Source organism: Salvelinus namaycush, chromosome 10 (genome assembly GCF_016432855.1).
Source record: "Salvelinus namaycush isolate Seneca chromosome 10, SaNama_1.0, whole genome shotgun sequence".
NCBI classification, from domain to species: domain Eukaryota; kingdom Metazoa; phylum Chordata; class Actinopteri; order Salmoniformes; family Salmonidae; genus Salvelinus; species Salvelinus namaycush.
In genome coordinates, this window is record NC_052316.1 from 23,497,300 (window position 1) to 23,768,405 (window position 271,106).

Genomic DNA, 271,106 nt, shown 5'->3' on the forward strand with positions numbered 1-271,106 from the left:
ACTACAAATATGGAACAGGCTAGTCAACCAGTCTTTCCACCAAAGAGCACCCTGCTGCAAGGTCGCCTTTGGCATTTCAGTCCTTTTGAAGTGATGGAGAGCTCTTCTACCCCTCAAAACACACACAGATACACACACACACTCTGTTTAATCTACTCTAAAACTTGAACACTGTCATCTTTTGTCAGAGACCACAAACTTCTCCCTCCCAACTTCATGAGATTGTTCCAAGTATCACTCTGACAATTGTCTTGCCTGCATGCTGCTTTTGTTTTCCATTGTACATATCTGAATGATTGTTTTAATTATCTGGAGAATACGGATTATTCTAGCTGTACTGTTCATTCTTGATTACATACATTGTTTTTCATTTAGCTTTAGAACAAGCAGTATTCCAGGTGTTGAGGAGCATTTTGATTGTTCACAATCCTGCATTATTTAAGTGTAAAACCTGTTGAATTGTGTTTGTTAAAAAAAGAAGAAAAAAAGTAGAAAGTGAACCTGGATTGTGATTGGCTGTATCTTGTTGGTGTTTCCATATTTTTTTCCTGGCTCCCTCATCCTCAGGGTTTGCGTCCAGGGCTATTGGAGGGAGGGGACTAGAGGTTGACAACCCTCAGTCAAGTGAGTGATGACACTAACAAGATATTAATGGTTTCCTAAGATGTTACCTTGGAAGCATTCTAATGCATATGACTGCTTAGCAGTTATTCACTAATTTATGTACAACTGAGCCATTTTTAATGTCAAGATATGGTTAGAAAGTGATAACCCTTTGACATTGAGGGTTACTTTGTATAGTTTTTTTCTAAGACCTGAATCATACGCAAGCCCTGACATCACATTTTCTCGTGAGTAACACCTCTCAATGATTTGTTGATTTTACTGCTTGCTAAATCCCATGTTATGTGCTTGATGTCTCTGCATCTTTACTTCCTTCTTGATGTTGTTGTACCCTTTCTAAAGTAGAAGACTAACGGTGTCTATAGTAACTACATGGATGTACTTTGAACGCGTTATGAAAACTGATAAAAAGATCAGTTATGTGGTTGTGTTTTAAAAAGACAAGAAAGGAAATGTCTTACAATAGCCCTTTTACAGAGTAGATTGTAAATGTTGAGTGTATAACACTGTACTATGATGGTTTTAATGATGGTCTCATTTGTATTTCTGTATACACTTTGGTGATCCTGTCACATCTGGGTTTTATAAACCACGCATATTTTTTTAAACTGTCGCCCTGGCTCTGGCTTTTTTATTTTGTTCATTCCATAATAAAAATAGTGTTGTCTATACCAAGATTTCCTAATGTTGAACATACATACATAGGTGAGGAATTTTGTTGGCAAATTCATTGGAATGAGAAGAAAAGCCACAATGTTGCACTTCCAAGTTCTGCAGCCCAACACAATCAAGTAAACAAATGATATGGGGGAGGTGTTGCTGTATATACAGTACCAGTCAAAGGTTTAGACACCCCTACTAATTTTTCTTTATTTTTACTATTTTCTACATTGTAGAATAATAATGAAGGCATCATAATGAAATATGAAAATGAAATAACACATATGGAATCATGTAACCAAAAAAGTCAAAATCAAAATATATTTTAGATTCTTCAAAGTAGCCACCCTTTGCCTTGACAGTTTTGCACACTCTCGGCATTCTCTCAACCAGCTTCACCTGGAATACTTTTCCAACAGTCTTGAAGGAGTTCCCACATATGCTGAGCACTTGTTGGCTGCTTTTTCTTCGCTCTGCATTTCAACTCATCCCAAACCATCTCAATTGGGTTAAGGTCGGGTGATTTGACACAAGACGTCAGTCGTCCTTTGCTCTTCAAGCAAATGTCACCTTTTCCTCACTGATTATTGTGCAAATCTAAGTACCACTATTCATCAAAATCCACATTTTACTATTAATTTCATCTGATGCAGCACTCCATCACTCTCCTTCTTGGTCAAATGGCCCTTACACAGCCTGGAGGTGTTGGGTCATTGTCCTGTTAAAAAACAAATGATAGTTGGACTAAGACCAAACCAGAATACTGAAGTAGCCATGCTGGTTAAGTGTGCATTAAATTCTAAAAAAATCAGTGTCACCAGCAAAAGACACCCACACCTCCTCTTCCATGCTTCACAGTGGGAACCACACACGCAGAGATCATCCGTTCATCTACTCTGCGTCTCACCAAGACAAGGCAGTTGGAACCACAAATCTCAAATTTGGACTCATCAGACCAAAGGATAGATTTCCACCGGTTTAATGTCCATTGCTCATGTTTCTTGGCCCAAACAAGTCTTCTTATTGGTGTCCTTTAGTTTATTTTTGTGAAATATATTTTTTTTATTGAATATCCAAAATATGCAGTATAGTAATGGTTTCTTTGCAGCAATTCGACCATGAAATCCTGATTCACACAGCCTCTGTACAGTTGATGTTGAGATGTGTCTGTTACTTGAACTCTGAAGCATTTATTTGGGCTGCAATCTGAGGTGCAGTTAACTCTAATGAACTTATCCTCTGCAAAGGTCTTCCTTTCCTGTGGAGGTCTTCATGAGAGCCAGTTTCAGATTTTTGCGACTGCACTTGAACTTTCAAAGTTCTTGACATTTTCCGTATTGACTGACCTTAAAGTAATGGACTGTCATTTCTCTTTGCTTATTTGAGCTGTTCTTGCCATAATATGGAAATGGTCTTTTACCAAATAGGGCTATCTTCTGTTTACCACCCCTACCTTGTCACAACAACTGATTGGCTCAAACGCATTAAGGAAAGAAATTCCACAAGGAACACCTTTTAACTGAAATGCATTCCAGGGGACTAACTCATGAAGCTGGTTGAGAGAATGCCAAGAGAAACCCTGGAATGAATAGGCGTGTCTAAACGTTTGACTGGTACTGTATATAAAATGTTAAAAAAGGCTTTTCCAGGCTGTTTAAGAAGTTCACAACTAGGTTGTTTATTCATGATAACTGATACAGGATAAATGTTATACATTATTTTTTTAACACTGATATTGTTTATTTTAGTATGCAAAATGACAAACCAAAGTAAAGATTTGAATATGATACATAATTCTGATGTTCCATAAAATGTACAAAGTTAAATCAATTGTGAGGACTTGTCACACTGGCAATCAATCATCTGTTTAGTCACAAGAAAAAGAAAAATGACCAGAAAAAAGTAAATATCAAGAATTGGCTGCCTGCAAAACACTAAGATCCATGTAATTTTACATTTTATCATATTCATGTAAATGCATATATAAAATGTGTACAGTTGTATATGCACATACAGTAATCAAATTACTGAAGTTGAACTTACTGTACAAAAGACATTGTGGAGCATGAAACACATTTCTAACCATTTCTCAGTACTTCAGTATAAACATATACAAAAACAAACAAAGGCCCTCTGGCTTCAGAAGCTAAAAACTACAATGGACTTTAAAAAAAGAGACATTCACATTTCTGAAACAAACATTTCTGAAACAAACAATGATTTTATTCTCACGTCCCTCTGCTTGCACTGCTGACTGTGTGAACAGAGAAGCAGCATGGGTGAATCGGATGAAGAGCTCCTGTGTCCGCACTGGATCCCCCAATCTCAGTCTCAACACGTCTGCAAAGTCCACCTAGTCTCTCTCCGTGTGTGTAGTAGGTCAGGTGTGTGTGTGTGAGAGATTGTGTGTGGATCCAGCCTCTAGGGAGAGGGGGGTTTCCTACTGTAATGCACCTGGTATCTGTTGACAGGCAGGCCTTTGACCTGTGTGTTGAGGCAGGTGGTCTTGCAGGGGATCATGTCTTCTTCTTCCTCACCCATCAGCCAGTCGTGGACCGAGCGATCGGCTGCCGGAGGCACGTGCTCTGCCAGCCAGCCCTGGTGCCACTTGTCAAAGCGCTCGTGCTGTTTCACAGCCACCCTGTGCTGGGACTGAGGGAGAGAGACGGGAAGAGTTAGTCAAACCTACAGACAGGGCTTCCTGCACCACTGTGGAAACAGTCTGGATGATAAGGTCTAGCTGATGCCAAAACAAGACACATAACATTAAATTAACTTGGAACCAGAATTTATGTCTGCCATCTAAAGCTATAAATCATTAAAGAGACAAGATATTCCTGCCTTAGCTGTTCTTCACCTCAAAACATACACAGAGTAAGACATAAATACTAATAGCTACCTTCCTGGCTTTGACCAGCGCTCCCCGGCGGTACATGTAGTCCTCAGAGTTCATGACGAACACCATCTTGTGGGTGTTGAGTTTAAAGCGGCAGTCCAGACTGCCAGCACTCTCCACTCCCAGCTGCCTGTGCCACTCCCGTCTGCAGCGCATCGCCTCCACCTGCCGCACCTGCCAGCGTCTGAAGTGCCTCAGGTTCCTACACACAGAGACCCACACACGGTAGCACAGGGAAGCGGGGGACAGTCAGAGTATATCAGAAGGAAAATACTATGCCTCAGGATCAGACAGAGGACCACAGGGACAGCCACATTCAGATTCAAATCAGGGCCTGTGATACCAGGACTCATTTTGTGCATTACTGTTATGGCGGGCAGAAACCATCTGCACTCAAATACTTTTACGCAGTCATTAGTTAAGACAGTGAAATGACAAAATGTGAAAACACAAGAGAGGATTGCTATGTAACATCTAGGGAAATAATGTGGCTTCATACGATGGCCAATATATGGACATCACAACTAACGGTAATAGCATGAATCTCTTACCTGGGCAAAAATACAGGTTTGAAAAAGTAGCCTTCAGTCTGCGAGCAAAGCGTCGACTCTGTCCCTACAAACTGTTCCATATAGCTGGACAGGCACTGGACAGGGAAAGAGAAAATGTAATCAATATGGAAAAAGGCCAGGACATTAAAAAACACTAAAACTGAGATTAAATAACAAAAAGGCCACAAACTCAGGGGTTTAATGATCATTTTACCTTGTATTGACTTTTGAAAGTGGGTGGGAGAACTAATAATGTTTACAATTTAATAACCTCAACCTGTGTTGTATAAACACAAGCTGCCCATCAAAATCTGAAGCAGCAAGTTCCCTTACAAGGTCAGTCTATGTTCATGTCCAAAGGGAATCCTGTGACATTCTATAGGTGTGACTGTCCATAGGATTCTTTACCTGCACATCCAGGGGATCATCGGCCTGGGCCTCCTCTGTGTCCAGCAGCTCAATGGTCAAGGTGACCTGGCCTTTGTTCTGAATGAACAACACCTACAAAGGCCACAGCAAGCCATTAAACATCAACGATTAACACTTATGACGGTTTCAGAATGCAAAAAATCTCTGTTCCAAAAAAGCAGCAGCTAAAGCCCTACACTAATGCTAGGAGGAAACTATTCCCTGTCAACCAAATAAAAAGACACACCCTCGGAGTCTCCCCATGCTCAAGCACAGAATCAATAGAAAATCTCATCAAATATTCAAGGCTAAAAGGTTCAGCGTTTGTCTCCCCAGGGCAGGCCGTTACCTTGAAGCAGTTCTCCTCAGCCATGACCCTCTCAGACTTCCACTGGTAGCTGGTCTCCCAGGCTGCTCTCACACACTGGGACGACAGGTTCCCCCCCGCTGCACCCCTCTTCCTCTCAGCCAGGTACAGCTCAGCCACCTGTAGGCACACCTCGTCACTCACCAGGTGCTGCAGCTGCACAGAGACAGAGAAATGATATGTCAGCCCAAAGGAAGGAGAACCTACAGGCATTCAGAGAACAGTCAAACACATCAGGATCACAATGTTATTGAGGTAAAGCATGAATATGTAGTGAACGAATATGGATCTGGTTATGTAGAATGCAATCTGGCAGCTAAAGTAAGAGACAACCCTGACCTGTCTAATGGTATTCTGGATGAGCTTGTCGATGGTGAAGCCGATGTAGGCGTGGATGGTGAACATCTCCCGCAGTGTGTCCTCATACTGCGTAGACTCCAGGTTCCCATCCAGAAGACTGCGCACCATGTCCAAAAACGCTGGGTAGTACTCCTCCAGTTCCACCTCACCTGTGGATCGAGTACAAAAAAAAAAAAAAGGCCACCTTTAGCCCAATGTTCCCTCTCCCATACAGATACACTCACCAATGCGGAATACAAAATATTAAAAGACAAAATCTGAGAATTTCTCTTACTTGGCTGTTTGAGGCGGAGCTCCATGGCCAGGTCGCTGGCCTTATCCCTGCGGCCCTCTGCCATCAGCAGCCTTTCACGGTTCTGCTCGGCCCGGTGCTCCAGCAGCTGCCGTTCTGCCTGCCGGTACACCCTCAGCAGCCGCTGGCACAGGGTCTGGTGCAGCCGCAGGAAGAAGTACCAGTTGTTGTTGACAAAGAATAGGTTGTAGACTCCGTCCAGCTCCTTCTGGTGCTCTGCCTCGGGGTCTCTCAGGTCAACCTTCTCCCCTCCTTCTGGGGCCAGGCTGTGAGAGGAGGCTCCACCCAGCTCCACTGTCTGAGGAGAGGTGCAGCGCCGCCGCCTCGACTCCCCGTTCAGTTGCTGGTGTTGCTGCGGCTGGCCAACGGGTGCTGCCACTGCTCCTGTTATGCTGCTGCTACCACCACCACCTCCTCGGTCTCCTCGTTCCTCCACCTCGGCCTCCTCGTCCGTCCACTCCTCCGTCTCGCTGAGCTCGCCGCGGCGGGAGAAGAATAGGTCAGGGACAAAGTGCTGGATGATACGCTTGATATGGTCCTTGTCATCCTTGTGGATGGTGGGCTGGCGTTTGACGTGGTAGATGATGAGGGAGGCAGCATCCTCCAGGATCTGCTTGTCCTCATAGGTGAACACCATGTGTGGCTCGCTGACCACTGCCGCACTGCTCCCATCACGCCCCTGCTGGCCCACGCCCCCCTCCTCTGTGCTCTGCTCCTGACGCTGAGGGATACAGACGTGTTAGACACAGAGAGGAGATGTATCAGTTTATCAATACAAAGAAAGTAGACTGAATTGACATCGGAGTACTCACCTCATCATAAACACTTTCAATCTCATTGAGCAGGCTCTTGGATCGGAGGGCCTTCATGTCATTCTGCTTGAAGTTGACCCCCTGGTGGTCCAGGGACTTGAGGTAGGCCTTCTCATACTGCTCCCTCCAGATCTTGTTAAAGCCCTGCTGGGCTTCTCTCCACTCCTCCTCCTTTGCTTTCAATCTACAGACACAGCAGAGAAGACATGGAAGAATGAACACACAGCTAGATTCACATTAGCCAAGTATCTTAGTTTCACCCCTGGATGTGTGTGTGGTTTGTGTGTGCACCCTGACCTCTTGAGCACCACAGGCACAGCAGTAGCAGGACTCCTCTTCAGACCCTCTATAATCTCAGGGGCCTTATCGCCATAGATACGGTAGACGGCTCGGCGCTGGATGACCTCAGAGGTGCCACCCAGACAGTCGTCCAGACGGAAGCGGTCCTGGTCCTCGGGCGACAGACGGGACAGCTTCTTCTGAACACTCTCCAGGACCCGGATGGTGGCTAGGTTTGTCTCCAGGACCACATCCAACTTGAGAAAACAGGAAAATAACCATTAGCAATCGTTCTGGAACATGTTCATCTAAATGATTCTGCAGAACGATGCCCTGGGTAGATAAGGGAGAAAAGTCTGTTTGTATATAGTTGGTGGCTGTAGTAATAGTAGTTCTGATATATCATCTTGCTTACTTCAAACCTCTCATCCTCACAGCGATGAAGCTGCTCCTCGTATGGGGTTTTCTTAGAGCTTGCAAACGTAGAGTCCTCTGACCACGAGGGGAAGGAAACCCAGGTGTCATTCAACACCTGGAAATGCAGGAAGTCAGGACTTTAACACCTATTTGGTTTCACTTTCAATAACCATACAATTAAGAATATTATCATTAAAGCCAACCAGAAGCCATTGGTGTCTGGGAAAAATAATAATCACATGCTCAATTCTGATTGGTCGTTACCAATACCTTATCCTCACTATCTGACACAGATGTCAAGTTAAAAGCTCCAACTAAACATTGGTCAAGTTGAACTCTAAAAGAATGTGGGGGGGGAAATGACTAAGAATTGGCATGCACTGACAAACAAAACTTGTATGGGAGTAGATTCACAGCTACTGGAGCAACAGTAATTCCTGTCAAGGCCAGATATCTAGCACTCAAGACAGAAAAAAAGTTGTTTCCACTAACAGACTCAAAAAATGTTATGAACTTGGACTAGAAATTAGTGCTGGAATGGCAAATCTTAAAAAACAGAACTTGTTTAATTTATGCAGACCTCTTTGCAGATGGCAGTGCGACCGCTGCACTTGGGCTGCTGGTAAGTCTTGGGTAGTGCTCTGTAGCTAGATCCCAGGCGCTTGCAAGATGCATAGTCAACCTCCCTGCCCCCACCCCCTTCCATGTAGCGGTCTGACAGGCCAGACATTGAATGAGAGAGCTCTTTGTCCCCCAGAAATGACTTGAACTGGGTATATAGCTCTGGAAACTTCCTGGAGGAAATAATGAACATGTACAAATAAACGAATGTCTCAAGAGGAGACTTGGCAAAACATACTGCCCTACAAAAATATCAGTATGCATTTATTTACTCCGGAAGACATCAGTGACTGTTCCCTTTGAAAGCTCCCATGGTCCAATGCAAGCTCCCACAGTCCACTTACCCCAAAAAGGGGGTGACAAGCTGCAGCAGCTCTGCTCCCGAAACCACTTCCTGGTTAAACAAAGCAATGCAGCGGAGGAAGTTTTCATACACCTCCTGGCTCTTGAAGAAACGTCGGACCTGCAACGAATCAAAACATTATCGTCATTAGTGACCAAGGATTTCTTGATGTCTGTCAGAGCCAAAACATTATGGAATCATTCCAACACTGACACTTGTACTGTCTTGAGCATTACCTTGTCAAAAAAGGTGAACTCCCGCAAGACTCCATGCTTCCCAACTGAGGCAAAGGACTGGTCTTGGGAGCACGAAAACTTCATCTTTTTCTAAAATAACCAAACCATAACCAATCACATAGAGTAAAGGTCTTCTAGGAAAATGCTAAAGCATATGAATGTGTGATTAAGTCCAAACCTTGAGCAGTGGCGTCATGTGCGGCAGCAGCATGGGCCTTGATCTCTTCTTGCTATGTTTGCTCATATCCTCATCCTCTGCCCTCTTCAGTTGGTCTTTCCCTGTCAGGGAGCTGCCAGTGAACTGAAAGAACACAGAACTGATAGTTCGATATAGCAACACAAATGGCACTGAAAATCAACTGATCAAACATAATGACCAATGACAGGTAACAATCTCAGAAAGAAGGGGAAAATACTAACCAATGATCTCTTAGCATCTGGTAAGAACTGTCCAAACTCAGCCAGTAAGTCCTCTTGGCCTTTGAAGAGGCTGGCCACTTTTGAGAAAACTTCATCCTCTGTCATCCCACTACTACTACGACCCCGGCTCTCCTTGACATCAAGCTGCTCCTTCTGTAAACACAAAAACTGACCTTTGTTCCATCTGAGTAACTGTGATAGGATACACACTCATCTGCAACAATTTAAAGTGGCCTTGACCTAGATGCTAGCAAACAACTTCACTTTAAGCAGACATCAATCAAATGTGTTGTTTTCAATTGACAGAAAAACAAATCAATTACCATATTGATGACACAGTGTACCTGGTAAGTGTGTAGTATCTCAAGGAAGGATCTGTAGATCTCTGGATGGTCTAAGAAGCGGTTTTTGATCTTGTTGACATAGCTGATAGCACTGTCAAATTCTACTGGGCTGGGCTCCGAGGCAGGGGGGGACACCAAGGAGGACTGTGGCTGGGACTGGCTCTCTCTGCTGGGGAGTGGCAAGGACAGTCTACTGGGGGGCTCTGGGGGTCCAGAGGACGAGGAGATGCTTTCAGGCGATGCCACAGCTTCACTTTGGGCAGACCCAGCTTCAGCAACAGATGAGCCAGTGGCACTCACAGCAGGGCTTGCAATACTCTTCCCCTGGCCTGGGGAGACCTACCAAAGAAAAGGCACACTCATGTTAAACATAAATTAACTTCACAACATGCATCTTAAGAGCACCTTCGTGTGTGACCATGTGGTCTGCTCTGGTGGAAAAGTTGTGTCAACTCCACTTATATATAGGCCCACTACCAGTACTTTGTGTGGATATTGATTCATAAAACTGGGTTACACAACTTGTTGTGCAGAGGCAGCCAGTATTACGATTGTCTGGAAACGCAATCAATACACATTTATAGTGACCCACCTGGGCAGAGAAAGGTGACTGAAGGAAAACCACTCCATTCTTGGGAATCTCTATCCGATAGCCTGGGGGCAGGAAGGCATTGAATCCCAAGACAAGGTCCGGGTGTCCGTGGAAGAGCTGAGACACACGGTTTATAACACCTGGTGTGTCAATGCTATGAACGAGGAGAAAAATACTTTTATAGGAACAGAGGACATGACCTTAAATGAGATGGCATTAAGAACATCTGCTTTCAACACATTTCAGTTCCCCCCGCCCCACTCAGCCCTAACAAATGATTAAAGTTTATTCACATGATTAAAGTTTTTTGCCCAAAAATATACTTTTAGTCCATTTTAATGGAAATCTATTACAGTAAGGTATGTAATTGTTAGCCAGAAATGATTTGATATTAATATAAAAATGGCTGCATTGGGCCTTTTAGATTTTTATACTATTAAATTTAATCACTTATCAAGAAATGGGAAAGGGAAATGCTATACCTTTGTGATTTAAATTCTTTCATTATGTCAAGAAATTTGTTGTATATTCCAGGGTCATTCCCAAATCGTATTTTCACTTGGTCCAGGTATGATAGAGCATCTTCAACCTGAGGGTAAAGATAATGGTGAGGCAAATTTTATTTTTTTCTCTCTCCATAAAATGCAAGAAATTAAGGGGCCCACTCCAGATTACCACCAGATCATCAACAAAGAACATAGTGTGGTATGTTATCACTGTTATTACACGTTCACAAACACAGGGGCAAACCAATCATGTTGCTCCTCAATGCAGTCATTAGCTGAATAACTTATGGCACGTCTTGACCATAACTCGTTTAGCTAGCTACCTTTCCAACTATCTACCAGTATTAATTTGCAGCTACACTTCAAATAATAGGCAGATAAAAAAAATCTTGCTCAGACTAGTTTAAATAGGCTTACTATACATGACATCGAAACACCTTTGTCTTTGATACATTAACGTAGCTCAAATCTGGCCAACTATGAAAACGTAAACTGTATGGTTAGCTAGCTAACAAAATCGATGGTTCTGTGTGCTTGGTGGAAAACAAGGAATACGCCTGAATAAACAATAACAAACGTTGGGGTTTTCTAAATATACCATGCTGTTCATAACCAAACAAGTGAATCGGCGAGTATGTTTGCTATCTGTCGACCTCGGATTACAAACCAGCAAAGACAAGTCTCCCATTTTGTGCCAACAAACACCATCCCATTCTAGACAACGCACGTTTGACTTTGTTCTGCCTGGTAGTGTGGGCAGAGAAGGTGAACAAGGAACTTCGGATGTCCGAAGTTATCTGACAATCGAAACTAGGTAGCTTCTAGCCAGCCAAATCAACTTGCTAAATAACTAACGTTATGTCCTACTAGGCTGTATTTGGATGACCCAGTGACTCATTACTAAAATCGTGTTTAACGCCATTGAAGAACGCAAGTTAACTGGCGTTTGCTAACCTCCACTAAAGTACTGTGCATGCATGCGACAACAAACGCCAACTAGCGTTATCTAACTAGTAACATTCCAATCAGAACCCCTTATGATTAGCTAGTAAGCTAACTCGTTAGCATCGAGAGATGGCCAATTTCTGACGAACACAAAATGGTTCTGATGAAGACTTTTCCATTTTTGTTCGCGTCTCTTACCTTCAGTTTCTGAAAGTGCTGTTGTTGCACTTGTTTTTGTACAACATAGGCCTTGTCTTGAATTTGGTTTATTTGCTTCGTGTTGCTGTGTGCCTGAATTTTCGCCATTATCCCGGCGATAGTAGCCACTACTACTTGATAATAAGCTTCAGTATATGGTTGTTGGCTAGCCGACAAATCTTGCTCTTCGTCGGGAAACCAGCTAGCAACGCTTATTTGGCTAACATTAGCCAGCAAGCAAGAGGGAAAATCCAACCAGGTAACTTGGCTATGATGATAAGCTACTACTCGATTTGACTTTGATTGAACGCCATTATTGGTCCAACGGGTGACTACTACTGGTGCGCTATGTCAGAGTGAAGCCTCTTTTAAAACAAGCTTTGAGACAATGGTTGCTGATTATGTTATTTTAAATAAACGATTGCCTGTCTCTTTAAATTCGGCGGCAGCTGTGCAGTCAGTCTTGCTCAATCTTGGCATCCGGAAGCACAGTTGATCAGTGCGCAGACGCATGGAGAAAGGGGTGGAGTCGGCTTCATAATGATGCGTTCATAACAAAGTGGGAAGGTGGTTATTACCAATTGGATGCATTCACGGTTCAACTCGTTGAGAAATGCAGATTGGCTAATGGCCAACAAGCTACTTCAACCATAAACGAAAGGTACAGCTATCATGCTTGTAAACAATTATGATTTTTATGTTTTGTTACATTTAACTGCCGAAAATGCTGTTATCGAGATAATTTCCTTAGTGGGTAACTTCAGAGGTCAGTATGTGGGAGAAGCCGCACTCAGCGATGATAGACTAGTAATTACCAGTTGGAAGGGCCGTTCATGTGGCCTTTCCCAGTTGAATGAGGTAAATAACACCTTCCCACTTGTTTATGAACGCAGCATAACTTGAGTCGGTGCTCGGGATTGTTCTGCATCATCGTTCAATATAACAGTAGTCCTTTTTCAATTTTCACACCTTCATACGCAGACTAGAGGACAAATTTGTACATAAGTGTCCACGTTCCACGTATAATTGGCATTTTTTACGAATGCCTCCACTTGCAAAGATCGAGATATGACCGGTGTGAGCAATGTCATTTGACTGCCCGCTTCTCATCAACGGGGAAGGAAAGTACAGGGCGTGCCATAAAATTGGTCAAACAATGCAAATCACACAGAAAACCATTCCATGTGTCAAGAACAAGTCCTGAATATTGCTAGTTGCCTATAAACACAGGATATTAGTATTATTCATACAACTACAGCTCACAGACATTGCAAAACCACACCATGAACAAAGTGGTCCTATATGGAACACTCATTTATTTCAACAATCTATTCCTCTACCAACCAAAAAAGTATTTGTCTGTATTGTCAATAATATGGTCATATGGATAACAACTAATGGTCACATAGGATTACATTTGTGATTGAGATTAACCATCAAGCACATTAAAACAGAGATAAGGTGCAGGCAAAGTTAATTTAATGGCATAAAGACAATTGAAATTTACATCATGTTTAGCAAAAAGAAGATGTGATAAACAAACAATATTGTAAATTAATGCCAGTGGGAATAAAATTGTAGTTTTAGTACTACAAAGAACAGTAATGTTCTCTAAAATTCACCTTGGTGCATACCCTCAAACAGAAATTAGTCGTAAGGATGTCCCCAGAACTTCGGGAGGTTGTGTCATGGTCCCCTGGACATCCTGTTTGCTGGGTATCTATGCACTTCAGTCTTGTCTTTATTTTCTAGGGAGCTCATCAAGAAGCCTTAACTGCAAATTTCCACCTCTGTAGCCACTGCTGAAAAGTCAGTCCCCCCTTGCGTATGTCAGGCAGAGCAAACTGAGCAGGCTGATCCCACCTGCACAGAAATAACACAAGAAAAAGGTGAATTGTCAATAGTAGCTGGTGAATAATATGGAGGTTCAATATGAGTAAGAGTTATATGGGAGAAAGTGTAAATGGTAGCACTTACCAATGGGAAATGGCAATCTTGACCTGATACCCATAAGAAAGGCCCTGTGAGCAGCGCTGGGTAAGCTCCCGAACCTTGGGCAATAAAGACTTAAGCAGCTCCTTGTCTTCCTCCAGGACACGTAGCAGGAGGGCTAAGGAGGAATACATAAAAGGGAGATGAAAGCGAGACGAAGAGATCAAACATGTACGATCGCATAATCTGCCTTTGGTTAACTAGGTAAAGATGAGTGATACAGTTTGATTGGCATCTGATTGGATGGCATCGAGGTCTCCCATTTGTTAGTTTGCATCTTTGAACTCTATAGAAGATCTGTACCTTGTTGGTCAGGTGCAGGAAGCAGCGCTCCCTGCTTCTCTACATTTGTTAAAGAGGAGGAGTGCAATTGCAGCAAACGACGCAGAAATCGAAGCTCCAGATGCTGGGATAGAGCTTGGGTGTACAGTTCCTCAGGGGCCTGGCAGAGAATCATAAAGCAGGCACAAAACAGACAATACATAAATAAACAAGAGGATAAGAGCAAGAAGCAAACCACTAGGTGCATAAATGGTCATGGAATAATCAGCTGGGACTCACTCGATACATTGGGAAAGCCAGGCTTTGACACAGATTGTGGAAGGGCAAGGAATGCAAGCGATGGATAGACAACCAAGCTGCTGGAATTCTCTGCTTGCTGAAATATATATAGCAGTTTACAAAACTTAACCATCTGAAACATGTCCATTTGAGCATTTTTTCTCATCCAGACCAAATAGTGATTAGAAGGATAATAACACCTCTCACCCATCAAACACAAACAAATATGAAGCGCTTACCCTTCAATGATCCTGCGGTCAAGTGTCAATAGTGACACGTTTCCAAACTGTCTGGCCTCCTGGGACACAGAGTTGCGAAGCCTATTGGCTGCTGAAAGAACTTTAGCAAACTGGGGAACCAGCTTTCCCTGGACAAACTGTCCAATCTTAGGTCAGACAGGAGAGAAGAAAAGGTCAAGTTAGATGGCCACTGTTTACACAATATGCATTACAGTACACAGCACCATAGAGTGGGCCTACCTCCTTGTGCACACGAGTCAGTTCAGTCTTAGCTGTTGAGTTCCCCTTGATCAGACCGCTTATCTGTTCCTGCCTGACATCCTATAAAGAAAAAAGTGTCACATTTCATTTTTTACCTTTATTTTAACAGGTAGGCCATTTAAGAACAAGTCCTCATTTACAACTGCGACCTGGCCAAGATAAAGGAAAGCAGTGCGACAAAAACAACAGTTACACATGGGATAGACAAACGTACAGTCAATAACACAATAGTAAACTCTATATACAGTGTGTGCAAATGTAGTAAGAGGAGGGAGGTAAGGCAATAAATAGGCCATAGTGGCGAGATAATTACAATTTAGCATTAACACTGGAGTGATAGATGTGCAAGTAGAGATACTGGAGTGCAAAAGAGAAAAAAAATAACAATATGGGGATGAGGTAGTTGGTTGAGCTATTTACAGATGGGCTGTGTACAGGTGCAGTGATTGGTAAGCTGCTCTGACAGCTGATGCTTATAGTTAGTGAGGGAGATAAGTCTCCAGCGACTTTTGCAATTCGTTCTAGTCACTGGCAGCAGAGAACTGGAAGGAAAGGTGGCCAAAGTAGGTGCTGACTTTGGGGATGACCAGTGAAATATACCTGCTGGAACGCGTGCTACGGATGGGTGTTGCTATGGTGACCAGTGAGCTGAGATAAGGCGGGGCTTTACCTAGCAAAGGCTTATAGATGACCTGGAGCCAGTGGGTCTGGCGACGGATATGTAGTGAGGGCCAGCCAACGAGAGCGTACAGGTCGCAGTGGTGGGTAGTATGTGGAGCTTTAGTGACAAAACGGATGGCACTGTGATAGACTGCATCCAATTTGCTGAGTAGAGTGTTGGAAGCTATTTTGTAAATGACATCGCCGAAGTCAAGGATCGGTAGGATAGTCAGTTTTACGAGGGTATGTTTAGCAGCACGAGTGAAGGAGGCTTTGTTGCGAAATAGGAAGCCGATTCTAGATGTAATATTGGATTGGAGATGCTTAATGTGAGTCTGGAAGGAGAGTTTACAGTTTAACCAGACACCGAGGTATTTGTAGCTGTCCACATATTCTAGGTCAGAACCGTGCAGAGTAGTGATGCTAGTCGGGCGGGCAGCGGTCGGTTGAAGAGCATGCACTTAGATTTACTTGCATTTAAAAGCAGTTGGAAACCACAGAAGGAGTGTTCTACGGTTAGCTCGTTTGGAGCTCGTTTGAAGGTTTGTTGCACAGTGTCCAAAGAAGGGCCAGATATATACAGAATGGTGTCGTCTGCGTAGAGGTGGATCAGAGAGTCACCAGCAGCAAGAGCGACATCATTGATATATACAGAGAAAAGAGTCAACCCGAGAATTTTATCCTGTGGCACCCCCATAGAGACTGCCAGAGGTCCGGACAACATTCCCTCCGATTTGACACACTGAACTCTATCTGAGAAGTAGTTAGTGAACCAGGCGAGGCAGTCATTTGAGAAACCAAGGCTATTGAGTCTGCCAATAAGAATTCTGTGATTGACAGAGTCGAAAGCCTTGGCCAGGTCGATGAAGACGGCTGCACAGTAATGTCTCTTATCGATGGTGGTTATGATATCGTTTAGGACCTTGAGCGTGGCTGAGGTACACTCATGACCAGCTCGGAAACCAGATTGCATAGTGGAGAAGTAGGGTGGGGTTCGAAATGGTCAGTGATCTGTTTGTTAACTTGGCTTTCGAAGACTTTAGAAAGGCAGGGCAGGATGGATATAGGTCTGTTGCAGTCTGGGTCTACAGTGTCTCCCCCTTTGAAGAGGGGGATGACTGCGGCAGCTTTCCAATCTTTAGGGATCTCAGACGATACGAAAGAGAGGTTGAACAGGTTAGTAATAGGGGTTGCAAATATTGTGGCGGATAATTTTAGAAAGAGAGGGCCCAGATTGTCTAGCCCAGCTGATTTGAAGGGGTCCAGATTTTGCAGCTCTTTCAGAACATCAGCTATCTGGATTTGGGTGAAGGAGAAGCAGGGGGGGGCTTGGGCAGGTTGCTGCAGAACTGTTGGCTGGGTTAGGGGTAGCCAGGTGGAAAGCATGGCCGGCCGTAGAAAAATACTTATTGAAATTCTCGATTATCGTAGATTTATCGGTGGTGACAGTGTTTCCTAGCCTCAGTGCAGTGGGCAGCTGGGAGGAGGTGCTCTTATTCTCCATGGACTTTACAGTGTCCCAAAACTTTTTGGAATTAGTGCTACAGGATTCAACTTTCTGTTTGAAAGAGTTAGCCTTTGCTTTCCTAACTGACTGTGTATATTGGTTCCTGACTTCCTTAAAAAGTTGCATATCGCGGGGGCTATTCGATGCTAATGCAGTACGCCAAAGGATGTTTTTGTGCTGGTCAAGGGCAGTCAAGTCAGGAGTGAACCAGGGGCTATATCTGTTCTTAGTTCTAAATTTTTTGAATGGGGCATGCTTATTTAAGGTGGTGAGGAAAGAACTTTTAAAGAACAACCAGGCATCCTCTACTGACGGGATGAGGTTGACATCCTCCCTGGATACCCGGGCCAGGTCGATTAGAAAGGCCTGCTCGCTGAAGTATTTTAGGGAGCGTTTGACAGTGATGAGGGGTGGTTGTTTGACCTCAGACCCGTTACGGACGCAGGCAATGAGGCAGTGATCGCTGAGATCCTGGTTGAAGACAGCAGAGGTGTATTTTGAGGGCAAGTTGGTCACGATGATAGCTATGTGGGTGCCCATGTTTACAGATTTAGAGTTGTACCTGGTAGGTTCCTTGATCACTTGAGATTGAGGTAAATTGGTGGCAAGTGATGAAATGCTGTGGTGTGTGTGGAAGACACAAAAGTACACTGTTTTAATGATGGCAGGTTCTCACCCCAAGCTGTCTGAAGTCCATGATGTTTTGCCATTGGCTCCGTAGGTTGCGGAGGTCCTCCTGTCGGTCCCTGGCATGCTGCTCCATTTGAACACACTGGTCCCGCAAACCATTTCTCACTGCTGCCTGAATCACACACTGCATCTCCAGCTTAAACACTGACCTGGGCAGGACGGAAACATGGGAGAAAATAGGTTTTAAACTGGGAAAGAGTAAAGAGCATCACAAACAATAGATACAGACAACAAACCAGAGTATTCTGATGAATTGACATGACTAGTTTAGAGGCTGAGCATGTTCATTGATGACATGTAAATGTAATGTAAATGATGTGGAAGAAGCCAATCTATAGTGCAGATTTACTGTGACAGGGCTTCGGTTTGAGATTCCCCGCCAATCAGCTCTAACTGTGCCTCTTTCTTTCGGGTATGAAGCTGGGTCTGGAGCTGTTGAATTTGTGACCGTGTCTGAGCCAGTTCCATCAGACTCTGTTCCACCTCCTCCCAGGCTGACTGCAAAAAGATCCCACACATATTACTGTTCCAGCCTATGCAGTGTCTTGGCCCCATGTCGGTATTTTAGTGTAAATGGAAACGTGTAAAGCACCTGTAAAAGACTCTTAACGGTTGGTAGATTTTCCTCTTCTTTTGAGATGTCCAGCAGGTGATTACTCTCGTAGCGAAACCTAAAATAAAACAGATACATTTGCCCCCTATAATTCAAATCCATGCAGATATTTTTGTCCAGCTAACTTTCTTATCAATTTAACCATTTATCGGCCTCCTGAGTGGCACAGCGGTCTAAGGCACTGCTTTGCAGTGCTATAGGCGTCACTACAGACCCGGGTTCGATCCCGGGCTGTATCACAACCGGCCGTGATTGGGAGTCCCATAGGGTGGTGCACAATTGGCCCAGCGTCTTCCAGGTCAGGGGAGGGTTTGGCCAGGGGGGCTTTACTTGGCTCATCGCGCTCTAACGACTCCTAGTGGCGGGCCGGGTGCCTGCAGGCTGACATAGTTCGCCGGTGTTTCCTCCGGCACATTAGTGCGGCTGGCTTCTGGGTTAAGCGGGTGGGTGTTAAGAAGCGCAGTTTGGCGGGTCATGTTTCAGAGGACGCATGACTCGACCTTCGCCTACCGAGTTGCAACGATGAGACAAGATCGAAATTGTGGAGAAAAGGGGTCAAAATAAAACAAAAAAGTTACATCTATATTTTCCCCAACCATTTACCGTAATGCAGCAACATCACGAGCCACATCCAAAGAGGCAAGCATCTCCTCCAATGTAATTTCCTGTCCCAAGGCCAGGTACTGCAAGGCTGACAGCACTTGGGTCGGAGGATAGCATTGCAACAAGTCCTGATGAGATTAAAAAATATATATAATATGATTCTCACTCAAATGAAGAATATATGAAACAGACCATGGTGTAACTAACTAGGTGCAAACAATGCAACTACCTCCACAGCACTTAACCAATGCTGAAATACTGCAGTTCTCTGTTCACGTGTCAAGCTGAAGAGAGAGAGAACAATGATTTATCAATAGAAGTATCCCATGGATGACTCCGGTTCCTATATAAAACCATCTGATGATTCTTACTGTGTGGCAGTGGAAGATGTCATGTTCAGTTCACTCTCTTGCAAAGACTGGAAGAACTGGAGTCTTTCATCACACAACTCTCTGACGTTACGCTAAGGGGAAAAATAAACAAGACCAGTAAAATGAAAAACCATCACTTCGAAGACTATCATATAAGTAATAAAATATAGTAAAGCACTTACCAGAACCTTAGGCTCTGCTCCTGATGGGTTGAGATGGTCCCCACTGCTATTGGAGGTTTCATTTCCAAACACCACCTTCACCTCTGCCCTCCTACAAAACACACCAAAAGGAAATAATGGATTTAGGGTTGGCTTGAGGCGTCAAATGCATGTGGAAGTGTGGTAAGAAATGGTAAGGGTAAACGGCAGAGGCTCTAGCAAGCACACCTAGACAGCTGCTCCAGAACCTGGGAGGGCCCACTGATCTTGCGGATATCCTCTGAAAGAGAGTGGCGCTCCTTCATGCAGCGCTGCTTAAAAGCCTGTAAAAGCAGCTCCCTGCATTGGTTCTCCTCCACCATCTCCCAGCTCCGGTTAATGGACTGCTCTACTCAATACAAAGGGATTACAGAGTACAACACATCAAGGCGAAAGAGGACATCCACATATACAGACCTAGCACATTTTAGTATGTGGTATGTAGAAAAAATTATATATTTGGTCAAATGCTCACCCTCAGTAACCAGCTGTGCTTCAGTCCCCTTGATTTGAGAGTCCAGGTGGTTTAGTTCTACTCTCAGCTCATCTATCTGCTCCTGAAGCTCAAACCGCTTAGCAGCATCACTCTGCCCCACTACCAGTTTCAACTGCAAATGTGTACATACAATCATGTAAAAGAATGACCACACAGAAAACATAACACTAACATATTGCTACAATATCACATTTAAGACTATCAAACTATCTAGACATTTGTTTAGAGAAATATGGTTGTACCTCCTTATCGTGCAGAACTTTGTACCTGAGAGATCACAATGTCAAGGCTTGTACAACTGTACATACAAGAAAACATGTGTCATATTAATGTCAGAGAAATTAGGCAGTTATCCTATCAAGAGTTGGTGTCATCTCAGAGACAATGAAATTATCACATTTGTAGATAACTCAAGACACCAAAAATAAAGGATACCATTGGATATTTCCACGCATAACCCTTACATTCCTGCAAAGAGAAAGGAATAGACGAAGATATTGGAAGAACAAACGTAAAAGGACAAAACGACAATAGTTGACCTAGCTACTACAAATAATTGATAGAAACACTAGGAAGTATAAGAAATAAGGTTGTAAAAACCTGTCTGCATACCCACCTCTGATTGAAAATATGTTGTGTGACATATCTCCATATAGAGGCACCTGGGCCAACACATAACCTGAATCAAAACAAACATCAATATACTAAACGTTACTTGGGTTAACTCAATGTTGGGACAAATTCGTTTTAATTAGTCTGCAACTGCCGATATGAAAGCCTGTAGTTAGAATTCCTACCAGGACAAAAAGGAATAGCTCAACAAGGCCAAAGAAAGGTGCATGTACGTTAAATTGGACATTTATGAATGACGTTACGCACGTTTTAAAGTAGTTGTCATTTGGGAGACTTTGGGTTGGTAGATTAAATTCTTCAATCGCCCACCGCTTTAGTTCCCGCAGCAGGGTCCTGTCTCCCATCCTTCTCTAGACAAAATAAGCGAGGCGTTAGCTAGCTAGCTATCCAGCTCAATAATGCTCACCAAAATCGAATACTAGCAAGTACATTTTAGCTTGACAGGTGGCTGTAATAGTACGATGGCGAAGTAGATTTGTTTCCAAGTGGTTGACTGTCAAAAAGATGTCAAGAAAAGTTAGCTGTCCGACTTTGCTCAGTTGGGCGCTTGTTATTTTTCCCGCCCGTTCAACTTCCCGCTCTGCAGCATATCCGGTGACGTTTGCTTACGTTCTGAACCAGGACAAATAGTACGTCTAACGTTCTACAACATTACGCCGATTCTGTTGCAAAACATTTCTTAAAGGGAAGCAAACTGAACGAAACGGGACGAGATCTACCTGGATTTGTCTATTCAGAATTATCGTTTTGCTCTGTTTGATTCTTAAACGGTTTCCGTAATGAACACGAAAATGTTACACAAAATGGGAAACTTACATTTGAGTAATTTAACAGACGCTTTTATCCAGAAAGACTTAAAGTTAGTGCATTAATTATAAAATAGCTAGGCGGGACAACCACATCAGAGTAAGTACATTTTCCCCTCAATAAGGTAGTCCGAGCGACACAGCAGCTTTCATCCACTTCACCATTCCGTATAAATATATACACATTTTTTCAGTCATATGGCAAATAATAATAAAGACCTAATAGGTAGGACCGGTCCTGGACGTTCTGCCGTTTCTTAGTTAAATCGGAGGAGCGGAACATAATAGCAGCCCAATTAATAGGTTGAACACATTTTTAACACATCTGGTTAGTAGGCTATATTATCAGTTCAATGTCAATAACATAGCCTAATATTTTAAATCGGATTATATTGATAAAATAATGAATGCCCTGGTTGTTCTGCCGTCCTAGCCGAGACAAAAATAATTACATCTTAGACAATCTTATGAATCTAAGCATGGCACTTTCAGAAGTTACCTTTCCACCCAGACAGGCTCTACTGACGCAGAAAACTGTAAGCTTCAACTGCTGGGTACTCCTCCGTTGTATAACCCAGCAACAGAAGTGCTTCCCTAAAAGCTGCCTGGGATTAAACAAACATCTTCTCATTTCGGAAAGAAAAAAGCTCAGTTTATATAGGGACAGAATAGCAAAGTATTTTTTATTATCTCCTCGAATATTATAGGCTGGAGTTTAGCTTCAGATTGTCATAGAGAGGAATCAATATATCCCCATATGCATCGGAGTCACGTCTTTCACAGTCATTTAAGAGCTTGTTTCTACCATAAGGCATCACAGAGTTAAGCATTGTTATAGAACACTTTATGTAATCTGGATACGATTTATGTATTTATTTCAAAATATAAAGCAAACAATAGATTCCTTTTTGCCCTTTTATTTAACAAAGGATATGTGATACCCTCACTCAATTCGAGCCCTGGTTTTAGTCAAACACACCAAGCCCTTCCCAGACACAGGTATTTAATCAGTGCATGCGACAGTGTTGGAGTATTTGGCTATAACGACATCGATGGGTAGGATAATTGTGTCTGTCGAACAGGTAGGTTTACTACTTATTTTTTGGAAGATGAAGAAATAAGCTCCAATTATATTTAACCCCTGCATCGGAGAGTTACAATGTTGATATCATTATGCAACCTACTACCTATAGTAGGAAAACAAGTTTCTCATTAATAATATCCCACATGTTAAAAAAATCTATCAATCAAATGTATTTATAAAGCTCTTTTTACATCAGCCGATGTCACAAAGTGCTGTACAGAAACCCAGCCTAAAACCCCAAACAGCAAGCAATGCAGATGTAGAAGCACAGTGGCTAGGAAAAACTCCCTGAAAGGCCAGAACCTAGGAAGAAACCTAGAGAGGAACCAGGCTCTGAGCCAGTCCTCTTCTGGGTAGAGATTATAACAGAACATGGTCAAGATGTTCAAACGTTCATAGATGACAAGCGGGTCAGATAATAATAATCACAGTGGTTGTTTTGGGTGCAACAGGAAAGCACCTCAGGAGTAAATGTCAGTTGGCTTTTCATAGCGATCAATCAGAGTTAGAGACAGCAGGTGCGGTAGAGAGAGAATCCAAAACAGCAGGTCCGGGACAAGGTAGCACGTCCAGTGAACAGGTCAAGGTTCCATAGCCACAGGCAGAACAGTTGAAACTGGAGCAGCAGCATGACCAGGTGGACTGGGGACAGCAAGGAGTCATCAGGCCAGGTAGTCCTGAGGCATGGTCCTAGAGCTCAGGTTCTCCGAAAGTAGAGAGAGAGAATAAGAGAAAAGAGAGAGAGAGAATTAGAGGGAGCATACTTAAATTCACACAGGACACCGGAAGAGACAGGAGAAATACTCCAGATATAACAGACTGACCCTAGCCCCCCGACACAAACTATTGCAGCATAAATACTGGAGGCTGAGACAGGAGTGGTCGGGAGACACTGTGGCCCTGTCCGACGATACCCTCGGACAGGGCCAAACAGGTAGGATATAACCCCACCCACTTTGCCAAAGCACAGCCCCCACACCACTAGAGGGATATCTTCAACCACCAACCTACTACCCTGAGACAAGGCCGAGTATAGCCCACAAAGATCTCCCCCACGGCACGACCACGAGGGGGGCGCCAACCCGGACCAGATCACGTCAGTGACTCAACCCACTCAAGTGACGCATGGAAGAGCACCAGTAAGCCAGTGACTCAGCCTCCGTAATAGGGTTAGAGGCAGATAATCCCAGTGGAGAGAGGGGAACCGGCCAGGCAGAGACAGCAAGGGCGGTTCGACGCTCCAGTGCCTTTCCGTTCACCTTCACACCCCTGGGCCAGACTACACTCAATCATAGGACCTGCTGAAGATATGAGTCTTCAATAAAGACTTAAAGGTCGAGACAGAGTCTGCGTCTCTCACATGGATAGGCAGACCATTCCATAAAAATGGAGCTCTATAGGAGAAAGCTCTGCCTCCAGCTGTTTGCTTAGAAATTCTAGGGAAAATAAGGAGGCCTGGGTCTTGTGACCATAGGTATGTACGGCAGGACCAAATCGGAAAGATAGGTAGGAGCAAGCCCATGTAATGCTTTGTAGGTTAGCAGTAAAACCTTGAAATCAGCCCTAGCCTTAACAGGAAGCCAGTGTAGAGAATCTAGCACTGGAGTAATATGATCAATTTTTTTGGTTCTAGTCAAGATTCTAGAAGCCGTGTTTAGCACTAACTGAAGTTTATTTAGTGCTTTATCTGGGTAGCCGAAAAGTAGAGCATTGCAGTAGTCTAATCTAGAAGTGACAAAAACATGGATTAATTTTTCTACATAATTTTTCGACAGAAAGTTTCTGATGTTACAAAGATGGAAAAAAGCTGTCCTTGAAATATTCTGATATGTTCGTCAAAAGAGACATCAGGGTACAGAGTAACGCCGAGGTCCTTCACAGTTTTATTTGAGATGACTGTACAACCATTAAGATTAATTGTCAGTTCCAACAGATCTCTTTGTTTCTTGGGACCTAGAACTAGCATATCTAGTAGTTTTGCTTGGAATAGACAAGCCTTGGTCTCTCCCCATTCGCCATCCTCCTATTGTAGTGGGCCACAGAAAACTTTAATTGTCCCTCGTCTCTTGAGAAATTCCCCTCCTTATCCTGATGTGGCCCAGCCTGCACTAACATATCCCTTAAAGATCCATTCCTATATTTTGGCCACTCACCGGGATCTTTTATGTTTTTGTCTGGGAGTTCGGATTTAGCAGCAGCACCACCACTGTCATCTGGGACGGGGAGCGAGGAATCTGAATCTGAGTCTGGGTCCAAGATAGTAGGGTCTTCACCGGCATTGTTTGGAGGTGTGGCTAGGCCTGGTGCGACCACCTGTTCTTGTCCAGCCAGAGAGCTTTAATCATTGGTGGAAGTGCATGGCTCGGACTCCTCCGGTTTGCCCTCTTCGCTGCTAGGATCAGCGAATTAGGGCTCGTCGTTCTCCGCGAATGAATGGCCTGTCCTCGTAGGCTTGTCATTCTCCACACCAGCTGATGGACATTGCTGCACGCTGGACAATTTCACCAGCGAATTTTTCTTTGGTTTGAGATTGTGCCTCTTTTCTCATTGTTTTTTAAAAAAATATTCGCGTCCTGATAGTTTTTGTCTCTTAGACATGGTAGCAAATTGTTTCAAATCTCTATAGATTACTTTTAGCTAAAATAATATCCACTAGTAGTAGCTAGCTAACGTTAACAAGCTAGGTTAGGCTACTGCCTTAATCACTAATCGTTTTCGACACACACAAACATAATACAAATACAATCATTTAATTGGCAGATTCATTTTTATTAATGTTTCACAATTGGATAATCCCATATAAACACACACATCACCATAGCTACCAAGGATAGTGGGAGTGAACTTCGAGAAGCGGGAATGGGGTGGGGCGGGAACTGCAGCAAGGCTTTTTTTTGTTGATTTGAACTTGCTTTAAAAAAAAATGTATGCACACAACAAATACAAAACAATAGAAATATACAAACAAGAGTACTTGTTTGATATTACATATCAAGATTCATTTTCAATTTGTTAAATACTTTTATGGTGCCAATTGCTTTTTTGTTTTTACATTTACTGATCATTTCAAAATAATATTTAAATTCTATCTTAAATAATGTGAAGAGGGGTTTGTTCTCTGCCCACTTCATTTTATGGACAAAGAATCTTCCATGAAAGATAAACAAATTAACAATGAAAGTTAAATCAGGGTTCATATCATTTGGATCAAAATAAAACATATTCAAATTAACATCAAATTAACATTAATAGTCGTTTCTTTTAAAATAAAATCTTCTAACTCACTCCAAAATCTTCTGACATAAGAACAGTCCCAAAATAAATGGTCAAGAGTTTCTGGGTCACAACCACAAAATACACATTTGTTATCAATAGCTATTTTAAATCTGTGTATAAAAAAGGTCTTTACAGGGTAAATTCTATGAATGAGTTTGTATGATACTTCTTTCACCTTATTAGATATACAATATTTACCAGACAACAATGAGACTTTGTTCCAGTTCACTTGTCCTAGGGCTGCATTCCAGTACATTTTAGCAGAGGGAATAGTAACATATTGACATATTTTACTTATATACATGTAATTACATTTATAGTTTAAAATGTCAATTCCTTCTAATTGTATTGAGGCTACAAAATCCTCAACAGTTGCACTTGGAGTATTGTTATATTCTCCTAAAAGAAGAATAGCACCTTTAGGGACAGCTCTAACAACAGTTAGATACTCCTCAGTAGTGAATGTAACATTGTGTGTTCTAATAAATTCTGGATAATCATATAATTGTCAATCATTATTCAATAATTGTTTAACCCAAATAATGTTGTCAAACCAGTTCTGGAAAAATAAAGACTTGTTTTTGTATTTATGTCTTTATTATCTCAGATTGTATACCTATGTGTGGAAAAATTGTGTTTGTACATGAGGTTCCAAGTTAGAAGTACTTGTTGATGAAAGTTTGCAAGCTTAATAGGGATTTTACCCACATCAAAGTTGCATTTGAGTAAGAGTTCTAGATCAACAATCTGTTTGAATATTAAATTAGGGATAATATTCCAGATGCAATCCTTATTTCTTAAATAGTTTTGTATCCATTTAATCTTAAATATTATATTAGAGGTTTTAAAATCCAGAGCATTCAACCCTCCCTCACTTTGGGTGCTACATATTACCGCTTTTCTTAAATAATGAGGTTTATTCCTCCATATGAAGTTAAATAATTTAGTATCAACCATTTTAGTTTACTGACAGAGGAACATCCAAGGCAAGGGAGGTATAAACTAATCGGGACAGACCTTCAGATTTTGATAAAAGTACACGTCCAGATAAAGAAAGATCTCTTAATAACCAGGAGTTAAATCTCTTTCCAATTTTCTCTACAATAGGAGAGAAATTTAAGTTGGCCCTTTCTTTCTGATCTTTGCTAACTTTAATACCAAGATATGTGATCACATCTTTTACAGGGATATTACATACTGAGTTTAAGTCACATCTTTTCAACACAAATAATTCACATTTCCTAATCTTCAGAGATAAACCTGATACATGTGAGAAGGCATTAATACACTCAATAGCTTTCCTGACTTCATTTTTTTTATTTCTCTTTGTCTTGTATCTGAATACCCCTAAAACTATCCTTATTTATATGATGTGCCATAACTTGTCTGACCAATAAAAATAAGAAAATAAGAAATTGGGCATCCTTGTTTAATTCCACGTCTAATGTCGAATCTTTGTGAAGTTCCATGGGATAATTCAACAGAGCTGTTACTAATATTGTAAAGTGTCTTAATTACACTTTGAAAATATTGATCAAAACCAAAAAATCAAAGAGTCTCAAAAAGAAAATAATGTTCAACTGTATCAAATGCCTTGTAAAAGTCTACAAATAAAATAAAGCCATCTTCCATAATGTGCTCATTGTAGTCTATCAAGTCCAAAACTAGTCGAACTGCAGCAAGGCTATGAGCTGGTGGCGCCGGAGGGCCGCAGCCAAATTGTCAAAATGCCGCCCCAAATTGAAGTGCGCCATAGGCTGGGGCCTAATCTTGCCTAATGGAAGGGCCGGCCCTGCTAATAGGCCAAAACCAGATGGTTGTTTAGATTGGCTCATGACGACAGATGCACATTTAAAAAGTATACTGAACAAAAATATAAACACATGTGTTGGACCCATGTTTCACGAGCTGAAATAAAACATCCCAGAATGCATGAAAGCTTATTTATCTCATTTTTTTGTGAAAAAATGTGTTTACATCCCTGTTGGTGAGTGTTTCTCCTTTGCCAAGATAATCCATTCACCTGACAGGTGTGGCATATCAAGAAGCTGATTAAACAGCATGATCATTACACAGGTGCACCTTGTGCTGGAGACAATAAAAGGCCACTCTAAAATGTGCAGTTTTGTCACACAACACAATGCCACAGATGTCTCAAGTTTTGAAGGAGTGTGCAATTGAAATGCTGAATGCAGAAATGTCTACCAGAGCTATTGGGAGAGAATTCAATGTTAATTTCTCTACCATAAGCATTGTTTTAAAGAATTTGGCAGTACATCCAACCGGCCTCCCAACCGCAGACCACGTGTAACCACACCAGCCCAGAACTTCCACATCCGACTTCTTCATCTGCAGGATGGTCTGAGAGGAGCCACCCGGACATCTGATGAAACGGTGGGTTTGCACAACCAAAGAATTTCTGCACAAATTGTCAGAAACCGCCTCAAGGAAGCTCATCTGCATGCTCGTCATCCTCATCAGGGTCTTGACCTGACTGCAGATCGGCATCGTAACCGACCTCAGTGGGCAAATGCTCACCTTCAAAGTGTGCTCTTTACAGATAAAGCCTGGTTTCAAATGTACTGGGCTGCTGGTGTGTATGCCGTCATGTGGACGAGAGGTTTGCTGATGTAAACGTTGTTTACAGACTACCCCATGGTAGCAGTGGGGTTATGGTATGGGCAGGCATAAGCTGTGCATTTTTGCCCCAGTCTATGTAACATACAACAAACACAAGTGCATTTTATTAATGGCAATTTGAATGTACAGAGATACCGTGACATGATCCTGAGGCCCATTGCTGTGCCATTCATTCGCCGCCATCACCTCATGTTTGATCATGATAATGCATGGCCCCATGTCGCAAGGATCTGTACACAATTCCTAGAAGCTGAAAATGTCCCAGTTCTTCCATGGCCTGCATACTCACCAGAAATGTCCCCCATTTAGCATGTTTGGGCTGCTCTGGATTGCCCTGTATGACAGCGTGTTCCAGTTCCCGCCAATATCCAGAATCTTCGCACAGCCATTGAAGAGTGGGACAACATTCCAAAGACCACAATCAACAGCCTGATCAACTCTTAAGCGAAGGAGATGTGTCGCACTGCATGAGGCAAATGGTGGTTACACCAGATACTTGACTGGTTTTCTGATCCACAGCACTTTTTTTAAGGTGTCTGTGACCAAGAGATACAATTCTTTATTCCCAGTCATGTGAAATCCATACATTAGGGTCTAATTTCCTTATATGAACTATAACTCAGTAAAGTCTAAGAAAACACCAGACATTTCTTTTGCAATACTCTTGTTCTTGAGTTCCAGCAATTTAACATCACATTTTACTCAGTTTTGTTTACTCCACCCTACTATATTCAATGTAGTGCTTTGACACATTTAGTGGCTATTTTTTTTAATTCCAAAAGTTAATTGTTTTTCTTAAAACAACTGCCATGGATTGCCATGATTGTCCCATTATATTATACAATTTGCCCCAGTCTATATAACATTCAAATATAGAATTTCAAATGGCAAAAAAAATTAACTAAAATTGTAGATCCATTTCTCTACATTGTACTTTAAGGCTCCTTTAACACATACTTTCAACATAGACATGGAATACAAAAATCAACATAGAAAAAGCATAACTGTATATTGAAGTGTACATGAATAGAAAAAAAATTGAATAAAAACATTGAGGACAAATTATTTTCTATCTGAAAATGATCCAGTTTCACTTGTTTCTGGGCAAAGTAAAACAGTTCTTTCCTCCTCCATGACAAGATGTCATGTCCATGTTAGGTCATTCTTTTGCATTGTGTTGATGAATGTTGTGATGAATTCAAGGCACTCCATCAAGTCTATTCCTGCGTTGCCGTTATCTTATCCTGGTAAAGAGGTTTAAAACTGACACCGATTCCTGAATAAAAAGAGGAAAAAGTTAATTTAAAATCACAGGACAACAAGAAAGTAAAACATAGACAAGTACTGTAATTTTAAGAGCAGATTTGAGTGTAGTGTGTACTGTACACAAATGTGAAAAACCAACTCCGTTTTAGCACCTTTGTTGACCGTGTTTTACTAAAGAGATTCCAGAAGCGTAGCGTTTCATCACCAGCCCCTGTGACGATGGCCTCACCATCAGGAGACATTGCCTTCATAGTGCAGGGGATAGACAATATCAGAACATTAGGAAAAGCTAGGAGGTTAGGAACATCAAAACAAGACAATGTTACTTACCAGGTAGAGCACCCTGTACGAGTGTCCAGTAAGCTTGGCTACTTGACTGAGTGCAGGATATTTCCACACCAGGATCTGATTCTGAGAGTAACCATGTGTGCTGACCTATAGAAAAGGGAGAGTGCCACCAAACCATCAAAGTGCCATCAAGGTTTAAATAACGTTAGGATCACCATCACAACACTGAGTGGTATGTACCAGTTCATTGGCATGTTTCGACCATGCCAGGTTGCAGACCTGCGAGCCTGTGTCCATGCACTGCAGTGGCTGTGCGGTGAGTGTGTTCCAGAAGCGAATGCAGCGGTCAGCCGTTCCTCCCCCAGATGCCAACAGCCCGTGCTGGTGGGGGGACCAGGCGATGGCTTTGACTGCAGCTAGGTGATCCGTGTACTGCTGCACTGGTGCCGTACTAGAGTGGTTCCACACAAGCAGCTGAGAGAAATGCAGGCCATAACCAGAACAGACATACATGGTTGGTGAGGTTGTTATGTTGTAAACTTGGCTAATCTATGTTAAAAGCCATATCTGAGGGATGTGGACACAGAGTCATGATATATGCTATTATACCTTATTGTCGTTGCCCCCAGAGGCAAGCAGCTGGTGGTCTGTACTCCACTTCAGACCACACACTTCCTGCCGGTGACCCTGCAACTGACGGTCAGACTGGAGAGGTGGTGTGCGAATGTCCCTCTGCAGGATCATACGGTCTCGACTACCTGATGACAACTGGTCTGCGTTCCATGCCAGTGCACCTGTGGAAGATCAGACATGGGAATGGTGAGGGAGAGACCGATGAAATGAACAACTAGTATGCTACATCTATAACAGGGAATTTCCACTGAGTGCTCACCAACTCTAGCAGTGTGACCCTCTAGCGTAAAGAGCTTTTTGCCAGCTGCTGCATCCCAGATCTGTACGTAGCCTTTGTGAGTCCCCACCGCCACATGATTGCCCTGAATCAGAAACGCACAGCATTGGAGTCAGCCAACCACACACACAAAAAACACCTAGAGCAAGTAAAAAGTGTTATGGTGGGATTTACAAACGGCAGATTATATGGAGTTGAACTCACTCTCTCTGACCAGCCCACGGATGTAACAGAATTTCCCTCCACTGATAAGTCACACAGACGAGTTACCTGGAAAGACAAATCAATGCTCTCTGAGGGTTTGTATAGAAACTAACACCATGTGTAATGAGAGGCTAATTAAATCATATGCACATGTATTAGTCACACAAGCAGTACCTGGCTGGTGCAGGCACTCCAGAGATAGACGCATGTGCCTAAGCCAACACTCAGCACATTTAAAGCAGACCAGTCCACAAGGTTGAGGTAGAAGTCATCCTGTAGTTCTGGAGCATCCAAGACCTTGAATGGGATCTTTGAGATTTTACGAGTCTGCTTCCTGGGTGACCGTAGCAACTTCTGACTGCACAGAAAGAAAACAAACCAAATGAAAAAACATTGATTTGAAGTTAACAGTAACCACCCTGCATCTTTACAGAGACACCAACTTATGAATTTACCTTTTGCTACTGACAGGTGACAATGAGTAGGGAGAGATGCCATTGTCCTCATCTGTTGTGCTCCTAGCACTGAGTGAGTACTGCACATAAAGGAAAAGATTTGGGTCAGACCTTGCTCCAGAATAACTTCATGTAGCTTGGAAACAAATGAGATTCTTACACTGAAGAGACTCCTCTTTTCCGGCGTGGATGGCTGCAACCGTCTGTCCTCTGTCTGGGGGTCCTGAACTTTGTCAATGCCTGCTCCGAGCAGCTCATTTTTCAGCAAAGCAGAGTAGGCCAGCCCATCTGCTAATACAGAACCAGAGTTACATTAACTACTATAATGTAAGCCGTTCTTAAATGTTAGTAATTTCATCTGATGTGGCATTGATTGTCATGTAACTTACCTTTGCTGCTATCAGATGTCACATCCTTTGTTTTTCTAGTCGGACTTGGTGATTTCTCATTCTCCTAAAAACACAGATCACATACACATTTCTCCATGAGTTTACTAAATGTGTCAATAAAATAAGCTATAGTTAAGTAATGTATTATAATTGTGTTATGGGATTTTTATGAATAATGACTAAAATATGTATACATTTGACTTAGAATTATAACTAAACAGAATACTACTATGTTACTGTATGGATGTATGAATCTTATTATAATCATAATGCTGAATATAATGTGTGAAATTGTAATCAAGAATTGGAACAAGGAATGTCTGTCCCTTGTTAGAAAGAATGGAGTTATCATCAGACAGGCTGGAATGATGTGTTCCTTACAGGAAATTCTGTCTATACCCAGGGAGGAGAGAGACCTTGGGCTGGTTGTAGGTGGCAGACAATGTGAGGAGGCTGTGAACTATATTGCCATTGTATCCGAGAGGAGGAAGGACATTTGAAAACCTATGACATCATTATTATTATATAACCTGTTGTAAATTGTACTATGATCAGTACTCTCAAGAATAAACGCTATTGATTGATTTTGAGACTGGTTTCTGTCCATTTTATGCAAATAAGTATCTTACAAATTCTTATGAATGGGCAGAGTGTTTTAATTGAATTGGTTGATAAACATATAGGAATTAAATTCCTTTAACAAATTGATAGAGTATTAAAGAGGTTTAAGTGACATATACATTGATTCTGTGGAAGTTGATGTTCCAGTTGGCCCCTGCACGGGATGGGATGAATCTGTCACCATGCTTGCTGGGAGAGGACATTGGGGAGTTGTTGGGCGTCAGGTTCCGCATCACCTCGGTCACCTTCTGTACAATGGCAACATGTAAAATAATCACTAATGATGAATCATGACAGGCAAATGGAGAACCAACAAGTGCCAGTGCCCTTTTAAAATAACATTGTTCTAATAGTATGGTCATCACTGCACCACTTTGGTTAGGTGAGACACACCTTCCTTTTAATAACACTTCAGAAATGTTCCCAGTAATAACATAAAAGCGAGAGTGGCATGATAATGAATACTCACAATGGGGCTGGTGTTTTCGTTCTGAATGTTGATCTGCCGAAGCAGGCGACGCTGATACTCTTGGTCCATAGTAGTGGTAGTGCCTCGCTGGCTGGATCTTGATTGGAAAGCCACAGTTAAAAGAGCAGTCTACTGCTGGCACTGATCCTCTGCACTTTGCATGCCAGGTATTCTTTTTACCAAGTTAACAGAAACAACACCACCAAAGAAACGAGGGTTCAGTCTACGTCGATGACATTTCACTAAACCACAGATAGCTAGCTAACTTCACTAAGGTCCGGAAGAATAGACAGGGAGCCCTCTCATCTGCTTGGTAACGTTAGCAAGCTAAACTAACTCTGATAAACTACCAAATACCACACACACTGCCTTGGACACGGAAGTAAATATTTTTAAATCTAGTGCAGGTGTCAGGACACACCAGTATAATTTTTATCTTATTCACGAGCAACTGAAGAGCAATAATGTAGAATGAAAGAAGTAAAAGTTCTGTGTGCTAGCGAGTTAGCTGGCATAAAATGTTACTGACCAAATTGCAATGCATTGTGGGAAATGCTTACGTAGCTAAACTGTTCAAATCAAAACACTGAACAGTCACACGTTGTTGCCAGATGAGAGGAATGCTGCTGCAACTAGCTAACGTCCGTTTGGTGAATTCTGAAAACGCACATAAGCTATGTCGTTAGGTTAGCTAATCAACGTAGCTACTTCCTTTGCTAACAATATACAGGTTAGCTAGCAAGCAAAGAGTTTAGCCCCAAAATACTCATAACCAGAGCCATCTATGTATCTTAATACATGGCTGTGCTGATAACACCCATGGAATTATAATGAGTTAACGTTATCTAGCTCAAATTGAGCTTGAAAACATAGCAGTTAGCTGCATGCATGTCTCCATTTTGATGCTGTAGCTAGCTAGATTCGACACTAAGCCATGGAGAGTTCTATGAAGAAAGCTGTTGTGGAACGGAGGTCGAGGCTTCTGTATCTGTCCATGAGGCGTAGAGAGAAGATTAGGAAAGCCATCATGGATAAACGGATGGAAATCCAACGGCATATCAGACATAGAATGTATATCCTCAAAAAAATGAAGAGGCTTGCACATACAGTAAGTAACAAATGCCCTTCTAAAAGGAATGTTTTGGATGTTGTGTAGAGATCACAATAGTCTTAATTTATACTTTCTAATTTAAATTGGGTTGGTGTGTGTGTGTGATATGATCATTAAGAAGGGTAAAGTGTATGTTTCAAGAGAACACATGCAGTATTTCAAAGACAAAATCAAATAGCCTAGGTGATTCAAACATTCCAACTTTAACAGTTTTTCAATGAGTAAAAAGTAGCAATTCAAATATCCATAACTGCTATATCTTTTTTTAGTTTCAGCCACCACCAAGCTCACCTTCAAGACCATCCTCCCCCTCAAGACCCTCACCCATGAGACATTACTCACCTGCAGAGCCTAAATCAGACTGGTGGGAGAGGGTTGTGACTAAGGAGTTCCATCCTCAAGACTGGCTCAACACATTCCATCTGACCAAGGACACATTTGACCAACTCTGTGACCAGCTCAGACCGGAAGTAAAAGACCCTACCTGTCATGTCTCTCTGGAGAAACGCGTGGCAATGGTTATATTACGGTTGGCCACCAACTTGGACTATCTCTCTATCGGTGACCTACTTGGCACAAGCAGCACCACAGTAATCAAATGTGTACGAGACATATGCAATATCATTGTGACAGTGCTGAAGCCACTCTTCATTCATCAGCCAAGTGAACAGGAGCTGGAGGAAATTGCAGCTGAGTTCAATACACAGTGGGGTTTCCCTCACTGTGTGGGTGTCATTGATTCCCTTCACATTTCTGTGAAATCTCAAAGCCAAACCAGTGATGGCTGGAACAGCAAAGGATGGCCCTCCACGGTGGTGCAGGGAGTTGTGAATGGACATGGTCACTTCTGGGACATCCGTGTAGGCTTTTCAGGCAGCACTGATGATGCAACCATACTGCAGGGCTCTGAACTATGGATGTTGGCGAGAGAAGGGGGACTGTCACCGAAGACACCTCACAAACTCATGGGCCAACCTCTTGGCTATGTGCTGTTGGGTGATGCAGCCTTCCCTTTGCAGACCTGGTTGCTCAAATGTTATCCAGAGTCACCTCAACTAACACCTCAGCAACGTGCATTTAATACTCAGCTAAGCCATGCACGGACCCCTATTGAGGGTACCTTTCGTCGCCTGAAAGCCCGCTGGCAGTGCTTAAAGCGCAACAACAGCAATGCTGCCCTGATCCCTGTGATGACTCAGGCATGCTGCATTCTACATAATATGTGTGAGATGAATAATGATCCCTTTATGGAGAAGTGGCTTGAAGAGACGAGCCAAAGCCTTTCCCAGCCGTGTGACCTAGCTCCTGCATGTCTGGATGACTCCAATGGCGAGGCGGTGAGGTCTTTGCTATGTGATTACCTCCATCAGCTACCAGAATCACAGAAGCAGGACAATACACATGCAGCGCCACCTGATCTGGCAGACTCTCGCCCTGTCACACTCTCTGAGTGTGCTGAAGCAGTCAACATATTAACTACACTAGACTAACAATGTTGATCTGTTACATCTGTAATCCTACTTTTCAAATGCATTGAAAAGTGATGTGTGTGTATATATGATGTATATTATGGACAGTATGTGCATGTCTGCCATGAAGCATCCATATTTTATTTTTTAAATATAAAATATGGTTACTTGTTTGTTTCCTAACTGACTCAGAAATGTGAAAACTTTCTATAACACTGACCCCTGAAATATGACTTGAACAGCCCTGATTGACAAAGACAGTATTTACAGGAAACAATAACATTTTAATACAGTCAACCTACAAAAATGTATAGAAAAAGCTGTTGGTCTAGATGCATATGGAGAGGAATGATCCATGAAGTTGTGGAGTCAGTTACTCAGAGTAGCTTGCTGCATGATCACAGAACACATACTCAGCATCTGCAGGTACTCATCTGCACCATCCACTAAACACTTGTCAACCACCTGAAAAATGAGACAAATCAATAAGTCACTACTACTGTAAAATAAGATTGCCACATTGATGTAAGTTATGCCATTTTGAAACACCTACTGCCATCTTTTCCGTGATGGCAGACTTCTGCTTGTCATTCAGCTCTTCCTCTATGATGGCTTCGTGTAGCTGGTTGATGATTTGTGTGGCAGCATAGCCCTCATCTACCATGTTCTGTAAGTGGCAGAATGGCCGGGTGATTAGTCTGACAGAAAGCTGCTACATTAAAAGTGTCATGCAGTTAGATTTTCGATCCCTATGTAATGAAGCAGCAATAAAAAGTGAATGTGCATACCCGAACAGCAATCTCTAGTTTTTCAAATGTTCCCTTGAAACAGATTTTGAGCAAATTGTCAATCATCTTGGGAGGAACAACCTTAGAGAGGAATGTGAGCATAGGTGTCAGCAAAGTTGGATACCTCTCTTTTGACTAGACTGCACAGTGCAAAAAACAGGCAACTATTGTTGAGTGAAATACAATAAAAGCACTCACCCCTGCTATCTCTATGACCGCATTCTCTGTGATCTCATTATCTGTGTTCAGCCGTGCAGCACTTTGAAGAAAGGTTATGGCTTTTCTAAGATCCCCTTCTGAAACCTTCACCAACGCTGCAATACCCTGCAGGAAAACAGAATGGAAGACGATTTTTATTAACTTTCATTTAACAAGGGGAAAAACACATTGAGACCTAGGTCTCATTTGCAAATGTGCCCTGGGAACAATACAGAAAATAAAATTATACACAATTTAAAAACACAAAATAAATAAAGAGCAAATATTATATACACAAAAACAAAACACATTTATCAATATAAAAATCCCTTTCTCCTAAACTGACCCAGAGACAACAACACATCCAAATGAAAAGTTACTACGTGTTTTTAGCAAGGTCCAACCAACTTCATGATAAAAACATCTAACAGTCAAAACGGTTTGATGTTATAAAATGAAGTGTTTTTTATTTTATTTAACCAGGTAGGCTAGTTTAGAACAAGTTCTCATTTACAACTGCGACCTGGCCAAGAATAAAGCAAAGCAGTTCGACACATACAGTAACACAGAGTTACACATGGAATAAACAAACATACAGTCAATAATACAGTAGAAAAAAGTCTACATTGTGTGCAAATGAGGCCATGGCCATGGTGGCGAAGTAATTACAATATACCAATTAAACACTGGAGTGATTGATGTGCAGAAGATGAATGTGCAAGTAGAGATACTGGGGTGCAAAGGAGCAAGATAAATAAATATAGTATGGGGATGAGGTAGTTGGATGGGCTATTTACAGATGGGCTATGTACAGGTGCAGTGATCTGTGAGCTGCTCTGACAGCTGGTGCTTATAGCTAGGGAGGGAGATATGAGTCTCCAGCTTCAGTGATTATTGCAGTTTGTTCCAGTCATTGGCAGCAGAGAACTGGAAGGAAAGGCGGCCAAAGTAGGAATTGGCTTTGGGGGTGACTAGTGAGATATACCTGCTGGAGCGCGTGCTACGGGTGGGTGCTGCTATGGTGACCAGTGAGCTGAGATAAGGCGGGGCTTTACCTAGCAGAGACTTGTAGATGACCTGGAGCCAGTGGGTTTGGTGACGAGTATGAAGCGAGGGCCAGCCAACGAGAGCGTACAGGTCGCAATGGTGGGTAGTATATGGGGTTTTGGTAAAAAATGGATGGCACTGTGATAGATTGCATCCAATTTGTTGAGTAGAGTGTTGGAGACTATTTTGTAAATGACATCGCCGAAGTCGAGGATCGGTAGGATGGTCAGTTTTACGAGGGTATGTTTGGCAGCATGAGTGAAGGATGCTTTGTTGCGAAATAGGAAGCCGATTCTAGATTTAATTTTGGATTGGAGATGCTTAATGTGAGTCTGGAAGGAGAGTTTACAGTCTAACCAGACACCTAGGTATTTGTAGTTGTCCACATATTCTAAGTCAGAACCGTCCAGAGTAGTAATGCTGGACGGGCGGGCAGGCAGGTGCGGGCAGCGATCGGTTGAAGAGCATGCATTTAAGAGCAGTTGGAGGCAACGGAAGGAGAGTTGTATGGCATTGAAGCTCGTCTGGAGGTTACTTAACACAGTGTCCAAAGAGGGGCCAGAAGTATACAGAATTGTGTCGTCTGCGTAGAGGTGGATCAGGGAATCACCAGCAGCAAGAGCAACATCATTGATGTATACAGAGAAAAGAGTCAACCCAAGAATTGAACCCTGTGGCACCCCCATAGAGACTGCCAGAGGTCCAGACAACAGGCCCTCCGATTTGACACACTGAACTCTATCTGAGAAGTAGTTGGTGAACCAGGCGAGGCAGTCATTTGAGAAACCAAGGCTGTTGAGTCTGCCGATAAGAATGTGGTGATTGACAGAGTCGAAAGCCTTGGCCAGGTCGATGAATACGGCTGCACAGTAATGTCTCTTATCGATGGCGGTTATGATGTCGTTTAGGACCTTGAGCATGGCTGAGGTGCACCCATGACCAGCTCTGAAACCAGATTGCATAGCGGAGAAGGTACGGTGGGATTCGAAATGGTCGGTAATCTGTTTGTTAACTTGGCTTTCGAAGACCTTAGAAAGGCAGGGTAGGATAGATATAGGTCTGTAGCAGTTTGGGTCTAGAGTGTCTCCCCCTTTGAAGAGGGGGATGATCGCGGCAGCTTTCCAATCTTTGGGAATCTCAGACGATACGAAAGAGAGGTTGAACAGGCTAGTAATAGGGGTCCAGATTTTGCCGCTCTTTCAGAACATCAGCTATTTGGATTTGGGTGAAGGAGAAATGGGGAGGCTTGGGCGAGATGCTGTGGAGGGTGCCGGGCAGTTGACCGGGGTTGGGGTAGCCAGGTGGCAAGCATGACCAGCCGTAGAAAAATGCTTATTGAAATTCTCAATTATAGTGGATTTATCGGTGGTGACAATGTTTCCTCAGTGCAGTGGGCAGCTGGGAGGAGGTGCTCTTATTCTCCATGGACTTTACAGTGTCCCAGAACGTTTTGGAGTTTGTGCTACAGGATGCAAATTTCTGTTTGAAAAAGCTAGCCTTAGCTTTCCTAACTGCCTGTTTATATTGGTTCCTAACTTCCCTGAAAAGCTGCATATCACGGGGCTATTCGATGCTAATGCAGTACGCCATAGGATGTTTTTGTGCTGATCAAGGGCAGACAGGTCTGGAGTGAACCAAGGACTAAATCTATTCCTGGTTCTACATGTTTTGAACGGAGCATGCTTATTTAAGATGGTGAGAAAGGCATTTTTAAAGAATAACCAGGCATCCTCTACTGACGGGATGAGGTCAATATCATTCCAGGTCGATTAGAAAGGCCTGGTCGATTAGAAAGGCCTGCTCGCTGAAGTGTTTTAGGGAGCGTTTGACAGTGATGAGGGGTGGTCATTTGACCGCAGACCCATTACGGATGCAGGCAATGAGGCAGTGATCGCTGAGATCTTGGTTGAAAACAGCAGAGGTGTATTTGGAGGGCAAGTTGGTTAGGATGATATCTATGAGGGTGCCCGTGTTTACGGATTTGGGGTTGTACCTGGTAGGTTCATTGATAATTTGTGTGAGATTGAGGGTCAAGCTTAGATTGTAGGATGGCCGGGGTGTTAAGCATGTTCCAGTTTGGGTCACCTAGCAGCACGAGCTCTGAACATAGTTGGGGGGCAATCAATTCACATATGGAGTCCAGGGCGGTCTATAGCAAGCGGCAACGGTGAGAGACTTGTTTCTTGTTTCTGTGTGCTATGATAAATTGTGTCCAAGGGCTTCAAAACACTGGTAGCTGCATTCATGTATATAATATCGCCATAATCTATAACAGAAATAAATGTGGACTGAATATTTGTTTTCTACTATTTAATGAAAGGCAAGTCCTATTCCTATGGAAGAAGCCCAACTTCATTCTTAATTTCTCGACTAACTCGTCAACATGCTTTTTAAAAGATAGCTTTACCTCAATCCAGAAGCTCAGATATTTATAGGCGGGGACACGATCAATTGGGGCACCATCTAACATACTTATGCATAAAACATCAGTTACATTATTACATGATTTGGAAAATAACATGTACTTGGTTTTACCAGCATTTAGTATCAACTTCTGGTCAACCAAGGCCTTCTGCAAGGTAGTAAAAGCAGATTGAGGAGTCAGAGCCTGAGCTGCCGTAGGGGCAGTAGCGTATACAACAGTGTACGCAGATGACAGATGAAAGTTAGTTTTGTACAGATAGACCAATGCCGTTAATACAAATAGTGCAAAGAACTGGACCAAGAATCGAACCCTGTGTGACACCTTTTGTTATGTCTAGAAATCCTGACTTAACCCCATCAATAAGTATACACTGTTCTGTCTTTTAAATAATTCTCAAACCAGCTGCAAGCAGTCCGATCTAAGCCAATCATAGAGTTTCTGAATAAGTAAGGTGTGATCCACAGTGTCGAATGCCTTGGACTGGTCAATGAAGAAGGCAGTAGTGTTTCTTCGTATCTAAACAATTTATGACATCATCTAAAACCATGGAAGTAGAAGAGATGATACTATGACCTGGTCTGAACCTGGACTGTTTTACATTCAGAAAATATTTAGCAGTTAAAAGGGATCCAGCTGAGTATTAATCAATGATTCCAGGATCTTTTCTAGGCAAGAGAGTTTGGTAAGGGGATGATAATTATTTAGATAACTCAGGTCGCCACCTTTATGTAGAGGAAGCACATGGGCCGCCTTCCAAACTCTAGGGATAGTACCCAATATAATTGTAAAAAAATGATGATGCAGTGTGTAGTTGTAATCATTACCTCCTTTGAGTACTTGAGATTCTCCTTGTCACAGATATCCAGCAGGCGCTCTTCTTGGACCTGATTTGCTAGAGGTTTGAAGCGGAATTTGGAGCATCTGGATGTCAGGGGCTCAATAATCCTGGAAATAAAATCAGTCAATTTAAGTTGGCTTAGCTACAGATTTAACATGTATTACATCATATTGTAAAGTGTCTCAAAGAGTTTGTAATGTTGTGTAAAAAAATACAACTTATAGATTTCATATTCTAGTGCCTCTTGGAATACGAAGCCCAATCGACCTGCTGACGTAGTTGCAGATGAGACAGAAGCGGGTGGTCCGGGACTCCTTCTCCATGGTGCGTCTGAGAGCAGCCTGAGCAGCATTGGTCATTGAGTCAGCCTCATCCAGGATGATGATCTTAAAGGGTGGGCATGGTTTCCCACTGTCAGAGGTAAGGAATGGAAAGAGGCTTTAATATCCTAATTTAACATGAACAATATGCTGACTGTTATAGGGGGTAAGGAAAGTACATGTATTATATGATCTGATTTGTTGTGTAGATTGAGCTTGCTACATGTGTGTTTGGGGGGGGTATGTGAATGAAGGTTAAGGAAACTGGTACTTGCTCAGTGCGGTGGCCTGCTACAGTCAGCTGGGCAAATCTCTTGACTTTCTCTCTCACCACCTGAATCCCTCTCTCATCGGAGGCATTCAGCTCCAGCACTCTCTGTCGGTACAGCTCTGGCCTGTGGAAAGGAACGGACACTGAAAACTTACTGTGGTGTAGACAAGCACTGAAACCCACAAACGCATATCTGCATCAGTTGGAATGCAGTAATCTGGAAAGCTGGTGAGTCCCTCTCACCCATAAAGTTCCCTGGCTGCAGCCAGGATGGTGGAGGTCTTTCCTGTTCCAGGTGGTCCATAGAACAGCAGATTGGGGAGCTGCAACAGAAATCATGTAATATTCAAACAGAATCGCAGGCAGACAATATTTACCCTAAGCATATGAAGTCACTACTCATGGAATTGAAGAGGCTACTTACATCAGCGCCCTCTATAGTCTTCTTCAGCACAGCAACCACCTCCTCTTGAAACGCCACCTCTTCCATACATTTTGGTCTACTGTAAACAGCCAAACAAGGGTTTTCAGTGTTGATCAAATTAATGCAGGGTTTTCTTTCTGACTAAACATATTAAGCCACTTTAATTATCACCAAGACATTTGTCTGCAGCTACCGAATAGCATTTCTATTCTTTGGGTGTCTGTAATTACATTCTATGAATGAAGATTCTCAAGGGCTTATACTACAACCGCTGAGAAATTGAACGTACTATTTCTCTACCCAGGGGACAGATTTCTGCTTCTTCTCTCCACTGGTCCCTGTACCTTTCTCTTTCAGAGGTCTGGTGCCTTGAGTTGATGTTCCTTTCAAAAACGCCTGCATGGCTCTTCCTTGAAAATGGGATTTAGAAAACAGATCACTGCCCATTAGTCAACGAGTCATACTTGACTGTCAAAAAGAGGGTGACGTTCACCTCTTTCTTTGACAAGCTAGCTAACGTTAGCTGGCTAAACAATAACAACCACCAGTTAGCTAGCTCGCAGAACAGTTAGCAAGTAGCAACAGTGCTCATTAGCTAGCTATATAGCTTTGGTAATAAGAATCAACTTACCCAAAGTTGATTGAAACCGGACTTTACAGTTAACTTACACCGTTTAAAAATAATTAGGTATATGTAGCTAGATAAAATGCGTTGACATTCGGAATGTGTAATCTGTTGACATGTGTGGTTGATTTCCCGCCCTGACGGTTGTCACTAGTTACCATAGCCACAAAATTAGAATTATGTCTAAAACCCCGCCTATTTATAAAATGTATCTTCTTAAAATAAAACCCTAGACGTAACCCTAACCTTAACTGAACGGCTAACCTTATGCCTAACATTACATTAAGATCAAAAAGCATTTTTGTTTTGTTTTCATAAATTTTTACAACACAGCCAATGTTGACTTTGTGGCTGTTGTAACTAGTGACAACCCGCCCTGATGGAGAAGATGCGACGCCTTCTTCCGCCTACGATACTCTTTTTCCTCCAATCAGAGAGTTGAGCGACGGTAACGTTTTAGTATTCAATGCGGATTCTTCTCTTCATCCGTCACCTCGTCTAGGGAGGTAGTTCATGTTGTACTACTATCGAATGATGTATTTAAAATAACATAGTGAGGAAAAAAGTACAATTATGCCATGGCATTGTTTAATACTCGTTTCTTATTGGCTTGAAGGGCATTCTAGAGCGTGCATTATTTTCTTATGACACACGGTATATCGGCACGGTAGAATTTGGCTTTAATTCATACTTACATGTTCTGAAAGCAAAAGTCGAGTTGAAAACATGATTGGTATTGTTGAATTCGATTATTATAATAGAAAGCTAGAACTGATGGTTTGGTTAGCTAAAATAGCACGTCTGTTTGATTACCACAGCAACTATTGTAGTTATCTAGTAAACTTGCTAGCTACTTCAGATGTTGAACACATTTCTAGTGGCAAATTAATGAACACATTTCTAGTGGCAAATGTGTTGAATTATAGCCATGGTATAAAAAGGGATAATGATCAACTCGGGGCCCAATGCTTTCTCTGGAAAATAACGCAACTCCTTGGAAGGTAATTTCAACTCAGTTACATCGTCATGGAAAACACCTTTGACGTCCTTCAACATTATTTTCCATAGAACGCATAGCCCCTCGTTGATTATCCCTTACACATTTTCATTTTGTATGCCTCATCACCAGTCACGACCAGCTGCCAGTTATTCATGATTGTCGCCTGGGGTAATGGAGTGACCATTTATATTTCTATGGGAGTGACATTAGGGGCGCAGATGTCTATGGGGTGTCTGCTCGATGCTCGTCTCCTAGGCAATCGCCACGGTCCCAAGGGCAACGACGTGTGGTAAGAAGATAATGCCCTTGGCTTGCATGTTTGCTTTCATCAAAATGTGGGACAGAGTAGTAGAGGGATGGGTTGACCTTATTGTATTGAATCATGCTTTCTTGCATGACATTACACTATTAATACTATCTGTATTAATACAGCCAGTGATGGGGAAGCTACTTTGAAAATATAGGTTACCAAGCTACCATATTACTTCACAATGGAAGAAGTTAAGCTACACCAAAGCTACCCTAAAGAAAAATGTTGTTTACTTAGCTAAAGTTGATTCAACCTGTTTTTGCCCAGTGAGTAGTTCCAATAGTTAGCTACACCACCACAATTTAGTTCAACTACGATCAAGCTAATGCAAAAGGTAGTTTAATGACTAGTTAAACTACATGTAGTTCACAACTCCACACACACACACACACACACACACACATATATATATATATATATATATATATATATATATATATATATATATATATATATATATATATATATATATATATATATAGTCAGGACAATACTGGTCAAGGAAGGAAACTTTATTTTTATAGTTGAAATGTTTTATTTTTAATTTTTGTTGGATTATTTTAGTTTACAAATTACGATTAGGGGAATTTTATTAAGGGAAAATATTTTGTTTTGGGAATTTTATAAATTTCTATGTCGGATGGAAATGCCCTTGTCCTGAGCAAATTTCAATCTCTCAAAAAATGATATAATGAATATGAACTAGAAGAATATTTATCTCAAAGCTGTGATTCATAAAAAAATGTGGCCTGCGATTTGGTAAAGATTTGTAAAAAATCCTGAATGAATCAGGAATGAGCAGGTTCAGCTACACCATAACATTATTCATGTCCTCATTACATGTAGTGCAATAAGACTGCTCATGGTCTGAAAAGTTCTCTACTTTTGATAGATTTAAACAAACTACAGTGTATTCTGAAAGTATTCAGACCCCTTGACCTTTTCCACATTTTGTTACGTTACAGCCTTATTCTAAAATGTATTCCATTATTTTCATCAATCTATACACAATACCCCATAATGACAAAGCAAAAACAGGTTTCACAAATGTTTGCAAAATTATGAAAAATGAAAAAATGGAAATATCACATTTAGATAAGTATTCAGACCCTTTACTCAGTACTTTGTTGAAGCACTTTTGGCAGCAATTACAGCCTCAAGTCTTTGGGTATGACGCTACTACCTTGGCATACCTGTATTTGGGGAGTTTCTCACATTCTTCTGTGCAGACTCTCTCAAAATCTGTCAGTTTGGATAGGGAGCGTCGCTGCACAGCTATTTTCAGGTCTCTCCAGAGATGTTTTTCATCAAGGATCTCTCTTTACTTTGCTCCATTCATCTTTCCCTTAAACCTGCCTAGTCTATCAGTCCCTGTCCCTGAAAATCTCCACAGCCTGATGCTGCCACCACCATGCTTCACCGTAGAAAGAGTGCCAGGTTTCCTCCAGACGTGACGCTTGGTATTCAGGCCAAAGACTTCAATCTTGATTTCATGAGACCAGAGAATCTTGTTTCTCATGGTCTGAGTGTCCTTTAGGTGCCTTTTGGCAAACTCCAAGCAGGCTGTCATGTGTCTTTTACTGAGGAGTGGCTTCCATCTGGCCACTCTACCATAAACGCCTGATTGGTGGAGTGCTGCAGAGATGGTTGTTCTTCTGGAAGGTTCTCCCATCTCCACAGAGAAACTCTGGAGTTCTGTCAGAGTGACCATCGGCTTCTTGGTCACCTCCATGACCAAGGCTCTTCTCCCCCGATTGCTCAGTTTGGCCTGGCGGCCAACTCTAGGAAGAGTTGGTGGTTCCAAGCTTCTTCCATTTAAGAATGATGGAGGCCACTGTGTTCTTGGGGACCTTTAATGCTTCAGAAATGTTTTGGTATCCTTCCCCAGATCTGTGCCTCGACACAATCCTGTCTCGGAGCTCTATGGACAATTCCTTTGACCTCATGGCTTGGGTTTTGCTCTGACATGCACAGTCAACTGTGGGACCTTATATAGACAGGTATGTGCCTTTCCAAATCATGTCCAATCAATTGAATTTACCACAGCTGGACTCCAATCACGTTGTAGAAACATCTCAAGTATGATCAATTGAAACAGGATGCTCCTGGGCTCAATTTCGAGTTTCATAGCAAAGGGTCTGAATACTTATGTAAATAAGGTATTTCTATTTTTTTTCTTTAATACATTTGCGAAAATTGCTAAAAACCTGTTTTCGCCTTGCCATTATGGGGTATTGTGTGTAGATTGATGAGGATTTTTAAAATCCATTTTAGAATGAAGCTGTAATCTAACAAAATGTGGAAAAAGTCAAGGGATCTGAATACTTTCCGAATGCACTGTAATTCGAAATCACCATGGTCACAACCATAAACTGTCAACTCCATCTATCTGATGGATAGAATATGAATTTTGGTTCAAATATGTTTGTTTTTATGTAGATTTTAGAGTCATAAAGCAACTGAGGAAAAACAAAATTTCTACTTTTTATACCACTTGAATGAAGAAAATTGCAATTTTTGTTAACTCCGTCAGATTTTTGTCTAACGTAAACTCCGTCAGAGTACTGGAAGATCTGATAGAATGGTTATGTTTATATTGGGGATTTTCAAATGGATCATGTTTCATATTTTGTGTGGCTCGTCAAATCTGTCACTGATGGCTAAACCCCCTTAATATACATTTTATTTGTCAATATTCTGAAAAATATGTTTAAGCACTGTTCTGCAACATATGCTTAAACTATTGAAGCATTTGCTGTACTAGACCTAAGGGATGATGTTTGCTTTATAAATGTTTTTTATATATTCTGAATCTAGAAAAACTTGCCAAAATGCTAATAGAATTAGCCCTGAGTGTACAAAATATTAGGTACACCTTCCTAATATTGAGTTGCACCACCCTTTTGCCATCAGAACAGCCTCATTTTGTCGGGGCATGGACTCTACAAGGTGTCAAAAGAGTTCCACAGGGATGCTGGCCCATGTTGATTCCAGTGCTTCCCACAGTTGTGTCAAGTTGGCTGGATGTCCTTTGGGTGGGACACCATTCTTGATACACACAGGAAACTGTTGAGTGTGAAAAAGCCAGCAGCGTTTCAGTTCTTGACACATTCAAACCAGTGCACCTGGCACCTACTACCATACCCTGTTCAAAGGCACTTACATTTTTTGTCTTGCCCATTCAGCCTCTGAATGGAACACATACATAATCCATGTCTCAATTGTCTCAAGGCTTAAAAATCCTTCTTTAACCTACTTCTCCCTGATTGAAGTGGATTTAATAGGTGACATCAGTAAGGGATTATAGCTTTCACCTGGATTCACCTGATCAGTCTATCTATGCCATGTAAAAAGCAGGTGTTCCTAATGCTATAAAACAAAACAAAAAAAATATTTGTATTATATAGTTCAATAATCTAATGTTAGACTCAAACAATCAAAGTCTTTAAACTTGTTGGACAATAAATATAAAAATGAAATGTCTTACGGAGTTGACATAAATCCAGTTAGGTGCATTTTATGAAACAAATCTAGAATTAGTAGGTTGTTCCCTTACATGGTGTGATAGCTGATACTTTGGTCTATCAAAATATATATTTCCAATTTTGTTAATATTAATACAAATATTTGTGAAAAAACTAGTTGAGATTGTCCTGTTTTTCAAGAATCCCTGATCTACATATTTAATTTCTGTATGCTAACAGCCTATTTCAGCCTACATATTTCCATTATTAAAATGGATTACTTGAAAATGAAATCCTTTACTTACAATATTATATTTTAAATGTTATGATATTATTTGATATTGTCTGCCATTTAGATTAAGCAGATGTTTTAAGAAGCAACATTTTCATCATAGCCCAAGTGGTACTGTAGCTCCATTCCAGTGGCTCTATAGCTCCAGGTTTTGTGTTATGGAATCCATTAGCCCCCTATCTCCCCAAGGCAGGTAGCTGCTCCCTGATTTGCTTCCTGGTGTCTGACTCAGCCTTTATTACAGCAAGCCGAGCATCAGCCTGAAAGCAGCGTTAGCCCATCCTGATTGGCTCACACAGTGAGCGTGTGTGTATCCATCCATTACTAATGACACATACACATACTATGCTAAATTGTATTGTACTTTTTGAGGAAAAAAAATATTTTTTTGTGGAGTTAGAGGTATCCGCAGAACCTGAAGTTGCTTCCCTTCTCTCACATCATCTCTGAGGTGCTTTCGGACTGGGAGTGGCACTGTGCTTTGTGCGTGAAGGGTCCTTCAGCCTCCGGTGAGGGAGCGGATTGACGAAGGAGAGTGGTGGAGAGTAGAGCAGAGGAGGGGAGAGAGGAGAGCCGAAGCTGCACACACCCTGAGATGCTCTGCTGGCTAAGAGAGGAGGAGATGTCTCTGCAGGAGTTCCAGCAGCGTGTGGGCTGTGTCATCACACATGTCGGTGAGTGTCCTGTCTTCATCCCTCCATCAGCCACACTGGGGGTTGTGGGGAGGGAAGGGGTATGTACCAGGGAGAGAGGGAGCAGGGAGGTGATACCCAGCAGCTGCTCCCTGGATGGTCTCCCTATTCCAGGCAGTATCCTTAGAAATGCTCAGATATGGAATTGCTTTATAATAGAGATACATGTATAAATGTATGGTCTAAACTGGTAGAAATGTCAGATTTGGGCTGATCATTATAGCTGCAATTTAAATAGTTAGTTCAAGGTCATAGTCAACGTTACACAAATAACCATGAAGTATGTGGTTATATCTAGTGGGATCTGGTATGTGGATTTTTATTTTATTTTTGTATGATTCATAATGGACGCATCATGTTCCTCACACCAGTCAGACTTCTCATACTATGCTGGTGTAGTAACTAGTTGTCACAGAACTTCACAGGGGTGTCATCAGAGAGTGTGATTGTCAAATCAAATCAAAGAAAAATCAAATTTGATTTGTCACATACACATGGTTAGCAGATGTTATTGCGCGTGTAGCGAAATGCTTGTGGTGTAGCAAAATGCTTGTGATGTAGCGAAATGCTTGTGATGTAGCGAAATTGTTGCGGTGTAGCGAAATGCTTGTAGTGTAGCGAAATGCTTGTGATGTAGCGAAATGCTTGTGGTCATATGCTCCTATATTGAAAATTATTTTTCCATTATCTGATAATCCAATCCCATCCCATTCTTATTATGAATTTAATTGTAAATCACTATAACCACATTTAAGAGCTAATATGTATATCATCATGAAGATAGATCTACTGTATTTACTGGTATCTATGGGTTTCATTAGCTATTTAATGAAAGTAAATGTTATTAGCCAAAGAAAACAGAAAACCTAATATAAATCTTGTTAGATTCCTATTTCCCCCTCTCTCAATTCCTCTTGTTGACCACCATTCCACATTCTACATCCGGGTCTTCCGGGCTGGGCAGAGGAAGTAGGTTATTGTGCCACGCTGGAGATTGTTACGGAGTGTCTTCTATCATGGCTCTAGTGAGGCAGGCAGTCAGCAGCCATCCGTGGGGGAGGGGACCATGCAGGCAGTTACCATAGAAACTGAGATAGCCCAAGCTTGTGTGCATCAGGCCCTATTGATTTATGGAAGCAGCCTCCCCTGTGTTGCTGCTTGCATCTCTCACGCCCCCAATTGATCAGAGACCCCCAATTATCGTCAGTGTCATGTTATATGTTGAGCGTTATAGATCGCTGTCGTGATAATACAGTTGAAGTCGGAAGTTTACATACACCTTAGTCAAATACATTTAAACTGTTTTTCACAATTCCTGACATTTAATCCTAGTAAAAATTCCCTGTTTTAGGTCAGTTAGGATCACCACTTTATTTTAAGAATGTGAAATGTCAGAATAATAAGAGAGAGAAGGAATTATTTCAGCTTTTATATCTTTCATCACATTCCCAGTTGGTCAGAAGTTTATATACACTCAATTAGTATTTGGTAGCATTGCCTTTAAATTATTTAACTTGGGTCAAACGTTTTGGGTAGGCTTCCACAAGCTTCCCACAATAAGCTGAGTGAATTTTGGCCCATTCCTCCTGACAGAGCTGGTGTAACTGAGTCAGGTTTGTAGGCCTCCTTGCTCGCACATGCTTTTTCAGTTCTGCCCACAAATTTTCTATAGGATTGAGGTCAGGGCTTTGTGATGGCCACTCCAATACCTTGACTTTGTTGTCCTTAAGCCATTTTGCCACAACTTTGGAAGTATGCTTGGGGTCATTGTCCATTTGGAAGACCCATTTGCGACGAAGCTTTAACTTCCTGACTGTTGTCTTGAGATGTTGCTTCAATATATCCACATAATGTTCCTCTCTCATGATGCCATCTATTTTGTGAAGTGCACCAGTCCCTCCTGCAGCAAAGCACCCCCACAACATGATGCTGCCACCCCCGTGCTTCACGGTTGGGATGGCGTTCTTCGGCTTGCAAGCTTCCCCCTTTTTCTTCCAAACATAACAATGGTCATTATGGCCAAACAGTTCCATTTTTGTTTCATCAGACCAGAGGACATGTCTCCAAAAAGTACGATATTTGTCCCCATGTGCAGTTGCAAACCGTAGTCTGGCTTTTTTATGGCGGTTTTGGAGCAGTGGCTTCTTCCTTGCTGAGCAGCCTTTCAGGTTATGTCGACATAGGACTCGTTTTACTGTGGATATAGATACTTTTGTACCTGTTTCCTCCAGCATTTTCACAAGGTCCTTTGCTGTTGTTCTGGGATTGATTTGCACTTTTCTCACCAAAGTACGTTCATCTCTAGGAGACAGAACGCGTCTCCTTCCTGAGCGGTATGACGGCTGGGTGTTCCCATGGTGTTTATACTTGCATACTATTGTTTGTACAGATGAACGTGGTACCTTCAGGCGTTTGGAAATTGCTCCCAAGGATGAACCAGACTTGTGGAGGTCTACAATTGTTTTTCTGAGGTCTTGGCTGATTTCTTTTGATTTTCCCATGATGTCAAGCAGAGGCACTGAGTTTGAAGGTAGGCCTTGAAATACATCCACAGGTACACCTCCAATTGACTCAAATGATGTCAATTAGCCTATCAGAAGCATCTAAAGCCATGACATCATTTTCTGGAATTTTCCAAGCTGTTTAAAGGCATTGTCAACTTAGTGTATGTAAATTTCTGACCCACTGGAATTGCGATACAGTGAATAATAAGTGAAATAATCTGTCTGTAAACAATTGTTGGGAAAATGACTTGTGCCATGCACAAAGTAGATGTCCTAACCGACTTGCCAAAACTATAGTTTGTAAATTAGAAATTTGTGGAGTGGTTGAAAAACGAGTTTTAATGACTCCAACCTAAGTGTATGTAAACTTCCGACTTCAACTGTATGTTATTATACCAATCTGACCTAAATACTGTATCCCCAAAGCGTCCTTTATAAAAGGTTCATAATGAGCTTCTCTTTACAGAAGATGATTGACTTGCTACACAAGACGTTGATGACAGTAATGTTATTCTGCTAGTGGCATTTAATCACCATTGATTTATTTAAGATCAAAGACACAACCCTCTGTTTATCTGTAAGGGATGTAGAACTGTGCAGCTTCAATCACATACTTGACATTTTAAGCCATGAGTGGGAAATGGTGATGTCGGCAGCACTACCTCAGAGGTATTATTGCAATTAAAACCTTGTAACAGGCTCCATGACTCACAGGGAGAGAGAAAGAGAGAGATTCAAGCCTTATCTGAGTGAAGGCTGCGTCATTTACGGTAACGTCGTATAGATTTTATGAATGATTCATGATAACAAATTATGTTTCAAAACAGAATTATTGTAATGATTAGAATTCAGACCGTAGTATTTGTATCCAGTCACAGCTCTCCCAAACAAATTATATTTAGAGGAAAATACATTACCTAATTGAAATGAACCTTCAAATAGTTTTCAGGAAGAAAAGGTCAGGCAAAAGTATGTTTTGTTTTGTTGCCTCTGTAGCAACAGAGGAATTACAGTAGCACAATGCTTCTTGTGTACTGGGAAATCCTCCATAACTCACCCCAAGGATCTCTAATATGAAGAATTACATTTCCATACAGGAAAATATCAACTCAGTATTACTGGTTGAATTCTTAACCTCATTGTGTGCAAAGAATTTGGCCCAGTGTAGCAGTAACCCTAATTTTGCACACTGTACTATTTAGCAGAGTAGAAGAATGGAAATGTGTGGCATCAGTCACCCGTTGCTAATTGAACTAAGAGGATTAGTATGGTCTGACCACTCATGGCTGGCCCCATATACAGTATGTGGTTAACACAGAGAAATGAAACAGTCTATAGGCCTATCGAAAAAGAAAATACAACCACTTCCAAACATGAGCACAGAATAGAGACACAGCTTGCAGCTGACAGGGAATCATAAAGGCACCAAGGCTGGAAAACACATTCAAATGTCAGAGTAATAACTACAATATATGGTTTCCGGATGCATTTCGTTTCAAGCATAATTTGTGTGAAAGTGACATGACAATGTACATGTTCTGCTGGCTCTACAACACAGACCTCTATCCTAGACGTTATGTATTTTGTGTGAGCATGTTTATGGTTTCTCTCACCATAAATGTTGGCTAACTTGTCTGTCATTCATTTTGTTGTAACTATGGCACTGTGGTAGTTATATCCTCTTACAGTAAGCCATGAATCTATTGAAACTCTATGGACATCTGCAATGTTGGTTTGTGCAGGTTATCATAGATAGATAAATAGAAATCAGCATTGTTTTGTCCCTCCCTTTATCTATGTGCCCATCCCTCATCGGCTTAGCAGCCAAAGGGTCAGTGCTATTCTCTAAAATCAATACCAGATGCCACCATGAGGGCCTGGTGCCATGTTATTCTGTGATACTGATAGTACATTCATAAGCCTTGGCACAGAATGAGACACAATTCAGATCTATAAAAAACTGTCCCATACGCAGAGAGGTAAACAATGGGAAGGTCAAAGGGTCATCCTCTCTCCTGTTGGAACAGCAGCCCTGGTGTTCATCATCTCAAACGGCTTGAGCAGATGCCTTCCTTCCTTACCTCTCACCTCTGAAATCATATCCCCTCACAACAATGCCGTCAACTTTATCTCCGTGTTTGTATTTTAGATTATGTGGATTTAGGATTTAATGTTTGTAGTGATACAAGATTATATTATTTGTCGATTTGATTGAAACAAAATTGCAATGTTACACATTGGCACAAGTGCATAGAATCTGCAGACACATCATAGGCTGTTTGTTTTTTGTATCAGTGTAACCGATGTGAAATGGCTAGCTAGTTAGCGGTGGTGCGCGCTAATAGCGTTTCAATTGGTGACGTCACTCGCTCTGAGACCTTGAAGTAGTTGTTCCCCTTGCTCTGCAAGGGCCGCGGCTTTTGTGGCGCGATGGGTAACGATGCTTCGTGGGTGACTGTTGTCTGTGTGCAGAGGGTCCCTGGTTTGAGCCCAGGTAGGGGCGAGGAGAGGGACGGACGCTATACTGTTACATCAGTCATAGGTTGTCAACATCTTTGAACCTCTTTAGGTCAGATAGGGGTTCCAGCCATCAATATCCCTGGTGACATAACCCCAGACAGCTCTGGGCTTGTTTACCCAGCCAGGCCAACCTTGTTTTTATGACGTAGGCTATATTCACACTGCTTCCTATTTGTCCCTGCTTTACGTGAAATGGGCTCTCGACATCCTTTGGAAAACGTTGGTCTTTTTTCGCACAGTCCCCTTTGGGCTTTGGCCAGCATTTGACTTGTGCTCACAGTAACACAATGGAACAATAGCCCACTGAGCCATAAGATATGAACATATATTTGAGAGTCTGGCCTAATTTCTGACTCTAGTGTAACTACTCGAGTCCTAGAGGGCTGAGGGTGGCCCCTCAGATCATCTTAGATCAAATGAGGTCAAGCTCCACAGCATGCTTGGGAAACCAGATGGCACGTAGGGGGAAGAGAGGAGTCTTACTATGTCAGCCTAGGACACAGAGAGGGAGTACTTGGGATTACTACTCCCTATTCTCCTTCTGTGACCTTGACCCCATGACCCTCCACTCTCTGAAGGTGGGTAGGAAGGTTTGCAGCAAGGTTTGCTCACCCCCCCCCCCACAGGGCATTGTTTTTGAGAATAATTACCTCTCAAGGCCACTGTGTCGATTCATTGTAGACAATAACACTGCAGATGTTTAGAACCTTAATCTATCTCGCAAGGGGCTGCAGTATATTGTGTGCAGTCACAGCAGACCTGATCTTTGGATCGATTTCCTATCCTCAGTGCCTCTCACGATTGAGAGCTTTAATGCATGCTCTGCTCCTGCCCTGGTAACTGAGGTTCACAGCACTAATAATTTATACATCAGATAATAGACCAGATGTTTACAACAGCTCTGAATGTGGGACAACATACTGCTAATTTATTATTAAATGGTGCTGAAACTATCTTTTTTCATGATGTTTTCACTTATTTTAACATAATGTTTTTTCAGACTGGGTAGGGTGGTTCCTGTCAGAGAAATCAACAAATGGAAGGTAAATATATGCTATTTGGACTTGACGGACTCGGTTGTAATTTAGTCATGTACTACTTGTGAAGAGGACCAGCTGAACCTTCCAATATCTATCTTTTAAAAACAGGGTGACTTTGTGTTGACATGACAACATACATGTGCGAGCCTCATTACAATAGCAGGAAGAGATAAAAGACACTGTGTGTGTGTAACAGTTTCGCCCCTACCTGGGCTCAAACCAGGGACCCTCTGCACAGATCAACAACTGACACCCTCGAAGCATCGTTACCTATCGCTCCACAAAAGCCGCGACCCTTGCTGAGCAAGGGAAACAACTACTTCAAGGTCTCAGAGCGAGTGACGTCACCGATTGAAACGCTATTAGCGCGCACCCCGCTGACTAGCTAGCCATTTCACACCGGTTACATGTGGTTATCTGACTCAGTGTGTGTGACCCTGGACCTCTTGACTACCAGCATGGTGCTGGTCAGAGCTCACATATACAGTACTAATCCTCACCATCCTTGTGTGTGTGTGTGTGTGTGTGTGTGTGTGTGTGTGTGTGTGTGTGTGTGTGTGTGTGTGTGTGTGTGTGTGTGTGTGTGTGTGTGTGTGTGTGTGTGTGTGTGTGTGTGTGTCTTCTGGAGGGAGGAGTGACTGCCAGATGCCAGTGACACTAGTATAATGTGGCCTTACTGCAAACATTGGACCCATGCAGTGCAGGCTTATAGTGCAGGCGTATATAGCCCTGTGATTCGTTGATGTCAACCATGGGTGATGGTAAGGGCTGGTCGGCTGATCAGGCTTCAGAACTGAATAGGTCATAGTTCAGGGAGGGCTGCAGAGGACGTGGAAATGGGAAGTGTGATCTCCAGATCCAGACTTCTTATATGCCAGCATCTTGTTCCTGTTTTTCTGTTTTAGAGCACATGTCCCAATGGTAAAGGTCATCCCTCCTTCTGCTGACAGAGCCACATGGTGATGTCATATGATGGAATTGACTCCTTGCCCTTAAGTTGAAAAACAAACAGTGCAAATGTTGTTATAATATGCTTGCAGGAGTTGATGCTTTTGTAGTCTTTCATGCTGTTTCATTAGCATAGTGGTTTAAAATAGATACTGTCAATATAGTGATTCAAAATCATACTGTTGAACTGAACTAAGGATAGTTCTACTCACATGAAGTAATCGCTCCACCTCGACACCACTTGGGAATAGGAGTCTGGACGCTGCCATTCTCTCAGCTTGAGAGACCAACTATCTGAACATAGGCTGTGGAGACTTATCTCAAAGTCATCTGAAAAGAAAGGTGGGACATTTCATTTCTTTACATTATATGCAAAAAGTGGCGTATCACGTGATGTGATATGTGCGCTGTAAGGTATGTTTGAGCAGTGACAGAACAAGCCATCTTTGTGGACTGAGCTGTGGTCTATTGTTGAAGTGTATTGTTGGGGCATGCAGAGGTAAACACTAATGCTAAAAAAGGCCTATCATGTCAATAAACTGCTCCCTGAATAGACTAGTGTATTAATGTTAGCTAGCGAGAGTAATGTATGTTTATCAGCCAGTGGAAAGGTAAGCTTTAAGATACAGACCTGTGTGTTATATCTCTTTTAAGACAGGAAGCACACTGGTTACAATTTCCTGTGTCAAACATCAAGGCTACAGTATCACACATATTGGTCTTTGCTTGGACACTAAAAGGACACATTTTGATGTAATGGTTGGTAACTCCTTTGCCTCTTCAGTTGTTACAGTATGCTGTGTGGTGTAAAAAAGTTATATTGAAGTAGTAGGATTTCTCCTTATTTTTTGCAAATAGCAGTTCTACAAACTTAGCCCCCTAAATGTGAGGGGACACACAAACACATGCACACATAGACACACTCCAACACACACATCGTTTGTGTTGTTGTATTGTTTGTATATCGTTGTATTTTACATTTGTGTGACTGTCCTTGTCTATCAGAGTATTAGTGTTTTGTTGCTGTTTTGTGGTTTTTTTGTGGACCCCCGGAAGAGTAGCTGCTGCTTCTGCAAAAGCTAATGAGGATCTGAATAAACAAATAAACAAACAGATAACTGCCATGCCCATGGGTGTAACTTAGATACAGTATGACTGACTATAACTGATCATATTCTTGTGTGTTTATTCTCATGTGATACATACCCTTGTCCACTGAGAGTGTCTTGGGAGGGAGGGGTGAGCTAGTGCTTCCGAGACAAGGCCAGGCCAGTGAATGAGCTACAGCCAGAAGGAGGAAAAGCGGTGGTGGGTTCCTGACGCACGGTGGCCACACAGCACAACGGCTGAATGTTGGGCAGGGTGGGGGAGGAAAGGGAAGCCCCCAGTGCCTCAGGACATTGTTGAGGAGATTGGTGTAAACTATGGCAGTCTCCTGAGCTCCACTGGTCACAAGACTTCAACTCAGACTGCTGGCGAGAGCCCTGACAGAACACATACACAACCCACCCACACACACTCACAGAAACACACACAGTAAGGATTCTGCTCTGCGCGGCTCTCCATACCACAGCTGGAGTCCTCAGGGCAGGACTGTCGGTCTGGTCCAGACAGGAAGACCTCACCATGGGCTCAGTTATGTGTAAGTGAGTGGATTATCTACTTTAAACCTTCATGGACATTTTCTGTGTGTTTGACACTCATACAGGTCTGGCTTCTATGGTTATTTTGCCTATGAGTGGTGTGAAACAGATGTGACGTATGCTAGTTGTGGTACTGGAGAAGCCTGCTCAGTAGATAGCAGTAGGTAGGGGCTGGTGATTGAGTGGTGTTTCCTTGTGACGTCTTGAGTAAGGAGTTCTGTGTGGTTACAGGCTGAAGACGTTTAGCAATGTGACCGAACAGAGAGGACGGTGATTACCCTGTAAACACCTTGTGGGAACCTTGTTACGAATAGAGCTAGTAGTTCAAAATGCCCTATAAATTCACATTGGAATGTATGACAGACTTCTTTTTCAGTTTCCATTGCTTCTATGTTTCCATGTTGTGCTTCACAGTGATGGTGCATTTCACTTTTAGATTCTCACCTGAGTGTGAAGTCACCTGAGCTTAGATAGAGGTTAGCTAAGAAGGGTTTGTGATTATTCTCTGTTGCATGTGCCTGACAAAGAGAGGTAAGTGGAGGGAAGAGACCTAGGCAGAGGTCAGAGGCAGCAGCTCAGCAGCACCTCCCTGGACTGAAGAGAAATAATTGCGGTGGTAGAGGCTGGCAGGGGACCTGATGTGTGTGTACTGTATGCAGTATGTGTGTGTGTTAGAGTTGTGCTGCTCTGAGAGACCGGGCTATCAGATGCAAGGCGCTGTAAGACAAGAGTGTCCAGGGGACATGAATAGCAGACCGGGGGGGATTCAGGAGCTCTAAGCCTGGGAGGAGAGTGACGATCTGGTAGCCACTCAGAGTTCTGTCTGTCCCTGCTCCCTACTGTCTCCCTGAGCTGAAGTCTGGACTGACCTTGGCTATACTAGGCACTGAGTAGGAAGGAACTACACAGGCTGCTGTGCAGGAAAGCCACCTCTTGCACACAAACACACACACTCAGACTCTATATTAGAGATGGCTGGTGCCAATATTTAGATGCTCTGCTGTGGTGGGATGATGGACGGCTCTCCGCGGTACCAGACCATCCCTTCGCAGTGTCCGGCGTGCGGGTGGCACACGAGTCAGCCAGAAGTATGTCCTCCCTCTCTTCCCTCTCACCCTCCTCCTCAGTTCCTCTCCCTCGCTCCATCCACCTGCCATTTGACGTTTTATTTTAGTCATTTAGTAGACACTCTTATCCTTAGTGCAATGCATTAATTTTAAGATAGCTAGATGAGACAACCACATATCACAGTTGTAGTAAGAACATTTTACTTCAATAAAGTAGTTATCAGCGAAGTCAGTGCTATTAGGAAAAGACAAGTGGGGATCTGTCAGGTAGTTGATTGATGTAGATCTGCTAAGACCCTGCTATATGTTAATGCTTTGGTGAATTTTCATTAGTCTGCAGCTGCTATCTGTGGTGTGCCTTTCTTTCTAATATTAGACTGATGCATTTATGAATAGGCAGTTGTCACCTTCTCAGATAGTGTATGCCAGGTTGCTTTCCTATCTGCCTGTCAAATGGCTTTCATTGTACAGGATAGAAAAGCTCCACATCACAACCACCTTTGAAAGAATACTGAGTAGAACATGTCTTATAACATGCAAGCATGCACCATTTTGATTGTTTCCTTCTGTGGAGAAGTGGCAATGACAGCAGAAAAAATAGCTCCAGGTTTTTATTCCAAAATCTGAATCAGCGTGTGTCTATGGTTGGATAAAGCTGTCCTGACTGACTGTTTTAAATGTGTGGAAAAAGACTTGCTGGCAGTATGCCTCAAAATTGAATGATGTCACAAAATAACATACCCAGAAGCCGTTGATAGCAGTTTATGTAAAACCTTACAAGGTCCCACAAACCCTCAGTGCCTGTCTTTTTATAGTGTGTGTGTGTGTGTGTGTGTGTGTGTGTGTGTGTGTGTGTGTGTGTGTGTGTGTGTGTGTGTGTGTGTGTGTGCGTGCGTGCGTGCGTGCGTGCGTGCGTGCGTGCGTGCGTGCGTGCGTGTGTCTATGTATGTGCATGCGTGCATGCATGCTCAGCCTACTCACTCTGACACATAATGTGTAGACATGCACCCTCTCTTATGTGTGATTATCCTGAGAATGGAATGTACAGCATTTGTCAAACAGTCACTTCTCTATATGGTGTACAGTTAGCTGCTGAGCCTTGAAAATGTATTCGAAAATTAATTCATTTGTTTTTTCCCCTAATCAATCTACACACAATACCCCATAATGACAAAGCAAACACTGGTTTTTGGAAATGTTTACTGAAATATCACATTTACATAAGTATTCACACCCTTTACTCAGTACTTTGTTGAAGCACCTTTGGCAGAGATTACAGCATTGAGTCTTCTTGGGAATGACGCTACAAGCTTGGCACACCTGTATTTGGGGAGTTTGTCCCATTTTTCTCTGCAGATCCTTTCAAGCTCTGTGAGGTTGGATGGGGACCATTGCTGCACAGCTATTTTCAGGTCTCTCCAGAGATGTTCGATCGGGTTCAAGTCCGGGCTCTAGCTCGGCCACTCAAGGACATTCAGAGACTTGTCCCGAAGCCACTTCTGCATTGTCTTGACTGTGTGCTTAGGGTCGCTGTCCTGTTGGAAGGTGAACCTTCATCCCAGTCTGAGGTCCTGAGCACTGGAGCAGGTTATTATCAAGGATCTCTCTGTACTTTTCTCTGTAAATCTTTCCCGCGATCCTGACTAGTGTCCCAGTCCCTCCCGCTGAAAAACATCCCCACAGCATGATGCTGCCATCACCATGCTTCACCGTACAGATGGTGCCAGGTTTCCTCCAGACGTGACGCTTGGCATTCAGGCCAAAGAGTTCAATCTTGATTTCATCAGACCAGAGAATCTTGTTTCTCATGGTCGGAGAGTCTTTAGGTGCCTTTTGGCAAACTCCAAGCGGGCTGTCATGTGCCTTTTACTGAGGAGTGGCTTCCGTCTGGCCACTCTACCATAAGGCCTGATTGGTGGTGTCACACCCTGATCTGTTTCGCCTGTCTTGTGTTTGTATCCACCCCCCACCAGGTGTCTCCCATTTGTTCCCATTATTCCCTGTATATTTATCCCGGTGTCTTCTGTCTGTCGCCAGTTCGTCTTGTCAAGTCAACCAGCGTGTTCTTGATAGTCTCGGTTTTTCTAGTCCTCCTGGTTCTGACACTGTACCTGCCTGCCTGACCATTCAGGCTGCCTGACCATTCAGCCTGCCCTGACCTCGAGCCTGCCTGCCACCCTGTACCTTCTGGACTCTGACCTGGTTTATGAACTTCTGACTGTCCTCGACCTGCCTCTTGCCTGCCCCTTGTTTTTCAATAAATATCAGAGACTCGAACCATCTGCCTCCGGTGTCTGCATCTGGGTCTCTCCCTGTGTTGTTATAGATGGAGTACTGCAGAGATGATTGTCCTTCTGGAAGGTTCTCCCATCTCCACAAAGGAACTCTAAAGCTCTGTCAGAGTGACCATTTGATTCTTGGTCACCTCCCTGACCAAGGCCTTTCTCCCCCGATTGCTCAGTTTGGCTGGGCGGCCAACTCTAGGAAGAGTCTTGGTGGTTCCAAACTCATTCCATTTCGAATGATGGAGGCCACTGTGTTCTAGGAGATCTTCAATGCTGCAGAAATGTTTTGGTACCCTTACCAAGATCTGTGCCTCGACACAATCCTGTCTCGGAGCTCTACGCACAATTCCTTCGACCTCATGGCTTGGTTTTTGCTCTGACATGCACTGTCAACTGTGGGACCTTATAGACAGGTTTGTACCTTTCCAAATCATGTCCAATCAATTGAATTTACCACAGCTGGACTCCAATCAAGTTGTAGAAACATCTCAAGGATAATTAATGGAAACAGGATGCACCTGAGATCAATTTTGAGTCTCATAGCAAAGGGTCTGTATATTTATGTAAATAAGGTATTTCTGAATTTTTCTTTGTCATTATGGTGTATTGTGTGTAGATTGCTCAGGATTTTAACAAATTAAATCCATTTTAGAATATGGCTGTAACATAACAAAATGTGGAAAAAGTCAAGGGGTCTGAATACTTTCCGAATGCATTGTATGTGGATCTAAAGATTGAAATGTAATGAAATTGTTTAGGTACATTCAAGTGAGGATCTGTTTCCCTTTTTGTTGTTCCTGGACTGTCTGGATCCAAAGGTCTTTCTGCTAAAATTATATTTAGTCTGAACAAAGGGAAAGCCAACAGCAGTTTCTGTAACTGCCAGGGCGGAAATTCCAAGAAGTATTTGATTGTTAATAAGAGAATGGGGAATCCATCTTAATGTCCTGAATGTATGACTGAAACCATAATGACAGTCACATGACCTTGACATCTCTTCCTTAGATATCCTTTCAGCTCTTAACACCATAATGACGTCCATTAGTTCTGTTCCTCGGACAAGTTACCATATGAATGTTGGCATAACATGTTTGATCAAAGTCCCTGTTTTCAGCCCTATCTTTCCATTAGGTTGGTTGGTATTCCCTCCACCTGAAGTCCAGATTATTACACAGCTGGGGCTCATTCAACTTTCAAAGGGCTCAAACACAACCAGACTCCCATTGTCTCCCAAAACCTTGCGCCTTGTAATCAAACCCTCATGACAACATACCTTTGGTTTGGTCTGGCCCCATGCCCGCCTCCCCCTTTGCCTCCCAGGAACATACTGTCAGGAACATACCTGGGAACATACATGGTTTTGTTTTCCTATGGTAGCTGTATATGTACAGTTGCCTTCCATGTTATGACATCTCTTCAATCTAGTGTTGGTTTTGGAGGCAGTGTTGGCTTCGCTTTCATTTGATATTCACCACTAGGTGAGGTTTGTTATTGGGAGATAAATGGACCTTTCTGACACATCCTTTTATTGTTTTCTTGCACGGCTGCCCTTTTCCTGAGTGTCAATGGGAAAAGTGCTCTTTTGGACGTATCTGGAATTCCGAACCAAAATAACTGTTATATCCAAACTTCCCCTCCAACAATATTGAAGGAGATTACATCAGGAGTGTTTGTAGATCTAGGACCTTGGCAATGCCATATTATTGTAAACTGTATGTACAGGTGACTTGATACCGGTACTCCTTGTATATAGTCTCGTTATTTTGTGTTACTATTTCCTGTTTTGTTTTTTGCAAATTTGTCTTACTTTTTAACTCTGCATTGTTGGGAAAGGGCCCATAAGTAAGCATTTCACGGTAAAGTCTACACCTGTTGTACTCTGCGCATGTGACAAGTAACATTTAATTTGATGTATAAGTCAAATGGACTACAGGGAAGATTTCTGTATATAAACACAATCAATTCTACCAACTACATCATGTTAGGTAGTTTGAATACTCAATGGTAGAGAGTACTTACCACATATTGTATCAAAGATGATATTTGATGTTCTATTTGATGATGTTCTTAGAGAGAGAGAAATATTAGCGGTCTCGTATTCTCCCTGTGTTATTAGCTTACACCATTGTGTGTATGTCAGAATGAGCGTGGGGGCTTCTCGTCCCCCACTGGACCCATGGAGGGTGGTGGTGGAGAGATGCTTGGCCTAGTTCTTCCAAAAACACTACCTCACTCTGTTTTATGGGCTCCTGCTCCGCTCAGCATGGAGTGTTGGTCACAGCTTCTTATGTCCCATTAGTTAAGACAGAACTTTTGTTCTGGAGAGGCTGTTTCAACCACTATAAAATGACATTAAAATCACAAGGCTGGACTATTTTTATACAATACTTTGTGTGTGTAATTTGATTGGGCTTCTGTGTTAAATGTGGATTTTGAGAAACGTATTACTCCACATGGACACACCTGTATGTGTTTGCGTGCACGTGTGTGTCTCTGTGTGGGTGGAGGTCATGTAGCAGGGATCCAACTGGATAAGGAACATTATGGGATGCTCAGGCCTGGTTGGCTGATGTTAATGTTAGGGGAGCTCGAAAAACAGTGCTGTGGTCCCTGATGCTTTTTGTTGAATAGTCCTCTGCTTTAAGTTGCTCATTAGGAAGGCTCCCCATGTAACATTGATATTTTAGTCATTTAACAGATGCTCTTATCCAGAGTGACTTACAGGAGCAATTAGGGTTAAGTGCCTTGCTCAAGGACACATCGGCAGATATTTCACCTTGTCGGCTTGGTTATTCAAACTAGCGTACTTTCGGTTACTGGCCCAACGTTCTTAATCGCTAGGCTACCTGCCACCCTATCCAGCCTATTAACTGTCCTCTCCTGGAGGACAGGTTTTTGTTAAAGGGATGAACTTCTCACCCAGGGCTCAATTTGTCAACTAAGGGGTTCATATTCTACAAGGAAAGTGTGGAGAGAAAGTGTGATGAATGTGTGGCATTTAGGCTATATGTGGTGGAGATTGTAGGTTTTGTTTTTCACACAAGTATCTAGAGTGTATCTGTGACTTGTGTCTTCCGTTTGGAAGAGAACAGTGGGAAATGTTGTCATCAACATTGATAGATAGCCTGCAGAGTTCTGTATTACTATCCAAGTCTGTACCCAAACAATTCGAGCTTCTACTTCTAAAAATGCACCTTTCCAGAAACAAGTCTCTCACTGTTGCCGCTTGCTGTAGACCTCCCTCTGCCCCCAGCTGTGCCCTCGATACCATATGTGTGTAACGGCTTTCTTCCTGGGATGGAGAGGACAAATGCAGCGCAGTTAGTGTTCAACATGTTAAATTTAACGAACTGTGAACACTTACAACAATACAAAACAACAAACGTGAAAACCGAGACAGTCCTATCTGGTGCAGAACACAAACACAGAGACATGAAACAACCACCCACAATCCCCAACACAAAACAAGCCAGCTATATATGATTCTCAATCAGGGACAACGATTGACAGCTGCCTCTGATTGAGAACCATATTAGGCTGAACACAGAAACAGACAAACTAGACACACAACATAGAATGCCCACCCCAACTCACGCCCTGACCATACTAAACAAATACAAAAACAAGGGAAAACAGGTCAGGAACGTGACAATGTGAATTGATTGCCCCACATCTATCTTCTGAGCTCGTGCTACTAGGTGACCTAAACTAGGACATGCTTAACACCCCGGCCATCCTACAATCTAAGCTTGATGCCCTCAATCTGACACAAATTATCAATGAACCTACCAGGTACAACTCCAAATCCGTAAACACGGGCACCCTCATAGATGTCATCCTAACTAACTCGCCCTCCAAATACACCTCTGCTGTTTTCAATCAAGATCTCAGCGATCACTGCCTCATTGCCTGCATCCGTAATGGGTCTGCGACCAAACGACCACCCCTCATCACTGTCAAACGCTCCCTAAAACACTTCAGCGAGCAGGCCTTTCTAATCGACCTGGCCGGGGTATCCTGGAATGACATTGACCTCATCCCGTCAGTAGATGATGCCTGGCTATTCTTTAAAAGTGCCTTCCTCACCATCTTAAATAAGCATGCCCCATTCAAAAAATGTAGAACTAGGAATAGATATAGTCCTTGGTTCACTCCAGACCTGTCTAACCTTGACCAGCACAAAAACATCCTATGGTGTTCTGCATTTGCATCGAATAGCTCCCGTGATATGCAGCTTTTCAGGGAAGTTAGGAAAGCTAAGGCTAACTTTTTCAAACAGAAATTTGCATCCTGTAGTACTAACTCAAAAAAGTTCTGGGACACTGTAACGCTTGCCTTCCTCCTCGTCTGAGGAGGAGCAAGGATCGGACCAAAGCGCAGCGTAGTGTGAATACATATTGATTTATTTAAGAAAGACGAACACGAAGAACACTTGACAAAATACAAAATGACGTGAACAGACCTGAACTTGAGAACATAAAACATGAACGCACGAACAGGAAGGAACGCACGAACGAAACGAAACAGTACTGTGTGGCGAACAAACACAGACACAGCAACAATCACCCACAAACAAACAGTGAGAACAGCCTACCTTAATATGGTTCTCAATCAGAGGAAACCTAAAACACCTGCCCCTGATTGAGAACCATAGCAGGCTAGTTGACAATGAACCCAACATAGAAACACATAACATAGAATGCCCACCCAGCTCACGTCCTGACCAACTAAACAATACAGAACAAAGGAAATAAGGTCAGGAACGTGACAGACACTGTAAAGTCCAAGGAGAATAAGAGCACCTCCTCCAAGCTGCCCACTGCTCTGAGGCTAGGAAACACTGTCACCACCGATAAATCCACTATAATTGAGAATTTCAATAAGCATTTCTCTACAGCTGGCCATGCTTTCCACCTGGCTACCCCTACCCCGGTCAACTGCCCGGCACCCTCCACAGCAACCCGCCAAAGCCCCCACCATTTCTCCTTCACCCAAATCCAGATAGCTGATGTTCTGAAAGAGCTGCAAAATCTGGACCCCTACAAATCAGCCGGGCTAGACGATCTGGACCCTCTCTTTCTAAAATTATCTGCCGAAATTGTTGCAACCCCTATTACTAGCCTGTTCAACCTCTCTTTCGTATCGTCTGAGATTCCCAAAGATTGGAAAGCTGCCGCGGTCATCCCCTTCTTCAAAGGGGGTGACACTCTAGACCCAAACTGCTACAGACCTATATCTATCTCTGTCTTTCCAAGGTCTTCGAAAGGCAAGTTAACAAACAAATTACCGACCATTTCGAGTCCCACCATACCTTGTCCGCTATGCAATCTGGTTTCAGAGCTGGTCATGGGTGCACCTCAGCCACGCTCAAGGTCCTAAACGACATCATAACCGCCATCGATAAGAGACATTACTGTGCAGCCGTATTCATCGACCTGGCCAAGGCTTTCGACTCTGTCAATCACCACATTCTTATTGGCAGACTCGCCTGGTTCACCAACTACTTCTCTGATAGAGTTCAGTGTGTCAAATCGGAGGGCCTGTTGTCCGGACCTCTGGCATTCTCTATGGGGGTGCCACAGGGTTCAATCCTTGGGCCAAATCTCTTCTCTGTATACATCAATGATGTTGCTCTTGCTGCTGGTGATTCTCTGATACACCTCTACGCAGACGACACCATTCTGTATAGTTCTGGCCCCTCTTTGGACACTGTGTTAACTAACCTCCAGACGAGCTTCAATGCCATACAACTCTCCTTCCGTGGCCTCCAACTGCTCTTAAACGCAAGTAAAATGAAATGCATGCTATTCAACCGATCACTGCCCGCACCTGCTCGCCCGTCCAGCATCACTACTCTGGACGACTCTGACTTAGAATACGTGGACAACTACAAATACCTAGGTGTCTGGTTAGATTGTAAACTCTCCTTCCAGACTCACATTAAGCATCTCCAATCCAAAATTAAATATAGAATTGGCTTCCTATATCGCAACAAAGCATCCTTCACTCATGCTGCCAAACATACCCTCGTAAAACTGACCATCCTACCGATCCTCGACTTCGGTGATGTCATCTATAAAATAGCCTCCAACACTCTACTCAACAAACTGGACGCAGTCTATCACAGTGCCATCCGTTTTGTCACTAAAGCCCCATACACTACCCACCATTGCGACCTGTACACTCTCGTTGGTTGGCCCTTGCTTCATACTCGTCGCCAAACCCACAGGTTACAGGTTATCTACAAGTCTTTGCTAGGTAAAGCCCCGCCTTATCTCAGCTCACTGGTCACCATAGCAGCACCCACTCGTAGCACGCGCTCCAGCAGGTATATCTCACTGGTCACCCCCAAAGCCAATTCCTCCTTTGGTCTTCTTTCCTTCCAGTTCTCTGCTGCCAATGACTGGAACGAACTGCAAAAATCTCTGAAGCTGGAGACTCATATCTCCCTCACTAGCTTTAAGCACCAGCTGTCAGAGCAGCTCACAGATCACTGCACCTGTACATAGCCCATCTGTAAACAGCACATCTATCTACCTACCTCATCCCCATACTGTATTTATTTATCTTGCTCCTTTGCACCCCAGTGTCTCTACTTGCACATTCATCTTCTGCACATCTACCATTCGTGTTTAATTGCTATATTGTAATTACTTCGCCACCATGGCCTATTTATTGCCTTAACTCCCTTATCTTACCTCATTTGCACTCACTGTATATAGACTTTTTGTTTTCTTTTTCCTACTGTATTATTGACTGTATGTTTTGTTTATTCCATGTGTAACTCTGTGTTGTTGTATGTGTCGAATTGCTATGCTTTATCTTGGCCAGGTCGCAGTTGCAAATGAGAACTTGTTCTCAACTAGCCTACCTGGTTAAATAAAGGTGAAATATATATATTTTTTTTTAAATTGCACTCTCCTTGCACTGAGCCACTCTCCTTGCACTCTCCTGAACAGTTGGCTGTCTCCTTATCCTGTCCTCAATAATGGTCTCTTGTTACGTAACCCTGTAACACTGTGTGTGAGATCCATGGTGACTCAGGCAGGTAGACAGGGCAGACACAGCAGCCCGTCTACCCGTTCAGACACAGCTGATCTCCCTGCTGTAGATTGCTGTTGACCCTCCAAATGATTAAACACACAGCTAATTATCCCATTATAGCAGATCTCCTGGTGCTTTCTCGTGGTGCCTCGTCTCCTAACAAGCTCTCTTAGTTACGATAAGCTGCTCTCGTTGGGTGGGGGGAGAAAGCTTGTTTACACAATCAATGGTGGGGTTTTAAGTATAAACCATGACATGGATTCAGATTGCATGGACATATGTTTTGTAAATGATATAATGTGTCCTCAAATTGTATATTAAATTAAGGGACATAAAACGTTTCATCGGATTTACAAAAGAGAATGTTTTTAAGTTGTCCTTTGACCTTTTTGAGACCATTGTAACACATTTCACCTGGCAAACTGGACATGAATCTCACTATTTTGGAATCCAATGGGAAGGGAAGCTGCTTATTTAACATACAATGCCTCAGTAGCTGCCACCGGGGTTTTGAGACATGCTTCCTCTAGGACCATAAACACCCCTGTACTCCCAGCCAGCTGCTCTGACAGGGGGGAGGACTCAGAGGAGGGAGGGAGGGGCAGGGCGGGGGTGTCATGTTCAGTCAACCACAGAAAGGACAGAGAAAGACAGAGTCAGATTAGAGAGGGGTGCACGGTCAGCGTGCGACTTTAATGAAGAGGGATGATGCTGAAGGGATCTTCTCGCTCTCTCTCTCTTCATTCTTTCAGAAGTATGTAGTTAAATGTTTGGGGCTGCCCCCCACTTAAAGAGGCAGTAAGCAGTGTGTTTATGATCTCCCTCCCTCCCTCCTCCCTGATGTCCTGATAGGTTGCTTGTGTGGTTGCTATGTTCTGAGAGAGCCTTGTGAGAGGTTAGACTGGAGCTGCGAGAAGCAGCTAAGGCTGGAAAAAGTGACAAAAGACTCGGACGCACTGTTTCCTTAGAAAAAACTCCTTTGCTGCCAAGGCTCTGTACGAGCTGGGTGTGTGTAAATGGGGGGAGGGAGTGTAGGGGTGTGTGTGTGTGTCTGTGTGTCTGTGTGTCTGTCTGTCTGTGTCGTTACTAAGAAAGTCTGAAGAAAAGAAAGGGATGATAATGGTAGAAAAGCAAGTCTGGACTAAGTTCTATTGGTGTGATTTACCTCTGCCGCCTGGATTAGGGACTTCTATCTCTTCACACCCGACTATCCTGGCGCTATGATGAAGAGAACTAGACATGTCATAGGTAAGGTATTGATACTCCCCTCACTCGCTGGCTCTCTGTCGGGAGCTATAGGGTGTTTACATTCCAAACAGAGAGACACATTTGTTGTCACTGGCCTGGGTCCTAGACTTTATTTCCATTACAACAGAATACCAAGAGGTTGGTATATTCTCAAGTGTCTTCTGAGGAGCTCAAGGGACTCTTGCCTGTCTGTCTATAGCTAATGCTCAGGGACAAAATGCCTCAATTGTTTTGCAGTTTTCTGTGGGGGAGATGCAACTGTGCTTCAGGATTTTGTGACTTTCTGATGGCGGCCGGCTGTGTGAAAATTAGATTGTTGCGTTATAAACCTTATGTAGGCTACAAATATATAGCATGTGTTGCAATTTTTTTGTGTTTGGTATCCTGTCCTCCACTCATTATTTCGTAACAGCCTTGTGTTAATTAGTAGGCTAAGCAATGATGCATTTTTTTGCCTTTGTATAAATCGATTTAGAGGGAAAGTAGGGTAAAGTGAAGTAGGATACTTGATTTAGGGAATTCTCAACCTCGCAAATTATCTTAATATTCACCATAGCTAATGAATAAAAGGTAAAGCACCTGGTTGGTTGGACTCCATTTAGGTTATTTGAGGTGAGCTAATGTAAAAAAATGTATTTGAAGAAATTATGTACTTTCCAGAGAGAGAAACTGGTGCACTGATCTGCACCAAGCATACAGTACAACTCTACAATGGTGTCACGTTCCTGACCTGTTTTCCTTTGTTATGTATTTGTTTTAGTTGGTCAGGGCGTGAGTTGGGTGGGTTGGTCTAGGTTTGTTTTTCTATGTTGGGATTTTGTGTTCGGCCTGGTATGATTCTCAATCAGAGACAGGTGTGTATCGTTGTCTCTGATTGAGAGTCATACTAAGGCAGCCAGGGTTTCACTGGTGTTTTGTGGGTGTTTGTTTCCTGTGTCAGTGTTTGGGCCACACAGGACTGTTTTCAGGTTAGTCACGTTTGTAGAGTTTCGTAATTTGTAGTGTTTGTTGTTTGTTCATTAAAACATGAATACCTACTACTCCGCATCTTGGTCCGATCCATGCTCCTCCTCGTCTGAGGAGGAGAACGACTACGACAGCCGTTACAGAAACACCCACCAATCTAGAACCAAGCAGCATAAGTTCGAGCAGTGGAACACGCAACAGGAGAGGCTTAATTATTTGGAGAAATGGACATGGGAGGAAGATCCTAGACGGTAAAGGACCCTGGGCAGAGCCAGTGGAGTGTCGCCGCCCCAAAGCGGAGCTGGAGGCAGCGAAAGCGGAGAGGAGGTTGTATGAGGCTAAAGCAAGGCAGAGCGGCTGGAAGCCCGAGAGGCTCACCCAAAAATTTCTTGGGGGGGGGCTAAAGGGGAGTGTGGCGAAGCCGGGTTGGTTACCTGAGCCAACTCCCCGGGCTTACCGTGGAGTGAGAGGGCGTCGTACTGGTCAGACACCGTGTTATGCGGTAAAGCGCACGGTGTCCCCAGTACGCGTGCTTAGCCCAGTGCGGGCTATTCCACCTTGCCGCACTGGGAGGGCTAGGTTGGGCATCGAGCCGGATGTCATGAAGCCGGCCCAACGTATCTGGCCTCCAGTACGTCTCCTCGGGCCGGCGTACATGGCACCAGCCTTACAGGTGGTGTCCCCGGTTCGCCTGCATAGCCCAGTGCGGGTTATTCCACCTCGCCGCACTGGCAGGGCTACGGGGACCATTCAACCTGGTAAGGTTGGGGAGGCTTGGTGCTCAAGAGCGCGTGTCCTCCTTCACGGTCCGGTATATCCGGCGCCACCTTCCCACCCCAGCTCAGTACCACCAGTGCCTACTCCACGCACCAGGCTTCCAGTGCGTTTCCAGAGCCCTGTTCCTCCTCCACGCACTCTCCCTATGGTGCGTGTCTCCAGCTCAGTGCCTCCAGTTCCGGTACCAGGCACCAGGCCTACTGTGCGCCTCAGCAGGTCAGAGTCGGCCGTCTGCCCAACGCCGCCTGCACTGCTCGTCTGTCCAGCGCCGTCTGAGCTGCCTGCCTGCCCAGCGCCGTCTGAACTGCCTGCCTGCCCAGCACCATCTGAGCCATCCGTCTGCCCAGCGCCGTCTGAGCCATCCGTCTGCCCAGCGCCGTCTGAGCCATCCGTCTGCCCAACGCCATCTGAGCCATCCGTCTGCCCAGCGCCATCTGAGCCATCCGTCTGCCCAGCGCCATCTGAGCCATCCGTCTGCCCAGCGCCATCTGAGCCATCCGTCTGCCCAGCGCCATCTGAGCCATCCGTCTGCCACGAGCCTTCAGAGCCGCCCGTCTGTCCCGAGCCATTAGAGCCGTCCGTCAGTCAGGAGCCGCTAGAGCCGTCCGTCAGTCAGGAGCCGCTAGAGCCGTCCGTCAGTCAGGAGCTGCCAGAGACGCCAGCCAGTCAGGAGCTGCCAGAGACGCCAGCCAGTCAGGAGCTGCCAGAGACGCCAGCCAGTCAGGAGCTGCCAGAGACGCCAGCCAGTCAGGAGCTGCCAGAGACGCCAGCCAGTCAGGAGCTGCCAGAGACGCCAGCCAGTCAGGAGCTGCCAGAGACGCCAGCCAGTCAGGAGCTGCCAGAGACGCCAGCCAGTCAGGAGCTGCCCTACAGTCAGGAGCTGCCCTACAGTCAGGAGCTGCCCTCCAGTCATGAGCTGCCCTCCAGTCATGAGCTGCCCTCCAGTCATGAGCTGCCCTACAGTCATGAGCTGCCCTACAGTCATGAGCTGCCACTCAGTCCGGAGCTGCCACTCAGTCCGGAGCTGCCACTCAGTCCGGAGCTGCCCCTTATCCTGGTGCTGCCCCTTATCCTGGTGCTGCCCCTTATCCTGGTGCTGCCCCTCAGTCAACTGCTACCCCTCAGTCTGTTACTGCCTTTTGGAATAGCGGGATTGACATGGAGGGTGAATATTGGGAGGAGGCCACGGAAGCGGGGGTTGACTATGGTGGGGACCACGACCAGCGCCAGAGCCGCCACCGTGGACAGACGCCCACCCAGACCCTCCCCTAGACTTTGTGCTGGTGCGCCCGGAGTTCGCACCTTAAGGGGGGGGTACTGTCACGTTCCTGACCTGTTTTCCTTTGTTATGTATTTGTTTTAGTTGGTCAGGGCGTGAGTTGGGTGGGTTGGTCTAGGTTTGTTTTTCTATGTTGGGATTTTGTGTTCGGCCTGGTATGATTCTCAATCAGAGACAGGTGTGTATCGTTGTCTCTGATTGAGAGTCATATTAAGGCAGCCAGGGTTTCACTGGTGTTTTGTGGGTGTTTGTTTCCTGTGTCAGTGTTTGGGCCACACAGGACTGTTTTCAGGTTAGTCACGTTTGTAGAGTTTCGTAATTTGTAGTGTTTGTTGTTTGTTCATTAAAACATGAATACCTACTACTCCGCATCTTGGTCCGATCCATGCTCCTCCTCGTCTGAGGAGGAGAACGACTACGACAGCCGTTACAAATGGGAATCCTAAAAGTTTAGGGTAGTTAAAGCTTTATTGTTGTCAGTCAAATACTTGAAACCGTTAGCTGCTATTCTCGTCTCCAGCTCCATGTAATTAAGTTCCTGTCGTTCTCTTCTCTCAAACATCGCTTAACATAAACGGAAACCTGGCTCATTAATTAGTTCCAGTGCGCGATCACGACTCGCTTCTCTCTCTCAGTTTCTGCATGGCTGAGACCAACCCGCTCCCCGGCCCTGCTTTAAGTGTGGTAGAGAAAAGGAAGGCCGGTCGTAAATGAAAGTTTACATACACTTAGGTTGGAGTCATTAAAACTCGTTTTTCAACCATTCCACACATTTTTTGTTAACAAACTATAGTTTTGGCAAGTCGGTTAGGACATCTACTTTGTGCATGACACAAGTAATTTTTCCAACAATTGTTTACAGACAGATTATTTCACTTATAATTCACTGTATCACAATTCCAGTGGGTCAGAAATGTACATACACTAAGTTGACAGTGCCTTTAAACAGCTTGGAAAATTCCAGAAAATGATGTCATGGCTTTAGATGCTTCTGATAGGCTAATTGACATAATTTGAGTCAATTGGAGGTGTACCTGTGGATGTATTTCAAGGCCTACCTTCAAACTCAGTGCCTCTTTGCTTAACATCATGGGAAAATCAAAAGAAATCAGCCAAGACCTCAGACAATCAATTGTAGACCTTCACAAGTCTGGTTCATCCTTGGGAGCAATGTCCAAACGCCTGAAGGTACCACGTACAAACAATAGTACGCAAGTATAAACACCATGGGACAACACAGCCGTCATACCACTCAGGAAGGAGACGCGTTATGTCTCCTAGAGATGAATGTACTTTGGTGCGAAAAGTGCAAATCAATCCCAGAACAACAGCAAAGGACCTTGTGAAGATGCTGGAGGAAACAGGTACAAAAGTATCTATAACCACAGTAAAATGAGTCCTATATCAACATAACCTGAAAGGCTGCTCAGCAAGGAAGAAGCCACTGCTCCAAAACCACCATAAAAAAAGCCAGACTACGGTTTGCAACTGCACATGGGGACAAAGATCGTACTTTTTGGAGAAATGTCCTCTGGACTGATGAAACAAAAATGGAACTGTTTGGCCATAATGACCATTGTTATGTTTGGAGGAAAAAGGGGGAGGCTTGCAAGCCGAAGAACGCCATCCCAAACGTGAAGCACGGGGGTGGCAGCATCATGTTGTGAGGGTGCTTTGCTGCAAGAGGGACTGATATACTTCACAAAATAGATGGCATCATGAGGAAGGAAAATTATATGGATATATTGAAGCAACATCTCAAGACAACAGTCAGGAAGTTAAAGCTTCGTCGCAAATGGGTCTTCCAAATGGACAATGACCCCAAGCACACTTCCAAAGTTGTGGCAAAATGGCTTAAGGACAACAAAGTCATGGTATTGGAGTGGCCATCACAGAGCCCTGAACTCAGTCCTATAGAAAATTTGTGGACAGAACTGAAAAAGCATGTGCGAGCAAGGAGGCCTACAAACCTGACTCAGTTACACCAGCTCTGTCAGGAGGAATGGGCCAGAATTCACCCCACTTATTGTGGGAAGCTTGTTGAAGGTTACCCGAAATGTTTGACCCTAGTTAAACAATTTAAAGGCAATGCTACCAAATACTAATTGAGTGTATGTAAACTTCTGACCCACTGGGAATGTGATGAAAGAAATAAAAGCTGAAATATATCCTTCCCTTGTCACGTTCCTGACCTGTTTTCTGTTGTTTTGTATGTGTTAGTCGGTCAGGGCGTGAGTGTGGGTGGGCATTTCTATGTTATGTGTTTCTATGTTGGTAAATGGGTGACCTGATATGGTTCTCAATTAGAGGCAGGTGGTTTTCATCTCCTCTGATTGAGAACCATATTAAGGTAGGTGGTTTCACATTGTTTGTTTGTGGGTGATTGTCGCTGTGTCTGTGTTTATTGCACCACACGGTACTGTCTCGTCTCATTCGTTCGTTCGTTCTTTCCTGTTCGTGCGTTCTTCATTTTATGTAGTTTGCATGTTCAGGTCAGTCTACGTTGTCTGTTTGTTATTTTGTATTTATCAAGTATAGTTCGGTTCAGTGTTCGTCTTGTCTAATAAATTCATGATGTCTACATACCTCGCTGCACATTGGTCTTCCGATCCCTCTCTCCTCTCCTCGTCTGAGGAGGAGGAATATGACGACTATCGTTACATCCCTCTATTATTATTCTGACATTTCACATTCTTAAAATAAAGTGGTGATCCTAACTGACCTAAGACAGGGAATTTTTATTAGGATTAAATGTCAGGAATTGTGAAAAACCGAGTTTAAATGTATTTGGCTAAGGTGTATGTCAACGTCTGACTTCAACTGTAAGTCCACATCTTACAATATTGCATTGCACTTTGAACCTTGTGCGATTGACAATCTTTAATGTGCCCTATTAACGACACATCACAATAATACATCCATACAGCATACCACACAGCTTAGTTTAGGGGAAATACTGTATGTACTTAAAGTCCTCATTTCCAGAAGATGTGTGACTGTGGCTGAGAGTGAATGTGTGTGTTTCTGCTCATTAAACCTGATGAATTGGAGCAGAAGGCTGAAGGCTGCCTAGGACAAGGTGGACACTGGGATGAGGTTTGATGAGGTGTGTGGAGAGCAGAGGACGGTGCCCCTCTGTGTTGCCATGGCATTAATCCATGGTGTCTCCACATGTTGCTGGCACAACCTGCCACAGAATCAACACAACCACCAGACTAAACATATGACTGACTAGGCCCAGGAGTTTCCCCTCACCACGTGATATAGGAAACCTGGAAGAACTGGACTTTCTTCTGGTCAGAGCCCAATAGCATACAACCAATAGCATTCCAGTAACTAGAATCAATGTGTTGTTGTGCTGTTTTTATTATTGTATACTATAATGCTTTTTGGTATTTAGTCAATAGAATTTGATCATGCATTTTTCCATTGTTTGCTCTGCAACACCAAAGAACAGGACTGACCATTGTGATCTTGTTTTGTGATCTTGCTGTTTAAAAAAAATATTAAATTCAGTATAATGTCATATTTTTTATGTATCTGTTCTTGGAGAGCTAATTCCTTCCAGAGCCTGTAGCTGGCAGGATGGAGGTAGGAGGGTGGGTTGTGTCTTTGTGCTTTGCATGCTGTTCCTCTAGAATTGAATGCTGTGACCTTTCTCTGAAGCCTGCAGAGGCCATTATGAGACCTGGCTTTGTGATTTACTTACATGTCTGGGGCTGGGATTCCTGCAGCAGGATGATAAGATCTGGAGCTAGCGTGTTAACATGCTCCCAGACGCAGATCCTCCTTCCTCTCGCCACCACTCTGCTGAGGGAGGATGTATGTGTGTGTGTGTGTGTGTGTGTGTGTGTGTGTGTGTGTGTGTGTGTGTGTGTGTGTGTGTGTGTGTGTGTGTGTGTGTGTGTGTGTGTGTGTGTGTGTGTGTGTACTGTGATGCACACGTTTTAGTATATTGTTGTAAAAGGAGCCGTGGAAATATGTGTAAATGAGGTAACATGCTTAGAATAATACTGTCAATGTAATTTGGCCTTGATACCAAACAATGGACCAAATCCCTGTGGAGACTTGAAGTTGCTGGTACCATGACAACACTACAGCTTCCAACTTCCATACAGTAGAAACATGCTTCTGTGAGGCTCTCTGTGCTATCTATAGCCCTGGCTGTAAGACCCACTCAAAGCTCGCTCAGTCTTTGATAAAGTGTAGTTTGTTGTAATGCACTCCTTTATACCGTGGCCAGACAGAGGGTGTTTTGTTCACAGTGGAAAGCTAGCTGCAGTGTGCTTCAGGGTGATACCAAACTATTAAGGCAGAGAGTGATGAAGCTTCATTAACCCTCGCCCCTCCCCCCCAAGCATCCAGAATGGCTACTGAGTCTTCCAAGAACAACACAATGAAAGAAACATATGTCTGAAAGGAGGGATACAGTAGCCACATAAGCTTGTAATGGAAATTGAATGAAGGCACACAATGATCTGCGTTCACAGCTAATGGTATTGACTGCGAGGGGCAGCGGTAGACATGGAGACCACTGTTAGCAAGAGAACAGACACTGTGCTTTGAGAGACTAGTCAAGGATCATATCACCTCCACCCTACCTGACACCCTAGACCCACTCCAATTTGCTTACCGCCCCAATAGGTCCACAGACAACGCAATCGCAACCACACTGCACACTGCCCTAACCCATCTGGACAAGAGGAATACCTATGTAAGAATGCTGTTCATCGACTACAGCTCAGCATTTAACACCATAGTACCCTCCAAACTCGTCATTAAGCTCGAGACCCTGGGTCTCGACCCCACCCTGTGCAACTGGGTCCTGGACTTTCTGATGGGACGCCCCCAGGTGGTGAGGGTAGGAAACAACATCTCCACCACGCTGATCCTCAACACTGGGGCCCCACAAGGGTGCGTTCTAAGCCCTCTCCTGTCCTCCCTGTTCACCCATGACTGCGTGGCCATGCACACCTCCAACTCAATCATCAAGTTTGCAGACGACACTACAGTGCTAGGCTTGATTACCAACAACGATGAGACGGCTTACAGGGAGGAGGTGAGGGCCCTCAGAGTGTGGTGTCAGGAAAATAACCTCACACTCAACGTCAACAAAACAAAGGAGATGATCGTGCACTTCAGGAAACAGCAGAGGGAGCACCACCCTATCCACATCGATGGGACAGCAGTGGAGAAGGTGGAAAGTTTTAAGTTCCTCTGCGTACACATCACGGACAAACTGAAATGGTCCACCCACACAGACAGCGTGGTGAAGAAGGCGCAGCAGCGCCTCTTCAACCTCAGAAGGCTGAAGAAATTTAGCTTGTCACCAAAAACACTCACAAACTTTTACAGATGCTCAATCGAGAGCATCCTGTCGGGCTGTATCACCGCCTGTTACGGCAACTGCTCCGCCCACAACCGTAAGGCTCTCTGAGGTCTGCACAACGCATCACCGGGGGCAAACTACCTGCCCTCCAGTACACCCACAGTACCCGATGTCACAGGAAGCCAAAAAGATCACCAAGGACAACAACCACCCGAGCCACTGCCTGTTCACCCCGCTATCATCCAGAAGGCGAAGTCAGTACAGGTGCATCAAAGCTGGGACCGAGAGACTGAAAAACAGCTTCTATCTCAAGGCCATCAGACTGTTAAACAGCCATCACTAACATTGAGTGGCTGCTGCCAACATACTGACTCAAATCTCTAGCCACTTTAATAATAAAACATTGGATGTAATAAATGTATCACTAGTCACTTTAAACTATGCCACTTTATATAATGTTTACATTCCCTACATTACTCATCTCATATGTATATACTGTACTCTACACCATCTACTGCATCTTGCCTATGCCGTTCGGCCATCGCTCATCCATATATTTATATGTACATATTCTTAATCATTCCTTTACACTTGTGTGTATAAGGTCGTTGTTGTGAAATTGTTAGATTACTTGTTAGATATTGCTGCATGGTCGCAACTAGAAGCACAGGCATTTCGCTACACTCGCATTAACATCTGCTAACCATGTGTATGTGACCAATAACATTTGATTTGATTTGATTTGTGGAAATGTCCAGAGCCGTGCCTTGGCCTCATTTTCTACAGGTCATACTGACCTGTCAGACATGTGGATGGTTTGTCCACCGATGATGACTGGGCCAGTGTATGGCCGCAGGGCTTGATTTGTGAGGACACATTGTACGCTGTTGTTTAATGCTGCTCTCTTTCCTATACATTCCTTTGATATTGTGATTGCTGACTGGAGGTGTTCTCCCTGTTGTTTTCCTCTCCCTCCCCAGATGAGATCATGCAGCAGGAGATCAGGCCCCTGCTTGCTGTCGACATCATAGAGCAGCTGCATCGGCAGTTTGCCCTGCTCTCAGGTACGTAGCTAGGTCTCCGTCTCCTCTCCTTATCCCTGCTTCCCTCACACAAAGACGGGCAGATATTCGAGTTCCTCTCCCTTTGTAAAGGAGCAAATATGGGAATGACAAAATAATCACATTTTAGTCAGAGGTGATCATATCTACTTTACAGTTATACCGAACAGCACAATGTAATGTTTGTTAATTCATTTTGATCACGGTCAGAAACAATTATTTTGTCATATCCGTTATGAGTTACAAGGCCATTTCCATTGTTGATGTTAAGACATGATTGAGTTGTGACCGGACTTGAACCTTTTAACTACTGATCGATAGGATTGCCTCTTAATCACTTCCTGTCTGAGACAGTAGAGAGGTCTGGTCTGCTCCATGGTCTGTTCCAGGACAATAACAGCATTATCACATTACACCATGAACCATTTCCTGCCAGGATGTCTTTGTCTCTCTGGCCATATGCATGAGCTTTGTTCAGAGTGGATAAAATGGCCACTTTTTCCATTCAGTTAAGTTGGGATGCAGAAGCAATGACTGTGTACATACTATACATTATTATTAACATGTATTTGAGAATATTGAGTCCACTAAATCATGTCCGTATACTCACAGATCACCTCAGTCTGAAGAATCTCTCAAACCTTTTTCCATCTCGGTTTTATTTCCCCTAAACCCAAATAAATGTGTCTTAAACTTCTGTCATAGCCACCTTTGAGTTACCAGAGACATAGAAGAGTATTGGAGACATGAACAGAGGTGCAGGGCCTTAGCTGGAACAATAACAGAGGGAGTTGTTGGTAGTTATTGGGCTAGCCTGGCCTCAGAGCCATACTACACGAAACATACTATGCGTATTTCTGAGCACCTCCAAGACATATGATATGTACTAATGGTCTAGTTACTTTAGACAGAAACAAAAGTAGGGAGGTTGGTCAGGGAAGATGTGTGGATGTATACCGCGACCATCTAGCAATCCAAATGTTGGTGTTCGAGTCGCGTTGGGAACAACTGTAGCATTTTAGCTAACCCTTATTCTAACCTTGACCAATTTCACCTAAACTGCTACGTAAATTCTCCTAACCTTTGTCGTTTTAGAGGTTTTCCTAACCTTTTACATAAATGATCCTAACCTTTGTTGTTAGTTCTCCTAACTACCAATGTATTTTCTCCCAGTCATTCTCCTTTGTTGAAACAAGCAACTTGATTTCAGAGAAAGACAGATAATACTATACATCCTCCAGATGTATAATAAGTTACATCATCCAATTCTTAAGCTATTGCATGACTGGGTGAGACGTATATTATACGTCCTCCAATTCGTATGATATTGTAGAACCGCTATTCCATTCATAATGTAACCTAACGTAACGTAATATATCATACCAAATGGAGTAAAAGATTTACGTACCAAATCCAACGAATTGCCCTGAGACCAGGTTGATTGGACGGGAGCTCTACGCCACAGCCTCTGGCTCCACAGGGATTGTTTCCATTCCTTCCCACCTATGTCAAACCACCAAGGGTCAGCCAGCTGCGCTCCTGCCAAGCTGGTGTCTTACTTCAAAAACCCTGGCTCAGCAAAGCTAGCTTTCAAACTTATGTAATTTTACTGTGGAAAAAGCACAAGTATATTTCATTATCTACACAGCAAGAATGTTTTTATTCTCAATGGGTCTGTCACTGAGTTTGGGTTGTTTTGTATGGTTTTAAAACATTGGTCTCCATTCCTTTTCTCCATATTGTGATGCTGATACCTGACAGTCACAAGCAGTGGTGGAAAAAGTACCCAAATGTCATACTTGAGTAAAAGTAAAGATACCTTAATAGAAAATGATTCAAGTAAAAGTGAAAGTCACCCAGTAAAATACGACTTGAGTAAAAGTCTAAAAGTATTTGGTTTTAAATATACTTAAGTATCAAAAGTAAATGTAATGGATAAAATATACTTAAGGATCAAAAGTAAAAGTATGAATAATTTCAAAGTCTTAATATTACGCAAACCAGATGGCACAACTTTCTTGTTTTTATTTATTTACGGATAGCCAAGGGCACACAACACTGATTGATACATCATTTACAAACAAAGCATGGATGTTTAGTGAGTCCGCCAGATCATAGGCAGTAGGGATAACCAGGGATGTTCTCTTGATAAGCGTGTGAATTGATCAATTTTCTGTTCTGCTTAGCATAAAAAATGTAACAAGTACGTTTGGGTGTCAGGGAAAATGTATGGTGTAAAAAGTACATCATTTTCTTCAGGAATGTAGTGAAGTAAAAGTATAAGTTGTCAAAATTATAAATAGTAAAGTACAGCTACCCCAAAAAACTACTTAAGTAGTACTTTAAATTATTTTTACTTAAGTACTGTACTTTACGCCACTGGTTACAAATAAAGGCCACCTCGCTGTTGACGTTATTCCAGTATTACCTCCACACCTATAGAAGCATTATTTCTGCACTACTTACGTACCTTATACCTGATGAGGTGATGCTGAGTTGAGCTTTCTAGACAGGGCAGTATTGTACAGCTCTGATTGTTATCTGGTGTACTGTTGTCAGTGAGAGAGGTAGGCAACAGAAGCTCTGACATATGTGAGGATTCCCTGTGGTGGAATTTTCTGCCATATGCAGGTAAATAATTGGATGTGTCTGGCTGGGAGGACTGATAGATGAGTTGTCACCCAGTGGGATGGATGGCAGACGAGATGGCACAGGAAATAAACTACATGCTGCTTTTAGCACAAAGACATCTGAGTTTGGGAGGAGGCTGTTATGCTTGTCTATGTGATTTGCTTGTCAGTGTTAGTACATTTTTAGAACTGAGAGACAGAGAGAAGAAGGCAGAGGAGGATTTAGGAAGGGAAAAAGTTAGTCAGTAAAAGTAAAGAGCTACAGTTACCTCACCACTAATATGAAAGGCAGCATTTCCTGACGTCCTCCTCCGGAATAAGAGTAATACAGTGTATGTCCAAATAATGTAAGTGCCCAGACTCGGGGGGCCTCAAGTAGAAAATCAGACTGCCTTGGGCAGATGAGGTACAATTTACAGCAGTTCCCCTCTGTCATCCCAAACTGAACTGTTTTGAAGTTGAGAATTCACCCTAAAATCTATCTATACTCCTATCTCCACTCAGGAATGCAGGCACTGGGGCATGATGATGTGTGAGGAGGAACACTTTAGATATAGGGTGACTTGCTGTTCCACTATGCTTTCTCATAGTGATACACTTTGACTGATAAATCTCTGATTGGAGAGATATAGGATCATGGATTATATTATGGCTGCCTCTGATTGCTTCATTTGTTTCAGGATTTAGTGAGACAATTTTGATTTTTTGAAATTTACATCTCTCCTCATATTTCTTCATTTAGATTGTCATATCAACATTTTCACTCATCAAACTTATTTAGTTTCATGTTTCATATAAGTTTTGATTCAATCATGACTTTTGGCAAAAAATAATCAAATCTGAATTTGTGCTGACAGCCCAATGCCACCACCTTGTGGTTGATTAGTGGAAAATAACTTTTCTATTGATATAAAGTCACCCATCAGATCGGTAACAGCAGAATGTTGTTTTTTATCCAAATAAATATTTATTTTACTGTAGAAGCCTGGTGTAAATTAATGAATGTAACAAAATTGACATATTTCTGTCAATCTATTGATGTAACCCTATGTGTGCAGGAGGAAGAGGGAAAGATGGCGCCCCCATCATCACCTTCCCTGAATACTCAGGCTTCGGCGACCTCCTAGACGAGGACTTCCAGAATGTTGTCACATATCTGACTAGCATCCCCAGGTAAAGTATGCAGCTTCACTACAACCATAAATATGCTCCCATGGTTATGCAGTTCAGATCAATTCTGCAATTCTGGTGCACATTATTTTCCCACAGTGGAGAACAGAAGCTTACTGTAATGCTACTGTGTATTTGATTAGTACAGGCCAAAGAGTGCTGCCTCTAGCAGCACAGTGATGCATTCATTTGAATGAGTTTTGCTTGAAGAAACACAGGCTTAAATAAACATACAGTGCCTTCAGAAAGTATTCACACCCCTTGACTTTTTCCACATTTTGTTGCGAAACAGCCTGAATTTACACACAATACCCCATAATGTCAAAGTGGAATTACATTTTTAGAAGTTTTTAAGCTGAAATGGTTTGAGTCAATAAGTATTCAACCCCTCTGTTATGACAAGCTTAAATAAGTGCAGGAGTAAAAATGTGCTTAACAAATCGCATAATAAGTTGCATGGACTCAGTCTGTCTGCAGTAATAATGGTTACTGTTTACCTGATGTAAAACCAGCGACCCAGGGACCCCATCATATATTAGCAAACAGTTTTTTTCTCACGTCTTGTCTTATCATCAGGTGAATGATAATGTCAAGTGGAAGTAATCAACATTTTTTCATTATTAGATTTTGTAGATAGTTTTTCATTATTTTGACCTCCCTAAGAGGCGGGTGGACAAACAAAATCCCACAAATTCTGACAAACTCCAAGCATTGATTATGCAAGAATGGGCTGCAATCAGTCAGGATGTGGCCCAGAAGTTAATTGACAGCATGCCAGGGCGGATTGCAGAGGTCTTGAAAAAGAAGGGTCAACACGGCAAATATTGACTCTTTGCATCAACTTCATGTAATTGTCAATAAAAGCCTTTGACACTTATGAAATGCTTGTAATTATACTTCAGTATTCCATAGTAACACCTGACAAAAATATCTAAAGACACTGAAGCAGCAAACTTTGTGGAAATTAATATTTGTGTCATTCTCAGAACTTTTAGCCACGACTGTACATTATAGTTGAATGTGTGAACTCTAACAGAGCCTCAAATCAAATAAAATGTTATCGGTCACATACACATGGTTAGCAGATGTTATTGCGAGTGTAGTGAAATTCTTGTGCTTCTAGTTCCGACAGTGCATCAATATCTAACAATTCCACAACTACCTAATACACACAAATCTAAGTATAGGAATGGAATAAGAATATATACATATAAATATATGGATGAGCAATGACCGAGCGACATTGGCAAGATGCAATAGATGGTATAAAATACAGTATATACATATGAGATAAGTAATGCAAGATATGTTAACATTACTAAAGTGACTAGTGATCCATTTATTAAAGTGGCCAATGATTTCAAGTCTGTAGGTAGGCAGCAGCCTCTCTGTGTTAGTGATGGCTGTTTAACAGTCTGATAGCCTTGAGATAGAAGCTGTTTTTCAGTCTCTCGGTCCCAGCTTTGATGCACCTGTACTGACTTTGCCTTCTGGATGATAGCGGGGTGAACAGGCAGTTGCTCGGGTGGTTGTATTCCTTGATGATCTTTTTGGCCTTCCTGTGACATCAGGTGCTGTAGGTGTCCTGGAGGGCAGGTAGTTTGCCCCCGGTGATGCGTTGTGCAGACCACACCACCCTCTGGAGAGCCCTGCGGTTGTGGGCGGTGCATTTGCCATACCAGGAGGTGATACAGCCCGACAGGATTTTTTTACCCCTGTTTCTCCCCAATTTTGTGGTATCCAATTGGTAGTTACAGGCTTGTCTCATCGCTGCATCTCTCGTACGGACTCGGGATAGGCGAAGGTCGAGAGCCGTGCGTCCTCCGAAACACAATCCAGCCAAGCCGTACTGCTTTTATACACAATGCCCACTTAACCCGGAAGCCAGTCGCACCAATGTGTCAGAGGAAACACCGTACACCTGGCGACCGTGTCAGCGCGCACTGCGCCCGGCCCGCCACAAAAGTCGCTAGTGCGCGATGGGACAAGGACATCCCTGCCGGCCAAACCCTCCACTAACCCGGACGATGCTGGGCCAATTGTGCGCAGCCCCATGGGTCTCCCGGTCGCGGCCCGGCTGCAACAGAGCCTGGGCTCGAACCCAGACTCTCTAGTGGCACAGCTAGCACTGCGATGAAGTGCCTTAGACCACTGCGCCACTCGGAAGGCCCTCAATTGTGCACCTGTAAAAGTATGTAAGGGTTTTAGGTGACAAGCCAAATTTCTTCAGCCTCTTGAGGTTGAAGAGACGCTGTTGTGCCTTCTTCACTACACTGTCTGTGTGGGAGGACCATTTCAGTTTGTCCGTGATGTGTGCGCAGAGGAACTTAAAACTTTCCACCTTCTCCACTGCTGTCCCATCGATGTGGATAGGGTGGTGCTCCCTCTGCTGTTTCCTGAAGTCCACGATCATCTCCTTTGTTTTGTTGACGTTGAGCGAGAGGTTGTTTTCCTAATACCACACTCCGAGAGCCCTCACCTCCTCCCTGTAGGCCGTCTCGTCGTTGTTGGTAATCAAGCCTACTACTGTTGTATCGTCTGTAAACTTGATGATTGAGTTGGAGGCGTGCATGGCCACGCAGTCATGGGTGAACAGGGAGTACTACGGAGGGGGCTGAGCACGCAACCTTGTGGGGACCCAGTGTTGAGGATCAGCGAAGTGGAGATGTTGTTTCCTACCTTCACAACCTGGGGGCGGCCCGTCAGAAAGTCCAGGACGCAATTACACAGGGCGGGGTTGAGACCCAGGGCTACAAGCTTAATGATGAGCTTGGGGGGTACTATGGTGTTGAATGCTGAGCTGTAGTCAATGAACAGCATTCTTACATAGGTATTCCTCTTGTCCAGATGGGTTAGGGCAGTGTGCAGTGTGATGGCGATTGCATTGTCTGTGGACCTATCGGGGCGGTAAGCAAATTGAAGTGGGTCTAGGGTGAGGTGGAGGTGATATGATCCTTGACTAGTCTCTCAAAGTACTTCATGATGACAGAAGTGAGTGCTACGGGGCGATAGTCATTTAGTTAATTTACCTTTGCATTCTTAGGTACAGGAACAATGGTTGCCATCTTGAAGATGTGGGGACAGCAGACTGGGATAGGGAGAGATTGAATATGTCCGCAAACACACCAGCGAGCTGGTCTGCGCATGCTCTGAGGACGCGGCTAGGGGTGCCGTCTGGGCCAGCAGCCTTGCGAGGGTTAACACGTTTAAATGTCTTACTCACGTCGGCCACGGAGAAGGAGAGCCCACAGTCCTTGGTAGCAGGCCTATTAGCTAGAACACATTTTCGCTAAGATCAGCTGTTTACCTGGTTAAACAAAGGCTAACCATGTGTTGGCAAAAAATGTATGTCCAAGTCAAGAAAGCTTACCAGTAGCCAGTGGCGCTTGCCACACTGGTAGCCAATTAGTTTTTTCCAAAGCCTATGTCAGAAACTCCATTGAGTGTAATTGACTACAATGAGTGTAATTTGCTCAATTTTAAGAGTTGAGAAAAAAAGTTGACATCATTAGAAATAAGATATTCTCCTATTTTCTGTTGTTTCTAGCAAGTAGCCTAGTGGTTAAGAGCGTTGGGGCAGTAACTGAAAGGTTGCTGGTTTGAATCCCCGAGCTGACTAGTTGAAAAATCTATGTGCCCTTGAGCAAGGCGCGTAACCCAAATTGCTCCTTGAAGTCGCTCTGAAAAAGAGTGCTAAATGACGTCAATGCAAAATGTAGCGATATTTATCAAGACATTGGAGGGAAAATCACACTAATAAAAAATATGTATGTTTTTGCGGACCCCTTGCAGTACCTGTAGTACCCCTAGGGGTCCGTGGATCTACGATGGAATACCCTTGGTTTACATGATTTTTTAATGACTACCCCATCTCTGTATCCCACACATACAATTAACTGTAAGGTCCCTCAGTTGAGTAGTGAATTTCAAGCACAAATTCAAGCACAAAGACCAGGGAGATTTTCCAATGCCTCGCAAAAGAAGAGCACCGATTTATAAAAGGGTCAAACATTTTTAAAAAGCAGACACGGTGAAGTTATTAATTAGTCTTTGGATGATGTATCGATACAACCAGTCACTACAAAGATACAGGTGTCTTTCCTATCTTAGTTGCCGGAGAGGCAGGACACCGCTCATGTATTTCACCATGAGGCCAATCGTGTTTTTTAAAAAGTTACAGAGTTTAATGGCTGTGATAGGAGAAAAATGAGGATGGATCAACAACATTGTTGAAATTAGTGCCTTTTGCATCCCTTTTATATTTTAGGTAGAAATTGTGCAACAATATTGACTTTTAGCATGTTATATTCGATGAAGTGCCCTTTAATATAAAACACATGGACAATTCAATACATCCGATGTTTAATATGAATGAAGACTTAATAAAGTGCCAAAATTCAGCATTTTCACATGTCCCTCCATGCACCCTCTGTGACTTTAACTCACTTAACCTCAAAATGTATCCAAGTTTTCATCATTATTGTAAATCCCTAGCTATTTTGTTGCTTTGACAAAGTCATTTCTGAATTTTATTATTTATTTAATGTGATTCGTGATTCATTTTAATAAAATAAAATATACTGTCAACCCTGTTACGTGAACTGAACTCTTGTTTTAATATGACGAAACTATTCCTTTTCTTTATGTCAAAAGAAACATTGAACATCTAATAGTCAAATCATAGAATAAAATCAGGTGAGCTGGTTCTACTCTTTATCTGGTGTTTTGTGGTGGGAAATTGAGTGGGTCGAGCATAACACATCACTGACACAGAGAGGATCCTGCCTACATACAGACTCGAAATCATTGGCCACTTTAATAAATGGATCACTAGTCACTTTAATAATGCCAGTTTAATAATGTTTACATACAGTTGAAGTCGGAAGTTTACATACACTTATGTCATTAAAACCCGTTTTTCAACTACTTCACAAATCTCTTGTTAACAAACTATAGTTTTGGCAAGTCGGTTAGGACATCTACTTTGTGCATGACACAAGTAATTTTTCCAACAATTGTTTAGACAGATTATTTCACTTATAATTCACTGTATCACAATTCCAGTGGGTCAGAAATGTACATACACTAAGTTGACTGTGCCTTTAAACAGCTTGGAAAATTCCAGAAAATGATGTCATGGCTTTAGAAGCTTCTGATAGGCTAATTGACATAATTTGAGTTAATTGGAGGTGTACCTGTGGATGTATTTCAAGGCCTACCTTCAAACTCAGTGCCTCTGCTTGACATCATGGGAAAATCAAAAGAAATCAGCCAAGACCTCAGACAAACAATTGTAGACCTCCACAAGTCCGGTTCATCCTTGGGAGCAATTTCCAAACACCTGAAGGTACCACGTTCATCTGTACAAACAATAGTACGCAAGTATAAACACCATAAGACCACGCAGCCGTCATACCACTCAGGAAGGAGACGCGTTATGTCTCCTAGAGATGAACGTACTTTGGTGCGAAAAGTGCAAATCAATCCCAGAACAACAGCTAAGGACCTTGTAAAGATGCTGGAGGAAACAGGTACAAAAGTATCTATATCCACAGTAAAATGAGTCCTATATCGACCTAACCTGAAAGGCCGCTCAGCAAGGAAGAAGCCACTGCTCCAAAACCGCCATAAAAAAAGCCAGACTACGGTTTGCAACTGCATATGGGGACAAAGATTGTACTTTTTGGAGAAATGTCCTTTGGTCTGATGAAACAAAAATGGAACTGTTTGGCCATAATGACCATCGTTATGTTTGGAGGAAAAAGTGGGATGCTTGCAAGCCGAAGAACACCATCCCAACCGTGAAGCACGGGGGTGGCAGCATCATGTTGCTTTGCTGCAGGAGGGACTGGTGCACTTCACAAAATAGATGGCATCACGAGGAAGGAAAATTATGTGGATATATTGAAGCAACATCTCAAGACATCAGTCAGGAAGGTAAAGCTTGGTCGCAAATGGTCTTCCAAATGGACAATGACCCCAAGCATACTTCCAAAGTTCCAAATTTGTGGGCAGAACTGAAAAAGTGTGTGCGAGCAAGGAGGCCTACAAACCTGACTCAGTTACACCAGCTCTGTCAGATTCCAGCTCTGCCAAAATTCACCCAACTTATTGTGGGAAGCTTGTGAAAGGCTACCCGAAACGTTTGACCCAAGTTAAACAATATAAAGGCAATGCTACCAAATACTAATTGAGTGTATGTAAACTTCTGACCCACTGGGAATGTGATGAAAGAAATAAAAGCTGAAATAAATCATTCTGACATTTCACGTTCTTAAAATAAAGTGGTGATCCTAACTGACCTAAAACAGGGCATTTTTACTAGGATTAAATGTCAGGAATTGTGAAAAACTGAGTTTAAATGTATTTGGCTAAGGTGTATGTAAACTTCCGACTTCAACTGTATCTTGCATTACTACAGTCAGGTCCATAATACAGATACAGTCAGGTCCATAATTATTGGTAACCTATACTGCAGATGAGCAAGAAAGACTGTATCAAAGATCCACCACCATATTTTACAGTAGGTATGAGGTACTTCTCTGCGTATGCTTCTGTTTTTCAACGCCAAATCCACCACTGTTGTGTGTCGCCAAAGAGCTCTATTTTCATGTAATTTGACCACGCAGACCAGTGGTGAGTTTGGGGTTGAAAAACAGAAGCATATGCAGAAAAGTACCTCATACCTACAGTAAAATATGGTGGTGGATCTTTGATGTTCTTGGGCTATTTCGCGTCCCCTGCTCCTGGCCCCCTTATTAAGGTCGACGGCATCATGAAATTTACCAAGTACCAGGACATTTTAGCCCAAAACTTGGTTGCCTCTGCCAGAAGGCTGACACTTGGCCACAATTGGATCTTCCAGCAAGACAATAACCCCAAACACTAATCAAAATCCACATTTTTTTTCATTACTTGTCTTTATTACTTGTTAAGAAACTAAATCTATTTCTCTGAGCAATTGTATTAGTATAAAATAAAATAGCATAGAATATAGGTCAGTATTTGTATTATTTGTTTTATATAGTCTTTTTTGCTAATCTTTATTAAAGGTGCCAATAATTATGTACCTGACTGTATTTCACAAGACACATTTCTCAGGGTGTGGCAAAATGTGAAAAAGGTGTCTTGTGAAATACGCTCCGAAAATGGCACATCTGGGATATCGTTCTCTCTCTCATGACACAGTGAGTGTTCAATTAATCTAGTCTCATGTAAGCTGCTCTCAGTCAGGAAAATACACAAACGTTTTTCAGTCGAGTAGGAATATACTAGGCCCGATAACACAGTAAGATCACCACCCAGTGAGCACAAGACATTAAAAATACATATTCTTTTCATTGTCTTTTAAACGTCTTGTGCTGATAGGGGAGCAACTTCATTCACCCTTTTGTCAGAGTAACACATTGAGAATGTTAATGACCCTCACTTAACATCTTCCCTGTAAAACACCCCAAACATTAAACAAGCTTACACAGCTCCTCTTACACTGTTAACTATAATGGCCTGGTTCAGAGAGCGCTGAAGTGATTTGGTATAAACTCTGTTTAAACTGTACAGAGACAGAATACAGCAGTGTACTGTAGTGCCCTCTTGAATATGTCTTGTGACTACATGCTTGGATAGCTTCACCTACCGCATGTGTTTATTTAAATCTTTCCTTGTCTAGTTTGGACGCTGCCAGCATCGGTTTCGTTATAATCATCGACCGCAGGCGGGACAAATGGAGCTCGGTGAAGGCCTCGCTGACGCGGATAGCGGTATGAAGACGTCCATATTTAACTTCAGACAATGCTTTTATCTCTTTCCTGGTGGTATAGTCTGTTTGTGCTTCACTCGACTTCTCTCTGTGTTTGGCATCAAGGAGGAGTTTGCCACAGCACATAGAGTATGGAACCAGGCTATTTTATCTCAGAAATTACCATTGTAAAATAGACCAATGCTTCTATATCAGGAAGTCTTGCGTAAGGCAAATTATTCCCAAGTATAATATGTGAGATACATAATGGAAAGTAGAAACAGAGCAGGAGCTCCCTCCACAATCAGAACTATGAGATGTCATGAAGCTGTGCTTTGTACCTGTGGCCACTAGGGGGCATTTCCAGGGAACCTCCAGCTGGTGTTGGTGCTGAGGCCCTCCCGTTTCTTCCAGAGGGCCATCGCTGACATAGGCATTAAGCTGCACCGGGATGACTTTAAAATGAAGGTACCGGTAAGCATGCTTCGCTACCACTCACCGTGTCCAACTCTTAGATCATCTTATAAACTTTTCCTCTGTGTCTGGGTGTGAGATAGTGAGTGACCTGATGTCATGTGGCGTGTTGCATGGCAGTGTGATGTTCACCGGTAAACTAACTGCTAGAACAGTGACTATGTACTCACTGCATGTTTTGCTTGTTTATGTAGAGCTACTAATGTGCCAACATATATAGTCAGGTCCAAAATTATTGGCACTCTTGTTAAAAATAAGCAAAAACACCTGTATGCAAATTTGTTTGTGCAAAATTATATTATTTAATACAATTTCTCGGAGAAAGAGATTTTGTTTAACATTAAAAAAATGTTCTCTCAAATATAGGGGTAAAAAGTATTGGCACCCATGTTTTCAATACCTTCAATGCGTATGCATCTTTCTTTCGATGCAAAACCCACCACTGGTGTACGTGGCCAAAGAGCTCTATTTTCATGTCATCCGACAAATGTGAACGTCTAGAGTTTGCTAAACGGCATTTTGATTGGAACAGGTGCTACTGTATGTTCAGATGACATGAAAATAGAGGTCTTTGGCCCTGAACACCATTGGTGGGTTTTGTGTCTAAATAAATATGCATATGCAGAAAAGAACCCAGTACCTACTGTAAAATATGGTGTTGGATCTTCGATGTTATGGGGCTATTTTGTTTCCACTGGTCCAGGGGCCCTTGTTAAGGTCAACAGCATCATTAACTTTACCCAGTACCAGGACATTTCAGCCAAAAACCTGTTTGCCTCTGCTAGGAGCCTGAAACTTGGCTCCAAGTGGATCTTCCAGCAAGACAATAACCCCAAGCACACATCAAAATCCACAAAGAAATGGTTAATTGACCACAAAATCCCCAAAACTTCTGTATGGAGGAATGGCCTAAGATCCCTCCCAATGTGTTCTCCAATCTCCAATCTCAGACCATTTCCGGAGACCTTCTCCCTTACCTCACCTCGCTCATCAACTCATCCTTGACCGCTGGCTACGTCCCTTCCGTCTTCAAGAGAGCGAGAGTTGCACCCCTTCTGAAAAAACCTACACTCGATCCCTCCGATGTCAACAACTACAGACCAGTATCCCTTCTTTCTTTTCTCTCCAAAACTCTTGAACGTGCCGTCCTTGGCCAGCTCTCCTGCTATCTCTCTCAGAATGACCTTCTTGATCCAAATCAGTCAGGTTTCAAGACTAGTCATTCAACTGAGACTGCTCTTCTCTGTATCACGGAGGCGCTCCGCACTGCTAAAGCTAACTCTCTCTCCTCTGCTCTCATCCTTCTAGACCTATCGGCTGCCTTCGATACTGTGAACCATCAGATCCTCCTCTCCACCCTCTCCGAGTTGGGCATCTCCGGCGCGGCCCACGCTTGGATTGCGTCCTACCTGACAGGTCGCTCCTACCAGGTGGCGTGGCGAGAATCTGTCTCCTCACCACGCGCTCTCACCACTGGTGTCCCCCAGGGCTCTGTTCTAGGCCCTCTCCTATTCTCGCTATACACCAAGTCACTTGGCTCTGTCATAACCTCACATGGTCTCTCCTATCATTGCTATGCAGACGACACACAATTAATCTTCTCCTTTCCCCCTTCCGATGACCAGGTGGCGAATCGCATCTCTGCATGTCTGGCAGACATATCAGTGTGGATGACGGATCACCACCTCAAGCTGAACCTCGGCAAGACGGAGCTGCTCTTCCTCCCGGGGAAGGACTGCCCATTCCATGATCTCGCCATCACGGTTGACAACTCCATTGTGTCCTCCTCCCAGAGCGCTAAGAACCTTGGCGTGATCCTGGACAACACCCTGTCGTTCTCAACTAACATCAAGGCGGTGGCCCGTTCCTGTAGGTTCATGCTCTACAACATCCGCAGAGTACGACCCTGCCTCACACAGGAAGCGGCGCAGGTCCTAATCCAGGCACTTGTCATCTCCCGTCTGGATTACTGCAACTCGCTGTTGGCTGGGCTCCCTGCCTGTGCCATTAAACCCCTACAACTCATCCAGAACGCCGCAGCCCGTCTGGTGTTCAACCTTCCCAAGTTCTCTCACGTCACCCCGCTCCTCCGCTCTCTCCACTGGCTTCCAGTTGAAGCTCGCATCCGCTACAAGACCATGGTGCTTGCCTACGGAGCTGTGAGGGGAACGGCACCTCAGTACCTTCAGGCTCTGATCAGGCCCTACACCCAAACAAGGGCACTGCGTTCATCCACCTCTGGCCTGCTCGCCTCCCTACCACTGAGGAAGTACAGTTCCCGCTCAGCCCAGTCAAAACTGTTCGCTGCTCTGGCACCCCAATGGTGGAACAAACTCCCTCACGACGCCAAGACAGCGGAGTCAATCACCACCTTCCGGAGACACCTGAAACCCCACCTCTTTAAGGAATACCTAGGATAGGATAAAGCAATCCTTCTGACCCCCCCCCCTTAAAAGATTTAGATGCACTATTGTAAAGTGGCTGTTCCACTGGATGTCATAAGGTGAATGCACCAATTTGTAAGTCGCTCTGGATAAGAGCGTCTGCTAAATGACTTAAATGTAATGTAAATGATAAAACATTTTAGAAAAGGCTCATTGCTGTTATCTTCACAAGGGAGGTATTGAAAGGTAATAATTTTGACACCTATTTTTGTCTGTGCAAGTGTATTAGTATAAAATAATATGTTGCTTTTTTTTTTGCATACTGTACAATATAGCTCAGTATTTGAATTATTTATTTTGTACAGTCTCTTTTGCTCATATTTATCAAGAGTGCCAATCAATTTGGACTTGACATTCATATATTTCCCTTACTTCATTCAAGAATTTTGGTGAAGGCCAATTCTCCTGCATGACTGTACACATTTTCCAAGACAAATGTTCCAAAACCTCCTTAGATTCCTCACCAACTCATGTGGGCATGCCATCATTATGCAAGTGTATGATTCAAGTCAAGACATCTGGTGAAGTGTTAATAGAGAACTGTAATAAGCCAAAAACCTGGTTGTAATAAAACCCACAGAAGACACAAGACATCAAATCATGCTGCATTAGCACGCCATGACACTTCCCACTGGGCACAGATGTCAAGTCCACATCTATTCCACTTTGGTTCAAGGTAATTTAATTGAAATGACTTGGAAACAATGTTGATTCAACCAGTGTGTGCCCAGTGGGCTATTACATAACCCTTGAGGGAGTATTTTGCAAAATCCAGAGTGTGATGCAGAGGAAGTTGCATTAACATCTACACTTCCCTACGTATTTATTTGGTCAATGAAGCAAAAACGTTGACTTTTTCTCTGTATTCCAGCATTTTGGATGTTTCATATGAGGCGACATTACCGAATGTCACCTTTTATTTGAGGGTAATTTAATACATATCTGTTTTCATACTTACTGTTTCTGGTAAATAATGTATTGTGTCATTTAGGAGTCACTTTTATTGTAATAAGAATAAAATGGGTTTCTAAACACTTCTAAATTAATGTGGATGCTATCAAGATTACAGATAATCATGAATGATTTATGAATAATGATGAGTGAGAAAGTTACAGAGGCATACAGTGCCTTCAGAAAGTATTCACATCCCTTGACGTTTTCCACATTTTGTTGTTACAAAGTGGGATTAAATGGATTTAATTGTCATTTCTTGACAACGATCTACACAAAATACTCTGTAATGTCAAAGTGTAAAAATCTAACATTTGTGAGAAAAGAAAATATGAAAAATAAAACACTAATATATCTTGATTTGATAAGTATTCAACCCACTGAATCAATACATGTTAGAATCATCTGTAATGAACACGAGGGGAGATACAAAGGGAGGTTTCAAGCGCAGGGCACAGCAGGTGTTTATCGCACAGGACCACAGGAGAAGGCAGGTAGCTGGGTCCAGGAGCAGGCAGAAGGTCATACACAGGGTTCCAAAAGGGCAACAGTACAGGCAGGGAAAAGGCTAGTAACGTAGTCCTGGAGATCAGGCAATAGGTAGATAACAGGAAATCCGATAGGCTAAAGTACAGGCAGGGAATAGGAAAAAGGCATCGTTAGTGAGGCAGGAAAAAACGATCATACACAGGAGGAGTAAATCACGGGGAAAAACAAAGTGTGTCACAAAACAAACAATACCTCAAAGTGATGGGGTGCAAACAATTGAAATAAATAGTGTGTGATAATGACATACAGGTGTGTGAACAGGTGATTAGAATTCAGGTGATTGGGATCTGGAGAGTGAGCTGCGTTCAGGGGATCTTCGTGTTTGAGTATGAGTTGGAAGCAGACGTTACATCATCTTTGGCAGCGATTACCGCTGTGAGTCTTTCTGGGTAAATGTCTAAGAGCTTTCGAACACCTGGATTGTGCAACATTTCTCCATTATTCCTTTCAAAATTCTTCAAGATCTGTCAAATTGGTTATTGATCATTGCTAGACAACAATTTTCAGGTCTTGTCATAGATTTTCAGGTAGATTTAAGTAGAAAACTGTAGCTTGGCCTCTCAGACACAGTCACTGTCTTCTTGGTGTAGATTTGGCCTTGTGTTTTAGGTTATTGTCTTGTTGAATGGTGAATTCATCTCCCAGTGTCTGGTGGAAAGCAGACTGAACCAGATTTACCTCTAGGATTTTGCCTGTGCTTAGCTCCCCTCCATTTCTTTTTTTATCCTGAAAAACTCCTTATTCCTTAACGATTACAAGCACACCCATAACATGATACACCCATCACTATTCTTGAAAATATGGAGAGTGGTTCTCAGTGATGTGCTGGATTTGTGGAGTAACTACAAGGTTGTTGATCCATTGTCAGATTTCTCCTTTCACAGTCATTATACTCTGTAAGCATTGGTGAAATCCCTGAGCAGTTTCCTTTCTCTCTGCCAACTGATTTAGGACGCCTGTATCTTTGTAGTGACTGGGTGCATTGATGCACCATCCAAACTGTAATAAGTAACTTAACCATGACCAAAGGGATATTCAATTTCTGTTTTAGTTGTATTTTAAACCCATCTACCAATAGGTGCCCTTCTTTGCAGGGCATTGGAAAACATCCTTGGCCTTTGTGGTTGAATCTATGTTTGAAATTCACTGCTCAACTGAGGGACCTTATAGATAATTGTCACGATCGTTGAAATACCATTCGGACCAAGGCGCAGCGTGATATGGGTTCCACATCTTTTTATTCGTGAAACGCACAAAACAATAAAAGAACAGCAAACGATACATGAAGCTATGGAGTGCTCACATGCAACTACACATAAACAAGATCCCACAAAAAAACTGTGGGGAAATGGCTGCCTAAATATGATCCCCAATCAGAGACAACTGCCTCTGATTAGGAACCATACTAGGCCAACATAGAAATAAAACAACCTAGATGTCATACCCCGACCTAACCAAAATAGAGAATAAAAAGGCTCTCTGTGGTCAGGGCGTGACAATAATTGTATGTGTGGGGTAGAGAGATGAGGTTGTCATTCAAAATCACGTTTAACACTATTATTGCACAGAGTGAGTCCATGCAACTTTTTATGGGACTTGTTAAGCAAATGTTTTACTCCTGAACATATTTAGTCTTGCCATAACAAAGGGGTTGAATACTTAGCGACACAAAATCTCAATTTAATACATTTTAAAATTAGGCTCTAACACAACAAAATGTGGAATATGTCAAGGGGTCTGAATACTTTCTGAAGGCACTTTAGGTGGAAAATACATTGGATTTGCACAAAGTCATCAACGTAAACTATTGTTTTGAGGCTGACATTTCAACCACAAAATGATGTCATCGTGGTAACCAATTTTCAACATAGACAAACCTTGTATAAAATATGTTGAATTTGTACCTTTGAAACAATGTCAGATCTTCAACGTTAAATCCACTATCAGAAAAACACTATAGGCTGGGCAGCACCTCCTACTGGAGAGTTAATCTGTCTAGAGCTATCCGTTCAGGGTTTTAACCAAGCCCTGCTAACTAAATAGATTCACGGTTGTTATCGAAGTCATTCCAAAGGGCAGGTTTAACAGAGCAAATCTAATGTAACTGTACTCTATACGCCATATATCATCAATGATACTATACTGAACAAAAATATGAACGCAACATGTAAAGTGTTGACTCCATGTTTCATGAGCTGAAATAAAAGATCCTAGAAAGTTTCCATATGCACAACAAGCTTATTTTTCTCACATTTTGGGTACAAATGTGTTTACATCCCTGTTAGTGAGCATTTCTCCTTTGCCAAGATAATCCATCCACCTGACAGGTGTGACATACCAAGAAGCTGATTAAACAGCATGATCATTACAAAGGTGCATCTTGTGCTGGGGACAATAAAAGGCCACAGTGCAGTTTTGTCACACAACACAGTGCCACAAATGTCTCAAGTTTTTAGGGAGCGTGCAATTGGCATGCTGACTGCAGGAATGTCCACCAGAGCTGTTGCCAGATAATTTCATGTTAATTTATCGACCATAAGTTGTCTCTCACGTCGTTTTGGAAAATTCGCAGTACGTCCAACCGGCCTCACAACGGCAGACCACATGTCACCACGCCAGCCCAGGTCCTCCACATCCAGCTTATTCACCTGCGGGGTCATCTGAGACCAGCCACCCGGACAGCTGATGAGACTGTGGGTTTGCACAACTGAAGAATTTCTGCACAAACTGTCAGAAACCGTCTCAGGGAAGCTCATCTGCGTGCTCGTTTTCTTCACCAGGGTCTTGACCTGACAGCAGTTTGGTGTTGTAACTGACTTCAGTGGGAAAATGTTCACCTTCGATAGCCACTTGCACGCTGTAGAAGTGTGCTCTTCACGGATGAATCCTGGTTTGCTGATATCAACGTTGTCGCCCATATAGCATGTTTGTGCTGCTCTGGATCGCCCTGTACGACAGCGTGTTCCAGTTCCAGCCAATATCCAACAACTTAGCACAGGCATTGAAAAGGAGTGGGACAACATTCCACAGGCCACAATCAACAGCCTGATCAACTCAAACTGTCATCACACCAGATACTGACTGGTTTTCTGATCCACGCCCCTACCTTTCTTTTTTAAAGCCTTCCACAAGCGTCCCATAATAAGTTGGGTGAATTTTGGCCCATTCCTCCTGACAGAGCTGGTATAACTGAGTCAGGTTGGTAGGCCTCCTTGCTCGCACACGCTTTTTCAGTTCTGCCCACAAACTTTCTACAGGGTTGAGGTCAGGGCGTTGTGATGGCCACTCCAATACCTTGACTTTGTTGTCCTTAAGCCATTTTGCCACAACTTTGGAAGTATGCTTGGGGTCATTGTCCATTTGGAAGACCCATTTGCGACGAAGCTTTAACTTCCTGACTGATGTCTTGAGATGTTGCTTCAATATATCCACATAATGTTCCTGCCTCATGATGCCATCTATTTTGTGAAGTGCACCAGTCCCTCCTGCAGCAAAGCACCCCCACAACATGATACTGCTGCCCCCGTGCTTCACGGTTGAGATGGTGTTCTTCGGTTTGCAAGCATCTCCCTTTTTACCTCCAAATATAACGATGGTCATTATGGCCAAACAGTTCTATTTTTGTTTCATCAGACGAGAGGACATTTCTCCAAAAGGTGCGATCTTTGTCCCCATGTGCAGTTGCAAACCGTAGTCTGGCTTTTTTATGGCGGTTTTGGAGCAGTGGCTTCTTCCTTGCTGAGCGGCCTTTCAGGTTATGTTGATATAGGACTCGTTTTACTGTGGTTATAGATACTTTTGTACCTGTTTCCTCCTGCATTTTCACAAGGTCCTTTCCTGTTGTTCTGGGATTGATTTGCACTTTTTGCACCATCATCTCTAGCAGCCAGAACGCGTCTCCTTCCTGAGCGTTATGATGGCTGCGTGGTCCATGGTGTTTATACTTGCGTACTATTGTTTGTACAGATGAACGTGGTACCTTCAGGCATTTGAAAATTGCTCCCAAGGATGGACCAGACTTGTGGAGGTCTACAATTTTTTTTCTGAGGTCTTGGCTGATTTCTTTTGATTTTCCCATGATGTCAAGCAAAGAGGCACTGAGTTTGAAGGTAGGCCTTGAAATACATCCACAGGTACACCTCCAATTGACTCAAATTATGTCAATTAGCCTATCAGAAGCTTCTAAAGCCATGACATCATTTTCTGGAATTTTCCAAGCTGTTTAAAGGCACAGTCAACTTAGTGTATGTACATTTCTGACCCACTGGAATTGTGATACAGTGAATTATAAGTGAAATAATCTGTCTGTAAACAATTGTTGGAAAAATGACTTGTGTCATGCACAAAGTAGATGTCCTAACCGACTTGCCAAAACTATAGTTTGTTAACAAGAAATTTGTGGAGTGGTTGAAAAACGAGTTTTAATGACTCCAATCTAAGTGTATGGTAACTTCCGACTTCAACTGTATATAGTGTCAAAGGACACACACAGGTGTCTATAATCGTGGCCTGATATCATTGGTTAATTCTCAGATATAAAAATAACATACCAAAAACATAAATGGATAGTATACGATCATAGATACAATTTGGCTACATAGGCCTACAAACATTTACAATAGCAAAATCACAAAAATCACAAGAATGGCTTCAGATCAAATCAAATCAATTTTATTTATATAGCCCTTCTTACATCAGCTGATATCTCAAAGTGCTGTACAGAAACCCAGTCTAAAACCCCAAACAGCAAGCAATGCAGGTGTAGAAGCACGGTGGCTAGGAAAAACTCCCTAGAAAGGCCAAAACCTAGGAAGAAACCTAGAGAGGAACCAGGCTATGAGGGGTGGCCAGTCCTCTTCTGGTTGTGCCGGGTGGAGATTATAACAGAACATGGCCAAGATGTTCAAATGTTCATAAATTACCAGCATGGTCAAATAATAATAATCACAGTAGGTGTCAAGGGTGCAGCAAGTTAGCACCTCAGGAGTAAATGTCAGTTGGCTTTTCATAGCCGATCATTAAGAGTATCTCTACCGCTCCTGCGGTCTCTAGAGAGTTGAAAACAGCAGGTCTGGGACAGGTAGCACGTCCGGTGAACAGGTCAGGGTTCCATACCCGCAGGCAGAACAGTTGAAACTGGAGCAGCAGCACGGCCAGGTGGACTGGGGACAAAAATCCTGAGGCATGGTCCTAGGGCTCAGGTCCTCTGAGAGAGAGAGAGAGAGAAAGAAAGAGAGAAAGAGAGAGTTAGAGAGCATACTTAAATTCACACAGGACACCGGATAAGACAGGAGAAGTACTCCAGATATAACAAACTAACCCTAGCCCCCCCGACACATAAACTACTGCAGCATAAATACTGGAGGCTGAGACAGGAGGGGTCAGGAGACACTGTGGCCGCATCCGATGATACCCACGGACAGGGCCAAACAGGAAGGATATAACCCCACCCACTTTGCCAAAGCACAGCCCCCACACCACTAGAGGGAAAGCTTCAACCACCAACTTACCATCCCGAGACAAGGCCGAGTATAGCCCACAAAGATCTCCACCACGGCACAACCCAAGGGGGGGCGCCAACCCAGACAGGAAGATCACGTCAGTGACTCAACCCACTCAAGTGACGCACCCCTCCTAGGGACGGCATGAAAGAGCACCAGTAAGCCAGTGACTCAGCCCCTGTAATAGCGGTTATGGAACCCCTACCTGTCCCAGACCTGCTGTTTTCAACTCTTAATTATCGGCTATGAAAAGCCAACTGACATTTATTCCTGATTATTATTTGACCATGCTTGTCATTTATGAACATTTTGAACATCTTGGCCATGTTCTGTTATAATCTCCACCCGGCACAGCCAGAAGAGGACTGGCCACCCCTCATAGCCTGGTTCCTCTCTAGGTTTCTTCCTAGGTTTTGGCCTTTCTAGGGAGTTTTTCCTAGCCACCGTGCTTCTACACCTGCATTGCTTGCTGTTTGGGGTTTTAGGCTGGGTTTCTGTACAGCACTTCGAGATATTAGCTGATGTACGAAGGGCTATATAAAATAAACTTGAACTTGATTGGTTAGAGGCAGAGAATCCCAGTAGAGAGAGGGGAACCGGCCAGGCAGAGACAGCAAGGGTAGTTCGTTGCTCCAGAGCCTTTCCGTTCACCTTCACACTCCTGGGCCAGACTACACTCAATCATATGACCCACTGAAGAGATGAGTCTTCAGTAAAGACTTAAAGGTTGAGACCGAGTCTGCGTCTCTCACATGGGTAGGCAGACCATTCCATAAAAATGGAGCTCTATAGGAGAAAGCCCTGCCTCCAGCTGTTTGCTTAGAAATTCTAGGAACAATTAGGAGGCCTGCGTCTTGTGACCGTAGCGTACGTGTAGGTATGTACGGCAGGACCAAATCGGAAAGATAGGTAGGAGCAAGCCCATGTAATGCTTTGTAGGTTACCAGTAAAACCTTGAAATCAGCCGTTGCCTTAACAGGAAGCCAGTGTAGGGAGGCTAGCACTGGAGTAATATGATCAAAGTCTACGTTGAGACCGAAGGGAGCAAGAGTCTTTAAATTCACGATATATACATCTGTGCAAAATCTCGAACAGCACTGATCACTTGCACTGTGTACTTTTAATGTAATCTGAATCCAAGTAATTTGGTTGTGCTATTAGATGAAGCACAGTGATAACACATTATAAACACAAAATATCTGACATTGTATTCCCATTCGAACTTTATTGTGCTTTTAAATGGTTGAACGCATTGTGATAACATATTGGAAATTCAAAAAACTTCTGTCTGTCTTTTTAAGTGGGTGAATAAAGGTTGAAATCTCATTGATCAACATCTCAACCAAAATGTACTCACATTTCTATGTTGAAATGGCGTTGTGGTTGCATCCACGTTCATTTAGAAGTGTTCCGAAACATATTATTTTCTTATTTACAATAAAAGTGACTCCAAAATGACACAATACATTATTTACCATTAATTTCTATTTAACACAACATAATCTGAAACACAACCAAAACAAACTACAAATGCATGTTGTAGAGTCACAATCTTGATGTAGTCATTGCATGCTCGGAATATAGGACCAAATACAAAACTTTTGACTACTTTAATACGCATATATGTGAATTTCTCCAAAAACGTATGACACCTTCAAATGGGGGTACTAGATACTGTCAAAGCTAAAATACCACCTCTGCAAGATTAACAACTCAACTCGAACCTGCCTACCCAATAGCAGTCAGTTATTCCTTGTCATTAATCTCTCAGATCTGTTAGATGCTGCTCTGCCTTACCACTGAACCTGTTTATGGCTAGAGACTGTTCCTCAAACTCAACAGTAAGGGCCTTACAGTAAAGTGGGCTATCCTCAGAGCCTAGTGGTTATGCTGCCTCACTCTCGTTCCACCTGGTGCCTTCTCAGGATCACCCAGGCCAGAGCTTCCACCGTAGCCCACTATGAGGGGCCCCTATTTCCTGGGTTGGCTTAGCCCAGAATCACCCCTCTTACGACTCCGACCATTGTACTCAGTACCTATAGTTCCGTCTCAGGTTATTTTATTCCAGCAACTAAGTTTCCCAATAGACTAATTAACCAGATGCTAAAAATCCTAAATTAATCAAGTCAATTTCAGAAACCTAGAGTAAAACGACAGGCACTTGTATGACTCTTTGATGACACAGGAGTTTCAGAACAATAAAGCAAGTTTATTCAAAATTCCAGAAACAGGCATTGTAAGTCCCAGCTCAATCAATCAATATCACAAATCAATAATCACACAAGCAATTATGAGAAACAAAAATTAACTATGGATTAGATACCTCCAGCGCCCTTATCTAAACCCCTATTAGGTTGCCAATGCAATATCTTTTGTATATCACACTTTTATGAGAAGCATATCATTCAATAACAAGAAAAATGATGTCTTACCTTCTACAACTATAAACAGTATTTTGTTGCCCCCCTCAGGATGATCAGTCCCTCAATTGGTGTTTCAAAACTCTAACAGCTACTTAAGACGTCTATCAATAAGGTAACCTTAAGGATTCCTTGTAGAACGTTACTTTTATTTTACTATTCTAGGTCAAGCTAGCACCCTTAATATACCTATAGCTAAACATCATCATCACTACTAGTTTTAAACAGTAACACTTCTTATTCCCTTCAAATCGTTGGGCCAGTAACCGAAACGTAAAAATCTGTCATTCTACCCCTGAGCAAGGCAGTTAACCCACTGTTCCCTGTGCTCCGAAGACGTGGATGTCGATTAAGGCAGCCCCCCACACCTCGCTGATTCAGTGGGGTTGGGTTAAATGTGGAAGACACATTTCAGTTGAAGGCATTCAGTTGTACAACTAACTAGGTATCTCCCTTTCCTTTTTAAAAAAATCAACCTTTAATATTCAAATTTCACTCAATTCTAATCTCACCCTAACCTAACTTATTACTCCAGTTACATCTTAAACATACAACATCCCATCATCCTATTATTTCAACATTATAACATTTCGCTATCTATCTCTAAATGTACTGTACCTTCAAACAAACATCTCATCCTTAACCATTTTACTATATTACTTCAGTCACCCTTTAACATTCCCCAACCATATTTAACATTTAATTATTATTTAAATACATTTCAGTCCCAATTCATTTCTTCTTCTTTTTCTTCTTTTCTAGGGTCAATGTACATTTTTCTCTCAATGTTCATTCTCCTTTGTGCGAGTGTAAGTGAAACTTCATAAGTGTGTGAGTGTGTGAGTGGGGCCTTCCTGTCAGCATCACCAGTCCTTGCTTTCTGCCACGAAAATGTCACAGAAAACTAGGCCTTAGCCTGTTATTCTGACAATACATAAAGTGCTTTAATTTCTAAAAAGTTAAATATTTATGTATGAAAATACCCTCAAATATAAGGTGACATTCTGAACTGTCGCCTCATATGCAACATTTGATCTCAAATCCCAAATGCTGGAGTATAGAGCCAAATTAAACATTTTTAGTTCACTGTCCAAATACATAGGTGACTTTATAACATACAGTATTGTATGTGAATATCTTTTCTGTCTTTACAGATTGTGATGCTGAACTCCCTGTCTGACTTACATGGCTACGTAGATAAGGGCCAGCTAACATGTGAGCTTGGTGGGAACCTGGAGTACTGTCACAGTCAGTGGATCCACCACCGGACAGTGAGTCACCATGACATTTGACCTTTGGTCTAAACAGTCTTTACTCACTGGGAATTTCTTGTAACTGCAGGATCTTACAGAGAAGTGAATACTGAAATATTGCCAGTTTCCACATAATAATCATTTTCTACCATATTTATTTTCTACTGGGATGTCGGTTTACTATAGATGTAATCCTAAAAATGTATGGGTCATGGCACAGTATAATCTGAGGTATGTTTGTGTTTTGCTGTCAGGCCATTGAGAACTTTGCTGTGACAGTGAAGACCACAGCCCAAATGCTGCAGAAGTTTGGCACAGATCTGGCCGAGACAGAGCTGCCTAATGACGTGCAGTACACCAAAGACCTGCTAACTACTCACACTGAGAAGCATGACAAACTAAAGGTGAGACACTGCTTCAGCATCAACATGGGGCTTCTGAACCTGGCTACCTATTAGGGTTCACCTATACCCATAGTTAGCATCTGAATATTCCCTATGTTGATGAGTGGTAGTATAGTATTAGTAGATTCACATACAGTAGTGAGATCAGTGGACTGGTTTCTATCATGGCCTGTTGCTTAGTAGTTTAACCACACTCATTAGCATCAATGGCCCAGATAACAAGCATAGCAAAGTATAGCATAGCAAGTATTCTATTCCAAAACCAGACTGTTGATCAGGAGCAGCCCCTGTCTCATGATCCCCCCCATAGGCAGGTGGGTCTCCTCCTGGCATAGCCTGGTATTTAATTAGTTGTTTAAATTTGACAGGATGAACTGAAATTAGCGGTGCAACAGGGGACTACTCTGCTGGGCTGTATCAAAGAGCAGGCCGCGAAGTCTGAGAACCACAAACTAAACCCAGACGAGATGGAGAACCAGACTACAGTGGAAAGGTTGGTTACTGGGACCTAGTTCAGATACTATATGTTTCTAATAAAACATGTTTTTATGTACAGTTCAGTACAAACATATACGTACAGTTCATGAGTGCATGGGTTTCAGGTTGTTGGCCCAGCTGGATGAGACAGAAAATGCTTTTCAACAGTTCTGGTCCAAACATCACCTCAAACTGGAGCAGTGCCTGCAGTTACGCCATTTTGAACATGACTTCCGAGAGGTATGTACATTTTTATGACAGAGTCCCTGTCTGCTGACTACTGTGGTCAGCAGGTTTTGCTTAAAAAAGAGAGTTGGACAGAACACATCCTGGCTGTTTGAGTTCCTCCAGAGAGAGCATGGCAGTCAAGGTCACTGAAATACATGGATATTATACTACATACACAATAAAACATTTAATTAAATGTAACTAAATGTAATTGAAAATGTAATCTACGTAATCCCCAAAAGTACTTATTTATCATGAGAGGGCCATAAACAACTAGTAATGCTGCATACTCAATTTTTATTTATTTATAAATTGCTGAGGTGTAGTCACTTTTGAGGACACAAGACACAGTACACAGTATAAATACACAAAACTGTATAAATAAGGCTTGAAATTACTTTTATTCTTTCTAAATATAGCATAATCAGATTATAAAACAACTAACTATAAGATTTCACCTTCCTTATAACTGTAAAATACATTTGTATGTTTAGTGTTAGACAAAATGTGCGTATTTTCTAAAGATCTCTCTTGATCAAATGTCCCCATCGCTGTGAATGTCTCACAGAGCTCTAGTTTTGCTTTCTGAACTCGTTAGGAACCCGCCTTTCACATCATATTAATCTCGTCTGTTTATGACAAACAGAAAGGGTTTTTTGTTTAAAATCTATGAATTATTTTAGATGAATGGCTATAAATCAATCTCTGAATGTGCTACCGTGATGAAACCACTCTCTCCTGCTGCGCTACGATGTAATGATTGCGATGTAGGGTTCAGCCAGGAGTTGATGTACAGTCGGAACTGCGAATGAAATGGTAGGAGGAACATCCCAGCTTCAAGTGGTTTCACATTCCACATCCTACGTCACACAGCAAAGCCCAGGCACTGTTTCTCTCTTCTCTCACAAAGTGAGGGTAGTGATAATAAAGTCAGAGTGTCCTCCTTGTATCCAGAATATGCTGTGGAGAGGATGATTCTGCAAGGCCACTTCTGGATGCGCTCCAGTTGGTCGGAGAGGGCTTGAGTTAAGGAGCTATTTCAAGCTGGTGCTGCGTGTTCTAGGCAGGGATGGATGTAGCCTGTGTATGGCTACCAGGTCAGCCTGTGGGACATTGAAACTTTTTAGTCTGCGTAAAACAACTTCTTGTTTCCTTTTCTAACAATGGACGTTACTTGTTCGTCCCACTGTAGATTATTTTGCACAAGGACAAGCACAAACATTTTGACTGATTCACAGACTTGCAGGTCTTTCCTGCTGATTGTAAGGGGACTTGGATGGGGCAGGTTTCTCACAAATGATATCAACAGGACCTTGCATTTCAAGGGGTTCAGGGCCATATGAGTTTCCTGGACCCTCCCCACTAAGCATTTACTGACAGTGTCATGACGTTGCCCTCTTTGGGTACATCAAGCCCCATCCCCCTCTCTCTGTCTCCTACACTCAGGCTGCTGCGACCCCAGGTCGTAAATTCCTGGAGGAGATTATCTCCTCATGGCCACAGTATCGAGAGAGAGAGGGAGTTTTCATAGAGAGAACAAAGGAATTTCTTCCACCTCACAGAACTGGAGGTCCGAACAGTATTTAAGTTCTGGAGAACGTATAAAAGATCGGTGAAGAATTCAGCTACGAACTGGTCCGTTTGGTACAATTTTGTGAAACTCATGGGAGACAATACGGCCACATTACCATAACGCTGTTTATATAATAGCCTCAGATATGAGGCTTACATCTAATTGTTGTACAGGATGAATGAGGAATAAAACCCCCACCTTGAGAATTTCTCAACAGACCATGTTTCTCTCAATTACAAGAGGACAAAGGTTGCAGACCAGCTTACCTCGATAACGAGAGGGCCAAGGTTTGAGACGATTGCTGAATCTTTTAACCATCCCACGTGGTTAAACTCTTAGACTATCGATACCGACAGAATAAGAACAAGTCTTTGATATTAATTACTAGTCTGCAGCTAGGAATTCGGTATCATTGAACGCGAAGACCGACAACCGCCGAAACATCTATTCTATAACGACATGAATGAATGTCACTCTGAACTATTCATTGTAACCACGACAGAGAGAGAGAGAGGGAGGACAGACTCTCCAACAGAAACAAACTTTTCAACAGAGATCCCGACGACACACTGAGTGTAAATATATATATTGATTGCAATTGTTCCCGAATGAGTGAGCGTTCATGTGCAAAGGATTAGCATTTCAGTTGTTATAATTATCAACTGTGTGTTGTCTTATCTCGACCCCCACTTCCCTTTTGTACACCAAGTCTCCATGCCGGTTTATCCCACTAGGGAAACTCCGTTATCATTTCCTTGTAACTATCTACTGTTTGTTTATGCATTTCTGTGAATTACTTAGTTAGTAAATAAATGATTTAAGACAATTGATGTATGGATGACTCATAGTGAAGACTGGGTTTGTGCAGATAACCAACAATTTACGACGTTTGGAATGAGACTAACATGAGGTAAATAATTCATTAATTCGAAGACTAAGTGATCAGATATTCAAATATCTGAAAGTTATGTTAGGAAAATTATAACTTTATAATCTGAATATTTTCCTTGGTGCCCCGACTTCCTAGTTAATTACAGTTACATGATTAATCAGTTTAATCGCGTAATAATAATTACAGAGAGTTATTTGATAAATAAGTCTTCAGTTTAATGATGCCAAAGACACGACAACAGCAACGTCTTTTGGACCAGTCTATATTTGGCCCAAACATAGACGTCTATAATTGGTTCAGATTTGGTCCGGTCCGGAACGGCCTTGATTTGGCCAAAACATAGACGTCTATAATTGGTTCAGATTTGGCCGATCTGGACCGGACCAAATCTGAACCAAACATAGACACCTACAGTATGTTTCACAAGTTTGGACATCATAGTACAGCACAGTACAGAACAGTAGAGCACAGCAGAGTACATTACATTACAGTACACAGTACAGTATAGAAAAGTAAAGTATATTACAGTACAGAACAGTAGAGTACAGTACAATACAATAGAGTACAGTAAAGAAAAGTATAGTGTACTGCATTGTACTCTACTTTACTCTAATGTACTCTACTGAATTAAACTGTACTGTACTGTACTCTACTGAATTAAACTATAGTATACTGTCTTGTACTGTACCATACCATACTGTTGTCGTGTCTTTGGCATCATTAACATGAAGACTTGTTTTATCAAATCAATTCTCTCTAATTATTATTACGTGATTAAACGAATCATGTAAATGTAATTAACTAGGAAGTCGGGGCACCAAGGAAAATCTTCAGATTACGAAGTTATAATTTTCCTAATATAACTTTTCAGATATTTTAATATCTGATAAATTAGTCTTCTAATTAATTAATTATTCTTTACCTCACGTTAGTCTTATTCCAAACCTCGTAAGTTGTTGCTTATCTGCACAAACCCAGCCTTCACTATGAATCATCCATACATCAATTGTCTTAATCATTTATTTACTAACGAAATAATCACAGAAATGCATAAACAAACAAACAAACAGTAGATTTGGTTACAAGGAAATGATAGGTGATGTTCCCTAGTGGGCTAAGCCGATATGGCGACTTGGTAGACAAAGGGAAGTGGGTGTGGACTGAGAAGGGCGCGAAAGACAAAAGTCACTACACAGTTGATAATTATATTGATTGAAATGCTAATCCTGTGCACATGAACGCTCACTCATTCGGGAATAATTGCAATCAATATATATTTACGCTCAGTGTGTCGTCGTGATCTCTGTTGGAATCGTCCGTCTTTCTGTTGGAAAGTTCATCTGATCGTCTCTGCTCCCATGAAGTCTCTCGTGGTTAGAATGGATACTTCAGAGTCCCATTCAGAAATGTTCTTATGGGATAGATGTTTAGGCGGTTGTCTGTCTTCGCATTCAATGGTACATAATTCCTAGCTGCAGACTAGTAATTAGTATCGAAGAGTTGCTCTTATTCTGTCGGAATCGATAGTTTCAGAGTTTCAATAACCATTACAACCTTAGCTTATACTGAGATTCTTGTGGTCTCCACTCAACCTTAGCTCCCTCAGCTGACCGAGGTAGGCATGGTCTAAAGGAAATTCCTTCAGGTGGGGGTTATATTCGTAACAGTAGAAAAGGGCTGTCCCATGTGGCCAGATCAATGTTTGTGCTCATGAGGCGGGCCAATGACTTAGTTAGACTTTAAAGGGAATACAATTCTCTTACATTAACGGTTTAAAATCACATTACACAATTTCACAAATAGTTTCATCTTTACTCATTCATTTTATACAATAATTAGATGCAAGCCTCATACCGGAGGCTCCTGTATAAACATAGTTATGGTAATGTGGCTGTATTGTCTTTCCTGAGGTCCCAATCATAAAACAAAACGGACTGGTTGTCGCTGGTTTCTCCAGCGACCGTTTACACATTCTTCAAAACATGGATATTGTTCAGTTCTCAAGTTCTGTGATGTAGGAGAAGTTCCTTTGTTCTACTGTGAAACCCTCTCTCTATACTGCCTGACCATGAGGAGAGAGTCTCCTCTAGGAATTTACGACCTGAGATAACAGAACCTGGGTGTCTCGCTATACCCAAAGAGGGCCATGTCATGACACTGTACTGTACTCTACTGTGCTTTACTCCAGTGGTTCCCAACTAGTGACAATACCCCATAATGACAAAGTGAAAACATGTTTTTAGGCATTTTTGCAAATGTATTGAAAAGGAAATAGAGAAATATCTAATTTACATAAGTATTCACACCCCTGAGACAATACTTTGTGGAAGCATCTTTTGGCTGCTATTACAGCTGTGAGTCTTTCTGAGTAAGTCTCTAAGAACTTTCAACACTTGGAATGCACAATATTTGGCTATTTTTTTCTATTTTTTTCTTCAAGCTTTGTCGAGATGGTTGTTGATAATTGCTAGACAAGTCTTGCCATAGATTTTCAAGCCAATTTAAGTCAAAATTGTAACTGGTACATTCAGGAACATTCAATGTCATCTTGGTAAGCTACTGTATATTTGGCCTTGTAGTTTTTGGTTATTGTCCTCCTGAAAGATGAATTTGTCTCCCAGTGTCTGTTGGAAAGCAGACTGAACCAGGTTTTCCTCTGATTTTGCCTGTGCTTCACTCTTTTCCCTTTCTTTTTATCCTGAAAAACTCCCTAGTCCTTGCCCATGACAAGCATACCCATAACATGATGCAGCCACCACCATGCTTAAAAATATGAAGAGTGGTACTCAGTGATGTGTTGTGTTGGATTTTCCATAAACATAATGCTTTGTTCTCAGGACATAAAGTGAATTTATTTGCCACATTCATTGCAGTTTTACTTTAGTGCTTTATTGCAAACAGTTTTGGAATATTTGTGTTCTGTACAAGCTTCCTTCTTTTCACTCTGTCATTTAGGTTAGTATTGTGGAGTAACTACAGGACAATGTTGTTGATCCATTCTCAGTTTTCTCCAACTACAGCCATTAAACTCTGTAACTGTTTTAAAGTCAGCATTGGCCCTTTTGATGAAATCCTTGAGCGGTTTCCTTCCTCTCTGGCAACTGAGTTAGGAAGGACACCTGTATCTTTGGAGTGACCGGGTGTATTGATACATAATCCAAAGTGTATTTAATAACTTCACTATGCTCAAATGGATTATCAAAGCCTGCTTTTTTATTTTTACACATCTACCAATAGGTGCCCTTCTTTGCGAGGCATTGGGAAACCACCCTGGTCTTTGTGGTTGAATCTGCGTTTGAAATTCACTGCTTGACTGAACAACCTTACAGATAATTGTATGTGTGGGGTACAAAGATGAGGTAGTCATAAAAAAATCATGGTAAACACTACTGTTGCACACATAGTGAGTCCCTTCAACTTATTATGTGACTTGTTAAGCACATTTTTACTCCTGAACTTATTTAGACTTGCCATAACAAATAGGTTGAATACTTATTGACTCAAGACATTTCAGCTTTTAATTTGTATTTAATTGGTAAATATTTCTAAAAACATAAGTACACATTGACAATATGGGCTATTGTGTGTAGGTCAGTGACACAACATCTACATGTTTGTTATTTTTTATTCAGGCTGTAACAACAAAATGTTGAAAATGTCAAGGGGTGTGAATACTTTCTGAAGGCACGTTAAATCCCCAAATGGATGTAGCAACTGCAGATTTCGCCTTAAAAATATTATTGTGATATAATGCTTACTTCATTGACAATGTACATGAAATTTAGCCATAGAATCAATGACCGAAAAATACAGATTTTCAACGTATTTGATATGTATATTCAATATATATTTTAGACACCCGGAAAATACGTATTTTCAACATCTGGAAAATACATATTTTCAATGTTACCTTTCATTCAGCACCTAAAATGCACCTGACATCAATGTCTAGAATAGAAGTCTAAAAGACGTCTTTTCAACGTAATTTTGCTTATTGGGATAGTAGCTCTGCTGGTCTCATACCCAGTTGTATCAGACACTCTATTGCTGTGGTGTGGCCAATCTTATCAAAGGCTTTGGAAAGGTTTTGGTGATTAAGGTGGATATTGTGGATGGAATGTCAGACTCTTTGTATAGGCAGTCAAGCATACTAACCAGGGCTTGGGTGGATGATCTATCTAAGGTTTGGTGACATGTCCTCTTTAATCCAGGCAGCGGCAAAACTCTCCGATACTTTAGAGAGCTGTGGAGTTAGTGATATACAGTAGGCCTCAACTGGTCGATGGGGGGTTAGGTATCGGCAACACTGTCCTCCTTCCACTGTGAAGGGAATTTTCCCTCCTTGAATGAGGAATTGAGGATGTTGCTAACAGGGTGGCTTAATTCACAGGCAAACTCACATATATTTTTGGGATGTAAGCCTTCAGGGCTGGGTGCTTTGTGAAAAGCCATTACAATGACAACACTTTGCTTGTCTAAAAATAGTTGCTTCCCCTTTACTTTTCTCACTTTTCTCAGTGTTATACATGCTTGTTTATGGTCACACTTACAGTATAACGCTCCCTCTCAAGCATATAAGTTAGCAAAAACTGTACATGAATATGTGCCTGATCTGCAGTTGTCTCTGTGTCCTCTCCCCCCTCCCAGGTGAAAGTGTCATTGGACAGTCTGATGGACACTCTGACTTTCCTGTCAGATATTGGGGACTGTGTCACCCGAGTGGAGATGTTACTGAACGACCTCAATACCTTAGAGGAGAAGGCTCAGGTCAGCTCAGTCACATAACATACGTCATATGAAATGTAACATCTAAACTTTTCAATTCCAATGATTGAGTACATTGCACAATGTCTCCACTATGGCTTCATTAGCATATGATCATCAGCCTTTGATTGTATTGTATGTGAGCCTAACATGGATGTGCCCCAGTGTGTTGGTCATGTGAGATGAATGGCTCTCTGTCTGTCTGTTGTGTGCGTGTCAGGAGTCGTTAGAGAAGGCCCAGCTCCATGCCCTACACGGGGACCAGCTGATCCAGAGCAACCACTATGCTGTGGACTCCATACGGCCCAAGTGTGTGGAGCTCCGACGCATCTGTGACGACTTCACCAACGAGGCCAAGAAGAAATACGATATCCTCTCCAAATCAAACCAAATACACAAAGGCATAGACAAGGTGAGGTGCATTACAGAGGAAGCTCCTCATCCCTATATTTCTGACAGAAAAGACGCTGTTTGCATGATCAATTGCATCATTTACACTTTCTCTAACAGATTCAAATAACTTTCACAGTTTCAAATCAAATTTTATTTGGCACATGCTTCGTAAACAACAGGTGTAGACTAACAGTGAAATGCTTACTTAAGGGCCCAACAATGTAGAGATATTTTTTTAAATAGAAAAATAGACAAATAACAACACGAGGAATAAATACACCATGAGTAACGTTAACTTGGCTATATACATGAAGTACCAGTACCGAGTCGATGTGCAGTGGTACGAGGTAATTGAGGTATGTGGACACCTGCTTGTCGAACGTCTCATTCCAAAATCATTGGCATTAATATGGAGTTGGTCCCCCCTTTTCTGCCATAACAGCCTCAACTCTTCTGGGAAGGCTTACCACTAGATGTTGGAACATTGCTGTGGGTACTTGCTTCCATTCAGCCACAAGAGCATTAGTGAGGTCGGGCACTGATGTTGGGCGATTAGGCCCATAGTCGGCGTTACAATTCATCCCAAAGGTGTTTGATGGGGTTGAGGTCAGGGCGCTGTGCAGGCCAGTCAAGTTCTTCCACACCGATCTCGACAAATAATTTCTGTATGGACCTTGCTTTGTGCACAGGGGCACTGTCATGCTAAAACAGGAAATTACCTTCCCCAAACACTTGCCACAAAGTTGGAAGCACAAAATCGTCTAGAATGTCATTGTATGCTGTAGTGTTAAGATTTCCCTTCACTGGAGCCGAGCCCGAACCATGAAATACAGCCCCAGACCATTGATCCTCATCCACATAACTGTATAGTTATGCCAATATGCATTTGGGCAGGTAGCGTTCTCCTGGCATCCGCCAAACCCAGATTACTCCGTCTGACTGCCAGATGGTGAAGCGCAATTCATCACTCCAGAGAACATGTTTCCACTGCTCCAGAGTCCAATGGTGGCGAGCTTTACACAACTCCAGCTGACGCTTGGCATTGCGCAGGGTGATCTTAGGCTTGTGTGTGGCTGCTCGGCCATGAAAACCCATTTCATGAAGCTCCCGACGAACAGTTATTGTGCTGACGTTGCGTCCAGAGGCAGTTTGGATCTCGGTAGTTAGTGTTGCAACCGAGGACAGATTATTTTTACACGCTTCAGCACTCAGCAGTCCCGTTCTGTGAGCTTGTGTGGCCTACCTGAGTCATTGTTGCTCCTAGACATTTCCACTTACATGATAATGCCCGAGAAGCTGGTGTTTGGAGGATATATTGCCATGGGTGTTGTGGAAGGATGAAATAGTATGAATAAATTCATCAAAATAAAGATGGAAATATGTCAATCATTATTTTAATATGTTGTTAACCCATTGTACAAAAGTGATATCTGTGCCAATATATCCTCCAAACACCAGCTTCGAGGGCACTATCCCTTTTGTACAATGGGTTAACAACATATTAAAATAATGATTGCCATATTTTCATAAAAATCTTTCTTTTGATTAATTTATTCATACTATTTCATCCTTCCACAAGATATATTCCGAAACAAATCTAGAGTTGCTACCGAAGCCGGCTGGTCGTTCGTTCTATCGGTTTGGTTGCCAGAGACGCGACCCAGTCTTTCAGTATTGTTGTTCTGTACCTATGGTTATTTGTTCTAAATGTTCCATTGCCATATTGGCTGGGAACGTTCTTACCCCTTGCTTGCTAACTAGCCTACGACGGCTTACTTACGGTCACGTCAAACAGTGCAGCCAGAATAACAACGAAGTAGCTGCATTTGCATTTGTTTAAGCTGTTTTCTAGTGACATTTATTTGGATACATCTACAACAATGAGAGAATGTGCACGATTTCACCTGGCATAAAAAATGTGCTCTCTCGTCAGGACACTGTTGTTCGGAGGAGCTAGCCAACAACACAGCTAACACAATCACTTCAAAAGTTTGGACACGTCTACTCATTCAAGGGTTTTTCTTTATTTTTACAATTGTCTACATTGTAGAATAATAGTAAAGAGATCAAAACTATGAAATAACACATATGGAATCATGTAGTAACCAAAAAAAGTGTTAAACAAATCAAAATCTATTTTAGATTTTAGATTCTTCAAAGTAGCCACCCTTTGCCTTGGGACAAGCTTTGCACACTCTTGGAAACAAATCAAATCAAATGTTTTATTGGTCACATACACATGGTAAGCAGATGTTAATGCGAGTGTAGAGAAATGCTTGTGCTTCTAGTTCCGACCGTGCAGTAATATCTAACAAGTAATCTAAAATTTCACAACAACTATCTTAAGCTAAATGGATCAATGAGAATATGTACATATAAATATAAGGATGAGCGATGGCCGTACGGCATAGGCAAGAGTATATACATATGAGATGAGTAATGTAGGGTATGTAAACATTATATAAAGTGGCATTGTTTAAAGTGACTAGTGATACATTTATTACATCCTAATTTTTATTATTAAAGTGGCTATAGATTTGAGTCAGTATGTTGGCAGCAGCCTCTCAATGTTAGTGATGGCTGTTTAACAGTCTGATGGCCTTGAGATAGAAGCTGTTTTTCAGTCTCTCGGTCCCAGCTTTGATGCACCTGTACTGACCTTGCCTTCTGGATGGTAGCGGGGTGAACAGGCAGTGGCTCGGTTGGTTGTTGTCCTTGGTGATCTTTTTGGGACTTCCTGTGACATCGGGTGCTGTAGGTGTCCTGGAGGGAAGGTAGTTTGCCCCCGGTGATGCTTTGTGCAGACCTCACTACCCTCTGGAGAGCCTTACGGTTGGGGGTGGAGCAGTTGCCGTACCAGGCGGTGATACAGCCCGACAGGATGCTCTCGATTGTGCATCTGTAAAAGTTTGTGAGTGTTTTCGGTGACAAGCCAAATTTCTTCAGCCTCCTGAGGTTGAAGAAGCGCTGTTGCGCCTTCTTCACCACGCCGTCTGTGTGGGTGGACCATTTCAGTTTGTCCATGATGTGTACGCCGAGGAACTTAAAACTTTTCACCATCTCCACTACTGTCCAGTCGATGTGGATAGGAGGGTGCTCCCTCTGCTGTTTCCTGAAGTCCACAATCATCTCCTTTGTTTTGTTGACGTTGAGTGTGAGGTTAATTTTCTGACACCACACTCCGAGGGCCCTCACCTCCTCCCTGTAGGCCGTCTCGTCGTCGTTGGTAATCATCTGGGGGCGGACCTTCAGAATGTCCAGGACCCAGTTGCACAGGGCGGGGTCGAGATCCAGGGTCTCGAGCTTAATGACGAGTTTGGAGAGTACTATGGTGTTAAATGCTGAATGATGAACAGCATTCTTACATAGGTATTCCTCTTGTCCAGATGGGTTAGGGCAGTGTGCAGTGTGCTTGCGATTGCGTTGTCTGTGGACCTATTGGGACGGTAAGCAAATTGGAGTGGGTCTAGGGTGACAGGTAAGTTGGAGGTGATATGATCCTTGACTAGTCTCTCAAAGCACTTCATGATGACAGAAGTGAGTGCTACGGGGCGATAGTAGAAATAGCTCAGTTACCTTAGCTTCTTGGGAACAGGAACAATGGTGGCCATCTTGAAGCATGTGGGCACAGCAGACTGGGATAGGGATTGATTGAATATGTCCGTAAACACACCAGCCAGCTGGTCTGCGCATGCTCTAAGGACGCGGCTAGGGATGCCATCTGGGCCGGCAGCCTTGCGAGGGTTAACACGTTTAAATGTTTTACTCACGTTGGCCACCGTGAAGGAGAGCCCATAGGTTTTGGTAGCGGGCCGTGTCAGTGGCACTGTATTGTCCTAATAGCGAGCAAGACGTTGGTGTCCGCGATGGGGCTGGTTTTCTTTTTGAAATCCGTGATTGATTGTAGACCCTTTCACATACGTCTTGTGTCTGAGCCGTTGAATTGCGACTCTACTTTGTCTCTATAATGACGCTTAGCTTGTTTGAGGGAATAGGGAATAGCTACACTGTTTTTTTATTCGGTCATGTTTTTGGTCGCCTTGCCATGATTATTAGCACTGGTTCACACTTTCAGTTTTGCGCGAATGCTGCCATCAATCCACGGTTTCTGGTTGGGGAAGGTTTTAACTTCTTATGGCTGCAGGGGCAGTATTGAGTAGCTTGGATGAAAGGTGCGCAGAGGTGCCCAGAGTAAACGGCCTGCTCCTCAGTCATAGTTGCTAATATATGCATATTATTATTATTGGATAGAAAACACTCTGAAGTTTCTAAAACTGTTAGAATTATGTCTGTGAGTATAACAGAACTCATATGGCAGGCAAAAACCTGAGAAGTTACACTTCCTGTTTGGATTTTTTCTGAGGCTGGTAGATTTTCAACCAAGCTCCCATTGAAATTACAGCGAGATATGGATGAGTTTTCACTTCCTACGGCTTCCACTAGATGTCAACAGTCAATAGAACTTTGTCTGAAGACTCTACTGTGAAGGGGGGCCGAAGGAGACAGGAATGAGTAACCACTGCCATGAGGTGACCATGCTTTGACCACGCGTGTTCATGTGAGAGGCAGCTCCGTTCCATCGCTCATCTGAAGTCAATGTAATTCTCCGGTTGGAACGTTATTCAAGATGTATGTTAACAACATTCTAAAGATTGATTCAATACATCGTTTGACATGTTTCTACTGACTGTTACGTAACTTTTGGACATTTCGTCACGTTTTAGTGAACGCGCTTTGTGGCTTTGGAATTGTTTACCAAACGCTCTAACCAAAGTAGCTAATTGGACATAAATAACGGACATTATCGAACAAATCAAGCATTTATTGTGGACCTGGGATTCCTGGGAGTGCATTCTGATGAAGATCATGAAAGGTAAGGGAATATTTATCATGTAATTTCTGGTTTCTGTTGACTCCAACATGGCGGCTAATTTGACTCTTGTTCTGAGCTCCGTCTCAGATTATTGCATGGTTTGCTTTTTCCGTAAAGTTTTTTTGAAATCTGACACAGCGGTTGCATTAAGGAGAGATATATTTATAATTCCATGTGTATAACTTGTATTATCATCTACATTTATGATGAGTATTTCTGTTGAAACGATGTGGCTATGCACTATCACTGGATGTTTTTGGAACTAATGAATGTAACGCGCCAATGTAAACTCAGATTTTTTTATATAAATATGAACTTATATAAATATGAACTATGTAACGCGCCAATGTAAACTCCGATTTTTTTATATAAATATGAACTTTATCAAACAAAACATGCATGTATTGTGTAACATGAAGTCCTATGAGTGTCATCTGATGAAGATCATCAAAGGTTAGTGATTAATTTTAGCTATATTTCTGCTTTTTGTGACTGCTATCTTTCGCTGGAAAAATGGCTGTGCTTATTGTGGTTTGGTGTGACCTAACATAATCGTTTGTAGTGCTTTCGCTGAAAAGCATATTTGAAATCAGACACTTTGGTGGGATTAACAACAAGATTACCTTTAAAATGGTATAAGAACATGTATGTCTGAGGAATTGAATTATGAGATTTCTGTTGTTTTGAATTTGGCGCCCTGCACTTTCACTGGCTGTTGTCATATCATCCCGTTACCGGGATTGCAGCCATAAGAAGTTAACTGTCACCGTGGGTACAACATCTCCGATGCACTTGCTCATAAACTCGCTCATCGAGTCAGCCTTTACATCAATGTTGTTGTCTGAGGCTATCCGGAACATATCCCAGTCCCGTGACCGAGCAATCTTGAAGCGTGGAATCCGATTGGTCGGACCAGCGTTGAACAGACCTGAGCACAGGTGTTTCCTGTTTTAGTTTTTGGGAGCAACAAAATTGAGTTGTGGTCAGATTTGCCCGAATGGAGGGCAGGGGAGGGTTATGTATGCGTCGTGGAAGTTAGAGTAGCAATAATCCAGAATGCTGCCAGCCCGAGTCGCGCATTTGATATGCTGATAAAATTTAGGGAGCCTTGTTTTCAGATTAGCTTCGCTAAAATCCCCAGCTACAATAAATGCAGCCTCAGGATATATGGTTTCCAGTTTACATAGAGTCCAGTGAAGTTCTTTCAGGGCCGTCGAGGTGTCTGCTTTGGGGGGTGTCATGTCTTTGGCTTTGCCTGATTAAGTGATATGACATGCTATTCTATGAAATAATTTCTCTGTAATTAATATTACCTGATTAAGCTAATCATGTAAATGTAATTAACTAGAAAGTCGGGGCACCACGGAAGAATGTTTATAGAGCTGTTATCTTCCCGAATAAACTCTTAAAGACCTGGTAATCTTTTACATCAATAGCAGTCAATATTTAATTGTCACCTTGTTTCAGTCTCATCTGAAAGTTGTAAATTATTGGTTATCTTCACGAACCCTGGCTAACAAGTTGAATCAGCAGTACAAATCTTTGGTTTAATAATTTATTTACTAAATACCTAAATAATCACACAGAATTACATAAACACAGTATGGATCATACAATGATTACTAATTATGTCCTACAAGAAAATGTCCCTGGGGGACGGAACCTGTATGACGGCTGGTTACAAAGAGGGGGTTGGGCTTGAATGAAAGCGCGGCAGGATTGAAGAACAAAGGGAGAAGTTATACTATCGTAAATACAGAATCTTATACATTCTAAATAACCACCCATTTGGAAAAGGAAAATGCAATAAATATTTACTCTGAGCTGCGCTTCAATAGGTTGGTTGTAGATGGAAGGCCGTGTTGCCCAACAGAGATCTTCCTTGTCCTTTGAATAGTGTCTCTGGTGGTAAACTGGATACGTTGTAGTATCGTCGTTGTGTGGTAGACTGGATACGTCGTCCGTCCTTTCCTAGCCCACGTTTACAGCGGCCGCTGCTAACTCAACGGCTAGGAGGTATCACTTCTGGAATGAATAAGAGCTTAAAGTTGCCATACTTTTAGCTCATGCTATATTCTGGCTGGTATAGTTGAAGTTCAACCTTTCGGCGTGTTCATTGTCATCTTCACGTTGAAATTCGATGCTAATTTCGTTAGGTTATTATCTGAGCCCTTTCAACGTGGGGGATCATCGTCCTCTCGTCCCCGGATCACAAAGTTACATTTTCGTCAAGGGCTTTATATAGGAGGGGAGAGAAGGGCGTGTTTCATAGTTTATAACCAATGTCTCTTCACATGGGCGGGGCCACTGAGTGAGCAGAGCTTTAACCTTATGAAAACCCAATTCTCTCATTTGGAAGCTGAAATTACATTTAATCTTTTCACAAATAGTTTCATATTTAAACATTTAAATTGCACAACAATTCCATGTGAATCTGATAACTATAATGTGTAGACTTTCCAAGATCCAGTTTATGTCATCCTATCATTAGTAAGAATGTCTCAGATGCCAACTGATCTGGCATCATATTCATTAAGTACCAACGCATATTTTCAACTGGTTGGATTACCAAAACATGGTTCCTTTCCCCCTACCTTTTGATGTTCCCAGACTCTATATGTTTAACAAAGGCTTTTCAAGAGTCCTTCTGTAGAGTCAATAGAGAGGAAAGGGAGAAAGGTATTTATGGGGGTTGTCATAAACCTCACCCACAGGCCAACGTCATGACAGGGGGATATACACGGCTGTGATTATAATCGAAGAGAATTCTCTTGGTAGATAATGTGGTCGGCATTTGATTGTAAGGAATTCTAGGTCAGGTGAACAAAAGGACTTGAGTTCCTGTATGTTGCTATGATTACACCACGACTCGTTAATCATAAGGCATACACCCGCGCCCTTCTTCTTACCAGAGAGATGTCTGTTTCTGTCGGTGCGATGCGTGAAGAAACCGGGTGGATGTACCGACTCTAATAACATATCCCAAGTGAGCCATGTTTCCGTGAAACAGAGAATGTTACAATTTCTGATGTCTGTCTGGAAGGCAACCCTTGCTCGAATTCCGTCTACCTTGTTGTCAAGAGACTGAACATTGGCGAGTAGTATACTTAGGAGCGGTGAGCGATGTGCCCGTCTATGGAGGCTGACCAGAAGAACGCTCTGTCTGCCCCTTCTGCGGCGCCGTTGTTTTGGGTCGCCTACTGGGATCAGATCCATTGTCCTGGGTGGTGGTCCGAACAGAGGATCCGCTTTGGGAAAGTCGTATTCCTGGTCGTAATGTTGGTAAGTTGACGTTGCTCTTATATCCAATAGTTCTTCCCGGCTGTATGTAATAAGACTTAAGATCTCCTGGGGTAACAATGTAAGAAATAATTCATTAAAAAAAACGAAATACTGCATAGTTTCCTAAGAACGCGAAGCGAGGCGACCATCTCTGTCGGCGCCATCTTTAGCATCCACTTCAGCAGACCACTTCCGTATTGAGCGTGTCACTGGTACTTCCTGTTTGAGTTTTTGCTTGTAAGCAGGAATCAGGAGGATAAAGTAATGGTCCGATTTGACAAATGGAGGGTGTGGGAGAGCTTTGTACGTGTCTCTGTGTGTGGAGTAAAGGTGAACCAGAGTTTTTTTCACCTCCAGTTGCACAGGTGACATGCTGGTAGAAATTAGGTAAAATGGATTTCAGTTTTCCTGCTTTAAAGTGACCGGCCACTAGGAGCACCGACTCCGGGTGAGCATTTTCTTGTTTGCTTATGGCTCTATACAGCTTGTTGAGTGCGGTCTTAGTGCCAGCATCAGTTTGTGGTAAATAAACAGCTATAAAAAAATATAGATGCAAAGTCTCTTTGTAAATACTGTGGTCTACTGCCTATCATGAGGTATTCTTTAATCTTCCATGTAGGTGATAACCACATACCAAACCAAAAACTTGTTGTAAACAGTACAACATGCCTGGATGAAGATTTACATATTGTTTAAATGCCACCACAAATAAAAAAAGAAACAAAATAATGTATCTTTCGTCTCTGTGTTTCATAAATGTCCTTCAATTCGCACGAGGGTGAATGTATCTCACCAGAGAAAGCATCCAAGTGAACTAAACAGCTCCACTCTGTCTCTTTATGTGTAGCCCATGTATCTGATACTGTCTGGTCAAAAATACTATGATATTGTTGCAGCACATAACATTGCATGCAAGGGAAGCCGATGAGCATTTGGCCTCCCTTGATAATTTTTTTTTGTTGCCAATCAGCGTTGAGTTAAACAGAGGGAGCTCAGCTGTGAATGGTCCTAGTGCACCAAAAGAAAGTGTCAAGGGAAGCCAGTTTGGATTTGACTTCACACCAATCACATCACATTAGAAGCCAAACGTCATTGACAGAAAACTGGAATTGTTTAATATTTTTGTGTCGGTGTCCTCCGGTGGCTAGCTAGCTAAAATTGTCTCTTTCCTAAACTAGCAATGGATGGAGATAGGGATTTTAACATGTGGTTTTACTTAATTCTCTGTACTGGCCAATGATTATAACATAAATTCTGATCCAACCATAAATTCATACATTGTGCCCCTGGCATGAGAGGATTGAAGTTCAACATGTATCTAGATGTAGTAACGTTAGGCTAATGTTAACTAGCTTGCCTGGAACATCGTTGCTCATAAAAGGAAGTTAGGCTAGCGAGCAAGCATTTTAGCCAGGTAGCCTAGGACAATAAAAACTAAAAGTGTTGTTACATTCTCCCGCAAGAAAACAAAAAATGTCGCTCAAACAGAAGGTGGAACTAACAAAGAGTCACTGACCAATAACCAAAATGAAACAGGTGGGGTTTTAGGAGGCGTTCTGAAAGACACTCATGGGGGTGTCCACTGAAAGTTGACTAGCAACAACTGGAACCCACCATGAGCGCCCACTAAATTTTCCCAAGAAGAGGCAAACAAAAGAAAAACCCACACCAAACTTAGACAGGAAGCAAACCAAAAAGGTGGAGCAAAACAAAGTCAGGGAAATCAGGCAAAGGAACGGTTTTCTAGATAATAATAACTAGAGTTGTTGACCCTCCACATCTCTCAAGACAACTGGAGCACTTGGCCAGCCACTCTGAAATAGCACCTGGGCCAACCAGGTGAAACACCTTCCATCTAACAAGATGACCAACCAGAACAGGCGTAACACAGACTGACTAATGAGGTGACACCAATTGGTGTGCCCCTCGTGCTAACGTCCAACCTCAAAATATAAAATGGAAAAACCAAAGCCTGTAACAGTGTGTATGACAGAGTCATAGACTGTTTAGGCAACATGAAAGAGGAGGATGGCATTGGTGTTTCTCTACAGGTAGGGTGAGTCGACATGTTCTTTTCTACTTGCACACACACACACACACACACACACACACACACACACACACACACACACACACACACACACACACACACACACACACACACACACACACACACACACACACACACACAAATCAAATCAAGTTTATTTTATATAGCCCTTCGTACATCAGCTAATATCTCGAAGTGCTGTACAGAAACCCAGCCTAAAACCCCAAACAGCAAGCAATGCAGGTGTAGAAGCACGGTGGCTAGGAAAAACTCCCTAGAAAGGCCAAAACCTAGGAAGAAACCTAGAGAGGAACCAGGCTATGAGGGGTGGCCAGTCCTCTTCTGGCTGTGCCGGGTGGAGATTATAACAGAACTATGCCAAGATGTTCAAAATGTTCATAAGTGACAAGCATGGTCAAATAATAATCATGAATAATTTTCAGTTGGCTTTTCATAGCCGACACACACACACACACACACACACACACACACACACACACACACACACACACACACACACACACACACACACACACACACACACACACACACACACACACACACACACACAAATCAGTACCATGGACAGCCCACATCATATTTAGCTTATGTTGATTGGAATAAATCATTTTTGGTATATTTTAGTTATCACTGTTTTAGACTAAGCATAGGTAATTAGATTATGTTGAAATAGTGCTGGAATAGTGGAGGCAGCGCCTGGTTAATATTTGCGACTTGCAGGACCTCTCAGTGGTTTTAAATAAATAGTTGTTTAGTAGTCTGAAAATGTTGGAAACATTAACTTGCTTGACTGTGCTGTAGGTAATGTAACTGTTTGTTACATGCATTATGTTTTGTGGACTTCACAGGGCAGATGTTGCTCCCTGGTTTTGTGATGAAACAAAAGTGTGGTTGAATTTATTTTGCCACTGTGGCTTCTTATTGTCTTGGTCACAGTGTCAAGGCATATTAACTAACAGGTTATAGAGCAAACAACACAATTATCACAACACATAGGTTGTAATAATGCTTTTTTCCCCCTGATTTGGCTTCCCCAGTGATTTTACCCACGCACCGCTACTGCAAATGCTATGTATAGTTGTTCAAAAGAGATAGTGCCATGCCAATGAGCATAGATATATACTACTGATGTGGAGCCTCGACAGTACATACTGTAGTTATTGTTTATTCATCCATGTGTTCTCTGGTGGTTGCAGGTGAACCAGTGGTGTGAGTCGGGGGTGTATCTGCTGGCCTCTCAGGCAGTGGACAAGTGCCAGTCCCAGGATGGGGCTGAGGCAGCGCTGCAGGACATTGAGAAGTTCCTGGAGACGGCCAAGGAGAACCAACTGAGTGACCTCAAGAACATCCACAACCAGTATGAGCTAGTCCTCAACGCTGAAGTCAAGGTATGTGCAGTGGTCCCTTAAATCACTCATGGAATCCTAGTTCCTGGAGTTGTCAGCCTACTGATTAACAATTGTTCTATTTTTTTACCACTTGTATTGTGCTTTCCCTCAGGCCAATGTAAAGAAGGCTCTAAAAAGGTTGGACGATGTACAGGAGATGTTTGAGAAGAGACAGGTCAGTCTGAAGAAGCTGTCGGCCAAACAGACCCGGCCCATCCAGCCTGTGGCACCCCGGCCTGAGTCCTCTCCCAATCGCCACGCGCCCTCCAAAACACCCAGGACCACCGGCCCTGCCCCTGGTAAGTCTCCCCCACGTTGACCTAACCACAAACTTTACCTGCCCTCAACACAAGACCATCAATGTAGAGCCTATTCATTGCTATTCAAACTGAAAGATAGTCTATATACTATACTTTACTTGCCAGGAAGTAGTCATTTTCTAGTTTTAGACAAAGCATATGTTTAAAACCTTACATCCTGATGCCTTAGCCTTGTAAAGGAAGTTTATTGTATTCACTGCGGTACTACGACAGGAAGAGGACATGGCTTTGGGCCAGGGCCTTCTGCTGTTGTTCCACACATAGAGAATAGAAACAGGACTTATGTTTCTCTTTCTTCTTTTTCCCATCCCTGTTCTGTAACCATTACCAGCACTCAGTCGAAGGACCTCAGAGAACTCCAGTGCCACAAAGCAGCCCACGGAGGCTGAGCTTGCCAAAAAGAAAAATTTAAGTCGCAAAGTCAAAGGGAGCCTCAAGGTAAGATCTGATGAACTCTAGACAATTGAACCTGAATGGTTCAAACTCATCTACAACAACAACAACCATTTTTTTTGGGTGGCTAGCCACTGGTCCATTTTTATGACAGTGTTCCGCCAATATAGTTATTTGATCATTTATTAGAACAGAACTCTTGGTCTGTCACGCCCTGACCTTAGTTATCTTTGTTTTCTTTATTATTTTGGTTAGGTCAGGGTGTGACGAGGGTGGTATGTGTGTTTTTGTCTTGTCTAGGGTTTTGGGTATGTCTAGGTGTGTGTGTGTAGTCTAGGCATTATGTCTATGGTTCCCAATCAGAGGCAGCTGTTTATCGTTGTCTCTGATTGGGGATCCTATTTAGGTTGCCATTTCCAGTTTGGTTTGTGGGTGATTGTCTATGAGATGTTGCATGTCTGCCATCATTATTCTTAGCTTCATGTTCGTTTTGTATTAGTTTGTTAAGTGTTCTTCGTTTCATTAAAGAAGATGTATTCACATCACGCTACGCTTTGGTCTCCTCACTACGACGAACGTGACATGGTCAATGGGAGTCTGGGAGAGAAAGTCATTGGGGTGTCCAGTTTTACTATCTTCTGTTTCCTGCCTTTCCCCAGCTGAAACATGTGGAGATAAGAAAACCTAGAGCCCTAGTTGAAATCAATTATGCAAATGTTTCCCTGACAACATCATGTCTGTCTGATGAATATCAATAATGTGCCATACTAGTCATGCATGATAAGCATCTCATCTTATCTAATACCATTTACATTTTTGTCATTTAGCAGTAACTCTTATCCAGAGCGACTTACAGGAGCAATTAGGGTTAAGTGCCTTGCTCAAGGGCACATCGACAGATGTTTCACCCAGTTGGCTCTGGAATTCAAACCAGCAACCTTGCAGTTATGGCACAACGCTCTTGGACCAGGAGTGTGATATTTGAAAGGAAATAGGGGCCTCCAAGGTATATGTGCGTGACCCTTCCTCCACCTACAGTATCCATGACTGCATCACTCTGTGTTTCTGTCCCCAGATTGAGGTAATGCATGAGGCAAGCCAGGGAGGCTCCAGCCACATCCTGGTGACGAACGAGACAGAGGAGAGTCTTTCAACCAGGCGGAGGTAAATGGATATTTTCTCTTCTCTGCCCTTCTACAATATGTAAAGTAAAATATTCTGAGAAAGAGAACCGTCCTTTCTTCCTCTTTCTCTCTGCTCTCCGTCAAAGTTGATACAGAGCAACTGCTGTATGTACTCACAAAGTTGCTAATGATATGGTTTATGATGTCAACATCTACAATAGACTACCATTCCCTCAGTAACTGAGGAGAATCTGTCGTACACCCAACTGTAGCTGAGGTGCAGGAGATGAAGAGCCACTTATAGCCAACGTGTGTCAATGCAGTCAGACATGATGAGCAACACTTGGGTTAAAACACAGTGCCAGGAGGCACATCGGTTTGATGCATTTGCATGATACCAGCTGTATTTCTGTATTTTGAAAGTTATATATCTTGAAAATGTGATTGCTGACATGCAAAACATGTTGAGACTATATCAACAATGGACTAATGAAACTAATACCAAAATATAGTTTTGGGGTGGAATTTTTTAAGTAAAAAATGTACTGATGTGTAAATGTTTTACATTATTATTTTTAGATAGTTTGAAATGTTTTATCATGTATTTTTAACATGAAATATAAACACTTAACAAACAAGAATCAGGTGTCACAACCAGGACAAACATAAAAAAAAATATGAGAACTATACTGAACCAAAATATAAACGCAACATGCAACAATTTCTACGGTTTTACAGAGTTACAGTTCATATAAGGAAATCAGTCAATTGAAATAAATAAATTAGAACATAATCTATGGATTACACCTTAAGTACATTTTATGTATATTTCTCATAAATTAGAAATATACTAAAATGGTATTTGAAATAAAATTCATGTATTTTATTTACAAAAAAAGTATATTTATAATGTGTTTCAAGCATACTTTCTTTCCTTGATTGACCGAGGCATCTTCTCAGACAATTTTAACATGCTATTTACAAAGGAGTTGTGGCTGGAGCAGAAATTCTTAAGGAACGTTTTTGTGAACTGTGCACCATTGGCATTTCACACTTTAGTGGTTCACATTTCGGAAATAAATGAACATTTCAATAAAATGTGTAATCTGTAATTAAAAGTACAACATTATTCAGTTTGAAAATGAACATCAAAATATTTGAATAAACTAAATATTAGGAACAATATCATAGTATAAATCAAAACTTCAGCTGCAGAAAAGGATGCTGGGAAATATGATTTTTTTTTGTGCACATTAGTTTTTGAAAGTATACTTTAAATACAGGACCAGTCAACGCCTACTCATTCAAGGGTTTTTCTTTGTTTTTACTATTTTCTATATTGTAGAATAATAGTGAAGACATCAAAACTATGAAATAACACATATGGAATCATGTAGTAACCAAAAAAGTGTTAAACAAATCAAAATATATTTTATATTTAAGATTCTTCAAAGTAGCCACCCTTCACCTTGATGACAGCTTTGCAAAGGTATTCATACCCCTTGGATTTATTCACATTTTGATTTAACAAAGTGGGACTAAAACAAATTTAATTGTAAATTTTGGTCAACAATCTACACAAAATACTTTGTCAAAGTGGAAGATTTCAATAAAAAAAATTGTATTCAGCTCCCTGAGTCAATACCTGCTAGAAACACCTTTGGCAGCGATTACAGAGGTGAGTCTTCTTGTGCAATATTAGCCCTATATTATTTTCATAATTCAAGCTCTGTCAAGATGTTGGTGCTCATGGCTACACAGCTATTTTAAAACAAGCAGATTTAAGTCAAAACTGTAACTTGGCACCTCAGGAACATTCACTGTCTTCTTGGTAAGCAACTCCAGTGTAGATTTAGCCTTGTGTTGTTGGTTATTGTCCTGCTGAAAGGTGAATTCCTCTCGCAATGTATGTTGTAAAGCAGACTGAAGCAAGTTTTCCTTTAGGATTTTGCTTATGCTTAGCTCTATCCCGTTACTTTTTAACTGGAAAAACTCCCCAGTATTTGCCGATGTCAAGCATACCCATACCGTGATGTAGCCACCAACCACCATGCTTGAAAATAAGGCGGCAGTTACTCAGTGATGTGTTGTGTTGGATTTGCCCCAAACATAAGGTTTTGCTTTTAGGACATTTTTTTTGCAGTATTACTTTATATATTCTGTATATTTGTATTATTATTTTCAAATCATTATTGTGGAGTCACTAAAACGTTGTTGATCCATCCTCGGTTTTCTCTCATCACAGCCATTGAACTCTGTTTTAACAACACCAATGGCCTCATGGTAACATCCCTGAGCAGTTTCATTACTGTCCTGCAGCACAGTTCAGAAGGATGACTGTATCTTTGATGTTCCTGGTGGTTTAATACATCATCCACAACATAATTATTAACTTGACCATGCTGAAATAGATATTTCATTTCTGATTTGATATTGTTACCGATCTACCAATCACTGCCCCTTTTATGAAAGGCGCAGTGGTCTAGGGCACTGCATCGCAGTGCTAGCTGCGCCACCAGAGTCTCTGGGTTCACGCCCAGGCTCTGTCGCAGCCGGCCGCAACCGGGAGGTCCGTGGGGCGACGCACAATTGGCATAGCGTCGTCCGGGTTAGGGAGGGTTTGGCCGGTAGGGATATCCTTGTCTCAGTATGTAAATGTAATAAAATGTATGCACTCTACTGTAAGTCGCTCTGGATAAGAGCGTCTGCTAAATGACTAAAATGTAAATGTAATGTAAATGAAGCTTTTGAAGGGCAGCCTGGTCTTTGTAGTTGAATCTGTGCTTGAAATTCAAAACTTGACTGAGGGACTTTACAGATGTTCTATGTATTGAGGACAGAGGAAGGGTTACTCATTCAGAAATCATGTCAACCACTATTATTTCACACAGAATCCATGTAACTTATTATGTGATTTGTTAAGCCAAAAACTAATTTAGGCTTGCCTAAACAAAAGGTCTGAATACTTATGCAACGACTATATTTTAGTTATCTAATTTTTATTAATCTTAATTTTTGTTTTGGACTTTTTCTTCCACTTTGACATTACAGAGTATTTTGAGTTCATTGTTGACAAGAAATGACCATTCAATTAAAGCTCCTGCTTTTAAAAATCCACCTTTCCAGAAACAAGTCTCTCACCGTTGCCGCTTGCGCTAGACCACCTTCTGCCCCCAGCTGTGCCCTGGATACCATATGTGAATTGATTGCCCCCCATCTTTCTTCAGAGCTCGTGCTGTTAGGTGACCTAAACTGAGACATGCTTAACACCCCGGCCATCCTACAATCTAGACTTGATGCCCTCAATCGCACACAAATTATCAATGAACCTACCAGGTACAACCCCAAATCCGTAAACACGGGCACCCTCATATCATCCTAACCAACCTGACCTCCATATACACCTCTGCTGTCTTCAACCAGGATCTCAGCGATCACTGCCTCATTGCCTGCGTCCGTAACGGGTCTGAGGTCAAACAACCGCCCCTCATCACTGTCAAACGCTCCCGAAAACACTTCAGCGAGCAGGCCTTTCTAATCGACCTGGCCCGGGTATCCTGGAAGGACATTGTGTTAACAAACCTCCAGACTAGCTTCAATGCCATACAACTCTCCTTCCGTGGCCTCCAATTGCTCTTAAATGCAAGTAAAACGAAATGCATGCTCTTCAACCGATCGCTGCCCACACCTGCCTGCCCGCCCAGCATCACTACTCTGGACGGTTCTGACTTAGAATATGTCGACAACTGCAAATACCTAGGTGTCTGGTTAGACTGTAAACTCTCCTTCCAGACTCACATTAAGCATCTCCAATCCAAAATTAAATCTAGAATCGGCTTCCTATTTCGCAATAAAGCATCCTTCACTCATGCTGCCAAACATACCCTTGTAAAACTGACCATCCTACCGATCCTTGACTTTTGCGATGTCATTTACAAAATAGCCTCCAACACTCTACTCAGCAAATTTGATGCAATCTATCACAGTGCCATCCGTTTTGTCACCAAAGCCCCATGTACTACCCACCATTGCGACCTGTATGCTCTCGTTGGCTGGCCCTCGCTTCATATTCGTTGCCAAACCCACTGGCTCCAGGTCATCTATAAGTCTTTGCTAGGTAAAGCTCCGCCTTATCTCAGCTCACTGGTCACCATAGCAGCACCCACACGTAGCACACGCTCCAGCAGGTATATTTCACTGGTCACCCCCAAAGCCAATTCCTCGTTCGGCCGCCTTTCCTTCCAGTTCTCTGCTGCCACTGACTGGAACGAACTGCACAAATCACTGAAGCCGGAGACTCATATCTCCCTCACTAACTTTAAGCACCAGCTGTCAGAGCAGCTCATAGATTACTGCACATGTACAGTACATAGCCCATCTGTAATTAGCCCGTCCAACTACCTCATCCCCATACTATTATCTATTTTATTTATTTTGCTCCTTTGCACCCCAGTATCTCTACTTGTACACTCATCTTCTGCACATCTATCACTCCAGTGTTTAATAGCTATATTGTAATTATTTTTCCACTATGGCCTATTTATTGCCTTACCTCCGTTATCCTACCTCATTTGCACACACTGTATATAGACTTTTTCTATTGTATTATTGACTGTATGTTTGTTTATTCCATGTGTAACTCTGTGTTGTTGTTTGTGCTGCACTGTTTTGCTTTATCTTGGCCAGGTCGCAGTTGTAAATGAGAACTTGTTCTCAACTAGCCTACCTGGTTAAAGGTGAAATAAAAAAATAAAATAAAAAATCAATATTAATCCCATTCCAGGGGGTATGAATACTTTTGCAAGTTACTGTATACTTATAGTGCACTTGATCACTCACAAGCAGAGTTACATAAAATAGATTCTTAAACTTAAATACAAGTCCAAGTGTATTTTGAATGAATATACTAAATTACAATTAAAATGTTTGAAATTGAAGTTTAATGATAGTGAACATAGTATACTTAAATATTGAAAAACAATTCATTTAAAGTACACTTTTAATAAGCATATTGAAAGTTGATGATAGTATATTTATAGTATACTAAAAGACTGGAAAAACAATTAATTTAAACTACACTTTTAATAAGTGTATTGAAGTGTGATGATAGCATATTTATAATATATTAAGACTGAAAAAACAATGAATATAAAGTACACATTTAATAAAAATGTTGAAGTGTAATGATAGTATATTTATAGTACACTTAAGATATACTAGAAAAGTACATCACACATTTGAAGTACTGTCTATTACTTGTTGCAAGTATACTTGCAACATATTAAAATATACTTTTATTTTTAGCTTGGGTAGGCCCACCCACTTGGGAGCCAGGCCCATCCACTGGGGAGCCAGGCCCAGCCAATCAAAATGAGTTTTTCACCACAAAAGGGCTATATTACAGACAGAAATACTCTTCAGTTTCATCATCTGTCCGGGTGGGTGGTCTCAGACGATCCCACAGGTAAAGAAGCCGGATGTGTAGTTCCTGGGCTGGTGTGGATACACGCCAAATTCTCTAAAATAACGTTGGAGGTGGCATATGGTAGAGAAATTAACATTGAATTCTCTTAACAGTTGCACGCTCCCGCAAAACTTGAGACATCTGTGGCATTATGTTGTAAGACAAAACTGCATATTTTAGAGTGCGGTTTTATTGTCCCCAGCACAAGGGGCACCTGTGTAATGATCATGCTGTTTAATCAGCTTCTTGATATGCCACACATGTCAGGTGGATGGATTATTTTGGGAAAGGAGAAATGCTCTCTAACAGGGATGTAAACAAATTTGTGCTCAAAATTTGAGAGAAATAAGATTTTTGTGCATATAGAAAATTTTGGGGATCTTTTATTTCAGCTCATGAAACATGGGACCAACACTTTACATATTGCGTTTGTTTTTGTTCAGCATAGTAAGGGGGTAACGGATTAAAGAACTGTCATAAATTACAAGAACCACATAGCCAGGGATCCTGGAAATCAGATTGAAACATGACCCTCATGTCAAAATCATCATTAAGCCCTGCTGGATGTAAGGTACCCAGTGTATGAATCCAAAAAAGTTCCCTTTGGCACAGCTTTTCCCTCCTATGGGTGAAACTCAATTTCCTCAACCATTAGCTTGTTTTAAGGCACTTTGAGAGAGGTCACAGACAGAAAGTGACAATTGAAAGGAGAGTTTAGGAGAGTATAGCACACACAGTATAGCTGTCTGAAGAGAGGATTTGTAGAGATGAAGAGAGACTTAAGGCAGAGCCTCCCAGCTGACAGTGAGCACCAGGTGACCACACACCTGCTTGTGGAATGTCTCCTGCTCTAATTTCAGCCTGCACAATGCCTCCTGATATGGAACACTCGTCATTTTATTCAGAATTTTGAAAACATTATTTGCCACGTCTAAGGGATTTGTTAGATTGTACGGATGCAAAAGGCAGTATAATCTCTGACTCATCTGACACAGGAAGTGAAATGACATTTGCATTCCCCTCTTCTGATAAGCACAGGCATCAATGTAGGTCATGTGTATTTGAAACATACAACAGCTACTGTACATACTGTATGTCACCTGATATGCTAAAATGTCCCGTAACAGTTCTGGGTATTTTTGCATAAGAGGGCTTTTTTGTACACAATAGATTTTAAAAACACATGAATAGCAACATCCTGGTTGATTTTGATTTCCCATCACTGGCAGCATCTCTTAAAGCATAAAGTAGTACCGGATAAAACTGCACGAAGTCAATTTATTCCATATAAGGTTGAGAGATTGAGTTTTTCCATCCCACAGTGGATTTCGTCACATTCTGCATTTTTCATTCAACCACAATGGAGAAGCACTGTTTATTTGCCCTAAGTCCCTGACGCATGGTACTGTGGGCTAGGGCCCCTAGAGATCTATACTGAATCCAAATCTAGCTTCACTCCTCCCTCTGGTGCCAGTGAATTCCTGTCTGCAGTGTCACTAAATACTGCATGTTGCCTTTTTGGGGGACCCAGACAAAGACTGGAGAGATGGGGGAGCAGAGTTCATATGGAATGATTTAGTGAGCAGGATGTGGTTTGAAGCAGATTGTTTTGGGAAATTCCCTTGTCTACTCCTGGTTTGCAGCCTGACATTTTAGGAGAAGTGAAACAGGGGAAGACATGGCGTTAGCTCTGTAGAGAGAAGAGGGATTATAAAATGTGTATGATACAGATAATGAGCAATGGTAAACTGAATAAAAACACTGTCTGCTAGCAAAATCTAATTTGAAGGATTTTTCACTTTTTACTTATTGACTGTAGCCAAGAACATGAACTCTGTAACGTCTGTTTACATCACACAATTAGCTAAACCACAAAGTACAACTTCAGTATCCATCAAGCCAAGGCAGGTATGGTGAATATATGGTCAAGAACATGCCTTTGGTCTTCATTTTGAAAATGATACCAGCTGCAGACACTGAAATATAAATGAAAAAGACTGCAGTGACATTCTGTGCAGCCTAACAGTACACTATGAAAAGGCTGCCTTGCATGGATAGGTATTTAAATAGTAAGGTTTACAGAGGAGCATGATTTTCACTGCTGTGCAGTACAGCTTTCCCACCTGGCTAGAGGAAATGTCATGAATCTGTGGGTCCATAGCTGCCTTCCACAGGTAGCGGACGTCTGCCACATGTCCGTGAGAGGTGATCATCTTATCATAGATGCAGGGGTGATAGGGGGCCTTCCCTTCCCCTGAAAAGTAAACATGTTCCTGGGGAGACACCCCCATGGCGTTGGCACAGATGCCCATGAACACATCGTCAATGTACAGCGAGGCATTGAGGAACAGAGTTGCCTGGTATATTTTGGCAGCCACGTCCCTTGAGACTACATACCCTGCCCCCGCGGTGTAGTCTGGGTAGGAGGGCCACTGGTACATCTCATAAGGCACATGGTACTTGCTGTCCTTCTGGCGGATAGGGGGGGCTCCCCTGTGCACGTGGCCCACCCAGAGGTCCCGGGCCCCCTGCTGGATCAGGCCCTGCAGGTAGTGCACCAGGTTGGGCATGTGGACAAAGATGTCGTCGTCGGCTGACATGAGGAAGCGTGCTTTGCTGCAGTAGGTGTGTCTCCAGCGGAACTGCAGCAGCAGTTTGATGGTGAGGTTGTGAAAGGTGTCCACAAAGTCCTGCTGGACCAGGTCCCCATAGACCTGGTCCTCCCCCAGCAGCCCTCTCTGCACACTGCCCCTCTGCTGGGGGTTGGAGTAGACCCCCAGGGCAAACACCACCCTCACGGTGGCCCCCAGCTCCTTTTGGATGTAGTTCTCATTCCCCCAGGTGGCCCGGATGGCCTGCCTCCTCTCCAGGTTCTCTGGGGAAGATTTGACAAACAGCAGCAGCAGCACTTCATTGCTGTTACACTTGTCATGGTGGTTGATGAGGTACAGGAAGTTGCTCAGGCTTTCCGACTCCTGCTGGCTGATGCCAAAGCTCTTGTTGATGAAGTCATAGCTGTTGACCAAGTAGCGGTTCTCCACATGGTGGTCCAGCTGCTCCCAGCAAACCATCAACACAGACAGGACAAAGCCTGTCGTCACCAGCTGCACACATTGACATCTTCTGATCCTTCTGAAATTCATAAACATTCTGCGATCCTTCCTGCCCTCACCCCGTTTTTTTGTCAAGTCCAATAGGTAGTTGCCTTTGAGAGGCTTCTACTTTCACAATTATTCCAAATGATTTGGGAGTGCATGAGTTCCATCATATTGACCCAACTGGAGACATGGGCTCCTTTGAGAAATGTTGGTATTTCGTTGAATTTCATCTCCTCCGCTCTCTACTGTGACTGTATTGTTGAGACAAGTATGTCTCGAGTCATCACTGTTTTGCTACCCGTGTCCACACAGTCCGGTCAAAGAGCGACCCACATCATAAGATCTGAAAAGAGAAAGACAAAAATATGAACAATTGGCTAAACCTGTGTTTGGACTTCTGAAGTTATTCCAATGGTGCTAAAGTGCGAACTCTGCCGGGCTACTTAAATCAATTGCGCCCGCCTATTCTGTACCAACTGGAGCGAGACTAATTACCACAGCCACAAAGTCAAAATTGTCTATTTTCTACAAATTCATGAAAAATGTTTTTGCTTTTTGGTCTTAATTTAAGGTTAGGAGTGTGGTTAATGTTAGGTTTAAAATCACATTTTAATAAGATAAATTGTTAAAATAGGCAGGGTTTATGACTTTGTGGCAGTGGTAACTAGTGACGACCAAACAACAACCGTGGGTCGAATTAGTCAACAAAGCTTGGACAGTCCAAATTCAATATTGATTGTAGGTCTATGAACACAAACTGGTATTGTGGCTTTTCAATCAGCCTACTCATCGGAATGAAATAACAACAAGGCTAAAGGCGAAATTATAAATGTTCTCATATTCCAATGATTCCAAATAAAAGAAGGAAAGCTGTGCTCGCTACACAAGAAAGCTGTGCTCGCTACACAAGAGAAGCGTCATGGCTCGCAATTGAATTCGCGACCAATTAGTGTAGGTAAGGTAAGCCTACATGTTTACCAATTCATTTTGACCTTAACTTTTCAAACGGATTTAATAAGCCTACTATGAATGCAGGGCGCGAGGACATTACTGAGGGAAATTATTTAATCGTTCCTCCTAGCCTTTATTTGTTTTCTGATTGTTGTTTAGCAGCCTACAAATGTTATAGTTGAAACCGATGATATGAAATGCCTTGAAGTAGTCCACTGGGCACACCACGTCATTTAAACTTGGACATTTGGGCAACATTTGGTTGAGACGTTGATCAATGAGATTTCAACCTGTATTCACCCACTTGAAAAGACAGCCAGAAGTTTGTTGATTTCCCAATGTGTTATCACTATGCTTTCAACCATCTAAAGGCACAACCAAATTCCAATGGAAAAACAATGCCAAATGTTTGGTTTAGTTGTCATCTAAATATGTTATCACTGCGCTTTCAACCATTTAAAAATTCAACAAAGTTGAAATGGGAATACATTATTAGATATTTTTTATTCATACAACAATTTAATCATGTGTTCTCACTGTGCTTCATCTAATAGCACAACGAAATGACCTGGATTGTAGTTGAGATTACATTAAAAGTACATAGTGCTAGTGATTTTCTATGATTACATAAGAAGGCATTTATAGTTATTACATTAACCTCAATGTGGCCATGGATGTGTTACTCATTTTAAGGTTGAATAAATACTGTTACTTTAGTTTGTAAGATCGCCTTAACTTTAGGCTATTTACTGTATTACAAAATTAATATTGAATTGTGTTTGATTGTCAATGCAACCAAATATCAACTGTTTGAAGGAGATGTATCTTTTGTACCACTGACTTAGTCTGGCTTTAATTCTAGTTTGTCTACAAATTAATCATTAATAGTCTCCATCTCAACCAAAAATTTAAATGAAAGATTAGGAGTAAATCAAATTCAACTTTATTTAAAGTGCATTTAATGTTTGATTTGAATTAATCCTATTCATTATCTTATATTTTTGGTTGGAGATGTGAATCCAACATAACAATTCATCATTTGTAGACAAACTGGATTTAAAGTCACACTAAGTCAGTGGCACAGATGGAACTATCATAGCAGAAGATACATCTGGTAATATTTGGTTGCAATGACCACCAAACACAATTCAACAAATGTATAATTGATATGTTGGATTCACATCTTATATTAAGGTTTATCTATGTTGAAAAGTGGTTACCATGATGACACAATCCTGTGGTAGAAATGACACCCTCAAAACAACATTTTACATTGATGACTTGTAATCCAATGTATTTTCCAAGTAGATTTCACGTCACAATACGTTGACACATTACGTTGAACAACATTGATTCAACCAGATTGTGCCCAATGGGAGGTTTTTAGTGTCAGTCTATTTGCTGGAGTCAAGATACAAATAGGCCTATTACCTACAAGTGTTTTTCAGCATACAGGAAGCATACAGAGGCCGTAGTGACTAACTTCCACAGAAGAATTAGGCAGCAATGGAGGTCAGGGCAGGGCAAATTTGTTTCATACAATTTTCACTAATTTGATTAGAATATTTCTGTTCTTTTTCAGTGCTTACATCCATCCCTGTGTGCTCTACAGTTGAAGTCGGAAGTTTACATACACCTTAGCCAAATACATTTAAACTCAGTTTTTCACAATTCCTGACATTTAATCCTAGTAAAAGTTCCCTGTATTCGGTCAGTTAGGATCACCACTTTATTTTAAGAATGTGAAATGTCTGAATAATAATAGAGAGTATGATTTATTTCAGCTTTTATTTCTTTCATCACATTCCCAGTGGCTCAGAAGTTTACATACACTCAATTAGTATTTGGTAGCATTGCCTTTAAATTGTTTAACTTGGGTCAAACGTTTCAAACGAAGTGGGGTGAATTCTGGCCCATTCCTCCTGTCAGAGCTGGTGTAACTGAGTCAGGTTTGTAGGCCTCCTTGCTCGCACATGCTTTTTCAGTTCTACCCACACATTTTCTATAGGATTGAGGTCAGGGCTTTGTGATGGCCACTCCAATATCTTGACTTTGTTGTCCTTAAGCCATTTTGACACAACTTTGGAAGTATGCTTGGGGTCATTGTCCATTTGGAAGACCCATTTGCGACGAAGCTTTTAACTTCCTGACTGATGTCTTGAGATGTTGCTTCAATATATCCACATAATGTTCCTGCCTCATGATGCCATCTATTTTGTGAAGTGCACCAGTCCCTCCTGCAGCAAAGCACCCCCACAACATGATGCTGCCAACCCCATACTTCATGGTTGGGATGGTGTTTATTTGGCTTACAAGCCTCCCCCTTTTTCCTCCAAACATAACGATGGTCATTATGGCCAAACAGTTCTATTTTTGTTTCATCAGACCAGAGGACATTTCTCCAAAAAGTACGATCTTTGTCCCCATGTGCAGTTGCAAACCGTAGTCTGCCTTTTTTGGGCGGTTTTGGAGCAGTGGCTTCTTCCTTGCTGTTGTTCTGGGATTGATTTGCACTTTTCGCACCAAAGTACGTTCATCTCTAGGAGACAGAACGTGTCTCCTTCCTGACCAGTATGATGGCTGCATGGTTCCGTGGTGTTTATACTTGCATACTATTTGTACAGATGAACGTGGTACCTTCAGGCGTTTGGAAATTGCTCCCAAGGACGAACTGGACTTGTGGAGGTCTACAATTCTTTTCTGAGGTCTTGGCTGATTTCTTTTGATTTTCCCATGATGTCAAGCAAAGAAGTGCTGAGTTTGAAGGTAGGCCTTGAAATACATCCACAGGTACACCTCCAATTGACTCAAATGATGTCAATTAGCATATCAGAAGCTTCTAAAGCCATGGCATAATTTTCTGGAATTTTTCAAGTTGTTTAAAGGCATAGTCAACTTAGTGTATGTAAACTTCTGACCCACTGGAATTGTGATAGTGAATTATAAGTGAAATAATCGGTCTGTAAACAATTGTTGGAAAGATTACTTGTGTCATGCACAAAGCAGATGTCTAACCGACTTGCCAAAACTATAGTTTGTTAACAAGACATGTGTGGAGTGGTTGAAAAACTAGTTTTAATGACTCCAACCTAAGTGTATGTAAACTTTCGACTTCAACTGTATCTATCTATTCAATGATGATGGCCTATTCACCGTGTTCATCAGTCAGAGTCAATCCTCTGTGCTTGTTCAGTGTGAAGTATCTTAAAGGGATAGTTTGGGATTTTGGTGATGCTGCCCTTTATTTACTTCCCTAGAGTCAGATGAACTTGTGGATACCATTTTTACGTCTTGCGTCCAGTATGAAGGAAGCGCAAAGACTGGAAGTCTTTGGGTACAGCTAATATGCTAGTTAGCGTTGGCTCACGAATCTACCTCTAACTTCCTTCATACAAGACACAGAGACATACTAATAGTATTCACAAGTTAATTTGATTCTAGGGAAGTAACTTTTGTGAATGAATGCAAAAGCTAACCCAGCGCAAAGTTCAATAATGGAGGGGCTTTAAACCAACAGAGGCCATGGAATTGCTGAAGTCTGCTGAAAACAGTCACCATAACAACAAGATATCATTACAGCAGCAGATTTAGGCAAACGGGTGGTGCACAACAATGAGCTGCCCTGACAGCATGCATCATCATTCTAGTGGAGACGGCATGCATCGTCATTCTCGTGGAGACGGCATGCATCGTCATTCTCGTGGAGACGGCATGCATCATCATTCTCGTGGAGACGGCATGCATCGTCATTCTCGTGGAGACGGCATGCATCGTCATTCTCGTGTGCACATTTGTTTACATCCCTGTTAGTGGCGGCAGGTAGCCTAGTGGTTAGAGCGTTGGGCCAGTAACCGAAAGGTTGCTAGATCGAATCCCCAAGATAATCCATCCACCTGACAGGTGTGGTATATCAAGAAGCTGATTAAACAGCATGATCATTACACAGGTGTACTTTGTGCTGGGGACAATAAAAGGCCACTCTAAAATGTACAGTTTTGTCACACAACACAATGCCACAGATGTCTCAAGTTTTGATGGAGCGTGAAATTGGGATGCTGACTGCAGGAATGTCCACCAGAGCTGTTCCAGATAATTTAATGTTATTTTCTCTACCATAAACCGCCTCCAACGTGGTTTTAGAGAATTTGACAGTACATCCAACCGGCCTCACAACCGCAGACCACGTGTTACCACGCCAGCCCAGGACCTCCACATCTGGCTTCTTCACCTGCGGGATGGTCTGAGACCAGCCACCCGGACAGCTGATCAAACCGAGGAGTATTTATATCTGTAATAAAGCCCTTTTGTGGGTAAAAACTCATTCTGATTGCTAGGCCTCACTTCCCAGTGGGTGGGCCTTCCCAGACCCACCAATGGCTGCTCCCCTGCCCAGTCATGTGAAATTCATAGATTAGATTTACAGTGGCAAGAAAAAGCATGTGAATCCTTTGGAATTACCTGTATTTCTGCATAAATTGGTCATAAAAGTCACAACAATAGACAAACACAGTGTGCTTAAACAAATAACAAACAAATTATTGTATTTTTCTTGTCTATATTGAATACATAATTTAAACATTCACTGTTGACTTGCGTAAAGCTGGAAAGGGTTACAAAGGTATCTCTAAAAGCCTTGATGTTCATCAGTCCACGGGAAGACGAATTGTCTATACATTTAGAAAGTTCAGCACTTTTGCTACTCTCCCTAGGAGTGGCCATCCTGCAACGATGACTGCAAGAGCCATAATGCTCAATGAGGTTAAGAAGAATCCTACAGTGTCAGCTGAAGACTTACAGAAATCTCTGGAACATGCTAACATCTCTATTGACGAGTATACGATACGTAAAACACTAAACAAGAATAGTGTTCATGAGAGGACACCACGGAAGAAGCAACTGCTGTCCAAAAAAACATTGCTGCACGTCTGAAGTTCGCAAAAGAGTACCTGGATGTTCCACAGCACTACTGCCAAAATATTCTGTGGATAGGGTTCACATACTTTTTCTTGCCACTGTATTTAATTTGGCTGATTTCCTTATATGAACTGTAACTCAGTAAAATCGTTATGTTGCATTTATATTTTTGTTCAGTATAGATTTGCTCAACTCCTCCGTCCTCTCTGGCCTCCTGTTTGAAAATGGTCAAAGGTAATCGAGGAGAGGTGGCGAGGAGACGTAAAGTGGATGAAACATTTATGAAATGACTCATTCTCCAATCGCGTGTCATCAGCCAAATTACATTTACAGGCTGGAATCCCAAAATAAATGTATAAAGTGATCAAAACAAATATAACTAGTTGTGCAATACATTCAATAGATATAATGATAAGTAGCTTTTCATCTTCGAGAAAACAATAGCTGATTCCAAGGGGGGTGTGACAGATTTAAAGTCTTTCATGAAGGGAAACACTTGTGCTTCCTCGCCAAAAGGAGGCTATCGAGGAGGGGAGACCGTCTTCCGTTTGCCTACTAATGAATTGACACACTCCACTGTTTCCGGGTCACAGAGGAGAGAGAACGGATGACAGACAATGGACTTTTGCACAAACGAGGAAAATCCCTGTAACTACGTTTCTAGGACATACTGGTCGTAAACAATGCAACAGAGAGTGGCGGAATTTAAATGTTACATTTAACCCTGCAATTGTAACACTGGGCGCTTTCGAGCAGATCACTTTTGCCAAGAAGATGACCATCGTTGGTCACCACCTTTTTAAAGTGTTGAATTATGGGGATAGAAATTTTCCGACCTTGTCAAAAAAATTGTCAAAAAATATCATGTGATCGAAGGTCATTAAATTTTGACTGCAAGTTTCTGTAATTGCTCTTCAACTTCATTCTGCAGCCATCGCCTGCATTGTGGGAGGCTCTATTATCAACCACTCATTAGGGTGTTTTTGTTTGACCCACGCAAACGTGACCAAAGACATCACTGACACAGGAACCAACTTTGCCCGCAATCCATGTATACAGTGGATATGCGCACATAAATGTGATATTTGATGCTTTCTCTCACCAATTGATTGTACAATGTACACACGAATGTAGAGTTTGTGAGCGTGTGATATGGGGGTTGGAGACACGTTTAATTCAACATTATAAAGAACAACTTTTAGAAACAATGGAGCCTTGCTGTTGAAAACCACATCAGTGTCCCACTTTTGGCTGTCGCAGATGCACTTCCCCCGACTTCACTCCTTGGCTTTCGTTTAACAGTCGCCTTACCACTCAAACAAGCCCACCTTCAATGGTAAAAATGAGGGGTAATTGAAAAATGTTATGATTTTAAACTGATATATGGATGATGTAATTGACAAAAAAGCTATTTTGCTATATCGACATTTTATACTAATAAAATTGATAAAAGAAAGAAATTTTGTTTGTTTTACTCAAAAAGGTAGGGGTCAAGGGCCTCCCAGGTAGCGCAGTGGTCTATGGCACTGCATCGCAGCGCTAGCTGTGCCACCAGAGACTCTGGGTTCGCGCCCAGGCTCTGTCGCAGCCGGCCGCGACCGGGAGGTCCGTGGGGCGACGCACAATTGGCCTAGCGTCGTTCGGGTTAGGGAGGGTTTGGCCGGGGATGTCCCAGGGATGTCCTTGTCTCATCGAGCACCAGCGACTCCTGTGGCGGGCCGGGTGCAGTGCACGCTAACCAAGGTCGCCATGTGCACGGTGTTTCCTCCGACACATTGGTGCAGCTGCCTTCCGGGTTGGATGCGCGCTGTGTTAAGAAGCAGTGCGGCTTGGTTGTGTTTCGGAGGACGTATGGCTTTCGACCTTCGTCTCTCCCGAGCCCGTACGGGAGTTGTAGCAATGAGACAAGATAGTAACTACTAACAATTGGATACCACGAAATTGGGGAGAAAAAAATGATTGACATCCCTAAAGATTCTTATGAATAAAGTAGTCAAACGTTTAGTATTTCCCATATTCCTAGTGCGCAATTACTACATCAAGATTTTGACTTTACTAACTTCTAGGATGCATTTGCAGTTCATTTTGGTTGTGTTTCAGATTATTTTGTGCCTATTATTACGGATAATACTGAATGGGTCGCCAATCATGATGATTGAGAAAGTTACAGAGGGTCAAAAATCATACCCCCAAGACATGCTAACCTATTGGTAATGGTGAGAGGGGGTATGATTGGGGGTATGATCTTTGACCATCTGTAACTGTCTCACTCATCTTGATTGGCGACCCATTCAGGATTATCTGTAATCATGGTAGCATCCACATTAATTTAGAAGTGTTTAGAAACATATATTCTATTGTTATTTATAATAAAAGTTACTCAAATGACACAATACATTATTTACCATTCATTTCTATTGGGGACAAAGTAATCTGAAACACAACCAAAACTAACTGCAAATGCATCCAACAAATTTGTATTCACAATGTGATGTAAGCTTGATGTGCTGAAAAGCCTCTACCCAAGAAAAATTGGAGCTACTAACCACTATAGATAAGAACACTTAAACAGAGCTCTTATTTGTATTAGCAGATGTTTTATCATATCTACCAATGATCTCTAAAATGACCTCATTTTCTATATCATTGTTGAGTATAATTGTGTTTTTTATTCTGTTAGATTTCCTGTGTCTATTGTTTAAAACCTACCAAGAGAGGTTAGGTTCCAATTCTATGAAAGGGGATTGGCCTCTCCCCCCCTCTCTCCCTCCTCATCCCAGCGATGATTCTACTGTTAATGGACATCTCCCCGCAGGCTAACTGTAAAAACAGTGTGAACTCTTGCTTTGAGCACCCTAAGGTATTATAAACAGTCTTTCAGCTAGAGCATAAAACCCCCACACCTCCCTCTCCCTGATCACTTACCAGCCTGTGAGTTCCATCCACGTGTTTCTGGGAAAAGTACAGAAAAGTACTCTCCCCTGCCCCTCCTTTCCAGTAGATGAGCACTATCCCCCTCTTTCACGCTCTTTTTCTCTTTCCTGTCTGTGTGTAGGGAACAACAGCGTAACTGTGTAGTAACTCCAGGGTTCAGGGCTGCTACCTGAGCTGCTCTGTCTGTATATGTCTCTCCATCTGTGTGACTGTGAGAGAGTGAGAGAGCAGAGTGGGACTGGTGGGGGAGGAAACTGCTGGGCAAGAGGGGGAAAGCCCAGCCCCTTTACTTCCCCTGCCTGCCTCGGCTTAGTCAGTCTATGATTTCTCAAGTTATTATCAAATCAGTGAGGCCAACCAGCAGGAGTGAAGCTGGATTCTATGCCAGAGCTTGGAATTTGTCATCTGAATTGCATCCGGTAGTACATACTCTTCATAATAAAAGTAATTCAGTGTTCCCGAGGGTCACATTAGGGAAGGGATTGTAGCCATACAAAGTCAGGTATGCACAGGACAAACTGGCATTGGCAAGGTGTTCTTTTAGTACATGACATGTATACATTCTTTGTTTTATATAGTTAAAGCATTGCTTTTTGGTTGGAGGGTGATTTTATCTTCTTCTTGGCACACAGAGGGCTGTAGACGTCTCAGCTCGTTTATGCACTAATACATTTAGCTAGTGTAAACAACTTGAGGGAGAACGACCAAGTAATTATCATTAATATAAACACTGTCCACTAGGGCATTCAAGAAAACTTGTCTTACTTAGGAGCACCAATAACAGGCACATGACTTCATGGCACATGACTTCATGGAATGTTTTTTCCCCCAGGGGTTCAATGAAGGCATCTCTGTCCATGATATTTATTCACACGATGCTGCCTTCCCACATCCAAAAATGGATATGCAAATATCCTATTGTGTTGGGACTTGGGAAGGCAGTCACCTATGATATGACAGATGCCTGCCTCCGTGATAGTGGCGGGTGCCTTTGAAGAGCTTTATTGACCTATAAAATGTGCTCATACATCAAACAGCACTCAGTGTCTCGATGGGCTCGTGATGGCACATAAAAATCAAGACCTCAGAACTCATGTGCACATTAAAGGGGCCATTAAAGTCTAGAAATGTTAGCTTTGCTCAAGCTCCTTGGTTTTATAACAACCTCCTCTGTTAGGCCTTGTTTCCCCCCCCATGTACCTCATGTCTGGGGTGCTGTGCTTCTATATCTAGCGGAGCCTCTTTTGGGTTTGTTTGATGACCGTGTTTTCCACCTTCGACTGAGTGCACACCCACCTCCTGATGAGGATGATTATTTGGTTGGATAATTTGACAAAGCATTTAGGATATGAGTGGCAATTGGAGTCTCCATTCTGGGTTTTATTAATTTATCTGCACTGACAAATACCACTAAAGGGCTTCTCTGTAATTGGTGTGTATTGACGGATCCTGTATTTATCCTCCCTAGACACATCATGAATGAGCTGATTGAAACTGAGAGGCTGTACGTCGAGGAGCTGCAGAGCATCATGGAGGTGCGTTTGTTACTGTGACACGTTGTGAATTAGTGGCAATAATGTTAGAGACAGTAGAGAAGGCTCTCCTTTCTCTGCTAACTGCACCTAGGGAACATAAAACCTGACATTGCAAATGTTGCATCAGGTCTGGCCATTTCAGAATACTGTATGAACTTTTGTTGAACTTAAAATGTGCTTGCTTTGTCGATTTAGATGAGCCATTAGGCTACTCAAACTGTCACTGATTTATGTTCATATAATGTTCATTCAGATGTTAGGTGTAAAGCCATGTGAAGGACTGGGTTTTATTGGGTTCACATTATCACAGAGGCGTCATAGTTTTACTTATTGGCTTTGAATGTAATTTTCCTGTCCAGGGGTACGCTGCCGAGCTGGACAACACAGAGCTTTCCCCCCTAATCCCTACAGCACTGGAGAACAAGAAAGATGTGCTTTTTGGCAATCTCCCAGAAATATATGAATTTCACAACAGGTAAGCAAATTTCCTCTGTCTCTTTCTGAATTGCATTTCCATATCCAGCGAGTAGACAAATGTGCCTGTGACATCAAAAGAAAAAGGATTGGCATGGTCCCTATCCCTGATGCAAAATGATAACAATCCTGAGGGAACCATCTTCCTATCCCAAGTCTCCCATTGCTAACAACTGCCATGCTTTCATTGGCTGCAGGCACTCACATGGAACAAGTGGTTTGGGCAGTTTATTCCCCCCCTTTTTGTACTGGAAGCTCTCAGTAGAACATATTGTACAGGTATGTTATCTATGTAGGATCCTACTCCTGATGACTTGTTTTTAAAATCATGTGAGCAAAATATATTTTGCTTACTTTGTGACGCTAAACCAGACAAAATAAAACGTGCCTATCTAAACTCAGCAAAAAAAGAAACGTCCCTGTTTCAGGATCCTGTCTTTCAAAGATAATTTGTAAAAATCCAAATATCTTCACAGATCTTCATTGTAAAGGGTTTAAACACTGTTTCCCATGCTTGTTCAATGAACCATAAACAATTAATGATCATGCACCTGTGGAATGTTCGTTTAGACACTAACAGCTTACAGACAGTAGGCAGTTAAGGTCACAGTTATGAAAACGTAGGACACTGAAGAGGCCTTTCTACTGACTCTGCAATGTCCGTACTGTGAGACGCCTAAGACAGCGCTACAGGGAGACCGGATGGACAGCTGATCGTCCTCGCAGTGGCAGACCACGTGTAACAACACCTGCACAGGATCGGTATATCCGAACATCACACCTGCGGGACAGGTACAGGATGGCAACAACAACTGCCCGAGTTACACTAGGAATGCACAATCTCTCCATCAGTGCTCAGACTGTCCGCAATAGGCTGAGAGAGGCTGGACTGAGGGCTTGTAGGCCTGTTGTAAAGCAGGTCCTCACCAGATATCACCGGCAACAATGTCACCTATGGGCACAAACCCACCGTCGCTGGACCAGGCAGGACTGGCATAAAGTGCTCTTCACTGACGAGTCGCGGTTTTCTCTCACCAGGGGTGATGGTCAGATTCGTGTTTATCGTTGAAGGAATGAGCGTTACACTGAGGCCTGTACTCTGGAGCGGGATCGATTTTGAGGTGGAGGGTCTGTCATGGTCTGGGGCGGTGTGTCACAGCATCATCGGACTGAGCTTGTTGTCATTGCAGGCAATCTCAACACTGTGCGTTCCAGGGAAGACATCCTCCTCCCTCATGTGGTACCCTTCCTGCAGGCTCATCCTGACATGACCCTCCAGCATGACAATGCCACCAGCCATACTGCTCGTTCTGTGCATGATTTCCTGCAAGACAGGAATGTCAGTGTTCTGCCATTGCCAGCGAAGAGCCCGGATCTCAATCCCATTGAGCACATCTGGGACCTGTTGGATCGGAGGGTGAGGGCTAGGGCCATTCCCCTGCACTGCACTGCAGTACTTAATGCAGCTGGTGGCCACACCAGTTACTGACTGTTACTTTTGATTTTGAACCCCCCTTTGTTCAGGGACACATTATTCAATTTCTGTTAGTCCACATGTCTGTGGAACTTCAGTTTGTCTCAGTTGTTGAATCTTGTTATGTTCATACAAATATTTCCACATGTTAGGTTTGCTGAAAATAAACGCAGTTGACAGTGAGAGGACGTTTATATTTTTTGCTGAGTTTATATAATGAATATGAATTGGGTGGGTTGAGATGATTAAATATAAAAGCACTAAACTTCTCTCTAAAAGCTTCACTTATTCCAAAATTTTCCTTGAACCCTAAATGGTTCTCAAGTAGATTACTAAGAAAAGCTCATCCATTGTTTAAACATGGCCTTTTTGCCTTTGTGCAGATTGCCATGTCTCATTTTCAATTAATTGAAAATGATACTTTTTTCCAAAGTATCTCTCTTTTTCAAACAAGCATTGCAGAGCTGGCTACAATTTCAATTTCATCCCCCTGAAAGAAGAACATATATTATGGCTGAACTCAAATGTGCTGGTTGATAAAATACCTGTATTTATGGGAAAGATGTTTGAAAAGGGTATTTTGTTCTTAAATGATATTGTAAATTGTAATGGTAGAGTTATGTCCTTCATAGAGTTATCAGAATTGTACAGGAAAGTCTGCTCAATCCGAGAGTACAACCAATTGATTACAGCATTACCCCAAAAATGGAGGAGGCAGGTGGCAGCGGGAGGAGGTAGGGAACTGGTCTGTCTGCCCAATATAAAGGATCAAAACTGTCAGAGGAATAAAGATGGCATAAATAGGAAAGTTTACCAGTTTCATTTGAGGACCAGGATGTTGTCAACTGTGCTATACAGATTGCAAATAGTTGGGAAGAGATTTTTGATGTACCAATTCCATGGTATGGGTGTATGAGTTGATATATAAAACACCGCAACATTCAAGACTTTGTGTTTTTCAGCTAAAATTATTATATAGAATTCTTGCCACCAACAAAATGTTGAATATTTGGGGAATAAAATCATCGAAGCCCTGCAGATTTTGTTGTGAGGATACAGAACCAATAGACCATTTATTTTGGTATTGCCCTCAGGTAACCTGTTTCTGGTCTCAGGTTCAGGAATGGCTGAAAATGCATAGCATTGATCTAAAATTGACCCTAGAAATAGTACTGTTCGGAGATCTGGAGAGACCGGGTCAGTCAATTACTAATGCTCTTTGTAAAAGTAGTGGATTCTATTTGATTAGATAGATTGAAATTGTACGTTAAACATCACAGCATAGTTGAAAGACGTGTTGCGTAGTGGGTGGCCAGCAGAGATCGATGGGATGGGCTGAGGGTTGGGATGTGGAATTGGAGACAAGTGGGAGTGGAGTTGCTGTGTGGGAGATCGAATGATGGCCAAAGATAAAAGTTAAGAAAAAAGAGGTCAAAATATAACATAATAAAAGGTACGTTTGAATGAACGGTGGGGGGGGGGGGGGATCTTGGAGGGTTCGGGTTCATGTTTTTTGGCCTGGTGGGAGATCTGTCAACGTGCCCTTGAGCAGGGCATTGACCCTGGATGCTTCTGTGTGTCGCTCTGAATGGGAGTCTGTTGGATGACTGGTATGATGTAGTTGTTGAACGGCTTCACTGCAAGTATATTGTATGTTTCGGATATTCAATAACAATAAAAATATATATCTTTTTAAACTATGTAGGATCCATATGATATGCCTCATCACCAGAGCAAGAAGTAGGAAATAAACAAACAAACCCTGTGTTGTGATTGGCTGAGAGAGCTCCATTGACAGTGGGCACTGTATTGTCTTGGGGTCTTTGTGTTTTACGTGTGACGCCTAATGTAATTGACACCCATTTTCTGTAAGGCCCTGTATGAGCCTGTCTACCCTGTGATCACTCACTCTCAGGTCGGGTTGAATTACAGCGAGAGCCAAGGGACAAACAAAAGGTTCCACAGGGACCCATAGAGCTCCACGCCACGTGGGCATGCGATATCAAATCAAAGTTTATTGGATGTAGACAGTTTTGCAGTTGTTATTGCAGGTGCAGCGAAATGCTTATGTTTCTAGCTCCAACAATTCAGCAATATCTAGCAATACAATAACAATACACACATATATCAGCTTGAAAATCTATGGCAAGACTTGAAAATGGCTGTCTAGCAATGATCAACAACCAACTTGACAGAGCTTGAAGAATTTGTTAAAGAATAATGTGCAAATATTGTACAATCCAGGTGTGCAAAGATTTACTCAGAAAGACTCAAAGCTGAAATCGCTGTCAAAGGGGATTTTAACATGTATTGACTCAGGGGTAAGACATACTTATGTAAATTAGATATGTCTGTATTTCATGTTCAATACATTTGCAAACCTTTCTAAAAACAATATTTTCACTGTCATAATGGGGTATTGTGTGTAGATGCGTGAGAACAATACTTTTTTAATTCAGGCTATTCAAAATTCAAAAGGCACTCACATCTGAGCTATCTTTGTTGCAGGTGTATGGTAATAGTTGAATAAAATTAGTAAAATTCAGGCTCTAATACAATAAAATGTGGAATAAGTCAAGGAGTATGCATACTTTCTGAAGGTACTGTACATATGAATTGTGTAAAACGGTATGTAAACATTATTAAAGTGACCAGTATTCAATGACTACAGTATGTACATAGAGCAGCAGTCTCTATGGTGCAGGATAGAGTACCGGGTGGTAGCTGGCTAGTGATGACTGTTTAACAGTCTGACGGTCTGGAGATAGAAGCAGTTTATCAATAATTTGTTCTTAACTGACTTGCCTAGTTAAAAAAAGGTGAAATAAAATCAGTCTCTCAGTTCCAGCTTTGCACCTGTACGGTCTCCGCCATTTTGATGGTAGCAGGGTGAACAGGCCAAGACTTGGGTGGCTGAGGTCCTTGATGGTTTTCTTGGCCTTCCTGTGACACTGGGTGCTGTAGATATCCTGGAGGGCAAGCACTGTGCTCTGATGTGTTGGGCTGCCCGTAGCCTTTTTGAGAACCAGACTTCCCTAAACAGGAAGCCTGTGGCACAAAGTCAGCTAGAAATGGGTGGGAACCAGGTATAAATCAGTGACGCCTCGCAACATGTCAAACCAATCAAATGCCTTGCTTGGGCGGAGCATCAAAGGTGCTCACAAGATTAGTGTCGTAAGTGCAACAGTGTGTGAGGATGTCCATGAAATTGCAGATTAAAACCCCATCAAAATATGTTGATGTATGCCGTGTTTGTGGTGAACCGTACAACTGTAACAGGAAAAAACATAACCTTTTGCAAGTTAAATCGTCTTTATTGCGACCGGACAATGGCTTTAGTATAGATAATGCAACCTGTCACACTGAGTGGTGCGTTTTCAAAAGCAGTAAATTATATGGCTCCTGTCGCAATCTTCTACTCATATGAAGAAGTGCCAATGACGTGGAAAGAATGGTCTGTTTTGTGACGGAAAGAGCAAGTTCTATAGTTAGTCGCAGCACATCTTTTCGATCTGTCTCGACCCTCAGAAGTACCAAAAAATACGAAGAGTGTGGCGTGACGAGGCCTATTCAGGGACCAAGCCCCAGTGACAGATGACCAGCCGCCAGATATGGGAATTCAACCGCTACAAGCACCAGTTTTTGGTGCATCATCGGCTCTGACAAGAACAAAAGTGATCACTGCGTACTTAAAAGTGCTCTACCTTCTAACAACATTCAGTAGCTATCTACAGATAACTTTTGTCAATGCAATAGGCCATGCAGCTACAGGTGTACTATTGTTTGTTTTTTATCCCAGTATTAATCATTACACTCTTCGTAGACTTATCATATAGGTTAAAAACAGTGTTGCACAAGTCCTACAGGCTCACATTTGTAGGCTACATTGAATAATATAGGCAGTTGGTCATAGTGACAGTTGTAGCCTAGATAATTCATACATTGTTTGTATTTTTCCTTGACAATTAAGTAACTGATAAAGCCCATTTTATGTGGCACCAAAGTTTATCATTGCAAATGTGTTGCATATTGCATGTCAGTCTCAGATGTTAAAACCTTATTTTCCTTTTATTAAATGTCACTGTTACAACTCATTCTAGTACAAAGTCACGGATATGTAGGTGTCCTTTGGAAATAATTGGTATATGTCTTCAAGGTTATCGGCACAGAGAAATACCAAAGTATTTGATGTAAGAACTGCGAATACCATGTGCTCCTCACAAAAGACCTCATCCAATATCAAGTGGCACATGTCCAGTTTGATATTGCACAGAAAGTCAGCAAGACCATTTGAGACCACCTCTTGCAATGATTTACTAAAGACAGTGAGCTGAAGCAAGAGTCTGGAAAGCACTCTATCATCTAGCAAGTGTGCTTCTTGATCAGAAGGTGTTTGCTTTGACAACTAGCAGGTTCTACCCAAGTTCCAGAACTTCCAAATAAGCCTATTGCAAAAATTGGACTATGAGGAACTACTGTTGTGGATCAGCAACCACAAACTGAACTTAAACCGTGAGAAGAACAAACTGTCTGCTCATTTGGTATGCAGACTGAGGTCACAAACAGTTGATTTCAGCTGTAGTGCTGAGATCCTAGAATGGAAATGATCTTAAATGTCACCGTTAAAGAAGTAATGTAAGAGAGAAAGAAGACGTTGTACTGAAACCAATCACAATGTAGACTCACAAAATGTGTGTTTACTTTCATAATATTACGTTCTTTGTTGCTTTTATTTGTGTAATTATTTTAACTGAAAATATTCGGTAATTTTATGGGAGCCAGCAGACCATTCAAACCACCATTGCGATGCAAAATTCTCTAGGGAGGTGTGACAACAACGGGATTTTGGAGGAATGGCAAAGCGAGACTACGTTGACCGCAACACCCTCTGGAGAGCTCTGCGGTTGTGGGCAGTGCAGTTGCCGTACCAGGCGGTGATGCAGCCCAACCGAATGCTCTTAATGGTGCATCTGTAGAAGTTTGTGAAGATCTTGGGGACAAAGACAAATTTATTCAGCCTCATGAGGTTGAAGAGGCACTGTTGAGCCTTCTTTACCACACTGTCGGTGTGAAGCATTGTTCATTTAGGCACGCTTTTTAGATTTAGTCTAGTCTTAGTCATTTTGACAAAAATATAATTGCATTATGCTGCCATCTATCCATGGGTCTTGGTAAGTTCTAATCATCACCGTAGGAACAACATGCACTTCCTGATGAACCCAGTCACTGAGTCAGCGTATACTACAATACTATTCATTGATGCGACCCGGAACATTTCCCAGTCCGTGGGATCGAAACAGCAGTGACAATAACTAAAGAAAATTCTCTTGGGACGTAATGCAGTCAGCATTTGATTGTAAGGTATTCCAGATCGGGAGAACAAAAGGACTTGAGTTCCTGTATGTTACCACAATCACACCATGAGTTGTTAATCATGAGACATACCCCTAAACCTCTGTGTTTCCTGGAGAGTTCTTGCTTCCTGTTTGCACGATGTAAGGAGAACCCCGCTGGCTGTATGGACGGGGACAATATATCCGGAGAGAGCCATGAATCTGTAAAACCGAGTATGTTACAGTCCCTTTATGTCTCTCTGGAAGGAGATCCTCACCCTGAGCTTGTCTATTTTATTTTCCTGAACTTTAGAGAGTAACACGGAACCCAAACCGGCTGCGCGCGTGCGCCATCGTGCCTACATTTATTTTGTATCAAAACAAACTCTGAACCAACTATATTAATTTGGGGACAGGTCGAAAAGCATTAAACATTTATGGCACTTGCTAGCTACCTTGCACTTGCTAGCTAATTTGTCCTATTTAGCTAGCTTGCTGTTGCTAGCTAATTTGTCCTGGGATAAAAACATTGAGTTGTTATTTTACCTGAAATGCACAAGGTCCTCTACTCCGCCAATTAATCCACACATAAAATGGTCAACCGAATCGTTTCTAGTCATCTCTCTTCCTTCCAGGCTTTTTATTCTCTTGACTTTATGTTGCGATTGGCAACCTTCACAAATTAGGTGCATTACCGCCACTGACCTCGTTCGTCTTTCAGTCACCCACGTGGGTATAACCAGTGAGGAGATACGTGGGTACCTGCTTCTATAAACCAATGAGGAGATGGGAGAGGCAGGACTTGCAGCGTGATCTGCATCAGAAATGGAACTGATTTCTATTCCTTGGCAACGCAGATGCTTGTTGGCGCGCTAGAGCAGTATGGGGGTAATAATTGAATAACATAGATTTCTAAATTTATTTTGCAGCGCTTGCGACGAGAGCGCTGTGGTCAGCCTGTAATAAACACGGAAGCATTGGATGGTTTGCTCTTCACCTGAGTCTGACTAGAACCCCACTTCTTCTCCGGCGTTGACATTTTTGTGTTGCAACCCGGGATGAGTGGGGCTGCTAACTGCCTCGGGATGTTCAAAGAAAGTGTCCAGTTCAGGGAAGTTGAATTTCTGGTGAGATCTAATATCCCAAAGTTATTTTTGGCTATAGGGAATAATACAAGAAATTTAGTGTAAGAAATAACTGCCCCATCTGGCCAGGGAAAACAAAGCGGTAACATTATGTATTTATAGCCTAAGCCAATTTATTTAGAAAAACTTTGTTCTCATCGTAGCCCCCCCAAAAACATTCTGCAACTTCTTAATCACTGTCATAACACACACAGAGATCGACTTTAAAGGTCCAGTGCAGTGAAAAACGTGATTTTTCTGTGTTTAGATATATATTTCCACACTATGATGTTGGAATAATACATAATACTGTGCAATTGTGAAAATTATGTTAATATCCTTTTAGTGTAAGACTGACTGAAATGTCTTCCTGTTTTGGTGGGATGGAGTTTTGGCCTGCTTGGTGTCACCACCACACAGTAAATTAGTTCATAAACCAATAAGAAGAGGGTTCTAAACCTCTGCAAATAACAGCTGTTTTTTTCCCACTCTGACCATTCCAAGGGAGTCCTAGCAAAATTCTTGCTTGAGAAATTGCTCTTTGCTAAGAAGTTGCCACTTTCAAAGAGTCGGACACTAATCCAGACACTTGTAAGAAATCCCACTACACCCTTCAATGAATCATCAAACAGGCAAAGCGTCAAGATTGAATCCTATTACACCGGCACTGACACTTGTCGGATGTGGCAGGGCTTGCAAACTATCACAGATTACAAAGGGAAACCCAGCCGCGAACTGACCAGTTATGCGAGCCTACCAGATGAGCTAAATACCGTCTATGTGCTTCGAGGCTAGCGAAACTGAACCATGCATGAGAGCACCGGCTGTTCCGGACAACTGTGTGGTCACGCTCTCCGTAGCCTATGTGAGTAGAACCTTTAAACAGGTTAACATTCACAAGGCCGCAGTGCCAGACTGATTACCAGGACACATACTCAGAGAATGCGCTGACCAGCTGGCAAGTGTCTTCACTGACATTTTCAACCTCTCCCTGACCCAGTCTGTAATACCAACATGTTTCAAGCAGACAACCATAGTCCCTGTGCCCAAGAACACCAATGTAACCTGGCTAAATTATTATCGCTCCATAGCACTCATCTGTGGCTATGAAGTGCTTTGAAAGGCTGGTCATGGCTCACAACACCATCATCTCATATACCCTGGATGCACTCAATTCCCATACCGAACCAACAGATCCACAGATGACGCAATCTCAATCGCACTCCACACTGCACTTTCCCACCTGGACAAAAGGAACACCTATGTGAGAATGCTGTTCATTGACTGACTATAGCTCAGTGTTCAACACCATAGTGCCCTCCAAGCTCATCACTAAGGACCTGAGATTAAACATCTCCCTCTGCAACTGTATCCTGGACTTCCTGACAGGCCGGCACCAGGTGGAGAGGGTAGGCAACAACACATCTGCCACGCTGACCCTCAACATGGGGACTCCTAATGTGTGCGTGCTTAGTCCCCTCCTGTACTCCCTGTTCACCCATGACTGTGTGGTCGCAGACGACTCCAACAACATCATTAAGTTTCCCGACGACACGGCGGTGGTAGGCCTGATCACAGAGGACAATGACGATGTTCGACAGCATACAGGGAGTAGGTTAGAGACCTCAATAACCGCTCCCTCAACGTCAGCAAGACAAAGCAGCTGATCATGGACTACAGGAAATGGAGGGCCGAGCCCGCCCCCATCCACATCGACAGGGCTGTAGTGGAGCAGGTCGAGAGCTTCAAGTTTCTCGGCGTCCACATCACTAAGAAATCATCACGCTCCACACACACGCCATCCAGGATGGCCGCGGCTCTTGCAGAGCAAGGGAAACCACTACTTCAAGTCTCAGAGCAAGTGACGTCACCGACTGAAAGGCTGCTAGCGCGCACCACCGCTACCTAGCTAGCCATTTCACATCGGTTACATTCACCCCCCTTTCGACCTCCTCCTTTTCCGCAGCAACCAGTGATCCGGGTCAACAGCATCAATGTAACAGTATAACTTTAGTCCGTCCCCTCGTCCCGACACGGGCGCGAACCAGGGACCCTCTGCACACATCAACAACAGTCACCCACGAAGCATCGTTACCCATCGCTCCACAAAGGCCGCGGCTCTTGCAGAGCAAGGGAAACCACTACTTCAAGTCTCAGAGCAAGTGACGTCACCGACTGAAAGGCTGCTAGCGCGCACCACCGCTACCTAGCTAGCCATTTCACATCGGTTACACTAGGTGTCAACAGCCAATCCAGTAGGGGTTGGAAGCTATAGAGAACAAAGACTGGTCAGTTGTGCCGCGATGTCAGAGTATTTGCATAAAGTTCAGCTTTCCCCAATTTTGGTCCCACTGTTAATGTCCCTTGCCCATGATCGCATCGCCCTATGGTCCCACCGCCACTCCACTTCTTCTATTGAAAATGAATAGCTTTCCGTAGTGTCATCACCCACATCATCTTCAGTTAATACGTACGGTGAGAGCAATAGGATAAAGTGGCTTGCGCTCTGCTTGCCCTGACCAAAAGTTACGCTTCCAGTGTAAGCAGGTAAACAAAATATACTGCTTTTGTGACGCCCCAGTACAGTGCCTTCAGAAAGCATTCATACCCCTTGACTTATTCCACATTTTGTTGTTGTACAGCCTGAATTCAAAACATAAAATATGTTTTTAGACATTTTTGCAAATGTATTGAAAATGTAATACAGAAATATCTCACACCACTGAGTCAATACTTTGTAGAAGCACCTTTAGCAGCAATTACAGCTGTGAGTCTTTCTGGGTAAGTCACTAAGAGCTTTCCACACCTGGATTGTGCAACATTTGCCCATTATTATTTTCAACATTCTTCATGCTCTGTCAAATTTGTTGTTGATCATTGTTCGACAATAATTTTCAGGTCTTGCCATAGATTTTCAAGTAGATTTAATTCAAAACTGTAACTCGGCCATTCAGGAACATTCACTGTCGTCTTGGTAAGCAACTCCAGTGTAGATTTGGCCTTGTGTTTTAGGTTATTGTCCTGCTAAATGGTGAATTCATATCCCAGTGTCTGGTGGAAAGCAGACTGAACCAGGTTTTCCTCTAGGATTTTATTCTTTAACGATTACAAGCATATCCATAACATGATGCAGACATCACTATGCTTGAAAATATGGAGAGTGGTACTCCGTGACATGTTGGATTAGCTCCATACATAACTCTTCGTATTCAGGAGATAAAGTTAATTTCTTTGCCACATTTTTAGCAGTTTTACTTTAGTGCCTTATTGCGAACATGATGCATATATTTTTTATTCTGTACAGTCTTCCTTCTTTTCGGTCGGTCATTTAGGTTAGTATTGTGGAGTAACTACAATGTTGCACCATCTTCTCCTATCACAGCCATTCAACTCTGTAACTGTTTTAAAGTCACCATTGCCCTCATGGTGAAATCCCTGAGCGGTTTCCTTCCTCTCCGGCAACCGAGTTAGGAAGGATGCCTGTATCTTTGTAATGACTGGGTGTATTGATACACCATCCAAAGTGTAATTAGTAGCTTCACCATGCTCAAATGTATATTCAATGTTGTCTTTTTTTTACCCATCTACCAATAGGTGCCATTCTTTGTGAGGCATTGGACAACCTCCCTGGTGTTTGTGGTTGAATCTGTGTTTGAAATTCACTGCTAGATTGAGGGACCTTTACAGATAATTGTATGTGTTAGGCACAGAGATGAGGTAGTCATTCAAAAATCATGTTAAACACTAATATTGCACACAGGGTGAGAATGTAGGCTTGCTACAACAGAGGGGTTGAATACTTATTAACTCAAGACATTTCAGATTTTCATTTTGAATGACTTTGTAAAAAATTCTAAAAACATAATTCCACTTTGACATTATGGGGTATTGGGTGTAGGCCAGTGACACAATCTCACTTTAATACATTTTAAATTCAGGCTGTAACCCAACAAAATGTGAAAAAAGTCAAGCAGTGTGAATACTTTCTGAAGGCCCTGTAGCTATGTTAGGCTGCTGGAATTAAAAGTAGTCCTTGTGTATAGAGTTGTATAGTTTGCAAAGTTAAACAATCATTGGATTTTGTTTGACATGCTTTTTAAATTGAAGAATCTGAGAGTCAGCCTTATTCTGTTACCTTGGAATCGCCCTATGTAATATACTTATCACATTCCGTGCACCACCAAAAAATACTAGATATTGAGAGAATAATGTTCTTCCTCTCATTTGGGTTGCTGACCCCTGGTTTGCAACATGGGGCTGAGGGAACATAGACATGGTCCCGTTTAAGGCTGGCGTACTGGAATTCCTTGCATTTTTGTTTTCAGTTTTTTTTAAACTTGCCCGACTGCTCAGTTCACTCACCCCAGGAAATAAGGCAACCCTTAAGGTCCCTGCTACAACTAGGTTCCGGAGTTTTACCTGTATTTAACCATCAGGAGAAAATAAATTGCAGACCAGCATCTCCGGCTTCCCTAACATCACAGACATTCCAAACAGAAGTGCACAGATTGCCCACAAGCTGTTATTTTCCAACCCAATCTTTACTCTACACTTCCGCTTTACTTCCCAGCATAGGAAATGGCAATCTGATGTAACTGAATGTGCAGTTGCTATGCAATTGAATCCAATGTCATACTTTATGTACCTTGTAAAGTGCAAACAGGAAATGTGTAATTGAGTTCACTTATTCCTTCTTGTTCACAGGACTTTTTTCAAAGAGCTTGAAAATTGCATGGAGAGGCCAGAGTTGGTGGGGACTTGCTTTTTGAAAAGGGTGAGTTCCTTGTGTTAATGTCATTTGGAAACTGAAGGCCCGTTACGGTGTTGTTACGGTGTGTTGCAGTTCAAAGTCTCTGTGTGTGTCTCTCTCCAGAAAGAAGAGCTGCAGATCTATGAGAAATACTGTCAGAACAAGCCCCGATCAGAGGCCCTGTGGAGACAGTGTGGTGACAGCCTGTTTTTCCAGGTGACTCCCCTTCCCTATGTGTCTCAGTGTTAACATGGTTATGATATAGTATTCCACTATATAATGGTGTCAGTTTACATTAAGCAACATGTCATTGGACAAACTTACATTTTCTGTTTGGATGACTGAAATTATAACATTGACTTAACACAAATGATTGTAACTAGAAACATTCTGTGATGTTTGTTACTGCAGGAATGTCAGAAGAAGCTGGACCACAAACTCTCCCTGGATGCATATTTACTCAAGCCTGTGCAGAGGATCACCAAGTACCAGCTGATGCTCAAGGCAAGTCAAATCTCTCACCTTAGCACCATACAATCAAGCCATCTACATCAACACACAGATAACAGATACTATGCTCAAACTTGATCCTTGGGCTAACATGCAGAGGACTTCATTCAGTCCTAATAGGATTGGAAGTCTCAAGTATATGTATTTGTTATGCCTAGTGCACCTTGATATCTTGCAGTAAAACCACCCACACAGACAGGTCAGTACCTGTAGCCATGTTGCTGAAAAGACACAGCTGAATGGATATTGAATAGTATAAGTTGCTGTTGGTTTTAGAGCGGTTTCTTTGCAGTAGCCTGTGTGGTTGGAAAGCCTTCATTCTGAGACTTGGTCTGTTGTTAGTGTAGGAGTAAGCCAAACACTGAAAGATACATTATTTATCCAACTTCACTTTGTCCCTACCGGCTCTGTTCCCCTTCTAGGAGATGCTGAAATGCAGTAAGAATCAGGAGGGTACTGCTGAGTTGGAGGAGGCCCTGGCCACCATGCTGGACATCATCAAATCTGTCAATGACTCCATGCATCAGATCGCCATAACAGGATTTGAGGTCAGTATGACTGGGCTGGAGTTTAAGGGTGTGAAAAATCAGTTTGATACCTATCTTAGAGTGGATCTGCTGGGCTGTGGGAAAGTTATAGGAAACCCTGCCGTAAATGAGTTTGACTAATCGGGCGGAGAGGGACTGTCATGGCTAGGCTGTATAGATGTATAGAGGGTGTACTGTATGTACGTGGGTGTGGGACTGATGGCCTCTGTGTCTCTCTCACCCCCAGGGAAACCTTAGTGAGCTGGGGAAGCTTCTGATGCAGGGCTCGTTCAACGTGTGGACGGACCACAAGAAGGGCCACAGCAAGGTGAAGGACCTGGCCCGCTTCAAGCCCATGCAGAGGCACCTGTTCCTCTACAACAAGATGCTGCTCTTCTGTAAGAAGCGGGAGGAGACCACGGACGAGAAGCCATCCCCCTCCTATAGCTTCAAGCACTCACTAAAGGTGAGGTCGGTTGGTGGGGTCAGTTCTTGTTGGACAAACATAACCTGTGTGTATGTAACTGATGTGAAATGGCTAGCTAGTTAGCGGTGGTGCGCGCTAATAGCGTTTCAATCGGTGACGTCACTCGCTTTGAGACCTTGAAGTAGTGGTTCCCCTTGCTCTGCAAGGGCCGCGGCTTTTGTGGAGCGATGGGTAACGATGCTTCGTGGGTGACTGTTGTTGATGTGTGCAGAGGGTCCCTGGTTCGCGCCCGGGTCCGGGCGAGGGGACGGACTAAAGCTATACTGTTACATGTATATACAAACATCACCTTTTGTGTAAGATAAATATTTCTGACCTGAAATTGAAACAAGAAAGCATATGCTAAGTCCATTTGCTTGACTGTAGGGCCATACTGCCCATTATCCTACACTAAGATCCCCCGCCTCAAATGGAAACTTCACAGTGGCTCTCTGAGACCCCTGAGAACCTTGGTATTCACTGTCACTCCCCATATTTCAATTCAAGCTTATCTAGACATGAAAAATCAAGGCAGTAAGCAGGGCCCTACGATGACAGGAACCTTTCATCACTGGGATCCTTGAACAACCATTTGTTTTCTTGAGGAAACCTTTGAACTTGTTTTCTGCTCCCACTCGCTGGCTAGTGTGCATGTAACCAACTCAATGAATAGTGCTACTCATCGCTCAATAGAAGTGAAAAGACACGTTTCAGCTTGTAAAAAAAAGCTGTAGCAGTTCACATTGGAAGAATACAAGGGCATCATAGTGTGAATCAGCGGTGTTAATCTAAAATATAAAGCCGTCACTGTTTTTAACCACAGCCTTGCCTTTGTTTCAGATGAGTGCCGTGGGAATCACAGAAAATGTCAAAGGAGACATTAAGAAGTTCGAGGTCTGGTATAATGGCAGAGAGGAAGTCTATATCATTCAGGTACATGTCCATATAGTTTCTGTGTAAAAAAACAACTTCCAAAACACCATTGTTCTCATTTGATATTACCAGTTATAGTCTAAAGAATTCTAAATACATACTAGATAAACTTGATAAAACTGTGATTCAGCAACATCCTTTACTAAGTAGCATACAGTGCAATCGGAAAGTATTCAGACCCCTTCCCTTTTTTCCACATTTTGTTACGTTACAGCCTTATTCTAAAATGGATTACATTTAAAAAATCGTCATCGATGTACACACAATACCCCCTAATGACAAAGCGAAAACAGATTTCTGCAAATGCATTATAAAATAAAAAACATACCTTATTTACATAAGTATTCAGACCCTTTGCTATTAGACTCGAAATTGAGCTCAGGTGCATCCTGTTTCCGTTGATTATCCTTGAGATGTTTCTACAACTTAATTGGAGTCCAATTGTGGTAAATTCAATTGATTGGACATGATTTGGAAAGGCACACACCTGTCTATATAAGATCCCACAGTCAGAGAAAAAACCATGCCATGAGGTTGAAGGAATTGTCCAAGGATTGTGTCAAGTCACAGATCTTGGTAAGGGTAAGGGTACCAAAAAATGTCTGCAGCATTGAAGGTCCCCAAGAACACAGTGGCCTCCATCATTCTTAAATGGAAAAAGTTTAGAACCATCAAGACTCTTCCTAGAGCTGGCCGCTCGGCCAAACTGAGCAGGTGGGGGAGAAGGGCCATGGTCAGGGAGGTGACCAATAACCCAATGGTCACTCTGACAGAGCTCCAGAGTTAATCGGTGGAGATGAGAACCTTCCAGAAGGACACACATCTCTGCAGCACTCCACCAATCAGGCCTTTATGGTAGATTGGCCAGATGGATGCCACTCCTCAGTAAAAGGCACATGACAGACCACTTGGAGTTTGCCAAAAGGCACCTAAATGACTCAGACCATGAGAAACAAGATTCTTTGGTCTGATGAAACCAAACCCTTTGACCATTGGGTGGCAGTGTTGTCCTATGAAGAGTAGCCACCCACAGACATCATTCTCACAGAAACATCCATTGTCTGGTGTGAGACAAGCTGTAGAGTGAAACCTCAGGGTGTTTATATATATATATTGTGTGTCTCCACAGGCTCCCTCCATGGATGTGAAGAACATGTGGGTGTCAGAGATCCGAAAAGTTCTGACGGGCCAGCTCGAAGCTTGCAGAGGTATACAGTGTGTGGGGGTTCTCTCTAGGCATATTCAAACCACCCTCTCTCTCATACAGCACTAGACATCTGAACACAGCCCTGAACCCTCTCAGAATGCTGATGTGAATGTTAAGCAGTGGGAGGGGGGGGGGGTTATCCCTGTGTTGGAGGAGAGCTGATTTAGAGGTAGGGGAGGAAGGTGGACAACTGTTTGTCAACACATACCTGACCCTGACGGTACAGTCCACTCACTCACACAGACACACACACACACTCCTCTCCCTCCACCACCCTCCAGCAGTATGCATCAATCGCCGACTGTTCCGCTCTGAAGCTCCTGACAGTCAGGAAAACGACCCTCTGCTCTGTCTACACTCGGCTGGACTGACAAGCTGTGTGTATGAGAGAGAGAGGATGTGTGTGTGTGAGGGGACTGAGTAATGACATAGCAGCCCTCATATGAAGCAGAGTGAGAGAAAGATGCTCTGGCCTGCTGGAGGGTTGGAGGTGATTTACGCCTGTCTAGGCTGGCGAGCGGGGGGAAGGGGAGGGCAGCACGTAGCAGAAAAGAGCGGTACACAAGATAAGCCACTGTGTGCGGTATTAAAAAGCCTGGTGATGTGGGATTTGTGTAATAGCAGGACAAGGCCAGTATACAGACCTTCCAGCTCCAGCAGTGGCTTGTACTGAGGATACCGGCTGCAGCTGTTTGATTTGATGACTCCCCTGGGCCTTGGCAGTTAACTGTCCTGTCCTCCTATTAAAGGTCCAATGCAGCCATTTTTCTTTCAATATCAAATCATTTCTGGGTAACAATTAAGTACCTTACTGTGATTTTTTTTTCTCCAATGAAACTTGTCAAAAAGAAACAAAAATAGCTTCTTAGCAAAGAACAATTTCTCAAGCAAGAATTTTGATAGGACTGTCTGTGAGTGGTCTGAGAATACTGAAAATGAGCTATTATTGGCAGAGAGTTTTGGAACTATCTTTCTTATTGGTCTATTAAATAATGTACTGCCTGCCTTGGTGATGTCAAAACTTCAACCCACCAGAAGAGGCTGAAATTCCAGGCGGTCTTTTCAAACAGCTCTTACACTAAAAGGGCATTATCATAATTTTCACAATTTCACAGCATTTTTCCAACCTCATAGTGTGGAAATGTATATAAAACACTGGATAATCAAATTTTTGACTGCACTGGGCCTTTAAAGACACGGATTAGTGGCTTCCATTCTGTCTGCACCACTGTTTTGGTCTATGGCTTCAGGTCTGACTGCACTGTTTTGGTCCACGGACTCTCCTGTGGCTTATGTGACTCTTGGGATTTCTCCTGTTTTATCGCCTGGCATTGAAACACATAGGTTTATCAGCCTGCTTTTGACTGCAGGTTTCTCACACAGTCCTACACACAGTGTGACATGCACAAGCATGCAAACACCAAATAACAAACATACACACTTGCATACCAAATATCTCACCCAACAAATTCACCTCACTGACCTTTTTATGTCAATTTAACCTAAACTAATATCCCGGTCATTCCGTTGAAAATAAATCTACGTTCTATTCCAATGCCATTTTTTTTTCTCCATTCACAGAGGCTAGTCAACTCCATCAGAAGATCACTGAGAATGTGTATCATGCTCCCATGAGGTAGAGTACTCCGTCTCTCAACGTTTTCATCATGTTGTGTGATTGAATGGCGGCACCGCACAGATGCTCTCAAGGATAGTGAATGTAACGCTTCTACAGTGGCTGTGTGATTGACTGTCCTATATCTCTCCTCTCCTCCACTCAGAAACATGCGCAAAATGGCCCTGAGGCAGTCGGACTCGTCTAGCCCGGAGACAGGCTTCAGGAGGAGCAACCCCAGCCCCAACATGAGACAGAAACGAGGTGAGATGTCACACAGCCGCAGCCAGCCCCGCCAGGCTCCCGGCCCTGCCAAACCAGCATCCACTCAGCTCCGCTGACTGGAAACAAAAGGCAGCAACTTCCATGTACAAATCATCCCATAATGGCATTATGAAAGACACCACACTGATGGCACAATTAGCTGGGATGTTTTATCTGGGCTCTAACTATTACTGGCTCCAACTCTTTCTGTCTCGGCATCAGCCCAAGCCAACCCCTCACCACCACTTCCCTCTGATCGCTCACTACATACACTATACTGGCGGATGAGGTAATGGGTAAGATTTCACGCTGTGTAGAGCCCGGCGGCAGAGCGCTGCTGCATCACAGTGCGAGGGAGCTGGGCTAACGGTAGTCTTCCAGGGAGCGGCTGGTGGTGGTTAGAAGAGGAGAGTTGCTCTTTGACTCTGGATGTGGTCAGTGGCTGGACGTCCCTGGCTCTAGGAGTACGTGGATCCGACAGGTGCTTAGTCCTGGGTGCATGAGGGCCTTTATTACCCCCACCACAGACTCACAGAGAAAATCTATGAAATCTCTCCCATTCTCCTCTGTGGGAAAGGAATATTACAGAGCTGGTTGAGCAATGGTGTTTTTCAGTCCCAACCTTACACTACAATGTCTACATTATTCATGCAGTTACACAACCGCAGTACAGTACGGTTTTGACTACAATGAGTTTTGAACTGTGGTCTGGTGGGACTTTTTAGTTTTGACCCATATGTAACTGATGCCAACCATTTCCCTGATTGGGACTGTTTCCTTTTGGGTCAGAAGGACCCACTCCAGAGGTCATGACCCCAAATACTGTAGTCCCACTAGTACACCTCCAAAGTATTCTGGGGTTAGTCTGACTAGCTGTTAGATTCTGCCAACGGTACGGTATATACCACGCTCAGATAGTCTGATGAAAGGCTTTCCCATTCTTTATTATTATTATTTTTTTTTCACCCTGCTTTTCTCCCCAATTTCGTGGTATCCAATTGTCTCATCACTGCAACTCCCGTACAGACTCGGAAGAGGAGAAGGTCGAGAGCCGTGCGTCCTCCGAAACACAACCCAGCCAAGCTGCACTGCTTCTTGACACAACGCCCGCTTAACCTGGAAGCCAGCCGCACCAATGTGTCGGAGGAAACACCGTACACCTGGCCACCGCGTCAGTGTGCACTGCGCCTGGCCCGCCACAGGAGTCGCTAGTGCGCGATGGGACAAGGACATCCCTGCTGGCCAAACTCTCCCCTAACCCGGACGACACTGTGCCCCACCCCATGGGTCTCCCGGTCGCGGCCGGCTGTGACAGAGCCTGGACTCGAACCCAGAATCTCTAGTGCCACAGCTAGCACTGCTATGCAGTGCCTTAGACCACAGCGCCACTCGTGAGGCCCTGCTTTCCCATTCTTAGTCAGTCTACTGTATTCTCTCTCATAGTTGTCCAAAAGCTCTGATTTATTTTCTAATCTCAAGATCTCCAGAAGGCCAGAGTAACCTCAGAGGACAGAAGCAGCAGCTGCGTTGACATCTCTCTGTTTGGCAGCTTTGACAGAGGTGTGAGAAGAGATGAACCTGGAAGTTGTGATTATTCTGTGTTCTCACAATCAGAAGGTGATAATTATGTACATGATAATATGGACATTTTGAGCGGTCCTCCAGGGCAGGTAGTTCAAGTGTCCTTGAAATCACACACTCTCCAAGACAAGCTGTCCATTTTGAAAAAGTGTAAAACTGTCTTCTAGTTTTGGCATTGGCAGGTGTCTAAATCCTTATACCCATGCAGTTCCAGCATGATTGTGGAGGACTCTTCTCTTCCTAATGCAGGTTGTGTTAATGGAACATAGAGGGGTAAATCATGGATCAGGTTTGTCCATATGGTGAAAGTCTCCAGGAAATTCCATGGCAAACTTATTATGCATCTCAGAGCTCTGTCAGCGTTGTGATTAGACCAGAGAGAGACCCGTTTAGTGGAGATGAGAAAGATCTAGATAAAAGCCATCATTAAGGACCATCTGTCTCCAGCATAATCTTACAAACATAATTTTTTACAACCTTGTCAGCACTCTTCAAACTTGTGACAATTTGAATATATTTTCAGAAATAGGTTTAGGTTGGTCTACCCCTGATCTTTGAATCAGTTTTCATGCGGACTCAAGTGTGGGTGGTTGAATAGGGGTCTCCATAATGTCCAGGATTGTCATGGTATCCATTACTCTTACAAAGTCGTCCCTCAGGCTTTCTCTCTACCCTCTGCTTCTGCTTTCTCCTTTACCGTTTTCCTCTCCCTTTCCCTCCCTAGCTGAGGCTTCTGCAACTAATAACCCTGACCACAATGCTGCTCTTGCTAGAAAGCGCTTCACCTTGCAGGGCCTCTCCAATAGAAGGTCTCTTCCCTCAGGTAAAGAAGCCATGACATCTCCACTGACCTGCTCACCCTGTCTTTATCACCACCCTGTCCTCATCCCCTCTTTGAAGTGGTCCCACTCATTGTGTTGTATACAACTTCACCTACTCTCATTCATTCTCATTGTTAGTCATTATCCTTAGCCTGCTACTCTGTATGTCCTCGTGCCGCAGGCAGTGCTGCTAATACACACTGGTGCTTTCACTCAGAGCAGAGAACTAGTGTATGTAAAGTATGTCAGGCGGAGTCAGAGGAAGGCACAAAAAATTGTCAAAGACTCCAGCCACCCAAGCCATAGACTGTCCTCTCTGCTACCGCACGGCAAGTGGTACCAGTGCACCAAGTCTGGAACCAACAGGACCTTAAACAGCTTCCCAAGCCATGAGACTGCTCAACAAGATTGATAAATAGCTAATCAAATGGCTACCCAGACTACCTGCATTTACCCTTTTTTTGCACTGACTATGCACACACACTAGACTCTACCCACACACTCACACATACTTACACCGACAACCCAACACACACACATTACATATGCACACACATGCATACTGATACCACACACACACACACACACACACACACACACACACACACACTTTCACACTCACCACGTATGCTGCTGCTCCTGCTCCACATACGCTGCTGCTACAGATCAATCTATTATCTATCCTGTTGCCTAGTCACTTTACCCCTATATATATATATACACTCAGTGGCCAGTTTATTAGGTACACCCATCTAGTACTGGTTCGGACCCTCCTTTGCCTCCAGAACATACTGAATTCTTTGGGGAAAGGAAACATTGCTCAATTGGTATCAAGGGACCTAACGTGTGCCAGGAAAACATTCCCCACACTATTACACCACCGCCATGAGCCTGTACTGTTGACACCAAGCAGGATGGGGCCATAGACTCATGCTGCTTACATCAAATCAGCATGACCCAACAGGAACTGGAATTCGTCGGACCACTCCTCAATTGTCCAGTGTTGGTGATCGCCTGCCCACTAGAGCTGCTTCTTCTTGTTTTTAGCTGATAGGAGTGGAACCCTATGTGGTCGTCTGTTGCAATAGCCCATCCGTGACAAGGACCGACGAGTTGTGCGTTCTGAAATGCCGTTCTGCATACCATATGCCATTATTTGCTTGTTTATGGACCACCTGTTAGCTTGCACGATTCTTGCCATTCTCCTTCGACCTCTCATCAACGAGCTGTTTTCGCCCACAGGAATTCCGCTCACTGGATGTTTAATGTTTTTCTCTGTAAACCCTAGACACTGTCGTGTGTGAAAAGCCCAGGAGGCCGGCCGTATCTGAGATACTGGAACCGGCACGCCTGGCACTGACGATCATACCACGCTCAAAGTTGCTTAGGTCGCAAACTTTTCCCATTCTAACGTTCGATCGAATACTAACTGAATGCCTCGATGCATGTCTGCCTGCTTTTTAGAGAACCACGGTCATGTCAATCACTGAGTGTATGTACATAGCTACCTCAATTACCTCGTACCCTTGCACATCGACTCAGTACTGGTACTCACTGTATATAGCCATAGTATATAGTTATTAGTTATATAGTTATTTTTCTTGTTATTGTTATTCACTGTGTATGTATTTCTTGTCACTATTTTTATTTTGTATCTTTTAACTCTGCATTGTTGGAAATTGTTGAACCCGTCAGTAAGCATTTCACCCTTAGTCTACACCTGTAGTTTACGAAGCATGTGACAGATAACATTTGATTTGATTAGAATTTTCCAAATAATAATGTCTAGAGAACAAAGGGACTTAACATTTTCAAGACTAGAGAACAACCTTGGCATCCAGGCAATGAAAACGCATGAAGGCTAAATTCGCAGACAGGTAGCCTTAGTAAATGTCAGCCTGTAATGCTTTTTTCATTCAAAAGTGTATTAACATTTTTTTAAGAGGATGGTTTGATTCAAGGTTCTTCTCCACAGAATACATCCTTAATAACAATACTGATAGCCTGATTAGCTACATCTGATTATATTTTACAACAAACATTTGATTTATTTTAGTTAAACAAACCAATTGAACAGGGAGATAGGTGTATTTTATTATTATTTTCTTACCACTTTGGTGCTATTACAGGGGTCTTGTGGTTTGTAAGTGGGCAATAACATTACTGTACATAATATGTCATCATTTGTATGGTGATAATCTAATACTGTATTGTTGGCTCCATTCATGATGCAGAGCAGGCTAGCTGAAGAGAAATGGACACTGAGGGGGTGATGTTTTTGTACTTATTGGCCCGCCGAGGTAATGCCTCGCTGTGAACTTGAGTTGTCGATAGATTTCATCTTGTTAGCATACCCCACCCCAACCATACCCCACCCATGCTAAAAGATATCATGACCGCCATCGATAAAAGACAGAACTAGCAGCCATCTTCATCAACCTAGCCAAGGCTTTTGTCAATCACCGCATTCTTATCGGTAGACTCAACAGCCTTGGTTTCTCTAATGACTGCCTCGCCTGCTTCACTAACTACTTCTCAGATAGAGTTCAGTGTGTCAAATCGGAGGAACTGTTGTCCAGACCTCTGGCAGTCTCTATGGGGGTGCCACAGGTTTACATTTTCGGGCCAACTCTTTTCTCTGTATATATCAACCGATCGCTACCCGCCCACCCGACTAGCATCACTACTCTGGACGGTTCCGACTTAGAATATGTTGACAACTATAAATACCTAGGTGTCTGGCTAGACTGTAAACTCTCCTTCCAGACTCACAGTAAGCATCTCCAATCCAAAGTTAAATCTAGAATTGGCTTCCTATTCCACAACAAAGCCTCCTTCACTCATGCTGCCAAACATACCCTTGTAAAACTGACTATCCTACCGATCCTTGACTTTGGCAATGTCATTTACAAAATAGCTTCCAACACTCTACTCAGCAAATTGGATGCAGTCTATCACAGTGCCATCCGTTTTGTCACCAAAGCCCCATATACCACCCACCACTGCGACCTGTATGCTCTCGTTGGCTGGTCCTCGCTACATATTCGTCGCCAAACCCACTGGCTCCAGGTCATCTATAAGTCTTTGCTAGGTAAAGCTCCGCCTTATCTCAGCTCACTGGTCACCATAGCAACACCCACCCGTAGCTCGCCCTCCAGCAGGTATATTTCACTGGTCATCCCCAAAGCCAATTCGTCCTTTGGCCGCCTTTCCTTCCAGTTCTCTGCTGCCAATGACTGGAACGAATTGCAAAAATCACTGAAGTTGGAGACTTATATTTCCCTCACTAACTTTAAGCGTCAGCTGTCAGAGCAGCTTACCGATCGCTGCAGGTGTACACAGCCCATCTGTAAATATCCCATCCAACCAACTACCTAGTTCATCCCCATATTTGTTATTGTTTTTGTGCTCTTTTGCACACCAGTATTTCTACTTGCACATCCTCATCTGCACATATATCACTCTAGTGTAAATTGCTAAATTGTAATTACTTCGCCACTATTGGCCTATTTATTGCCTTACCTCCTTACTTCATCTGCTCACACTTTATACAGATTTTTCTATTGTGTTATTGACTGTACGTTTGTTTATCCCATGTGTAACTCTGTGTTGTTGCTTTTGTAGCACTGCTTTGCTTTATCTTGGCCAGGTCTCAATTGTAAATGAGAACTTGTTCTCAACTGGCCTACCTGGTTAAATAAAGGTGAAAAAAATTAAAATAATAATAAATTGGTTTCTAATATGCGCCTGTGAGGATGCAACCACCCGCCCGCAATGTCCACGATTTGTCTTCATCTTCCTGCACTTCCTCGTGTCTCCTCCATTCATTGCATGTTTCTCAGTCCCACAGTCAACCGCCTGCCTGTTTGAACTCACTAATTTGATACAACTAAGAGAAATTAATCATCTTGAAGGGATAGTGCGCCATTTTGGCAATTAAGTCTCTGCGTGCCATTTGAAGGAAGTTGAAGGTCATTTCTGGAGCCATTGCTAACTAGCATTAGCACAATGACTGGAAGTCTAAAGGAACAGCTAGCATGCTTCTACTTCCTTCAAACTGCATGCAGAGACACAAAACTACACTCCATGAGTTTATCTGACTCTAGGTAAGTAGAAAAAGGGGCTTAATTGCGAAAATGTCACACTATCCAATTAAGCTGGACAGTGTTTAGTGAGGAATCAACAGTGACAGTTATCACCAAGTCTTGTATCAAATCAGAAGTCAATCCAGAGAAAAGGCAGAAATCCTCAAAGCAATATGCTCATTTAGCCTTGCCACTAAAATGCTTCTCTGTGCCTTCCTGTGCCATCCATCCATCCCTCTCTCCCTCCCTCATATTCTTCTGCCCAGCTAATTGCTAACCCTGCCCTGCCTTTCACAGCCGATCCTCCATCTAAGGTGACAGATGTCACGCGCCGCTTCTCTTTAGCCTCCTCTATCAGTGTCTCCGCCACCAGACGCACAAAAGGTACCTGATTGCCTGGGGTCTTTCGCTTTCTTTTTATCTCTACCCCCGTAGCCATCAAACTTTTTAAAGTGTCTGAGAGCAGGTACAGACCGGTTAGTGAGGGGGCTCTTTGAGAGAGAGAGGGAAGGGAGAGAGAGCTAGAGATGTAGAGAGCAGGAGTCAGCTAAGGTAATGAGAAAAAAAATATTTTCTTAACAAGTCCTACCCATTTATGAATCTCATGATATTGATGAGATGATGAATAAAATCAGTCTTTCTCAGAAATGAAACAAGGTAAAAAAAAATTGTTGAGAAACCATAGTAATCAAATGTGAATTTTGATAAGCTGACATTTGGAATGTGGGGTGATATTCAGAGCTGCAAAGCAAGTGCAATTGTTGTGGAATTTAGATGAGAACTTAATTTTGCCAATATTCCCCTCCTTTCTTCTTCCTAATAATCAAGTATTTCAATAATTTATGAGCAATGAAAACTGAGGATGTACAATAAAATGGATTTTGCTTGACTGTCTCAATAGATCTAATTTTCCACTAACGCTTCCAACATGCATTCATTGCCCCTGACAGGTCCTCCTTCAACTCATGTTAAAAAGACCAAAAGACATGAGATAAAGAGTGATCCAACACCATTCGGTTATGAAGGTAGCTATAGCTATAGCAGTATGCTGTGGATCTGTGCATGTTCAGCCGTCTTTGTTAATGGGGACGGCTTTGCATTTTGGTGAGGTGACGTGTGTGTGCGCGTGCATGTGTGCTTGCATGCTGTCTGTGTTCATGTGTGGGTGTGTGTTTTGCCTGCTCCATTGTGATTCAATGTGATGCATGGTATATGTATTAGTTTGGCACAAAAAGTGCTGAACAAGATGACTTCACATTAGCAGTGCCATGTTTTTGGTAATGAGTCCGTGTGGCTGTGGAGCGATGATGGCTCCTTCATTTATTTCTGAATGCGTATATCAATTTCCTGCAATGTGATGTAAAATGGCATCCCAGTGGTCTGTAAAGAGCTAATTTCCTCCCAGATACATTACGCAGTGCTATCCCTGCTGCGAGCAGACACAAAGGCACCACAAGCACTGATTCAGCTGTGCCTAGGTCCACTTCTCAACCAGGTAATCTACTGATGGAAAGTCACGCTATGACATATTTATCTTTTCTCATTTTGCTGGTTTTGGTTTTAATTTTTTTTCCTTTTTTTGTCATTGGGTGTCTTAGAGTATGTGACACCTTATCGATTGGTTTCTTGCATTGTTTTTTAGATATTTCCAACTTCTTCATACCTTCTTTGACTGTCAGAATAAATGTTTCAGAATGTTCAATGCTTATGTGTAACGGGTACATTTGCAAAGCAGTGGATGTGTAATGCCATGTCTTAAAACTAACGTGTTCACTTCTTCTAGTCAACTGAAGGGTTAACAGGACCTTGTCTTCTTTCTGTGTGCTCTTCTCTAGGCTGGACACAACGTTGTTTGCCTTCAATGGACACAGAGGACTTTGAAACCATCCATTCGAGTGCAGAGGAGCTCTCCAACTCTTCGGATGGTGAGGACCAGTCCAGTAATAAAAATGTAAGTTATGTTGAATAAATCCTGACAGGTAACTTCATCCCCTCCATCTTGTTGCTCCTCTTAAATCCTTCCAATCCCCGGGAAATAAATCCTCTCTGCTTAATTATTTCCCACCATCACCCATCTTGTTAACGCGGGCTGACGACTTGACATTTAAAAGACAAAATAGCCTAGTGTGGGTCTCCCCAGAGCCTCCGGATTTCTCCTTCCATTACAATCTTTCTGATGTATGAGAGCCGGAGATCTGTTTTAATGGAGGGCCTGCTTCACAACTCTACCACACTGAGAATAATGCTCCCTGAGTCCAATATGAGACTGACGGATGGACATGCTGTACACACACATAGAATAGATGGGTGGACACAGACACACGTCACATGACACACACGAAAGTTACACAACATCACATACAAAGACAAACCACAACTACAAGGATAGGGTATCTCCTCTAAATCACCCTCCTCCTCCATTCTCTCCCTGCTCTTAGGTGGACAATGATCGCTTCCGTGTCCAGTTGACGTACGAGTCGAGGACAGCGCAGGACCTGTCTCTGGAGTCAGGAGATTTAGTACAGTTCCTGGATCAGGCAGAGAATGGCCACTGGTGAGTGATGGTTGCACCCACCCTCTCTGTCCATTGAACACTATGAGAGTCCCAGAGAGAAACCAATTCTCCTGCCGTAGTAAGAGGGAACCAACTCAACAGGATAAAGCACAATCATATTAGTCCTTGTTCCTGCACTGTATTCACACACTGCCCATCTCTATCTCTTCTCTGATTTTAAACCGTGTTTGTAAAAATGTATAACTAATAACAATGTTGTTCCTGGGTTCCCTTGGGACTAACAGTTATTGCTGTGTAGTTTTATATTAAAAGTTAATTAATTGTCAAATTATTTCGATGAGGCATTCAGGATATTAAAGCATAAATGTTGAGTAGATCTGTATATCACAGTGGAAATTAAAACACAATGCCTAAATGAATAATATATCCGTCTGTTCGATTCATCCCACCACTATGAGGAGTGGTTATTACCTTCTCACAGTAATAGCCTCCAGAATCCATTGCAAGCCAGGGTGGATGAGAGAGGGATTGTGGTTTCACACGAGCTTTCGCAGTGCATTTTGGGGTGACTAATACCCCATTAGATTAAAGCTGCACTTAAAAATGCTTTGAATATGCTCATATTTCATCAACTCATGCATATTTCATATTTTAAAACCGTCTTCAATCATTTGCATCTTTGGGTTCTGGCACTAAAACGTCTCACACAGCCCTCTCCTCTCCTTTTCAGCAGTCAGTGATATGAAGAATTTATATATTTTTTCATGGATGGAAGTCAACATGTACTGTACAGAAGTTTTTAAAACTCTGCACAACTCTCTTTGTGTATGATAGTTCTGACTAACTGAAATCTGGTCCACCATTTGCATTGATGTTAGCACAGTGCTCCCAGGAGCGGGTGCACCTGTCTGTCCATGCCACGGATAAGGTGTCAGCTTCACACCTAGCATCCACACGTAGGCTTCAGTACGTCCCCAGCACACTCACTGTTGACAGCATATTTACAAATGCTGTCAACAGGAACTTTGCAAGAACAAGAATGTCTCCTTTTGTGACCATTTTGATTTGCTGTGGGAGCAACCAGCACTCTGTAAAAGAGAGAGGATTCCCCCTAACCGCAGGGGTTCCAAGATTATCTCCAGCAACATTGCAAACTGTTTTAGAGACTGACAGCCAGGGTATATTAATGCTCCAGTCCTCTCTGTCGTAATCAACAACAGAGGACATGGAAAGCATATCACCTCCTGTAGAAATGGTAGTACAGTCAATGTAACTTAATTTATGTTTCTCTCACTCCCCTAAATACCTATGTCAATCTGACAGCTTTTGTCATCAGTAATCATGTGCCTATAAACCTGCATTACACTGTTAGCACTGAGACAATTGACCCTAGTAGGAAGCCCACTGGGAGCAGTTCACCTTGCACTATCAGCGCAAATAAGCAACCCAGAAAAGGGCAAAAATTGCCCACAATAACATATGTAGACTGAGAAACAAGGTTCATGAAATCAATAACTTACTAACATCAGATAACATTCATTTCCTTGCTATTGCTGAAACTCACATGGATAATTCATTTGACACAGTGGTAGCAATACATGGTTATAACATCTACAGAAGAGACAGGGGGAGGTGCCAATGGGGGAGGTGTTGCTGTATAAATTGAGTCATATTCCTGTAAAACTTACAGAGGATCTCATGTCATGCTGTTGAAGCATTATGGCTTCAGGTTCACCCGCCTCAACTAAAGCCTATTCTTGTGGAAAATTGCTATAGACCACGGAGTGCTAACAGTCAGTATCTTGATAATGTGTGAAGTGCTTGATAGTGTATGTGATATCAACAGAGAGGTATATTTTCTGGGTGACCTAAATATTGACTCATTTTCTTCAAGCTGTCCACTCAAGAAAAAGCTTCAAACTGTAACCAGTGCCTGCGATCTGGTTCAGGTTATTATTCAACTTACCAGGGTATATATGACTGAAATCATCCACGTGTATTGATCACATCTTTACTAATGCTGCAGAAATATGCTCTAAAGCAGTATCCACACCCATCGGATGTAGTGATCATAATATAGTAGCCATGTCTAGAAAAAACAAAGTTTCAAAGACTGGGCCTAAAATAGTTTATAAGAGATCATACGAGAGGTTTTGTAGTGATTCCTATGTTGAAGATGTAAAGAATATTTGCTGGTCTGTATTTATTGAGGAGCAACCAGATGCCAGAATTTACACATTTATGAAATTGCTTCTTCAATTTACTGATAAGCATGCACCCAGTGGCTTGATGAGGAATTAAAAAATGTTATAGTTGAGAGGGACGAGGCGAAAGTCTGACTCCAAAGCCGATTGGCAAATTGAGAAATCATATGACTAAACTAAACAAAAAGAAGAAGTTGTACTACAAAACAAAGATAAAAGATATAAAGGATGATTAAAAAGCCTTGGAGCAGCTTAAATAACATTTTTGGCAAAAAGGCAAACTCAGCTCCATCCTTCATTTAATCAGATAGCTTATTCATCACAAACCCTCTGATATTGCCAACTACTTTAATTACTTTTTCATTGGCAAATTAGCAAACTCTGAACCTTCATATCCCTTAATAACTGACCAAATTATGAAAGACAAGCATTGTTATTTTGAATTATTTTAAAGTGAGTGTGGAAGGGGTGTATCAATTATTGCTGTCTATCAATAATGGCAAACCACCTGGTATTGACAACTTTGATGGAAAATTACTGAGGATGGTAACGGACTATATTACCACTCTTATTTTCCATCTCTTCAATCTAGACCTACAGGACAGTGTGTGCCCTCAGGCCTTGAGGGAAACACAAGTAATGCCTCTACCCAAGAATAGCAAAGCACCCTTTACTGGTTCAAACAGCTGACCCATCAGCCTGCTACTGACCTTTAGTAAACTTTTGGAAGAAGTTGTTTGACCAGATACAGTACAATGCTATTTCACAGTAAACAAATTAACAACTGACTTTCAGCACGCATATAGGGAAGCGTACTCAACACTGACACAAATGATTGATGATTGGCAGAAAGAAATTGGTAATAAGAATATTGTGGTAGCTGTTTGTTAGACTTCAGTGCAGCTTTTGACATTATCGATCGTAATCTGCTGCTGAAAAAACTTATGTGTTATGGCTTTACATCCTCTGCCATATCATGGATTGAGAGTTACCTATCTAACAGAACACAGAGGGTGTTTTTTAATGGAAGCCCCTCTAACGTACACCAGGTAGAGTTTGCCATACCGCAAGGTAGCGGTCTTGCTTGGACCCTTACTTTTTTCTATTTAAACTAATGACCTACCACTAGTCTTGAGTAAAGCCTGTGTGTCTATTTATGCTGATGACTCAACATTATACACGCCAGCTACCACAGCAAGTGAAATCACTGCAACACTTAAAGAGCTGCAGTCAGTTTTAGAATGGGTGGCTAGTAATAAGCTGATTCCTTAATATATCCAAAACTAAAAGCATTGAATTTAGGACAAACTATTCACTAAATCTTGTAGTGAATGTGTAAATTGAGCAAGTTGAGAAGACTGAACTGCTAGGTGTAACCCAAAATTGTAAACTGACATGGTCAGAACATATTGATGCAAGGTAGCTAAGATTGGGACAGGTCTGTATGTAAAGCTCTGCTTTCTTGACATCACAAGCAACAAAACAAGTCCTACAGGCCATAATTTTATCACACCTGGACTACCACCCAGTTATATGGTTAAGTGTCACAAAAAAAGACATAGGCAAATTACAGTTGCCCCTGAACAGAGCAGCACAGCTGGCCCTTAAATGTACACAGAGGGCTAATATCAATAACATGCGTGTCAATCTCTCCTGGTTCCAAGTAGAGGAAAGATTGACTGCATCACTACTTGTCTTTGTGAGAGGTAGTGGCGTGTTGAAAGCACCAAATTGTCTGTTCAAACAGCTAACACACAGCTCAGACCCCCATACATACCCCACAAGGCCTCCCAAGTGGGGTCTCTTCAGTCCCAAAGTCCAGAACAGACTCTGGGAAAGGCACAGTACTACATAGAGACATGACTACATGGAACTCTCTTCCACATCAAGTAACTTAAGCGAGCAGTAAAATCTGATTTAAAAACAAAACCTGATAAAACAGCACCTTACGACGCGGACTTCGAAGAGAGACACAGACACACACACACACACTCACACATGCATACGCACACACACTGTAAAATTTCACATTTTATATTGTACATTTCTAATAATAGAGTAATAATGCAATATGGTGTATTGTTTTATTTATGATATAGGCTGTTGTTTTGTTGTGATGTAATTGTTTTAATCCTGTAGCTGATGGGGGATCCTAATAACTACTAAATACATGAGAAATGGGAACAGTGCACCTACTAAGTCCCTTCATGTGGGTGGTTCGCATCAGGCCAAGGCCAGAGAGTGCTTGTTCTGCTAGGCAGAGCTGCAGAGTGTACAGGCAGGATGCTGGGAGGATTTAAATACATATATGAAGCAGTACAGAGGCTTTGGACAGAATCAACTGTCGGAAGCAGCAGCATAACCAATGAATACACAAGCTTTCCATCACACGAAGCAGGATGTCAAAAACTGAAACTTTGGACTCGACAGTTCACAGACAAGATCATAGAGAGAACTCCTGATCAAATACTATGCCTATAAATACGTGAGATTGTACACTCCAAGGGCCCCGTCAGCTCTCCCCACTGCCAGTGGCAGTAATCCAACTCCTAGTCACTCTCTGATCACTTCTATTCCAGCATGAGGCCCTACACCAGCCTTTCCATTAAAGCCTACATTCTCTTTCATGTTTTAGGCTAGTCAAGAATCTTATTACTCAGAAGACAGGTCTGGTACCGCCCAGTATACTTCAGACAGCAGCAGAAGGAGGTCACTCATACTGTAACACTACTGGTATTTCTGACTAATCCACATCCATTATAAAATGATGAGGTATTCCTGGCATTGCAAGAAAACACTCACCCTAGCTCAAAGCGGTAGTTTGATTCAGTGCTGGGGGATTGGGCGGGGTGCGTGCTTGGGTGGACTCTAGCGGTAAAGCTTTTGCCTGAGAGGTGAACAAGCAAAGCATGATGTCATCCATTGCAGCATGATCTCTCTCTCCCCTCCCTCCCTCACCTCAGCCTTCCCTTGAAATGTTCAGTTCACGGCCTTGCTTGTCTTGTTGTCTTGGAGCACTGTCCTTTAAACAAGTGCTCTCTTAAGCTCTTGTCTGCACTGAGAGGAATCCCATCTTCTGTTCTTTGCTTGGGCTGTTGACATATTTTTGCTCAGAGTTTCCCCACTTGAAACCATTACTAAGTCACATTCCAGCAGCATACTGGTTTGTACTACTATACAGTTTAATAGAAGCACTCTTCACTGGTATTGATCTTAATCAATATTGTTTCACCATCGTGTCCTTCTTTACACTGCTATTAAAACTGCATTGTTTGGTCAGTCATTGTATCCATTCTATGCAACCCCTCTCTAAAAAGACTGATGGTGATGTTTGAATCTTAAGAATCACCACTCCCTTCACGCCTGTTGCTTGGCCTCCATAACGTTAGATCCTAACTCCCATGTACAGTGGGGCAAAAAAGTATTTAGTCAGCCACCAATTGTGCAAGTTCTCCCACTTAAAAAGATGAGAGGCCTGTAATTTTCATCATAGGTACACTTCAACTATGACAGACAAAATGAGAAAAAAAATCCAGAAAATCACATTGTAGGATTTTTAATGAATTTATTTGTAAATTATGGTGGAAAATAAGTATTTGGTCACCTACAAACAAGCAAGATTTCTGGCTCTCACAGACCTGTAACTTCTTCTTTAAGAGGCTCCTCCATCCTCCACTCGTTACCTGTATTAATGGCACCTGTTTGAACTTGTTATCAGTATAAAAGACACCTGTCCACAACCTCAAATAGTCACACTCCAAACTCCACTATGGCCAAGACCAAAGAGCTGTCAAAGGACACCAGAAACAAAATTGTAGACCTGCACCAGGCTGGGAAGACTGAATCTGCAATAGGTAAGCAGCTTGGTTTGAAGAAATCAACTGTGGGAGCAATTATTAGGAAATGGAAGACATACAAGACCACTGATAATCTCCCTTGATCTGGGGCTCCACGCAAGATCTCACCCGTGGGGTCAAAATGATCACAAGAACGGTGAGCAAAAATCCCAGAACCACACGGGGGGACCTAGTGAATGACCTGCAGAGAGCTGGGACCAAAGTAACAAAGCCTACCATCAGTAACACACTACGCCGCCAGGGACTCAAATCCTGCAGTGCCAGACGTGTCCCCCTGCTTAAGCCAGTACATGTCCAGGCCCGTCTGAAGTTTGCTAGAGAGCATTTGGATGATCCAGAAGACGATTGGGAGAATGTCATATGGTCAGATGAAACCAAAATAGAACTTTTTGGTAAAAACTCAACTCGTCGTGTTTGGAGGACAAAGAATGCTGAGTTGCATCCAAAGAACACCATACCTACTGTGAAGCATAGGGGTGGAAACATCATGCTTTGGGGCTGTTTTTCTGCAAAGGGACCAGGACGACTGATCCGTGTAAAGGACAGAATGAATGGGGCCATGTATCGTGAGATTTTGAGTGAAAACCTCCTTCCATCAGCAAGGGCATTGAAGATGAAACGTGGCTGGGTCTTTCAGCATGACAACGATCCCAAACACACCGCCCGGGCAACGAAGGAGTGGCTTCGTAAGAAGCATTTCAAGGTCCTGGAGTGGCCTAGCCAGTCTCCAGATCTCAACCCCATAGAAAATCTTTGGAGGGAGTTGAAAGTCCGTGTTGCCCAGCAACAGCCCCAAAACATCACTGCTCTAGAGGAGATCTGCATGGAGGAATGGGCCAAAATACCAGCAACAGTGTGTGTGAACCCTGTGAAGACTTTACAGAAAATGTTTGACCTCTGTCATTGACAACAAAGGGTATATAACAAAATATTGAGAAACTTTTGTTATTGACCAAATACTTATTTTCCACCATAATTTGCAAATAAATTCATTAAAAATCCTACAATGTGATTTTCTGGATTTTTTTTTCTCATTTTGTGTGTCATAGATGAAGTGTACCTATGATGAAAATTACAGGCCTCTCTCATCTTTTTAAGTGGGAGAACTTGCACAATTGGTGGCTGACTAAATACTTTTTTGCCCCACTGTATGTGAGTTTGCGTCTTTAACTCTTCTTTTTTTTTTTTTTACATTCCAGATATCTTCAGTGACATGTGCACAGCAGCTCTGTCTGACTCAGAGGAAAATGAAACCAGTACGTGGGGAGATGTATCTCAGGAAAGTAGATAAGCATGATGGACCATTTGGCCATGAACTTCTGGAACATGCTGTTTGCCCAACTTGGTCAAGTTTCAAAGTGGGGGAGCAATTTCAGCTGCTGTGCTCAGACAGAGAAAAAGCAAGTCTGAAGTCAAGTCAATAGTGGTGTAGGTGCCCTCTGTTGTTGCTATGCTACACTGAAAATAAGACTTTTGCTCGGGTCAGCTTCTGAGATTAAAGAAAATAACTTTTACCACCATTTTGCCATGTGTCAAACCCTGTACTTGATTAGTGCTCTCAAAGATATTCTGATGTGCCTTTGCTGCACACCACACTCCCTCCTGTGGCCTAATCAAGGGTGTATTCATTATGTCTTGCAACGGAAACCGTTTACCGTTTAAGAACCAAACAGAAACAAACAGAGCAAACAGAATGAAATGGGTAGGGAATTACCTGAATTTGTCCAATAGAAACTTTAGTTTTTGTTGGAAAACGTTTTGCAACAGAATAGGCATAATGAATACACCCCAGGTAACCTTTTGTGAGGAGGGTCATCCTGAACACAGTGGGCCAGGAAGTACCACCATGGAAACTGGAGATTTCTCCATCGAGGGGGAATATGTTTGATCTATAGACTTAATTGGAGACAAGCTTGATTGTATTCTTACCTTTTAAAAATCCTTAAAATATAAATTTCTTCAAACTTTGTTTCGTCCTGCTGAATTCCTTGCCCGTTCAGTTGTTTTATAAATAACTGAGGGATTTCTCATTTTGCAAGAGATATTATTATATTCCCTGAACAACATAAATAGCTCTTTACTTCATCTTATGTACACACATGTAATATATATTTTTTTTTCACTAGTGTAAAATTTGTCTATAACTATTCTATAAATATCAATTCCCAACTGATCATTATATAAGTATTCATGCCATCTTCTTTCAGATTTTGGCTTGTGCCTCCCCATTGGATTCATCTCAAATCTACTGTATGTCCTGGTTGGAATGTAGTGAATTCACCCATGAAATAGCATCTTATGGTTGATTATGATTACAGGCATTGAACATAGCATTGAACTTATTCTAACAATGCACTATCATTGTAATGAAAATATTCAAATTTTACTGTACAGAATATTTATTGCTATACGCTATGTTCCCAATATATAATGTTTTACTATTATACATATTTAAGAACTAGCTAAGAGCCATCATATGACTCATATGATCCTTCAACAGTTTATCATCTGACTTTTGTATAAATATCAGTGTTTCTAAGCCATAGAATGGCATTGAATGCCCCAGATATTATATAACATACCTGAGATTGTCTACGGCCACAGTATAGCAATCTTGTAATATAAAGAGCCTCAAAAAGCTGTATTGCTACTGCAAACATTTTTGTATTTATTTATTTGACTTTTATATCCAGGTTAGTCATTGAGAAGCAATTATTTTTCACAATAACAACATATTATTCAATGAACTTGTCGCATCATCTCAATGTGATTAAATCTTCTCTGAATATGACCGTCAAGGAACATTTCAACAGTGTTTTAACAATTTGGTGTGTTTTAAGAATTGGAAGACACTGAAAGTTATCAGCACATTCTCAAAGGGACTGAAGACAGAGGAAACTCTTGATGCAGTGTGGTAAATCCTGGTGATGGAATGTGAAGAAGAGGTCTGGACCTTTGCAAAAAAATATCTAAGACGTTATGAAATTCAGTCAAAAGGCAATGAATTCCCACAAAGAAGCTGCCTTTTTAGACAGGTTTTTGACTCAATTGTGATGATTTAAGGCTGTGTTAAAATGAAATGTCATTATTTACGGTGAAATCAGAATAAATCTGTGACTGTTTTTATGGACCATGCCATCTAAGTGATGTGTAAATTATTTTTTCTGTAAAGTATATGATGAAATACATGCGTCTTGAAAGCCATTATTTATTAATGCTCTTTTGTCAGTAAACAATGGGGTTTCAGGTAGCAGAATACAGCCAGCCCACTACATAATTGTAATTCCCTCAGTTGGTGACCGGTACAACATTTTGATCTGCTTTCTTCTCCCGAGATTAAATTATATTTTAAAAACAAGCACATAAAGTTTTAAATGCTCAAGATATCTAGTCTCTGGCACCAGTTACATGAAAGAAATGATGAAAATAGCATTATTTATAGCACTTGAAAATGATGTCTAAAAACATATTCTTTCTCTCAGAATCATTCATTTTCACCAAAAGCATTAACCTAAACCTGCCACTCTAAGTGCATCAACAGATTTCTTTACATAACTGTTATGCAACATACTTTTTAGATTAAAAGTTTAAAAGATGTGATCTTCGTAGGCCAAATTTCCTTGCTGGTGAGTATCATATAGATGTACATTTCATGCTGTTTTGCATTGCCTTTCACTATCTTTTAATTTCCATTGGCATATACACTACTAGGGCATATCTTAGCACTAGCTCCACTTCAATAAAGTGTTCAAAAAAAACTATTGTGCAGTGTCCTGGACCTTTTCAAAAAGGTACTTATCACTGCAATGTGAACATTTAGTCCATCACAGCCAATCACTGCGGTAGAAATTGAGTGTGGTACAGGGAATGACAATGGCAGGGGGGTGGAGGGCAAGGCAAGGCTTTGTTGTACAATGTCTTTCAAGTTACATATGGGAATACAGATGGAGAGAGGAGTTGACACAAAGAGCTGGAGATGTGACAGGCATACAGAAGCTGGGACTTGAGGAAAAAAGGAAAAGGAGGAAAGGGACTTGCTTGCGCTCATCACATTGTCCTCCAGGCTTGGTGCAGGTTTCCAGAGGCTCTATGAAGACAAACTCTGCACCGCAGCCAGAAGGGCCTGCTGGGAGGAATTAATCATGAGCATCGGCCCCAGGAACAAACTCTCAGTGATGACACCAGGGAATCTTGGGCAGTTCAAAGAGGTAGGCCTGTACTATAGGTATTTTGTCTTGAAGCCTTGTCTGGGTGCAAGTCTGAGAAAGTTGATTTGCCTGAGAGGGACTGAAATGAAAACCATAGGTTGACGCTGTCTTGTTGCTCCACACTCCTCTTCATGTAAGCCTAGAAACAGGGGAGAGGAATACATTATGTGCTAGCCTATCTCACTTGTGAATGTACAATGCACCTTTCTCAAATCAAATGTTATTGGTCATAAACATATTTAGCAGATGTTATTGCAGGTGTAGCGAAATGCTTGTGTTCCTAGCTCCAACAGTGCAGTAGTATCTAACAATTCACAACAATACATACAAATCTAAAAGTAAAAGAATGGAATTAAGAAATATATAAATATTAGGATGAGCAATGTCGGAGTGGCATTGACTAAAATGCAGTAGAATAGAATACAGTATATAAATATAAAAGTAGCAAAGCAGTATGTAAACCTTATTAAAGTGGCTAGTGTCCCACTATTAAAGTGACCAGTGATTCCATGTCTATGTATATAGGGCAGCATCTTCTAAGGTCCAGTAAATAACCAGGCGATAGCCGGCTAGTGATGGCTATTTAACAGTCTGATGGCCTTGAGATAGAAGCTGTTTCTCAGTCACAGTTTTGGTGCACCTGTATTGACCTCTTCTGGGTGGTAGCAGGGAGAACAGGCCGTGGCTCGGGTGGTTGATGTCCTTGATTATCTTTTTGGCCTTCCTGTGACATTGGGTGCTGTAGGTGGCAGTGTGCCCCTGGGGATGCGTTGGGCAGACCACACCACCCTCTGGAGAGCCCTGCGGTTGCGGATGGTGGAGTTGCTGTACCAGGCAGCGATACAGCCCGACAGGATTCTCTCAATTGTGCATCTGTAAAAGTTTCTGAGGGTCTTAGGGGCCAAGCCAAATTTCTTCAGCCTCCTGAGTTTGAAGAGGCGCTGTTGCGCCTTCTTCGCCACACTGTCTGTGTGGGTGGACCATTACAGATTGTCAATGATGTGTACTGCGAGGAACTTGAAGCTTTATGCAATACTTATTAACAGCACTGTAACAGTTGGCATTTGGTAGGTTATTGGTAGGTTGCCAGCAATAGGGCAGGCTACTATCTTCGTTATTTTGGTCATCAATATTCTAGCTTGAAAAACACCAGAGGTATGTAATGAGGTATGTAATATAGACGACCATTGTCCCATATCTCAATTAACTACAAGTTGCCAACGTTTATTTAGGGATTTATAATAGAAGCGGGAATTTGAAGAATCTCTGATGAAAAGGTGTGTGTGCAACATCGTAGTCAACCCGTGTCCACCGCAGTGTCAGTGGGCATCGCAGTTTGAATCCACGAGCCAGTCAGAAGCCCCGCAGTGCTGCTTCCGCTCAGGCTTTCCCATTCTTGTCCAATCAGATTACAGCAGCTTCGTATGCCTTGCTTTTTGAATTCAGGTCGAGCGAACTGTTTTGTCCACGGGCGTACAATGTCCCAAACAAAATGGATTATGCAGACAAACAATTAATTCCGACAACCAAAGTTCATTTCGCGTTTTCAGTATGCATTAGATAAGATTTCAACCAGGAGTTACGCAAATATTTGTTTGTTGTACAGCAAACATATATATATATATATATATATTTACTTTTAGAGACAGGAATAACCTGCAGATAGCAGTGTCAATTCAGTTAGCCAACCGCTAGCTGAACTGGTCGGCTAGCCAGTTTGCAACTGTCACCTGCGATTATTTTTTTGTTATTTCCAAAGCTTTGGGTAAGTCCTTTGATGTTTCTGTTTACTTCTCCCAGCAACCATGATTATTAAGTAGCTAGCTAACAATGTGCACCCTTGGCCTTGCTTGCAAGCATGCTCAACAAGTGAGCTCGCGTTAATTAGCTAGCTAAAGTTGTTCAGCAGGTCGCTAGCAACACGTTGTTGGGTAATGTATATAACTACTGTTAACGTTAGCCAGCCTGCTTCGTTCAGCCTTTGACAAGTTTGCCCACTGTACGTTAACGTACACATTGTTTCTAGATAGCTAAGTAACAGCAACAACCTTGATTAACAACCGAGGATGTATGTTACTGTATTTGTACATGGCCATGGATATTGCTTTCAACAGGAGAAGAAAAAAAAAATCGACTGAGTAGGTCTAACTTTGGGACACACTGCATAGCTAACGTTACACAGACTCCTGATGTTGTCACAATGCTAAAGTACGAATAATGTTAAATGCCAAGATAGCTACCAAAAACGCTTGAAATACCCTGCCTGAATAACGATAACTAGTTATACATTTAGAACAGTAGTTGTTAGTTAGTTAGCTAACGTTAGTGGACCAACTTCTTACTTTCTCAAACCAACTTAGACATTGCACCAATGTGCACATAGCTAACGTTAGCTAACTAACAGTTACCAATATTCAGATACTGTATGTAACGTTAAATCTTAGAAAACAAACCAATCGTAATCATGTGCCTAGCTTGCTATCTTGATTCTAACGTTAACACTCAGATCAACAGCACTCATCCAAGCTAGTTTTGGCTTTGTAGCAGCACAGCCAGTTCTGGCTTTGTAGCAGCACAGTCAGTTCTGGCTTTGTAGCAGCACAGTCAGTTCTGGCTTTGTAGCAGCACAGTCAGTTCTAGTTCAGACTAGAACATAACATTCGTTTCCATTTTTATTCCAAGTGGTTTGGCAGTTGACACCTCACTCTCTCCTCAAGCTCTGACTCTCCGAACTTTTGATTGTTTGGACAGGATTGTGCCACCACCCTTGTCACACTGCCATGGCTGACAGCAGCATAGTTACTTTGGGGATGGCTCGTAGCCTGCTGGTGGACTCCTCTGTGTATGACTCCAGGTTGGCTGAGACTACTAAGGATGTATTCCTGAGTTTGGACTCCGAAGACATGGAAGGCAAGAGTTTCCCCTTCTCTCAATCAGTTGGATATTAACTTCCTTTCACCTGAGGCTGTCACTCAAAACAGGAAAGACTTCTTTCTATGATTGCTTTCACATTACCTTTGAGATTCACTGAGCCCTTAGTCCTCTGTATTCTCTTGTAGAGATGCTGCATCGTGTCGAAACCAGAGTCGTTCTTGTGGGAGAAGCTGCCAAAAATGGAGCACTTGTTAAAGCACTGCAGGTACCATGCCCTAATAGTTCTGAACCCAGTTGTATGGGTTGTCATTGTGAAAACATTGCATTGTTTTGTTTCTTGTGATTGTTTTTATTGTTTTAAGGATAATGAGTTTTAAGGACAATGTCATTACAAATACATGTGGGACTAATATAGCCTATATATTTAGCGGTCTAGCTTTGGCCAAGATGAGAAGAATCTCACCCAGGTTCTCCAGTTAAACTTCGGACTCTGTCCTGTCCGTAGCCTTTAGAGACCCACTACTGCCAAAGCTTTCATAGTGAAGGCAGGACAGGAGACATGTCTGTGTGTGAGTCAGGGGAGGAGAGTGGGCAAATGTGATTTGTCTGTGAACGTGAAACAGGACAAGCCTAACTGCTGGAATAAAATGAGTTCACCCTTGAGAACAACTGAGAAACTTGTCATATCTGAAGAATAAACAGAATCTCGTTCAGGATAATGCCTCTGCATCCTTAAAATTTTCCACTGCCTCGTAAATCCATATTTGCATTTTTGTTTTTTTTAAACAGTATCATTCAAACATGGATTTATGGTACAGTGGAGAACATTTATTTTAAAATATATATATATTGTACAGAGGCATTATCCAGAATGAGATTGTGTTGTAATATGAGTTGGTTTGGAGTGTTTTGCAGATTTTTATAACATGCTTTAGGCACATTTTCAAATTGCATTGTATTCAATGGCAAATTATGACTCTGCTAAATGTAACAAGCAATTTTGTCTTTAACAAAATGTTTTTTAACATTTTGGGGTATCAACTACATGCACAGAACGATTGAAAATAAGGCTACATGTAAACATGTTTGAACATCCCCTTTAAATGATCTATTTCGTGGGACAATCTGTACATAGATAAGTGCTGCACTGTCGGCACAAACATTTCGCTACACTCGCAATAACATCTGCAAACCATGTGTATGTAACTACTCAAATCAAATTTTATTGCTGTCACATCCGCCAACAGTTTAATCGGACTGAATTGACAAAAATAAGTTGTCCTGCTGCTTTGAACTTTTAATATATCAGAACTTTCCCCCTGGATTGCACTTGACATTTGTTTGAAGTCCTTGCCTTCTGGGTTGCAAGGACACTGGCCCCTGGTTCAGAGAATTTGTCAGTTTGGTGTCGCCAGCTTGAAGTTAATGCTTAATTTTACAGGCCGTCAGAATAATGGAAGTTCCGGTGGTTAAGATTAAAGGAGGGGAACCGGGTGTTGAGGCCGGAGAGAAATTTATCAAATCTATAGTCAATATGGTATGTGTCAATATGGTATGTGTCTGTCCGGACTGTGAGTGTGTTGCATGCTTTAATGCACCAAGGGGGTGTCTGCATGGGCAATCACAGGGTGATTTGTGTGTAACTGCAGCAGTATCGTCACAATTACTGTTAAATGTCACAGATTTCTATTAACACCTGGTGTCCAAGCTAAATGTTTAACATAATGATCTAACACGTTCACACTGTTGATTACTCTAGTGCGCTGTACTCTGATGTATGGTAGTAATATTTGACCTTTTGTGTTCTTGATTCAATTTAGTGAGTTAATCAAAAACAAAATAACACCATCTGAGTGAGCACTCAATTAATTTCTTACGGCATTTAGGAATGTCATCATGGTGTGCGGCAGTGTGTGTGTCTGCAAATGAAGGAACGGCTTTCAAGTACCTGAACTTCAATGTTCCTGTTTGCTCTAAACTCACCTAAATGTGCTTTAAATGAGTCATTCATATTGCAATATGATATACCCCTCATAATTATAAAATTACTCCTTTTTATATCAAAACTACTTGTGTGTCCCTGCTCTCATTAACAGTATTTTAATCCACAGGATATCAATGTGCCTTGCATAAAGACAGACGATGTCAAAGAGTTTGGAAACGGAGAAAACACAGAGTTTGAGACTGTGTTCGTGCTCACAGACTTTGCCTCGCCTGACTACAGCTACCTTTACAAACATGACAACCGGATCGTGGGCCCCCCGGTTGTTCTGCACTGTGCGGGACGAGAGGAGGTAAGGACAGGAGCAAATCACTCCTGTAATATTCTCACTCAATCACTCAGGGATGGCACTCAGTGCTCAGCTATGGATCATTCCTCTCAGGTTCAAGATCTGATGTTTTGACTGTTATGGTGCAATTTAGCATCTGCCTGCTACAGGAAGATGAAGTAAAATGCAGGGAAAGTTGTGCTTTGAAGTTAAATAGATTTATAGGAGGGTTTTGATTGTTCCCATGAACCCTGAGAAATGCGTCACTGTTATCTGTGTCTAAGCAGAGCACCTGCTCAACACAGTCCGATTACTGCAGAAGATGAACACACCACTGGCCACAGATCACTGCACATCTCACCAGACACCGCTCTAAGATGACACTAGATCTATGAAGGAGTAAATCACAACTCTAAAAACTGAACATGGACAGACACAGATGCAAAAGGCATGAAATATGGCCATAATATTCAGAATGAGTAATTATCTCCGGCTCTCTCTCCCCTTATCTACAGAGCCTGTTAACTTCGAGATGTTTGTGTTCTGTATAACATCACATGTTTACACATGCATAGGCCGTACAGCTTTGCTACTGACCAGTAAAGCACCCCCAAAAGATTAGACCTTGATACAAGCAGTGGAGGAATGTTTTCAGTATCAGAGATTTATGAGAACCATGTTTGTTTCCCACAGCCCCTGCCATTTTCCTCTCGTCCTTTATACTCGACCACCATGCTCAACTTGTCACTGTGTTTCACTGGTTTCCGCAGTAAAGAGGAAGTTGTAAGTGGAATGCATTCAAGCTGATTTTGTCATTTGTAACACTACCAAGTACCAACATGTTGGGTTTGCTTGCTATTTTGATGCTGAGAGAGATATGTTGGTGTCAAATGTCATTTTTGTTTATCCCCTGCAGAAAAACCTGGTGAATCTGGTGCATCACATGGGTGGCGCAATCCGTAAGGACTTCAGCACTAAAGTCACCCATCTCATTGCATACTCCACTCATGGCGAGAAGTACAAGGTTTGTAAAACACCCCTAACATTTCCTCCCATCTGGAAGAGCTCATGTATAAGCCTAATCCATATGATTTAGTTGCGATTGTGTTCCACCAATTTTTCCGTACTCAACTGAAGATCTTCAAACTTAGTTCCACAGCACAGTTTAAACTATCAAAACTCGCGGCGTGCTAATACACTCCCTCATTGGTTCTTTTAAGCTGTGTTTTTGATAGATTCACCTCAGGGAGTCGCTCTTAACTCTGGATTATTTTCTTCATTACATGACATTTCACTTGCTGACTGAAATTGTTATTTTTATTGATTCTCTGTAGTTCTGTTTGCTTTTCTCCACACCCCATCCTTTTCTGAATTGAAAGCTTAACTAGTTTCGCCATGTTTTGCTCCAGCACTTTAAACAGGAAAATTAGCTTTGTTCTCTTAACAGACAGACTGAGCTGTTTTACATCGGAAGGTGTCTTAGTGTTTAACAAAGTACAAGAATATATATATATATATATACACACCCATAACCACCCTATGCTGCGGTTAATGTTACAGCGGGCCAGTAACCTCAATACACATTTCTAAACAATCAATCATTCTCCTAATGTGACGTGTACCTGTTTCTTGTAGCTTGCTGTTTGTATGGGCACACCCATCCTCACCCCAACATGGATCCATAAGGCCTGGGAGCATAGAGATGATGTGTAAGTACCTCCTCATGGACCTGATTGTGGTCTTCACATTCATGTTTGTACATCAACTTATACTATTGTATACAAAACATTAGGAACACCTTCCTAATATTGAGTTGCACCCCCTCTTCCCTCAGAACAGTCTCAATTTGTCAGGGCATGGGCTGTGCAAGTGTTGGTAGCGTTCCACGTGGAAGCTGGCTCATGTTGACTTCATTGCTTCCGACAGTTGTCGAGATGTCCTTTGGGTGGTGGACAATTCTTGATACACACAGGAAACTGTTGAGCGTTAACCCAGCAGCGTTGCCGTTCTTGACACAGACTGGTGCGCATGGCACCTACTAACATGCCCAGTTCAAAGGCACTTGCATGTTTTGTCTTGCCCGTTCACCCTCTGAATGGCACACATACACAATCCATGCCTCAATTGTCTCAAGGCTTAAAAACTGTTATTTAACCTGTCTCCTCCCCTTCATAGCTTTCACATGGATTCACTTGGTCAGTCTGTCATGGAAAAAGTAGGTGTTCTTAATGTTTTGTATACTCCGTGTACAAGCATAGGTTCTGACAACCACCTGTTCCTACAGTAACTTCCATGCTGGAGATGAAGAGTTCCGCACAGAGTTCAAAGTTCCCCCCTTTCAAGACTGTGTGCTGAGCTTCCTGGGCTTCTCAGACGAAGACAAGACCAACATGGAGGAAAGGACAGTCAAACATGGTATTGGCCTGAGATCTTGCTGATTCGTTAGACCGTTTCAGTATTTTTTTATTCTTTGATTTGTTATGTCTAGTCTTTACAAAAGCTGCTCTGCATGCACATGTTCCTCTTCAATAGTATTTTATTTTTATGGAGTCCTTTTGTAGTTTCTAAAACCTTAATCCTAATGTGTTTCTCCTAGGCGGCAGCTACCTGGAGGTTGGAGATGAGAAGTGCACTCACATGGTAGTGGAGGAAAACTCTGTTAAGGAACTGCCATTCGTCCCGTCAAAGAGACTTTATGTTGTCAAACAGGAGGTGAGCACTTCAATGTAGTAGATCTCAGCTTACGTCACTGAACTGGGGGGAGGCAGATATAAACATTTTTTTTTTTTTTTAAACATATGAACAGTTTGTCTGACTGAAGCATACTACCTAAAATTCAGGCATTTATGCACCTCAAATTAATGCATTTTTCTAATACGTTGGCACTGTCGAGTCTTGGAAAATAAGCATTGTTATTTTTCTAAACAGTATGTAAAATAAGCATTTCTATTCAATGTGTTTAGTTGCATTGATATACTGACTTGGATGGATCAATATTTTATTTTCCTTTCGACTAGGCATGTAATTTGAACAGAGATAGTCAACACTGGTGTTCCCTGCCTTGTATCAATACTCTGTTTCTTTGACTGTTCAAGTGGTTCTGGGGGAGCATACAGATGGATGCCAGAGCAGGGGAGTCCATGTACTTCTATGAGAAGGTAAGTTCTGTCTGAGTCAGTCAGATATATGCAGAAATCTCTACAGTGGAATGGACAATGCTGATATTCTATACCTGTGTCGCACACATCCTCACGAGTCTCCCTCTTTTGTGTGAGTGAAGTGAGCTAGGAAAATCAAAAACACTTTGTCCCAACTCAGAATCAAATAGGCCCCACAAAATGATTTAGTTGCTGTGATAGAAAGTTTTTCTGCATTTTTCAAAGTCTCAGCATGTAGTCTTGCAAACCATCTTAACAATTTTATCGAACTATTATATAAATCTGAGTATTCCCAATTGTAGTATTGTTTGCATGTAAACGTAGTCCGTACACTTCCACGTCACTGCTTTGCGTAATAAACTAGGTGAAATTATCGGGGGGGGGTTTCTCCATACACCTTCATCCGTCATGCCCATGTTTCTGCTACTCTCCTGCTCTCAGATGGACAGTCCTGTGATGAAGAAGGCTGTGTCCCTGCTGTCCCTCAACACACCCAACAGTAACCGGAAGAGGAGGCGTCTGAGGGACACTCTGGCCCAGCTCACCAAGGAGACGGAGATCTCCCCCTTCCCTCCCCCCCGCAAGAGGCCTTCTGCCGAGCACTCCCTGTCCATTGGTTCTCTGCTGGACATCTCCAACACCCCAGAGACCTGCAAGACCCTGGCAGGTGAGAGGAGCCATAGTCACTCATAATCAGCCATACGTCATGTCACTGTTCTGGGAACACTGACTGTTGTTAATAAGCCCCTCTGTCCTCGTTAAAAGTTATTGCAGGCAAAAAGAGACAGGGTTTATAGCATAATTAGTGTCTCATGTCAGTTGTAATCAGGGCCCTGTCATAGACTGCGGGGACAGTCACTGCTGATCGCAGAGGGAGGCAGGGAGAAGCAACACGCTCTGCTATTCTGTTTGAACCCCCCCCCCCCCCCCCCCCCCCAATGAGACTGAACACCCTGTCTTTCAGAGAACAGTGTAGAGCGCAGCAGGCGTATGAGGGTATGTGCTGAGACCAGCAGGCAGAGGAGGATGAGGAGTGCCAGAGAGAGGCGTAGGGGGGCAGACCAAGAGTGGACCTTCCACTGCACTAGCACCCCTACCCCTCAGCAGGAGACCGGCACACTAGAGGACCTCCCATGCACCCAGCCAGCCCAGGCCACAGAGACCGAGGAGGCTTCATGGATGGACTCGTCCCAGGAGTCACTCTATCTTAGCGCAGGCCAGGAGAAGACAGGTCATTCAGTTGAACTGTCACTGTGGTGGAATCTGATTTTGCATGATATTAGAAACTGTATAATAAGTTTTTTTTAGTGCTGTCTTGCTGATCAAAGAGGAAGAATAGTATATTGATTGTTAAATCCCGGAGAGTTGATTTGAGGGTGAGATGATATGAAGGGGTGCGATGGTATGAAATACACTTGTTGCCTACTCAAACGATTCTCGCTAGCTAAGACAAAAGCCCAACGCTTCCACAGAGTAGCTCTCACTTTGCATGTCAGACAATATACTCTTATTTCCTCAACTATGAGACATACAGGAAGTCAAAAAGTACACAAGTTCTGGATTGTTTATTGTCAAAGAAAACATGTTTTTCTCCACTGTCTCAATCAATATTCACTTCTCGACTCTCTGGCACTTTCCCAGAACACTCCCGGCCGTCGAAGAGCTCTACACCTGCTGTCCTGAAGCAGTCTGCAAGATGGCAGGTCTCCAAGGAGTTATACCAGACAGAGAGCAACTATGTGGATATTCTCACCACAGTCATGCAGGTTTGTTGCTGCTGCTGTGGACATGGGGCTCACATAACACCACCGGGGATGCTAGGGTCCTTATCAGGCTGTCCCACCGGTGCCTGAGTCCAGTGACCAGTGGGGGAGAAAATGAATAGGATTATGAGCGTCAGGACTGTCAGCAAGGCAGGCAGGCTCCCACTCACACCACACCACTCACTCTGTTGCTCATCGATCCAAGCCTCAGGCCTTTCCTTGTCTCATTGCTCCCACTTTGGCAGCTCTCCATCTCTCTCTGCTTGCTATAGCATTACTATGATACCAGTAGAATGGAATGTCCTCGCTCACTCTCTGGTTAAGCAAACATCACTATGCCAAAAATAATGTACCCACTCCTTGGCTCACTTCCCCCCTAAGTCACCTGTGCTCACTTTCACCCACGCCTGGTCACCCACCACCAGTCTTAAGAAGTAACCAGTAGTATTGTGTCCTCTGCCCCATGCCCACTACACCATGCCAGCTCAGATGAGACAGATGGCAGGCTTCACATCAAATGGTCTTTAACACTGACTGCTGACAGGTCGACCTCATGTCCACTGCCTTCTGAAGTTCGCCGATAAGCTGGCCTGCCAAGAGTGGGCTTGAATACTAATTTTCCATTATGATTCACACATGTTGGGCGCTCGTTAAAATGTGTTTTTATTAGAACAAATTGTAATTAAAAGCCATTTGGAGCCTTTTTTATACCTTTTACAGGGAAAGCTGAATATAGCTTAGCTAGGTCACAGGGATTTTAATGGGATTAATTTCTTTTAGTTGATTATATTAAAGACCTATTGTTTGGGTGTTTTTTAAGTCTTCAATTAGATGGGAAGGGAGGTTAGCTTGTTATATTTAATACATACCTGCACTCTAAATATTTTTCTCTTCCCCAATGCTGAAAATAGATTTACTGTCTACGTTTTTTATGACATTCTGGTTGTAATATTCAGTCTGAAATAGTGAGGCCTTATCTAAACCACTTGTTTCACAGCCAGTTGGTTGACTTCTCCACCCATGCATAAGTCAATGGTACCATCTGTATTGGGGTGTGTGTGTGTGTGTGTGTATTGGTTTAGGGAATAGTGGGATCTTGGCTGTGTCTCACCTGAAATGTCTGTTCCTATAGTTGTTCAAACTCCCCCTGGAAAAGGAAGACCAAGTTGGAGGACCCATTTTGGCTCAGGAAGAAATTAAGACCATCTTTGGCAGTATCCCAGAGATCTATGATGTACACACCAGGATAAAGGTAAGCACTTCTCTCCTGGAAATGTCCAAAGTTTGTATTTATTTTTTATTTATCTTTAGCAAGTCAGTTACGGACAAATTCTTATTTACAATGACGGCCTACCCCGGCCAAACTTGGAGGACGCTGGGCCAATTGTGCGTCGCCCTAATGACTTGAACAAGAGTTCAGTCTGCAGTAGTCATCTAAAGGCCCTCTGTGTGTCTCTGCTTATTGGGTTGTTTTGACAGGCCGATCTGGAAGAGCTGGTTATGGACTGGTCTGAGGACAAGAGTGTCGGGGACATCATTCTCAAATACGTGAGTATAACAAGCCTTTGTTCTGACTGTTATATTTAGACATTTTGGACATTCTGACTGTTCCTTTCTCTCTGTCAGTCTAGAGACCTGGTGAAGGCTTACCCACCATTCGTCAACTTCTTTGAGATGAGCAAGGATACGATAGTGAGGTGTGAGAAGCAGAAGCCACGTTTCCATGCTTTCCTAAAGGTATGTGAGACTATGTACATTTGTGTATACATCCATGTGAGTGTGGGTTTTGAAGTTACCATATGCCTCATGTTAAAGATCATTCATTTCTCATCTCTTCATGTGAAGTAAGCTTTGAGAAACTCTGTGAGAGCATGTTTATATGAGTAGTTTGCGACATCTGTCAGGTCTCCTCTCCTTCAACATTAGTGTTTTCTTGCCTCCAGATCAATCAGTCGAAGCCCGAGTGTGGGCGGCAGAAACTGGTGGAGCTTCTGATTCGCCCCGTGCAGAGACTGCCAAGCGTTGCCCTCCTTCTCAACGGTAGACTACACCACACACTGCTCACACTTGACAGCCACATGTTGAGCCACATGCTGCATATGAGCTATGATAGAAGTACTAATTGCAATGCATTCTCCTCAGCTGCAGTATGAAGAAGTGTTGCATGGTATCGTGAAACTGTGGTACTTTTTAGATACTACAACATGAAAAACGGTTCAGTTGTAGAATCTCTGTTACTTTCGGTACTTCTATCAAATGTGTCTCATGTCGTAAACTGACTGAGCGGATCGTATCTGTCAATTTGTCTGAATTCTCTCAAGGCAGTACTAGGCTTAGTTTCTTGCGCATGCAATGGGGAGTCAGCTTTAGGCAATCGCGGGAAACACTTTGAAAGCACTTCTGATGGCCCTTGTTAAAAAGACCAGCTTTCCATCACAACCTCATTTATTTTTCAACTCCTAAAAAAACTAGCGCAAACTGCACTTTTTTGAAACAGTATCAGAATAGTGCTCCGCAATTCGACGTGACTGCATACGGGAGACCGGGGCTGAATGAAATTTGATGTGATTTTAAATGTAACACGGATCAATTGTAACAGGTAGGCAGGCCTACATTACATTTACTGTGTTGCACTTTTTTTTGAGAAATTTAAGTCATAAATATGTTGCTAACTAATAAGTTGTAACTAGTTTAGCCTTCCACCAAAGAATTCTCCCCGCTTTCTTTTTTTTTGCCGTGGCATCGTTTTGGTATCGAGTATCGTGATACTAAACCTGGTATCGAATTCAAAATTCTGTTATCGTGACAACACTAGTATGAAGAGTGCTTGATTTGCAACTGAAGTGTCATAAAGGAAAAATATGCACCTCGCCTTTATCCACTGTTATAAATTTGTCCTTGTCATATCAGTTTGCCGTTGACTTTTCATTATTCTATCCATTATGTATGTTATTGTCCATTGACCCCATCCATGCTGCAGATATTAAGAAGCACACTGCCGAAGACAACCCTGACAAAATCACTTTGGAGAAGGCAATCGAATCACTCAAGGAAGTTATGACGTGAGTCAACTGTACATTTCCAGCAATGCCTGAAGCATTTTGTTGTAATGAAGTTGAAGCCTCATCCATTATCCCTCACATTTACATAAAATTATTGTAGTATCAGTTGGCTAAACTGAATGCATTTTATCCCCCAGTCATATAAACGAAGACAAGAGAAAGACAGAGGGACAGAAGCAGATCTTTGATGTTGTCTATGAAGTTGACGGCTGCCCTGTAAGTTTGTGTATTTCGTCACTAGAATGTGGCAAGCTTTGTTGAGCCTTTAATCTGTAAATGGCTGTCCTCCAGCACAATAACGGCCAGGCCTCTCCCTATGCGTTCAGGCTGATACCCATATTTCAAATTTCCCTGGGATGCATTTTTCGCACTGTTCAATGCATATGTTTATCTTGTAATGCATGGCTTATTGTGCATGTTTCAAGTTACATTCTGGATAGAATTTGTTGCGCTGTGTGTATAATGTGAACCAAGCCATTCTTCTGTGTTCTGGTGTCCTGTTTTGAGGTGATCATAGTGGACTTGAGTTGGTACTAGAGGGAGTGAATTGGTACACCTCTGGCTCTGGGCTGTGAGGATAGCTCTTATCTGGATTTGGTTAAGCAGAGCTAGGGCTGTTACGGTGACCATATTAATGCCACATATTAAGTCACGACTGCTGTCAAATTCCACGGTCACGGTAACTAGGCTTCTCCAAAACTGAGCTCTGATGCCACTGATGGTCATTAGTAGTCTACCAAACTTGCTAACTGTCAGTCACTAATGGCCGGTACTCAGCACTCTGGTCCCTCTAATCATTCTGACATCAATGCAAATCGAAAATCAAACCAAACACATTCAGCGTTTTGAGAGGAATAGGATTGTCTGTTGCGCTGAGAGAGCCAGCTCCTCATAGCTGGTTGATGCATGGAATGAAATCGGTGTTCCTATAAGCCCATTTTGCGCTACATTTTTATAGGCTATGCAATTGAGTGAGAACTGAGTTTTGATGGCCTCTATTAAAAAGGGGATCCCATCAGCTTTCCATAGGCAAGGCCTACTATATATTTATTTCTCAAGTTTCCTAATATTAAGCACTTTGCTTCGCATTACAACCGGAGTAGCCTACCTGGCTGGCATGAAAAGCGTCTTTTTGCGCCTTTTTGCAACTTTACCAATCATAGATGCGTGCTTCATGTAGCCTTGCCCATAGGCCAATATGTTTTGATATGGTTTGTATCACAACTAAAGTTGCCAAATAACTCCAAACGTAGCCTAAAGCCCCAAGACCCCTGGATCACTTTTGGATAGCCCATATATATAGCCTACAGAGCATTGTGAAACATGTTCTTATAAGCCCAGTCTTTGAGCAATCGAATTGCTCATTGTCAAATTGTGAATGAGAGACTGATTAAGTGTGTGCAGCCTGCGCAAGAAACGGAGCAGAGTGCTTGCCTTTCATGCCATTTTTTTCCAAATCATTACTTGCATCATGCGTCCTTGGAATGTATTAGAAATCAAAACCTATAGCCTAACATTTGTATCACAACTAAAGTTGCATGAATAACTCTAAATTAAACATATAGGAGGACCTACTTCTTTGTTAACCGCTCAACATGGAATAGCCGCATGTGCGCACTCCCTCGGGAATCGCTTGGTGAACATATCCTTTCTATTTTATTCAGCTATGTTCAATTGTGTTCTTACTATAAAATAATGCCACAGGAATTAAAAGCAAATCTTGCCAGCTAAAATGAACTAATGTAGTCCACAGCCATTTGGCATAGCCAGATCAGGGCCTAACATAAAGACGACTCAGAATATGCTATTCTGTCTTCTGAAATAGGCCACATTTTCTTCATATCATGTTTCTTTAGACCTGTCTAATAGAAAGCATTAGCTGGTGCACAAACAAGAGAAAATGATTTATTGTGGAGGTGCTGACTAACAGTGAAATAAACTGGAAGCTATCAAAATAGTTTCACACACTGTATATACACTACTGGTCAAAAGTTTTAGAACACCTACTCATTCAAGGGTTTTTCTTTATTTTTTACTATTTTCTACATTGTAGAATAATAGTGAAGACATCACAACTATGAAATCATGTAGTAACCAAGAAGGTGTTAAACAAATCAAAATATATTTCAAATAGCCACACTTTGCCTTGACAGCTTTGCATACTCTTGGCATTCTCAACCAGCTTCATGAGGTAGTCCTCTGGAATTCATTTCAGTTAACAGGTGTGCCGCCTTAAGTTAATTTGTGGGATTTCTTTCCTTAATGCATTTGAGAAAATAATTTGTGTTGTGACAAGTTAGGGGGGTATAAGGACTTGGTCTTTTATTTGGTAAAGTCCATATTATGGCAAGAACAGCTCAAATAAGTGAAGAAATGACACTCCATTACTTTAAGACATGAAGGTCAGTCAAGACGGAAAATGTCAAGAACTTAGAACATTTCTTAAGTGTAGGCGCAAAAACCATCAAGCGCAGTGAAGAAACGGGCTCTCACGAGCACCGCCACAGGAATGGAAGACCCAGAGTTGCCTCTGCTGCAGAGGATAAGTTAATTAGTTACCAGCCTCAGAAATTGCAGCCCAAATAAATGCTTCAGATTTCAAGTAACAGACATCTCAACATCAACTGTTCAGAGGAGACTGTGTGAATGAGGCCCTCATGGTCGAATTGCTGCAAAGAAACCACTACTAAAGGACACTACTAAGAAGAGACTTGCTTGGGCCAAGAAACACGAGCAATGGACATTAGACCGGTGGAAATTTGTCCTTCGGTCTGATGAGTCCAAATTTGAGATTTTTGGTTCGAATCTTTGTGAGATGCGGTGTGTGTGAACGGATGATCTCTGCATGTGTAGTTCCCACCGTGAAGCATGGAGGAGGAGGTTTGATGATTTGGGGGTGCTTTGCTGGTGACACTGTCTGTGACTTATTTAGAATTGAAGGCACATTTAACCAGCATGGCTACCACAGCATTCTACAGCGATACGCCATCCCATCTGGTTTGAGCTTAGTGGGACTATCATTTGTTTTTCAACAGGACAATGACCCAACACACCTCTAGGCTGTGTAAGGGCTATTTGACCAAGAAGGAGAGTGATGGAGTGCTGCATCAGATGACCTGGCCTTCACAATCCACTGACCTCAACCCAATTTAGATGGTTTGGGATGAGTCGGACCACAGAGTGAAGGAAAAGCAGCCAACAAGTGCTCAGCGAATGTGGGAACTCCTTCAAGATTGTTGGAAAAGCATTCCAGCTGAAGCTGGTTGAGAGAATGCTAAGAGTTTGCAAAGTTGTCAAGGCAAAGGGTGGCTATTTTGAAGAATCTCAAATACATTTTGATTTTACATTTTTTGGTTACATGATTTCATATGTAATTTCATAGTTTGTCTTCACTATTCTACATGTAGAAAATAGTAAAGATAAAGAAACCCTTGAATGAGTAGGTGTTCTAAAACTTTTGACCGGTACTGCATATTAACTCCCAGTCATTTATTGTTTAACCAATAAATGACTGGGAGTTTATACATATGGAGTGTACTACTCTCTTTGTTTCTTTAGACCTGTCTAAATAAATCATGGATTTACTGTGATGGTGTAGGCTATGTATTAAATTATTAGACTTTTTATAATGTAGATGTTCCCAAGGTTCGCATCAGTGGATTGTAGGCTATGCGTGGAAGCCGGCGGCGCTTAACGTAAGTTAATTAACGGTCAATTACCGTGAGACCAGCAGTTATTTGTATGACAATCACCGGCTGACAATTTTGTCACCGCCACAGCCCTAAGCAGAGCATCCAAATGAATAAGCAGTGAAATTACCAATCTTTAGTTTTAGACCCATTTAATTCCAATTATGGCCCTTTTAAAGATGGAATCTGCAGTAGCGGGGAACAGTGCCACCATTATTGTTTTTATTGCGGAGCTGGCAGCATGGTAAAAAATGTTTGCAGTACATATTGTGCTCTATTGCCAGTGCAATGGGAAAATATGTTTTCGTTGACTGCAGTAACTTTGTTGTAATATCGCAAACGAACGTGGCAGTTTCACTACTAAGGATTCAAGCTTTAAATGACGCCTGTGATTGAATCATGAAGGTATCTCTGGTGATTATTTATTCACAAATGGCTGCTGTTGAGTGTGATATTCATCCTTTTCTCTCTTTAGGCCAACCTGCTCTCGTCGCACCGCAGCCTGGTCCACAGGGTGGAGACCATCGCCCTGGGAGACAAACCCTGTGACCGAGGCGAAAATGTCACACTCTTTCTCTTCAACGACTGTCTCGAGGTAACGCCCACATCAATTAAATAATACCAAAAGTGCAAACCCGCCCATCTGGCACGCCAGACGAGCTCTATGAAATACTGAAAATATTTGAAAGGGGAAAAACCTACCATTTGAACTGTGGTCTTGCCCACATGCCATCTTATTGTGACATGGCTTTAGATTGTACAACTTTACAATACACCCCAAATGCTCTCCAAGTTAACACCATCGCTCATTTTCACTATCTTGCCATACCAGCTACTCCCCTTGCCGTCCTCTCACCCTCCCCCTCATTATGAAATCTTTGGAATTTGAAATGCTTAAATGGAGATTGTTGGAGAAAAAAATAAGTGAATTATTTATCGATGTGCGATATATCGTTGCTGACAGTTTCTTATCGCTCTCCTAATTAGTGAAGTGTTACATTAGTATGGGGGTGAGCAATCAAACCCGGAATGGGTGAGGCGTCCTGATTCAGGAGAGTCAGAGAAGACTGGTAATGAGGATGGGGAGAGCAGGGGCTGCACTCTTGAATTATTCATTGATTAACTCCTCTGTATTCAGATCTCCACTCCCCTCTGCCCGATAGATATCACCCTGCCTTCATGGGACAGATGCAAACCTCCGCCCCGGCCCCCACACCGGCCATTTAAACGCATGCTAATGACTGGAACCTTTTGCCTTTTATAAGAGGCCCTATTGATTTGTCACTGCATAACCTCTATCACCCCTCCCCCTGAGGGGACACATACTTCAGATATGAAGTATGTAGTAAAGATAAGTATTTTATTTGTCAAAGATTATATTTTAAAATCACCAAAATAAAAGCTAGACAGGGACATTTTAAATTCTAAAAACAATGAATTTAGTAGTTGATTTTATGTTTGAGTAAAAAACAAATCATGGAAACATTTTAACGAACAGCGTGCAATTAGCTTTAAATGTATCTTGACTTCATGGAGAAATGTGTAGAATTGCAAGAAATTGCCTTAACATTTAAAAAATCTCTACATCGCCAAGATGGGGGACTCTAAAAGTTTCTCAAATTCAGACTGGCCGACTGCACCCATTGCCACACCCACCACCTAAGCCCCTTTTTGATTCAGAATTTTTGTCTGTATTTGCAGATTGCCAGGAAGAGACATAAGGTGATCAGCACATTCAGGAGTCCTCTGGGCCAGACGCGGCCTGCAGCCCAACTCAAACACATCACCCTCATGCCTCTGTCCCAGATCAGGAGGGTCTTGGACCTGCAGGATACAGAGGGTGAGTGAGCCCCAGCTCCTGGCATGTTCGGAACTACGTAACAGACAGTGCTTAACCCCCTTGATACAATGTCCGTGCCCCCGTGGAAGTCTAATTAGCATAATAATAATACAAAACCTAAAAAATCTGTCAGTTTAAGCTATAGATGTTTTTTTGGGATCTGCGGTGAAAGGTGACAGAGCTAGAGCGGTGTTTGTCAGACTGAGATCTAAAATCGATCTTCTCACAAAATCGTCTGTAGTGTCCAGACGGGTTTGGCCTTCAAACGATTGTGACCCCTTTATGGAAAGATGAGTCTCTCACGAACACGATGGTGTTCTCCGTTTTGATGTCGGTACAGCCGATCTGACAACTTCTGTCTGTAGCGTCCGAACAGCTCGGGCTACACACTAATAAAACCCCCAAACTATTGTGACCCCTCTATGGAAAGATGAGACATACGTACACGTTGGTTGTTTTGCTCTTGGACGCCCACAGTTCTCACAAGACTCATCTGAAGGTCCCCCAGTATCAGTTGAAAAAATGTATGGAAGTACTGTATACAGTGCCTTCTGAAAGTATTCAGACTCCTTGACTTTTTCCACATTACATTACAGCCTTATTATAAAATGTATCCTCTTTTTTTCTCCAATCTACCCCATAATGACAACGCAAAAACAGGTTTTTAGGAATGTGCTTATTTATTACAAATACAAAACTGAATTATCACATTTACGTACGTTTTCAGACCCTTTACTCAGTACTTTGTTGAAGCACCTTTTTGGCAGCGATTTCAGCCTCGAGTCTTCTTGGGTATGATGCTACAAGCTTGGCACATCTGTATTTGGGGAGTTTCTCCCGTTCTTCTCTGCAGATCATCTCAAGCTCTGTCAGGTTGAATGGGGAGTGTCGCTGCACAGCAATTTTCAGGTCTCCAGAGATGTTCAAGTCCGGGCTCTGGCTGTGTGTTTAGAATCGTCCTGTTGGAAGGTGAACCTTTTCCCCAGTCTGAGGTCCTGAGTGCTCTGGACCACATGGTGTGATTTTTGCTCTGACATGCACTGTCAACTGTGGGACCTTTTTATATAGACTGGTGTGTGCCTTTCCAAATAATGTCAAATCAATTGAATTTAACACAGGTGGACTCCAATCAAGTGTTAGAAACATCTCAAGGATGATCAATGGAAACAGGATGCACCTGAGCTCAATTTTGAGTCTCTTAGCAAAGGGTCTGATACTTATGTAAATAAGGTATTTCAGTCTTGTATTTCTTAATACATTTTCAAAAATGTTTTTGTCATTATGGGATATTGTGTGTATATTGATTGGGGGGGGGTATTTAATACATTTTGGAATAAGGCTGTAATGTAACAAAAGGTGGGGAAGGGGTCTGAATACTTTCCGAATGCACTGTATATGGAGACTGTTAAGTGCCAGAAATAAGGGGTTAAATACATGTCAAAACCATTGCAAATGTTCCCTGATCTTTCTTATGTCTCAGATAATAGGACAGACACTTCAGAACAAACTTCCTTTAGATCTTTTTTTGGGGGGGATGTTATCTGTTTCATGTAGTGAATCTGTTATTCAATGTGTTTGTATGGGCTTATACTGTAGCAGTAAGGCCCCCCCCCCCCCCCAAATATGATATATTTATATCACACACACACAATTTCTAACAGATGCCTCACAAGTCCTCAACTGGCAGCTTCATCAAACAGTACCCGCAAAATACAAGTCTCAACGTCAACAGTGAAGAGGCGACTCCAGGATGCTGGCCTTCTAGGCAGAGTTCCTCTTTCCAGTGTCTGTGTTCTTTTGCCCATCTTAATATTTTATTTTTATTTGCCAGTCTGAGAGATGGCTTTTTCTTTGCAACTATACCTAAAAAGGCCAGCATCCCAGAGTCGCCTCTTCACTGTTGACGTTGATACTGGTGTTTTGCGGGTACTATTTAATGAAGCTGCCAGTTGAGGACTTGTGAGGCGTCTGTTTCTCAAACTAGACACTCTAATGTACTTGTCCTCTTGCTCAGTTATGCACTGGGGCCTCCCACTCCTCTCTCTATTCTGGTTAGAACCAGTTTGCGCTGTTCTGTGAAGGGAGTAGTACACAGCATTGCACAAAGATCTTCAGTTTCATGGCAATTTCTCGCATGGAATAGCCTTCATTTCTCAGAACAAGAATAGACTGACGAGTTTCAGAAGAAAGTTCTTTGTATCTGGCCATTTTGAGCCTTTAATCGAACCCACAAATGCTGATGCTCCAGATACTCAACTAGTCTAAAGAAGGCCAGTTTTATTGCTTCTTTAATCAGAACAACAGTTTACAGCTGTGCTAACATAATTGCAAAAGGGTTTTCTCATGATCAATTAGCCTTTTAAAATTATAAACTTGGATTAGCTAACACAACGTGACATTGGAACACAGGAGTGAAGGTTGCTGATAATAGGCCTCTGTACACCTATGTAGATATTCCATAAAAAATCTGCCGTTTCCAGCTACAATAGTCATTTACAACATTAACAATATCTACACTATTTCTGATCAATTTGACATTTTAATGGACAAAGAATGAGCTTTTCTTTAAAATACAAGGGCATTTCTAAGTGACCCCAAACTTTTGAACGTGTGTGTGGATGGATATATGTATGGATATCTCTCTCAATTCTAAATGAAGTAGCTAAGTGATCCTTAGTATGAACTTTTCCATATAGCTATAGCTTAGTAGAACCCCCCCCCCCCCCCCCCCGGCTTAGACATGGCTTAGACTCTTGTGGGTGAACGTTATTATTAAGCAACAGGACCGTGCTGGTTTGTGTGATTGTTTCGGGTGAATATGGTATTCTCTGAGCATGTTTATTGCTAATTCTGTCCTTGTCTCCCCCTGTATCCTTTTGGTCATGTGAAATCTCGTTCATAAGCATACTGGATAGCCTAATGTTGGGAGTCAACAGTAAGTGTCTGATATGACAGCCCAGACATAATCAAGTAAACATCTCTCCTCTCTCCCACTAGCAGTGACTCGGCTCATATTTGGCCTTGTAATAGAGCTGCTAGGTTTAATTTCACTGTCAGTATGCACTGTATTAGCTATAAGCAGTGTATGTTGATTAGGACTATGACAGTCATAGAGCTTTTGTTAATATTGGTCAGCCAAATAACTGGTCACGGTTATAACTGTTCGAGTAGCAAAATGCAATTTTTTTTCAAGAAGCACATTTTCTCATCTCTGAATGTGCTGCCATAGAAATTAATCAATAGAATTGGCGTCCCCGTTCAAGTCAATGATGTCGTAATGGGTGGACTGGCGGCCATTGCGAGTGTAAGAAAAGCATAGGCGGTGTATCAATATGTGCTGTGATTTGAGTCAAATCAACTGGCATTCCATTGCGTGAGCCAAATTGCTAACATAATTTGTATGAACATTCTACATTACCATGGAAATTATTGCATCACAATACTAGGCAGCCTTTGTGAGTGTACCAATGAGTTTACCAGTCAAATTGCAAGTGCTAGAGGTTCCAATTCTATTTCTGTGCTGCTGCAGGGAGGGGGGTGTTGCCTAGGCATCCGAAGACTAGTTTGCTACAACACTGCTTGTTTCAGCAAGGACCAACAAAGTTTCATCACGTTAAGAGTCCACGTTACCGCAGAAATGGACTCGACCGCACGAATGCCCGGCCGTCTCGTCTTAAGTCACCTTTTCGTTACACACAAAATAACCCGGTTATGACGGTTATTCCATAACCGTTGTTTATACAGTAATTGTGCCAGCCCTAGTGTTGATGCATACAGAGATGCCCCTCTACGTGTCTTAAAGAGAAATGGAAGAAATGTTTGGGCAGCTAGACTATTTTTTACATCGAGTCGACCAAACCAGAAAGCTCAAATCTTTCTCCCTACCCCCCCCTTTCTCAGATTGCCATAATGCCTTTGCCCTGGTGGTGCGCCCACCCACGGAGCAGGAGAATCTTCTCTTCAGCTTCCAACTGACCACTGAGGACACAATGAAGTCAACCTGGCTGAAGATGCTCTGTCGCCAGGTGGCCAATACCATCTGCAAGGCTGACGCGGTGAGAGATGCGAGAGACAGTGGTCCACTGAGCCTCTATAGGCCAGACGGGGCAGGGTGGGAGGGCTCCTGAGAACACATGCTGCCTGTCTGCTCGTCCTCTCACTAACACAGCCAGACTGGCCGGAGGGACCAAGGCATCCCTCACTGGTCTGGTGTCCTCATGTAGAACAGTGTCTGGACTCTGGAGGTTGAAGAGGACACAAATGCTATTATTTAATTATTTAGGCAACTTTTATTACACTTTCAAATTATGTTGCGCAAGAGTCCTTTTTGGTCATTTTAATTCTATTAGATTGTCCTCTGTGGTTAAACTGGAAGATGGATTAATGTAATTAGAAGTGGAATTGTATTTGAACTTTAACACTTCAGACATAGATGGGTTGGTTTCTCTCCTCCACAGGTCTTTTCACTGATGTAGTATTAGGGATTGATTGAGGAAGCTAGCTAGTAATTGGCTGCTACAGACAGACGTATGTTTCCCATCATAATTAAAAACAGGCGTAATAAGCTTCGGCTGTGTGCCCGGGCTATTCCAGCTTTGAGTGAGGTGTCCACTAGGTGGTGATGTAAACCTCTACTACCACCTGGACTCGCTATCTTAATTGATTCACTGGCTCTCCCCGCACCCTGAATACCAATGAGCTCCAGCTGCTTGCAAAAACGGACAACTGCTTCTCACTCTTTGCATTTTGACAGCGTTGCAGAATGGGCTGGATATTTATATTTGTTTCTATTTTAAACAGCAAGATCTAATTCAGTGCACTGAGCCTGACTCTGTCCAAGTGAGCACAAAGGATATGGACAGCACGCTGAGTAAAGCCTCTAGAGTCATCAAAAAGACTTCAAAGAAGGTAAAATGGGCTCCGAATTAGCCCGTCTCACTCCTGTATTCCACACAGGCCTATGCTGGATATTAGACATGTTCACAGCTGCATGTTAGAAAGAGCTATTTTGAGTCAGGTTTTGAGTGTTTGTGTGACTATTTTTACACCCCAGGTAACGAGAGCCTTTTCCTTCACCAAAACACCCAAACGGGTGATCCAGAGAGCCTTCATGGCCAACGGCACCCCAGATGACAAGAGCCCTGGCCCTAGCTCTGAGAACATGAGCCGTGTGGGCAGCAGTGCCACCCTATCTGTAAGTTCATCCATCCATCCCCACCCATCTACTTCCAAGTCCAGGCTTTGAACAAGGCTTGTCTAACCAAGTCAAGAGGCTAAAGGGGCATATTACAAGTCAAAAGGAGGCTAACGGCTATGGCAGAGGAAACATACGTAATTTACCATTTTGACATGGGCTGTCTAATTGCACCATGTACTTTGTTTCCCTCTGAAGATCCATTTGCAGTGCTCTCCAAAGCATGATGGTAAATGGGTTACACATTAGGAGTTTATGTCTAATGGTGAAATTGCTGTTCCTCCAGTGCAAGCCATTTTTTTTATTTTGACAATGGCTGCAGTTTTCACATGCCTGTTTTGAACTTTTAGACATTTATTTCCTGTTCTTCTAACTGCGTCAGTGATGTCAGTCTTAATTTAAAAAAATCTTTGATTACCCTTTTTCTGAGCAAGGTTACCTTCTTGATATTTATCTTTCCTTTTACTAAACGGTAAAGATTAATCATATAACACTAAATATTTGAAGAAAGTTACTGCTCTCCAACTTGGCTATTAAAAAGGGATTTTAAGTGCACCTTGGTGCAGTGGTGGGATAAGTAGTCTGTCCTGTGACTTCTCTCCCCCAATACTCTGCCCCCCACCCCAATGCTCTGATTTGTGACTGTGTAGATGGCTCGCTCTACCTCCACATTCAACCTCAGTGGTTCCATCAAGAACTCTGCTGCTGCCGTGGTGCAGCGCTCGAACTCCCTGGACAACGCCCCCTGTCCCCGCCTCCGCGTTCCCATCTGTATTCACACCCCCGATCCCATCCCTAGTCTACCCTGCCCCGAGGAGACCCCACCTAGACCCCAACCCACCCACACCAGGCCTCCTTACTCTCCCAGCCCCCCTTCCTTGAGGATCCCGTCCAAAGGGTGGATTCCCCCTGGGGCTTGCAGGTACCTGCAGGTCCCCTACTCTGACCCCCGCAAGGCAGGCTGCCTGAGCCCCCGCAAAGAGACCCACCTATAGGCGGCTGACTGACCTCAGACTGATGTGAGCATCACTACGCTGGCTTTAACTCACTGGGATAGGTGCTTGGGTGGTGGCTGTCTCACTGACTAACTCCTAATTCCTGGACTGTGCTGGCACCAGGGCTCAAAATAAATACAAATATTGGTTGCACTGGTGCTCTTAACTTAAAGGTGCTACACAGGATTTTTGCATTGTAGATTAAGAAAACATCCATAATATATCTGCAGTAATAGTGGAATGATAGTGTTTCACAGTATTACTTACCGGCCAGTGTTGTGATTGGCTGTGATATTCGACTATTGATTTCTGCCGCTGGAGCAGCATCTGTTGTCAAAATGTGAAAGGTGTTCTGACTTTGGCTGCGTTATCTAATGGAAATCGCTCTGTCATTTCCTGGTTGCTAAAATTCTACACAACTCAATTTGTTTGTGAGAAAACAAGCACTGAATAGTGTAGGGAATCATTGTACCATCCTAAATCACTGTGAAATATATTTTAAATAAAATATTGTTTTTTACAGCCGTTTGAAGCTGGTGGAGTAACTTTCAGGTTTTGATAGGTACAGCAATTTAGATGGTACAATGATTCCCTACACTATTCGGTGCTTGTTTTCTCACATACAGTGCATTCGGAAAGTATTCAGACCCCTTCACTTTTCCACATTTTGTTACGTTACAGCCTTATCCTAAAATGTATTCAATTGTTTTCCCTCAATCCACACACAATACTACATAATGACAAAGCAAAAAAACTTTTCTTTTTTTTGTGCAAATGTATTGGATTTAAAACGGAAATATCATGGTTGCATAAGTATTCAGAGACTTTACTCAGCACTTTGTTAAAGCACCTTTGGCAGCGATTATAGCCTTGAGTCTTCTTGAGTATGACACTACAAGCTTGGCACACCTGTATTGGGGGAGTTTCTCCCATTCTCTGCAGATCATCTTAAGCTCTTTCAGGCTGGATGTTTAGGGTCTCTCCAGAGATTTTCGTTCGGGTTCAAGTCTGGGCTCTGGCTTGGCCACTCAAGGACATTCAGAGACTTGTCCCAAAGCCACTCATGCATTGTCTTGGCTGTGTGCTTAGTCGTTGTCTTGTTGGAAGGTGAACCTTCGTCCCAGTCTGAGGTCCTGAGCGCTCTGGAGCAGGTTTTCATCAACGATCTCTCTGTACTTTGCTCTGTTCATCTTTTCCTCGGTCCTGACTAGTCTCTCAGTCCCTGCAGCTAAAAAACATCCCCACAGCATGATGGGATGGTACCAGCTTTCCTCCAGATGTGAAGCTTGGCATTCAGGCCAAAGAATTCAATCTTGGTTTCATCAGACCAGAGAATCTTGTTTCTTATGGTCTGAGGGTCCTTTAGGTGCCTTTTGGCAAACTCCAAGCGGGCTGTCATGTGCCTTTTACTGAGGGGTGGCTTCTGTCTGGCCACTCTACCATAAAGGCCTGGTTAGTGGAGTTCTGCAGAGATGGTTGTCATTCTGGAAGGTTCTCCCATCTCCACAGAGGAACTCTGGAGCTCTGTCAGAGTGACCATCGGGTTCTTGGTCATCTCCCTGACCAATGCCGTTCTCCCACGATTGCTCAGTTTGGCCAGGTGCCCAGCTCTAGGAAAAGTCTTGGTGGTTCCAAACTTCTTCCATTTAAGAAAGAAGGCCTCTGTGTTCTTGGACCTTCAATGCTGCAGGCATATTTTGGTACCCTTCCCCAGATCTGTGCCTCGACACAGTCCTTTATCAGAGCTCTACGGGCAAAACCTCTTTTTGTTTTGACCTTATAGGGTATTGTGTGTAGCTTGATGAGGAAAAAATGAATGTAATCAAGTTTAGAATAAGGCTGTAACGTAACAAAATGTGGAAAAGGTGAAGGGGTCTGAATTTTAGCAACTAGCAAATGACGGAGCGATTTCCACTAGATAACACAACCACAAAGTCCGAATTTTTACAACAGATACTGCTCCGGCGGGAGAAATCAACAAGCAAATATCACAGCCGATCACAACACTGTGAGGTAAGTAATATATTATGGACATGATCTGAAAGTACAATGCAAAAAAAACAACAACAAAAAACACTTTTTCACCATTAAAAAAATACATTGGGCCTAGTCTGAGTACCAGTCTCTTTAGCTTATTTTAGTCAATTCGCAAAACGACATTTAAGAAAAGTACCACATACCTAAATATTTATTTTCAACATTGCATTCTCACAACTTCTGTTGTAGGGCTTCCCTCATGCCCCTTTTCATGATGGTGCTAGCAGCCATGTGAGTGGGTGCTAGTTGGCTACCGACTGGAACATAAAGCTAGCCAAGACTAACAGACTATACAGCTACAAGTAGTGAGTGGCGTTAAACTGACTATACTAAACAAATTAAATGTTTTACCTGTGATGAAATGTTTTCCACACATACAGTAGCTAGGTGTAGCTTACACCAAGACCCTTCTCCCACGATTGCTCAGTCACCACATTTCCCACCCTCCCATTTCGTGGGACCATTGGGAACCGTAGGTCGGGATTGAACAACACATCAGTTATTCCTCATGTTTTGTTATACAAACAAACTGTTGCTTAGCACCAGTATATCAATGTGTTCTGTGGAGAGGAAAAGAGGTGATAGAGTATCAATATTTGCATAATCGTTTTGATTTGAGGATAGCTGTGAGGGTATCGAATCAGGATAAAATCTTCTGTTCTCCTTGATCTCAATAATAGATGGCAGTAAATTGTAGATGGCAGAAAGGCCAGTCTCTTTGGCACATGACATGGAGTACAGGGAGTAAATTGTTAGCTAAAGAGACTGGTACCTAAGCTACATTGGACCTATATGCATCTAGCTTACTTTTGAAGCACACCCCTTGAAGACATCACTTTTCCTTTCCTTCTGTGCCACCAAATGTTTGCATATACTGGTGAAGTTACCAGGTTGTTAGTAGGGCTGCACGATATGGGCAAAAACAATTGTTGCAATTTTTCAACCAAATATAGGGATTTGACTTGCGATATAGATCAAAACACTTGGGTGAATTGTTGGAATCATAGAAATATAATTATTATTTGAATTCTATGGGTAGTGTTTGGCATGACATCAAATGAAAAAGCCAGGTATGGGTTTTAACAGGGTAGGAACCAAAGTGTTGGTCAGTGTTTCCCAGGGGACTATAATCACATTTGAATAGATATTACATTTAGACAAAGGTTTTAAAGTAGACCATCTGATTCAGAACATGCCATTGTACAAACATGCTGATCTACACCAATACTGGTAGCAACCTGTATTAGAGCTAACGTTTGCTTTGCCCTAGCCAGTGCATTTTGCTAAATGGAATTTAGCTAACCAGCTAGCGATAAACATTAGAGATGAGCATTATTTTAGGCACATGCCAGCTTTCTTAGATTAACTTGCGTTTTGCAGAGCGCAAGATACACAAACTAGTAGTCTAATAGAGAGAACATGTAGATCCATATTTAGAAGCAGCCTCGGCAGCAGCATCGCTCTTGTTTTTTAAGAATATATTGAGTGCATAAATTGACAGCATGCTGAAAGAATAAACAGCTGTGGAGAAACTGCTGCCTGCTTGAGTGAGGGGGCGGGGCTTGTGTCTGGCCTGGGAACTGGAAGCAAGCAGCCGCTGGAGGGAGAGGACTGGCACTCAGACGCTGCAGTTAAGCAAAGCCTAATAATCATAACAATTATCTAGGTTCGTTATTTTTTTGTTCAGCCGGTCTTCTTTGAGCAGTGTAGCGAAATATTGTTTGCGATTGGATTTTTTTTACCCGCAATGGTTCTCAAATAAAACTCCAGGTTGCACATGCAGCCTTTAGAGCCCTGGGTGGGACTCACTCTCCTGCTCTCTGTGGGCTGTTACTTATCTGCTGCACACCTCACTCACTCAGTTCCGCTAACATCCGCCTGAAGCACCGGGCAGACGCTCACTCAAGCTTTTACATAAACCTCCTCAATCAGTTTTGGAATAAGGAGGGATGTATTTTTACGGCAGTCACGGCAGTGGATGATTTGGTTATGATATATGTCCTCCAAAGCAGTAAATGTTGTGGTGACTTATTTAATCATTCTCCCACTAATTTAATCCAATAAAGCCAACATCTGTGTGCCGCATGATGCTTGAGTGTTTGGATGGAGGCTCCAGACCTTTTGGCAATCCATCACTGGGCATTTGTGAAACCATGGCACTGGCTTCATGTCTGTCCTGTACGGTCTGGTCATCGCTTTTCCACTGCTATTGATCCCAGGTCCTCAAATTAAACCATAATGTCTCCTCAAATCTCATTAACATGACTAGGCCATGTTGAAGTGAAATTGTGTGGTGGTGTTTATAGCAACAAGCACGCAATGAGGTGCTGGTGCATAAATTGGGTTGCTATTCAGGCTGGCCTTTCCTTTCACCCTGGTATTAGCCAGCAGCAGCCTTACTGAAGGAGTGTACATGACACGTACCTGTTTACACTCCTACCTTTAACACTCGTGTCTCCATAGGGAAGACTCTTAAGAAGAGTCAAATATGTATGCATTTTAACCAGACAGACCCTGTGCTTCCCCAGAAAACACCCTGCATTTATGCAGCACCTTTCATGTTCAAGTTGCTGCGGTAACATATAAGTACTCAAGGTTCCTTTTCAATATATCTGATTCATCCACAGTAATAAGCAGAGAGAGAACCACATCTTTACAACATGACAAAATGTTGTGAATGGTTTAAACGCTTGTTTTGCAAGTTGGGCAGAGAACAGTAATATTCTATTGGCGTTGCTCGATTAGTTCAATGCCAACATTTGGCTGGGAAGGCGGAATGTAAAAGTAATTAAATGAGACTGGTGCATATAAAACGACCTTGTATCCTTCACTAAGCACTTCCCACAAGATTGCTTCTGCGGCCCACATGACAATCCATCTTCGTGTCGAGGCTTTTAAACTGTCTTCCAGAAGTCCCAGCTTATACTTGTGATCAGAAAGCCTTCATATAGAAGAACTTAAGTAAACACTCAAGTAACTCATTGTCCTTAAACTAACACTCGAGGGGTCATTTCTGTTTTGGAACACAATCAATTTCCTAATTTAATCGATGTCCCTGTTCTGTTCCCTCCAGGCGATGCACTCTCCCTCCATGGTCAACCTGCCATCCGTGTTTGAGAGGAAGTACCATACGTTCAGTCGTTCTACAACCCACCTGTTCTGATTGACTCAGAGGGGATAAACCCAGCACGCTGTTCTGCACCGTGCACCCCTCACTGTAATTCAGTTAGATCACCTTTCTGCAATGGTACTGCTGATTGGCATGTTCTGTAAGTGTTTTAATTAACACAAGTTCAGGCAGATATTGTCCGACTTGGAAAATGAAGGATGTATACCCTTGTATTTAGTGTTTACTTGCAATGTTACAAGTTGGCTTCGTGTGTTAGACATTTTAACATATGTAATAAACAGCCACATGTATAGAGCAGATATTCACTGACATTTTATATAGTTTTGTCGTAGAGGTATATAATTCACTGAATGATTAACCAATGAAACTATTTCTTTGTTTTATGGGAACAAGCCTGTTGGTTTCACTTACTATAGTTTCCAGCTTTTATAAAGCTCTTGAAATGTTTTTACTTTTTATACAAATGATCAGGAATAGTGGAACAAAAGCAAACAAGCTGTAAGTCTGTCTGTTTGCTGTAGTTTTTAGGTGATTCTTTTGTTGTCAAGTGGTTGTTTTTGTTCAGAAGAGACTAGGAATGATACTGCAGTACATATTTATTCTCTATAATCATTTTATAAGTCTATAAAAAGTATCTTTCTCTCTTGCTATTAATGTGTAAATGTGCCTCTATCCTGTTTGTCTGTCATTATCGGTACTGTATCATCTTCCAATGTATCTGTATCCAACGCACTTACACATGTACATGATCCAACTTTAAGCTTATTTCTAGTGGTTTATGCAGTTATAGGGTGTTGTTCACTACTTTTGTCAACAGATGAATTAAAAAATAAATAAGCACCCCCCCATCCCCATTCATCTGTATTGAATAGTGGCTATTATTATACCGTCACTTATGGTTTAGAATTGAATTATTTTAATAAAATCCCTTGTATTGAATTATGTGTTTGGGATGTTTTTGGGGGGAGGTTTACATTTAGTTTTAAACAAAAACGTGCATCTGGACTTCACCCATCTACCTATTCAGTTACTTTCTCATTCATTATGTCCTTGGTGTATTATCCTCCTTTCATACTTGGGGGAAGTGAAAATCTGAACCATGTAGGCTGTGGAGTTCTGCAAAGAAATTACCAGGAAGCAATAAATGGCTGCCTGAAATGAGGTATTGATTTGGAAACTGTTAACTGGATGCCATTTGCTTGCCTTAAGCATCCTTTGACCACTCTTTTGACGTGTTCAGAATAGCCCACTCTAAAGTGAGACAAGGCAGCAATGTTCATTGTCTCAATTTGAACAAGAAATGTACATTACTGGACAAAGCAAGCAGTCTATGAGCTATCATGTGTAAAGCAATAAATGTGATAACTTCCTTATTTGGCACTTTTTGCTACAGCTACTGGCCTATTAAGGTTCAGGTAACTCACTTGAAAGGTGTCTTTTTAATATTATCCCCTTTATTTTTGCCATTTCTACATTTGTATTCATGGAACTAAAGCTCAGTATAGCACACACATCCTCCCCATCCAGTCTGTTCAAAGGGCCAGACGATAAGCAGCCTCCTGGATAGTGAGCCAAAGCTAGAGCCCAAAGGCAAAGGGAGACCAGGGAATACAACAGTGAAAAGGCACCCATTAGAGGACACACTCTTTTCATATTTGCCTTTCCTCCACTTCAAAGCAGATCTGTCAGGCCAGTTAAAGGGGAACTGCATACGCTGATCTGGCCTCTTTTTTGGCTTGCTCTTCAAGAAAAGCTGGCAGCTGTGACAGAAGCCAAATGTGAGTTGGCTTGGGGGTGTGGTTTGATGTGGGTGTGTCTTGGTGGCAAGGACACACCCATCTGTCAGAACCTTGCCTGCAGCAGTTTCCTCCCACTCAATCACAATAAACCTGCAGGTTGAGTTAAATAACTACAGGGAGATGAATGGTGAGATGCCGGAGGAAGCTTTGAATAGGTCAGTAGCCTACAGAGTAATATGGAAGAATGCAATTGCTAAATTTATGTAGATATTCTAAACTAAGTGTTTTGATAACTTTCAAATGCAGTAACAGGTACATGTAGAATAAACAAACATTTACATAATACCATAGAAGCAGTGTTCTGCCAATATAAAAATGTGTACCTTTCATTGTCATTCCCAGCTGAAACAGATACTTGCATCTGCATTTTGTCTTTTTCGTAATGGGGCTACCTTGGCAAACATGTCAGAGTGATACCGGGGTTTCCCAAACTTGTTCCAGATTTGATTATCAATGGCAGTTAGGATAGGTAATATCTAAAACCCAAACAGGTAATATGTTGAAGTTCGAACAGGTCAGATAATACCTACCCAATTATGGTCTCCCAATCAAAAGACCGAGGTTGGCGTCTGGCAAAAGCATCTACAGACCTCTTCATCTGTAGAAACAGGCAGAGTTCATCAGTGACACAAATACTGGACATTTCTGCTGTACTATATTATTAGTAATAATTTTCAGTCCCACATTGTGGATGTGTTGAGTGCCAGGTCTCTCTCCATTCAGAGACGTCAGTATCAAGTCTGTCTGTCAGTCATGACTCCTTCACATCATCTTGCAAGTCTCCAAGTGCTGGCTCCATAGATGCATCTGTGAACACATACAGTCACTGTTCTATTACCAATTGCACTTAGGATAGGTGATATCTGACAAACATATATTATGTTGAAGTTTAAACAGGTCAGACTAAACCTAACTAACTAACCATCGACGACCAATGGTGAGCAGGCAAGAGGTGAGACTGGAGGTAAGGTCTTTGCCAGAATCCCATTGATGGGCATGGCAGCGTAGATCAGTTCCTGGCCCCTCATCAAAGATACTGGTCAGTCAAAAAAAAAAAAAAACACACACACAGATTACATTACCAATGGTGGTTATGATTAGCATGGTGGAACCAACTTGATTGCTGCATTCACCTTTCTATTACACTGCAGATATCATATGTGGTTCCACCAGGCTAGGTTATGAAGGTCAATTGGAACAAAACTCAAAACTGTTTTGACCTTTGACCAGGTCAAATGTCACCAAGCTGATTCAAGTTTCTCTATGTTCAGTTGCAAACGGGACATCTCTCGAACAACTGCAACAGGCAATCCTCATAAACAATGTACTTCATCTTATGAGCTGGCATTGACTGGGAGAGCCTGCGACAGGGTGATATAGGTTTATGAAGCCATCTGTGTCACCAGGGCAGTAACTTGGTCAAGCTAATTCTAGGTCGTCACTAGTTACCACAGCCATAAAGTCATATAGGCTGCCCATTTCTACAATTTCTTCTAATATGTGATTTTAAACCTAACCTTAAGCACACTGCTAACCTTATGCCTAACCCCAACCTTAAATTAAGACCAAAAAACAAATGTTTGTTTTCATGAATTTTTACGATAGACAATTTTGACTTGTGGCTGTGGTAACTAGTTGAAACCATAATTATATGCTTTGACTGTAGCTCCAGATTGGATTATATTCAGGCCGGTAACGCTATTGCGGAATCAGACATGAGTTAGCTACCCCCATAGCTGCATCCACTATTTAGTTTGCCCTAGACCAGGGCTCTCCAACCCTGTTCCTGGAGTGCTACCCTCCTCTAGGTTTTCAATCCAACCCCAGTTGTAACGACCTGATTCAGTTTATCAACAAGCTAATTATTAGAATCCGGTGCGCTAGATTAGGGTTGGAGTGAAGACCTACAGGACAGCCTGGTCTCATAGGTTAGACGTAGTAAATGTAAATACGGGACACTGAAATTAGTATGGATGTTACAGAAGGTTACTTAAGGTAAAACAGAAGGTTACTTAAGGCAAAAACTAATGTCTAGCAGCCCGAAGGTTTAGTGTTTGAATCTCATCATGGACAAGAGAGAGAGAGAGAGAGGAAGTGGGAGAGAGCACTGGGGGAGTGGGCAGGTTAGGGAGACACAGGATGAGAAGCAGAGGGCGTGGCAGGAGCAGATGTAACAATCCTATTGGAGCATTCTAGCATTTATTTGCATATTTCCTTTAGGGAACGCCTACTCTGTGAAGTGCACGTATGCAATAACAACATTTGCCCTTGCACTCCTTCTAAACAACGCAATTTTTGGAAACTTTGGCAAAGGGTAAAGTCTACAAAACGCAGTCCACTCTGTTTCAGATTCTAGTTTTGTATGGAGACCAAATGTTTAATTGATGAGAAAATTTGCAGAATGTCTGCCAAAATTCATCTTGCTCCATCTCCTCCCATTGCTGGCCACTGGGCTTCCTCTCATCACCATATTTGGTAGAGGTGGAAATGCCAACCAGATGCCTCACATTTATACATCCAGTGAAATATCTGGCTCAAATATCTGGCTCATCTGGCTCTATCTGTGGCAATACAGACAATACAGGACCAACTAACTAGCAAATCAGACTTGTAGGCTAACGTTAGCTAGCTAGCTAACGTTAGCTAGCCTGCCTTGCTAGCATTATCAAATGATAACGTTACATAAACAGCAGTATCTAGACAATACACAATAAACGTGTATGAGCTACACCCTAACTAAGTTGTAATGAGGTAGCGGTTATCTAGCTGGCTAGCTACGCTAACGTTAGCCAACCTGCCTTGTTTTATAAAAAGATAACTAGCTACCTACATAACCAGCAATAGCGTTATCTAACGTCGATAGCTAAATTAGGGACTGTACGTTATTTATAATGAGGAATACCTGGAGAAAATCAGACCTCTGAAGGAAAATGGATGAACCTCCCTTCAGTAAAATATATTTTGGTAATGCGTTATTTTAAGGGGTCCTTATTACAGTGTAAGTAAATATATAATTGCACTGTAACAAGTAATGTAATTAATTGTAATAATTCATAGTTACAATGCAACAACAACATGTAACTGGTGGTAATTGATGTCTGCAATTACAAGGGTGTAACGACAAATGCCATGCTTGTTACAAATGTTAAAGTTTCCGATAGCATCCCAACCGACCATATTTCAAACTACGTGATATGTGTTAGCCAATTGAAAACCGATCACCTCATTGATACAACTCTGCCATAAAGATCTGGAGTCTGATGCCCAGGCCAAATGTCAAAAACAGGTTCACAAATGGATCACATCAAAAAATACTACATTCGGTACATTTGACAATAGTTCAATTCCTATAACTATCAATACATTTTTTTTTGACATGGTTAAAAGATTAAAATTGTGAGATAGCTATCCGTGCTTGTCAAATTATACGCCTATTAAGCTTGGTTGAATAATGTTTTATAAAATCACTTATAATGGTCATAAGACAAACTCTTATTCCATCATGTAACCTTGCAAGGGTTTCGCTGTTGAGGAACATTTTCACTTTTGGATGGGATGCATTGGTGCAATTATTTATTTATCCCAGGAATTAAGTTATTACATCAAGATCTGCCCATCTTGAAATAATGACAACCTCGAATGTGCCCACAGGTGTTGACACTGATGTCCTGTAACAATGTGCAAATAAAAGGGTGGAAAAGGTAAGTAACTATGTTTCCATCCACAGTTTCTATGCCAGTAAAGTCGTACGACATAAAAATAATCACGACAGCTTTGATGGAAACAGGACATTTCGGTACAATTTTATAAATACCTACAGCTAGCAAGCAAGCTAAAGGGATTGCAAATTAGTTAACATAACTCTAGCCAAACAAAAAAAAGTGTTTCTAAATATTTGCTAGCTAGCATTTATGAGGCCAGCAAACACGTTCCTCACACGCTAGGAATGTATTTCCTCCAACTTTTTAATCAAAAGGTGGGGTGAGCCTGATGTTCTGCATGTCACGTCTCATGTCCAAAACATGGGAAAAGGGGAGAGAAAGTCTAAATTTCGATGCATCTACAAATGCAATGTTTCATACAATATTGTATTATATTTGATGAGTTACTGACCTGTTCGTCCACAGGCTCGATGTGCTCGCGCTCTGATCACACTGCCACAGGATGTCCATGCAGCAGATTGTCTGAGAGATGCACTCCTGTTGGACTGGAAAACAAAGAGACATTTGGTCAGTGGTGTTTCTTTTTCAATGCTGTATCAACATCTTTATCTGGACAGAAAATGCATTGTTTAACATGACACAAACCCACATTGGACAATGTGACAAGTGGTTCTCAACACCCAATCCTCGTGCCTCATTGTTTGTTCTTGTTTCCCAATCAACAGCTACTTCTCTGGTGAGTGGGTCTTGGAGGTTTACAAGTGCACAGCAAGTCTACACCAGCACATTACTATAACAATACAGATAAGGTGGGATGAATCTCAGGATTTTGAAATCTTTTAGTCAAGCATTTGCCCTTTCAACATGAATCCTGTTTCTCACTATGTCTTTTGTGAGATGTATTTCACTCTCTGTGAATCTTCCGCGGTTCAGGAATGGAGGAATGTTCAGAGTGAGTCCTGCAGGCATTAAGTTCTGGATCAAGAAGCCTTTGTCTGTCAAAATCATGTCTCCAGACGTGAAGATCTTCTAAAACCCTGACTTCTGGACAATGGCTTTGTCCGACACAGATCCTGGATACAGATCACTGCAGTATGTTATCACCACATTAGGTGCAACTCCCTGGAGTAGCTTGAAGTAATACATTGAACAGTACACATAGTAGGTTTGCTTCTGCTGATCCATCGGACTAGGAATAGCAACTTCTATATCAGTACAGTCAATGACTATCCTGAAGTTTCTGCTGGAACCCTGAAAAGATGCAGGAAAGCATGTTTGGTTCTTCTCCTGACTTGGAACAGTCTTCATGATGCTCATGAAAAAAGATTGTGGATCACGATAATGAAAGTGATTGTAACAGTAATTGTACTACAATGGAATAGTTGAGCCAGGTGCAAGTTGGTGTAGCTGTGACGCAACTTCATAAGCACCATAAACACTTGATCCTCATATGACAGCATCTCAACCCTCCACTTGGCAAAGTAGACAACGCAGTACTTGTAGCGTTCCAAGTATTCAATGATGTTGAACATGTCTTTGTCTGGAAGTCCTGATTCCATCCTAAGTACTTTATCAGACAGCTGTGATGCTGAATACCTGTTGCAGGTATACAGCTGATTCTCCTGTAAACCTTCAATTGCGCTAATGTTTCCTTAAGATGCACCTCAGTGAGAACATTCTGCAACTATGCAGACAGCAGCCTCCTACATTCTTCAGTGGCCGAGGGGCCTGGAACTTCATCGTCTGGCATGCTGGTAAGGTTTGGATCTTCCTCTTCTATCATGGTGGATGAGCTACCTTTTCTGGTAAATACAGAGCAATTTCTCTTTCCCAACGGAAAATGGCAGCTGCATACCCGAGTGTTGTCACTGGGTTTCTGGTCTGCCCGTTTTGAAAGACATTTTTTAAAACTTTTACTAGCTAGCTAGGTTGATTACTAAAATGGTAACATCTATATTTAAATCCCATAACCCACAGACCTGACTATAATAACGGTAAAATAGACTGGGCTTTGGTCTATCTGCACATCTAAATTCTTACTATGTGGATGGGACATTTCTGCTGGGATGGAGGAATATTCTGGAATGCTCAACCAAATGATCAGGACAGTCTAGGGTACTATTTGCCCGAAGATGTGAAGTATTGCGATGAGCTATACGACGGTACTTCTGATTCTATTTCTCAAGAGGAAAGTTAAAACGCTCAGCCGTGAGGTCACAGAGGAGGACCAACAGTGATAGGGGGATTGTCTGAAAGGGACTGATATGCAGCGATGTAACATAAGGATTTGGGAACTGGCCAGCAGACCACAATTTATTTTTTCAGGTCCTAAATCTGTGGCATGCCATGTTTGTAAAGGCAACATTTCACTGCTGTGTCAGGCTAGTTTGGCACATTTTCTACTGTAACGATGTGCACTGAGAGTCAGGAAGCAAGTTCAGGGAGTGAGTGATTTAATAAATGAACATAACATAATACAAAATAAGAAACACGAACAACACACAGACATGACAAAGGAATAGAAACAATAATGCCTGGGGAAGGAACCAAAGGGAGTAACATTTATAGGGAAGGTAATCCGGGAGGTGATGCAGTCCAGGTGAGTCTGATGACGCGCAGGTACGCGTAACGATGGTGACAGGTGTGCACCATAACGAGCAGCCTGGTGACCTAGAGGCCGGAGATGGAGCACACGTGACACTACTAGCCATTTCACTGCTATCTCGGGCTAGTTTGGCACATTGTTTACTAGCCCAGTCTGAAAAGTAATGGACTCATTACATTTGATTAGTCATGTACAACAAATGCACTTGCTAAATATCCCTTCCCTGGTGGGCAAACGCTAGCTAGCATGTCACCATGTGAAAAAGTATGACTACACAAACCGTGAGCTAAAGTTCACTAGCTGGCTAGCTCACTAAAGACTTGTCAATAAAACGGTCACAACAGATGCACTCGTGGAACAAAACCTGTTTCTATGTTTTGTATGGGGAAAACATTAAGCCCACAAGTTCTTTGTGAGCGAGCTAGCCAAATTTAGCTAATGTAGCTAACTAGCCAACCAAGTTGCCTAACTACAGAGCTGTGGACTCGAGTCACATGTCTTGATAACTTGAGACTCAACTTGATAGAAAATCATTTGAGACTCGACTTTGACTTGAGACTGATGACTTGAAACTATCTGGTCAGGTTTTGTAACATTTTGTCACAAATTTTGCGGCACAGAGTCTACATGGATTAATCTATACGCAGACAGAGACAGAGACAGTAGCCGCAGCATCGCCCTTGCAAAAAAACTACAACAGATTGTCTAGTGAAACGCACACTCGGCACTCTGATTGGACCAGCATACTGTCAATCAACACAGGTCAGGTGAGCTAGCGAACAGATTGATAATTTGCAGTACAGCTATAGGATCGGGTGCAGCGCAAACGTCAAATTGTCTGGAGAGAGTATTGCCATAATAAATACCCTATACTGTATATACAACATTATATGGACGTCCCTTCAAATTAGTGGATTCAGCTCTCTCAGCCATACCCGTTGCTGACAGGTGTATATAAAATCGAGCACACAGCCATGCAATCTCCATAGTCAAACATTGTCAGTATAATTACCTTACTGAAGAGCTCAGTGACTTCCAACGTGGCACCGTCATAGGACCACCTTTCCAACAAGTCCGTTTGTCTAAATTCTGCCCTGCTAGAACTGTCCCTGTCAACTGAAAATCATCTGTCCTCGGTTGCAACACTCACTACCGAGTTCTAAACTGCCTCTGGAAGCAACTTCAGCACAAGAACTGTTCGTGGGTTTCCATAGCCGAGCAGCCGAGCAGCCGCACACAAGCCAAAGATCACCATGCGCAATGCCAAGCGTCGGCTGGAGTGGTGTAAAGCTTGCCGCCATTGGACTCTGGAGCAGTGGAAACAGGAGTGATCACTCATGGAGTGATGAATCACGCTTCACCATCTGGCAGTCCAAAGGACAAATCTGGGTTTGACGGAAGCAAGGAGAACGCTACCTGCCCAAATGCATAGTGCCAACTGTAAAGTTTGGTGGAGGAGGAGTAATGGTCTGGGGCTGTTTTTCATGGTTCGGGCTAGGTCCCTTAGTTCCAGTGAAGGGAAATCTCAACGCTACAGGATACAATGACATTCTAAACGATTCGGTGCTTCCAACTTTCTGGCAAGTTTGGAGAAGGCCAATTCCTGTTTCAGCATGAAAATGCCCCCGTACACAAAGCGAGGTCCATACAGAAATGGTTTGTGGAGATCGGTGTGGAAGAACTTGACTGGCCTGCACAAAGCCCTGACCTCAACTCCCTCGAACACCTTTGGGATGAATTGGAACGCCAACTGCAAGCCAGTCTTAATCGCCCAACATCAGTGCCCGACACCACTAATGCTCTTGTGGCTGAATGGAATCAAGTCCCTGAAGAAATGTTCCAACATATTATGTGTGTACTTTTGTGTTTATTTTCTCACTTCGGTGGTGCTTCCGGAAGCTGTAAAATAAGGGCCAGGTTGTCAAGATGAGTAATGTACTATATAAGTACACATTAATTACAAGTAAGTAGCCTTCAAGATACACTTCATGTTAAGTAGCTAAATCCTGTGTAACACATAGTAATTACATTGTGTTTATGCAGATATTACATTTAATCTGTGGTGAACTAGTGTGATTATCCCCCCACTTAAATGGTGCTTCCAGAAGCCTTAAAATGAGGGCCAGGTTGTCAGGATGGGTAATGTACTATATAAGTACACATTAATTACAAGTAAGTAGCCCTCAAGATACACTTCATTTTAAGTAGCTAAATCCTGTGTAACACCTAGTAATTACATTGTACTTATGCAGATATTACATGTACTCTGTGTTGTACTAATGGGTTTATCCTCACTTGGATGGCAAGGACGTTCAGGTTGTTAATGTACACATTAGTTATAAGTTATTTTTTATTATAACCTTCTCGGACACATAGCGCATCTGTCCATGAGATTACAACCTTGTGACAGTTATTACTGAATCAGATGCAACTGAGAAGAAACTACACACTAAATTGGTGAATTTGTAACAAGCATGGTAACAAGCATGTTCTTACACCTCTGTAATTACAGACTGCAATTACCACCAGTTATGTTGTTATTACAATGTAACTACAGTTATTAAATTAACAACAATATTTGTTAGTGTAATTACATGTGTAATAAGGAGGTAATAAGGACCCCTTAAAATGAAGTGTTACCTACACTACCAGTCAAAAGTTTTAGAAGGGTTTGTCTTTATTTGTACTATTTTCTACATTGTAGAATAATAGTGAAGACATAAAAAATATGAAATACCAAGAAAGTGTTAAACAAGTCAAAATCTATTTTACTTGATGACAGCCTTGCACACTCTTGGCATTCTTTCAACCAGCTTCATGAGGTAGTCACCTGGAATGCATTTCAATTGACAGGTGTGCCTTCTTAAAAGTAAATTTGTGGAAATTCTTTCCTTCTTAATGCGTCTGACCCAACCAGTTGTGTTGTGACAAGGTGGGGGGGGGGGGGGGGGGGGGGGGACAGAAGATAGCCCTATTTGGTAAAAGACCAAGTCCATATTATGACAAGAACAGCTCAAATAAGCAAAGAGAAACGACAGTCCATCATTACTTTAAGACATGAAGGTAAGTCAATACGGAACATTTCAAGAACTTTGAAAGTTTCTTCAAGTGCAGTTGCAAAAAGCATCAAGCGCTATGATGAAACTGGCTCTCATGAGGACCGCCACAGGAAAGGAAGACTCAGAGTTACCTCTGCTGCAGAGGATACGTTCATTAGAGTTACCAGCCTCAGAAATTGCAGCCCAAATAAATGCTTCAGAGTTCAAGTAACAGACACATCTCAACATCAACTGTTCAGAGGAGACTCTGTGGATCAGTCCTTCATGGTCGAATTGCTGCAATGAAACCACTACTAAAGGACACCAATAATAAGAAGAGACTTGCTTGGGCCAAGAAACACGAGCAATGGACATTAGACCTTTAGAAATCTGTCCTTTGGTCTGGAGTCCGAATTGGAGATTTTTGGTTCCAACCGCTGTCTTTGTGAGACACGGTGTGGGTGAACGAATGATCTCCGCATGTGTATTTCCCACCGTAAAGCATGGAGGAGGAGATGTTATGGTGTGGGGTTGCTGGTGAGACTGTGATTTATTTAGAATTGAAGGCACACTTAACCAGCATGGCTACCACAGCATTCTGCAGCGATACGCCATCCCATCTGGTTTGCGCTTAGTGGGACTACCATTTGTTTTTCAACAGGACAATGACCCAAAACACACCTCCAGGCTCTGCAAGGGCTATTTTACCAAGAAGGAGAGTGATGGAGTGCTGCATCAGATGACCTGGCCTCCACAATTCCCCGACTTCAACCAAATTGAGATGGTTTGGGATGAGTCGGACCGCAGAGTGAAGGAAAAGCAGCCAACAAGTTCTCAGTATATGTGGGAACTCCTTCAAAATTATTGGAAAAGCATTCCAGGTGAAGCTGGTTGAGAGAATGACAAGAATGTGCAAAGCTGTCATCAAGGCAAAGGGTGGCTATTTGAAGAATCTCAAATCTAAATTAGATTTGGATTTGTTTAACACTTTGTTGGTTACTACATGATTCCATATGTGTTATTTCCTAGTTTTGATGTCTTCACTATTATTTTACAATGTAGAAAATAGTAAAAAATAAATAAAAACCCTTAAATGAGAAGGTGTTGTAAAACTTTTGACCGGTAGTGTATATTTTTCCCCGACCCTTCTTGAACACTTGAAAAAACAGTGACCCTAAGTAATAATTAAAACATGAAGTGGATTGCAGAGAACATGCCAACATGCCATATATCCTCACTCCTCAGACAGACCAGAGCCTAACATGCTGAACAAAACTGCTCGCATTGTGTGTGCGAGCATTGCTAAATAATTTCATACATACAGTTGAAGTCAGAACATTACATACACCTTAGCCAAATACATTTAAACTCAGCCTTTCACAGTTCCTGACATTTAATCCTAGTAAAAATGCCCTGTCTTGGGTCAGTTAGGATCACCACCTTATTTTAAGAATGTGAAATGTCAGAATAATAGTGGAGAGAATGATTTATTTCAGCTTTTATTTCTTTCATCACATTCCCAGTGGGTCAGAAGTTTACATACACTCAATTAGTATTTGGTAGCATTGCCTTTAAATTGTTTAACTTGGGTCAAACGTTTCGGGTAGCCTTCCCATTCCTCCTGACAGAGCTGGTGTAACTGAGTCAGGTTTGTAGGCCTCCTTGCTCGCACACGCTTTTTCAGTTCTGCCCACAAATTTTCTATAGGATTGAGGTGTAGGGCTTTGTGATGGCCACTCCAATACCTTGACTTTGTTGTCCTTAAGCCATTTTGCCACAACTTTGGAAGTATGCTTGGGGTCATTGTCCATTTGGAAGACCCATTTGCGACCAAGCTTTAACTTCCTGACTGATGTTGCTTCAATACATCCACATAATGTTCCTGCCTCATGATGCCATCTATTTTGTGAAGTGCACCAGTCTGCCACCCCCGTGCTTCACGGTTGGGATGGTGTTCTTTGGCTTGCAAGCATCCCCCTTTTCCCTCCAAACATAATGATAGTCATTATGGCCAAACAGTTCTATGTTTGTTACATCAGACCAGAGGACATTTCTCCAAAAAGTGCGATCTTTGTCCCCATGTGCAGTTGCAAACCATAGTCAGGATTTTTTATGGCGGTTTGGAGCAGTGGCTTCTTCCTTGCTGAGCGGCCTTTCAGGTTATGTCGATATAGGACTCATTTTACTGTGGATATAGATACTTTAGTACCTGTTTCCTCCAGCATCTTCACAAGGTCCTTTGCTGTTGTTCTGGGATTGATTTGCACTTTTCGCACCAAAGTACGTTCATCTCTAGGAGACAGAAAGCGTGAGCGGTGTGATGGCTGTGTGGTCCCATGGTCTTTATACTTGCATACTATTGTTTGTACAGATGAATGTGGTACCTTCAGGCGTTTGGAAATTGCTCCCAAGGATGAACCAGACTTGCGGAGGTCTACAATTGTTTTTCTGAGGTCTTGGCTGATTTCTTTTGATTTTCCCATGATGTCAAGCAACGTTTGAAGGTAGGCCTTGAAATACATCCACAGGTACACCTCCAATTGACCCAAATTATGTCAATTAGCCTATCAGAAGCTTCTGACCCACTGGAATTGTGATACAGTGAACTATAAGTGAAATAATCTGTCTGTAAACAATTGTTGGAAAAATTACTTGTGTCATACACAAAGTAGATGTCCTAACCAACTTTCCAAAACTATAGTTTGTTAACAAGAAATTTGTGGAGTGGTTGAAAAATGATTTTTAATGACTCCAACCAAAGTATATGTAAACTTCCAACTTCAACTGTACATGTTATTCAATCATTGCACCTACATGAGTGTCTGCGTTGCCAGCTCTAAAATAGAAGTCAGTTGTATTTGTGACGCTGAACGCGGTGCAAGTCTTGCCTCTCCCATCTCCTCATTGGTTATACCCACGTGGGTGATTGAAAGATGAACTGAGGTCGGTCGGTCGTCGTGGTACACTCTAAACAGTAAAGGTACCTGGAGCATCCTTTATGGGTTCTTCAAATTTAAACTGTGGGGGAACCTCTATAAGTTCTTAGAAGAACCCTTGAAAAAGGTTTTTCAAATAACCCCTTATAATGGTTCCTCAAAGAACCTTTCTGGGTTCATTTTTTAAACTCCCTGTCCACCCTCCCTCCATTATAAAAAAAATGTTTTAATAATAATAATATTGACAATATTGATTTACATAATTCATTGTTTATTTAGTGGCACCACAAATGTGAATTAATATTTACAAAACAATTTACCAAACAAAACACATTAAACAATTGCAACATTTCTACAGACATGTCAGACCATAGTAAATAATACATTTACTTTGTATAGTGCTTTTCATTACAATTTTTTTTTTTTGAAATAATGATGTACAATAAAAACAAGATACATTAAAAATGAATCATAGGTAAACTAACAATATTGTAGACTTGATGCTAAATACAGATGTTTTTGCTTTAGTGTGTGTCTGTGTCCTAAACCACTTAGTTATGTTAGGAAGTTTGCCATCTTTATGACCGGCCCTGGTAACTTCACCCCAACGTCTATTATCCCCAGAACACAGTAACTTAAGAATATAAGTGTTTTTCAGAAATTTTGGGGAAATTTAACTGAAAATAAAAGCCCTAGCAGAGCCCCAAGTCCCATTGGGGATGTCCTCTAGGGCGTGCATGTTCTCCCCATCAAAGGCCAGCGGGATTTCACTCTCATGGTGAAATGGATTTCCGCCGATGTGCAGTAAAAGAGTGGGGAGCGGTGAAATCTGTGTCAACAAAAGTAAGAAAAGATGAATACACATGTAACAGGGTTTTATTGGTGATTCCCCTTGCCACTTTATTGTTAAGCCAATGGGTTTTTGGTTTTAGTTTTGTCTTGCCGTCACCTACTCAACATGGCATCTTATTGGCTGGTTTGCGTAGCTTGCTTACGAGGGAGGATGTTTCAGTTAGAATCGTCCCAGTGAACAAGCACCAAACCAGCGGTAAGTTGTTGGTTGCAAAGCACTGTACATCAAAAGTGATTTTTATACTCCCAAGTGATGATTTAAATGTACAATTTATATAAATTTGTTTGTAAATGTTATTCGAACATCACACATAAGATGCAGTGTTTTTTGGAGAATATTGGTTGTGCATTTTGGTTGTAAAGAATTCCCGCCAGTACTAGCTAGCAACTTACTGTGTCTGGTGGAGTGGTTCATATATTTTGTACAGTGCGTGAGTGCAGAGTTGGATGGTGAGCCGTGCATTGCATGACGTGCAATTTTGTGCTGTTCCTATCAGGTACATTGTTAAAGATATTATATTGTATATTGTAATTGTATTATTTTGGTAACTACAGCCCAGTGAACAAGCACCAAACCAGCGTGCGTGAGTGCAGAGTTGGATGGTGAGCCGTGCATTGCATGACGTGCAATTTTGTGCTGTTCCTATCAGAATAAATCTCCATGACTGGTGCTACACGTTGGAGTTCGTGTCGAGGATTGATTGTACACAACGCAAGAAGAGTACTGTTACAGTGGTGCCGTGACCGTTCTTCTGGATCGGATCATCCTTCGCTGGATTTCCATCTCAGAACTTCGCCGTGGTTGCCGTTGAAGAATCAGATAAGACGTTGCTGGTGCAGTTTATGGCGATATCGCATTTCGCCACAAGAGGGCGCCACCAACGTTTTATTATCGAAATTGATGATTTCTCTGGCTGAGACACTTCACAGATAAACGATATAACTTTTGTGTTACTTGTTTATTTGCAATTCTAAAGTATATCTGATATAAGTAGGGTGAGTTTTACCAGTGTACTAGATATAGGTTAGATTTTGACGTGAGGTTAAAGAAAGAAATATATATATGCATTTTTTTTGCTAGTTACATTTTTATTAGTGTGTTGATTTCCCATTGTTAAATGGAAGGTGTTGGGAGAGGTAGGGGTTTCCTGTCATTTAATCTGTCACCATCTGTTGGTAGGGGTTCAGGCAAAATTCCAGTTGCTTCTACACCTATGCCTAAACTGGAGGGTTTTGGGAGTTTTGATGATAGTGTACCCATGGAAACACCCAAGGATGTGTATGACAGAGTTTTGCCAAATACAGGGAGTGGGGAGGTCTCCATGGATTTCATTGCAGACATAGTACAGCAGATTGGTCATTCCATTGGGGACAATGTTATGGGGAATGCATGCAGCTCTAGGGGTTTGGATGTGTCAGGCCTGAACCTGGTATTGAAGTCTGATATCAGGGAACCGGTGTACTTTCGGGGGGATGGCTCTGAAAAGTGCACAGTGCATGAGTGGGAGGATATGGTCATGGTTTACATGCGTAAGAGGGATGTATCTGTGATGGACCAAGCTGTTGAGGTTATGGGTAGGCTTATGGGAAGGGCCCGCGATGTTGTTAAAGTGGGCATACGCAGCAATCCCTCCGTTGATTTATCTAAAGGCCCGAGTCCCATCTTTGACATACTGAAACAACATTTTAGTGACACTGCTTTTTCAAGCATGCCCCTCGCTGACTTTTATGCCACATTACCTCTGACTGATGAACAACCATTTGAATATTGGCTCAGACTGAACAGGGCTATGGAGGTTGCTGAAGATTGTCTAAAGAGACAGAAAAAAAGGGTTGAAGACCCATCTCGTGAGCTCACAGTCATGTTCATCAGACACTGCCCTAACGCTGAACTGTCCCTTATCTTTAAGTGCAAGCCATTACAGCAGTGGACTGCTGCAGATGTTCATGAGAGGTTGGATGAATACAGGAGGGAGCAGAGGTACTCTCACTTATCTAAGGTGACCCCAGCCATCACAACAATGAAGCAGGAAGTTGGCGCTGTCATGCCGATCACCATGCCTGCTGTGAGGCCCCACATGGAAGTACCCAATACGTTGCCTTACCCAGCCCAGACTATTCAGGGCTCAGCTGAGCCGATGGAACGTATCCTTGCAATGCTGGAGCGTGTGCTGGAGCAGAGGCCACAACAGTCTGACCATAAATTCCAGAAAGGGAATAGGAGCAAAGTGAAGTCTAATGGGCCATGTAACGTGTGCGGGGATGCTGGACATGATACTTACTTTCACTGCAGGGCCAATCACCTCTGCTTTCTTTGTCATGTAGCTGGCCACGCACGCTCTCAGTGCCCCAAGGCCGCAGCTCTGCGCACAGCTGGTGGAGTCCCTACAGTAACCACTGCTCAGCTCCCGGAAAACTAGTAGGCCTGCATGTAGAAGGGGAGAGTGTTGGGCCTTTTGTAGAGTCCCCACCGGTGAGAGCTGTTGATTTGGAGTCTGTATATAAAAGTGTTTGTGACGAAATGGAGACTGAGAAGAGTATCATAATGCAGAACACACAGAGGCTTTCCGCACATGATGATTTATTTTATGCCAAGGTGTTAATAGGAGGAGAAGTGGAAATGAGAGCTATGCTTGACAGTGGATCCATGGCTTGTACCTTGAGCTCTAGGGTCTTACCTGAACTGTTGCGTGCAGGAGTGTTGAAAAGTCCATCATTGAGTCCTACAGAGGTAGTCTTGGTTGGTTGTGGTGGGTTGAAGACGAGGCCTTTGGGAGTATGTGAGCTGGAGATGGAGGTGTACGGATGTAGAGTTGCCGTGCCTACACTGGTGGTTGAAGGCCAGAGTGATGACCTCATCTTGGGCAGCAATCTCCTAAAGCACTTGATTCGCCACCTGAAGACGGATGGAGATCTCTGGAAGAGGGTTTATACTCCTGGGTGTGACGGGGGTGAGGAGAGCAAGCTAATCAATATGATGGCTAATGTGGAGAGATGGAGAGACAGTGAAGTACCTGACAAAGTTGGAACTGTGAGACTAAAAGGGGCGGTGACTCTAGAGCCTATGCAGGAGCACTTAGTCTGGGGCAGACTACGAAACACTCAGAATCTATCAGCGGGCAGTGCTGTTCTCATTGAGCCCAGCAGTTCAAGGTCAACACCAAGGTCAATACTAGTAGGGAGGACAGTAGCTCTATTGCGGGGGGATGGGTGGCTCCCTGTTAGAGTGATAAACTCTTCTCAGAAGACCGTGACATTGAGACGAAACGCCACTCTAGCCGATGTCTTTCCTTGCATGGCTCTAGAGGACTTTGACTGTTCGTGTGTGAATGATGATTCATCAGCAGCTTTACAGCAGCAAGTGCAGAGAACGGCTGATATACTCACTGACTGCCAAGATGACTTGACACTGACTGATGACGGTTCCAGCCAACTTCACGATACTGACGGACCTAACAGTTCAAGCGATCCTGAGGTCTTACGTGACTTAGGTTTGTCTGATATTGATGTCGACTCCTGTCAAGCGTCTCCTGCTGGTAAGAAGAAACTCATCCAGCTCATAGCTGAGTACCAGTCTATTTTTTCCAGGCACAAGTTGGATTGTGGAAAAGCTTCCGGATGTCTTCACCGCATTCAACTGAGTGATGAGAAACCCTTTCGGATGCCCTACCGACGCCTTTCACCAAATCATTATGAGAAGCTCAAACAAGCATTGAATGAGATGGAAGAACGTGAAATCATAAGGAAGTCTAGTAGTGAGTTCGCCTCTCCCCTTGTCCTTGTATGGAAGAAGTCTGGAGACCTGAGACTCTGTACTGATTTTCGTTTGCTCAATGCTCGCACCATCAAAGACGCCCACCCACTCCCTCACCAGGCTGACGCGCTGGCTGCTTTAGGTGGAAATGCCTTCTTCTCGACAATGGACCTTACCTCTGGCTACTACAATGTGGAAGTGCATGAGGATGACCGGAGATTCACAGCTTTTACGTCGCCATTTGGATTGTACGAATACAATCGTATGCCACAGGGGTTATGTAATAGTCCTGCAACCTTTATGAGGATGATGCTAAACATCTTTGGAGATCAGAACTTTCTTAGCCTGCTGTGTTACCTTGACGATGTCTTGGTCTATGCGCCCACTGAAGATCTGGCTATACAGCGCCTGGAAATGGTTTTTGAGCGTCTCAAGGCTCACAACCTGAAGTTGGCGCCAAAAAAGTGTAACTTTCTGCAGAGGTCTGTGAAGTTTCTGGGGCATATCATTAGTGCGGATGGTGTAGCTACAGACCCTGAGAAGGTGAGGGCCATTACAGGAGTAACAGAAGCTGATCTGATGGAAGATGGCACTGACATTCCATCTCAGAAGAAATTGAGGTCATTCCTTGGGATGGTGGTGTATTATCAACAGTTCATTGAAGGTTGCTCAACCATTGCAAAGCCTCTCTTTGGATTGACTACTGGACACAAGGCTCCACGCTGGAAAAAGAAGCGACGCTCACCTGTCAGGAAGTTGACGGCTGCCGACTGGACAACAGAATGCAGACAGGCCTTATTCCAGCTAAAGCAAGCCTTACTGGACCAGGTTTTGTTGGCCCACCCCAACTTCGAAAAACCCTTTCTACTCTCGGTGGATGCGTCCAGCAATGGCTTAGGTGCTGTGCTGTCCCAGGTGCAGGAACAGGGAGCTACAGCGAGACCTATAGCCTTCTCGAGCAAGTCCCTCAGTTATGCGCAGTCGAGGTATCCTGCGCACAGGCTCGAGTTCTTTGCCATGAAATGGGCTATCTGTGACAAGTTCCACCACTGGCTACGGGGACAGCAGTTCACGGTATGGACGGATAATAATCCCTTGACATACATTCTGACCAAAGCAAAGCTTGATGCTTGTGAACAGAGATGGGTCGCCAAGCTGGCACCGTACGAGTTTGACATCAAGTACATCCCTGGAAAAATAAATGTTGTTGCAGATGCTTTGAGCAGAGAGCCCTTCGTACGACCCAGTGCACTCCATCGCCTGACAAGGGTCCCGTACGAGACCTTACTAGCTGAAGCCGACGCTGTGCGCACAGACAGAGTGCAAGATGTGTTTCGCTGGTCCAGCCACCCCTTTGACAAATCCTCTGACTCCAACGAAGTGGTCATTAGCTGTCAGGCTACTGTTGACCCCCCATCTGGTGCTTTATCAAGACATGAAGTTGCAGCTGTTCTTCATTCACACAGGTGCTGGGGGGATGAAGTGGGCTCACATGCACTGCTGTTGCCACAGCTTCCACAGGCTGTTATGCCATCAGAGCAGACCGATGTCGATGTTCTGCCACACGACCGACTGATGAGTAAGCAGCGTGATGACAACGTGATCAGCAGAGTGATCTTCTTTGTGGAGAGGGGGAGAAGGCCATCCCGGAGAGAGCGTTCCCATGAGACTGTTGAGGTTTTGTGTCTTCTCAGAAGTTGGGACAAGTTGACCATGAAGATGGGTGTACTGTATCGTGTTTCAAGGAATGTGGTTACAAAGAGGAAAACGTATCTGTATGTGGTTCCAGCCTCCATGAAAGCAATGGTGTTGAAGGGTGTCCATGATGAAGCTGGTCACCAGGGCCAACAGAGAACAGTCTACCTGACAAGACAGAGGTTCTTCTGGCATGGCCTGGAGAGGGAGGTAAAAGCATATGTGAAGTGCTGCAGGAGATGCGTCGTGAGCAAGACTCCTGATCCGGAAGCAAGAGCTCCTCTTGAGAGCATAATAACAACCGAGCCTCTTGAACTAGTGTGCATAGACTTCTGGTCTGCAGAAGATTCTTCAAACAAGTCCTTGGATGTGCTCGTTGTTACTGACCACTTTACCAAATTGGCTCATGCCTTCTTGTGTCCGAACCAGTCTGCTAAGTCAGTAGCTCATCAGTTGTGGAACAACTATTTCTGTGTCTACGGGATGCCTCGCCGTATACACTCAGACCAGGGAGCCAACTTCGAGAGCGCTTTAATAGCCGAACTGTTGAGTGTTGCAGGTGTTCAGAAGTCTCACACCACGCCGTACCATCCGATGGGGAACGGGTCCTGCGAAAGGATGAATAGGACGTTGGGAAACATGATCCGGGCCCTGCCAACGAGAGCAAAGCACAGATGGCCTCAGGCGCTGAAGTCCCTCACGTTTGCGTACAATTGTACAATCCACGAGACCACAGGCTTTGCCCCTTTCCTGCTAATGTTTGGGAGGACGCCAAGACTGCCTGTTGACCTAGTCTTTGGCTCTGTCATAGAGAACCCAGAAGTTGTCGACTATGACCAGTTTGTTCAGTCTTTGAGGAGAGATCTGAAAGAAGCCATGAATACAGCACAGGCATCTGCAGCGAAGCAGTTGAAGAGACATGCTGACCTTTATGACAGAAGAGTCAGAGGAGCACCAGTGGAGATTGGTGATCGAGTGTTGCTGGCTAACAAGGGGGAGCGGGGAAAGCGGAAGCTCGCTGACCGTTGGGAGGATACTGTCTACCTTGTCACTGGGTTGAATGCTGACAGCCACACTTTTAAGATTCAGAACAGCTCCACTGGACGGGAGAAGACGGTACATCGCAACCTGATAATGCCAGTCAACTTCCTTCCTCTTCCCCATGCTGCCGTTGATGAGGGAACAGACATGTCTGGATTAACAGAGTCTGAGGGCATGAATGACAGCCTTATGGTCTCAGCTGCCATGGACACTGCAGTGGATGATGATGCTGAGTACAGAACAAGAGTGTGGGTGTCAGAATTGCCTTCTGAAGGAACAGGTGACACAAGCCTGGAGGGTGATGTGCGATCCTTGGATGCTCAGGATATTCCACCTTTGGATTCGGTGGGAGATATACTGCAGCTGGAAGGTCTGCCTCGGTCAGAGAGTCTTCAAGAATCTGACCGAGACTGTAACAGTGTAGTGAGTGAGCTAATTGACCAGTCTACTTACGATATCCGTACTGACCTACCAAACTCGGACCATTCCTTACCTGATCAGTTACAGACGGACTGTGTTGACAGACCCACTATTGCAACAGTACAAAACACTGTTACCCCTTATGCAGTTGAAGGTAGTCGGGGTCGTATTAGGTCAAGGGCAGGAAGACTATTTAAACCAGTGTCAAGACTGATTGAGATTATGAATCAGCAGACAGTTAGCTCTTGAAGGTTTAATATGTGAATAGAGGGTCAATGGTATTGGCATCTTTTATTTGTTTTGCTTTTACATCATTGTGACCATGATTAGAGGTTGCAGGATGGTAATGTGACGGATATGATCAACTCTCTTATGGTAGTTTATTTTATTACTTGGATGTTTTAAAGTCACTGAGTGTACTTAACATGTAACGGGCATGTTTACCTATGAGGGCTAAGGGGATTGATCAACCGCTTTTCACTCTAATTCTCAAGGAGAATAGTCTAATGACTGGAATATTTAGTGACTGATTTAAAGCAGGGTCTGCATCCTTGGTATACACAGCTTTACCTTTTAGTTTCTCTATTAGGTAGTATAAAAATATATCAAAAAATAATTTCTCTGGATTATTCTGTACATATGTTGAGTGTCTCTGTATCTGGTATGTTTGCACAGTGCCGTTTTGTATTTTTATTATTTTTCTTTGCAAGTGGAATTCAGTAGGGGGGAGTGTAACAGGGTTTTATTGGTGATTCCCCTTGCCACTTTATTGTTAAGCCAATGGGTTTTTGGTTTTAGTTTTGTCTTGCCGTCACCTACTCAACATGGCATCTTATTGGCTGGTTTGCGTAGCTTGCTTACGAGGGAGGATGTTTCAGTTAGAATCGTCCCAGTGAACAAGCACCAAACCAGCGGTAAGTTGTTGGTTGCAAAGCACTGTACATCAAAAGTGATTTTTATACTCCCAAGTGATGATTTAAATGTACAATTTATATAAATTTGTTTGTAAATGTTATTCGAACATCACACATAAGATGCAGTGTTTTTTGGAGAATATTGGTTGTGCATTTTGGTTGTAAAGAATTCCCGCCAGTACTAGCTAGCAACTTACTGTGTCTGGTGGGGGGGGTTCATATATTTTGTACAGTGCGTGAGTGCAGAGTTGGATGGTGAGCCGTGCATTGCATGACGTGCAATTTTGTGCTGTTCCTATCAGGTACATTGTTAAAGATATTATATTGTATATTGTAATTGTATTATTTTGGTAACTACAGCCCAGTGAACAAGCACCAAACCAGCGTGCGTGAGTGCAGAGTTGGATGGTGAGCCGTGCATTGCATGACGTGCAATTTTGTGCTGTTCCTATCAGAATAAATCTCCATGACTGGTGCTACACGTTGGAGTTCGTGTCGAGGATTGATTGTACACAACGCAAGAAGAGTACTGTTACACACATACAATTAACAAAGAACATAATAAATGTTCAGCTGTAGTTTTATATAAGCTTGCACACTTATGTTTATGAAGAAACAAATTATTTGTGCATAGGCATACCTTGTCACGGCCATAAAGGCCACTCGGGTCCTCATTGAAGAGGTAGGGCAAGAGCAGGATCGCTGCTGTGGTCTCCAGTCCTAGTAAAGTAAAGCAATGATCTTACTACACTTGCTAATTTTATTGCAAAATACATTATAGAAAGGGAAGGAATAAGAGCAAATGCCTCTTCTGTATTGTCCTTCAGGAACTGTTGAAATAGCAGGATGATGTCTTCACCCCTGCCTCGCCTCGCTACCTCTGCTAGTCCTTGAATTTTTTTCCGTCTATATCCATTCCATGAACTTGATTAATTTCTGAGAAGATCTGAAAAGATCTTTGCACACATTTGTATGCTAATAGATTTTAGTTTGTATTGACTGCTATGTAGGTTAAATGTACACTTCAAATGCAGCTGTCCTACAACATATCCTTACCTTCTTCTTGATCCCAATTCCATTGTGTCCATGTTCTGTCCTATAAGAATTTCAAAGGAAGAGAAAATGTGTGAAAGAATAGTCTTACAAGCATTAAAAATATGTATATATATTTAAAAAATATTGAAAGACAAATGGCATCGACATACAATTTGATTTTAATTTATTTTACCTTTATTTATACAGGTTTTTTCTCATTAAGATAACATTTATTTTCCAAGAGAGACCTGTTGAGACAATTGAATGCAAAATAGAATAACATATTGGAGAAAGCACTAGCCAATACAGTACTGCCATACAGTTAAAGTACTGCCATACAGGCTTGAAAGATTATACGCAACATTTTGCTGAGTGGCAATACTGTGTTTGGATTCTGAAGGGCATGCATGTATACAAAAGAGGTCTAGTCACTACTAATACCATTATGCTTTGAATCTATAGCTACCATCTAAGCTATTAGAAGCATACATGTAACCTTTCCAAAATGGGATAGTATTGTACATGTAATGTTATGCTCCCTTGTGAGTTCACAATAGTATTGCATGCTGTAGCAGGCTTTATAAAGAGGAAGCCCTCCATTGACCGATTAAGTTCGTTGCAACATCTCGTCTGGACAGGTCACCGTCCTTAGTTGGTTAGTTGGTGTCAACGAAGCTAATGTTAGCTAGTTCATTCTCACAAAAGTGAGAACTGCTCTAGATTGGAAACTTAAGTGTAAAACCATGTTGGCTTTATGGAAACAATATACAATATATGGGACAGAATATAGTTCAGGAAATAATACAAACCTAAACTCAGCAAAAAAAGAAACGTCCTCTCACTGTCAACTGCGTTTATTTTCAGCAAACTTAACATGTGTAAATATTTGTATGAACGTAACAAGATTCAACAACAGACATAAACTGACAAAGTTTCACAGACATGTGACTAACAGAAATTGAATAATGTGTCCCTGAACAAAGGGGAGGTTAAAATAAAAAGGTAACAGTCAGTACCTGGTGTGGCCACCAGCTGCATTAAGTACTGCAGTGCATCTCCTCCTCATGGACTGCACCAGATTTGCCAGTTCTTGCTGTGAGATGTTACACCACTCTTCCACCAAGGCACCTGCAAGTTCCCGGACATTTCTGGGGGGGAATGGCCCTAGCCCTCACCCTCTGATCCAACAGGTCCCAGACGTGCTCAATGCGTTTGAGATCCGGGCTCTTCGCTGGCCATGGCTCTTCACTGACATTCCTGTCTTGCAGGAAATCACGCACAGAACGAGCAGTATGGCTGGTGGCATCGTCATGCTGGAGGGTCAGGATGAGCCTGCAGGAAGGGTACCACATGAGGGAGGAGGATGTCTTCCCTGTAATGCACAGCGTTGAGATTGCCTGCAATGACAACAAGCTCAGTCCGATGATGCTGTGACACACCGCCCCAGACCATGACGGACCCTCCACCTCCAAATCGATCCCGCTCCAGAGTACAAGCCTCGGTGTAATGCTCATTCCTTCGACAATAAACACGAATCCGACCATCAGCCCTAGTGAGACAAAACCGCGACTCGTCAGTGAAGAGCACTTTTTGCCAGTCCTGTCTGGTCCAGCGACTGTGGGTGTGTTCCCATAAGCGATGTTGTTGCCGGTGATGTCTGGTGAGGACCTGCTTTACAACAGGTCTACAAGCCCTCAGTCCAGCCTCTCTCAGCCTATTGCGGACAGTCTGAGCACTGATGGAGGGATTGTGCGTACCTGGTGTAACTCAGGCAGTTAATGTTGCCATCCTGTACCTGTCCCGCAGGTGTGATGTTCGGATGTACCGATCCTGTGCAGGTGTTGTTACACGTGGTCTGCCACTGCGAGGACGATCAGCTGTCCATCCTGTCTCCCTATAGCACCGTCTTAGGGGTCTCACAATACGGACATTGCAATTTATTGCCCTAGCCACATCTGCAGTTCTCATGTCTCCTTGCAGCATGCCTAAGGCACGTTCACGCAGATGAACAGGGACCCTGGGCGTCTTTCTTTTGGTGTTTTTCAGAGTCAGTAAAAATACCTCTTTAGTGTCCTAAATTTTCATAACTGTGACCTTAATTGCCTACCGTCTTTAAGCTGACCGTTCCACAGGCGCATGTTCATTAATTCAATCAATCAATCAAATCTATTTATAAAGCCCTTTTTACATCAGCTGATGTCACAAAGTGCTGTACAGAAACCCAGCCTAAAACCCCAAACAGCAAGCAATGCAGGTGTAGAAGCACGTTGGCTAGGAAAAACTCCCTAGAAAGGCCATGACCTAGGAAGAAACCTAGAGAGGAACCAGACTATGAGGGGTGGCCAGTCCTCTTCTGGCTGTGCCGGGTGGAGATTATAACAGAATATGGCCAAGATGTTCAAATGTTCGTAGATGACCAGCAGGGTCAAATAATAATAATCACAGTGGTTGTCAAGGGTGCAACAGGTCAGCACCTCAGGAGTAAATGTCAGTTGGCTTTTCATAGCCGATCATTCAGAGTATCTCTACCGCTCCTGCTGTCTCTAGAGAGTTGAAAACAGCAAGTCTGGGACAGGTAGCACGTCCGGTGAACAGGTCAGGGTTCCATAGCAGCAGGCAGAACAGTTAACACTGGTGCAGCAGCACGGCCAGGTGGACTGGAGACAGCAAGGAGTCATCAGGCCTGAGGCATGGTCCTAGGGCTCAGGTCCTCCAAGAGAGAGAAAGAAAGAGAGAAAGAAAGAGAAAAAGAGGGGAAAAGTGAGAGAGAATTAGAGAGAGCATACTTAAATTCATACAGGACACCGGATAAGACAGGAGAAATACTCCAGATATAACAGACTGACCCTAGCCCCCCGACACATAAACTACTGCAGCATAAATACTGGAGGCTGAGACAAGAGGGGTCGGGAGACACTGTGGCCCCGTCCGACGATACCCCCGGACAGGGCCAAACAGGCAGGATTTAACCCCACCCACTTTGCCAAAGCACAGCCCCCACACCACTAGAGGGATATCTTCAACCACCAACTTACCATCCTGAGACTAGGCCGAGTATAGCCCACAAAGATCTTGCCCACGGCACGAACCCAAGGAGAGGCGCCAACCCGAACAGGAAGATCACATCAGTGACTCAACCCATACAAGTGATGCACCCCTCCTAGGGACGGCATGGAAGAGCACCAGTAAGCCAGTGACTCAGCCTCCGTAATAGGGTTAGAGGCAGAGAATCCCAGTGGAGAGAGGGGAACCGACCAGGCAGAGACAGCAAGGGCGGTGTGTTGCTCCAGTGCCTTTCCGTTCACCTTCACACTCCTGGGCCACACTCAATCATAGGACCTATGAAGAGATGAGTCTTCAGTAAAGACTTAAAGGTTGAGACCGAGTCTACGTCTCTCACATGGATAGGCAGACCATTCCATAAAAATGGAGCTCTATAGGAGAAAGCACTGCCTCCAGCTGTTTGCTTAGAAATTCTAGGGACAGTAAGGAGGCCTGCGTGTGACCGTAGCGTACGTGTAGGTATGTACGGCAGGACCAAATCGGAAAGATAGGTAAGAGCAAGCCCATGTAATGCTTTGTAGGTTAGCAGTAAAACCTTGAAATCAGCCCTTGCCTTACCAGGAAGCCAGTGTAGAGAGGCTAGCACTTGAGTAATATGATCAAATTTTTTGGTTCTAGTCAAGATTCTAGCAGCCATGTTTAGCACTAACTGAAGTTTATTTAGTGCTTTATCCGGGTAGCTGGAAAGTAGAGCATTGCAGTAGTCTAACCTAGAAGAGACAAAAGCATGGATACATTTTTCTGCATCATTTTGGACAGAAAGTTTCTGATTTTTGCAATGTTACATAGATGGAAAAAAGCTGTCCTTGAAACAGTCTTGATATGTTCGTCAAAAGAGAGATCAAGGTCCAGAGTAACGCAGAGGTCCTTCACAGTTATATTTGTTTATGGTTCATTGAACAAGCATGGGAAACAGTGTTTAAACCCTTTACAATGAAGATCTGTTAAGTTATTTAGATTTTTACAAATTATCTTTGAAAGACAGGGTCCTAAAAAAGGGATGTTTCTTTTTTTGCTGAGTTTAGTTCTGCATAGTTAGGACATAACGTTATCTAGCTAGCTAACGCTACTGTGCTGTAGCTCATAACGCCAACAGCCAAAAGTTTGGCGTTGAGTGAGCAAGGAAATGGTTGCATATCCCAGAACCAATGTATTGCTGTGAGCAGGGGTTGTGAGAGAGCTTTCAATGTTGTTCAGATGATGGATAAACTTTTTATAATGAATTATACATTATTTATTGTCCTATCATGGTGGAACAGCGTTTTAAAATAAATTATACATTTAATGTATTTATTGTCCTATCATGGGGAACACATAAAAAAAAAAAAATTATACATCTAATTTATGTATTTATGATCCTATATTGATGGAAAGGTCCACAACCCTATACCCTAGACACCCACCTGAATGAACCTAACTGTTTTATGGGCCTGCTGTAAGCGGTCCGTATGCAGCCAAAATGCGGTCAGAGATCTAGAGCAGCACTGCCCCCTCAAGATTCTAAGCCTGCTTGGCAGGGTTGGTCCTGCAAAGCCAAAGCCCCCCTAAAGGGAGAGCATAATATACAAGGAAATTCTCAAAGCTGCTAATGAGAACCTTCACGACCTTGTACCTAGCCGATGGGGTGCCCCCACCCAGGCTGTGGCAGTACTGACAACACTAGCTGCAGTAACCCATGGGGAGGGGGTCACACTCGGACATTCAGAGAGGGGGTATATTATTGTGGCCCTGGCGGCAAAAAAACAAAAGTCTGACTGCATGGAGATGCTTGGGAATATGGTCAATACGGGGGACCGTGTTGTGGGTGTTTCAGGGGTACATTTGACCTCCACAATCTAGGACGTGACAATGGTTAATAAAATCTCCCCATTTTTTTGCACAGTTTTGCAGGCCTTCTCATACAGCTGCAACTGTATATGCATTCGTAAATTAAGACTTTTCTTGAGTTGGGCTCTGGGATGGTGCAACTGTTGAGAATGTGAGCCTATGGTTGTGTGGGGGAAAGGGGTTGAGTGTGTATGAGTGTGTATGAGTGTGTGGGTGTATGTGTGTGTCCCACAACTGTTGCGAGGGAGTAAAAGATGTTAGGGACATTATAGGATGATTCACAATAATTGTTTGCTAATATAATAATTGCTTGCAATAATGTAATTTTGGTAATGGCGAGACTGGTGAGAGGTAAAATCCTTTGCATAAATTGCCTACATTACTACAAATATTAATAGCTAATTATGGAAAATAAGAAATAGGATTTTAAAAATATATATATTTTTTTGATGGCTATATATAATACAAATGGAGGTGAGGGCGATGGAAATGCATTTGATCTACTTCTGTTCTGTAAATGGCACTGTGTGCTCTTTTTGAACGATGGATCCCAGTCTCTTCAGGGCTATGGGATCTGGGGGGTCGGGGGTGGTCCGCCGGGCATTGGGATGACAACCCAACTCGGGATGAGGAGGGCTTTTATCGGGTGGAATAGTGGGGACCAATTGGAGGTTTACTTAGTAGCAATGCAAATATCATGGTACAGCTATATAGACACTCAATCATCATGTTACTTTTTAATGGTATGTTTACAAACATATATTTTGATAAATAGAATTTAAAGTTGTCTCATTATGGTAAGTGGTGAAATAAGTATAGCCAGTTGTATAATTGTAATGGCTTAGCAGATAATAAGAAAAGACGATCAGTATTTACCTGGCTAAAAGAGAAGGAATATAATATCTATTGTTTACAGGAAACTCATTCAACAATTTTAGATGAAGTTTTGTGGAAAAAGGACTGGGGGGTGATGGTATATTGATGAAATATATTTCTCCCATGGGCAAAGAAATTCAAAAGGGGTGATGGTATTAATTAACAGTAATTTTGATCCAAATGTGCAAATTGTCCAAACAGTTCATCAAGGTAGATGGATTATTTTAAATATGTTATTGGACAATAAACAGATATGGCTTATTAACCTATACGGTCCAAATAGTGATGATTCAAGCTTCTTTGAAAAAATATATAAGAATTTATCAAGTCTACAAGCAACACTAGACTCTATTATTATGGTGGGAGATTTTAATATGGTCTTAAATGCCTCTATGGACCGGAAAGGAAATCACACTACAAACTATCACCCTCAGGCACTTAAGGTAATCATGAATGTTATGGATATATTGGAATTAGTGGATAGCGAACCTAGTGAGATAGAGACGACTAGCTTGATTAAGCCTCCGCCATGTATATCTCAATACATGGCGGAGGCTTAATCAAGCTAGTAGTCTTGATTACGTTCTTATGTCATTTTCTCCGGCACCAAAAGTTGAAAAAGTGTTGATAGGGGACAGAATGCGGTTGGATCATCACATAATTGGCATATATATTACTCTTACAGAATTTCCACGTGGGCGAGGATATTGGAAATTTAATCAAAGCCTACTAGATGATAAATTGTTTAGAACTAGGACAGAAGAATTTATAACTGACTTTTTCAGACATAACATAGGTAACAGGAGATCCCCTTATTGTATTGGACACTTTTAAATGTGCCTTTAGAGGCAATGCAATTCAGTAATCATCTATAAAACAAAAGCAATTTAGATCAAAAGAGTCCATATTAACAAAGGAAATTGAAGGACTAACAGTACAGTTACAGAGCAATAAAAACTAGCATAGAGGCACAGAATAAGTTAGAGGAAAAACACAAAGAAATGGAGGAACTTATTCAAGAAAGATCCAGTGTAATATATTATAAAAATGAAGTGAACTGGATGGAATATCGAGAAAAATGCACCAAAATCTTTTTCAATCTTCAGTATAGAAATGCTACCAAAAAAATGTATTGAAACTTGTTACAAATGATAGAGTCACGCATGATTCACCAAATTATATTTTGAAAGAGGAAGTAAAATACTTTAAGAATATGTTTTAGTTTCAGTCTCCTCCATCTCCACTAACCGAAGCTAATTGTATGGATTTTTTCCCTAATAATAATGTAACATTAACATCTGTACAGAAAGACTCATGTTCACATGAGGCTGAGTTTACATGAGGCTGAGTTCACATGAGGCTGAGTTTTCCCAGCCTCAGGCCAAATTACAGAGGAGGAACTTCTTGATGCAATTAAAGTTTTTAAGGCTGGGAAAACTCCAGGGCTGGATGGCATACCAGTGGAAGTATGCCAAACCTTTTTTGATATACTCAGAGGACCATTATTAGCATGTTTTAATCACTCCTATATACAGTGGGGCAAAAAAGTATTTGGTCAGCCACCAATTGTGCAAGTTCTCCCACTTAAAAATATGAGAGAGGCTTGTAATTTTCATCATAGGTACACTTCAACTATGACAGACAAAATGAGAAAAAAAATCCAGAAAATCACATTGTAGGATTTTTTATGAATTTATTTGCAAATTATGGTGCAAAATAAGTATTTGGTTACAGGCCTCTCTCATCTTTTTAAGTGTGAGAACTTGCACAATTGGTGGCTGACTAAATACTTTTTTGCCCCACTGTAAATGGTAGATTATTGGACACGCAACCAACAAGAAGGTCTGATATCATTATTACTGAAATAGGACTCAAGTGGTATATATAAAGATCTTGTCCTTTTAAAAAATTGGAGGCCTCTTACACTTCAAAAAAATCATTGCTAAATGCTTGGTGCATAGAATTAAAAAAGTATTATCAGATATTATTCATCCTAATCAGACAAGTTTTTTACATGGACGATACATTGGAGATAATATAAGACAAGTACTGGAAACAATAGAATACTATGAAATATCGGGGACACCAGGCATGGTTTTCATAGCTGATTTTGAAAAGGCTTTTGATTAAAGTACGACTGGAGTTTATATATAAATGCCTAGAATATTTCAATTTTGAGGAATCTCTTATAAAATGGGTTAAAGTTATGTGTAGTAACTCTAGGTGTAAAATAGTAAATAATGGCTACATCTCAGAAAGTTTTAAACTATCTAGAGGAGTAAAACAAGGTTGTCCACTATCAGCATATCTATTTATTATTGCCATCGAATGTTAGCTGTTAAAATTAGATCCAACAATAATATTAAGGGATTAGAAATCCGTGGCTTAAAAACAAAGGTGTCATTGTACGTTGATGATTCATGTTGTTTTCTTTTAAAACCACAATTAGAATCACTCCACGTCCTCATAGAGGATCTAGATACTTTTGTTAACCTCTCTGGATTAAAACCAAATGATGATACTATATTACATATTGGATGACAAAAAAAATGCTAATTTAACATTACCGTGTAGTTTACCAATAAAATGGTCTGACATGGATGTCTATTTGTGGAAAAATCACCCTGATTTAACTCTTTAATCATGTCACAGTTGACCTATTTGCTTATGGTTTTGCCTACACCTAGTGACCTGCTTTTTAAATTATATGAACAAGGAATATTCCATTTTATTTGGAATGGCAAGCCAGACAAGTAAACCGGCCTATTGATATAACGAATATGAATTTGGAGGGCAGAAATGATTAAATATTAAAGCATTAGACCTCTCACTAAAGGCATCAGTCATACAAACGTTATACTTAAATCCAAACTGGTTCTCTAGTAAATTGGTAAGAATGTATTACCTCATGTTCAAGAATGGCCTTTTTCCCTTTATTCAGATTACAACTGCTCACTTTCGGTTGTTTGAAAAGGAAAGAATCTCCAAAATATCGTTATTTTTTAAACAAGCCTTAGAAAGTTGGTTGCAATTTCAGTTTAATCCACCTGAAAAGACAGAACAAATAACACAACAAATATTGATATTGATTAAAAAAACGTATTTTTCGATGAAATGTTTAAAAAAGGTATAATTTGTGTGTGAATGATATCATAAATAGGACTGGTGGAGTTATGTCACACATGCAGCTAACACAGACATATGGAAATGTCTGCTCTACCCAAAATTACAACCAACTAATTGCAGCGTTACCACAAAAATGGAAGAGGCAAGTAGAAGGGGAAAAAAGTAAGGAACTTGTATGTCGGCCCTGCATTAAAGAACATAAATGGTTAAAGAGAAGTGTGATAAATAAAAACATATACCAATTTAATTTAAGGACAAAAAAATTGACAGCTGTGCCATATAAATTGCAAAATAGTTGGGAAGAGATTTTCGATATACCCATTCCATGGCACATGGTTTATGAATTGACATGCAAAACAACGCCGGATTCAAAACTTCTAATTTTTCAATTTAAATTACAATACAAAATTCTTCCAACCAATAGAATGTTATATATATGGGGGATACAATCTTCCCAGCTCTGCAGATTTTGCTGTGAGAAGGCAGAGTCATTTGATCATTTATTTTGGTATTGTCCATATGTAGCTCGTTTTTGGTCACAGGTCCAGGAATGGCTGAAGAATTGCAACATTTGCCTAGAAATAACGCTGCAGATAGCAATACTGGATTTGAAAAGCCATAGTCAATCAATCAATAATATAATAATTATTTTAGCAAAAATGTTCATCTTTAATTTACAATCTGTAGAAGCTATGAGAATAGAAAGGTTCAGTACTTTTGTGAAGCATCACAGCACAGTTGAAAAATATATGGCAAATAGAAATCCAAAATTGATGGTGTTAAGAGATAGATGGGAGGGGTTGAATGGAGCTGAAGGGTGGGACTAATAACAAGATAACCAATGTAAAATATACAGGGTCTGTAAAATGTATATAGGTTCAGAGTTTTTGTGAAATAGCACAGTTACAAATATAAATCAAACTGGATGGACATCCGAAATAGAGGAAGGACTAAAAACAAACAAAATGTAACTATTGTAAAATAGATTATGTCTGTAGAATGTGTATAATATGTATAAACTGAAGGTAGAAGCCTAAGTGTTACTGTTTATTAGTTTACTCCAATTGGGGGAAGGGTGGTAGGATTTGCGGGGAATAATAAAGGTATATTCTAAAAAAAAGTATGTACATCTATATAGGTATGTGTATGTATTTATGTGTATATGTATGGGTATGCACGTGTATGTATATGGATATTTACCAAAAAAAGATATGGGGGATTGGAAATGATGCAGACAATTACATTGATGGAAGCAACAATCTTTCTGCAATATTAAGCTGATCCACCCCTAAAAATTAAAAATATTAACATTTTAAAAAACAACAACTGATAAATAACCTTGTTATGGGCAACAAAACATATTGTTTTTATTAAGATCAATTATAGAAGTAGAAAGCTTATCTTCGGTCTTCCTTCTCATCTTCGCGCTCTCCCAAATGAACAGGACATCAGTAGGCCTAGTTCACGAGCACAGATATTGATTTATTTTTACAAATAAAACAATATTTTCAGAAGAAGCCTTTGACTCGCTTTCTTAAGTGCTAACATGCACAGCGCCGCCATTGGTTAGGCAGTACAAACATTTTTACATCATCAAGAGCAGAGCAGGCCAGGGCTCATGATTGGGATAGCCTATCCATTGGTGTAATGTAGTGTGTAAAACTCGGGGAGGAAGAAGATTTTCTTAGAAATATAATTCTGAGCATGCTCTTTGTATAGCCTAGGTCTCATTTGATTGAGATCACACTAGTATTAGAGGCTTTGGTTTTTCCATTAATATTTTGAGGTTGGACGTTAGCATGTTAGCACGTGGGGTTGCACAGATTTGGGTCACCTTGTTAGTCAGTAGGGTGGGAGTGTTACACCTGTGCTGATTTGTAATCTCGTTAGTGGGAAGGTGTTTCATCTGTGCTGGTCCAGTTGATATGTAGGAGTGGCTGGCCCAGTACTCCAGTTGTCTTAAGAGATGTGGAGGGTTAGCACCTTTAGTTGACTCTCCCTGTTTGATTTCTAGACAAACAATCCTTTATCTGATCTTCCCTGTTTTTGTTTTTCTCAATCATTTTGGTTTGCTTCCTGTCTTTAAGTTTGGTGTGGGTATTTATTTTGTTAGCAAATTTTGTGGGCGCCCACGGTGGGTGTCTTTCAGGTCCCAAAAGGTCCCCAAGAACATCAGGCCTTTATGGTAGACTGGCCAGGCGGAAGCCACTCTTCAGTAAAAGGCACATAACAGCCCTTGGAATTTGCCAAAAGGCACCTAAAGGACTCTCAGAGCATGATCCAAGATTCTATTGTCTGATAAAACCAATGTTGAACTCTTTGGCCTGAATCCCAAGCATCAAGTCTGGAGGAAACCTGGCACCATCCCTATGGTGAAGCATGGTGGTGGCAGCATCATGCTGCGGGGATGTTTTTCAGAGGCAGGGACTGGGAGGCTAGTCAGGATCGAGGGAAAGATGAACGGAGCAAAGTACAGAGAGATCCTTGATGAAAACCTGCTCCAGAGTGCGCTCAGGACCTTAGACTGGGGCGATGGTTCACCTTCCAACAGAACAACGACCCTTGCCACACAGCCAACACAACGCAGGAGTGGCTTTGGGGCATGTCTCTGAATGTCCTTGAGTGGCCCAGCCAGAGCCTGGACTTGAACACGATCGAACATCTCTGGAGAGACCTGAACGGTATGCCAAGCGTGTAGCGTCATACCCAAGAAGACTCGAGGCTGTAATCTCTGCCAAAGGTGCTTCAACAAAGTACTGAGTAAAGGGTCTGAATACTTATGTAAATGTTATATTTCTGTTTTTGTTTTTTGTAAACATTTCTAAAAACCTGTTTTTGCTTTGTCATTATGGGGTATTGTGTGTAGATTGATGAGGAGAATTTTTTTTTAAATCAATTTTAGAATGAGGCCGTAACGTAGAAAAATTTGCAAAAGGTCAAGGGGTCTGAATACTTTCTGAATGCACTGTATATGTTTGATGGATTTTTTTCTATTTATATCTGAATCCGATGCAGTCAGACACTCATAACACCTCGTTTCATGGGTGAAACGATATAGTTTTATGGATGAAAGTTACCCCTCAGCCATTTGAGCTATTCTATCATCTTGGAAACACTATACTTTATCTCAGGGTCATCCCATAGCACTTCATGACCTGACATTGGCCTTTTTATTTGTCATCCCTTTTATTTATTTTTTATTTAACCTTTATTTAACTAGGCGAGTCAGTTAAGAACAAATTCTTATTTACAATGACGGCCTACCCCGGCCAAACCCGGACGTCGCTGGGCCAGTTGTGCGCTGCCCTATGGGACTTCCAATCACGCCGGTTGTGATATAGCCTGGAATTGAACCAGGGTCTGTAGTGACGCCTCTAGCACTGATATGCAGTGTCTTAGACCGCTGCGCCACTCGGGAGAGAAGTGGTGCAGTTTGCAACTGTCAATTAAGGTTGTCTGCTGTTTGCAAAGTGAAACATCCATGTGTGTGTAACAAGGAAGATGTGCCTCTTTTGAAATAAATTAATGTTTTTTTTTCCTGTAACAGCTGTCATGTTCGTGTACTGTGGGATATTGTCTGTCTCCAACAAGCCCTTGATAAATTACCATAGTTGAAATCTTCAGTAGGACGTCACTCTATCCAGTCCTTTAGCTGGATACCTTATGATCACAAATGACGACCTGATATTCTAGGTAACTTAAAACGCCATTGGTCTGTCTGCCTGTGCAATGAGACACCCCCTGAGAGAGAGAGGTGATACCACAACTTGGATCAATGTCTCAAATTATGAAAAATGGATGCATGGTACAAGGGTTTATGGTACTTATGGCTTTAACAGGTGAGAAACAGTATTGACTTTCCACTAAGGGGAGTGATTACTTAAAGAGCCAATATCAAATGGAGAAAGAGCGGAGGTTATTTACATGTTTTACCATAGTAATGATGAGTTAGGGCAGTGTTTCCGCTCCATTTCCAGCTGTACCTTAACATTCTATGTCTGTGACCTTGTGAGGCTCTCAGCTCTTCTCTGAGAGATTGTCTTAAGGTTTCTAGCTCGCATAGGGCATTCCTTCCCCTTCACATCTACATATCACTCACTTTCAGACTATACAGCATTTGAATTAAGAGAATGTCAATTCTTGATTTTATATGGAACATCTATAGTTTCATAGAACCAACAAACCATTCCAGTATGTGTGGAATCATCTTCCCTTCCTGGAATGGTTTTTCTTCCCACACACCTTTTTTTTACCTCCAGGTCACTCATTATTCATTTCTCTGAGCATATGTCTGTTAACATAAGCCTGGTGTCAGCAGCAAACATTTACTCACACTACAGATGTCGGATCTTAATTTGGCCCCTTTCATCGCAGGAAGAAAATAATCCTGCAGCTGGAGAATTTGAATGAATATTGAATATTTAGAATCACCAACAGCAGCTGGATGCAGTGTTTGTACGCCATTAACATTTAAACAATTTATTTTAAATTGTCACACACCGGATATGTGCAGTGACATAAGTTGTTTTACAGGATCAGCCATATTAGTACGGTGCCCCTGGAGCTAATTAGGGTTAAGTGTCTTGCTCAAGGGCACATTGACAGATTTTTCACCTTGTAGGCTACATGCAGGCTTCAGAGCGTCTTGTGTGGATTATAATAAATTGACATTTATAGGGAGTAGATTTATTTTTTGTTAGGAAAAATCTTTTTTTTTTTTTTTAAATCAATTGTATTGTTATATTTTCAAGGAAACCAATAGTCAGAATAAATGTAATGTTGCTTCAGTGCCTGTGTGGTCCAGTGGTTACAGGTGCTGACCCCACCACACATTATGCCAGAGTTGGCATGCGTTTGAATCTGGCCCACTACTGCTCTTTGAATTTTTGGAGGAACAAGTACTTTTCTAGTTACGTTCAGTGGGCTGTACTTGTACTCTTATTCAAGTAATTGCTGAAGGAAGTAACTTACTTTTTACTCTGTTACATTTGACCAAATCATTTCATGGACCAGCCCAACAAAAGAAAATACCCCTTCAAAGTGGAAAGGAGAGGTTCAGAAGAGAAGGAGGATTGAGGGTAAATCTGGTTTTGTCTAGAAGGGATACAGCTTTTGATTTAAAAAAAACATTTCGTAGCAGGTTAAGAGAACTTACGCAGCAGGTTAGGATAATTAATGTAGTGGGTTAGGAGGAGTAGGTTAAGGTTAGGAAAAGGGTTAGGGTTAGCTAAAATGTAAAAAAAATGTCAGAACTGTATCCATCTACGCATGATGGGTAAATCCTACCTTGGCAGAAAAAAAATGATTGAGTTGCCTTTGGCAATTGATATCTGTTTGATTATTTATTAATTAAATGATTCTTACCTGATCTTTCATGATATTTCATTCTGAGTGAAATTCTACATCTCATTTGGTGTATATCTTTTTTGCATGCATTCACCATCACATGTAGCAGTCAAAATTTGGGATACACCTACTCATTCAATAGTTTTTCTTTATTTGTACTATTTCCTACATTGTAGAATAACAGTGAAAATGGGATATGGGATCATGTAGTAACCAAGAAAGTGTTAAACAAATCAAAATATATTTATATTTGAGATTCTTCAAAGTAGCCACCCTTTGTCTTGTTGACAGCTTTGCACACTGTTGGCATTCTCTCAACCAGCTTCATGAGGTAGTCACCTGGAATGCATTTCAATTAACAGGAGTGCCTTGTTAAAAGTTCCTTCTTAATGTGTTTGAGCCAGTCAGTTGTATTGTGACAAGGTAGGGGCGGTATACAAAAGATAGACCTATTTGGTAAAAGACCAAGTCCATATTATGGCAAGAACAGCTCAAATAAGCAAAGAGAAATGACAGTCCATCATTACTTTAAGACATGAATCCGGAAAATATCAAGAACTTTGAAAGTTTCTTCAAGTGCAGTCACAAAAACCATCAATCGCTATGATGAATCTGGCTCTCATGAGGACCACCACAGGAAAAGAAGACCCAGAGTTACCTCTGCTGCAGAGGATAAGTTCATTAGAGTTACCAGCCTGAGAAATTGCAGCCTAAATAAATGCTTCACATAGTTCAAGTAACAGACACATCTGAACATCAACTGTTCAGAGGAGACTGCGTGAATCAGGACTTCATGGTCAAATTGCTGCAAAGAAACCACTACTAAAGGACACCAATAATAAGAAGAGACGTGCTTGGGCCAAGAAACGCGAGCAATGGACATTAGACCGGTGGAAATCTGTCCTTTGGTCTGATTTTAGATTTTTGTTTCCAACCGCCCGGTCTTTTTGAGGTGCAGAGTAGGTGAACGGATGATCTCCGTATGTGTGGTTCCCACAGTGAAGCATGGAGGACGAGATGTGATGGTGTGGGGGTGCTTTGCTGGTGACACTGTCTGTGATTTATTTAGAATTCAATGCACACTTAACCAGTGTGGCTACCACAGCATTCTGAAACCCAACAGATCCACAGATGACGCAATCTCAATCGCACTCCACACTGCCCTTTCCCACCTGGACAAAAGGAACAGCTATGTGAGAATGCTGTTCATTGACTACAGCTCAGCGTTCAACACCATAGTGCTCACGAAGCTCATCACTAAGCTAAGGACTCTGGGACTAAACACCTCCCTCTGCAACTGGATCCTGGAGTTCCTGACGGGCCGCCCCCAGGTGGTAAGAGTAGGCAACAACACGTCTGCCATGCTGATCCTTAACACTGGGGCCCCTCAGGGGTGTTTACTTAGTCCCCTCCTGTACTCCCTGTTCACCCACAACTGCGTGGCCAAACACGACTCCAACACCATCATTAAGTTTGCTGACGACACAACAGTGGTAGGCCTGATCACCGACAACGATGAGGGCCTATAAGGAGGAGGTCAAAGATCTGGCAGTGTGGTGCCAGGATAACAACCTCTCCCCCAATGTGATCAAGACAAAGGAGATGATTGTGGACTACAGGAAAAGGAGGACCAAGCACGCTCCCCATTCTCATCGACGGGGCTGTAGTGGAGCAGGTTGAGAGCTTCAAGTTCCTTGGTGTCCACAACACCAACAAACTATCATGGTCCAAACACACCAAGACAGTCGTGAAGAAGGCACGACAACACCTATTCCCCCTCAGGAGACTGAAAAGATTTGGCAAGGGTCCTCAGATCCTCAAAAAGTTCTACAGCTGCACCATCGATAGTCATGACTGGTTGTATCACTGCCTGGTATGGCAGCTGCTCGGCCTCTGACCGCAAGGCACTACAGACGGTAGTGCGTATGGCCCAGTACATCAATGGGATCAAGCTTCCTGCCATCCAGGACCTCTATCCGCCAAAGTCTCCAGCCACCCTAGTCATAGACTGTTCTCTCTGCTACCGCATGACAAGCGCTACCAGAGTGCCAAGACTATGTTCTAAAGGCTTCTTAACTTCTTGCCGCACGGATCCCTTTAGCGGGATCATTTTCGTAAACAACCGCTGAATTGCAGAGCGCCAAATTCAAAAATAATGCTAAAAATATTTATAATCATGAAATCACAAGTGAAATATACCAAAACACAGCTTAGCTTGTTGTTAATCCACCTATCATGTCAGATTTTGAAAATATGCTTTACAGCGAAAGCAATCCAAGCGTTTGAGTTTATCAATCACTAGACAAAACAGTAAGAACAGCTAGCCCCAAATTAGCTTGGTCACGAAAGTCAGAAAAACAATACAATTAATCGCTTACCTTTGATAATCTTCGGATGTTTGCACTCACGAGACTCCCAGTTACACAATAAATGTTATTTTTGTTCGATAAAGATTATTTTTATAACCAAAAACCGCCATTTGGTTTGCGCGTTATGTTCAGAAAACCACAGGCTCGTTCCGGTCCTGAAAGGCAGACGAAAATTCCAAAAAGTATCTGTAATGTTCGTAGAAACATGTCAAACATTTTTTATAATCAATCCTCAGGTTGTTTTTAACATACATAATCGATAATATTTCAACCGGACAGTAACCTATTCAATACTACAGAGAAAGAAAATGTCGAGCTACATCTCTCGCGCGCAGGAACTAATCAAAGGACACCTGACGCGTTTTGAAAAATCTCACTCATTTTTCAAAATAAAAGCTTGAAACTATGTCTAAAGCCTAGTCACAGCCTGAGGAAGCCATTGGAAAAGGAATCTGGTTGATTCCCCTTTAAATGGAGGAGGGGCAGGCAACGGAACAGAGATTTTTCCAAATAAAAGACACTTCCGGGTTGGATTTCCTCAGGTTTTCGCCTGCAAAATCAGTTCTGTTATACTCACAGACAATATTTTGACAGTTTTGGAAATTGTAGAGTGTTTTCTATCCTAATCTGTCAATTATATGCATTTTCTAGCATCTGGACCTGAGAAATAGTCAGTTTACCTTGGGAACGTTATTTTTCCAAACATAAAAATTCTGCCCCCTAGCTGAAAGAAGTTAACAGCTTCTATCCCCAAGCCATAAGACTCCTGAACAGCTAATCAAATGGCTACCCGGACTATTTGCATTGTTCTCCCCACCCCTCCCCCATTTTTACACGGCTGCTACTCTGTTTATTATCTATGCATAGTCACTTTACCTCTACCTACATGTACATATTACCTCAATTACCTCAACTAACCTGTGCCCCCGCACATTGACTCTGTCGCGGTACTCCCTGTATATAGGCTCGCTACTATCATTTTATTGTTGCTCTTATTTGTTTTTTGCTATTTTCTTCTTTTTAATTAAAATTTAAAATTGTATTTATTTTTTACTTCAGTTTATTTTAAGAAAGTATTTACTAACACTTATTTTTTTTAAATTGTATTGTTGGTTAAGGGCTTGTAAGTAAGCATTTCACTGAAAGGTCTACACCAGTTGTATTCAGCGCAAGTGATAACATTTGATTTGATCGATATAAGAAAGCGATACAAGAAATCTCAGGAAATATATATATTTTTTTGACACGTATTTAACCCCTTTTTTGTTGGCACAAAACTACTTCCATACTTCCAGTAATTGTTTTAACCTGTACTGGGTTACCTTCAGACGAGTCCCGTGACACTTGTGGGGGTTGTAGAGAAAAATGGGGAACACCATCGTGTTTGAGAGTCTCCCCTTTCCATAAGGTTGGTTGTTTAGCATCAAAACCGACGCATGTGCAACTATGTGGCAAAACAGACAGGGTTCGCTTAGATTGTTGATAACAATATATAGTCTCCCTTATGTTTATTGAAAACAAATAAAGTTGCACAATGAGCACTTGTCTCTCAAAGACATTGTTACAGTTGTTGGTAAGCAAATTTTAGCCATATTAGCATAGACGTGACATCAGTCAAAACAAGACAAAACAAACATGAACAAGATTAAACGAGCTAAAACAAGCTATTTACGATTCACCACATGGCAGTTTCTTGTCATTATTGCTAGCTATCTGGCCCTCCAGAACCATAACAACACATGGCCTTCTGCCCCTTTGAAGCATGAGCATTGTTTTCGTTACATTGTCAGCTAGCCCAAGATGTACTCTGAATCCTTAAGAGTCTATCGACGCACCCGTGTATCAATTCAGGTAACAAAATTTAAAAAATCCACATCAAAATCTGTCAGTTTAAGCAATTGTTTTTTTTTCACCCACCATATTCGCCAATGTCTGCCTTCCGCATCTGTTGTGGAAGGTGGCCGAACTACAGCTGTGTTTGTCAGACCACGAGACATCGCAAAAATCGGTTTTCTCACGAAAACGTCCATAGCATCTGAACGGTTTAGCCTACAAACTATTATGACCACTCTATGGAAAGGGTAGACTCGAACACGGGACTCGTCTGAAGGTAACCTATACAAATGAATGGAAATATGGAGGTAGTTTTGTGCCCCAAAAAACAAGGGGTTAAATATGTGTAAAAAAAAAAATATATATATATATATATATATACTACCGTTCAAAAGTTTGGGGTCACTTAGAAATGTCCTTGTTTTTGAAAGAAAAGCTATTTTTTTGTCCATTTAAAATAACATCAAATTGATCAGAAAAACAGTGTAGACATTGTTAATGTTGTAAATTACTATTGTAGCTGGAAACGGCAGATTTTTTTATGGAGTATCTACATAGGCATACAGAGGCCCATTATCAGCAACCTTCACTCCTGTGTTCCAATGTCACGTTGTGTTAGCTAATCCAAGTTTATCATTTTAAAAGGCTAATTGATCATGAGAAAACCATTTTGCAATTATGTTAGCACAGCTGTAAACTGTTGTTTTGTTTAAACAAGCAATACAATTGGCCTTCTTTAGACTAGTTGAGTATCTGGAGCATCAGCATTTGTGGGTTCGATTACAGGCTCAAAATGGTCAGAAACAAATAATTTTCTTCTGAAACTCGTCAGTGTAACGTCCTGACCAGAGTTCTTATGTGTTTTGCTTGTTTAGTGTTGGTCAGGACGTGAGCTGGGTGGGAATTCTATGTTGTGTGTCTAGTTCGTCTGTTTCTGTGTTCAGCCTAATATGGTTCTCAATCAGAGACAGCTGTCAATCGTTGTCCCTGATTGAGAATCATATATAGGTGGCTTGTTTTGTGTTGGGGATTGTGGGTGGTTGTTTCCTGTGTCAGTGTTTGTGCCACACAGGACTGTGACGGTTAGTTCGTTTATTATTTTGTATCGTGTCTATGTCTAACGTTAGTAGCTTGTGTATTGCACTTTCGTTTGTAGCTTCACGGTCGTTTGTTGTTTTGTATTAGTTTGATAGTATCTTGTCTTTGTGTTTATTAAATTCATGGAAAATTACCACGCTGCACATTGGTCCTCCGATCCTTCTCTCCTCTCCTCGTCCGAGGAGGAGGAAGAGCTAGACTGCCGTTACAGAACCACCCACCTAACTCGGACCAAGCAGCGTGAGTACGAGCAGCAGCGGCCCACTACACAGGAATCCTGGACATGGGAGGAAATTCTGGAGGGTAAAGGACACTGGGCTCACATTGGAGAATATCGCCGCTCTCGGGAAGAGATGGAGGCAGCTAAAGCCCAGGAGCGGTGGTATGAGGAGGCAGCACGGAAGCGTGGCTGGAAGCCCGTGAAGAAACCCCAAAAATTTCTGGGGGGGGGGGTGGGGGCTAAAGGGTAGTGTGGCGAAGTCAGGTAGGAGACCTGCGCCCACTTCCCATGCTTACCGTGGAGAGCGGGAGTACGGGCAGACACCGTGTTATGCGGAAGAGCGCACGGTGTCTCCTGTACGTGTGCATAGCCCGGTGCGGGTTATTCCACCTCCCCGCACTGGGCGGGCTAGATTGAGCATTGAGCCAAGTGCCATGAAGCCGGCTCAACATATCTGGCCTCCAGTACGTCTCCTCGGGCCGGTGTACATGGCACCAGCCTTACGCATGGTGTCCCCGGTTCGCCAACACAGCCCAGTGCGGGTTATTCCACCTCCCCGCACTGGACGGGCTACGGGGAGCATTCAACCAGGTAAGGTTGGGCAGGCTCGGTGCTCAAGGGAGCCAGTACGCCTGCACGGTCCGGTATATCCGGCGCCACTTTCCCGCCCCAGCCCAGTACCACCAGTGCCTACACCACGCACCAGGCTTCTAGTGCGTCTCCAGAGCCCTGTTCCTCCTCCACGCACTCTCCCTGTAGTGCGTGTCTCCAGCCCAGTGCCTCCAGTTCCGGCACCACGCATCAAGCCTCCTGTGCGTCTCCAGAGCCCTGTACGCACTGTTCCTTCTCCCCGCACTAGCCTTGAGGTGCGTGCCCTCAGTCCGGTACCACCAGTTCCGGCACCACGCACCAGGCCTATAGTGCGCTTTGAGAAACCAGTGTGCCCTGTTCCTGCTCCCCGCACTAGCCTTGAGGTGCGTGTCTCCAGTCCGGTACCACCAGTTCCGGCACCACGCACCAGGCCTACTGTGCGCCTCAGCAGGTCAGAGTCGGCCGTCTGCCCAACGCCGCCTGCACTGCTCGTCTGCTCAACGCCGCCTGCACTGTCCGTCTGCCCAGCGCCGTCTGAGCCATCCGTCTGCCCAGCGCCGTCTGAGCCATCTGTCTGCCCAGCGCCGTCAGAGCCATCCGTCTGCCCAGCGCCGTCAGAGCCATCCGTCTGCCCAGCGCCGTCTGAACCATCCGTCTGCCCAGCGCCGTCTGAGCCATCCGTCTGCCCAGCGCCGTCTGAGCCATCCGTCTGCCCAGCGCCGTCTGAGCCATCTGTCTGCCCAGCGCCGTCAGAGCCATCCGTCTGCCCAGCGCCGTCTGAACCATCCGTCTGCCCAGCGCCGTCTGAACCATCCGTCTGCCCAGCGCCGTCTGAGCCATCCGTCTGCCCAGCGCCGTCTGAGCCATCTGTCTGCCCAGCGCCATCTGAGCCATCTGTCTGCCCAGCGTCGTCTGAGCCATCCGTCTGCCCAGCGCCGTCTGAGCCATCCGTCTGCCCAGCGCCGTCTGAGCCATCCGTCTGCCCAGCGCCGTCTGAGCCATCCGTCTGCCCAGCGCCGTCTGAGCCATCCGTCTGCCCAGCGCCGTCTGAGCCATCCGTCTGCCCAGCGCCGTCTGAGCCATCCGTCTGCCCAGCGCCGTCTGAGCCATCCGTCTGCCCAGCGCCTTCTGAGCCATCCGTCTGCCACGAGCCATTAGAGCAGCCCGTCTGTCCCGAGCCATTAGAGCCGTCCGTCAGTCAGGAGCCGCTAGAGCCGTCCGTCAGTCAGGAGCCGCCAGAGCCGCCAGCCAGTCAGGAGCTGCCAGAGCCGCCAGCCAGTCAGGATCTGCCAGAGCCGCCAGCCAGTCAGGAGCTGCCAGAGCCGCCAGACAGTCATGAGCCGCCAGACAGTCATGAGCCGCCCTACAGTCATGAGCCGCCCTCCAGTCATGAGCCGCCCTCCAGTCATGAGCCGCCCTCCAGTCATGAGCCGCCCTCCAGTCATGAGCCGCCCTCCAGTCATGAGCCGCCCTCCAGTCATGAGCCGCCCTCCAGTCATGAGCCGCCCTCTAGTCATGAGCCGCCCTCCAGTCATGAGCTGCCCTCCAGTCATGAGCTGCCCTACAGTCATGAGCTGCCCTACAGTCATGAGCTGCCACTCAGTCCGGAGCTGCCACTCAGTCCGGAGCTGCCATTCAGTCCGGAGCTGCCATTCAGTCCGGAGCTGCCATTCGTCCTGAGCTGCCTCTCTGTCCGGAGTTGCCCCTCTGTCCTGAGCTACCTCTCTGTCCTGAGCTACCTCTCTGTCCTGAGCTACCTCTCTGTCCTGAGCTACCTCTCTGTCCTGAGCTACCTCTCTGTCCTGAGCTACCTCCTAAATCATGTGGGGGCCTTGGGGAGGATTCTTAGGCCAAGGTCGTGGGCGAGGGTCGCCACTCAAAGGACGCTAAGGAGGGGGACAAAGACAGTGGTGGAGTGGTGTCCTCGTCCACCGCCGGAGCCGCCACCGCGGACAGATGCCCACCTAGACCCTCCCCTTGAGTTTTAGGGGTGCGTTCGGAGTCCGCACCTCAGGGGGGGGTACTGTAACGTCCTGACCAGAGTTCTTATGTGTTTTGCTTGTTTAGTGTTGGTCAGGACGTGAGCTGGGTGGGAATTCTATGTTGTGTGTCTAGTTCGTCTGTTTCTGTGTTCAGCCTAATATGGTTCTCAATCAGAGACAGCTGTCAATCGTTGTCCCTGATTGAGAATCATATATAGGTGGCTTGTTTTGTGTTGGGGATTGTGGGTGGTTGTTTCCTGTGTCAGTGTTTGTGCCACACAGGACTGTGACGGTTAGTTCGTTTATTATTTTGTATCGTGTCTATGTCTAACGTTAGTAGCTTGTGTATTGCACTTTCGTTTGCTGTGTTTGTCAGACCACGAGACATTGCAAAAATCGGTTTTCTCACGAAAACGTCCATAGCATCTGAACGGTTTAGCCTACAAACTATTATGACCACTCTATGGAAAGGGTAGACTCGAACACGGGACTCGTCTGAAGGTAACCTATACAAATGAATGGAAATATGGAGGTAGTTTTGTGCCCCAAAAAACAAGGGGTTAAATATGTGTAAAAAAAAATATATATATATATATATATATATACTACCGTTCAAAAGTTTGGGGTCACTTAGAAATGTCCTTGTTTTTGAAAGAAAAGCTATTTTTTTGTCCATTTAAAATAACATCAAATTGATCAGAAAAACAGTGTAGACATTGTTAATGTTGTAAATTACTATTGTAGCTGGAAACGGCAGATTTTTTTATGGAGTATCTACATAGGCATACAGAGGCCCATTATCAGCAACCTTCACTCCTGTGTTCCAATGTCACGTTGTGTTAGCTAATCCAAGTTTATCATTTTAAAAGGCTAATTGATCATGAGAAAACCATTTTGCAATTATGTTAGCACAGCTGTAAACTGTTGTTTTGTTTAAACAAGCAATACAATTGGCCTTCTTTAGACTAGTTGAGTATCTGGAGCATCAGCATTTGTGGGTTCGATTACAGGCTCAAAATGGTCAGAAACAAATAATTTTCTTCTGAAACTCGTCAGTGTAACGTCCTGACCAGAGTTCTTATGTGTTTTGCTTGTTTAGTGTTGGTCAGGACGTGAGCTGGGTGGGAATTCTATGTTGTGTGTCTAGTTCGTCTGTTTCTGTGTTCAGCCTAATATGGTTCTCAATCAGAGACAGCTGTCAATCGTTGTCCCTGATTGAGAATCATATATAGGTGGCTTGTTTTGTGTTGGGGATTGTGGGTGGTTGTTTCCTGTGTCAGTGTTTGTGCCACACAGGACTGTGACGGTTAGTTCGTTTATTATTTTGTATCGTGTCTATGTCTAACGTTAGTAGCTTGTGTATTGGACTTTCGTTTGTAGCTTCACGGTCGTTTGTTGTTTTGTATTAGTTTGTTAGTATCTTGTCTTTGTGTTTATTAAATTCATGGAAAATTACCACGCTGCACATTGGTCCTCCGATCCTTCTCTCCTCTCCTCGTCCGAGGAGGAGGAAGAGCTAGACTGCCGTTACAGTCAGTCTATTCTTGTTCTGAGAAATGAAGGCTATTCCATGCGAGAAATTGCCAATAAACTGAAGATCTCGTACAATGCTGTGTACTCCCTTCACAGAACAGCGCAAACTGGTTCCAACCAGAATAGAAAGAGGAGTGGGAGGCCCCGGTGCACAACTGAGCAAGAGGACAAGTACATTAGACTATCTAGTTTGAGAAACAGATGACTCACAAGTCCTCAACTGGCTGCTTCATTAAATAGTACCCGCAAAACACCAGTATCAACGTCAACAGTGAAGAGGCGACTCTGGGATGCTGGCCTTTTTAGGTATAGTTGCAAAGAAAAAGTCATATCGCAGACTGGCCAATACAAACAAAAGATTAAGATGGGCAAAAGAACACAGACACTGGACAGAGGAAGATTGGAAAAAAGTGTTATGGACAAACAAATCTAAGTTTGAGGTGTTCGGATCACAAAGAAGAACATTCATGAGACGCAGAAAAAATGAAAAGATGCTGGAGGAGTGCTTGATGCCATCTGTCAAGCATGGTGGAGGCAATGTGGTGGTCTGGGGGTGCTTTGGTTGTGGTAAAGTGGGAGATTTGTACAGGGTAAAAGGGATCTTGTAGAAGGAAGGCTATCACTCCATTTTGAAACACCATGCCATACCCTGTGGACGGCGCTTAATTGGAGCCAATGTCCTACAACAGGAAAATGACCCAAATAACTATTTCGTTAAGCTTGACCATAAGAAGTGCCCATCAAGCCAATCCAACTTGTGGGAGGTGCTTCAGGAAGCATGGGGTGAAATCTCTTCAGATTACCTCAACAAATTGACAACTAGAATGCCAAAGGTCTGCAATGTAATTGCTGCAAATGGAGGATTCTTTGACGAAATCAAAGTTTGAAGGACACAAATTATTTCAAGTAAAAATCATTATTTATGGGCCTCCCGGGTGGCGCAGTGGTCTAGGGCACTGCATCGCAGTGCTAACTGCGCCACCAGAGTCTCTGGGTTCGCGCCCAGGCTCTGTCGCAGCCGGCCGCGACCGGGAGGTCCGTGGGGCGACGCACAATTGGGCTAGCGTCGTCCGGGTTAGGGTGGGTTTGGCCGGTAGGGATATCCTTGTCTCATCGCGCTCCAGCGACTCCTGTGGCGGGCCGGGCGCAGTGCGTGCTAACCAAGGGGGCCAGGTGCACGGTGTTTCCTCCGACACATTGGTGCGGCTGGCTTCCGGGTTGGAGGCGCGCTGTGTTAAAGAAGCAGTGCGGCTTGGTTGGGTTGTGCTTCGGAGGACGCATGGCTTTCGACCTTCGTCTCTCCCGAGCTCGTACGGGAGTTGTAGCGATGAGACAAGATAGTAATTACTAGCGATTGGATACCACGAAAATTTGGGAGAAAAGGGGATAAAAAAAAATAAAAAAAATAAAATAAAAAAAAATCATTATTTATAACCTTGTCAACGTCTTGACTATATTTCCTATTAATTTTGCAACTTATTTCATGTATGTTTTCATGGAAAACAAGGACATTTCTAAGTGACCCCAAACTTTTGAGTGGTAGTATGTATGTATGTATGTATGTATGTATGTATGTATGTATGTATGTATGTATGTATGTATGTATGTATGTATGTCCTGAGCTTTCTTATATTGGACAGACACTTCAAAACTTACATTTACATTACATTTAAGTCATTTAGCAGACTTACAAATTGGTGCATTCACCTTATGATATCCAGTGGAACAGCCACTTTACAATAGTGCATCTAAATCTTTTAAGGGGGGGGGGGGGGGAGGGGGGTTAGAAGGATTACTTTATCCTATCCTAGGTATTCCTTAAAGAGGTGGGGTTTCAGGTGTCTCCGGAAGGTGGTGATTGACTCCGCTGACCTGGCGTCGTGAGGGAGTTTGTTCCACCATTGGGGTGCCAGAGCAGCGAACAGTTTTGACTGGGCTGAGCGGGAACTGTACTTCCTCAGAGGTAGGGAGGCGAGCAGGCCAGAGGTGGATGAACGCAGTGCCCTTGTTTGGGTGTAGGGCCTGATCAGAGCCTGAAGGTATGGAGGTGCCGTTCCCCTCACAGCTCCGTAGGCAAGCACCATGGTCTTGTAGCGGATGCGAGCTTCAACTGGAAGCCAGTGGAGAGAGCGGAGGAGCGGGGTGACGTGAGAGAACTTGGGAAGGTTGAACACCAGACGGGCTGCGGCGTTCTGGATGAGTTGTAGGGGTTTAATGGCACAGGCAGGGAGCCCAGCCAACAGCGAGTTGCAGTAATCCAGACGGGAGATGACAAGTGCCTGGATTAGGACCTGCGCCGCTTCCTGTGTGAGGCAGGGTCGTACTCTGCGAATGTTGTAGAGCATGAACCTACAGGAACGGGCCACCGCCTTGATGTTAGTTGAGAACGACAGGGTGTTGTCCAGGATCACGCCAAGGTTCTTAGCGCTCTGGGAGGAGGACACAATGGAGTTGTCAACCGTGATGGCGAGATCATGGAACGGGCAGTCCTTCCCCGGGAGGAAGAGCAGCTCCGTCTTGCCGAGGTTCAGCTTGAGGTGGTGATCCGTCATCCACACTGATATGTCTGCCAGACATGCAGAGATGCGATTCGCCACCTGGTTATCAGAAGGGGGAAAGGAGAAGATTAATTGTGTGTCGTCTGCATAGCAATGATAGGAGAGACCATGTGAGGTTATGACAGAGCCAAGTGACTTGGTGTATAGCGAGAATAGGAGAGGGCCTAGAACAGAGCCCTGGGGGACACCAGTGGTGAGAGCACGTGGTGAGGAGACAGATTCTCGCCACGCCACCTGGTAGGAGCGACCTGTCAGGTAGGACGCAATCCAAGCGTGGGCCGCGCCGGAGATGCCCAACTCGGAGAGGGTGGAGAGGAGGATCTGATGGTTCACAGTATCAAAGGCAGCCGATAGGTCTAGAAGGATGAGAGCAGAGGAGAGAGAGTTAGCTTTAGCAGTGCGGAGCGCCTCCGTGACACAGAGAAGAGCAGTCTCAGTTGAATGACTAGTCTTGAAACCTGACTGATTTGGATCAAGAAGGTCATTCTGAGAGAGATAGCAGGAGAGCTGGCCAAGGACGGCACGTTCAAGAGTTTTGGAGAGAAAAGAAAGAAGGGATACTGGTCTGTAGTTGTTGACATCGGAGGGATCGAGTGTAGGTTTTTTCAGAAGGGGTGCAACTCTCGCTCTCTTGAAGACGGAAGGGACGTAGCCAGCGGTCAAGGATGAGTTGATGAGCGAGGTGAGGTAAGGGAGAAGGTCTCCGGAAATGGTCTGGAGAAGAGAGGAGGGGATAGGGTCAAGCGGGCAGGTTGTTGGGCGGCCGGCCGTCACAAGACGCGAGATTTCATCTGGGGAGAGAGGGGAGAAAGAGGTCAAAGCACAGGGTAGGGCAGTGTGAGCAGAACCAGCGGTGTCGTTTGACTTAGCAAACGAGGATCGGATGTCGTCAACCTTGTCGTCAACCAAAACTTTATTCTTATTATACATTTTTTTACTGTATTTTTTGCCATTTATCAATGTGTTATTCAATGTGTTTCTATGGGCTATAGTAGTAAATGCCAAATTCAATATTTTATCAAATATCTATTTTTATACCTAAAGGGGTCCTAAAATTCTGAATCAAATAGCTAAATGATCCATGGTATGACCATTTCAAAAAAATTCCATATGGTAGCTTAGTCCTTCATGAGAATGCTGAAGTGTCCACAGAACATAAAGATGCTAATGATTTATTGATGATGTAATCCTAGAGGGCCTTGTGCTTCCCATTGAAGATCTTACTGCAGGTATCATCTAAATGTGGTGATAATAAGAATGGACAAAAGCACCCTCAAGAATGACAAATATGCCTCAGAATCTGATTCCTTTACAAACAGAAGGACAGCATAACTTGTGCTGTGTGACCGTTTAGCTAAATTACATTTCATAAACTCTCTCGAGGTTGTCAGTCTCAGTCTCTTGTCCTCTTCCTCTCATCTGTACTGGCTCTCATCCAATCTTTTTTCAGTAATTGCCTCTTCCAAAACTTCCAGGGTCAATTGAAGCGCTTTGGTGTGCTTTTGTGTAAAAAATACACTGATTGTTCACAAATGACTTTGCAGCGTATTAACTCTCTGAAGGTGATAACAGCCCAAGTCAGAGACTAGAATGCAGAGGAAATACAGAGCAGCTTCTTCAGCTGTCTGAGAATGCACTGCTTCTTCCTCCAGGAGCTGCTAACATACCAACATCTGACTTTTAAGCAGCACCAATTAAATGTATTTTTAAAACCACTGCACTTATGACAATTAAAATAGCATCCTCAACCACTCTCCTCATAAAGACATCACATCCAACCCCGGAGCGGGACAGTTTTTCACACAATCTTTGTCGTGTCAGCTCAAAGCACTAATTGATGCCTTGTGTAATGTCGATGTCTACAGATGATCTCTTTGAATAAGGTTTAAATATAAACTCCTTACCTTTACAAACATCGACTCTTTAGCTATTTAAAGACTGGAGGAATATCTAAAGCTTTTTATAGTTGTCAGTGGCTGACTTAAAACCACTCCTCCTGTACCTTCTTCTTCAGGATTACCAGGAATGAACCCAGCCGTTTTATTTCTCCTCCTGAAGATGTCTTCCAAGATGTTACAGTCAACGCGCCTTTCAAACCTGTTTAAAGTCTTACAGGAATCAGACTCCCTCCTTTGTGTTCAGAAATAATTATTAAGTATATTTTCAGTGTCTCTCTCCAGCTATCCGGCATTTCTAAGGGTAAAATAGTCTTGTAGTGAGCAGGTTCAATGGATCGTACTGCAAAGGGAAGAGGGGGGAAATAATCTGTAATTCTACTTCTTTAATATGCAACAATACCACAGCCTATCACAGAGGAACATTTGCACAGCTATCCTAAAGCTCACCAAAGGTCAGGCCTGTACAGCCCCTTTGCTTGGTCTCTAAATGTTAAGTGAATGCAGTTGTAATCGACTACAAACCCAGCCCTGTCATATTTCCCAGTGTTTTTTCCACCACAGTTAGCTTCTCCCTTTTAATTAACAGTCAAAGGCACTTTCTTTGTGTTCTAAAACAGAATAAAGAAAGGATGGGAGGCAGGTAGTGTAGTGTAGCATTTAAGAGTGTTGGGCCAGTAACCAAAAGGTTGCTTGTTCAAATCCATGAGCTGACTAGGTGAAAAATATGTCTGTGCCCTTGAGAAAGGCACTTACTACTAAGTTGCTCTGGATAAGTGTCTGCTAAGTTACAAAAATGTTTGGCACATCAACTTCTTTATTTCCATCAGAAAAACTGAAATCAAATCGAAGTTTATTGGTTGCGTACACAGATATGCAGGTGCTATAGCAGGTGCAGCAAAATGCGTATGCTACTAGCTCCAACAGTGCAGTAGAATGTCTAGCCAATACAAAATTATTATAAAACATTTTTTTAAATGGTATGGACAGTAGTGGGTATATTAGGATGAGCTATGTTGTGAATACAGTATATACATACATACATACATACATACATACATACATACATACATACATACATACATACACAGTGAGTAAACAACAGTATATAAACAGAGTACGAGGTGACCAGTGTTCCATGACTCCATATACTGTACAGTCGTGGCCAAAAGTTTTGAGAATGACGCAAATATTAATTTTCACAAAGTCTGCTGCCTCAGTTTGTATGATGGCAATTTGCATATACTCCAGAATGTTTGGACGAGTGATCAGATTGAATTGCAATGAATTACAAAGTCCCTCTTTGCCATTCAAATGAACTGAATCCCCCCAAAACATTTCCACTGCATTTCAGCCCTGCCACAAAAGGACCAGCTGACATCATGTCAGTGATTCTCTTGTTAACACAGGTGTGAGTGTTGACGAGGACAAGGCTGGAGATCACTCTGTCATGCTGATTGAGTTCGAATAACAGACTGGAAGCTTCAAAAGGAGGATGGTGCTTGGAATCATTGTTCTTCCTCTGTCATCCGTGGTTACCTGCAAGGAAACACGTGCCGTCATCATTGCTTTGCACAAAAAGGGCTTCATAGGCAAGGATATTGCTGATAGTAAGATTGCACCTAAATCAACCATTTATCGGATCATCAAGAACTTCAAGGAGAGCGGTTCAATTGTTGTGAAGAAGGCTTCAAGGCGCCCAAGAAAGTCCAGCAAACGCCAGGAGCGTCTCCTAAAGTTGATTCAGCTGCGGGATCGGGGCACCACCAGTACAGAGCTTGCTCAGGAATGGCAGCAGGCAGGTGTGAGTGCACCCGCACGCACAGTGAGGCGAAGACTTTTGGAGGATGGCCTGGTGTCAAGAAGGGCAGCAAAGAAGCCACTTCTCTCCAGGAAAAACATCAGGGACAGACTGATATTCTGCAAAAGGTACAGGGATTGGACTGCTGAGGACTGGGGTAAAGTCATTTTCTCTGATGAAACCCCTTTCCGATTGTTTGGGGCATCCGGAAAAAAGCTTGTCCGGAGAAGACAAGGTGAGCACTACCATCAGTCCTGTGTCATGCCAACAGTAAAGCATCCTGAGACCATTCATGTGTGGGGTTGCTTCTCAGCCAAGGGAGTGGGCTCATTCACAATTTTGCCTAAGAACACAGCCAGAATGGTACCAACATATCCTCAGAGAGCAACTTCTCCCAACCATCCAGGAACAGTTTGGTGACGAACAATGCCTTTTCCAGCATGATGGAGCAACGTGCCATACGGCAAAAGTGATAACTAAGTGGCTCGGGAACAAAACATCGATATTTTGGGTCCATGGCCAGGAAACTCCTCAGACCTTAATCCCATTGAGAACTTGTGGTCAATCCTCAAGAGGCGAGTGGACAAACAAAAACCCACAAATTCTGACAAACTCCAGGATGTGGCTCTGAAGTTAATTGACAGCATGCCAGGGTGGATTGCAGAGGTCTTGAAAAAGAAGGGTCAACACTGCAAATATTGACTCTTTGCATCAACTTCATGTAATTGTCAATAAAAGCCTTTGACACTTATGAAATGCTTGTAATTATACTTCAGTATTCCATAGTAACATCTGACAAAAATATCTAAAGACACTGAAGCAGCAAACTTTAAAAATGTATATTTGTGTCATTCTCAAAACCTTTGGCCACGACTGTACATGGGGCATTAGTCTCAAGGTGCAGGGCTGAGTACTGGGAAGATTGCTGGCTAGTGATGGCTGTTGAACAGTCTGATGGCCTGGTAATATAAGCTGTTTCTCAGTGTCTCGGTCCTGGCTCTGATGCACTGTACTGTCTCTGTCTGCTAGATGGTAGCAGAGTGAACAGCCTGGGGCTCAGATGCTTAATGATCTTCTTGGCCTTCCTTTGACACAGAGTGCTGTAAATGTCCTGGAGGGCAAGCAGAGTGCCCTCCAAAGAGTCATGCGGTTGAGGCCTCTTCAACCTCAGGCGGCTGAGGCCTCTTCAACCTCAGATGGCTGAAGAAATTCATCATGGCCCCTCACAAACTTCTACAGATGCACCATTGAGAGCATTCTGTCAGGCTGCATCACCGCCTGGTACGGCAACTGCACGCTGCACTGACGGTGTCAGTGAGGTGGGAACATTTCGGGTCCTCAGTGATGTGCACACCAAGGAATTTGAAGCTTTTGACCCTCGCCTCTGTGGCCCTGTTGATATGGATGGGGGCGTGCTCCCTCTTCTGGCTCCTGTAGTCCACGATCAGCTCCTTGGTTTTGTTGGCGTTGAGGGAAAGTTCATTTTCCTGGCCCTACTCCACCAGGGCTCTAACCTCCTCCCTGTAGGCTGTCTCGTCATTGTTGGTAATCAGGCCTACCACTATATTGTGTCGTGGGCAAACTTAAGGATTGAGTTGGAGTCATGGGTGGCTAACTAAAATGGCTTCAAAACAAAGAAAACTTGGTTTTGCAGTTGGTTCAATGTCACTGGCATTCTCCCTGGACAATGATTTGGCATTCTAGAGGAGTCTGGTTGGCAGGTAAAGTTGTCCACCTGTGGATGCCATATGGGTCCACAAACTACCACCAATCTTCTGATTGGGCTGTCAAGTTTGAAGGAGATTTTGCGGCCTGTATTGAGCGTATTCTTCGTTTCTTTAGATCTGTTTTCTGTCCCTGTGCAGAATTCTTCCTGATTATCAGGGGCTCTGTTATCATCAAATTGACAAAAGGCTCAATGCCAGTCATTTCAATGCCAGTGGTAATCCCTGCAGATTTGCCCAGGTGGCTCAAGGTGGATTCGATTGTGTGCCTTCTGTTGCACAGTCTGTCCTTCTGTCCTTCTCAGACAAGTCGTTTTATCTCGTAGTCTCTGTTTCCCCCAGGTGTTTGCTCACCTGTAGGAGGCTGGACATTTGCTCCTTTCAGCCTCCTTGCTGTGCAAAACACTCTTTCCGAACAGATGAATCTTCTCCAAAATAATTCAACATTGGGTTAGAGCTGAAGCTTTGATCTGAGGCTGGGATCATGGCAGATTTGGGGCACTGGTTTGTGTCTTGTTTGGGAACACAAATCGAGTGACTTTGAGCATCTTCACTACACGGCAACTATGTTGTTTGCCACAATGTGATCACAAGGACTCTCCAAAGATGTGCGGCTGGAAGAAAACATGGCAGAGATGTTTACCACAGCACTCATCTGGGCGCAAAGCAGACTGTTTATCCCCCCTTCTTCCTAAAGCAGCTTGCCTCCCTCCTGAGTCTGTCAGCCAATCTCGCTGCTGCATCTCTCTGACAACTGTATATTTGTTTGTCAAACAGATGGCTTTGCCAGCACAACCTACAACCCTTCCAATCCCTTCCCAATATTATTTTATTTGCATTTTGCCGAGGTTAATCCATAACCTGCTCCCGCCTCCTGTTTCTTTCTGTTCATGTAAATATTCAAGCATCAAAATGCAGTATACAGTATGTCACGTATACTCCCTCTCCGGCCTCTAGGTCATCAAGCTACTGATTATCCCGCACACTTGTCACCATAGTCAAGCGCACCAGCGCCTCATGACACTCACATGGACTCCATCACCTCCTTGATTATCTTCCCTATATCTGTCACTCCCCTTGGTTCTTTCCTCAGGTGTTATTGACTCTGTTTCATGTCAGTGCGTTGTTTGTGTTTCCTGTTTCCTGTTTATTGTTTTGTTTATTTATTAAAACACTAACTCCCTGTACCTGCTTCCCGACTCTCAGCGCACTCGTTGTAGTATACAATTTCCACCTCCAGAACAAAATTACATTTGAAAAGTGAGGTTGCCATTTGATGTTTGAATTGACTGTTGTGCTTCCAGACAATCATTTCCCGTGGTCTGTTAAAACGAGTTCCATAATTTCCTTCCCCAAACGCAAAAGCCTATTTATTTTGAAACCCATTAGAATTTATTCAAAGTGCAACAATGTCCTAGGCCCAGTTTCACAAAAGCATCTTAAGACTAAGTTCATTGTTAGAACCTTCATAGGAGCATCGTTAAATCTCTGAGCTGTTTCCCAAAACCATCGTTATATACGTTGCACTTGAAAACGCTCGTAATCTAACGCCCGCCTCGTAGAACAGCCAAGACCACTCGTAGAACAGCTAAGCGTGTCGTTAGATAATTTTTTGCCCTCCCACGTACTTTATACACAGAAGATCTCCACTAAACATAGACTGCTAACACCTGATAACTTCAAAACAAAGTTGACTACAAATATAAAGTTGCCAATGTCTTTGCAATTGATGCAAGTATAAAAACATGCTTAAAATGAAACCGAGTCAAAAGTTTGGACACGTCTACTCATTCAAGGGTTTTTCTTTATTTTTACTATTGTCTATACTGTGGAATAATAGTGAAGACATTGAAACTATGAAATAGCACATATGGAATCATGTAGTAACCAAAGAAGTGTTAAACAAATCAAAATATATTTGAGATTCTGTTGGGGGATGAGTTCCAAATCAACACAAATGTTTCTATTTCTCTTTGTTACTTATTTTTTATATTTATGAGTCTTATTTTTGTATATATTTTTATATTTATATAGTTTTAAATGTTATATGTTATGATTATTTATTTGTGTTGTTCCAAATGTCTGAATAAAAATTACAGTTAGTGCAGAATGGTGCGTTTTGTCTCGGGGGGTTCGCTCAGGGAGCCATACAAGCTAGAACCGCCACTGCTTTGGTCTGATGATTCCTAATTAGATTTTGGGGTCTAACCGCTGTGTCTTTGTGAGACGCAGAGTCGGTAAACGGATGATCTCCGTATGTGTGGTTCCCACCGTGAAGCATGGAGGAGGAGGTGTGATGGTGCTTTGCTGGTGCAAGAGAACAAGTACAGTACATTAGAGTGTCTAGTTTGAGAAAAAGGCACCTCACAAGTCCTCAACTGGCAGGTTCATTGGCAGCTTCATCAAACAGTACCCGCAAAATACAAGTCTCAACGTCAACAGTGAAGAGGCGACTCGAGGATGCTGACCTTCTAGGCAGAGTTGCAAAGAAAAAGCTATATCTCAGACTGGCCAATAAAAAGAAAAGCTTAATATGGGCAGAACAACACAGACACTGGACAGAGGAACTCTGCCTAGGATGGCCAGCATCCTGGTGTCGCCTCTTCACTGTTGACGTTGAGACTGGTGTTTTGCGGGTACTATTGAATGAAGCTGCCAGTTGAGGACTTGTGAGGCGTCTGTTTCTCAAACTAGACAGTCTAATGTACTTGTCCTCTTGCTCAGTTGTGCACTGGGGCCTCCCACTCCTCTTTCTATTCTGGTTAGAGCCAGTTTGCGCTGTTCTGTGAAGGGTCTAGTACACAGCGTTGTACGAGATCTTCAGTTTCTTGGCAATTTCTCACATGGAATAGCCTTAATTTCTCAGAACAAGAATAGACTGACGAGTTTCAGAAGAAAGTTATTTGTTTCTGGCCATTTTGAGCCTGTAATCAAACCCACAAATGCTGATGCTCCAGATACTCAACTAGTCTAAAGAAGGACAGTTTTATTGCTTCTTTAATCAAAACAACAGTTTACAGCTGTGCTAACATAATTGCAAAAGGCTTTTCTCATGATCAATTAGCCTTTAAAAATGATCAACTTGGATTAGCTAACACAACGTGCCATTGGAACACAGGAGTGATGGTTGCTGGTAATGGGCCTCTGTAGGCCTATGTAGATGTTCCATTAAAAGTCAGCCATTTCCAGGTACAATAGTCATTTACAACATTAACAATGTCCCTGCTGTATTTCGATCAATTTTATGTTATTTTA

The 271,106-nt window shown here is 42.6% G+C and overlaps 8 protein-coding genes across 20 annotated transcripts; 3 read left to right on the top strand and 5 right to left on the bottom strand.

Moving 5' to 3' along the window:
* Window positions 1-2,937: 2,937 nt before the first annotated feature.
* On the bottom strand, window positions 2,938-12,319 carry LOC120054865 (paired amphipathic helix protein Sin3b-like). 2 transcript variants are annotated; one of them, XM_039002554.1, is made up of 19 exons: window positions 11,872-12,319; window positions 10,705-10,811; window positions 10,223-10,376; window positions 9,610-9,969; window positions 9,287-9,439; window positions 9,045-9,167; window positions 8,867-8,956; window positions 8,632-8,750; window positions 8,247-8,460; window positions 7,665-7,781; window positions 7,268-7,506; window positions 6,971-7,154; window positions 6,141-6,879; window positions 5,846-6,015; window positions 5,489-5,662; window positions 5,140-5,232; window positions 4,732-4,826; window positions 4,184-4,382; window positions 2,938-3,936 (listed from the first exon to the last, which is right to left on the bottom strand). In XM_039002554.1, exons 1-19 carry the CDS (start codon window positions 11,977-11,979, stop codon window positions 3,706-3,708), a joined length of 3,669 nt encoding a protein of 1,222 aa, XP_038858482.1. In that variant the 5' UTR covers window positions 11,980-12,319; the 3' UTR covers window positions 2,938-3,705. The 2 variants fall into 2 exon arrangements, with proteins under 2 accessions (XP_038858482.1, XP_038858483.1); XM_039002555.1 differs by having other exon boundaries at window positions 9,631-9,969; window positions 11,872-12,318.
* A 1,014-nt stretch (window positions 12,320-13,333) lies between these two features.
* Window positions 13,334-21,270, bottom strand: LOC120054494 (HAUS augmin-like complex subunit 5). The gene is made up of 19 exons (XM_039001919.1): window positions 20,944-21,270; window positions 20,681-20,743; window positions 20,500-20,532; window positions 20,307-20,331; window positions 20,044-20,176; window positions 19,758-19,917; window positions 19,551-19,641; window positions 19,369-19,460; window positions 19,227-19,281; window positions 18,998-19,125; window positions 18,374-18,452; window positions 18,131-18,279; window positions 17,768-17,930; window positions 14,904-14,984; window positions 14,664-14,809; window positions 14,425-14,521; window positions 14,167-14,305; window positions 13,849-13,981; window positions 13,334-13,734 (listed from the first exon to the last, which is right to left on the bottom strand). The coding sequence occupies exons 1-19, from the start codon at window positions 21,039-21,041 to the stop codon at window positions 13,632-13,634; spliced, it is 1,968 nt and encodes a 655-aa protein (XP_038857847.1). The 5' UTR covers window positions 21,042-21,270; the 3' UTR covers window positions 13,334-13,631.
* Window positions 21,271-29,255: 7,985 nt separating this feature from the next.
* LOC120054866 (fizzy-related protein homolog) lies at window positions 29,256-34,651 on the bottom strand. 5 transcript variants are annotated; one of them, XM_039002557.1, is made up of 14 exons: window positions 34,559-34,651; window positions 33,106-33,202; window positions 32,756-32,884; window positions 32,016-32,079; window positions 31,787-31,917; window positions 31,627-31,706; window positions 31,346-31,529; window positions 31,172-31,237; window positions 30,950-31,052; window positions 30,667-30,851; window positions 30,298-30,531; window positions 30,100-30,204; window positions 29,922-30,014; window positions 29,256-29,779 (listed from the first exon to the last, which is right to left on the bottom strand). In XM_039002557.1, the coding sequence occupies exons 2-14, from the start codon at window positions 33,172-33,174 to the stop codon at window positions 29,738-29,740; spliced, it is 1,485 nt and encodes a 494-aa protein (XP_038858485.1). In that variant the 5' UTR covers window positions 33,175-33,202; window positions 34,559-34,651; the 3' UTR covers window positions 29,256-29,737. The 5 variants fall into 5 exon arrangements, with proteins under 5 accessions (XP_038858485.1, XP_038858486.1, XP_038858487.1 ...); XM_039002558.1 differs by lacking the exon at window positions 34,559-34,651 and having other exon boundaries at window positions 31,787-31,914; window positions 33,106-33,634; XM_039002559.1 differs by lacking the exon at window positions 34,559-34,651 and having other exon boundaries at window positions 30,337-30,531; window positions 33,106-33,634.
* Window positions 33,727-36,478, top strand: LOC120054867 (protein ANTAGONIST OF LIKE HETEROCHROMATIN PROTEIN 1-like). The gene is made up of 2 exons (XM_039002561.1): window positions 33,727-34,213; window positions 34,486-36,478. The coding sequence occupies exons 1-2, from the start codon at window positions 34,040-34,042 to the stop codon at window positions 35,704-35,706; spliced, it is 1,395 nt and encodes a 464-aa protein (XP_038858489.1). The 5' UTR covers window positions 33,727-34,039; the 3' UTR covers window positions 35,707-36,478.
* Window positions 35,900-42,956, bottom strand: LOC120054869 (replication factor C subunit 4-like). 4 transcript variants are annotated; one of them, XM_039002563.1, is made up of 11 exons: window positions 42,628-42,955; window positions 42,286-42,402; window positions 41,997-42,075; window positions 41,816-41,895; window positions 41,577-41,696; window positions 41,249-41,392; window positions 40,968-41,088; window positions 36,672-36,797; window positions 36,474-36,554; window positions 36,239-36,352; window positions 35,901-36,150 (listed from the first exon to the last, which is right to left on the bottom strand). In XM_039002563.1, the coding sequence occupies exons 2-11, from the start codon at window positions 42,396-42,398 to the stop codon at window positions 36,055-36,057; spliced, it is 1,074 nt and encodes a 357-aa protein (XP_038858491.1). In that variant the 5' UTR covers window positions 42,399-42,402; window positions 42,628-42,955; the 3' UTR covers window positions 35,901-36,054. The 4 variants fall into 4 exon arrangements, with proteins under 4 accessions (XP_038858492.1, XP_038858493.1, XP_038858491.1 ...); XM_039002562.1 differs by having other exon boundaries at window positions 35,902-36,150; window positions 42,286-42,406; window positions 42,628-42,954; XM_039002564.1 differs by lacking the exon at window positions 36,474-36,554 and having other exon boundaries at window positions 35,900-36,150; window positions 42,286-42,406.
* A 35,055-nt stretch (window positions 42,957-78,011) lies between these two features.
* On the top strand, window positions 78,012-181,176 carry mcf2l2 (MCF.2 cell line derived transforming sequence-like 2). The gene is made up of 28 exons (XM_039002568.1): window positions 78,012-78,093; window positions 81,779-81,893; window positions 89,560-89,650; window positions 89,983-90,102; window positions 103,122-103,238; window positions 103,475-103,624; window positions 103,993-104,117; window positions 104,227-104,341; window positions 111,442-111,561; window positions 111,779-111,970; window positions 123,374-123,565; window positions 123,678-123,864; window positions 124,217-124,323; window positions 125,354-125,442; window positions 144,232-144,298; window positions 144,658-144,773; window positions 157,408-157,477; window positions 157,577-157,669; window positions 157,865-157,957; window positions 158,386-158,511; window positions 158,738-158,956; window positions 159,797-159,889; window positions 161,019-161,097; window positions 162,678-162,732; window positions 162,878-162,975; window positions 171,298-171,413; window positions 171,901-172,016; window positions 179,238-181,176. Coding segments are annotated over exons 1-28 (3,138 nt in total). The 5' UTR covers window positions 78,012-78,017; the 3' UTR covers window positions 179,239-181,176.
* On the bottom strand, window positions 131,300-134,314 carry LOC120054870 (lactosylceramide 1,3-N-acetyl-beta-D-glucosaminyltransferase A-like). Its single transcript, XM_039002567.1, has one exon. The coding sequence runs from the start codon at window positions 134,013-134,015 to the stop codon at window positions 132,897-132,899; it is 1,119 nt and encodes a 372-aa protein (XP_038858495.1). The 5' UTR covers window positions 134,016-134,314; the 3' UTR covers window positions 131,300-132,896.
* A 2,540-nt stretch (window positions 181,177-183,716) lies between the features above and the next one.
* Window positions 183,717-213,194, top strand: ect2 (epithelial cell transforming 2). Of its 5 annotated transcripts, XM_039002569.1 has the most exons (26): window positions 183,717-184,011; window positions 184,998-185,156; window positions 185,306-185,385; window positions 186,562-186,657; window positions 187,232-187,414; window positions 188,084-188,173; window positions 188,307-188,414; window positions 189,026-189,099; window positions 189,675-189,805; window positions 189,987-190,102; window positions 190,486-190,548; window positions 190,990-191,215; window positions 191,513-191,779; window positions 192,190-192,314; window positions 193,444-193,563; window positions 193,791-193,859; window positions 193,938-194,048; window positions 194,255-194,351; window positions 195,292-195,373; window positions 195,511-195,589; window positions 199,538-199,657; window positions 200,764-200,902; window positions 204,803-204,957; window positions 205,703-205,810; window positions 205,956-206,096; window positions 212,202-213,194. In XM_039002569.1, the coding sequence occupies exons 2-26, from the start codon at window positions 185,027-185,029 to the stop codon at window positions 212,289-212,291; spliced, it is 3,000 nt and encodes a 999-aa protein (XP_038858497.1). In that variant the 5' UTR covers window positions 183,717-184,011; window positions 184,998-185,026; the 3' UTR covers window positions 212,292-213,194. The 5 variants fall into 5 exon arrangements, with proteins under 5 accessions (XP_038858497.1, XP_038858499.1, XP_038858498.1 ...); XM_039002571.1 differs by lacking the exon at window positions 191,513-191,779; XM_039002570.1 differs by lacking the exon at window positions 186,562-186,657.
* The last annotated feature ends 57,912 nt before the right edge of the window (window positions 213,195-271,106 follow it).

Excerpts from the sequence above, each read along its gene's own strand:
- mcf2l2 (XM_039002568.1), top strand. The coding sequence starts at position 78,018 with ATGCAGCAGGAGATCAGGCCCCTGCTTGCTGTCGACATCATAGAGCAG. Across the intron at positions 104,342-111,441 it reads TTGAACATGACTTCCGAGAG|GTGAAAGTGTCATTGGACAG; the intron begins GTATGTACATTT and ends CCCCCCTCCCAG. Across the intron at positions 162,976-171,297 it reads CAACATGAGACAGAAACGAG|GCTGGACACAACGTTGTTTG; the intron begins GTGAGATGTCAC and ends GCTCTTCTCTAG.
- LOC120054866 (XM_039002557.1), bottom strand. The coding sequence starts at position 33,174 with ATGGACCAAGAGTATCAGCGTCGCCTGCTTCGGCAGATCAACATTCAG. Across the intron at positions 30,852-30,949 it reads GGGTCACACTGCTAGAGTTG|GTGCACTGGCATGGAACGCA; the intron begins GTGAGCACTCAG and ends GATCTTCCACAG. Across the intron at positions 30,205-30,297 it reads CGAAACATGCCAATGAACTG|GTCAGCACACATGGTTACTC; the intron begins GTACATACCACT and ends CCTTTTCTATAG.
- LOC120054869 (XM_039002563.1), bottom strand. The coding sequence starts at position 42,398 with ATGCAGGCGTTTTTGAAAGGAACATCAACTCAAGGCACCAGACCTCTG. Across the intron at positions 42,076-42,285 it reads GTCCCCTGGGTAGAGAAATA|TAGACCAAAATGTATGGAAG; the intron begins GTACGTTCAATT and ends GGCTGTTTACAG. Across the intron at positions 36,798-40,967 it reads ATCTCAAGTACTCAAAGGAG|GGTATTGCAGCGTTGGTGAA; the intron begins GTAATGATTACA and ends GTTTTCCTGCAG.
- LOC120054494 (XM_039001919.1), bottom strand. The coding sequence starts at position 21,041 with ATGGGAGACAGGACCCTGCTGCGGGAACTAAAGCGGTGGGCGATTGAA. Across the intron at positions 20,533-20,680 it reads CAACATATTTTCAATCAGAG|GAATGTAAGGGTTATGCGTG; the intron begins GTGGGTATGCAG and ends TTCTCTTTGCAG. Across the intron at positions 13,982-14,166 it reads TCCTGCACCTGACCAACAAG|CCCTCCTGCTACGTGTCCTG; the intron begins GTACAGATCTTC and ends ATTCCTCCTTAG.
- ect2 (XM_039002569.1), top strand. The coding sequence starts at position 185,027 with ATGGCTGACAGCAGCATAGTTACTTTGGGGATGGCTCGTAGCCTGCTG. Across the intron at positions 185,157-185,305 it reads GGACTCCGAAGACATGGAAG|AGATGCTGCATCGTGTCGAA; the intron begins GCAAGAGTTTCC and ends ATTCTCTTGTAG. Across the intron at positions 193,860-193,937 it reads GGGACATCATTCTCAAATAC|TCTAGAGACCTGGTGAAGGC; the intron begins GTGAGTATAACA and ends TCTCTCTGTCAG.
- LOC120054865 (XM_039002554.1), bottom strand. The coding sequence starts at position 11,979 with ATGGCGAAAATTCAGGCACACAGCAACACGAAGCAAATAAACCAAATT. Across the intron at positions 10,812-11,871 it reads AGCACTTTCAGAAACTGAAG|GTTGAAGATGCTCTATCATA; the intron begins GTAAGAGACGCG and ends CTTTACCCTCAG. Across the intron at positions 9,440-9,609 it reads TACACTGTGTCATCAATATG|AAGGAGCAGCTTGATGTCAA; the intron begins GTAATTGATTTG and ends TTGTGTTTACAG.
- LOC120054867 (XM_039002561.1), top strand. The coding sequence starts at position 34,040 with ATGGAGAGTTCTATGAAGAAAGCTGTTGTGGAACGGAGGTCGAGGCTT. Across the intron at positions 34,214-34,485 it reads TGAAGAGGCTTGCACATACA|TTTCAGCCACCACCAAGCTC; the intron begins GTAAGTAACAAA and ends ATCTTTTTTTAG.
- LOC120054870 (XM_039002567.1), bottom strand. The coding sequence starts at position 134,015 with ATGTTTATGAATTTCAGAAGGATCAGAAGATGTCAATGTGTGCAGCTG.